At 38.5% G+C, this 288,358-nt stretch overlaps 1 protein-coding gene across 16 annotated transcripts; it reads left to right on the top strand.

Annotated features, from left to right (window-relative positions):
• Window positions 1–81,519: 81,519 nt before the first annotated feature.
• Window positions 81,520–257,880, top strand: KLHL13 (kelch like family member 13). 16 transcript variants are annotated; one of them, XM_058536563.1, is made up of 11 exons: window positions 125,454–125,545; window positions 143,302–143,365; window positions 149,029–149,115; window positions 150,018–150,091; window positions 191,518–191,583; window positions 222,558–222,699; window positions 237,552–237,684; window positions 238,214–238,410; window positions 246,803–247,598; window positions 253,739–253,852; window positions 256,268–257,880. In XM_058536563.1, exons 4-11 carry the CDS (start codon window positions 150,042–150,044, stop codon window positions 256,753–256,755), a joined length of 1,986 nt encoding a protein of 661 aa, XP_058392546.1. In that variant the 5' UTR covers window positions 125,454–125,545; window positions 143,302–143,365; window positions 149,029–149,115; window positions 150,018–150,041; the 3' UTR covers window positions 256,756–257,880. The 16 variants fall into 16 exon arrangements, with proteins under 16 accessions (XP_058392560.1, XP_058392545.1, XP_058392552.1 ...); XM_058536568.1 differs by lacking the exon at window positions 125,454–125,545 and adding an exon at window positions 142,912–142,986; XM_058536562.1 differs by lacking the exons at window positions 143,302–143,365; window positions 149,029–149,115 and adding an exon at window positions 81,728–81,795.
• The last annotated feature ends 30,478 nt before the right edge of the window (window positions 257,881–288,358 follow it).

Here is a 288,358-nt window from a genome sequence, read left to right as displayed (position 1 = left end):
GTGTACTAAATCCACCAGCAGTGTATGCGTTAATACTGTTTCACATCCTCAGCAGTGTATGAATTAATACTGTTTCACATCCTCATCAATGGTTGGTATTGTCACATTTTATAATGTTTGTCAATCTAATGTCTAGGAAATATCTTTTTAATTTAGTTATTCTGTTATTTTAATCTTGTTATTTTAATAATTATTGGTGGTGGTGAGTATGTTTTCATAAATAATTTGACCATTTGGGTTTCCACTTCTGTGAATTACTTATTCACGTCCTTCAAGGATTAAATGAGGTAATATGCGTAAAGCAATTAAAACAGTTCCTGATACAAAGTACACAATACATGTTAGCTATTATTTGCCTGTTTTCCTATTGGATTGCTATTGATTTGTAGTTCTTATATATTTTTACATAAACCCTTTGTTATATGAGTTGGAAATATTTTCTCCCACTCTGTAGTTTGTATTTTCATTTTTTATAGTGTGCATACATTTTAGATTTCAATGAGTCACATTTATCATTCTTTTTCTCTGTGTTTTTGTACCTTTTGTGTCCTGTTCAAGAAATCCCTACCCCGATATCATAAAGACAGTCTCCTCTCTTTTCTTATAAAAAGTTTTAGGTTTTCTTTTCTTTTTTTTTTTCTTTTTTTTCTTTTTGTGAGAAAGATCAGCCCTGAGCTAACATCCGTGCTAACCCTCCTCTTTTTGCTGAGAAAGACCGGCTCTGAGCTAACATCTATTGCCAATCCTCCTCCTTTTTTCTCCCCAAAGCCCCAGTAGACAGTTGTATGTCATAGTTGCACATCCTTCTAGTTGCTGTATGTGGGACGCCACCTCAGCATGGCTGGAGAAGCGGTGCGTCGGTGCGCACCTGGGATCCGAACCCGGGCCACCAGCAGCTGAGGGCGCGCACTTAACCGCTAAGCCATGGGGGCCGGCCCCTTAGGTTTTATTTTCACATTTACATTTCCAAATCTACATGGACTTTATTTTTGTGTATGGCACAAGGCAGGAATTGAATTTTCTTTTGTTTTGTTTTCCAAAAGGTAACTGGCTCCATTTACTGAATAGTCCGTCCTTTCCCCATTGATATGTAATGTGAGGTCTGTTGTGTATCAACTATGTGTGGGTCTATTTTGTAGTTTTCCATTTGGTTACATTGGGCTATTTGTCTGTGCCTGCACCTTTACTGCACTATCATGGCTACTCCAGTTCTAGAGTAAAATCTGTAAAGAAAGTTCCTGCTGTTTTGTTTTTCTTCATAAGTGTCCTCACACTCTTCTTGGCTCTTTGCTCTTCCATATGAATTTTAGAATCAATTTATAAAATCCCACAAAAAATCTTGATGGGATTTTGATTCAAATTGCATTGACTGTAAAGACTAATTTGGGAGAATTGCCATCTTTATGACACTGAGCCTTCCCATTCATGGATATGGAATAGTACTCTCTTTCTGAAGTTCTTTTTCTTTTCAGTAGAGTTTCATTATTTTCTCCCCTAAGGTCTTGTACATATTTTGTTTAATAGACACTGTATTAGTCAGAGTTCTCCAGAGAATAGAACCAATGGGATATATATAGATATGTATAAGAGATTTAAATAGGAATTGGCTCACATGGTTATGGAGGCTGTCAAATCCTATAGTCTGGAGAGCCAGGAAAGCTGGTGGTATAATTTAGTCTGAGTCCAAAGGCCTGAGAACCAAGAGAGTCTATGGTGTAACTCCCAATCCTAGGCTGAAGGCCTGAGAACTGGGTGGCTGCTGGTCTAAGTCCTGGCGTCCGAACGTCCAAGAACCAGGAGCTCTGATGTCTGAGGGCAGGAGTAGACGGATAGTCCAACTCAAGATGAGAGAATTTGCCCTTTAACATTTTTGTTCTATTTGAGTCAGTGGATTAGAGGGTCCTCAACAGATTGGATGATGCCCACCCACATTGATGGGGATGAATCTCTTTACTCAGTCTACCAATTCAAATGCTATCGGGGTGTCCTTTAGCCCAGTGAAGTTGACACATAAAATTAACCATCACAGATATCTCATAATATTGTTGGTATTTTAAAAGTTTTATCTTCTTTTTAATTCATATACTCTATTTGCTGCTGGTGTATAGGACTGCAACAGATATTTTTATATTAATCTCTTATCCAACAATGTTGCTGATATCTCTTACTAGTTCCTTCTGTGCCTACAATCCAATCATGTCATACGAATATAATGACAGTTCTATTTTGTTCTCTCCTTCCCTTATATCTTTTAGTTTCAGATATTATATTTTTCAGTTTTAGAATTATCATTTAAAGATGTTTGTGTGTTTCAATTTTCTGATGAAATTCTCCATCTTTTCATCTATTTTTCCATCGTGTTTTCTATTTACTGAATGTATTCACCATAGATATTCTTGGATCCTCTCCTGGGCAGGTCCCAAACTCTAATCTTCATATAGTGAGCTTTTTGCTACTTTTTACAGGCTTGACAGATACTATAAAATGTCCTGAAAGCAAAATCAGCTTGAGTAGCCCAAAGTTTCTGCGAAGTCTCTTCCTAAAGTTCATTAGTCTTTTTAAAGGATAAGCTTTAGTTTTCTTATTCATCTTTATGTTTTTTAAAAATTATTTTATTAGCTTCTGCAATCGTTATACTTATTTTTCTAACTTCTTGAGTTGTACAACATGGTCACTAATTTTTTAAATCTTTCTTTCTCAGACAAGTATCTGAGGAATAAATTCACTTATAACTACTGGATTAGCTATATCCCTCTGGTTTGTGATAACATAGCGTTTTCACCTTCAGTTTTGCGCATTGCCTAATTTCCATTATGGTTTCTTCTTTTTGACCAATGAGTCATTTAGAAATGTTCTTCATTTCCAATGTATGTTTTTAAGTTATTTTTATTATTTTCTAATGAGGTCAGTAAGATATTGATTCTTTGGTGTGTTCTGAAACTTGCTTTATTGCCTATTACAGGGCCAATTTTTTGTGTGTTCCATATGTACTTGAAATAAATGGGTACCTGTAAATTGTTATGTGCAAGATTATATAAATATCCATTAGAAAAAGTATAATTTTTTGTTCAACTCTTCAATATAATTACCAGATTCTAACGTTCTGGTTTTGAAGCCTTCTTTATATTTTTATATAAACATCATGTAACTTCTATTGATCACAAAATACGTAATTTATTTAAGTTACTAAATGTTTTTCTTTTAATGCATGGATGAGATTTACTGTATTAGAAATCTTATATTATTAAGCATACGTGCCAAATAGTCTTTTAAGTATCTCCACTTACGTATTATTTGCTATAATAACATGCTAAGAAAGGGAGAGCATAACATATTTATATCTCCATCCTAGCATTTTCTCCTGGACTGTCTGGTATTCCCACAGCAAATTTTGAATCTTCCTGGCTTCGATAAAGTCTTTTGCTCCCTTCTCACGTTACAAGAGTATTAAACAGAGCTAGAACTTGAAGTGAAAATTTAGTAAAATAGAAACCTCCAGAACATCTCCCGAGTCTTATTAAAATAAGATAGCAGGTGCTGTTGCTGTAGTACTCAAAGGCAGTACTGCTTTAAATTGCAGCTCTGTTACATGAGGCTCAAACCTCAGTAGACTCCTTATTTAACCATTACTGCATTGTGTGGAACATATATTATCAAATCAGAGTGACCTAGAAATCTGAATATGAATGAGGCTTGGCTGAATACCCTTATTTGGCTTATTTGAAAGGTCTTAAAAAATGAGTTGGTCTTCTTGGACCCAATTTAATTTGTAATGAGTCTAAGAAACTAAAGAATCATTACCATGGGGCTCCAGAAGGAAATCAATCTTTTTTTGTTATTATTACATTTTGCCTCTATCTTTGATGTGATGCTTTTAAAGTGAAACAGAGACTATTAACCGGATGCAAGCAAATGGAGACTATCACGTTTCAAAATCTAAAAACCTCCCAGCTGCCACTGATTCACATTTAAGTCCTAAATAATTCCATATATTGCTTGGAAATTTAAAAGGTTTGGATATGGTGTTGTTTCCCCTGGAGAGATGCTCAGTTTTTATAATAATAGTGTTGGCTTGTAGACTTTTTAGGGGGTTGGTGAGTGTTTCAACTTTCTCTATGGTGGTCAGATTTTGGACATTAGCTGCCTGAAGCAATAATCTTCTTGGCCTCCTTTTACATCACAGAAAAAGAATCATTATATTCTGTTATTTGGATATAGACAAAGAAATGATGTTAAGTCATTTGAGGAGATGCTTAGGCGTAAGAATATGTAAGCTCTCTTTAGGAAAAGACTTCAAGAGGTTAATTTCAGGTTCCAGCTTGCATAAGATGGAATCTAAAATGTTCTAGTTGTCCACATGGGTAACTCAAATTTATAAAAGGGATCTATTCCTATATTTTGTAACTTGCATGTTTGGAATTTGGCATTTGCTTTCCCATAGAAACAATGCTATATTTGATTAGGGTTTGAGGTGAGCCTACAAAAAAATTCAACCCAGAGCATGACTGAGAAATTGTTACATTGATGATTTTAAACTTTTTTTTCTTTTAAGCTTTGTAAAGTATATTTAAACATACAAAATACTTTTAAAAGATACCACACATCCAGGATTCTACCCAGCCTGGCCCATATTTAGGAACTCAGCTGGGGTTTTGTGCATTGCTTAATCCTCCAAATGCACCCCTAGAAATTGGACAGGAATAGGAGAGAATGATGTTTCCAGAACCCCAAGGTTCAATGACACTCTGGATGTTTCCATTTCTACTTTCTAGGTCTCAGGAGTCCAAATGCACCTCTCACCGAGAGGAAGGGAAAGAATGAGGTGGACACTGGCGGCACGTGGATGCACTCTGAGTGCACTAGCAGGAGCACTAGCACGTCTGGTGTCACCTAGCCACCCAAACAGCCAGATGAAGCCCTAGGTGGCAGCAGCTGGGAGCAGGGACACTGGCTTCTTTCAATCAGTCTGGCTGGAGAGCAGAGTGAGGAGAGCACTCGCAGAGCTCCTGTAGCTGTAAGCTTGCCCTAGCAAGATGAGAGTGACGTGGGGAGGGCCAAGTTAAGTTCATTAAAATACCAATTAATTGGCCTGCAAAATCCAGACTGGGAAACTCTATTAGTTGATTTCAACTAATAAATTTATTTCAACAGATAAATTATAAGGAAAAGAGAGGAATGGAGGGAGAACGTATAGATTAAAAGAAACTTAAAAGATGTGTAATTTTTTTTTTTTTTTGGTGAGGGAGATTACCCTGAGCTAACATCAGTTGCCAATTCTCCTCTTTTTGCTGAGGAAGATTGGCCCTGAACTAACATCTGTGCCCATCTTCCTCTACTTTATATGTGGGCCGCCTGCCACAGCATGACTTGATAAGTGATGCGTAGGTCTGCACCTAGGATCTGAACCAGGGAACCCTGGGTCGCTAAAGCGGAGCTCGAACTTAACCACTACGCCACCGGGCCAGCCCCGAGACGTGTAATTTTTTAAATGGGCAGGACTAAAATATAGTGTCAAGTTGATAAAACTTTTTTTAAAAAGGCAAGGAAGTGATTACTATAAAAGACTTTAGACAATAATTACGTATGAGTAAAGGGAGGGGCTTGTGACTTGGGCAGTGCATATGGAAGGGGCTTCTGGGGTAACTCACAAAGATCTATTTTTTGACCTGATAATAGTTACAAGAGTGTTGCTTTATATGAATTCATTAATCCATATGTCTGTGTGGTTTTCCTTATCCGTTTTACTTTACAACAAAAAATAGAAGAAGATGGACCAGCCCCAGTGGCCTAGTGGTTAGGCTCAGCACACTCCACTGTGGCAGCCCAGGTTCAGTTCCTGGGTGCAGACCTACACCACTCGTCTGTCAGGGACCATGCTGTGGCAGCAGCTCACATACAAAAAGAGGGAGATTGGCAGTGGATGTTAGCTCAAGGTGAATCTTCCTCAGCAAAAAAAAGAAAAAAGAAAAAGAAAAAAAAATAGAAGAAGGGCATCCTCACAGAGTCAAAGCACTAAGCAGCCCCTGGGGGACTGACCTGGTTACTGGAGCCTTTAAAGGAAAAAAGCATTCCCATGAGAGCATGGGTAGAGTGGACTGGAGAAGGAAGAGGTGGCTGGGCTTGCCCAGCAGTGGCAGAGAGAAGAAGGGAAGGACTCAAGGCTTACAGAGAATGGGAGCACTTGCTAAGGAGTTTGCAGCAGAATTCCAGGCTGAGTCTATTGTTCCTCATTTAAGGAACATGGATTGAAGGTACTTGTGGTGGGGCTGCCCCGAATATTATTTGGGGCTAGGAACAAGTGTTTCACGTGTTGTTTTTGTTCCATTTCAAAACAAGAATAATGTTACCAACCTGCCTCAAGATGTTATGAATTAGCAATACATGGTCTTATAGTTAATCCAAATTTTAACAGTTTGGGTCAAATTAATACAAGATTTCTAGGACAGGAAACACCTAATAAGCTGGCAAGAAGTGAAACACAGGCAGCCCTGGAGCAGGCAGGACAGAGGGTGCAAGTAGGTGGTCAGCAATAGGGGGTGGGGGCCCCAGCGGCTGGGTTTGGATTCAAGGTCAAGGCCCTAGTTTTTAGTAACGCTGGGAAGAGCAAAGCAAAGCCCAGTTTCAGAGCCACTGAGGCAGCTGGCAAATTAACCAGATAGAAACTTAGGCACAGGGACTCAGGCAGGCAACAATAATTGGATCCGGGGTACAAGGCACAAAGTTATAGCAGGGTGAATGGCCAGGTTGACCGTACGCAGTCATGTGAGTTATGGAACTCGGACTCCTTAATTTCGCCTTAATCAGTAAACAGGATTTGTTCCATACCTTAGGGCATTCTGAATCTACAGGAGTGGAATTGGGGGCAGTCAGGCGGCCCCAGCTGTGAGAATTGTTTGGCTCTTTTGCTCCTTAATCAAATACAAATAAAACTCTGTTTTCATGATTATCACTTTTTTCTAGAGATTTGATTAGATTCCGGTTCACTTCTTTTTTTTTTAAAGATTTTATTTATTTATTTTTCCCCCCAAAGCCCCAGTAGATAGTTGTATGTCATAACTGCACATTCTTCCAGTTGCTGTATGTGGGATGCGGCCTCAGCATGGCCAGAGAAGCGGTGCGTCGGTGCGCGCCCGGGATCCGAACCCGGGCCGCCAGCAGCAGGGCGCGCGCACTTAACCGCTAAGCCACGGGGCCGGCCCTCCGGTTCACTTCTTAAGTTAAGAATCCCTTATGACTGGTGTAGTTTATCCTGTATTGCATCACATCAGGAGGCCTACCATGTCTGGATGTCTCATTTTTTATAGTATTAAGATTGATCAGTGGGGTTCAGGTGGTGTCAACCTGATGCTTGCATTATAAAGTGTCCCATCAACCTTTATCCTAATGATTTTAGCATCCATTGATGATCATTGCTTAGATCCCTTATTTCATTAGAGGTAGGAATTTGGTAAAGAAGAAATTTCCCTGATCAACTGTGTTGCCATTCGGAAATATAGTTCTTATAGGAAAGGTAGGACAACTGCTTCATTCTTGCCTTTTAGTTATCAATTTTCAGAATGGCTTGGTGTCCTAGCAAGCTCCAATGATGACTAATGTGTTTTTATTAGCTCATTATGAATTCCTGGATGTTTATATATTTGATATGTCTCAATAAATCACAGTGATTTTTCACTTTAATACCCAAATTGTCCTATATTAGTCCAATGGGAGCCCGTTTAAAGTGGGATCCTGAGGCCTTTGATGTGAGTGCAGTAGTTGCTGATAGCTTCCTTGCTTTCTAGCTCTAGAAGACATCCCAGGCTCATTAGCATAGCCCTGCCCCAGACCTGGAGTCAGTCATTTCTCTAAGGAATCTTGGTTTTATTTAGTGGGGAATGATGTTCAGAGATTACAATTAGTGTGTCAAGGTGCTCATTGCTATTAGGTGCATTGTTTCTAGGACTTTTCAGTGGTCAGGGCTAAAAATTAGCTTTTTATTATGTTTTTTAAAAGAAAAAATGAGTTTATAGTGATATTTCCAATTTAAATTTAAGATTACAGAGTTTTTACCTAACTTTGAATTTATATTTGTATCTCCTTTCTCTTATTTTGAACATCTTGGTTCTTAATAGCATTAACATAGTTACCTATAGTAGTTCCCAAATAAAAAGAACAATATTACCATTAACAATAAAACTACTGAATGCAGTTTAGAATTTCTTTGTGGTTCTCTACATCCTGAGAGTATACCCAATTAGGGGTGTACAGTCAACATTCTATGTTTTAAAGTCAAGTTGAAATCATTCGTTTCTCTATATGGGTTTGTCACCAATTTAGTGTAAAGTTCAGTTCATTTGTTTTGGTTTGCTTTCTACTTTTAGGGATTTTTTCTTTTTGACTAATTTTGTTCCAAAGTCAAAGTATATAACAAGGTATATTTAAAGAAGTCTCAAGGCCATCCCTGTCTCCTCTATCCTATCCCTTCCCTCCCCTTATAGATAAGCATCTTTACAGTTATTGTTTATTTTTCCTTTGTTTCTTTTTGAAAATATAAGTGAATGTATGTGTTTGGTGGTGTATGTGTGTTTCCCTTTAAAGCAGACTACTCAAAAGTTGGCATATTACAAGCGTTGTTTTACCCTTGCTTTTTTCCCTAATAATAGATCCTGTTGATACACCATATATGTATATGGTATATAGAAATCTCCCTCATTCTTTTATTTTTTTTAAATAGCGATATAGTGCCCATTGTGTGAATGTACCGTAGTTTATTCAAGCAGTCCCTGATTGATGGACATTTGAGTCTTTCCAGTCCTTTGCAATTACAAATAATGCTGCATTGAATGGGCTTATATATATGCTAATTTTGTATTTGGTCTGTTTATCTTTGTGATGACATGGATGTTATTTTTTATGTGAGCTTCAGTAGAGCAGGACTATTTCCGTTTCCTACTGACTGGTCAATAGTAAGAGCTCTTTGCTAATCTAGTGTTGATGAATGCTGCCAAAGGAGAAATCCTGAAGATAGCAGATATATTCACAAGTCACTTATGACTCACTGTCCCTCAACATTCCCCAAACACGTCATACCCACTCTAGTCTCTGGACCTTTGCTCTTCTACAACACTAGCCCCAGAATACTTACCCTCCTCCATGAATTCTAATTTGAATGTTTCCTATCTTTAGGTCTCTGTTTCCTCTGACTTTTGAAAGTATTTTAAAACCTTTGAGTTTGTAGTTTGAATATTCAAGAGGTCTTTGAAACGATGCTTACCCTCCCCCTACAATTAGGATATACTGCTGCTAGATGGCAGAAGTATCTTGATTTTGTTCTCATAGTCCAAACTCCAAATCTTGGGCAACTTGGGCAAGTTTCTCTGAGCCTGTTTCCTTATCTGTAAATTGAAGGGAAAGGGTTGGGTGATTTCTAAAATCTCTGACAGCGAATTCTGTGAATCTAAATAATTTCCTAAATGTTTTCAATATCCTCTGACCGCCTCTTTGATTTCCTCTTGGCAGAAGAGGAAAATGAGCTACAGGCCGCTCCTAGACTGAAGTCATAGTACTTAGCAGTTACCCCTAATTGAAAAGAAAAATTAGGAAAGAAAAGCCATTTTGCGTGTTATTCTGACCGAAGAGTGAAAATCCTCCTCTTGCTTATCAGTCTTTATTTTTTTGTTTTTTTTCAGTAGCTGTTGGCTAGGTATTATTTAAATCTATATTTGTTTCATTTGATAATTTATTTACCTATTCAATAAATGTTTACTGAAGATCTTCTACGTGCCAGGCACCATTTGGTCATTATTAGCTTTGTTTCTTTTGTTGTTGTTTTGTTTTTAGCAGTAGCTTGAGCTCAAAATCTGTTTTATTTTTTTGGAGCTTCTGTTTATAAACACAAAAAATTCCCAGAAAAGGAACTTCTAAACAACAAATTTAAAGCAATTTTCTTGACTATAGTATAAACTAGATTAATCATATTCCTTGAGTATGTGGTAAGTGATTTAGTGGTTCTCATACATTTTGAGTTAACAGACCAACAAGATTAAAAGAAAAAAATGGACTGACCTAGCGTTGACATTTTTTTCTTCTGCTAAGTGAGGATGTTAAAAAGAGACAAATGCCACCATCCAATAGAGAACATTTCAGTGCCAGGAAAAAAAGGGGGACTGGAAATAGTCATAAGAAACTTGTAATAAAGGAAATTCTTTTAAATTGAATATAAATTTAGAATTGTGAAACATTCTCTTTCATATCCTCTTTGTTTTGTTTTAAATTTTGCCATGGACCTGTGAAAACATTGTCACCGACTAGTCCAAATCTGTGGACTAGTATTTGGGAATCACCGTTTTGGGACAGGAACTGTATTTTATTCTCACTTGTGTTCCCATTGTGCTAGGCCCCGAGAAATAATCGTCAAATGCAATTGAACTCTATAGTTGGAGTTAATGTGTTTTACACAAATATTATTTTTTTGACTGTGGTGTGTTATGCTGTGGATGACACTGATGAAGTAAAAATGGCTTTGTACACAGTTAAGTATTTGTAGGCCAGATTTTACAGATGATGAAAGAGACATGGAAATGTTAAGTGAGTTAGCACCCTCAAATCAATGTCGGTGAAATAGACAAGAATAGAACAAGACTCTGGACTTTTAGGACCGTGTAACTACTCAACTATAATCAGAAATTAGAACGGATTATTTACATGATATTCAACAGCTTTGGCTGACTCATTACCCTAATAATAGAGTGTGACTTTTCTTACAAATATGCATTAGTTTATACCCTAGTCCCAGGCTGAAATTAGCTTTATCCCTGTTATACTTGGCTGTGGAATAAATTCACATTTTGCTTTAGCTAGCTAGTAGCCAGTCAGTTCTAACAACGGTCTTCCCAAGTTCCACTTCGTAAAATTCTGTGACAATGCACAGACATATGGGATCTTGACAATCAGTGATTTTTCCCAGCTTTCTCAGAGCTCACTAATGCAAACTGAACTAATCTTGAAGGACCCCTTCAGCTTAGAGACCCTAGACTTCTGTGATTTTCTACATCTTCTGGCCTAGAGGCCAATACTGAGTCAACTAGATCAGGGATTGTCAATTTTAACAAGATTTTCTAAAGATTTTGTGTATACTGTGTATCCAAAGCCATTTGTTTTCATTAGTGGAGTCACAGGGAAGATTTTGCTTTGCGTTAATTTTATTTGTTGGTGTAAAAGTACTGAGTGTCTGCAAGGAATCATGTTAGACCCCATTGCGTATTATTATAAGTAATCTCATATTATTCTCTCTAATCCTAATCATCCTATGAGGTTAAATTTTATCCCTCTTTTTGAAAAGAGAAAGTCAAGGTTTAGAAGGTAAAATTCCAAGTGGTCCTGGAGGACTGTAGGGCTGTCAATAGGTGCAGCTGCTAAGCAATGATTACCACCCCATAACCGCAGCCCTCATCATAAGAGGATGTGGCCCCTTTAAGAGGAGGAGCGGCTACCTGAGAAGACCTGAGCTAAAAACCTGGCCAAGATCCACAGACTTTGTGGACACAACCTCACTTCTCAGGAGAACTCCTCTAGGCTATTGCTGAGGCTATTGCTGCGGGTGAGTGGGCTCCTGCCTTGCTACGGTTTCCGCTTCCCTGGCTCCTTGTGTGTCTGCTGCAGCCCTGATTCCACATTTCCTGGACCAGCCTGCGTGATCAAGTAAGGCGATGCTCAATTGGTTTACGTTCATGATCTCTCTCACTCCCCACTCTTTCTTTTTTACCTTTATTTCTCTGACATGAATCTCAGTCAGTTTGGCCCAGCAGGCACCAGCCACATCTTGTATTTGCTCATGTCTGTTTAAGAATCCTGTCGCTATCTTTACCTTGAACCTACCTATTCACTTCACCTTTTCGAGCTATGTTTCCTTTATCCTAGCCCTGGGCTTTGTATAGTTTCCAGTAGGCTTGGGATTAGAATTGATTCTATAACTCATATCCATTCTTTGACATTTATTCATTCACATCCATTCATTCAAAGTATATTCACTGAGTGACTATTGTTAGTCACTGTGGTAGGCACTGAGGATAAAGCAGTGAACAAGATAGTCATGTTCTCTGCTCTCTTGCAGTGTAAAATTTAGCGAGAGAGAGTGTCATTAATCTAATAATCACACTAATGATATATAAGTACAAACTGAGAGAAGTTCTCTGAAGGAAGGGAACGTGTTTTTATGAGAGCATTTAAAAAAGTATGTTTACCTCAACTAGGGATAGAGTTGGGATCAGGAAAGATTTCCCTTAGAAAATGATGCTTTACTATTTTAATGAGATACTTAAAAAAATCAAGGGGCCGGCCCCGTGGCTTAGCGGTTAAGTGCACGCGCTCCGCTGCTGGCGGCCCGGGGTTCGGATCCTGGGCGCGCACTGCCGCATAGCTTGTCAGGCTGTGTTGTGGTGGCATCCCATATAAAGTGGAGGAAGATCGGCACAGATGTTAGCCCAGGGCCAGTCTTCCACAGCAAAAAAGAGGAGGATTGGCATGGATGTTAGCTCAGGGCTGATCTTCTTCGCAAAAAATAAAAAAAATAAAAAATAAAAAAAGTCAAAAATCAAAAAAATCAAAAAATGCCAAAAATCCATGATGAACAAAATAGCAAAATTTTGAATAAAGACCAGTAACATGCCGAGACATACTGGAACCTGACGTGAAAGGAAAAAATGTGCACGCCTATAAATATGTTCTTATGTATTTTTTTGTGTGTGTGTGTGAGGAAGATCAGCCCTGAGCTAACATCCGTGCTAATCCTCCTCTTTTTGCTGAGGAAGACCGGCTCTGAGCTAACATCTATTGCCAATCCTCCTTCCTTTTTTTTTTTCCCCAAAGCCCCAGTAGATAGTTGCATGTCATAGTTGCACATCCTTCTAGCTGCTGTATGTGGGACTCGGCCTCAGCATGGCTGGAGAAACGGTGAGTAGGTGCGCACCTGGGATCCGAACCCGGGCCACCAGTAGCGGAGCGTGCGCACTTAACCACTAAGCCACGGGGCGGCCCCTTATGTATTTTTTAGTGATTCATTTTCTCTAGAACATTAAAATTGTTTAAAAATATTGAAAGAAAAGAAAATGATGCTCGAGCTGAGATCTGCAGGAGTAGTTATGAACAGAGGAAGCAGGAGCTGTGTGGAGGCCCATTAGAGTGTGCCTGGCAGACCATCTACGACAGTGAGCGTAATTGACTGAGGGCCTCAGCTCTGTATTCTGGCGCTTCCCATGGGCTCTTCCCTCCCATGACTGAGTCCTGTGGGGATTCTAAGGCAGACTCACTCCTGGGAGATATGTGGACTCCTTTGTTGGCCGACTTTGGCTCAAGGACTTGCAGAAGCTTCCTTAGACCGCTCGGGAATCTAGACTGCTGTCATCCAACCTTCTCTCCTCTCTCCCTCACTCAGGGTCAGGCGTCTGTCATTGCTCCCTCTCTATTTTCTTTCACACAGTCATTTCTTTTAGTAAAATCTTTCATGTTTAATCCCATCTTGACATTTGCTTCTTGGAGGACCCGAAATAACACAAATGGAGTGGGTATTTGAGCTTCAGGGAACAGTGTTTACTCCCTAGGCCTAGATTTGACTTGCATGACTTAAAGGAAGACCGAAAGCTGTGAGGCTTCAAAAAACTAATTGTTGGTAGCCGTATATGCAAGACCAGATTATCAGGAATAACGTCAAGAGGGGTGAGGAGGGAGATTCTGGGGGCTGGCAGCAAGGTCTGCCATTCCCTTCTGCCATACAAAGCCGGGGGAAAGATCTCTGAGCAGGGGTCTTGGCAACACTGTTATCTTTATTCCCCACCATCCTACATTGCTGGCTCTGGTCTGTCTTCCTGGCTACAAATGTCACTCTTTTGCTCCAGATTGAGTTGCTACAATTACCACGTGAGGAAATATGGGTAACATGGTAGAGAATTTAGAATCCAGGCTTCACCACTTTCGTAAAGATTATCTCATTCAGTCAAGGCCTGTCTTTCAGCTTCCTAAAATCTCGTTTCTCTTGGTTTGGGCCTTTCCACAAGTTCTTCACCATATTTTTTATCTTTCTAAATCTGAAAGCTTTTCTTTTCCTCATGCAATTAAAATGCTCTTCTGTTTTCAACTCTCTAATTGAAGAGGCAGTGAGTGTTCTAGAGTCAGACCAGAGATGGAACCTTAGCAGCATCACTTCCTACATGTGAGACTTTGGGCAAGTTACTTACCTTATGAGCCTCAATTTTCTTATTTATAAAATGGAGGTAATATGCCTGCCTCCCAGGATAGTTGTGAGGATTAAATGAGTTGTGGTATATAAAAGGACCCAGTACATAGTAGGTCCAGAAAATGTTGGTTCCCTTTTAGCTCCAATACCACCCTTCCTCTTGGCGTTCTTCACTCTTCTTCCTTCCCTGGATGGCTGGTCCCCACAGCCAGTTTCCCCTTCCCAAGACTATGAGAGCCTTGGGAGAGCTATTTCCTTTTAGATTTTTCCACATTCTATTTATGTAAGCACAAGTAAGTCCTTTCTCTTATTCATTACCTTTCATTATTCAAAACTTTGGTGCATTCAAAACTCATATGAAAGGATTCAACTCATCAGAGACATGGAGCTTACAGGCCATGGAATGAAAAAATGAAAACTACTGATTAGACTCCATTCATTTATTTATTTATTCACCAAATTTCTTGACTCTCTATTATGTTTCCACTGCATAAGGCATTAAGTGTCCCAAGGGTTACTTTTGCAGGATAGATCAAAGCATAGAATAGGGAGCAATGTAAAATTTGTTCATCAAATATCAAAGTTCCAAAGGATTCTGGGCCACATCCCATTAGAGGGAATGTCCTACTGGTGGCTCGCTCTCTCCTTAGGCCCTGGTGTCCCACTATGTTATGGGGGGCTGCTCTTACTCCACAAATTTTCCATTTCCTACATATGTAACCTTGGGCAATTTACTTAACCTCCAAGACTGCATTTCTTCATTTGTAAAATAAAGTGAATAAAAGTATTTTCCCCCAAAAGTTGTTATGATTCAATGAACTGATTTGTGTACAGTGCTTAGCACAATGCAATAAGTACCCATTATCTGTCACCTTTTACCAGCATTACCAATGTCATTATTATTTAGGTTAAGTGAGCCTAAGAGCTTCTAGGCCCAGATTTTAAATATTCACACCATTTTCCCCTTTCATTGGGAGGAGGACAGAGATGACAAATATTAATGCCAACTCTGCCACTTAGTAGCTATGAGAACTTTGGTACGTCATTTAGTAATGCTAAACCACAATTTTCAGATCTCTAAATGAGGAGACTAATCGTCCCTGTTTCATAGGACTGTTGGGAAGATTACATGAGACACTGGGGCAAGGCACTTAGCCCGGTGCCTGGAGGAACCCAGTAAGCCCGCATTAGAAGTTAGCTATGAGAATTATAAAGTTAGTTTTCTACCATCTCCTTCCTTTCTTCTTGCTCCCCCTTTCCATCTCCTATTTCTGGGGTAGGACTCTGTTCAGAGGAAGCAAAAAATAATTGTGCACAGGAATAATCTCTTTATCCTTAGAAAGACCTCTTGTCTACTTTTTTAGGTAGGCAATTAGACCTCCTTTGACTAAATCTCCCCATTTCAGACTGGGACCTTGGCTTTGGCTTTTATCCACAAAGGGTCAATAAAGGTGTTTTACTAAGCACAAAAACAGCATCCTCCCACCCCCACCCCCACCCACCCACACACACTCCCCAGGTAAATCCTGCTGTCCCCTCCTCCATGTGGATTCTATACTTTTAAAAAAGCAATTTTCCCTTCATGCAATACAATGGGTCAGTGAATATGAGATTTCAGCCATCAGTCTCAGACCAAGAGGCCTCATTGAATATACTGTGTGTCCTCCTCACCTTCACCAATTTCAATCTAGAAGCGCCTCTGACCCATTAACGTCAAATGCAATGTGCTCGGCCTCCAACAATCTTGGCCAGTCCATGTGAGGGACACTTTGGCCTACAGGTGCATTAATGACATTCTGATCTGCAGAAACCTTCAAGCCAGGCTGTGTGGGGAGAGAGGAGAAAAGTGTGTGTGGTGGTGGGGGTGGGGAGGGAGAACAGAAATCGACTGAATTATAAAGCACATACTTGCTAGGTTATAAGAAACATTAAACTAAACAGCCTGAACAGTCCATTTGCTGAAAAGACATTTAATTATTTCTGTGAGAACTAGTTAGAGATGAGAGCCCATAAAATAAACAAAAAGACACTAGCATTTGATTTTAATGTCTTTCTATTTTGCCACAGGCCACAATTTAATTAAAATTCTGAATAGAAATTTTAAGATGACACCTCCTCCTCCCTAGCAGCCAGACAACAGAGATAAAACATCCCCCATATCCTCATGGCATTTTGGACGTTTTACCTAAATGCCCAAAGCTAGGCGATTTTTGCCAGCTGCCCCCACCCCCACCTGCCACTGACGAAAGATGTTTGCAATCCTTAAACTCCATGTTTTAAATCTGGGCCAAGTGCCCATAGGTCATAGAAACTTTGCTATTTACTTTAGAGAAAAATGCAGAACTGATTATTGAAAAACTGATCGAAAGAGGTGGATGCGAGTGTGGGTGTTGGGGAGAGATGTGGTTTTATTGATGCGATTTTCATCGGTAGAGTAAGCACTGAATCAGAATTAAGGAATTCTGGGTTCTAGCCCTGGCTCTAATTGTTAAAAAATTATTTTAACCTTCTCAACATTTCAACTTTGCCATCTGTGAATGGGGTAGGATAGGCTGGTGAACTTTTGTGTCCCTCCAGCTCTAATAGTGCATGTTTTTAATATAGTAAGGGACATGTGGTTTTACGATAGAAATGGCCACAAATCCAAAGTTTGGAAATGATGGCAGTTCTTCCAACTGTATTGATCAGGTTCCAGGAGGAATCACACAAATAGACACATTTATTTTTTGTTAATGTCCAGTGATTAGAGCAATGCCTGGCTCATAGTAGGTACTCAACAAATATTTATTGGCTGAGCATATGACTCTCCCGTGAGTGTCGTAGCTCTCAGTTCTAATTACCTAGCTTCCTAACCCAGGTTCTACTGATGTTTAAGATGTTTTGATGTACCTGGGGGGAAAATTTGCTTAATAAGTAATGTGTTAACTGATAGGCCTTTATAATTGACTTGTTTTTTCTCTGTTAGTAAACTGCTACCATAACGAATTAAAAAAAAATATTATCTAGGGGCCGGCCCGGTGGCATAGTGATTAAGAGCGCGTGCTCCACTTCAGCGGCCTGGGGTTGGCAGGTTCAGATCCCGGTCGCGCACTGATGTACCGCTTGTCAAGCTGTGCTGTGGCAGCGTCCCATATAAAATAGAGGAAGATGGGCTTGGATGTTAGCCCCTGGCTAATCTTCCTCACACACTCACACAAAAATTATCCGTACAGTAATGAGGTAAAATTCTAGGGACAGCAATAATTTGTATCCTACCTTAGCATAGGTTGTGTGTTTTTGTTTAATCTTATAGATATAAAAACTAAAGGCCTAAAAAATGATTTCTGTCACATTCCCATTTTCCATTCATTTCTCTATACTTATAGCAAAAGATAAATGCATTATTTAAGTATTTAATTTTTCTGTTCCACCTAGAGAGTTCGGGAAGCTCCGCAGAACCTGAGAAAAACCTTTGTGTTGGAAGCTCCACCCCTTATAATCAGGAATAATAAAATCTCTGAGTTTAAGCCTTAAAAGTTATTTTGGCCAATCTCTCATCTCATGCTTGACTCCCTTTTACAATACTTCCAATGGAGCAATATTTTCTGGCAATGGTTCAGGTCTCTCTTGTCTTTTGCATGACTTCTCTTTTTTTTTTTTTTTAAAGATTTTATTTATTTATTTTTTCCCCCCAAAGCCCCAGTAGACAGCTGTATGTCATAGCTGCACATCCTTCTAGTTGCTGCACGTGGGACTCGGCCTCAGGATGGACGGAGAAGTGGTGCTTCGGTGCGCGCCCGGGATCCGAACCCGGGCCACCAGCATCGGAGCGCGTGCACTTAACCACCAAGCCACGGGGCCGGCCCTGCATGACCTCTCTTAACTATGGTTCTGTCTTAGTCATGAAACACCGAGCGGTCTTTCTTGTTAGGTGAGTGCACCTTTAGAGCAAGACACAGATTCGCAGCCTATGGATAGAGAACAAGCAAGCTTTAATAATAACTTCCATTCTCCTGACTTCCCGTGGGGAAGATAAGGGAACATTCCCTAACCAAGAGAAGGAGTAAGAGTGACATTTTCTTTCTGCTCCAAGTTAAGGCGTGCTCTTAGCAGAGTAACAAATTAAGTGAAGTTGTCCTGGGCTCTTGAAAAAGCTGAGCACTTTCTTGGCCATCTAGTAAAATGATAACCCTTTGTCAGTGGGTTCCAAAAATGGTATGGACCCTATTTGTGTCGTGTTGCTCTACCTGTCCCTCCTTTTGGTAACAGCTAGCTTAATTGTTATGGGGGAGAAGGGATAGCCAGCCAGGCAATTAGTGCCTGGGTAGCCTAAGCACATTGAGGATGACAAACTATTTAGGGGTTGGGCTGCCCAAGTATATCAAGGGAGATCCAGCATTTAGAGGCTCGAGTTCTCCGAAAAAATATAACTCATTAGTGCTTAAAATATATATATATATATATATATATATATAAAGACTATTATATGAAAATCAAAATAGTGGTTACCTCGTCATGGGAGGGATGGGATTGATCTGTGACACAAAGGATGCTTCCGGTGTTGGTAGATTGTTTCATCTTACTGAACCACTCTGAACCAACAATAGGTCAATCTAGTTAAATTCATTTCAAGTGGTGATGTAGGTGAGTTCCCAAAGTTAGGCCTATGTTGTGTAAGGAGCAATCAGGTATTTAATAAAAAACATTTCTATGGCAACAAAAAAAACCAAGGTTGATGATTGGAGAAAATTATAAACCAGTTTCTGAGCCCAGGGGACAGCCAGCCAAGAAGATTTCTAGATGTCAGGGGTGAAGCATCTTTTGCAGTTTGAAATGTCTCTGATGATGTCATTGGGTGTTAAGTATCTTTCTGAATGGCTTACACAGCAACAGGCACAAAGATTGTCTAAACATAGGGTATTGTGGTGATTTCTCTTAAGTTCATGTCAAGTTATTCAGCTTTAGTTTCCAGGGCTTCAGGAAAAAGGGTGGTTTCAGGCCTCAATGATTCCTAATCAAAAGATGGGAGAAAATTGAAAACATTAGTTTGGAGACTTTTAGCCAGATATTTGGGGAAACTAGAAGATTTCAGGATCCAGTCCAGTTTACAGGTAGAAAACAAAAACCTCAAAGACAATTAACAGAACTAGAATCTAATATCCACAAAGGTATGCTACTGAAACATAATTTTTCTCTCTAAATCACCCTCATTCCTACCAAAGATAGCCAAATTAAGAGTAACTTGTTCCCAAAATAAGTCTAGTTTCAATAACCTTCACCTGCCTATTTGCATAAGTACATTAAGAATAGTGATTGATCATATAGGCTCTTTTAAATCTGCTTTGCAGTAATTTTTCATAAGGAATCTCAGATTGAACTTTTAAAGGCCTATCAAGGCCAGGAAACCCAAGCCAAGGACTTGTCATCAGACTTCACCTGCAATACCTATAGATTTGAGTGATTTCCTCTCTTCTCAAGGTCCCCCAGATATCCTGAGGTTCTTGTACTTGGCAGGAAGTGACCTTCTTTACTCATCTGGTAAGGTTGCTAGGAACCCTGTAAGCAAGGTACTAAGCCAATATTTCCAAGGGGCTTTATTTGTTCCATAAACTCAACCTTTGTTCCTTAAAGCTGTCTGGTCATATTTGAGTCTATGCACATTCTTTCTCAAATATGGCATTCTAGTCAAAGCCTTGGTAATATAACCAGTGCTTCCAATTGTGTCCTGTTATAAGTAGAACAGATTCTTATTGAACTTATGCAAATATTGTCATGAAAATAAGAATACCCACTCACTAAGAAGTTCCAAATTCCAGAGGGATCATTTCCAAATGTTTCAATTCTGTTTACAAAGCTATACCAAATTGCTATAATTCATAGTTATATTAAGAGAAAAGAGAAAAAGGTTTCCTTAAATCTAGAAAAATAAAACATTAAAAAAATAAGCAATATTTCAAACAAAAGCATAAAAATTATAATCATCCTCATCAGTTCATTTAGTCCCATGTAATCAACTCTTGATCTTTTGTTAGCAGTTTTATGAAGCCATCGGTTTCTCCATTAGACTTCTGTAATTTCTTACCCAGTTCAGTTTTATGATCTGAAAGTTTATTAGAAACCCGTATTCTAGAGTAAGTATCAGAGTCCTTTCCATGAATCTCTCTGAAGATGAAATATATTTGCAAACACATCAGAGTAAAACAATAACTCTCTGTAAATGAGAAAAGACTTAAAAAATGGTTCTTTATAATGCAATTGACAAAGAAATTTGATTATTTCTGTGACATAACACTTTAAGATAATAATTAGAATTATGATTGATAACATTATACCAGGACATATCAGGTTATCAAAAATTTCATGCAATTTCTTAGAACATTTATATTAATAGTATATATGCACACAAGGATATCCATAAAGGAGGTTTAGCATCACTTATTTGACAATGCATCCCATGCAATTTAACATACCAAACAAGCCTAATTAGTTTAACAAAACTTTGGAATGTTCCCGGAGCCCTGTGGAAAACTCCCAAAGTTATTTCCAGGTCAAAAAGACTTCAGTTTTAGAATTTGATTTTGAGAAGTTTGTTAAAGATATCAAAGGTTTAGACACTGGACCAAATAGGATAACGGATCAATATGAAACAATGCTTAATTATCTATTTCACAAAAGTGACAATAAAAGATTAAAAGCAAATACAGGTTACATAGCTGTTAGCTAAACTTAGCTCTTTTAGTATTATAAAGACTAGTTTTCCTAAGTAATCAAGGACCTGATAAAGACAGCAAGCACTGGAAATTATTTTGATAAAACATAGAATCTTCATCTTCTAGGCAGATCACTTTAAAAGGTACAGAAAGTTTTCTTTTTAGCAAAGGAAAGGAAAGTAAGTTCTAGTCTTTCGTAAGCACACTATTGATATTAAAGCTTAATTTTATTTTATTTTTTTAAATTTTATTTATTTATTTATTTTTTCCCCCAAAGCCCCAGCAGATAGCTGCATGTCATAGCTGCACATCCTTCTAGTTGCTGTATGTGGGACGGGGCCTCAGCATGGCCAGAGAAGCGGTACATCAGTGCACACCCGGGATCCGAACCCGGGCTGCCAGCAGCAGAGCGTGCGCACTTAACCGCCAAGCCACGGGGCTGGCCCTAAAGCTTAATTTTAAAACCCTTATAATAACAATTCAATTTTTTACCAATTTGATTACACAAAGTAAATTTCTCTCTTTTTCTCTCGTCAACCTTTATATACATTTAGTTTTGTCCTTCATGGCCAAAAGTTCTAGTTTGGGTAAATTACTCTCATTTCCCTTAAGAAATGTATCTTCATATTAAAATTTTTAGAAATTTTAATTTCTAGTGAAAAATAAACAATTATGAACTGCCTTTTACATCAGCATTCTATGGCTTGGCAAATGTATAAATATTATTCATAATTTCTAGAAACATATGCTACTTCATAGTACAATCTTTAAATAAAGCACAAGACATGTTTACTAATAGACCCAAACATGTTTAGTTTCTCTGTAATAAGAAGACAAAAGTAGGTAAATTTAGACTTGTTTAGCAATTACAGTTTCAGTATTTTATCCTATTTGAAAAGGATCTAGATATTCAATGATTTTTCTGTCATCTAATTTAACTTAGCAAAACTTTAAAGTTTCAAGTTACCAAAGAGGTTTTGGAAGATATTTTTAAGTACACATTCCATAAAATATAATTATTGTCAAAAAGTTTGTCTATAATCTCTTATCTCACTTACATCTATCTAAATCATTTGTTCCCAACAACTATGTTTCGATCACCCACCAAAACTTCGTGAGACATTAGAGAAAATTAGCTATCATTCTAAGTTATTTTTGCTGACAAATTTTGTAACAGAGATAACATGAGCTTATTTGACTAATAAACCCACATAGAATAAAAGCTGAATGTCTGCATCATATCCAATGCTGGTAACTCTGAGGACATGCCAATTTCAATCAAACCAACAAACTTAAGGAAGCCTTTATTTACCAAAGATTATTTTATATTCTTTTTTTTTTTATTTATTTATTTTTCCCCCAAAGCCCCGGTAGATAGTTGTATGTCGTAGCTGCACATCCATTCTAGTTGCTGTATGTGGGACGCGGCCTCAGCATGGCCGGAGAAGCGGCGCATCGGTGCTCGCCCGGGATCCGAACCCGGGCCGCCAGCAGCGGAGCGCACGCACCTAACCGCTAAGCCACGGGGCTGGCCCAGATTATTTTATATTCTGTTAACTTGAAAAACATTTGGGTTCATTTCTATTACATTTAGAAATAATTTATATAAGCACTAACTTTACGCCAATTAAATAGAGCTCTTAATTTTGGCCATGCCATCTGGAAGTAGAAAAATATCTCGCGCTTATAGTATATATATATATATATAGACATACATGAACACACAGACAGAAACCCTATAACTTTTGTTAAATTTTTTCTATGATTCAGGTACAATACAAAAATCACTAATTCATAAAAGAATAGTTGGATCCAAATTTTGTTTTAGTAGTTGGAAAGAGTTAGGTTCACCTGCTAAAGCTTTTTAATAATATTTGTGTATCTTTTTACTAATATTTTACCAATAAGATTTTTTTATTTGCCAAATTTCCAAATACTGCCCCCCCCCCCCCCCCCCCCCCCCCCCCCGCTTTTTAGGTTCTACTGATTGAGCTAACCAAGATCAGTCTCAGGCAACTGTGGACTGTGTTTACATTTCTGATTTGTAGAGATTTACAAGACAAAGATAGTTCCTTTTAATTTCTCAAATACTTGGGTTGTAGCCTGAATGGTATCAAAAGGCTGATCCACTCATCCAACTACATTTTCTTTAATTTGCTTCTTTATATCGGAGAGATTTCTAACTAAGAGGTAAATAAAAAGATGTTTGTTTTCTAAATCTTCAGGACAATGTACTACATGTTTTAAAAGTCTGCACAAAACGTTTAACGAAGGCCTATTTTCCACGTGCACAATTCAACCTTAGACCAATTCACCTTGTGGGGGTTGGAGAGGGACTTCCATTATCCTCCTGTTAGCCCCTGAATATCAGCCTCCAGTTTCCATCTCACACTGTGTGGGCTCAGGCAACCCTATTGATTCCCTTTAGCATGTTTAATTAACATTGACTGAAGGACAGAGTTATACTTTGTTTTACAATATTAGGCAGGGGAAACATTATCCAGTGAGACACAATGTCCATCCACATGATACAACCCATAATACAATCAGGCAGAAGAGATGCAATCACTTCACATAAAGCCCGTTCAAATACTCCACTTCTATAAACTCTCATCCTAATTCCATTGACTCTTACACCTCTAACCATAGCTTCCACTAGTACACCATCAACAAGTCTTGGTCTTATAATACTAGGTGGGGGAAGCTTTTATAAAACTCTCAGGCAAAGTTGACATAACGTCTTCATATAATACTAGGTCAAACATTCCAACTTTATAATCGTATCAACCCTTATGCTTTTATGTTTTCTCAATCTAATTGTATCCTAAGTTTCTACCAATGGGTTTTGGTACCATAGCTTATGGGATTCCTACATCAAGGGGTCTCGGAAATTTCTCCTCTCCATCCTCCAGGCATCCTACCTATTTCTGTGCAAAAGGCTTTGAGTTCCCAGCGAGAGGTCCAGCTGACCATGGCTTTTTTGTCAATCATTAACTTGATTAACTGGCCTAACTGTTGCCCCAAGCAGTCGTTGGCCAGGTTTCTCATTGTGATCTCTGCCTTCCAGATTTTAAAGTTTCTCCAAATGACTATAAGAGAGGACTGTTTGAGCCCCTTTAATGTTGTGGGGCCCAGTAGGAGGTCCCTTTGGCCCATCCAGCCTTAAGTAGTGCTATATTAAATCCTTTGTTTTAACCCTGTCAATGTCCGTTTTATTCATTCCATTTTTTAAATAACCATCTAAATATTTCTATCCTGCTGGGATGAGTCCCTTGACTCTTCCCTTTCTGATTCCTCTTTATTTTCCACCCTTTCAATATTTGGTTTATTTATTTTATTTCATAATAACTCTTTAAAAAATTTCCATCTTGTTTGGGAAGAGTCCCTTGACTCTTCCCTGGCTTCTTCTCATTCTTTTGTTAAGTAACGTAATGTTTTCATTAGCATCCGTAAGACCGTGAGGGGAAGCTGAGACTCCAAATTCCATTAAGTTCTTAAGGCTAGTCCTTTATTTCTTTGTAATTTGGTCTTTCCATAGGTACCAATATAGGTACCAATAAAATCGCTGTTTATGATGAGAGCTCTCTAAAAATTTTTCCAATTTAGAAGTTTTTCAAATTTAAAGGATCCATCATCTGGCCATTGATGAGTAAGATCTTAACATTGACTCAAACCAATAAGCCTTTTATAGCTTAACCATGGACGTAATAAGCATTCCCAAAAGAGAGTGCCAAAGAATCAGCCTTCACAAGATTCAGAAAGTTCACTCCCAATAATAGTCGAAGAAAGAAAGGCCTTTGTTGCACAGGTGTTAAGGATGGTGTAGTGAAAATGGTATCTCTGGTCTTCCCTGAGATCGTGGGACACCTTCAGTTACAAACCTAGTAATCTGTGACACCAGGTAATCATTACTGGAATGGAATTTTTTTCAGCACTAACAAGCAATGAAGGTTGAAATGACAAAGGCCTCTTGTGGACTGGAACCCATTATGACAAACTCCCCTGAGAGCGGACACAACTGGACAAAGTGTGTCTTGGAACCCTAGTCTATTCAACTTGCCACCAAGGTGCACTCCCATAAATGCACTTTCTGGATGGTAGAGACCAGGGAGAATATTCTCACTGGTCAAAAAGTCGAGGTGTCAAGACATGGAACAAGACAAAAGGAAAAATCTCATTCTGTTTTTTTCTTGTATACACATTAACAGCTTTATCTGAGCCTTAGGGTCTCTTAGAGCCATACCTAATACCTAAGAGGGCTGTGCCACAGGGCTGGGGATTGTGTGTTGTTTTTACAGAGTACCTGGTTGCCTGGAAATTTTCTTGAGGTTAGTGGGTTACTGAGTGTTGATCTAACTCATTCCATGACCAACTTATCCTATCACAGGACTCTTCTTGAGGTGGCAAGCACCCTAATTGCTGTTAAATGCTCGACCTTTGCCCAGCAATTTTGTAGTCTTGGCTTCCAAGATGTCTCTTAGCAACAGCTTTTACCTCATATACATATTAACCTACAGCAAAGTTTGTGACCAGACTGTGGGGCTGGCACAAACAACAGGTTTATAGGGCCCACACCTGTGTCCTCCCCTATGGATTTTCCCTTTTATGACAAATGACACAAAGGACAGAGACAAGGAAAAACAGTGACCATCTCTGGGAGGAGAAGGATCAATAAAAACCAAAGAATACTCTACCAAATTACCCAGAGTCTCTAAGTCCAAGAAACTAATTTCCCAAATACTTTCTCCTGCTAATCTAAATTTAGTAAAGGAAAAAAACTCACCACTCTCACTTCCATTGGACCCTGCAGGCAGAGATCTGGGAGAGTGTTGTGGTAAGAGCTCTTACCTCCTGTCAGCTCTTGTCAGAGGTCCAGGATGTCAGCTGTGGTAGTCCCAGAGTGAGCAGTGTTTAGCCAGTTAAGTTTTCTCCCATCCTCATCACCATCTGTAGGGGAGGAAGAAATTTTCCTCTACCCTTCTAGATTCTTCTGGTTGGTCTAAGAATTAAATTGACATGAGACAGAATAATAGGAGAAAATTAAACCAAGTTTAATAACATGTATATGTGGGAGAAACTCAGGAAAACTGAGTATAACTCACCAAAATGGCTGAAGCCATCACTATAAATACCATCTTCAGCTAAAGGCAAGAGGATGTTGAGGGTAGTGGTTTGGGACTTCAAAGGAGAGGAAGGCAATTCACATGGAGAGGGAAAAGCAAATATTTGGTAAACAAATGTTTGCCATGCCTTGCAGAGACAATGGGACATGGAGAGGACTCTGATCAAATGGGCCTTGCTAGGTTCCCCCCTGTCTACCACACCTAGTTCATATTATACTGTAGTAATCTGTGGTGATAGCTCCTTCCGGGAACAGGCCTTCTCTCTTAAATTCTTTTAGGAATTTAGCAGGAAGGTCAAAGTTTCTTCCCGGGTCTTTTATTCTTAAAAATAATCAAGCCAAAGAGACATATTTTGGGGTAGCAAATTTTCCTCCCCTACAGTTCCAAATACGTAGCATAGAGTAGGTGCTTAATGAAGTTACCTCTACAACAGTTTTATACTCTTTTCTGCAAAGGAGTGAAGCAGACAAAAACTATCTTTTTACCTTTTGTCCTACTTTTTCATGTTCCTCTCCTCTATCTTGGTGCCCCTGTGCCTTGCATATCACTTCCAGGTCCCTGCTGTTGTATGTGCAGGAACGACTTGCCTGGTAGAGGGGACCACTGTGCCTGTCACATAGTAAGCACTTAATAGATGCTGATTGAGTGAGGTAGAAAAGCAAGGTTCCAGGGTGCTGATATAATGGGGGGGCTGAGTGAGTTGAGTAAGTCAGCAGGAAGGTGTGTGGGGTCACAGGTAGAGACGGAGTGGTGTGAGCTGCTGCCAGGAGCAACACACTGGAAGAGAAAGTCAAGAAATAGTACTAGAGCCCAGAAGGTAGAGCCAAGCCTGGGGCTCTGGAGCCTGAAATGCTGAGCTAAAGAGTGTCCAGGTACAGGAGCCAAAACCAAGAAGAGCCGGGGCAATCCAGTGGAGATTCATGGTAAGATATGAGCATCCTGAAAAAAACTTAGTCAGGTGGCAGCCATTTTTGCATAGGCTGATAGTTTTGAATTGCCTGGGCCATAATTCTTTTTGGACTATGCCTTGTCTGTCTGTCCATCTTAAACTGGCTGCCTACATTTTTCTGGTTGTCAACTAATTTGTCTAATCCTTACAGATGTTTAGCTGATCATATTAATATCTTATAATTGTATAATCCTTTCAAGTCTGCAATAATGCTTTTGCAACCATTAAATTCCTGCAACAATCCTATGAGGGAGTTGCAGCAGGTATTAGCATTGCCATTTAATAGATAAAGAAACCAAGACCCAGATAAGTTAAACGTCTTGCCCAAGGTCACACAGGTAGTATTGGCAGTCAGAGCTAGAACCCAATTCTTTCTTTTCTTTTTTTTTTTTTTTTTGGTGAGGAAGATTAGCCCTGAGCTAACAGCTGTTACCAATCCTCCTCTTTTTGCTGAGGAAGATTGGCCCTGAGCTAACATCTGTGCCCATCTTCCTCTACTTTATATGTGGTACGCCTGCCGCAGAATGGCTTGATAAGTAGTGCATAGGTCCGCACCCAGGATCCGAACCTGCAAACCCTTGGCTGCCAAAGTGGAGTGTGTGAACTTAACCACGTCGCCACTGGGCCAGCCCCCCTAGAACCCAATTCTTATGAGTGTAAGTTCAATGAACTTTTTTTATCACACTGTAGATGACTGATAATGATTTAAGGGATTACCTTGCCTGGTGATATTTACCTTTTCATAGGGGATTCTTGAAAGTGGAAAAGCCTGTAAGAAGTAGAGAGGTGATTTTCTAACAGTGGAAATTTTGGATATTTTTGCAGGACGTGGGAACTAGTTTTGGGCAGGAGATTCTGCCTAGTTCTTCTGAAATGATACCGTGTAGTTGGCAGCCTAATCTGTGTTCTCCTGAGAATAGTCCTGCTATCTAGGCTATTTGTTGCATGCTACTTTGGCCAACATGGGTGATACAGGATAGTCCTTTGCCTCTTGCTCTACAGATCAGGCAGTACCACATAGTGGTTAAAAACAAAGACTTGGAGCCAGATAGTTTGGGTTGGAATCGTAGCTTTGCCATGTCCTAATTGTGAAACTCAGGGCAAGTTCCTTTACTTCTCTGCTTCAGTTTCCTCATCTGTGAAATGGGCAATAATCGCAGTATTTACCTCATGAGGCTTAAATGATTTAATCTAGATAAATAGCATAGAATATTCTTGGCATATAATAAGTGCTACAGAAGCGTTACCTATTTTTTTAATTATTGGCAGTATTTATTATTATATGTCCTTATGGTGAGAACTGTGCTGGATACGTGTGTAAGTATGAGTGGCCTCAGGGAGGCTAAATCAGGTAGGGTGAGAGATGGAGTCTTTAGACCGATACACTGATTGGGCAGGGAACCCAGCCTATGACCCCAAATGCACCTCAGGACTCTTGAATATCAGTTCTGCCAAGAGTCAGTGCACCTGAGCAAGTTACAGGTGTAGTTTACCTGGGCCACAGACAACAGTAGCTTATTTCAGGGGCAGTTCCCCCCCCCCGGCCCCCAGTGATAAATGTGTAATTATAATCACCAAATTACATGATAGAGCAATGCTCCTCTGGACCCCAAATGACCAAATGTTGCACCTTTCATGTGTAAAGATTTATCTTTAATTCCCTGAAATTTTCAGGAGAGTGGATGTTCATTCATTCCCTGGGTAAGTGGATGGGAAGCGGGCCCTCTTTTTGCCAAGGCTCTGGGAGGGTGGGGGTGATCACTGAGAAACAGTGGTAGAAAATAAGAGAGGCTCTCTTTTCATTGTCAGAGAAATTGAGACTTGCAGAATCCCAGCCTCTTCCCTGGCTGCTCCAGGAACCCTTCGCAGTCGCTACAGCTGCCACTGATATCTCCGCCCCTGATCAGCCGTTAGCACTGACTGCCACTCACTTTGGCACTTAATTATATACCGCCTAAGATGACATCTCCTTCCCCAATTACAGGCCCATTCCAAGTATACCCCTGTTCTCCCATCAAAAGGCTGACGGAGACAGTTGATATTTCAGAAGGAGAGTCCAAGCCGTAAATTATCTGTTTATTCTCCAGGATCCTCTAAGCTATAGCCCTGTATCCAGTCTGATTACCAAAAAAGCTACATAGCTGAGCCATATTGCTTCGGTCTCCCCCCTCACTCCCTACCCCTTAAAATTGCCATTATAAAATTGTGTTTCACCAAGTGTTAGTTGATGTTTATGTTTTCCTTCTGTTGTATCATGGCTTTAAGTGAAAGCTACCCCAAATCCTTGATGGGAGGAGGGAGCGTATACATAAATACTGAAAGTGTATTCCTGTTGAGAGTAGACCAAATTATCCCCATAATTTGAGTGGTGTACATGTTACTGAAGATGAGGAAACTGAAGGCTTTGTTCATTGGGTAGGCTGGGAGCAGGCAGAGACAGAGTTGTGGGGAAATGTGGGACATTTGGATACCTGTGGCTTAGGACATGTTAAGAAGTATAAAGGAGTTGTGAAAAATAGAAAAGCTTAGACCTGTGAGTGTTGTAAGATAGTGGCTGCCTTGGAAAGGGGGTGAAAATTCTTCCCTCCATCTTGTCCCTTCTAAATGTCCCCCAGCTCAGCAGCCCTAAATTGGGCTTCCACTCTCTCCCTACTAGCTCCAGGACACCTTCTATAGACATATTGGCCACAGTTTCCTGGGGACTCTGTCGTATGTTTGCCTGTTCACACATGATTGATTGCACTAACATGTGAGTGTCCCACAGTATTTTGGATGCCAGCTTTGCCACATGTGCCTGGCATTTTATCTCCTGGGTTAAAACATATACCTTTATCTGGTACATGATCTGTGATCTGTGTGCTTGGAATTAGGCGTAAAAATATCTTTGTGGCCAGCTTGGTCATTTTTTGTGATCTTGACCACGGGGTGGAAACTTATTTTAGATGTGTCATAGAGTGGCATCCTGATCTCCAAGGCTTTTTCAGACTCTATGGCATTATGAGTCAGTGACAAGGAATTGAGACAGATCTTTCAGTTGATTGTAGCCAGAATGTAGAGATGGCAAGATTCTAGCGTGATCTATTGGTCATGACTTAGTGCTTCTGGGAACCAGTAAAATATGTTACCATTTTTCTCTTAAATTAAAAGGAACATATGGAAATCACATTTCACAAATAAATTAATGGGTGGTTATTTGCCCTACAAAATGACTCACAGAGGTTCCTTTAAATAGGAAGCTCCTCTGGTGTACTTAAAATATGGGTCAATTTATTTTTAAAAAGACTTCTCACGTGCAGCACATTTAGAAACAAGTCTGTTATATAAAGCAAGATACATGTGCATGATGGTTTGGGGTTAGGTTTTGGATTTAACAGACTTCACTTGTCCAAATGAATTCACTTCTATCTTTGTCCAGGAAAGTCTTATTTTGACTTTGGGAACTGAAGGTAATTGGATTAGGATTCTTAAAAAGAAATCAACAGAGAAGTACCATTCATTCTGCCTCCTGTGGTGGTCTCAGACAAGCAGATTCTTGTTGCAGGGAAGTCATAATGGTCTCAATGGTCCTTTCTATGCACTTCTTCCCTGGGGGTGTTAGCAGAAAGTGTGGTATTTAAAATTTTTTGCTGGAATATCTAGACTCTCAGAAAGAAGTCAGAAACCTGGCGGTATGTGAATCATATGGGGAAGATCCGCGATTTTGTAGACAAAAGTTCACCTTGAACATACCAGGAAGATTAGTACATAGTTTTAAATTCTTTTTGAAGTCAATATTAAGACCTTTTGGAGTGTAAGTCTCTCTGAAAGTCATGAGACGCCATTATCTTATTGTCTTGTTCTGCCTTTTAAGTCAAACCCATATGTACTCAGCTGTGAGGCATGCTGAGACTCAGCAGGAATGCGGAGGTGGCCAAGATCGAGCTGAATCAAGGTTAAAGTTCTCATCCAGGGAGGATGGTCAGCTATTCAAATTCCAGCATCTGAGAAGATGGGACAAATTTCACCTTGAATTAGGCAGGTGTTTATGTCCAGAGGGTTTGATCTGATGGTTTGGACCTAGTAGCACAGGTAGCACAGAAGACTTAGGCTCATGACAATATCATGCTTTGGGGTTGATGGATGAGTATGGATATTGTGGGAGATCAAGATTTGGTCACCCTGAAATCTATCTCTTTACCTTGATTGTTTTCTCTGAGGGACATTTGACCTCCCCCACTAACTGCCTAAAGAATTTGACATGGTGGCTCCTTCCTGGAACAGATCTTCTATCATGATGGCTGTAAAGATAATGTAGGATAAATGTTACAATAGGAAAGGCACCAACAAGCCCATCTTATGGAAGTTCTGTCTCTCTGGCCACATTCTCTGGATGGCCCAAGGAGTTGCCAGACAAACATTTACATTTATAAGGGAAATCTCCATTTGTAAAGGTATCTCCCTCTCTGTTTTGGGAAGAGGCGGGGATGGCCTCATTTCTAGAGGCTTATCAATGTAGAAGGTGAGGCCTTAAATCTGCATAATAACCTTACTCTTGTTTACTGTGCTTTAGTGGTAATCTCCTGTAACTGACTCCCCCTACCCCCAACATCCTCCTTTGTCGTTGGCTGAACATGGTATTTAAGACGAGAATTTCTGCTATTGTGTTGAGAAATGCAGTGTCCCTGCTTTCTCCCATGTATACATGTTATTAAACTTGGTATTATTTTCTCCTGCTAACCTGTCTTGTTAATTATTCGGCCAGCCATAAGAACCTGAAGGAAGAGGGCAGAGGGGGATTCTCCCTCTTCCCCCACAATATCTACCCAGTTCCAGCAGGATTTCAGGTAGTAGCTACAGAGAGAGGGATAGATGCAGTTCAAGTGGAAGGGGAGTGGATAGAGTTAGATGGGGACTGAGGGACCTAGCCAAGTTGATTGGGGTTCCAGTCAGGATTCTAGATCCAGCAGAAGACATGAGGTGTGATTCAGGAGCTAAGGAAGAAGCACAGTCATGCAAGTAATAGTAATAGCTGCTTTTTATTAATCACTTACTGTGTCACAGATTATTTTATTTAATCCTCACAACAACTCTATGAGGTAGTCTGTTGTTTTTTCCTTTTGACATCAAATTGCGGTGTCTTTTCCGACACCAACTAATTCTCCAATTGTCTAACACCAACTGGGTGTCCAACAATTCAATTCAATTCTGACACTCCCTACCCAGAGTTAGCCCAGACTTCACAGGTTTAGGGGCCAGTGCCACAAGACTGCCCTCACTTCAGACACCAGCTACCCACCCCTCCCCAACCCCAGTTTGATAGTTCACTAGAATGATTTACAGAACTAAGGAAAGCACTTTACTTATGATTATTGGTTTATTATAATGGATACAACTCAGGCACAGCCAAATGGAAGAGACACATAGGGCAAGGCGTGGGACGGGGAGCACGGATCTTCCATGCCCTCTCTGGGTGTGCCACCCTCCAGGCATGTCGTGTTCACCAACCAGGCAGGTCTCTGAGTCTCCTTTGTCAAGAGTTTTTATAGAACTCAATCTCCAGTACCCCTCCCCTTCCTGGAGTCCAGGGAGTAAGACTGAAAGTTCCAACCCTCTCATTACATGCTTGGTCTTTCTAGTGACAAGCCTCCATCCTCTAGCTACATAGGGGCCCCACTTTGAGTTACTATTTGCATAAACTCAGGTGTTGAAAAGGGCTCATTACAAAAGACACTACTACCACTCAGAAAATTCCAAGGGTTTTAGGAGCTTTGTGACAGGAATCAGAGACAAAGACCAAATGTATTTTTATTATATCACTGATAGGTATTATAATTCTTATTTTACAGATAAGGAATCTTAGGCACAAAGAGGCAAAGTAACTTGCTTAAAGTCACATTCTAGGAATTGAACCCATGTCTGGCTGCTGTCAAAACCCTGCACTTAACTATCATCCTGCTTATACAGTACCACTACAGTGGATGTCATGGCTGAGGTTGGAGGGAAGGATTGCTGAAACTCAGATGGCTCCCTGCACATATACTCTTAGGACAGACAAGGCCTTAGGTATCTAGACAATGGAGAAAATAAAATTCCCAAGTCAACAAAGGAAAAATTGAAGCTCAGCTCTGCTAAAAAATCCAACATACCAAAGGTAGTAATACTGAAGACCATTTTTCTTTTTCTTTTTAATTTAGGGATAACTGGAGTCCATATGATTCACAGTCACATGTTTGTTTGCATGTGTGTTGGGGGAGGTTGGGGGAGCAGATTTCAAATAGCAAGGGGAAGTTGGGTTCCTCACACCTTTGTGGAGTGCATGCCTGCTATTTGCCAGCCACTCTGCTAACAATGCCCAGAGAAGAAAAGGTAGAATGAGGAAAAGATCAAGCAGAAGTTAAACTTGTAAAAAGACTCTAGTCTAGTGATGATCTGGTCAAAATGGGTCAACTCGTTAGGATCAAAACAAGTATCTTAGGAGCTCTATCACCCAACCACCAGTCATCAGCTTATAGAATCAGCCTTGCTTGCCCTAAGCAATGAGCTCCCTGAGTCTCATCTTCCCAGGCCCTGTGGTTGCCCAAGTGGGAGGAAGGTCCTAAGGATTGGGTTAGTCTAGACTGGTAGTTATCCAAGGAGGCACGAGGCTCCAGTTCCAATATGGAGAGGCAAAGTTGTAGCTATTCATTTGGCTGCTTAGTCTGCAGTTATTCACTGAACACTTACTGAGGGCCAGATACTGTGAGGGCCAGGTACATTTGTGAGAAAATCATAGGTTATTATTAGTATCAAGAAGAAAATAATACTGTGTAAATGTAAAGGACTAGGTGGGTGCAGAATGCGAGGAGTAGAAGAAACAGTGGCCAGCATAGTTTAGAGCTGAATAGGGTAAGGTCCTGGTGCAAATGAGTCAAGCAGTTGAGAATTTTATCCTTTTGAGGAGGGCATGGCTCCTTAAAAGAGGCTTAACGGTATGAACATGCATCTCCAGTTGTTAGACCAGCCATAGTAAGCATTTTTTACAGTCTTGAGCTCAATAGAGCTCAATTCAAGTATAAGGATATGCCTGGAGGCAGCAGGGTGTAGCCGGAAGAGCACCGGAGCACAGGATTGGATGCCAGGAGATTTGGATACTAATTCAAGCTCTGCCACTACTTTTTTGTATGATTTTTTGCAAATCACTTAACCTCTCTGGCTCCTAGATTCCCCGTCCGTAATAAGAAGAGGTTGGGCTTGATCCATCTTTCCCAACAGCCAATCCATAAGGAAGCAAAGCAGAAATTGAAACTGATTTCTGACTTCTGTCTTGCCCTTCTCTCACCTTCTCTCTCTTATTTCTGTTACTCTTTGCTAAAGAATTACAACACTATCCTGGACCACATTACAATCTGAGGTGGGAAATCTTCAGGTCCCTTCCAGCTCTAAAATTCCGTGATTTTGTGTCAGTGTAAATAAGGGCTTTAGATGCATTAATTTCATCCTGTAAAGACTGATTGGCAGTCAGCCAGAAGGTATATTCAGGACAGATATCAGGAATAAGGCTGGCCAACTGAAAAACTGCAGAAAAAACTGGAATCAGAGAGACGAATGATTGTATCAAAGTTGATGAAAACACAGCAAGTGTGGGGGTCTCATCGGTCCAAAAGGAGATAACTTAAATGGAGAAAACTCATGATTATTCCTGTTGTTATTGTTGTTAGTCATCTTTTTACAATCACCCACAGTTTGACAGGCGCCCAATCATGTTCTCCATGTTAGTTACATCTTTCTTTCTCAGAATAAACCTATGAGATATTATTGTTGTTTTCTTATCCTCGTTTTTCAACCGAGGAAATTGAGGCTTAGAGAGGATGGAGACTTGCCCCACACAGCAGGAGACAGGAGGCTTGTTAAAGAAGTGCTGGCAGCTCCTGGAACCCTGGTTGATTAGGCTTAAGGTGATTGAAGAGAGTACACCTCGGATTTGAAGCAAGGATAGTACCTGGAACTCACGAAGGAGAGATTGGGTGGCTCCAATGACTGGGTCAAGTGGTAGCTGATTGACTTGGAGGAGAAACAATAAGAATGTTTCTTTTTTTTTTTGTGAGGAAGATCAGCCCTGAGCTAACATCCATGCGAATCCTCCTCTTTTTGCTGAGGAAGACCGGCTCTGAGCTAACATCTATTGCCAATCCTCCCTCTTTTTTTTCCCCAAAGCCCCAGTAGATAGTTGTATGTCATAGTTGCACATCCTCCTAGTTGCTGTATGTGGGACGCAGCCTCAGCATGGCCGGAGAAGCAGTTTGTCGGTGCGCGCCCGGGATCCAAACCCGGGCTGCCAGTAGCGGAGCACGCGCACTTAACCGCTAAGCCACGGGGCCAGCACCAGAAACAATAAGAATTTGATGTTTGAGAATCAGACATAGGTGCGAAGATATCAAATTTGTTTTGTTTGGAGGCCCTGTCATTTTCTGCAAAAGATTATTTTTTTGTTTTCATTGTGAATTCTTTGTTAGTAATGGAATACGTAAGCTGGATTTCTATGCTTTGCCTGTTGAGAGGAATGCACCATTTCTGCACGGACACGTTTGCCCACAGAGATAAAGTCTTGAGTTTGATGATAATTCTCCTTTAAGGAGGCACTTTACTAAATTTATTGGCTGATTTGATGTTCACTACAGTTGGTGCCATTTAAATTCATTGATCTTTAGAGCTATGCTTTGTAGTTTGTATCAGGGCAGCAATCAATAATTTTATATTCAGTGCGAATTTAACTGTGACTGAAAGATGGAGTGCTTCTTTTTCATGGCTCTTTATTGTAAATAGAATTTATGCTTTCTTTGTAGTAATCAGAATAAATGCAAATGAAAGTTTTCAGTATTCCTACTATGCTCTCAGAAAAGTCACAACAACTCATTCACAATCAGGTTAGGAGGCATAGAATTCAATTTGTCGTGACCATGAGATCTATGGATTCCAGTTAAATGTGATGGAAATTATTTAGGAATATGGTACTCACCATGCTACTGTATTTCAAAAGATCTTTAAAAAAAATCTCTTATTAAATATCATTAAAAGTGTATCTGTTTTAATAAGACCTTAATTATATCATTTGATTCACTATCCATGAATATGTCACTTCCCTTATGTGTTTTATGTGTGTTTCCTGCTGAAACGTATCTATTTCCTCAGATCTTTAATGGATGCTAGTAGGAAAGTATATACTATTTATTAGTTTGTTCATATGTTGATTGTAGTGTACTCTATATTCCACCTGTATAAAGTAATTTTTAGAATTCTCAACAAGATTATACAATCCTGTTAATCAGCTCAGCCTCTGTCACTTTGGCTCATCCTGAGAACTCCAGTCTGGCCCACGTCTTCCCTGTGTTCCTTCTATTGACCCTCTCTTCTTGATCTGCTCTGAAATTTCCACGATTAAAGTCACTCTGGAAGGTCATGCTAAAATATACAGATATTGTCTGAAACAGGGAGGAGGATCCTGATCATCATCTTCTAGCCATTTAAAGAGGGTTTATCAGATTGGCTCATTGCTACCTTGGAAGACACAGAGCTTAATGCTGGAAAGATTGGCTGTGCAGTGAATGGTGGTCAGAAAGTTAAAAGATGTAGGGTCCAGGCTCTGCCCTGCCACTAAAGAGGTATGTGACCTGGGCCAGGTCACTATCCCTTTCTGGGCCCCAATCTCCTCATCTACTGCAGCAGGCTGAATAATGCTCCCCTCCCCAATATGTCCATACTGGAAGCTGTGAATGTTACTTTAAATGGCAAAGGGGACTTTGCAGATGTGATTAAGTTAAGGCTCTTGATGGGAGGCAATAAACCAGAATTATATGTGTGAATCTGGTGTATTTACAACATCATTATAAGAGGATGCATGAAGAGTCAGAGGAGGAGGAGGTGGCGCTATGATGATGGAAGCAGAGGTTGGAGTGATGTGCTTTGAAGATGGAGGAAGGGACTACAAGCCAAGGAATACAGGCAGTAGAAGCTGAAAAAGGTAAGGACAAGGATTGTCCCCTAGAGCTTCCAGAAGGAAACAGCCCTGCCAATGCCTCAGCCAGTCCAGTGAGACTGATTTTGGACTTCTGGCCTCACGAGCTGTAAGAGAATAAATCTGTGTTGCTTGAAGTCACTGAGTTTGTAGTAATTTGTTATAGCAGCAATAGGAAACTGACACATTGTAAAATGAGGTAGTTGGACGAGGCAATCTCTAAGGTTATTTCCAGCTCTAGTGGTCTGTGATCTAGGATAAATCTAGAATAAATGTTTCAGTGGAGAGGAACAGGACTATCTGAATAGATTGGAAAGAAATATGATATGAAAACTAGGTTTAATCTTGGTGACTGCTTATAGTTTTGTTCACCCATGGAAGAATTGACTAATAATAAAAAAAGATTATAGAGGAGATGAAGTAATTTTTTTTTTTGTGAGGAAGATTAGCCCTGAGGCAACATCCACTGCCAATCCTCCTCATTTTGCTGAGGATGATTGGCCCTGGGCTAGCATCTGTGCCCATCTTCCTCTACTTTATATGGGACGAGGCCACAGCATGGCTTGACAAGCCGTGTGTGAGTCCGCGCCCAGGGCTCGAACCCATGAACCCCAGGCCGCCGAAGCAGAGTGCACCAACCCAACTGCTATGCCACCCGGCCGGCCCTCTGAAGTAATTTTTGAAAAATAAGCATATGTTAGTATCAGTAAACTTTATAGTGGCCAGTTCTCAAAGGAATCACAGGACAGAAGATGAACACTATCAAACTGTGTTCTTTCCAAAATTTGTGTCCTCAATTGAATTATAAGTCTGTTGGGACTTAGCTGGGTCGAGTAGGAGGTGGAGCCTAGAATTCCAGGCAGTGACTTTTAGGACTGACGTTCACAGGAGACCTTCTTGAGGTTGACCTAGCCAAGAGGGCAGTCACTGATCAAATAGTCTGCTGGGGTGAGGGCAGGCCTCAGAGTTGTAAGGTAGCTTTGATCATGACTGAATGGTCTTATGTATCTAGACCCATTTTGAAGTAAGGTACTATATTCATGCCTGATCTAGGTGTCAAAAACTTTTTTTTATTTACTACCTTCACTTCCCTTTATAGCTAGAGGGTTAACTCCACCTGTAGGCCCCCAAAGGAGAAATTGTCAAGAAAGAGAACAAAATGGTTAAGTAGTGAATGGACTATGGGAGAAATTCATTAATTCTCTCATCCATCCATCCATCCACCCATCCATCCATCCCTCTTTCCCTCCATCCAACTAGCTAGCCAGAACATATGGTTTGAGTACCTCCTCAGGGTAAAGCACTTTTCTACATGCCGTGGAACATCAAGATGAACTAGACACAAATTCTATTCTTAGGGAGCTTGAAGTTGAGTGAGAGAGTTAGAAAATGTGTCTAATACATAATATAAAGTGATATGTGTCATAAGAGAGGTATGGACAAAGAGTTAAGTATATAGAAATATCAGTTCCTGCCCGGTACTTGTACCCTCTTATCTTGGAAGAGTCTCACAAATAGCATCACAGCATCATCTACAATCCTCAGGGTGAGAATTTATTGTACAAATAAAATCAACTAGAGGACATATATTTTGTGTGTCTGTGTTCCTTGTGGCGTTTCCTAATATGGATTAGATACTTCTATATAAATGGGGCGTTTTAAATAAAAAGGAAAGAGAGTTATTGCCTGATTTCCTGAGTCAGACTCTGTCTAACCAATAGAACGGAAGACGACTCTGGGATCTAATAGGCACTGTCCTCTTAGCTGCAAAGGGCATCAGGACTTGTAGGGGATCAAAATATGCCATCCCAAAATATACCACTTTGGCATAAGGATTATTTTGAGCTAAAGACATTTGAGATTCAACAGATGCAGAAAGAAGTCTTCCCGGAGCTTTCTGTATCTGACTAAAAGCAGAAACTTCTGAGAAATGTGTCGAACTGTAAGTCTTCTCTCCCAGGGAAGTTTATGGCTATGAAGAAGACGGAAAGGTGATGCCAAGAGGGACCTGCACAAACAAACCTTACTCTATTAGTTTTCCCCATATATTTGCCTTCCTATAGTTTGCTTAGACTTCCTTGGAAGTCTAAGACCCTTTTCCTTTGTCTTGTCACTTCTCTACAAATTTATCATTCTTTGTTAAGATGCTATATAAGCCAAAGTTCTAACCACCTCTTTGAGTTACTCATCACTGAGTTTCTCTTTTTGTTTGTGCACTACATGTGTTAATAAACTCTGTTTTTCTCTTGTTGATCTGTCTTTTGTCAGTCTAATTTCCAAGGCCCCAGCTGGAGAACCTAGGAAGGTAGTGGAAAAAGTTTTTTCCCTTCCCTCCCTACAGATTAATGTCTGAATGTCTATTTAAAGCAGAAGTGGTTGGGGCCGGCCCCGTGGCTTAGCGGTTAAGTGCGCACGCTCCGCTACTGGTGGCCCGGGTTTGGATCCCGGGTGCGCACCGATGCACCGCTTGTCCGGCCATGCTGAGGCGGTGTCCCACATACAGCAAGTAGAAGGATGTGCAACTATGACATACAACTATCTGCTGGGGCTTTGGGGAGAAAAAGGGGAAAAAAAAAGAAGGAGGATTGGTAATAGATGTTAGCTTAGGGCTGGTCTTCCTCAGCAAAAAGAGGAGGATTGGCATGGATGTTCGCTCAGGGCTGATCTTCCTCACAAAAAAATAAAAATAAAAAATAAAATAAAAATAAATAAAGCAGAAGTGGCAACTCAGATACCTGTAGGGGCAGACAGGTGATTTAAATGAGTGAAGCAAATATTTTATTGAAAGACACATTTGTTTTGCATAATGACTACATAGCAATATTCTTCACTTCTGCAAAAAAAGATGCTCTCCTCCATTTTTTCTTGAAACGTGGTCTATATCATTTATTTTCCTACTTTTGTTAGGAATGGATAAGAGAAATATTTCAGCATCTTTACTGGAAGAAAAATAGTAATTCAAATGTAACAATGAATGGCCCCTGCTATCCAGCTGCGAGAGAGGAGGAGAAGAGGCCGCATGGAAGGGTGAGGGAAGGGGCTACCTAGAGAGTGCATGGCCTGTGCCACAGGGCAGCTTCTATTCAGCCCTGGCCAATTATCACCACAGGGGAATATGGGCCCAGGAGTGCCAGATTTTCTGATTATTCAAGAAAAACTAGAAGTATGGATTTTTATGTGAAATTTTCAAACGTTAGTACCTTTTTAAAAAAGATGCGAGACACTGTGTGGACCACACAGAACATGGCTGTAGGCCTCCAGTTGGCATCTTGTGATTTAAAAAGTAACTGATAAACTTTATCTTCTCTGCTCCAGCCTCCATCACTGCCAAGCATAGATTCTAATGTCTTAGTTTGAACTGAGGTTGAGAACAAAAGCCAGCCCCTTGTTACAGGTAGGAATGAATCGGAAGGAGAGGAACCTAGAAAGGAAGAAAGAAAAATAGATACTTTTATCTGTCTCCTTGCTGAATAAATATTGCCTGGGCTGTCTCTTTCTCCTCCATAGCACTCAATGTGTTATATCTCTAAGCATGGTAGTTACATTTTTTGAACAAAAAATTGTGACACATGATCTGACACTGGAACATAGTATTTGAATGTGGAAATTTCCAGGACAATATGGGATACATGACAGACATCCTGATAAAAACACAAATGAAGTGCTTTGGAGACACTCACTGTCTTGCCTTCTTTCCAGGTGGCAGCCTCTTGTCACAGGGTCTTTTGTGGCTTTATTTATTAATACCTTGGTAACTAAAACCCCCCACATGGGCCTGCCTTCTAGTGCATTTCAAATATACAGAGGCTCTGGTGTTCTGACTCTTCTTCAGAGCACTGAAGAACCTAGCTGACCCCACCCTGGCCTGCAGTAGTCCCTGTGTGCATAGTCCCCTCTCTGCAGTGGAGAGAAAAGCCAGTGCTTAGTATGCAGGCCCACTTCAATGTGCTTCCTGGATTGGCTGGGGCAGAAGTGCAGGGGGAAGCACTGTTAGGCCTGGATTAAGAGATTTTTCATTAAGTGCCTTCTCAGAGAGGCTTCAGACTGATTTGACTTTGGGATTGTTTATTTTGGGGTGGCTGCTGGAGACCAGGCTGAGGCTGAGCCTTGCTAGGGCAGCTGCAAAGGGAGGGAGACTGGAAGGCAGCAGTGGTGTCATGGAAAGGTCTGGTCTCTGAGTCTTAGCTCAAACTCAAAAGTGTTTTGGGGCCGGGCTGCTCTGTGTAAGTCCAGGAGTGGTGGTTCCCTGGAGGAATCGGAGAGTATGTGCTCTCCTTAAAGGTACTTAGAGGGCTAGCCCGGTGGCATAGTGGTTAAGTTTGCGCACTCTGCTTCAGCGGCCCGGGGTTCACAGGTTCTAATCCCGGGAGCTGACTGACACACCACTCATCAAGCCATGCTGTGGTGGTGTCCCACATACAAAATAGAGGAAGATGGGCACAGACGTTAGCTCAGAGCCAATCTTCCTCACAAAAGAACAGAGGTACTTAGAAATCAAAATTATTTTATCTGTGCTATTTTCACAAAACGTGCTAAATTAGGCCCATCTACTACCAGTTGGAGCCCTGGCCTAGAGCCTTTCTAAGAGTCCTCCAGCTCTGGCCTTTCATTATTTGGTAATACATTTAAAACCCAAACTGAAAGGAAGTCAAGTGTGTGTGTGGCCAGATGGCATCCAGAAAGAAATGCTGTTGCTCTCAGAGAAGGCTGAAGAGGAACCATAGACCTGACAAGCATGCACTTCTTTTCCCACGTAGGTTTTATTGCCCTCCTCCCTAGGCCCTGTGGTGGTCCTGACCTTTTGTTTAGACTAATACTCACCAAAGTAGCCTTAAATCCGATCATATCGAAATCTTTAAGAGTAATTGTTCACATTCTGTTCAATGCTTTCCCCTAATGTGCCAAGCAGCCGGGTGGGGCTCATTAGATTGGATTTCGATTTGTTGACAACCCCTGACTTGACTTCTGAAGTCCTGAATATATTGGAATGAGATGTGAGGAGGGGTGAGGCAGGATTGTTTCTTGGACTTTGAATTCTTACTCATGTCTGTTGAAATGAGAACAAGGAACAGGGTCCATTTGTTTAATGGGCCTTCCGTGACTACTTAGTCACTCGTTCCTAGTCCTTACATGTTGGGGGTGTTTGTTGACTATTTCAGAATATGTACATGCACTGAGTGTCTTGGCTGCATGGAAATGTGGGTTTTATAGACTCAAATAATGTCATAGGTTGAAGGAACATCGTCCACCAAAACTCTTTACAATTGAGGAAACTGAGACCCAGAGAGGGCAAGTGACATAGTGATTTAGTGGCAGAGGTAGTAGAAGAACTCAGGGCCCTTGTTATTTTTTTTCGATCCAGAGCTCTTTATCTTGATTATTTCCTAGTGTGTAGTAGCTCCATAGATCAGTCGTAGAGGTCAACCTCTCTTCATTCATGACTCTGGTACTTTCCTTCCTATGAAGCCAATAAATATTATAAATCCAACGTGAGTGAGAGCTACTGTGGAAAATGTTGCCAGCAAAAATTATGCTTCCTAGCTGCAGGCTTATCATATCCAATAGGGGTTCTCAGACTGAGTGATCAGTGGGAGAACTTAAGATGTACATACGTTTTGCAATCATCACCATCCCTAATTACTATTAGCACAGTTTTTAGTTGGTTAGATAACTATAATCACAGTAACTGTTATAAAAAAATCTCATATTTAAAAAACAATGTCATATTTTTTAATCTTAGTACTGAATATGGAGTAGGTGCTCAATAAATACGCAGAGAAAACTAAATGGTTCAGTGCACTTCTAAGTTTTTCTGTTCTGTCCATTGGCCCAGGCCTCCCAGGGGAAGCTGTTCTGTCCACTTGCCCTGAGCTACAGGAAATCTGATGCTGTTTACTAGTGCAGCAGCAAAAACAAAGGGCTCCAAGTATGACACATTTCCAGATGGCATCTGTTTAGTGTACAGAGAGGGCTTATAAAATCCTACTTGATCAGCAAAATGTTCGAGGCCAGTGTTAAATGACAGCATTACTGTAAGGAGCCTTCGTAGGTCAGCAGGTCTTGTACTTTTAGGCTGTCTTGATGATACCTCTCTATTTTTCAACTACTCTGTTCCTCCCATGGTATAGAAGATCACTTGAATGTAGTGCTTCTTAAACAATTCGGCTTTTCATAATGGCTGAGAGAAGTATATGTGGATGATCTGGCTAGTCAAGGACTAGTTTGAACTGGCTTCTTGCATATGCACAATTCCTGTCAAAGCTTGTGTTTTATTTTTTAAATTCGTGAGTTTTTATTTTGCCCTATCCTTTTTTTGTGTGGGAGGAAGATTGGCCCTGAGCTAACATCCATGCCTGTCTTCCTCTACTTTATATACGGGACTGCACCGCAGCACGGCTTAATGAGCGGTGCGTGGGTCCACACCCAGGATCTGAACCCATAAACCTCGGGCCAGCAAAGCGCAGTGCGTGAACTTAACCACTATGTCACTGCACTGCTCTATGCTTTGTTTCAACAGAAAATTAGTATTTGCTCCCAAATTTGGGCTTAAGTTGTTGCGCAGGAAAATGTGCCATGTTTATATCCCGTGGCATTCTCTGGGACACCTGGATTAAATCGTCAGAGCCTAATTTGTGAAAGACGTTAGAGAGTACCAGAGTATCCATCCCCTGAAGTGGGTCATTGTTTTTAGCCTGGGGAGGTTATGGTCTCTGATTTCTTTAGATTTAGGACAATCATTTTCAAACAGTTCTTAAAAACCCAGCCAAGTAATATTTTCTTCTAAACAAAGCTGTCATGGAAGCGCAATATGTAAGATTTGGGTCGATCTGGTTAAAGCAGGCGTCTGGGGATCCAGAGCCTTACCCCCAGCCAGGTCTCTTCTCCTTTCCCTTGTAAGGGGTCACTGGGGACTCTGAAAGTAGTTTGAAAATCGTTATACCAGGGTGAATCTATTCTTCATCCAGATCTGGTATCTTTCATTCATTCAACATCCATTCACTTAACACACATTCGTTGAGTGACTGCTATGTGCCAGGCACTATTCTGACACTGCAGACACAGCATGGAATAAAACAGATAAAATTGCCTGCCCTCATGGAACTAACCTAGTGGAGTAGTCAACCAACTAACATGATAAATAAGTAAACAGAATAATTTGTTAGCTACTGATAGTCCCAAGAACAGTAAAATAGGGAAGGGGGATTGGAGATGTCAGGATATTTGTTTCGCAATTTTAGACAGTGTAGCTAGGGAAGGCCTCAATGAGAAGAGGAATTTTCAGTAAAGACCTCAAGGGAATGAGGAAGCTAGCCCTGTGGACATCTGGCGGAAAAACCTTTCCGGTGGAGAGAAGAGCAAATTCAAAGCCCTGAGGTGGGAGTGTGCTTAGCACATTCGAGGAAGAACAAGGCCTTCACTGTGAGCAGAATGAAAAGTCACTGCAGGGTTTTGAGTAGATTCTCTTAAGTTCTAACAGTATCACCCTGCTGCTGGATGGAGGATGGACTGCAAGTGAGCATGGGCAAGGTAGGGAAACCTATTAGGAGGCAATTGTGGTAATTCAGAAGAGAAATGATGGTGACCTGGGACAGAATGGGGCAATGGGATGGTGAACAGTGTTCAAATGCTAACAGAAGGGACATCGGAATTTGCTCTGGGCCAGATGTAGAGCATGAGAAAAAAGAGAAGAGCCAAGAATGACACTAAGGCTTTTGATCTGAACAATTGAAAGAATGGGGGTACCATTTACTGAGACTGGAAGACTGAGGAAGACCAGAGTTTGTGCCTGGGCGAGCGGGTGGGGGCGGAGGGAATATCAGGAGCTCCTTTAGACATGTTAAATTTGAAATATCTGTCCTATTTCTAGGTAAAGATGTCTGGTAGGCAGTTGGCCATATGGATCTTGAATTTAGGGCAAAGTTCAGGCTGGAGATTCACATTTTCCAACATCTCTATAGTAAGGATGTGGTGTATCAGAAATGCATCAGCAAATTGTCTTTCTACAAATGGCACGTATCCAGAGGGTTCACGGCTTCCAGTCCCAGTCACTTGAGGCCACATTCCGGTTGGCATGTGTACAGACAATCCCTTGCTCTCACCCTAACCAAGTGGGTTAGATAAACATGTCCACACTTTCTTTCAAGGACCCTTGGGATGACTTGTGAAGCTCTGAAACACAGTTCCATGGAACTTAAGTTTCATAATCTTGGATCCAGAGCATTGCTTTTCAATTCCAATGGCCTCCCTAGGGGGCCACAAAAACTTTGGAATAAAGCAAAGCAAACTTGTTTAGCCACCAAGGTAGCCTTTGTAGAACCCAGAGCATATCACAAAGCTGGCATTATCCCACATTGTGAATGACTTTATCAAGAGGAAATCCTCTTCAAAGTAGTGTCAAGGGCAGCCTCCAGGGGAAAAGAAGTTAAAAATGCAGCAGGCAGCCCTGGCAGGAGGGGTGGTAGATTGGCTTTGCCTAGATCACAGAAGCAATGATTTTTTTTGACTTGTGTGCACAGGAGCTTCAGTTTCACTTAGTATCAGAGGGCCAAGCCATCTCCATTTAGCCCAGTCAGTAGCTGCATCCTGGAGTAACTGCTCAGCCCCAGGTCCGAAGCGTGGGAACTGGAGCAGGGCCACTAGTCACTCAGCGCTGACAAATATAGTCAACCTCTGCTGTCTGTATTGGAGTGTGGGAGGCAGGGAAAGGGGAGGAGGTTGAGTCAGGAGGGAAAAGGAGATGAAGCAGTACAGGAAAGAGATTGAGTGTTCTAGGGAGAGAGCTGAGGGTGGATTACAGATGCTTTGAGGAGTAGGTGGCGTTTGAATGATAAGTAGGATTTAGCTAGGCAGAAATGGGCAAAAGGGCAATCCTAGCAAAGGAAATGGCATGAGCAGAGGAAGATATCTTCACAGACCAGTAAATTATAGCGGGCAGAGTTAAAGTAACCGAAAGAGGGCATGAAAAGTGAGGTGATACAGTGTTGTGGCTAAGTACATAGTCTCTGGAGTCAGACAGATAATGGGTTGAAGCCCAGCTCTGCCATTTACTATGTGACCTTGGGCAAGTTACTCGACCTATTTTATCTTCTTTTTCCTCAGTGTTAAATGGAAATAATAAAATTAATTACATAATAGGGTGTTTGTGAGTATTAAATGAGATCATCTATTTAAGTGCTTGGCACAGTTCTTCATAACCTAACTATCAGTCTTACTATGACAGGTCAAAGACTGAAAGAAATTACACTACAACATTTATAGTAGTTATCCTTGGATTGAGGGATTATAGGTAATTTTTCTTTATTTCATTCTTTTTTGTATTTAGCAGATTTTCCTCTACAAGCATTCTAATACTAATAATCTGGAAAATATAGCATAACAAGTTATCTTTCTTTTTTAAGAATGTGTGAAAGGCAGTAGAGATCAATTAATTGAACAAAATAGATTGAGACTAGATCACCATGCACTTTATTTTATGGCAAGGGTTTCAAACTACATTTCATGAAGTCAAAGATTCTGCACAAGTGCTTCAGGGATTCCATAGATATTTGGTTTAATTTTCTACTTGAAAAATACATGCTGAGGGGCCGGCCCTGTGGCGTAGTGGTTAAGTGCGGCGCTCTCTACTTCAGCAGCCCGGGTTCGGATCCTGGGCGTGGACCTACACCACTTGTCAACAATGGTATGCGGCAACCCACAGACAAAATAGAGGAAGATGGGCACAAATGTTAGCTCAGAGCAAATCTTCCTCAAGCAAAAAGAGGAAGATTGGCAACTGATGTTAGCTCAGAGTGAATCTTCCTCAGCAAAAAAAAAATTTATATGTTATGTTGAAATATATATTTTATTTTATTTTTTATTTTTTTAATTTTATTTATTTTATTTTTTCCCCCAAAGCCCCAGTAGACAGTTGTATGTCATAGCTGCACATCCTTCTAGTTGCTGTATGTGGGACGCGGCCTCAGCATGGCCAGAGAAGCGGTGCTTCGGTGCACGCCCGGGATCCGAACCGGGGCTGCCAGCAGCAGAGCGCACGCACTTAACCGCTAAGCCACGGGGCCGGCCTGAAATATATATTTTAAAACCATAACAAATTACATTTTTAAATATGTAATACACAAAAATTAACATATCAGAGATATTAAAATAATTTATGCTAGCACCTAACTTATTTCTGTGCAGCCCTTATAGTAAAGCTACTTTTGCCTTTTTGTGCAAATAAGGTATCTTGCAAGATGAACTGTTAAAACTCTTCGCATTTGTAGCTACTTATCTGTATGAGTAAGAATTTTCTCAATACTCTACAACCAAAATAAAAAACAGAAATAAATTGAATATTAATATAAGAATGTACTTCCCTTACCCTTGATTTCAGATTTTTGTGTTTATCAGTAGAGCCTCATTTTTCCTCATTGATTGATTTTGTGATACATAAATGTAATTATTTATAACTTACAAAATAAATTTATATTAATAAAATATCATTTTCATCTGTTTTATACATTGGGGTCTGTGTCAGATTTTTGTCTAAGAAAACACTCATCTGCTTTGGAAAATAAAAACAAGTCTGAAAACCAATATTCTATAGGAATAGGGAGCCTCTGAATGTTTTTGGGTAGAAGAGTATAAATCTTAAATCTGTGTAGTTTATCTGGCAGCTATGTGAGAGATGGATTGAAGGGAAAAGGGTAGAGACTGAAATCAGGGAAACCAGTTAGAAAGCCACTTCAGAAGTATAGCTGGGAGTGATTAGAGTTTAAACTGGGAGATAGGGCAGTGGACATGGGGAGGAGAAGATGGATGAGAGAGATGCTGGACGTGGGATTGCCGTGACTTGACAGAATATGACAACGGATTAGGCATGAGAGAGTGGAGTCAAAGACGACCTGCGGAGGTTCAAAACATAAGCCCCCAAAACAATGGAAGTGCTGGCCTCAAAGATCGTAGACACAGGCAGAAGAGCAGGTTTGGGATGCAGGAGCAGGAGATGATGTGTTCAGTTTGGGGCACGTTGAGTTTCAGGTGTCCTTGGGCAGAAAAGTGGGAGAGACATCCACTCAGCAGTTGGATATATGAGTCTAGAGCTCAGTAGATTGTTCTGGGCTGGACAGAGACATGGAGATTTGGGAGTGATCCATGAAGAATAGCTGAAGCCAAAAATTTCTACTGAAAACTGTAAATAGAAGTATAATTAGATTATGTGTTATTATTTTGGCCAATACTCTTCATGTCAAAAGGCATCACAATACCAATTAAAATTTTTTGATTCATCTTAAATGAAGTAACAGTTTCTCTCAGTCTGTGCTAGATAGTGAGTTGGTATTGTGTTGGGTAGTGTTTTTCTGGCTTAAATTACAGTGTGCTTATGGCAGAACCTAGGTAGACCTTGGTAGACCCATGACAGAGCATTGACCCAGCTTGACCTTGTGGAGTGAGGTAGCCCTAAGAGGATCACAGCTGAACATAATACAGCGATATCCCAAATCTGCTACTGACTACAAGAGGCTTATGTTTCAGTAGTAGGAACATTTATCTAGATGCCAGAATGATGTGAATTACAGACATAATGCAAAAATCCCAGCACTGCTAAAGGAAACTATTTTCTAAGCAAAGAGCTGTTACTTAACATATTGTGATATGCTTACAGTTTGGAATCTGAAAAATAATGGAATCTTAGAACTCAAATGACAGAGTTCTTCCAGCTCAACTTTCTAATTGAACATTTAACCCAAAGTCATTCTTGGTAGCAGAGCTCAGACCTCAGGTCAGCCCAGTGTGCTTCCCATGGCATCACAGTTCATCTAATTCCATTCCTTTATTTTAGAACTACAGGAGTCCTCTAATTCAGTGGGATTGGAGGCACATGGGGGAAATGAACTTTATCTGTAAAAGGGTTTATATGCATCAAGCAGTGATGACCTGAGGTGAGATGAGGGAGCTGCAACCAATATATAACCTTTTCCCTTTGTGGATCAGCTACTTCTTTATTTCTCCATGTATGTAATTGCATGTAGAATGCAGCTGCAGAGTGTGCATTATACAAGTGATAGCTAAATCTGCAAGGAAATGATCTATGTCAGAATATCAAAGTGCTAAAAGTTAAGGGGTGGGTGTATGAGGGGAAGGTGGTAGTCACACTTGGAATGTGTGGAAACTAAGCAGTGTGGCTTTTCTCCTTTTTTCTTGCCCGACCCTCACCAAGGCCATTATTTATAACATCCTAGAAAGGGTACCTACCTCAGACTGGTGAGTGGAACTCAAGACAAACTTAAGTCAGGTGATCTCTATATAAAAGCAATGAGAATGCAATTTTGTCTCAAAAAGAGTACTAATTGGAGCTAGCCCTGATGGTCTAGTGGTTAAAGTTTAGCACTCTCACTGTTTTGTTGGCTGGGGATTGTTTCCCCATCGTAGAACCACAACACCCATCTGTCAGTTACCATGCCGTGGCGGTGGCTCACACAGAAGTACTTGAAGGGGGCCAGCCCGGTGACACAAGTTGTTAAGTGCACGCACTCTGCTGCGGCGGCCTGGGGTTCGCCGGTTCGGATCCCGGGCATGTACCGACGCACTGCTTGGCAAACCATGCTGTGGCGGCATCCCATATAAAGTGGAGGAAGATGGGCACGGATGTTAGCCCATGGCCAGTCTTCCTCGGCGAAAAAAGAGGAGGATTGGCAGATATTAGCACAGGGCTGATCTCCTCACAAAAAATAAAAAAATAAATAAACAAAAAAAAGAAGTACTTGAAGGACTTACAACTAGGATATACAATTATGTACTGGGGCTTTGGAGAAGGAAAAGAAAGAGTACTAATTGAAAGAGATTGACCCCTATTAAGAATGGCACCAAGTTAGAAGCAATTAGATAGTATCCTTACACAATTAAAATATTCATAATGATCACAGTTACTTTTTCAAATAGTGTTTATTAACTTTCCTTTTACCACAATCCTAAATTGTGTAATACTGAGGCTTTGTAATTCTAAAGAGGTTAAAATAGCTTAAAATGGAAGTTATATTATGTGTTACTTAATATTTTAAACGTTTTTTAAACAATTTTTTAAATTGATTTAAAAAAAGTTTTTTAAACAATATATAATTATTGTAGAACACTTAAAAAATACAGGAAAGCATAAAAAAGAAAATAAAATTCAGTAATAATCCCATCCCTTTTGTGGTATCTGTTTTTAATGATGAAATTCACATATAAGAGTAATTACTTTAAAAACGGTAAACAGAGAAATTCACAAAGTAAAACTGTAGGCTAAATTCAAAAAGTATGCTTATCATTTGGCTTTGAGGAGTTCACATGCCATCCATCCCAGGCAGACAGGAAGGAAGCAGAGTCCCTCAGCGGCCAGCAGGAGAGTTGGTGGTCAGAAGGGTGATCTTTAGGGCCTGACAGCTTATAGGATACATTGTCATTGCTGAGGTCACTATGGTGACAGAGCAGGCTGGTTCAGGAATGAATCTCTTATTTTGACTGTCTCTGTTGTCCCATTTCACCTTAAAGTTAGTCAGTTGACATCTATTTATTGAGCAGAACTGAGCTAGGCATCGATAGAGATAGAGGATAGAGAAGCCACCAAAATAGGGCAGATTCCCTGCCTTTATGGAGATTAAAGTCTAGAGGGAGAGATAAGCATTAAATAGTTACCAATAAATAGAGTCGTAGCATAGGTGCAATTCTGTGATTTCCATTCTGAACACTCTCCTTTTTATGTAATTAAAATACTGAGATATATTTTGCCTATGTAATCCATCATATACAGCATATTCCTGTGCACACAATACATTAATATATACGTATACAAGGTAGTATACACAAACCACCCATATTGTACTTTATGGGAGATTTTTTCCCTTGTGTTGAGAACTCTTAGGATTTACTCTCTTACTTATTGGAGATTTATATGATTGTTAATGGTAATTTTAACTGCTATTTTCACTTCATATGCTGATTTTAGAACCTAAGCCCTGGGTGAGCTGGAGCTTCTGTGATAAGTGTTGAGAGGGAAGGACGTAAGGTGCTAAGAGACAGATAACTCAAGGACCCTATTTGGATGAGGAAAGCAGCAGAGCTCACTGCTTCCACTCTTTGCCAATCCTTGGTAGATTCTCAGACCCTGATTGGGTCATTTCCAAGATCAGGAACAACTATCTTAAAATATAGCTTCAAGGCAGGAATTCAGCTTTGTAGGAAAAGAAAGAAGGTAGGAAAGGAAAATTGCAGAGGTATCTCAAGGAGTGGTTCTGAACTAGTTCAGAATGTTCAACCCCAGTCTTCGTACAGAGCTGCTCTTTGTTCCACGTCTGATTTCTTCTACATGAATAATTCTCATTCTTGTGTTCAGATGCAACAATCCAGCATTCATTGTCATGATAAAAATAGAAAACGACAGGCATTGATTTTTCACAGCAATTAGCCTTATGTCTGTTTTTTGATTTCTTGAGCATATACAGGCAAAACAGGCAACGCAGTAACATGGGAGAGGATGTCTCATGCATTTAATGGGGGACATTGTTTTGGCAGTAAGGAATGAGGAAGGATGCTTTATTTGAGAGAGAGAGTTTTTTTCCATTTCAGGTTTAACCTTTCCTCATGTGTAAGAAACATCTGCTTAGAAGATCAGATTTTATATAGTTAAAATAACAACAACAACTTTATCAGGTTTCCCTTAATCTCTTCTGATACCTGCCCTTTGAGGGACTATTTCTCAACCCCATCTGTTTTGATTGTACCAAAAGGACCTGATAAGATCAATTAAGATAATATGGAGAGCAGCATTTTATACACTGTGAAAATGTTTTAGGAAGATAAGATATTATTATTCTTGATTCATTCCATAAATATTTATTGAGGGACTACTCTGCGCCAGGCACTGTGCTAGATGCTGGGAAAAATACAGACAATAAGGCAGGCAAAGTGACAGTCCAGGCCCTCATGGAACTTAGGTTCTGGAGGGGAGTGACAGTCAGTAACCAAGAATATGAGAAAAGTTCTGGAGACCTTGCTCCATCATCTAGATAACCTGACCTTCAAAACGCCTTTCAAGCATCATTTCCTTCCTCAAGTGTTCCCTGCTTCCCATTCCACCCTTCCCACCATGATGTGTGCACAGCTCCACCACTTATCTCACTCATCTCACTCTCACATGATAGGGCCTGGTTTACCTAGGACCTATCTCTTCTGTTACAGTGTGAGCTCCTCAAAGGCAGTGGACACATCCCATTATCTCCTTGGTATCTATGATGCCTACCTTGCACATAGTATGTACTTAATTAATGTTTGTAGCAATGGCTCAATTAATGTGCGGTGGTTAATCTTGGCCCTGAAGTCATAGACAATCAGTCCAGACCTATAAAATAGGAAGTGATATCTAAGATCATATGGTCTAGCCCCACTTTATATATGAGGAACTTGAGCCCCACTGATGTGCCATGTGACTTTGGGCAAAGTAAATCATCGTTCTGTGTCTCAGTATTCCCAACTGTAAATTGGAGATAAGAGCATTTGAGAACTGAAAGAGAGTTCACAAAGATCCCCTCATCCAAATACTTCATTTGAGAGGTGAATAAAGTGAGACCCAGAAATAGTAAGCAACTCATCTAAAGTCCCACAGCAAGTTAGTAGAAGAACCAAGAGCAGATCTTCTGGCACCCATAATAATTCTCTTTTCACAATCTGATGCTCTTTCTCTTTGTAAGCTTTTGTACTATCACAAGATTGCTGTGAAATTACAGGGAAAGAATAGTTATGGATACTGTGGTTGGAGTATAAATTAGTGCTACCACTTTGGACAACACTTTGGCGTTATCTAGTGAAGATACACATGCCTTACAACCCAGTGGTTCAACTCTTAGGAATCCACCCTAGAATTCTTGCACATGTACATAAGTAGCCATGTACAAGAATATTCAGAGAAGCTTTGTTCATAATAGTAAAAAAACAAAACAAAATAAAACAAGAAACAACCTTATTGTCCATTGACAGAATGCTAAATAAATTGAGGCATATATGTAAATTGAAATATGATATAGCAAAGAAAAAAAATCTCAGAAATATAATGTTGAGTGAAAAAAGCAAGCCCAGAGGACTACATATAGTAAATATCATTTATAGAAAGTTCAATTATGAGCAAAGATAAGCAATATATGGGTAAAGCAATAAATAGCAGTAGGAGATTTACAAATACAAAATACTGAGAGGTCTAAGGTAACATCAACATTCGGCCCAAACTTGTGAGATACAAGAACAAACCTGAAACTTCATTTTATTTTCATTGGTTGGGGAGGAAGATTCGCCCTGAGCTAACATCTATGCCAATCCTCCTCTGTTTTGTATGTGGGTCGCTGCCACAGCATGGCTGATGACTTGTATAGGTCCACGCCCGGGATCCAAATCCACGAACTCCGGGCTGCCGAAGCAGATTGAGTTGAACTTAACCAGTATGTCACAGGGCCAGCCCCTGAAACTTCATTTTAAAAATTAATTATTGCAACACTTCCATTAGTAAGCATTTTAGTATTCAACTTTTTTAGTTTTGCATTAAGAACAAGAAGAATGATTTTTTTTTTTAAACACTGTCAACTGCTAGACTGCTCCTGCGGACACTGAACTAAGCATTTGTGAAACTAAATAGATGCTCACTGTCAACTGAGGTTAGTACAGAAACAAGATATTTTTAGGGTGCCTCCATTTTCTTCAGTATTTTCTTCTTTGTTATATTCTTTATATTCTCTATTATGTACCAGATTGAATATGGTTTTTCGTGGATGTAGTTATAACTGATTTGGGAGTTTTTCTTCCTTGTGAAATTTTGAAGTGACAAAGTTGATATTCCATTTTTAATTCATCCTCACAAAATGTAAAGCATCCTCAAATAGACGTTTTCCTTGAAAGGCTTATGGCCTAAATGGAATTAGATACCTGAAAATTAAATTCAGTCCTTAAAGATTATTTTGTTTCATGTTAGAAACACAAGTACACCAAACAATTCAAAAATATTAGAATTATTATATAATCTAATCTATGCTATTTGGCCTTAAATTATTTAATTTTATAATATTTATAAGCTCAAAAAGTATATTATTTTCTTTATAGATTAATCTTATGAACACACTCTTCTTTAGAATTTATACTGTCAATCTATTTCCTTCTTTATTTGATGTTCATAATCGTGCTTGTACATAAATTTAACAGCTCATTTATATAACATTCATTAGTGCAGCATTTTACTCTTGCAATAATAAGGGAATTTTCAATCCAAGTGTCATCTAGAATGCTTACCTGTATTTGAAACAGAATATTTTGCTATTCATAATAATTCCAAATTCAGAAAAGCCTTAAAGATGTTGATGTAGGCATTGGCTCTTCAGGCTTCCAAAGACCTGGACCAAAACCAAAACCAAATAACAGATTTAGCCCAGATACAGAGGCCAAAAGCAGACTTTCAGTATCTCTTTGATGGACAGTGGGTTCATGGGTGTTGTGCTTATGCTTCCTAATTTACATGTACATTACAGAGATTTCCCTGAAGGTATCTAATATTTAATAATTAAAAATTATAATGACCTGGAGACATTTTGAAAAAAATATCATATAAGGATAATCCAGGTTGTAGTCCATGCCTCCATTTTCCCTTTTCTTCTTTACATGTCTTAGCCAGTTTCTTTCAAGAGGCCTGATCCTTCATAACCTCTCATATTCAGCTCTTGAGTGCTCCTGGGACTGGCTGTCTAACCTCGGCAGGAGGTGCCCCACATAGCAGCATTCACACTCAGGCTGTGCTCTGGCTAAGATTTGCCCATTGTTTCTTTAGGCTCCACATAGACCCCTGGCAGACATACAGATGGGCATATGGATGTTAATAGACCCTCCCTTGCTACAAATTATTCCTAAGAAGATTTAATGAGCTAAGCATATTAACATTTAATAACTTAGGGGCCGGCCCCGTGGCTTAGCGGTTAAGTGCGCGCGCTCCGCTGCTGGCGGCCCGGGTTTGGATCCCGGGCATGCACCGACGCACCGCTTGTCCGGCCATGCTGAAGCCGCGTCCCACATACAGCAACTAGAAGGATGTGCAGCTATGACATACAACTATCTACTGGGGCTTTGGGGGAAAAATAAATTAAAAAAAAACAAAAACAAAAAACATTTAATAACTTAAACACCATTCATATTTACAGTGAACTCCCTGGAGGTAAAAGAAAATTTATGCAGGAATTAGTTGATTGCCTTTGGGAAAAGTATTAATGTCTTCCTGCTCATGTTAATGGGCCCAAGGACATAAAGAATAAGAGTTAATTCTGTGAGGCAGGCAACCAAGGACGTACCACATAGTGATCTCTTCCCTTCTTTTTTGTTTTTGTTTTTACGTTGGGAGCGCATGAGGAGAAGTTCTGTTTTAGTGGGAGATCAATTGATTTTGCAACTAACAAGTGCTGTGGGGACCCTTTTTGAGAATTTGCTATGACCCAAGAACTTAAACGTATCCAACTGGTAATAGGAAGGGTCTACTGTAAATATTTTCTTGGTGTTATTAGAAGTAGTAGAAGCAGAAATATTTTTAGTGGGTATTACTAAACAATGGGGCAGGGGCAACTGTCTGATTACAGAGAAGGTAGAGTGCAGTGGTGTCAGAGCATGGGTGTTGGACTCAAATGACATTGCAGTTGAGTCTTGGCTTTGCCACTTAACGAACTGTGGGAACTAGAACAAGTTGCTTAATGTCTCTGAGCCTCCATTTTTTCTTTCCTATCTCATAGTGTTGTTATGACGATTTGATACCGGCTTAACACAAAGTTAGCATAAGGGAAACCATCTTATAGAAGAAAGCCACGTTGGAACTATGAATAAACTTGACTCACCAGCCCCTTTGAATCTTTGCTTTAGTTTGCCCAGATAAGTAAGAGTCTGTCTCTGGTGGATTTGCAGGCTCTGTAGATTTTATGCCACCCCCCCCCCCCAGTTGCGATAAGATGACAATTTTGTTCCTTTGAGTTCTCTGGGAATGTGATGGCCTCTGGACAGAGATTCTATGCTGATATCCATGACAACTGAAAGATCTGATGTGGCAACTCCCATTCTGCAACACCAGGGGGTTCAATATTTCCTAACCTCCTCCCCTATAACCCACTGGCCTATATAACTGCTTCAAGATTCTGTGCCCCCCTTAAGATGGTTCTTTTGGACATGAGTTGGCCATCTTCCCCCTTGCTTGCAAGTTGTAATAAAGTCCTTTCTCTCCTACCTCCTTGCCTCTTGACTATTGGCACGTCTTGCGGTGGGCAGATGACCCTACCTTGGGCGGTCACAGATTGAATGAGATAATGCCTGTAAAGTACTTAGCACATTGCCTGGCTGAAATGCATTCAATTAACATTATAAATGGCATTTTATTTTTATAGAGGCTAAATTATTATCTATTATTTTTAAACTTCATTTCTGGTTCTCTTATGACACTTTTTACTGTCTATCCCTTATCAGAGTTATTTACATAAAGGTTAAACCACGGAACTAAGCTCCTTGGAGGAAGAATGCTTGTCTGATTCATACACTGTTGGGCCCAGCACAATGAAGCAGCACTCAGCTACAGTAGAAGATTAGGCAAAGCTGATAGCTATCAATGTTTTTGATCATGGCCCAAAGCAAGATATATATATTTACATCATAACTGAATACATGCACACACAATTGAATTTAGAAAGTTTTACAAGACAAACCTTACTATATGCAATGCAGTCTGATATTTTCTTTTCTGTTCTATTTCATTCTATTAAAGAATAGTCTCGTCTTGACTCACTAAATTTATTCCAAAACTCACTAGTGGGTTTCAATCTGTTGTTTGAAAATCCATGGGCTAGATCCTGAAGCAGCCCTGAATCTCCCCTCCAAAGGTTGGGGGTGTAGTTAGTGGGGAGCTAACAGAAATGCTGGGCAAGGTCCAAACGGCAGCTGCTTTCAGGACGCTTAGGAACTAAGTTTAAGTAGCAGAGAAGAGGCAGATCAAGAATACTAGGGACTGGGAGGGGAGGGCTTTGACTTGGAAATGCTGGGTTTTGAAGGTGAAAGCATCCAATACAGAGCTAGGTCATTCCAGCAATTCTATTCAAAAGTAAAGGAAGGAAAAAAAATAGGAATAGGAACAGGGATCAATTCCCTGGAAATGAGGCCGGCAGGACAGAAGGCCAGGTGGGCATGGGTCTCTCTCCTACCCCAGGAACTCCCCTTTTCTCCAGATTTTTCTTTTCCTATCAAAAATTGCTTGGAAGTGATTTTTTTTAAACGTGGAAAGTGAAGTATGCATGTGTATGCACACACACACACTCCCCTAACTTTAAAATCCTGTTTAGTTTTCTTGATTCAGTAGATTCAACAACCCTCCCCCTTCCCCACTTCTTTTTCCATTAGTCTAAACTCCACATTTTATTGTCTTATTTTTCTTTAAACACGATTTTGGTCTAAGAGCTTTTGCTTCCACAGCCTCATAACTGTTTCAAAGTCCAGACCATTTTACAATCTCATCTGCAGACTTATGATTTCCTCTTTCAATTTCTTTTTGCTTCCATTTGGTCCTTTTGCACAACAAGTTAAGTTCATTCATTCTTTCATTCATTTAGTCTATCAATTTGTTGAGCACTAATTGTGTGCGAGGCACATGCTACCTGCTGCTGAGGTGGCAGGGAACAAAAGCAAGTTCCTGAAGGGCACAGGGCTCACAATCAGGAGAGGAAAGCAGAAACTAATCCTATAATCACACAAAGAAATCAAAAGGGCCACTGCGATATATGCAATACCAGAGAGAGATGTGACAATTCAAGAGCATTTATAAATCTTTGAGCGGACAAGGGAGCTTTCTTTGGGGAAGTGAGGTTTGAGCTGAGAACTGAAGGATGAGGAGCAGTTAAGAAAAAAGAATTGAGAGCACTCCAGGCAGGCAGAACAAGGCTCTGGGGTGGGTGGGAGCAGGTTGAGTGTAAGGCACTAAGAGAAGGCCAGTGGAGTAGTCACAAGGTGTGAGAGCGTACAGTGGGAAACTCAATTGTACCATCTGAGAAATTCAGGCATTACCCTGTTCTAGTCTATATCAGGGAGTTGTGCCTTATCCTAAGGGCAATGGCAATACATCAGAGGGTTCTGTGGGCACTTGTGTATAGTGGTGGTGTGGAGGATATGATCATGTTTATTTTAGAAAATGTCACTTTGACTACAGCGTGGAAAGTGAATACGTGGCTGGGTAAGTGTGAATGCAGATAAGATTTTAAAAGCTATCATTTATGTTGCACTTAATGTGTATTAAGCACCATTGTAGGGGTTTTTATACATATAGTCATTGAATCTTCACAGCGATCCTATAAGGTAGCTACTGTTACTATCCCCACTTAACCCATAAGGAAGCTGAAGCTTAAAGATGTGGAGAGGGCCAGCCCCGTGGCTTAGCGGTTAAGTGCGCACGCTCTGCTACTGGCGGCCCGGGGTTCAGATCCTGGGTGCCCACCGACACACCGCTTATCCTGCCATGTGGAGGCTGCGTCCCACATATAGCAACTAGGAGGGTGTGCAACTATGACATACAACTATCTACCGGGGCTTTGGGGAAAAAAAAAAAAAGGAGGAGGATTGGCAATAGATGTTAGCTCAGAGCCGGTCTTCCTCAGCAAAAAGAGGAGGATTAGCATGGATGTTAGCTCAGGGCTGATCTTCCTCACAGGAAAAAAAAAAAAAAGATGTGGAGAGACTTGCCCAAGATCACACAGCAGGAATGTGGCAGAGCCGGGATCCTAGCTCAGGAGGCTGTTCAGTAGTGAAGCCTAGAGGTGATGGTGTCTTGGGCCAGGCTAGTGGTGATGGAGAGAAGTGAACAGATTAAAGAGATATTTATCAGGTAAAATTGATAGTAATTTATGGTAATTTGGAAATGGAGAGTAGAAGGAAATGTTAAGGAAAATGTCTAAATTTCTGATTTGTACAACCGAGTGGCTGGTGGTGCTATTCATTGAGCTAGGGAACATGGAAAGGCAATAAACAAAGCTTTGAAGAGATAGAGAAGGAGTGGTGGGAGAGGCAGTAGGCAAACCAGGAGATTGTATCATGGAAACCTCGGTGGGGTAGAGGTAGAGATGATTCAAGAAGAAGTGATGGTTGGGCCGGCCCCACGGCTTAGTGGTTAAGTGCGTGCGCTCCGCTGCTGGCGGCCCGGGTTCGGATCCCGGGCGCGCACTGACGCACCACTTCTCCGGCCATGCTGAGGCTGCGTCCCACATACAGCAACTAGAAGGATGTGCAGCTGTGACATACAACTATCTACTGGGGCTTTGCGGGGAAAAAAAATAAAAAAAAAAAATGAAGAAATGATGGTCAACTGCATCAACTGCTCTGGACTTTCTGTTCAGCTTGATTACTCCAAGTTCTGTTGCATTTGCTGTGGTGTGATAATTCTCAAAGGATCAGACCAATTGTCACATTCTCAGAGGTGTCAAACTCAAGATGTACCTTGATGTGGATGTCTAGAGCTGCCTGATGTTTTTGAATGCAATTGCCTTTGGGTGCTGCCTATTTCACAGCCTTGTTGCGTTTATTCTCCATAGTCAGGGTCTACCTGGCCTCCCACCTGCAGATTCAACCTCACCTGAGTCCCTGGACCAATTCTGATTTTAGACAGGAGGAAGTCCAGCCTATCCATCTAGGTTTCAGTATTGGATAATCATTGTTGCCCTAACCTTTCCCATTTCTGAAAACTGGGCTTGTTGGCTTACTTCCATGTATCTGAGTCCTTGTCTTTGCCAGATTAAACAGTGCCTATGAAAATGCTTTGGAAATGATAGAACTTAATATACATAAAGCATCTACCATAGGGGATGAGTACAAAATAGATTTTCAGTAAATAGTAGTTATTGCTACCTGGAAGTTAACTTTGTTACTACAGGTCAACCAAACCAAGTCACAGGAGTAGAGTTGGATTGCAATATCTTTTCAAGAGGTGACATATCCCTCTCCTCCAGAGATCCTTCTTGCCCTGCTCTTAAGAGCGTGCCACTCTCTCCAATTTTCCTCTTAGACTAGTCTGTGCCTCTTCCCCACCTGTTTCATAAGGTGGAGGATGGAATATTCAAAACGAGCATGGATTCTGGAATCAGAGAGATCTGGGTTTAAATCCTAACTGTGTGACCTTAGGCAAGGTAATTAACCTTTCTCCAGTTTCCTCATCTGTAAAATCGTGAGTACGACCTACCCCTTGGAGGATTAAATGAAGCAAAATTCACATGCACTGGTATTTACTAAATATGAGGTTCTCTTCCTTTCCCTCCTTCTGTGTGCCACACCACAGCTGTCCTGAGGCTGTCAGACTTCTGAAGCAGTTCTCATTTTACCATCATGGAAAAGTCCCATGGCTTACTCAATGGTGCACTCTAAACTTTGATTTATTTTATTCCAGTGCATGCTAATGTACCACATTAACTTTCAGACCACCAAGATTGTCTGTAGCTAATTATTGCTTGACTAGCTCAGTTAATATTAATGGAGAACTTACTATGTGCAAGGCACCATAGGAAATAGTAGTCCACTCCTTTCCCAACTCTTTACACTGGGCTGACTTACCTACCCTGTTCAACACACCCTTGGGGGTCTATGAAGCCAGGCCCAATAGCTAGGAGGCATTCCAGGCAATTGCTGTGGCTTCTCTTGCCCCTAATTAGTTGTGATTTGATTTTGCTTCATCTTGTCTCCCTAGTTCTCTCCTCCGGCTGTATACTCTGATTTTGATCATTCCTATCTCTGACCTTTCCAAGATTTGATCTTTTCCCTAACTTTCCCCTTGGCCTTGGGACTTTGGCTGGCTGGCATCCTTTCTGGCGTAGCTCACCACTTTGGCCCCAGAATTTCCTATTGTCCCTGGTGAGAACACTTCTTTATTCATCTACTTTTTCTCCCCAATGGGCTCCTCACACTTCCTCAAGTCGGAATTCTCTCTAGCTAACTCAGTCATGGTGGCCCAGAGTGAGGGGGGGATGAGAGTAGGGGAGTACTAACCAATCAAAATTATGTGACAAGGCTTGCTGCCCTCAGGAAGCTCACAATCCATTTGGGGAAGATAAAGACATCAACTAAAAAAAATAAGCAAGGAATGAATGGTAAGTATCAAATAATTAGTGATGCAAATACAAGTTAATGTTAAAATTGTCACCTAGTATTTTTTTTTTTATAATTTTATTTATTTATTTTCCCCCCAAAGCCCCAGTAGATAGTTGTATGTCATAGCTGCACATCCTTCTAGTTGCTGTATGTGGGACGCGGCCTCAGCATGGCCGGAGAAGCGGTGCGTCGGTGCGCGCCCAGGACCCAAACCCAGGCCGCCAGCAGCAGAGTGTGCGCACTTAACCGCCAGGCCACGGGGCTGGCCCTGTCATCTAGTATTTTAAAAAAATATACATCTGCTGAAAAAAAAATGTATCTTTCAGAGGTACCCTATTTACAAACTGGGCATCCTGGACAATCTGGTTTAATATGCTTTACAGATATTTAAAAAATAATTTTGTGATTAGTTTTTCTTATTTTATTACTTAAAGATATTTTTGTAGCTCATTTTCCTGTTAAGATCATAATTTTAGAATATATGATTTTGATACAAAACAAGTCCCTTTGCAGTAGGGTTAAAATAACTGAGACTTCTTAGTAGAAAGATCATGACTGTATTGTTGCTTATAGTATATACTTTTCAAAGTTTTGTTCTACAAGATGTAGCTTAATCCTCGCTCAAATCCGGATATACTCAGATCTATGAAAATGATATTCAGGAATCTGACCTTGCAGAACAGATAAGTAGGATCGTTCATTATTTCTAGTGGATCATTTACTTTTACTGTTTTTCCTTTTCATTCACTGCCATAACCTGTGCAAGCTGGCACAGGCTGGTGGGGGAAGCGGTGGAACCTGAGGAAGGACAGGAGGAAATGGGAGAACTAAACAGTCTGTATACCGGCTCCCAAGGATAAGGAAATTGAAAGGGAATGGGTGCTAGGGAAGAAAGCATTCCAAATAGTGTGGTGATGTTGTGATTTATAATAAGAAATAATATATTTGCTCTCAGTCCCCTTTTCTGGCACAGAGCTCCTAAAACCCTTGGAATTTCCTGTGTTGAGAGCAATGAAGGTGTCTTTTGTTATGTTAATGAAGCGACTTTTGGACCATACCTAATGATGGGGGCTGGTTGCCACGAGAACCAACAGTGTGATTAGAGGATTGGAACTTTCAGCCCCACTCCTGGACCTCCCAGTAGGGAGGAGGAACTGGAGGTTGAATCAATCGCCAAGGCCCAAAGATTTTAATCAATCATGACTATGTAGTGGTCTCCATAAAAACCCAAAAGGATGGGGTTTGGAGAGCTTCCAGGTTGGTGGACATGTGGAGTTGTGGGGAGAGTGGCACACCTGAATTGGGCATGGATGCTCCTTGCTCTCATACCTTATATGCATCTCTCCCACAGGCTGTTCCTGAGTTATATCCTTTTATCATAAATGAGAAATCTAGTAAGTAAAATGTTTCTCTGAGTTCTGTGAGCCACTCTAGCAAATTAATCGAACCCAAGGCGAGAGTTGTTGGAAACTCTGATCTATATTGGTCAGAAGTACAGGTAACAGCCTGGAGTTGTGACTGGCATGTGAAGTGGGGGAGGGGGCAGTCTGTGGGACTGAACCCTCACCCTGTGGGATCTGATGCTATCTCCAGGTAAATAGTGTCAGAATTGAGTTGAATTATAGGACACTCAGCTGGTATTGGAGAATTGCTCCTTGTTAGTGTGGGGAACCCCCGCCCCCACAAATACACACACATTGCAATTGGGTGCAGAACCCAAATTAAGTGTTCAAAGGAATCGAGCAAACTCCAACCCTGAATAACATCCATGTGGTGATGTTTGGAGTCACGCAGATAGTTACTGTTGGTAGGCTGAAGCAGCCCCAGTTCATGGGGTAACAGGAGCGATTGGGCTCCGGTCAAATAAGTTGAGGTCAAGGGCAGGGACTGAGCCTCAAATTGAGGAACTGCAGTGCAAAGCAAGAATCCAAGGCAGGAGGCCAGTTTTTCACACTGAGCAACCCAGTGGGGATCAGAAGGGTAACTACTTGTGAGTACACTCAGGCTTCACTTCACGTCTGCCGGTTTAAGAGCAAGACTTCTCTCAACCACCAGGCCTCCAGGTCTCAAGCCCAGGGTAGCTTAACCCACTATTTACTGGGTTACTGTGTGCCTCTGGACTGCCTCAGGGATTAGCACTGTGAAGCTACAGGTTGAAAGCGGCCTTAGTTTGAGAAGCCCCATGAGGCTTCTATCTATAAAAATCCTATCTATGTGCCACTTTCCAGGAACATCTCTCTTGCTCAAGAAATATTTGTTGAGGATTAGTTGTGATGGTTAATTTTATGTGTTAACTTGGCTAGGCCACGGTACCCAGATAGTTGGTCAAACATTATTCTAGATGTTTCTGTGAAGGTATTTTGTAAATGAAATTAACATTTGAATCAGTAGACTCTGAGTAAAGCAGATTACTCTCCATAATGTGGGTGGCCCTCATCCAATCAGTTGAAGGTCTTAATAGTACAAATAGTTCCCCCTTATCTGCGGTTTTACTTGCTGCTGTTTCGCTTTCTGGGGTTTCAGTTACCCAATGGTCAACTGCAGTCTGAAAATATTAAATTGAAAATTCCATAAATAAACAATTCTAAGTTTTAAGTTGTGCACCATTTTGAGTAGCATGACGAAACCTGGAGCTGTCCTGCTCCAGTCTGTCCAGAACTTGAATCATCCCTTTGTCCAGCATATACACACTGTATATACTACCTGCTCGTTAGTCACTTAATAGCTGTCTTGTTACCACATTGCTTGTGTTCAAGTCACCCTAATTTTACTCAATAATGGCCCCAAAACTTAAGAGTAGTGACACTGGAAAATCGGATACGCAAAACAGAGGCTGTAAAGTGCTTCCTTTACGTGAAAAGGTGAAAGTTCTCAACTTAATAAGGAAAGAAAAAAAATCGTATGCTGATGTTGCTAAGATGTACAGTAACTTTTATTACAGCACAGTGTCATCATTGCTCTATTTTATTATTAGCTATTGTTGTTAATCTATTACCGTGTCTAATTTATAAATTAAACTTTATCATAGATTTGTCTTTATAGGAAAACACATAGTACAGTCACACATCACCTAAGGACGGGGATATGTTCTGAGAAATGCGTAGTTAGGCGATTTCGTCCTGCAGACATCATGGAGTGTACTTACACAAACCTAGGTGGTATAGCCTACTACACACCTAAGCTAAACAGTACTAATATTTTGGGACCACCATCATATATGTGGTCTGTCTTTGACTGAAATGGTGTTATGTGACATATGACTGTGTATATAGGATTCAGTATTATCCACGGTTTCAGTCATCCACTGGGGGTCTTAGAACGTATCCCCCGTGGATACAGGGGGACTACTGTACAAAGACTGACCTGCCCACAGGAAGGAGGAATTCGGCTGGTAGACTGACTTGAACTTCAACATCAACTCTTTCTTGGGTGTCCCGTCTGCTGGCCTCCGCAATTGTGTGAGCCACTTCCTTAAATTTCTCTCTCTCTCTCTCTCTCTCCCTCTCTCTCTCTGTGTGTGTGTGTGTGTGTGTGTGTATATATATACCCACACACAATTGGGTCTGTTTGTCTGGAGAACCCTGACTAACACGTTGTCTAATCTGAAGTTACATGAATTTCACTCCATTGAAGGGCATCACTTGCTTATGTCATACGTCTTCCAATCTATTTCATTAATAGCATCTTTAGCCTTTTTTCTCACCTGGTTTTATCATAAAGATAATAGAAAAAAGTACCAGAGCTGGGAAACTTTATATATTAACTGCATTTTGAAAACATCTACTTTCAAGACTTACTTGCTTTTGATGTGAAAACTTGACCATAATCATAATGCTGTGTGGAAAAGTATTCACTTGAAAATGAAATGCTGAACCCTGAAGGATATTAAAAGACATTGTGGACATATTTGTTTGAACTGATTTCACTTGTGAAAGTTCTTTCAAGTGACTGGGAGAGGGGCTACATAAATGCAAGTGGTGATCTCATGGTTGACCAAGCCTGCCTTTTGGCTTTCTATGCAGCATCATGCTGTATAGTTGCTCTGGGTTGTGATTTTTCCCAGGACATACATTAGTTAGTTAGTTAGTTTGTTAGCTCAATACAAGGTAATATTAAAATTCTTGTGTGGTCTTTGTTTTAAAATGTGTTTGTGTCCATCACATCACCAATATATTTATAAGCTCGAAAAATGGATTAGCATGAGGTAACTTAAAATAAGAGCAGTTCTCCTGTGAATTAGGTCAGATACTCGCTTAGTAACTAAGCTGCTAAATATTGAAATTCCTTTTTCCCTGAAGGCATTTAAATCTTAGTTTGTGTTGGACATCTTCCTGGTGGCTGAAAGCTAGTAACTATTGACTTTCCTAAAGATGTTTTCTCAAGTTTCTTGTATTTTTTTTTCTTTGACTTCACATTTGCTCTTTCCAGCTGTTTATGTTTTGATCAGTTGTTTTCTAAATATTCAGTTTCCTTTAACATATTCAATAGAAAATTGGGATTTCCTGGTTAGAGAATACTTCCTTTATAAAAATTATTATTTTATTGTGAAATTACAGTCATCGATTAAAACCTACTTTTGGCTTCACCGTAGTATATTGATGATGTTTTTGTGTGGGATACCTATATAGCAACACCTAGAATCATGCTTGAGAAGGAGACTCTCAACAAATGCTTCTTCCATTAAGTTAGTTAATAAAACCCAACCAAAAGTTGACTATAGAGACAAAGGCAAACATACTGTGCAGAAAGAGTTCTTTTAACAGTAGCATGATATCTTCCTTTTTTGCCTCATTTACTACTTTACCATCCATATAAATATGGTTTTGCTGATTTAGTTCTTGAATAAAATGTCATAAAGAAACTCTGGAAGGATACATAAGAAACGAATAACAATGGTCATATGGAATGGATGTACTAAGTGCACAGGATAGAAATGGAAAGACTTTTTTTTTTTTGTGAGGAACGTTGGCCCTGAGCTAACATCTGTCACCATCTTCCTCTATTTTGTATGTGGGATGCCACCACAGCATGGCTTGATGAGCAGTGCCTCAGTCTGCACCCCGGAATCGAACCTGCAAACTCTGGGCTGCCAAAGCAGAGGGCACCACCTTAACCACTATGCCGCTGGGCCGGCCCCATGGGAAGACTTTTTAAGTGGATATGGTTTTATCATTTTTTGGTTTTGACCCTTGTGAAATTATTCATTACTCAAAAATTAAGTTAAAGAAAAATGGAAATTGTATGAATGATATGGATTTGCAAGCCCCTTCTCTAGAAATAGCCACTAAACTAATACAGATGCATCACATTGGAATGATGTTTATGTATAGTAACTGTATTTTGATATGTGTACAAGATTAACTAATATTAATAAATTGGGAATGGTTTTTAAAATATTGTATTATTGATATTTTGTGAGTCTATCATTTTAAACTGTTTTAAGCATCTTTGAAACCAATCGAATCATTTCACGAAGTATGACAAAGTAGTTTAGATATGATAATGCACAAATTTTCATATACCTTTAAGCTTATTAAAATGGAATTGTATTTATATAGCTGCCTCAGTTACTCATTTCTACATAACAAATTACCCCAAGATTTAGTGGCTTAAACCAACGATCTTTGATTTGCTCACTCTCCTGTGAGCTGGCGGTTTTGGCTGGGCTGAGCTGGGACGCCTTGTCTCTGCTCCACTTGATGTCCGAAGGGCCTACTCTTGTGGCTGGGCCTATTCATATGTCTGGTGGTGGTTGGTTGGCTATCAGCAGGGATGATTCCAAGTGGGCCAAGTGTCACTCACGTTCCAGCAGACTAGCCTGGACTTCTTCACGTGGTTGCTGGGATCCACCAGCAGCAAGAGAAAGCAAACTCCAATGCCTAAGCACTTTTCAAGTCTCTGCTTGTGACATGTTTGCTCATGTCCAATTGACTAAAGCAAGTCACAGAGTCAATGTGGGAGGCCAAGCTCAGAGCTGATGTGTTAGAGGAGGACAGGAAGGCAATGGGTACAGAGAAGTGAGATTCAATGGGGACCATTACTATAATAGTATTTGTTATACTTTATACAAATGTCCATTGTTTTCTCAAAGCAATGATTTTAAACAAACTTAACTCATGACCAGGCAATTCTGTAAACAACTGAAAACTAAGGATGAGTTATAGCTATTATTGTTCTCTGATTTGAGGTTTTAGCAACACCTAATATTATCATCTAAAATAATAAAACATCTTATTACTGCCTTGCTCCAAATTTTCTCATGGCTTCTTATTACAATTAGAATAATATCAAAATTCCCTGACAGCCCACAGGCCCTAAATAATTTTGTTTTCATCTAGGTTTTCACAACATCATGCCTTACCCTTCAGCCCATAATTTACTATTTTTCAGCTATCATGACTATTTTTCTATTCCTTTAATGCGTCAAATTCATCCCCACCTTAGGGCCTTTCACTTGCCATTCCCTCCTTGGAATGATTTTCCCTCAGATCTCTGCTTGGATGGCTTCCTCTCATCATTCAGGGGTCAGTGAAAATTTTACTTCTTAAGAGCAGTCTTTTCTGGCCATTTCTTCAGAAGTAGATCCTCCCATCCCAGATCACTCACTATCCCGTTTCTCTGTCTTATTTTCTTCAAAACACTTCTCATTACCTGGAATTATCTTATTTATTTAATTGTTTATTTAATTATTATCTTACTCCCTCTACTAGTATATAAGCTCTTAAAGGCATCACTTTGTGTCTTTTGCACCATGTATAACACTTAATAGTTACTCAATAAATATTTGCAGAATCAACATATTAATTAAGTAACTAAAGGCCTGGCATACCTAGTCTTGACTCAGGAATCTTTGCCTGTAAGATGGAGAGGTTGGATCTTCTCTAAGGTCATTTCTAACTCAAAAGTTTTATGCTTCCTGTTCATATAAATCAATTTTTAAATGAAGTTTGAGAAGAGGAAAAGGTGTCAATAACAAGGAATGTGGGAATGAATAAATATTCTATTGTAGGGGAGGAAGGACTATTCCTGTATCCTTCTAGGTCCTTCTGGCTGGTCTAAGAATTAAATTAACATGAGGTAGAATAACAGGAGAAAATAAAACAAAGTTTAATAACCTGTATACATGAGAGAAACCCAGGAAAGCTAAGTAACTCACCAAAATGGTTAAAGCCACTACCTTAAATACCATCTTCAGCTAAAGACAGAAGAGGATGTTGGGGGTAGTGGTTTGGGACTTCAAAGGGGAGGAAGGCAATTCACATGGGGATGGAAAAGCAAATGTTTGGTAAACAAATGTTTACCATGCCTTGCAGAGACAATGGGACATGGAGAGGACTTTGATCAAATGGGCCTTGCTTGGTTCCCCCCTGTCTACCACACCTAGTTCATATTACACTGTAGTCATCTATGGTGATAGCTCCTTCCTGGAACAGGCTTCTATCTTAAATTCTTTTAGGAGTTTAGGGGGAAGGTCACGGTTTCTTCCTCAGTCTTTTGTTCTTAAAAATAATCAAGCCAAAGAGGCACATTTTGGGGTGGCAAATTCTGCTCCTCTACACTATATGTAACTGTTTTATGTTCAAAAAAGTCTATTGTAGTGATTTTCAAATACACAAGAATGTAGGTGGAGTTTAGGAAGAAGAAATGATGGTACAACGTAAATTGAAAACATTAATATGCATTCTTTTTGACTATATCTATATCGAAGTATCTTTAAAATTTTCTTTGCCAGCTTTATTGAGACATAATTGACATAACATTCTGGAAGTTTACGGTGTACAATGTGATGATTTGATATATACCCAAGTATCTTGATTAAAAATAATAAAAATTTTCTTTACTCTTCCACTGAAAAGGACAGAGCAAGGCAGAGGGGAGCCCTCCCTTGGGTGGCACCAGACAACATTTTCATCAAAATGATGTAGCATAGACTCTGGAGCCACCCAGCCCCGAATCAAAACCCAGTTCTGCCTCTTAATCTTTGGGGAAGTTATCTAACCTCCTGTGCTTCAGATTGCACCTCTGTGAAATGAGGACACTGGTGACACTTACCTCATAGGATTGTTTCGAGGATTAAATGAGATGTTTGTAAAGGGCTTAGCACAGTACCTGGTTCACCATAGCACTCAACACATATTAGCTATCATTATTAAGAATGATCAGGGAAATAGCAATAGATGTCAAATCGAAATAATGGCAAGTAAACATTGGTGAGTAGGTTGGAGCGAGGAGTGAGACGGGAGGCTTGGAAGGTTCAGAACATTTCTGACATGTGGGAGGCTACACTGCTAATTAGCACATTATTGAAGTTGGGCAAGATGCATGTGGCTTCTTAAAAGAGCAGCTCCTGGCTGTAATATTTTATACTGTAAGGAAATAGTTGTTAAAAAGACAATTTTTTCAACAAATTTCAGTGCAATTGAAATTCAGTTTCTTATATCTTGAATGTTTGGATGTGGGATTTATACAAAAGCTCTATATTTAGGTGGTTAAAGTATATAGGGCTTGAGTCAAAAAAGAGATACATAGTTTAAAATCATTCATGTTAGGTCGATAAATTACATTCTGAAACTTTAATCCCTGAGATGAAGTTGCTGATAGAAAGTTTCAAGGATAATCTAATCAGAATATAATGTAGCTCATTAAGGTGTACTTTACTAATTGTGAATCTGAGAATATTTGGACAGAAACTGAGATTTTGCCCTTTCTATGGAAAAAGAAAAGCACTACCAAGTACATCAGTATTATAAAAAAGATTTTATCAGGAGAGTATAAAGTACTTAAAAGAATAAACACTTGATATATTCTTTTAGGAACAATTCATATTCTAATATAGTTAGTCATTTACATAACATGACTACTTAGTGACTTGAGTTAATAAATTAAATCAACAATACTTATTTGTGCCCTGCCAATGCGCCAGGCTTTATGTGAATCACTGGGATGCAGTAACGAGCAAGACAGACCTGGTCCATCCCTTCGTGGGTCTTACTTTCTAGCAAGAAGACAAATAATGGTTTACATTAATGGGATGATATGATTTGAGGAATACAGGGTGCTTTGGGAATGTTACAGAAATGCTCATTCTCGCCTGAGGAAAGGAAGGTCTTCTGGAGAAAAACATTAAGCTGAGACCTGAAGGGTAGTAGAAGTTGTCTAGGAGATGAGGATTGGGGAATGGTATGCGCAGACAGAGGAAACAGCACGTGGAAAGACTTGGATGACTTACCTGGCTGATTATCTTTCTGATGAATAGAGCAGGTCTATCAGGGGTTTCTACTAACTCTTTACTAAACTAATTTGCACTTCTCTATATACTTGAAAATAATACAGTTGTTTCTCTTAAAAATATTCTGTGATTCCATGGGCTGGCCCGGTGGTGTAGCGGTTAAGTGCGTGCACTCCACTTCGGCGTCCTGGGGTTCACAGGTTCGCATCCCAGGTGCTCACCGACGCATTGCTTGTCAAGTCATGCTGTGGTGGCGTCCCATATAAAGTAGAGGAAGATAGGCATGGATGTTAGCCCAGGGCCAATCTTCCTCAGCAAAAAGAGGAGGATTGGCATCGGATGTTAGCTCAGGGCTAATCTTTCTCACACACACACACACAAAATATTCTGTGATTCCAAATCTTCACAGATTCAGACAAAGCATTGCTGTTATTTAAAAAATGTCCTCTATTCTAAACTTCATACCTTCAGTAGGTAATTCCTGTTGCTTACGTCTTTTCTGATTGGTCAGAAACGTAACAGATGGTCTTTCATGTGCAATCCAAATCCTTTATAATTTTCACATTTTCCTATATAACATTTGATATTGTATCATATTACTACATGAAGCCATTGTATTTTATTATTGGTACTTAGAAAAACCTCTTATGTGTAGACAATAAAAAATTATCACATTTTCCATGTCATTTCCTGTACTCATAGGGTGTTGTATGAGGGAAGTATTGTCAGAAACCATTCTCTGGTATATTTTATATATATATATAATTTCAGGTTACTTCAGGTCAATAAACCAGATCTCTAGACCTGCACTGTCCAATAATACAGTAACCACTAGCCGCATAGCGCTATTGAGCCGTTGCAACGTGGCTAGTCTGAATTGAGCCGTCTTTTAAGTGTAAAATACACACTGGATTTCAAAGACTTAGTACAAAAAAAAGAGGCATACGAAATATCTCATTCATTATTTTTTGTAATGATTACATGTTGAAAATATGTTGGTTGTATTGGATTAGATAAAATATATTATTAAATTAATCTCACTTGTTTTTTTTTTCACTTTTTAAAATACTGCTACTCAAAAATTTAACGTTGTGTATGTGCCTGACATTTGTGGCTCACATTATATTTCTATTGGTGGTGCTGCTCTAGACTTTTTTATTTTGTATATGTTAGCAAAGGCTGAGGATAGTCAGAAGACATGCCTAACATGCGCCATGGCTGTAACTGAGCATGAGGAGTCATCAGTGCTGGTTTCGGAATGTTTGGCTTTTGAATAGAATCAGTTACCGAAACAGGTCAACATCTGCGGATGCAATGGTGACTTTATTGAGGATGAGGGATTGGAGAAAGAAACTTGATCAGATGTTGTTCAGGTCCCACCTAATGATAAGAGGCAGATCCCACAAAGTCAGGTTTATGAAACTGGGACCATTGTTCCCAAGAAGTTCTTGCTGCTTATTTTGCCCTTGAAAACTCTTAGGCAAGCCCACAAGAAGGAAATGTAATGTTACATCAGAAGAAAGTTAACCTGAAGAAATAGAAGCTGAGCCTCCTTATAAACAAAGTTCCTATATTCACGTTTACTATCACCAAGAATAAAAAAGGCAAACGTTGTCAAAAATGCTTTGCAATTCTGTAGCACGTTTCTTCTTGAAGTACCTTAGTAACATTAATTCATTAATCATCACAATTTGTGAAATGTTGAATAGTGAGTGATATTATCCCATTTATAGTTTGAGGAAGAGTCAGTGAAGGTAAAAGACTTATCCAAGTTATATAGTGTTTAGCAGAGCTCACCTGCCACCATGGAAGACGTGAAATGGAAGGCCTTTCCAAAGTAGTTTGGAGATGGTATTAAAGAGGGTGTGGTAGAACAGCACATTCTCACTTTCTACATTTCCTTGACTAACAGACTTGAACAATTATATGAGAGTTTTGTAAATTGACATTGATTAAAGCAAAGCAAGGATGTACAGACATTAATTTCTTTGATATATTTGCTTTTGCAACAGTGCTTTTTTTGGATCTAGTTTGTTTATAGTAGGTATTATTTGTTTGTTAGACAGTTATTTCTTTATCCCTCCAACATTTATTGAGCACTCAATAAATGAGACATCATTCCTGAATCAGACATCATTCCTGACCTCAGGAAGCTTCTAGTCTAGTAGGGAGAAGTAGACATGGGAAAAATGCCTGAAAGTGTTTCAGGTGCTCTGATAAGAGGAGATGGTCCAAGATAATGATAGTATCTAAGACTTATATAGCTTCCTACGTACCAGGCACTGTTTTAAGTGCTTTTATGTACAATAACTTATTTCATCTTTTAAGAGAATCCTATAGATAAGGAGTTATTAGTATTCCCATTTTATAAAATAGTACAAATGGGCCAAAAGACATTTGGTAATTTGCTCAAGGTCACAGTGAGTGGCAGAGCTCGGATTCAAACCCAGGCAAACTTTGCTCTTCACCACTGCCCAAAGGTGTGTGCATTGCCACCTAGGTGGACACAAAATACTTCTTATGTTGAGTGACACTTGAGCTGAGTCTGATAAAGGAGAAGCTGTTTGCTAGGATGGCAAGAAGGCGGGGGGGTTCCTATTATGATGACCTTATGTTCAAAGACCTGGCAAAATGAAGCAGTTATCTCAAAAGAAACAGGTTCAGGAGAAAGGAGAAGGGGAGTTGCAAAGAGGGGGAATAGAGTAGGCAAAGCAGAGGGACAGGGAAGGAAAAGGTTGGAAAAGGAGGAAACTTGAAAAAGTTGACAAAGTGAGTTTAGCAGAATATCTAAGGATTCATTTGCCAAAGCTCCTGCATCCCCCTTTAGCACAGACAACTGAAAAATTTTAACTATATTTAAGTCACTGGTTTGTGACCATGGGCAAATCAGTTTAATTCTCTGGGCCTCAGTTTTCTCATCAGTGACATCAAGGGCCAAAACAAAATGGTCTCTGGATTCTGTTCTAGCACTAGTCTCATGATTTCTTTGAGTTCTAATGTGCAAAGAAGAAGCCAATTTTAAACTGATGAGTGACATATTTGTTTAGATTTGCATTTCAGAAAGATGACACTAGTTTATATGATAAAATCATGTTAAATTAAACAAAAAGCTTATGCTGTAAAATCCAACACTTGCTCTGGATACTTCCACTTGGAGAGTATTACCATGTTCCCCATGGGAGTAAGTGTCTCTCACTCTCTCTTCTATGTTTAACACAAGTGCCTCTCCATTGGTTCTGTTGTTTTCTTGTTTCTCATTTGGAGATGACCTCTTTTCTTTTCCATTGTTCTTTTGGAATCTCCTCTGGTAACTAAGTCTTCTATGAGTGTAAGTTCCTTTGAGTTTTCTTAATTGTTTCCATTGTTTTAGATATATGTAAATGTCTTCCAATTAACTGCTCTAGTTCTGTATCTCTAGCGGATATAGTCTCATCTAAAAATGACATGGCTGGGGGTTGGAGGGTGGCCAAAATGGGTGAAGGGGGTCAAAAGGTACAAACTTCCAGTTATAAAATAAATAAGTCGTGGGGATGTAATGTACAGCATGGTGACTATAGTTAATAATACTGTACTGCGTATGTAAAAGTTGCTAAGAGAGTAGATCTTACAAGTCCTAATCAGAAGAAAAAAAATTTTGTAAATATGTATGGTGATGGCTGTTAACTAGACTTATTATAGTAATCATGTCACAATGTACACAAATATCAATCATTATGTTGTACACCTGAAACTAATAAAATATTATATGTCAATTATACCTCAATAAAAAAATAAGAAAATAAAAATGACATGGCTAAAACACGACCGTGCATCAGAATTTCTCTAAAGCCTTTCTTCATTAGAAAAAAATCATACTATTTTTTCCTTCCATTCTCAGTACAGAAAAATCAGAAAGAGCAGACAAGCAAAAGAATATAATCACACCTATAATACTACACACCAAAGGATAATCATTGTTACTATCTTATTGCATACTTTTCTAAATTATTTTCTCTGGATGTATATATATGTGTGTGTATTATGCAGGGTATCATAATACTGTTTTGTAACCAATCGTGAACATTTTTCCTTTTCAGTACATAGAATCATGTATCTTTTTGAAAGACTCTGGAGTATTCAATTATATATTCATATAATATATTTAACCTAATTTCTGATGCTGGGACTTTATTTCCAATTTATTGATATGATAAAGAATGCTTATATGAATTCCCATTGCTTGCATCACACATATGGCACTTACCACACATGGCTGGTATAGTGGTTTTTAGACCATTTTATATTTTTTTGTGTCTCTCATAGAGCTGAGCATTGGCCTTGCATATGGCAGACATTCAACAAATATTTGTTGAATGAATGGAGAGATGAGGTTCCAAACTTGGATGACAGGGAGAGTGATGGTACTTTTATTGACAGAAAGAGGGGCACTTGGGTTGGGGAAAAGAGAAGATGATGAATCTGGCTTTAAATATGTTAGTTTGAGATGATGGCTGTTATGAGTTTTTTTGTGAATATTTTTTAACAACTCCTGGAAAACTTTAGTCAGTTGTCTTTCAATCTTATTTCAGTAGACCCGAGCTAAAACACAGTTCAAGAGACCTTTGTGTTATGGGGCGTCCCAGATTCCTTACTTCAACAGCTTGGTTACTTATCGTGAGAATGATACTCTTTCTGCTCAATTTGATTAAAAGCTGGCATTTGGGGCTCTATCCTTTCCTATTCTTCTCTACTTAATGGTCCTAACTTCAGAGCATGGTGGAAAACTATGTGGTAGGGTGAAGGTAGGGGATAGGGGCTTCCCTTTTTTAATTTCTGGATGGCCTTATTATGTATTCTACCAATCATGGTGTCATTGGCTTTACAATGAGAACCACGAATACATTTGTGTATCATGTGTGTGCGTGTGGAGGTCCTTTGGTAGGAACTTAGAAATTGGGGTTCCTTACCTAATATCTCTGGCTTTTCTCTGATAGACTCCATTATAAATGTCGGTGATTTAGTTAGAACTCTTGGTTGCAAGTAACAAAACCTTCTTGGAGCTACCTGAGCCTCCAATAGTGACCTAAAGTCATGACCACTCTTTTCCCAAATTCCTAGTGACTAGGCTAAGACTTTCCCCATCTAGTTCATATTCCATCCAGGCCAGAGATTAGTTAATTGATCCTGAAGTGGATGCCTGATACAGAAAGGGCCAATCAGAGACCCTCCAATGGACTATGAAATTGAGTTTTAGAGATCCCAGCTTCAGTCTGGTTGGTCTCTTGAATAGAGGAGATAAAACCTAAGGATTTGTGGACAATGAAGTCCTACCATGCAGCCAGGAAAGCATAAAATGCCAATCAGAGAGAATAATGAAGTAGATTCGCTGATAATGTACAGAAACAAGAGATAGAGATGGTTCTGCCAACATTCTAGTCTCTGATTCCAATCCATTCCTGAGACTTGACTGTATCCCTGTTTTTGTATTCTTATCCACAGAAAGGGAATAAAATAGAGATACTGCAGTTTTTCAAGGCACACACCTGATTTTTTAATAGCTTTATTGAGATATAACTGACATATAATGAACTGCACATATGTAAAGTGTACAGTTTGAGAAATAGTGACATCCATATACACTTGTGAAACCATTACCGTAAAAGTGATAATGACAACCATCAACCCTAAAAGTTTCCTTGTACCCCCTTGTCATTCCTATTTCTCCTCATTCCCTATTCCTATCCCCAGACAATTACTGATTTGCTTTGTCACGGTAGATTCATTCTCACTTTCTAGAATTTTATATAAATGGAATCATATAGTATGTACCCTTTTTGTGTGGCAAATTTCACTTAGAATAATTGTTTTGAGATTCATCCAGGTTGTTATGCATATCATGTTGTAGCATGTTGGTGAGGAGACACACAACAATTATGCACCATTTCTTGTAGAAGCCTGCCAGTGAGCACTCTCCATTGCAGAGACTCTATTCTGAGCCTTTGATGCATACATCCCTGCCTGCTTGATCTCTCCCCTTGAATGTCTTACAGACAAATGTAACATGCCTAAAGTGGAACTCTTTATGCACCCCCCAAGAATAAACTCCTCCAGAACCTAGTCACTCCAGTTTTTCCCAACTTAGCAAATGACGTCATCTTTCATCTAGTTGAATGGGTCTTCCTAGTTGCTGGATCATCCTCCTCAATATATCTATAACCCACCCATGTGCCTTTTTTCTGTCTGTGCTGCCACCCCCCTATTCTAAGCTGCATTGTCATTTGTCTGCCTATTGTAGCCTTCTTACCAGTCTACCTGCTTTTGTTTTTGCCCCCGTCCAACTCAGAGAGGCCATGGTAATTCTAAAACATACATTGCGTCTTATCACTCTCATGCTTAAAACTCATCAATGGTATCCCTTGCACTTAAGTAAATTCCAAACACTTTACTATGGCCTGCAAGGCTCTGCAGGATCTAGCCTTTGCCGGCATCTCCAACTTCATCTCATTCTCCTCTTCTCTCTTGGGCTCCTTTCACTCTTCAAATGCATCAAGCTCTTTCCCACTTCAGGGCCTTTACCCATGATGATCTCTTTGTCTGAATGAAAAGATGGAGAGAGGCTTGCAGCTAGAGGGCTAAAAGGGGGCAAGTTAAAAGGGAGACTTGTGTGTTGTTGAAGACACAGAGAAAGAAATCAGTTGAGACAGAGATAGTGACGACCCTTTGGGTAGTGGGGGTTTCTGTGGGTGCGCAGTTCTCTGTGTAGTCGGGACATAGGCTGGTCATCTAGGTAGAGAGTGGAGCTCATCCTACAGCTTTATTTTTAGAACCTGTGTTTTGAGAGTGCCCAAGAAATTTTTGATGCCTAACCCTCCAAATTCAAGCTCCTGTAAGTATTAAGTGCATAGGAGCTGTATTGAGAAGTCAGCTCTGAAAAGTTTTGACAGAAGAGGGCAGGGTTAGAATCTTCTCAGAGTCTCCTACACAAAATAGAGTTAGTGTAGTTTATGGCTAGGGTCATCCTTAATGTTAGAAAATCTGTGCACATCCTTTAGATCCTTTCCTCCCTCTAACTCTTCAAGTTTGATCTTGACCTCTCCTTGAAGCCCCCCCACCCCCACCCCACTGTATATATAAATATATTCTGGCTACTTGTCTTGTCTAGACTAGTTTGTGAGCCTCAAGAGAATAGAAACCTTTCTCCTTATTCTGTTCCTGATTCCACTCTATGGAGTGAGTAAAGGGCTAAGCAGACACCCTGCGGGCTCTCCATAAATACTGGTTCCATTCAATAATGGACCAGATGAGTGTTTCCAAGAAACGTAAATTGAGCAGAGAGGCAAAAAGGTTGTCTTAATACTTTTCAATTTGTTCTTTAATCAGAGTTCATGCAATCGAAATCCTTTGATTTCACATCTATTAGGCCCGCTATTCACACAGCGGGCTCGCAAATGCTTCTTGATAGACTAGGCATCAGCTGCTGCTTGGTGATCTTTGAGATGTGTGTGCGTGCACATGCGCATGTACATGTGTATCCACATCTGCCTGTATGGTCTCTGTCATGGTGAATCTTTTTTTTTTTGCTGAGGAAGATTCGCTCTGAGCTAACATCTGTTGCCAATCTTCCTCTTTTTGCTTGAGGAAGATTCACCCTGAGCTAACATCTGTGTCAATCTTCCTCTACTTTGTATGTGGGTCGCTGCCACAGCATGGCCACTGACAAGTGGTGTGGGTCCACGCCTGGGAACCAAACCCGGGCTGCCAAAATGGAGCATGCTGAACTCAACCACTAGGCCACGGGGCTGGCCCCCATGGTGAATGTTTATAAATATATAATTAAACTGGTACCATGAAATCTTTGGGAGGCGTGGTAGGCAGAATTCTAAGATGACCTCCAAGATTCTTGCCCTCTGGTGTACTAGCCCCCTGTACATGTCCTGTATATTCCCCTCTCCTTAAGTGTAGTTGAGACCTGTGAATATGCTGGGAGATCAATCCAATGACTAGGTTACATTATATGTCAAAGGTGAAGAGATTTTGAAGATGTAATGAAAGTCCCTTCCAGAGGAGGGAGAGGTTCTCCTGCTGACCTTGATGAAGCAAACAGCCATGTTGTAAACTGCCTGTGGAGAGGGGCAGTCTCGAGAGCCTGTAGATGCTGAGGATCTCAATCCTATAACTGTAAGGAACTGAATTTAGACAACAACCTGAATGAGCTTGGAAGAGGACTTGGAGCTTCACATGTGAACCCAGCTCAGCTGACACCTTGATTGCAGCCTTGTGAGACCCTGAGCAGTGCACCCAGCTCAGCCACGCCTGGGCTCCTGACCCACTGAAACTGAGATAATCAATGTGTGTGGTTTTAGGCTGGCCACTAGATTTGTGGCAATTTGTTACACAGCACTTAACAATAACTAATCAGAGGATTCTCTAGCTGGCATTTAAAACGTTTGCCATTATACTGTATTAGTTTGTTAGAGCTGCCATAACAAAGTACCACAGGCTGGAGGGCTTAAACAGCAATAAACAATAAAGAGAAATTTATTTTCTCATAGTTCTCAAAGAGGCTATGGGTCCAAGGTGTCAGCAGGTTTGGTTTCTTCTGAGGCCTCTCTCCTTGGCTTGCACATGGCCACCTTCTCGCTGTGTCCTCACTTGGTCTCTCCTCTGTGTGTGTGCATGTATGTGTCCTAATCTCTTCTTATAAGGACAACAGTCATGTTGGATTAGGGCCCACCCCAGAGACCTCATTTTAATTAAATTACCTTTTTAAAGAACTTAGCTCCAAATAAGATTACATTCTGAGGTACTGGGGTTTAAGATTTCAACATATGAATTTTGAGGCGGGGACATAATTCAGCCTACAATAGCCATCATCCTTTTCTGTGTTCTTTTCGCCGCTAATATTTTGTTTTGACTTGTTTTCTTATTCCCTGTACCTCTGTTACATCTCCCCATTCTTCCGATTTTTACTGTACTGCTGTATTCCAAATGCCTTTTCTTGTTTTTGACGTTTTTGGTTCCAGGTTAACATGTAAAATCCTTGATAATTACATCCCTAGCTTCTAGTGGCCAGTCTGATATTAACAAAAACATCGCCTAACATTTGTATATACTTTAAGTTTACAAGGTACTTTTACATGCCTTATTTTATTCAAAACCCAGAATCATGCTGTGAGGCAGATCAGGCCAATATGATTATTATCCCCCCTCTAAATTCAGGAAAACATACTCAGAGAGGTGATGGGGGGGCCAACTTAATGTCATATAGCACATAAACATCTTCTGACTCCAAGTCAGAGCATCCTAACCCCCAAAGCAACTAATTCCTACTGAATACTGTATTTGCAATATCTTAATCCTACCTGGTTGTTCAAATGCAGATTCTGTAATTGCCCCCATCCTTGCTATGTACCCTGAAGGGTTTTCTCATTGTGTGAATTCGGGCTGCTGGGGCCACACCTGACTATCCCATTTTCCTGTCATTTCTGTTTGAGTCCGTATTGTAAAACAACCCCACTTGAACCTTTTTATGGCAGGTATGAAGCAATGACTTGAGTGTATGTCAACTCGGTTTATTTTTACTTATTTTTAACCTGCGTGCCAGGTTTTTCATACATGCTGAAATCAATTGCTTTAAACATATCTCCTCAATGAGATTGTAAACTTCTGTAACAGGTGCTTTCCACGTAATAGACATATTGTGTGTAATGTAGGTATATGATGGTTATTGAATAAGCACGGTGTGGAAGCCAATGTATGCATTCCTGTTAACTAAGATGAATTGTGTGGAATACACTGACAGGTAAAAGATAATGATACAAATTCCATGTGCATTTGGAGTTTTTCTTATGTTTTCACCAGTTTGATAGAGCCTAACAATGTGGTCGTATCTTTAGTTCTAGCAAGTTTTTGATTAGCTGATTATTTTCAAAGTTACCTAAACCTACTACTGGAATTTAAGTGTATGGAATTTGAAATACCAAGTCAGCAACGTTGAGATGTCAGATCCTTGATCCGTTTACTGGTAGGCAAAGGGAGAAATATTAGGAAACATAAAAAACTCCCCATACTCACCCCATCAACTTCCTTAAAAAGAAAAAAAAAAAAAGAAAAGAAAAACAGTGAGTAACCTGGTTGCTGACAGCATGCTCCCATTATTTTTCCAAGGAGGAATCTGGAATTCTAAGTAGAAAAGGCAAAGGAAGAGGTGTAAGAGGGTGGCCCCAGGCTGTAACCGTCAAGAAGGTAAAGAATGAATAGAAGACCTGAAGGGGAAGAACAGGCTTGACTGGGGTTTTTGTTGGGGGCTAGGCTGACAGAACTGGGAGCTGACTCAAGATTCTGACTTAGAATAGCAGTTCCACCAGAGTTTGCAAGCAGTATAGCATAGGGGTTAAGAGCTTGGGCGCTGGAATCACACTGCTTGGGATCCTGGGTCCTGCTCTGCCCCTTCCTAATTGCGTAACCTTGGGCAACTTGTTTGACCTTTCCGCCTCAGTTTTGTCACCTACAAAATGGAGATAATAATAATGTGGACCTCGTGGAGTAGCTGTGAGAGTTGAGTTAATAGTTCAGCGCTTGGTTGATAGCAAACGCTCAGTAAAATGTGTAACTGCCGTATTTGTCGTTACTCTTCCTCTTTCTTAATCCTCTGGACTCCCGTAGGGAGGGGGAGAGACGAAGCGCTCACCGCACTCGCAGAGTGGTGAACAGTCGCGTGCGAGCCCGGGTCAGGCTTATTTTGAGGTGCGCGCCCCACGGGGTGGAGCGGCACGGTTTCCAGGGCACATCCTGCGCCCGGGCCCTCCGTGCCTATGAGGGGCCGAGACACGGCTGGCGGGAGGCACGCGCGGGCCTCCTCTTGGAGCGGCTAACCTGGGGCGGGCGCCTGCTGTCCCTGGATACTTGACAGTTTTCACCTCTGCTGCCTTCTGGGCGCTGGAGGCCATGTGTGCTCGAACCCGAGCGTCCCGGGTCCGGAGGCGTGAGGGCCACTTGGCGCTCACCCCGCCTCCGGGCCCTTCCTCGCCACGCAGCTACGGCGGAGGAGTCCTGCTCGGACCCTACACACGGTCCTAGCCCCAGCTCCCCCGCCTCCCGCGCAGGCGCCGCCAAGGCCACCCCCGCCGCCATGTTTCCCCCGCCCGCGCGCTCCCTCCCCCCACTCCCCTCCCCTCCTCAACCGGGCTCCCGCCCCCTCCCTCTCCCCCCACCCCCTGGTGAGGTCAGGCGGAGGCTCCGCCGCTGCGGCCGCAGCAGCTCTGCTCCTATTCTGGGGAAGCCTGGAACGGGGACTTTTGAAAAGCAGTGGGGCGGCGTTCGGGTTAGGGTCCGCGCTCTCCGCCGGCGCGAGGACAGGCCAAGTGAGCGGGGCGAGCAGGGGTGCGGAGGTGCGGGGGCTGGTGCCTCGCGGCAGGACGGAGCCCCGGCTGCGCCGCGCGACTCGCTCTTTGGCCCTCGGAGCGCAGCAGCGGGCTGCCGGGAGGCGGGACGCCCGGACGCGGCAAACAAGGTGAGGCAGGGTCCTGAAGTCGCAGGGGCTCCATCAGCCGCCTCCCCGCCTCCCGAGACCCGGCGCGGCGAGGCGGCGCGGTAAGGAGTTGCGGTCTGCACCCGGGGCAGAGGGACAGGGAACCAGCTTCGCTCTTTGCACGCCCCTGCTCCCCCCTTTTCTCTCGGGTGCGCGCCCTCATCCCTGCACCTTCTCATCCCTGCCTCCCCGACTCGCTGGCTCCGCCAGACGCCTGGGTTCTTTTAGGACCCCAGAACCCAGTTTTCCTTTGCGTCTTTGTTGTCCCTCTAAGATCTTCTCGTCCGGGTTTCGCTGTCGCTGCCCTGATGGTCTGGGGTCCCTCTGCCTGCCTTGGCCCCACTGTCTTTTGCCCTCTATCAGTTTCTGCTTTGTGCCTCCAAACCCATCCCTCGCTCAGAATCTTCTAACTTGGGAGACTTCGCTGCTGGCTCCCGAGTCAGGAGCACACTCTCCTTCCTCGAAGCTTTTGACTCTGCTCTGAACGTCTTCATCTCTGAATGTCTTGGCTTTTTTGGTTTAATCACAGTTGACTAATGATTTTCTTGGAAGCTTATAGTCTAGTCTACTAAGCGGTGGGAATGATCCTCCAGCTAAGGAACTTAAAAGTTTCTTTCTAGGTTTCAGTAACTTAGTCTGAGAACCACAGCCGCTTAAAATGTATGCATGTGTGTTTGTATGTAATCCTAGCACATGGTCCCTACATCTGATTCTTCCCCGGCTGCCAGACAGGCCTGAGAGAGAGTAGGGGTGACTTTTGATGCCAGGCTCTATTTCTCCATCTGCACGCTGGGATGTTCATCGTTTTAAGTAGTCAGAGGACTCAAATGGTTTGGGATAAAGTCACTCAAGTTAGCGTAGGCTGGTTACTAAGCACATTGAATGGGAACCGAGAGACTCTGGGGTTTAAAACTGTCTCTGTTGGGAGGGCACCTGCCTTTTTTTTTTTTTTAAAGAAGCCACAGTTTCTTACTGTAGATCTCATATTTGTATAAATCCTCCAGAAGCAGCATTTAAAAACCATGTATTTAAAAAAGAGACTACTGTTGTGTGGATTGGAGATTAGTTTAAGTTGATTTCACACAGCACCAGTTATTCTCTCAGCGATAGCACCTTCTCCCCATGCAGTTGCCCTGTTAGCTCCCATCCGGAGGTTCATTGCCTCACTTCCATGCTGTAATTAGTGCGTGAAGACAATTGAGCAGAGAAGCTGAAAGTGGAGGCAGATAGTGAACTGGCACATGCTGACGTTTGCGAATGTGTTTCTGGAAATGGGCTATATCTAGTGCTCAGATTTGCAAATGGAGAAAAATAAAATAATTAAGCAGTTTGACATCATTTTACATTTAAAAATGCTAGCTACCTTAACTGCGGGTTCTTATTAATATCCTTATGCTAACAGTGATAGAATTGTTTGCTTGATATGTGACCAGGTGTTGCTATAGATAGAGTATGCACTAATCGTCAGTAATCTCAGAAGAAGCCAAGTTGTGAATGAAGATAGCGGCTAAATTGCACTGTCCTGGTAGCACTTCTTTTGGCAGTGAGACAATGAATGTAATTTCTGCTGCAACGTCAATGATATCTTTTGAAAATACGTAAATAAGAGCCTCAATTTCCCAAGGTTTTTAATCTGCATTTTTATAAGCACACTTTGAAAAGTGTGGTGTGACTATAGAGAGTTTTAAGTTGATGTTCTGAAGAAGGTGGTTTTTACAAGAACAGTAGAGGCTATTGATTATCAATTTAGTTAGGTGGCTTGTAGATAATTTGTAGTTTTCCCCATTCATTTGGTAAATTCCTGACTTCACTTTAGTTCTATTAAAAAATGGAATGTAGTAGAGAAAGGGGATTTATACCAATACATCCACCCTTCTAAGTCTGTAATTTTCTTGGCAACCCATTCTGGAAACACATACAAACCTGCAAACTGTTTCAAGGAAAAGAGTTTATATCATTTTGTTATTTTTGCCTTTTGTGATTATAATTGATAGGAAGTCTAAGCTAAGCTTGCCACTAATGTGAGCTATTTATGTTTGCCAGAGAAAAAGTAAAGATGGCTGTCAGTTTGTCATAAGCGTTTTGCTCTGAATCTTTTCAATATGTCTCAATATGTATTTGATAACCCACCTGGTGCACCTAGAGGTTATCAGACTGTATATTTCTGATAGTACTAAACATAACTGCAGTTTGCTATTGAATTCTCCTTTTTCATTTTCTTTACATTTTAAATTACTATTTATGCAGTTTGATTTACAGTAGTGAAATGATCCTAACTGATTTTCAAATTGTTTGATTTTATTAATGTTTAATAAACTACTACAACCTCTTCGAAGTATTTTTTCTTGAATCCGTTGGTTGAAACCAGTCTCTTTTTATTGCTGTGAAATAACACAGTAATTTGTGAGGCATCATCAGATTTCAGAAAATGTTGGAAGAGTATGGAAAAATGAATAGTCCTACCGAAAACATACCAAAATTAGAAAAAAATGGCTTTTTCAAGTTACTGACATTCACAGCAATCAACCTTTAAGTATATCGTTCATTCATTAATAATTTATTTTTCAAAATCTATTGAGCACCTTCTATTTGCCAAGGCCCTGTATAAACCTTACAAGGCATGATCCTTGCTCTTGTGGAGTCTCACAGAGGCTATATTCCACCAAAGGATAGAGACAATAAACTAGTAAGCAAATGAAGAAGATCCTTATAGATTGTAGAATGAATAATGGAGGAAATAAGTAGCAAATGTGATTTAGAGAATTAGGAAGGCCCTTTTTAGCAAGGGTGGTCAGGAAAGGCCTCTCAGCAAAGGTGACCTTTGAACAGAGACCAGAAAGAGAAGAGAGAATGAGCATACCTTGTGAAGAGCAGAGAGGAGAGTCAGAGCCAGGCAGAAAAACGGACTTGGGGTGTTTGAGGAACAGAAAGCAAGCCAGTATGGCTGAAGCCTAGTGAACTGGGTGGGGGGAGTGGGTAAAGGTGTTAGTGAGCCAAGCGGGAGGCAGATAGATAAGGCGGGGCCTGGAGATTCTGAGAAAGAATTTGAGGTTGATTCTCAAAGCAATGGGAAGCCATTGAAGAGTCTAACTACTTTTCTGTGGAAGTTTAGTGGCAGAAAATAAAATTAGTGAAAATAAATGAAAATTTATTTTGCAGAGATAAATAGAATATCTAGCCACTCGTTTACATTGAGACCTGAGAATGAAAAACTGGGTTTGATGTATATGCTAAATAAATATGTAATTTTGTTCCTCCACTCTGTTTAGATAAGGGGATAGGGCCGTGGCTTAGAGGTTAAGCGTGCGCGCTCCGCTACTGGCAGCCCGGGTTCGGATCCCGGGCGCGCACCGACACACCGCTTCTCCGGCCATGCTGAGGCCGCGTCCCACATACAGCAACTAGAAGGATGTGCAGCTGTGACATACGGCTATCTACTGGGGCTTTGGGGAAAAAAAAAGGAGGAGGATTGGCAATAGATGTTAGCCCAGGTCCGGTCTTCCTCAGCAAAAAGAGGAGGATTGGCATGGATGTTAGTTCAGGGCTGATCTTCCTCACACACACACAAAAATTTCTTTAGATAAGGGGATAGGGGAATGGGAACTGTGAAGTGAGTACTTGAAAAAGCAGTTTACTTTCCACCGTCACATTTTCACCTGTGCCCTGAGGTAAGTTGTCACCAGTTTCTTTAAAAATTAAATCATTGTTCAATTTAAGAATTTGTTTTTTAAAGAACGATTTTTTATTTTCTCATAGAAATATGTTTCCTTTGGAAGGTTGGAAGTTTCATTTGTATACAAAGGAATAATTTAGGTTTTAGAAATGGCCTTTGTGACTTTAAGAGGGATTGGCCATTTTCCTTTAGCTCTTGCCTTCTCCAACATTTTCAAATTGCCATACCTTTATTCTTTGAGAGATTAGAGTTACTCTATTTTTTGAGGTTCAAATGAATTTAGACTTGGCATTTATGTTGTTGCCCTGAGCCCTTGCTTGAAAGCAGTCCAGCTTTGAGGTCTTGTTGGCCCCACATTGGAATTCAGATAGTCGTTGACATTCCATAGGGGTAAATCCTAATATTTGGGGGCAGTAACCTGCAAAATAACCTTCAGCAACTCCTGCAAGGATCTAGGTCCAATTCCTTAGCGTTCAAAAGTTCTCATGATTTGATCCAGGCTTGCTGTCCCACATGTCCTTATTATTCTCTGACACCAGTCCTCTGTTGGTTTAAACTGATTTTCCCCAGTTTGGGACTTTTGTGCTTAAGATTATTCTTGGCATAGAGTAGGTGCACAATAAATGCTTGTTGAATGGATGCCATGCCATCATCCATTTGAAAAGCCGTCCTCTTTCCTTTTGTCATTGCACATCCCAACACTAGTCAAGGAACAGTTCAAATCCCACGTGCTATTTTACACCATAGCCCACTGACGTGACCTCTGAACATGAACAACAGTTACACACTTGCCATGGGTATCATAATTATGTGTATTTGATGCCCGGCCATCTCCCCACTAGTCTCGGGCTCCATGAAGGCGACCTGGACCTTGTCTGGTTTGCTCATCGTTCTATCCCCAGCACTTGGCACATGGTGTGCCCTCTGTAAATGATTGTGAATAATGAGTAAATGCTGCCTTGTGATGTTTCTCCTATTATTGTTTTGGATACTTAAATTGTTTAATATTGTTTTCCTTTGCACACATTTGTCTCGTGTTCTCAAGCAGTTTCTGATTGGTCATAGAGCATAGTTGTTAAGAGCACAAGCTCTGGGCTCGGCTGCCTGGGTTCCAGTCTGGGTAGGAGACTTAGGAACTGTGGGACATGGGGGCAAGTTAACCTCTCAGGACCTCAGATTTTTCACCTGTCAAATAGGAATAATAGAATTTACCTCTTAGGGTACTTACAAGGATTAAATGAGTTAGTTAGGCCTATAATAAGTTGTTTGCAATGTTTAAATTTCAAAAGCTCTGAAAACAGATAAAAAGTTTATTTGGTAAGTTAGGTGCCGAAACTCCAGTGGTGACAAAATCTGACTTGAACTGACGTGAGGGTATTTATAGTCTTTCTTCTACTTAATATTAATCTTTACAGGCATGCCTCGTTTAATTGCACTTCCCTTTATTGTGCTTCACAGATGTTGCGTTTTTAATAAATTGAAGGTTTGTTGCAACCCTGTGTTAAGTGTCTATTGGTGCCATTTTTCCAACAGCTTTCGCCCACTTAGTGTCTCTGTGTCACATTTTAGTAATTCTTGCAATATTTCAAACTTTTTCACAATTATTATGTTTGTCGCGGTGATCTGTGATCAGTGGTCTTGGATGTTGCTATTGTAAGTGTTTTGGGGCACCGCGAACTGCGCCCATATAAGATGGTGAACTTAATTGATAAATGTTGTGTGTGTTCTGACTGCTCCACTGACCGGCTGTTTTCCGTCTCTCTCCCTCTCCTCAGGCCTCCCTATTGCCTGAGACACAACGATATTGAAATTAGGCCAATTAATAGCCCTACAATGGCCTCTAAGTGTTCAAGTGAAAGGAAGAGTTGCAAGTCTCTCACTTCAAATCAAAAGCTAGAAATGATTAAGCTTAGTGAGGAAGTCATGTCAAAAGCAAGATAGGGTGGAAGCTAGGCCAAACAATTAGCCAAGTTGTGAATACAAAGGAAAAGTTCTTGAAGGAAATTAAAAGTGCTACTCTAGTGAACACATGAATGATAAGAAAGCGGAAGCCTTATTTTGATACGGAGGGAGTTTTAGTGGTTTGGATAGAAGATCAAACCAGCCACAACTTTCACTTAAGCCAAAGCCTAATCCAGAGCAAGGCCATAACCCTCTTTAATTCTGTGAAGGCTGAGAGAGGTGAGGAAGCTGTAGAAGAAAAGTTTGAAGCTGGCAGAGGTTGGTTCATGAGGTTTAAGGAAAGAAGCCATGTCTGTAACATAAAAGCGCAAGATGAAGCAGCAAATGCTGATGTAGACGCTACAGCAAGTTATCCAGAAGATCTAGCTAAGATAATTAATGAAGGTGGCTACACTACACAACAGATTTTCAATGTAGATGAAACAGCCTTCTATTGGAAGAAGATGCCATCTAGGACTTTCATAGCTAGAGAGGAGGAGTCAATGCTTGGCTTCAAAGCTTGAAAGGACAGTCTGACTCTTGTTAGGGGCTAATGCAGCTGGTGACTTTAAGTTGGAGCCAGTGCCATTTACCATTCCAAAAATCCTAGGGCCCTTAAGAATTATACTAAATCTACCCTGCCTGTGCTCTATAAATGGAACAACAAAGCCTGGATGACAGCACATCTGTTTACAGCATGGTTTACTGAATATTTTAAGCCCACTGTTGAGACCTACTGCTCAGAAAAAAAGGATTCCTTTGAAAATATTACTGCTCATTGACAATGCACCTGATCACCCAAGAGCTCTCATGGCGATGTACAATGAGATTAATGTTGTTCTCATGCCTGTTAACACAACATCCATTCCGCAGCTCATGGGTTAAGGAGTCATTTTGACTTTCAAGTCTTATTTAAGAAATACGTTTTGTAAGGCTATATATAACTGTCATAGATAGTGACTTTTTGATGGATCTGGGCAAAGTAAATTGAAAACCTTCTGGAAAGGAATCACCATTCTAGATGCTGTTAAGAACATTCGTGATTCATGGGAAGAGGTCAAAATATCAGTGTTAACAGGAGTTTGAAAGAAGTCGATCCCAACCCTCACAGATGACTTTGACAGGCTCAAAACTTCAGTGGAGGCAGTAACTCTAGATGTGGTAGAAATAGCAAGAGAACTAGAATTCAAAGTGGAGCCTGAAGATGTGACTGAATTGCTGCAGTCACATGATCAAACTTTAATGGATGAGGAGTTGCTTCTTATGGATGAGCAAAGAAAGTGGTTTCTTGAGATAGAATCTACTGGTGAAAATACTGTCAAGATTGAAGTGACAACAAAGGATTTAGAATATTACATAAACTTAGTTGATAAAGCAGCAGCAGGGTTTTGAGAGGATTGACTCCAATTTTGAAAGCAGTTCTAGTGTGGGAAAAATGCTATCAAACAGCATCGCATGCTACAGAGAAATCATTCGTGAAAGGGAGAGTCAATCGATGTGGCAAACTTCATTGTTATCTTATTTTAAGAAATTGCCACGGCCACCCCAACCTCCAGTAACCACCACCCTGATCAGTCAGCAGCCGTCAACATTGAGGCAAGACCCTCCACCAGCAAAAAGATTACGACTCGCTGAAGGCTCAGATGATGGTTATGTATTTTAGCAATAAAGTATTTTTTTTTTTTTTTGTGAGGAAGATTTGCTTTGAGCTAACATCCATTGCCAATCCTCCTCTTTTTGCTGAGGAAGATTGGCCCTGGGCTAACATTTGTGCCCATCTTCCTCTTCTTTATATGTGGGACAGCTGCCACAGTATGGCTTGATAAGCAGTGCATAGGTCCGTGCCTGGGATCCGAACCTGCGAACCCCGGGCCGCCAAAGTGGAGCACACAAACTTTACTGCTATGCCATCAGGGTGGCTCCCAGCAATAAAGTTTTTTTTTTTTTTTAAAGATTTTATTTATTTATTTTTTCCCTCCAAAGCCCCAGTAGATAGTTGTATGTCATAGCTGCACATCCTTCTAGTTGCTGTATGTGGGACGCGGCCTCAGCATGGCCGGAGAAGCGGTGCGTCGGTGCGCGCCCGGGATCCAAACCCGGGCCGCCAGCAGCGGAGCGCGCGCACTTAACCGCTAAGCCACGGGGCCGGCCCTAAAGTATTTTTAATTAAAGTGTGTACATTGTTTTTTTAGACATAATGCTATCGCACACTTTAATAGACTCCAGTATAGTGTAATCATGACTTTTATATGCACTGGGAAACCAAAAAATTCGTGTGACTTGCTTTATTGTGGTGGTCTGGAACTGAACCTGCAATATCTGAGGTATGCCTGTATTTGGTATTATTGTAGAATTAGTAATATGTTTATGAGGTAGTGCCTTAGACCCTACTGGACTATTACATAATATATAGTGTATGCAGGTTATTGCCTGTCCAAAAGTCTGGACATTTCCAGGTTTGGAAACACATCTGGCACCAAGGTTTTCAGATAAGAGATTGTATACCCTACATTAAAATGCTTAAATCAGGGACTTGCATGTAATAAGTTGTTGCTCTTGGTGTTGGAGATTAGAGAGGTAAATATATAATTTTATCCTTCCCAATACCTTGTTCATAATGGTTGGCATGTAAATACATGCTGATTTATTCATGCAGCAACTCTGAATAGACAGCTGGCTGTATCATCCTCATTTTATCATAGGAAAACAGAAATGGCCGGATCACATGATTGAAATGAGCCAAGACCCAGGTCTTTCAATAGTCTCTCATCTAGTACCATTAAGAGTATTTATTTTTCATTTTTCTCTTGTTATTTAAACCGAAGCATGCTTCTTTTGGATGAGTCTTTTTTGGGGGGAGGGATGGGGAGGATTCAGTTAAGCATTTATTTAATGTGATTAGACATTTATCCTTTGCAGTTGCTAAACATTTATTGAACTCCTCATGTGTATAGAAATCTGTATTAAAAGCAGGAGAAAGGTTAAAACTAATGAGGCATGCTTCCTGGCCTTCAGTATTTCCAGTACCATGCATGGTTACACGGGGACATGAGTGTCCATTGCAATTCTTTATTTTCCTTTGTAAGCTTGAAATAATTAACATTAAAAACATACAAAGGAAAACACGGGAGAAAATTGGAAGCTCGTCTTAGTGTCCACTATATGGAATTGATTTTTAATCACCCTAAGAACTCTCTGCCTCCTACAGTGTTATCGCTATATGACCTCCTGGCAGCCTTTCTTTTCCAACTAAACTAGGCCAAATATGGTTTTTATTGTTCTGCCTTATCAATATTTGTATATAATAATTGGTATATTTTCTTTGTCCTTTTGCTTTTGTGGGTTTCGGAGTAATTATATGTCTCAAAAGATTTTTCTAGAATGTTTTTGCAGTTAAAAGCTGGGCCTTGAAACCATTCTGCCAATTCATTCAAGAAATATTTATTAAGTCCCTATTATATTCCAGGCATTGCATTAGCTTAAACAAATAGAATCTCTGTCCATTGCTCTTTCCCTCAAACTGGAGCACCATTGGGTGTACTCGGTGGTGACATGATAGTGTGCCCCAGGAGCTATAAAATAAAGCAGCTTGTGTTTTCTTGAAGCATTTATTTTACACAAAGATTTAGGAGAACATTCACTGGTAGCTAATTTAAAATATTTAATAATATTTAAACAAATTCAGATACATTGTGCTTTAGAATGCAATATTCATGTGAAAAATTGAGGTAAAATCTAATACTTCTGAGAAAATCTGCTTGCAAGGGCAACAGTGGTAACCCTGGGGTGACCCTTTGGAAAGCACCGAGGTGACGCTATACTGTCTGAGTCTGTTCCTTTAGTCAAATACCCATACATCTTCATAGCCTTAAATTCCCATGAAGACTTACTGGAAAGGTAGTAGACAATTTTTTTCCCTATGTTGCCTAATTTTTTTTAGTTCAAGGGAACACTGATAGTGGTCTAAATCTTAAAATGTGTTGAGTCCTAACAGAGTTCTTAATGTTGGTGGCTAATAGCTACGATTGATAGTGAAGGGCATGCCAAGGGACCGATATCTTCAGGAGAGAGGTTGTTAGGACACAATGACCATGAACGTAAAGCAGCACAATTGATGAGGGCAAAGCTTTGCCCTGGTCTGTGCACATTTGCCTGTGTCACTGATTGAAGTTAACTTTTGGTAGCTTAAAGTTGCTTTCGTTTATAACACATTCAGTATACAAATTCCTTTGTTAATTGTTGGCCACTGAGATATTTAATAGTAGAGGAAAGTTGTCAAGGCTCGTGTGCTTTGAGGTTGATAAAAGGTTTCTAGAGTTTGAGATGGTTTTGAAAAGGGGCAAGCAGCTCATTGGAGGAATGCCCGTTACAAAGCAGTGGTTTAATGTGCTCCAAATTAGAATGATGAAGAAGAGAAAGGCAAGTGAAGAAGGGAGATGAAAGGAAATGGAGTAAGTCAGACAGTAAATCTTTCAAGTGATTTTTATTATTGCTGGCCCCCATTCATTGTTGCTGTCTCTAGACACAGTTCACAGGGCTTGACATTATTGTGTTGTGTTACTGCCCAAAGCTCATAAGGACCTGGGTATAGAGGGTGATTAAGGTATGGTCTTTATATTCTCTGTGTGAAGTGATTTTACAGTCTGGTTAGTAAAGGGTATAATAGAGTTGTAGAGTTTTGCTTCTTGGTCCCCCTTTATAAAAATGGTCATACATTTCCAAAGAACATTTAACTTCAACAAAGTTTTCTGTTGCATTCTTGGATATTTCTCAGCAAGAAAGCAGTAGAATTCAATGGCTAGGATATTGGGCTGGGGAATCACAAGCTTGGGTTCAAATCCCGACTCTGCCTCTTGTTGGCAGTGTGATTTTTGGGCAATTTCCTTCGCCTCTCTGAGCCTTGTTTGCCTCCTCTGTAAACAATCTCATCTGGTGGTTTTAAGGTTTAAATGAAATAATGCATATAAAATGCTAAGCACAGTTCAAACCAAGCCACACAGTAGATACAGCTATTCTTATTATTAACTCTTTTAGTAGATTTATGGCTTAACTAGTTAAAACTTGGGGCATACACTAGGAGCTTTGCCACTTATATATGAGCCCAAAATGTGAGGGAAAATTGTGTCTTTCCTTTATTTATATTGCTTTAATCCCAGCTGTAATGCTATTTTTTGAACATATATCTCTTAAATGGTGAGTAGACTGTTTAGAAGTAATGCTAGTTTTCTGGTAGACAAGAAAGATGATAAATGCTTGGCTTATTACTTATTCAAAGATGGCATCACATTGAATGCAAGGAAAATGTCATTTTTTATTAATTTTTTTATTTTATTATTTATTTATTTATTTATTTATTTATTTATTTTTGTGAGGAAGATCAGCCCTGAGCTAACATCTGTGCTAATCCTCCTCTTTTTTGCTGAGGAAGACTGGCCCTGAGCTAACATCTATTGCCAATCCTCCTCCTTTTTTTTTCCCCCAAAGCCCCAGTAGATAGTTGTATGTCATAGCTGCACATCCTTCTAGTTGCTGTATGTGGGACACGGCCTCAGCATGGCCGGAGAAGCGGTGCGTCGGTGCCCGCCCGGGATCTGAACCTGGGCCGCCAGCAGCGGAGCGCGCGCACTTAACCGCTAAGCCACGGGGCCGGTCCTCATTTTCTAAATATGATTTACCAAGTATATGTTTAAGTACGATACTGTTTATCTTAATAGGATTTAAAATTTTAATCTCCGTTTTGAAAGGAAAGGGAGATGCAGGAAGATGTACACAACAGTGTTTTTTAAATATGAAAACTTTCAGTGTTCTGATAATCAAGGTCATATATTTTCCTAATTTATCTCTTTTCCAGATTTCAAGTCCCCAAAGAAGAAAATATTGAAACATTTGTAATAGTTCAGCCACTGAGAAGAGGGATAATTCTGTTTAAATAATATCTTCTATAGATTTCAGTTCTTATGGTTACGTTAAGTTTTTATTATAGTTACTCTCGCAGCAAATCAAATAATACCTTAGAGGTGATAAAAGTTCAATAGCAGTTTTGATGAATGAATGGGTAAGTCTAAATAGGTTATTGAGAACAGTTTCAGATGTCGGAGGGCTCGTCTCACCTTTTGACTGGGAAGTATTTGAAGGTAGGTGCCTGCTCTCCCATGTTCCAGTGTTCTCTTTTGGTTGCAATGTCGGATAAATGATGAGACAGATGATCCTTGGGTAGCTGACTTGGTTATAGAATACCACAGGTGCACAGAAGGGAAAAGACCGGGAAACCCATTGCTCAGATACTGTATATTCACAGGGTTTTATGGTGGTGATTATGATAATATACATTCAAGTACTTGAAAAGTGTAGCTCACCATACTAATGAGAATCAGTATTTATTAGTGTTACCTGCATTTATAGTCATCATTATCAGCATCATATTTGAACATGAAATGACAACATTCAAAAGTATTTTTGGAAAAATTAGACTTACTCTACTCTTAAGTCATGAGCTCAAATGGTAAAGATAATGCCCTTTATTTGTAGAGGAACTTGCTTTTGAAGCATAGTTAATTATCCTTATTTTATTTACGTGAGTGGAGTATGCACAATGAGATTAAGTGACTTGCAGAAGGTCGCATCGTCGGAGGTGGAGCTAGGAGTGGAATGTAGGGCCCTTGCTTTCTTACCCAGTGCTTTTGCACTAATGATATAAAAGGCTTGTTAGCCTAAAGGATCCTTTCATATCTCTAGTCTTCCAGTTGACGAGGTGAAACCAAAACCTCAGCAGTGGAGATATCAGCCATCATCACGCCTGTACACCTGTACACTTTCTTACACAATTCAGTGTTTATCAGAATGAATTTTGGAGTTATGAAGGAATTTTTTAAGCGCTTTTGGCATCATATAGGTGTGGTTATCATTTAAACATTCATGAGCAAGCATTTGTTGAGTAATTATATGTGAAGCACTCTACTAGGACGGGGAAAATGTATCCACTGTTGTGAAATAGCCTACAATCTAGCAAGGGCAACAGAGAACATGAAGCAAGTTGACATCAGCCAATACTAATACTAATACCAATCAGTAATTAATAAATTACTATAGCCCCATCCATGAGTCTGGCCCCATTTTAAGTGCTTTATATGCATTAACACATTTAAATCGCATAACAGTGCTATGAGGTAGAGACTATTATTATCCCCATTTTGCAGATGAGGAAACTGAGACACAGAGAAGTTAGATAACTTACCCAAGGTTACATACCTAATAAGTGGAATCCATGCAATCTAGTTATAGAGTCTTTCCTTTTTAACCACAACTTTCCTTTTAGTCTATCTCTGAAGGCACATTGTATAAGAGAGCATGATAGCTAAACAAGGCATGTTAGAAAACATTCTGGAGAAATACAGAGGAATGATCAGGGTAGAGTGTTAAAGTTGGCAAGATGTCAAGTATACCTCAATTAAAAAAAAAGTTGGCAAGACAATTGGAATAAAGCACTTTTAAAGGGGGGGTCTTATTGAAAAGCAAGGAAAATATTTTGAATATTTTAATGCCAAAAGTTATTTGCATGTATGTTGCATGTGTGTACATAGGTGTTCATGTGTGTGCACATGTTTATTTTGAACTGGAACTAAAACCTTCAAGGGTCAATCAAATTGAGAATCCTTTATACTGACAATCAGAACTGTTTTTGTGTACAATCTTTGACTTCACAAATGTGTTTTTTTTTAAAAAAACATGTAACAGCTTTGTTGGTTTACAATTCACTTACCATACCATTTACTCATTTAAAGTGTACAATTGAATAGTTTTTAGTATATTCACAGAATTGTGCAACCATCACCACAATCAATTTTAGAACACTTTCATCACCCCAAAAAGAGAAATAGGTATTTTGAAACACATGGCCACAAAGGGGATGGAACTAGTGTGCCTGTTGGTACTACTGCTTCCTATCGTAATGTTCATAGATCCCTGCTCAGTATAACTTAGATCTCATGCTGTTTTTTGCAGTCTGGCTCCAAATTGCTGTAGAACACCTTCTTTGAATTTCATTTTGATTAGTGACTAGTCTTTCAATGGATTATGTATCTGATTTTGAATTCTCAATACAAATTGATTATATAAATTTGCTCATTATGTATTTATCACAAATGTATTTTTTTTTTTTTTGTGAGGAAGATTGGCTCTGAGCTACCATCCGTTGCTAATCTTCCTCTTTTTGTTGAGGAAGATTAGCCCTGAGCTAACGCCCTTGCCCATCTTTCTCTGTTTTGAAGGTGGGACGCCGCCACAGCATGGCTTGATGAGCGATGTATAGGTCCATGCCTGGGATCCGAACCTGTGAACCCCGGGCTGCTGAAGCGGAGCGCACAAACTTAACCACTACACCACCGGGCCAGCCCCTGACAAATGTATTGATATTAGTACTATATAACTAAGCCAGACTTGTATTTAAAAACAAGACTGCTAAACCCACAAGTGTGAATGGCTACCTTCTTGTTTACACATGCTTCTATAGTGGGCCAAAGCCAGAGATGCCTGAGAAATTTTGTGTATACACAGGCATTTTTAAATATTTCTAAAGGTTATGCCTGTCATAGGTTATTAGTAGATAGATGGTTGAGATAAAAGCAACACTTTTCTTTTGACTAGGTATAGTAGTGGGGTGATGTGTTATGGAAAATGTCTTATAAAATGTATGCCATGATATTGTGTACGGATATGTGAAATTAGAATTTTTTGAAAAGTATTTCAGCTACTCAGACTTCACCAAAATATAGAGTCAGTGCTTATAGTCAAGGACGGTGTTTCCATCTTCTGGTAGTTACCAAACCAAATATCTGTGTGTGTGGCATGTGAGGGAGCAGACTGTTCCCAGTTCTTCATTATAGTAATAAGTTATAGTCAGTGTTATCTTTCAGACTAAAGAATGGCTATTTACTTTTTATTATTAAAAATAATCCTTGGACATAGTTAGATGTCTTAAAGAACATAGATGTGAAGTTAATTTTGGATTGGTGTCTTGCTACTTGTTATTTCACCTGCTTTTTCTTTCAGAATGATTTTGAAATGTTATTTTATACTTCCTCAGTATATTTCTATTCTTCTTATATACTTGAGTTGAGTTTCTATTCAGAGGCCAGAGTAGTTTAATTTGAAATTAAAGGGACTTGTTTCACTCAAAATGATTTGCTGTGAATCTCAAGTATATTTTTTATTTGCTTACATGGATTCTCGGCTTGCAGTGTGTGGCAATGGTGTGGTGATCTCGCAGCTAGTGGGGAGGATAGGATTAGACAAGATGGCGCTGATGTCACTGGAAGAAAACTAAGTGTGCCTTTATATTATTAATTAGGTGGAAGCACAGCTTTATCATGGAGATGAATAGTTCACATTACCTGGAGTCAGGGAATCAGGTGCTGTAGAGGTATAAAAAAGGATGCTTGATTTAGGAATTTTGGTGACTATATTATGATACTGTCTTTTTTCATTGTTAATTTTGTTTATTAAACCATTATGATACTGGGCTATGTGGAAAGGGGTTAGAAATCTGCTCATTTAAGGCAAGCCGGTTTGGTCTGGTTTAAGAGGGCCATTGTGAATGAGAAAGTATCACACCATTTAGAGAAGAGCATCTAGAGTAATATGAATATTGGGTTTTCTATGACTTGAGATATCATTCATTGGTTTTTAGAAATGAACCCATTACAATATAGCCATAAACTATTAGTTTACAATATTTTGATTTTTTTGCTTAAGTTAGTGTCAAAAATGGTTTAGACTCTTAAATGGTTTAGAATGGCTCTCTGCATGTGGACTAGGTCCATCTACCTATTTTAAAAACGAATCTGCTTTATCTGCAGATAAATGAGACTCACTGGCTTTAAATAGCCTTACTATGTAGGGCAGAACTTTATTTCTCTGATGAGAGGAAATGAGGTATTTCATATAAATTCATTCAAGAAAAATTAGTGAGCGCCTTCTGAGCCAGGTGCTGGGGATGCGGTGGTGAACACGGCAAAGTCCTTCCTTCGTTCTCAGAGGCAGTCACCATATTCTGTTCGCTCTCTTGGTTCTTCTAAAGAGCTGTGGAAAGGCCTTGTTAGGCCCAGTGTGTCTCTCTTGGTACTGTTTGGTTGTTGGAGTCAATCATAGCTATAAGGAGGAAGAGGCAAATTGGTCTCCAGCTCCATCAAGCTGAAGTGCTGCCCTTAATTATAAACCCTCATTCTTTCTTTGTGTGCCCGAAGTACCTTTTGGGCTGTTACCTGTATCCCTTCCCAGCGAATTTGATGGAGATTATAGGATCGCAGTTGTGACCATTGCCATTTAACATTCTATTGGAGAAACGTTATTAATGGAAATACAAGCTGCCCAGGGACTTGTGGAGGAATAGGTAACTTCCATGGCATGATTTGAGGGGCACTTGGTCCTGCCTGTTTTAAAAATATTACTTCCAAAGGTACTGCAGTTTTAGAATTTGCCTGACATTTCCACTATTTTGTTAGACCTATAGCTTCTAAAGATTTTTTTGGGGGGGGTTTGTTTTTGTTTTTTAGTTAATAGAACCACTTTTTTTTTTCTTTATCCAACCAAATGAAAGTTAGGGAGTTTTGTTCTAGCAGATTAAAATAGGTTTATAGAAAGCCTTGGTGCTCTCTCCTGTAAACTTTCATCATTAACAAGGACTAGTTTACTTGAAATGTAATTATCATCTTGAAAGATACTAAGAGCCTGATCATAAAGGTAAATTTCAATATGGTGGGGAAGGAGAGGGATGTCAACTCTGGAAGGTGGCATGGGATACTGGCAGTCCAGGGTAAGCCTTGGTGGGGTGTCTCCAAAGGGCTGCTTGGGTTCCTGTGCATAGCTTGCTATGTCGGGATGGTATGTGTACAGCAGCCTGAGACTCCTGAAGACCTCTTATACTTAGTCCTTTTCCTTAACTAGCTTGAGAACCTTAGAAATTAATTTCCTTAGTTTGGGGGGGCATAGATACTGCTAAATCCAGGTGTGGATGTTGTTCCTTTCTTTCCTGTCATCTTTGTTAATTAAAACTTTTCTATTAGAAAAAACTCATTCTGAATACTGGAATAGTAATTTTAGGATCATAAATTAACATGAGCTCATTGCTACACTATCCTAACCATATTATTTAGATGATTCATGTTGATAGCTCATTTTTGCCTTCTATTCATGTTTAGTACTTTCAGTTTTAATGCAACTATGTTTTGACAACCTATACACTCTCAAACTTGAAATATGTGAATTATAGAACTCCTTTTTTCATTCAGTCTAGTTTTCTTGGTAAGTATGAGCAATTCTTGGATCCTTCAGATCCAATTTTAAATTCCACTGTATATTCATGTGGATACAGGTTAAGCTTCTGTAACAGAGACTCCCAAATACAGTGCCTTAAACAAGGTATTTCTTTCTCACATAACAGTTCAGTTAGGCATTTCGGGGTTGGATGGCGGCTCTGCTCCTGGGCTGTTCCCAGGCTCCTTCTGTCTTGTTGCTCTGCCATCCTCAATAAGCACCTTCCATCTTGTGATCCTAGATGGCTGTTCTAACTCACTGTTACATTCTTATCCAACCAAATGGATGGGAAAAGAGGCAGGAGAAAAGACATTCCTTCCATTTAAGGATATAACTTAGCAGTTGCACACATCACCTCCACGCATATCCCATTGACCAGACTTTAGTCATATGGTGACACATAGCTGGAAAATGTGGTCCTTAGCTATGTGGCCATGTGCCCAGCTTCCCTTCTAAAGGGAAGAATAGATATCTACCAGTCTTTGCTATACACTGTCTCTAATGTAAAACTTGACTCTTTGGTCAATTTCATGATTTATCTGGAGATATTATTTTCATAACATTAGCTCTACCCATTTGCTTCAGGATAAAAATCCAAACTTGTCAGCTTGACATGCAAGCTCATCATGATTTTGACTCCTGCTTGTCCTTCTAGCCCCTCTCTCACCCCTCCTAAAGTTGCATTATAAATTGCATTTCCCCAAACTTGCCATGCTCTCTTATCCTCACACTTTTGTACTTGCTACTCTCCCTGAAATGCTGACTACTACTTCTCCTTCAGGGTTCATTTCCATTGTCACCTGTCCTGGGAAGATTTCCTTGAGCCTCCTCTACTTCACAACCACTGCTAGGTGTTTATTCCATGTGTTTCTATAGTATTATTTGTACCTCTCGTTAGCAATCTTTATTATAAGTAGTGCTTTTACTTCTCTGTCTTTCCCTGTGGATTGTGAGTTCCTTGAGGGCAGGGGCCAGGTAAGTCATCTCTGTGTTGTCTGGCATGATACCTGGCCTTGATGTTTAATTAATGTTTGTTGAATGAGAAAATGAATGAATGAATATTCAGCTTACTAATTATGGCTGCTTGATTAAGCTGGCAGTTCTTTTTATTTGCCATCTGGAAATTGCAATACTTAGAGTATTTTCCAGTAGCTAGGCCTGTGTAATTTTATGATAAGTATTGATAAAATCCGATAGACCATTTGAAATAGTTATCAGATGGTTATGATATACAACACAATATACAATACAAAATACAATAGGAGGTGCAAGAAATAGATGTGTAAAATTTTAGAGTCAGGAGGAACCCTAGGAGTTATTTAATACAACTCTTCTAATTTTAAAAATATATATAATATAATGGAGAGGGAGAAGTTAAATTACTTGCTCAAGGGCCTCTGTCTTCAAGGAGCTTGCAATATCATTGGACAGATGATATGTACAGACATGTAAAAGATGACTGAGAAAAAGTGCCAAAGGAGTAGAAACGGCTGGAGTAGTCAAGGTAGGTTCAACCAAGGACTCTTAGGCTTTGAGGTGAGCCTTGATGGCTGGGTAGGATTTTGATATGAGAGGACATTCCGGGTGTAGGGAATGTATAAATAAAAGTGCAAAGATAAGGATGGACAGGTGACTTTTGGGGTCTGTTCAGTTGAGTGGCACTTAGAAGTAAGAGGGAAAGCAGAAAAATGGAGCCAGAAAATGGAGGGACTTGAATACCAGGCTGCGCAGGGAAACGCTTGGCCGTTTTTGAGTAAATGAGTGATATAATGAAAATGACTTTTTCATGTTTCATTTGACTGATAGGTGGACTGGGTTGAAGGCCAAATGGGTCATGAAACTGGCACACAGTCTAATATGCCAATTAAAAAATATGAACTTAATGGGTTCAAAAGTTTTTGCTCAAAGGCGAAAACATGATACAACACATATTCCCATGATGATTAACATAACAATGTCAGCGTTTTTCTTAATGGAAAAAGTAAGCCCGAGGAGCAAGCTTGTAATAGTAGTATAACGTGCATGTATTAGTCATGACATACTGTAAATAATTGTATAAACTCTCACGTTACGCCAATAAACTGTAAAAATTCCTGGAGTAACTGAGAGCACGGTAGCAGCTGCAGCATCAGGCCTTGCTATTTTGGCAGTCGTTTGGCAAATATAAAGTGGGATGAACCCTCCAAATACATTTGGGAACCACTTTGTTCAAAAATGTTTTTTTTCAAAAGCTGAAATGATTGTATTTTGGTACGAAACGTGGGTGAAAAGAGAATAAATAATAAGCAGAGACCTATACTACATTAAACTTTATCTAAAAATGAAAAACATGAGGGGAGAACCTTTATCTCATGTGCCTCTGAGAAAAGGCTGACATTGTATAGACAGAGAAGACAAAGTGTGCACATGGAGCAAGATTTGTTGTTTAAGTCGTATAGCTCATTTGTATGTATAACTCATTTAAGTAGTCAGAGATGAGTGTATTTCTTTAAGGGCAATAAATGTGTGGATTTGGAAGAGACTCGTGGATGGCTTTAACGTAGGCTTTTGAAAGTCTTTACGGGGGGCCGGCCGGTGGCTTAGTGGTTAAGTGCGCTTGCTCCGGTACTGGCGGCCCGGGTTCGGATCCCGGGCATGCACCAATGTACTGCTTGTCTGGCCATGCTGAGGCGGCGTCCCACATACAGCAACTAGAAGGATGTGCAACTATGACATACAACTATCTACTGGGGCTTTGGGGAGAAAAAGGAAAAAAAAAAGGAGGAAGATTGGCAATAGATGTTAGCTCAGGGCCGGTCTTCCTCAGCAAGAGAAAAAGAGGAGGATTGGCATGGATGTTAGCTCAGGGCTGATCTTCCTCATCAAGAAAAAAAAATTTCTTCTACGTTTACAGCTTCAGAAACATATATTGAATATTTATTTGGTTTTTTTTAGAATCTATGCAAGAACAGTTTGTATTCTTATCATTTGTCTTTCTCCTAAAAATTAGGGGGAAATTTCCAATTAAATAAAGGTTCATTTAAGTTGTGTTCATTTGAGCCCGGCATATTTCTAAAACATATTTAGGTAACCTACTCCAAAAGGATTTGTTTCAGATGGTATACGATTAAATGTGTAAATACCTATTCTGTAATATCTTTGTCCTTTAACATAATTTAAGGTTAACTTTATGTTGGCTTTTGAAAATTAAAAGCATTTTAACAAAAACATATAATTTTTCTGTGATTTTTTTTTTTTTCCTGCTCTGTTAGAAAATATGGTAAATGTTAGCTCCTCATATGCTTCTTTTGCCTGTATGACAACAGGAAAATCTGTAATAACCAGTTTTTGGCATCATACACTGTTATAAGACTTATTGTCATAATATTGTAGGGAAGTCATGCTATTAAATGTACCTTTAAGACATAAAATCAGTTCTCATGATTTCCTAGCTATAATCTATTGAAAAACATTTATTCTAGTTCACAATCTGATTGAAATCCTAATTGAAATACTTAAAATATTTGGCACTCTAGGATTTAATAGGAATCATCCAATAGACATCAGCACACGTCCTGTCTATCGATTACATAAAATAGTACTTAAGCATTGTGGACTTAGAGTTATAGTGTAATTGTGGTTACTCACTCTTTAAGTCTGACTTAAAGGAGACTCTGCTCCTTGCTGCTTGTATGTTAATAAGCATGTTATTTCATTTCATTGAGTCATGGTTTCCTCATCTCAATTGGAGAAAATGAGGAATTTTATAGTAATTAAATAATGTATGAGTGTGTTGAGACAGTACCTAGAATATCATAAGATTCAATGAATGCCAGCTATTATTATTTTATACAAATAGTTTCATTTGATTTTCAAAGGAACTTCGGCAGTTAGGTTCAAATTTATTTTTCCAGCTATTTTATTTAAAGCAAATAACTGCAGAACAAGAAATATCAAAAGAATGAGATAAGTGACATCAGCAATTTAAAAGTTATCAAGTAATGTGGGGCATTTTTTGCAGGTAAATTACTTGTTTTGTTGTCAATTTTTTGTAAAAATAATTAAAGAAAATGACAAAAAATGACCAGCAGACTATGAATGACTTTGCCTTTACCTCTTACTGGTAAGATTTGTTTTAAATTGTCTCTTTATTACTTAGGGAATAGCCTGGTTTTGAATAGACTTCTAAAAAACTTTATTTTGAAATAATTCCAGATTCACAAGAACTTGCACAGGTAGTACCGAGAGGTCTCGTGTACCCTTCACCCAGTTTTCCCCAAAGTAACTAGAGTACATTATCAATGACCAGAAATTGACATTGTTACAATGTGTGTCTATAGTTCTATGCCATTTTTTATCATGTAATAGATTGGTGTAACCACCTCCACAATCAAGATATAGAACTATTCCATCACCACAAACATAATTTTGAGAACTCAAAAGGAGAAGGAAGGAAAGAAAATCTCTTGTATATTTTTCTTACCATATTCTTTCTTTCTTCCTGATGTTCCAAGATTCCTTCTTTTATCATTTCCTTTCAGTTTAGAGAAGTTCCTTTAGCCATTCTTTTAGAGTAGATCTGCTTGCAATAGCTTCTTACTTTTCCTTCATCTGAGAATGTCTTGATTTCCCCTTTATTCCTGAAAGATATTTTCGCTGGATGAAGGATTCTGGGTTGACAGTTCCTTCCTTTCAGCACTTGAAAAACCTTGTGTGTCCCTTTCTTATGGCGTCCATGGTTTCTGCTGAAAAATCTGCTGTGAATTGAAAAATCTGTCATGTGAATTGTTTTCCCCTATAGGTAAGGTGTCATTTCTCTGTCACTGATTTCAAGATTTTTTTCTTTATCAAAAGGTTGACTATGATGTATCTTTGAGTGTTTCTTCGTATTTACCCTGTTTGGAGTTTGCACAGCTTCTTGAATCATGTAGGTTTATTTTTTTTGCCAAATTTGGGAAGTTTTCAGCCATTATTTCTTTGAGTACTTTTTACCTCCACCTTCTTTTTCTTCTGGGACTCGGATGACACAGATGTTAGATCTTTTGTTACAGTTCCTCAAATCCCTGATGCTCTGTTCGTTTTTTTTTTTTTGCCTTTTGTGTTCAGGTTGCGTAATTACTATTGTTCTGTCGTCGTGTTCACTGTTTCTCTCCTCTGTCCCTTCCATTCTGCTGTTGAGCCTATCTTATGAGTGACTGTTTTATTTTGGTTATTGTATTTTTCAGTTTTAAATGTTTCAGTTGGTTCTTCTTTTATCTTTTCTTTCTTTCCTGAGACTTTCTATTTCTTTGCTGACACTGTCTATTTTTTCATTTGTTTCAAGCATGTTCATAATTGCTCCTTTAAGCATTTTTTATGTTGGCTGCTTTAGAATCTTTGTCAGATAATTTTAACATCTCTGTCATCTTTGTGTTGACATCTATTGATTCTTTTGTCATGTAGCTTGGTCTTTCTGATTGTTGGTATGGCAAGTGATTTTTTTTGATGGAGACTTTGACATTTTAGGCATTATGTCATGAGATTCTGGATCTTATTGAAACTTTCTGTTTTAGCTGGCTTCTTCTGACACCACTCTGTCAGGGGGAGGGAGGACACTGCCTCATTACTGCCAAGTGGGTTTAGATGTCCAGCTTCCCCAGTTGACCTATATTGACTCTTAAGCTGGTGGTTCCTTATTACTGATGGGTGAAGGTGGGCGTACTGCTTCCCCACTAGGCCTCCAGTGATACCTCCCTGACTGAAAGTGGTAGGAGTGCCTTCTCACTGCTTCCTACATGGCCTCCACTGACACCGTGAGGGGGGATGACACATTACCTTTGGGCAGTGGTGAAAGTCCTGACTCTCCACTAGGCTTCCTCTTACGCCACCACAGCAGGGAGGGGGAGGAGTGCCTCATTACAGCCTTGTGAGGGTGGAAGTTTAGACTCCCCACTCAGCCTTTGGTGATGAGTGTGTAGTCACATTTTTTCTGTGGTGTTTGGCTGGAGTAGAATAGTTATCTTTATATAGGAAACATTTCTTTAGTGTGTAAGTGAGAGTGCTAAGTCTAAGAAACATGTACCACACACAGGAGTCTGTTATACCTTCAAGAATTTACTTATATTTTAAAAAATAAACCTGTTTGAGATAAGGGCAATAAAAGTGGAGGGATGTATAGATGACATAGCTTTCACAGAGAATAACGTCTTTGAGTCAGGATGTGGGGCTATTGTCATACTGAATGTAGTAATGTAATTATAATGCTTAAGTAATGATTAAACTTGCATGTTATTGCAGCATCAGTTAACTAGCAAGCACATAACTCTTGTTAAAATCCTTTAAAGACATATAATATTGGCACACGTTGTTGTTTTACATGCCTTGAAACAGTATAGATTGGCTTGATTGAAAGGCTTTCTGCTCGAGCAATAAATTTCCTCAGTACTTCAGTATCTTACTGTGATTTTACCTTGTCTTTTCTGTTGTATTATGCTGAAGGGAGTTAGAGAGCATGGCTTCAAAATAATAGCAGTGGCAAGTCTTCCCCTTGCTCCTGAGTTGAGGTCCCCTGATAATGGGGTACAAAGGTCCATTCATGGCCGCATAGATAAAATTTAACTTAAGATAATAAGATATTCAGAGGTGAATGCCACCCTATCTATCAACCCTTTCAGTTTAGAGGTGAAGAAACTGAAGCTCAGAGATGTTGAGAGACCTGGGAAAGGTAGTAAGCTACTTAGAAAGAACTGGAACTTGAACTCAGATTCCCTGATCCTGGGGCCATTGTGTTTTTCATTAGCTGATACAGTGAGGGGAGACTCAGACCTGGATCCTGCCCTCAAAGAGTCTAGTTGGGGAGATGGCAAGGATAAAAGTAAACTATAATATGTGGTAGAAAGTGACTGTTCTCATAAAAGAGGGTCAGATAACGTTCTGTGAAATATAATTCTTCAAGCATTTAAAAATATACTTCATTTCTGTACTATGAATACATAAAGAAAAGGAAAGAAGTCAGAAATCTTATTTCCATGCTCTTTTAGAGAAAAAGATCCCCAAATTTATTGATTTTTATTTTGAAAATTGGTACTCCTAGGATAAAAATGTGGATAATGATGCCTGGTTTAGAATTTTTTGTAATTTTTTTGACCCAAGATAAGTTTTTTATAAAAATAGATAATAAATGAATAAATGTACACACATATGTTATATACATATAATTTTAGGACTAGGTTGAATAGGCAGAAGCTTCAAAGAGCTAGACATTACCTCATTATGAGGGAAATTCTCTAATAAAGCTATTCAAAAATGGAATGGGCCATCTCAGGGTACAGGGAGTACCCGTCATTGCAAGTGATTGAGGAAAGGCTGGTTGCCCTCTTGGCAAGGATGATAGTTTAGAGGGGAATTAAGCCTTGTGTAGGTTGTGGGACCCAGATGATCTATTAAGTTCACATTCAACTTTAACATTTTTTTTTTTTTTGTGAGGAAGATCAGCCCTGAGCTAACATCCATGCTAATCCTCCTCTTTTTGCTGAGGAAGACCGGCTCTGAGCTAACATCTATTGCCAATCCTCCTCCTTTTTTTTTTCCCCAAAGCACCAGTAGATAGTTGTATGTCATAGTTGCACATCCTTCTAGTTGCTGTACGTGGGACGCGGCCTCAGCATGGCCAGAGAAGTGGTTTGTCGGTGTGCGCCCAGGATCCGAAGCCTGGGCCGCCAGTAGCGGAGCGTGCGCACTCAACCGCTAAGCCATGGGGCTGGCCCTCAACTTTAACATTTTATTATTTAAATTATTTCAATTGCTGCCTAAACTTGGGAGACACAGGCATAGTTTAAATATTTTATTTTCCTTATTTTTCACAGGAGAAATCCTTTATTTCCTGATTTTTAGAGTACTAAAGTGTCAAGTCTAACAGTAAAAAAAAAAAAAAGAGTCTATCCTTGGGGAGTAATATTCTCATTATGTTAGGATTATATTATATTACATTAGGATTTCAACAAATCTGTATTTCATCACAGGTGCATATAAGACTAACACATTTTAGTACATACCTCATGGACTGGAAGACTTTAAGGAGAAGGCTGGATTTAGCCTGTGTGCTGTTGATTTCCCACTATAATAGGCTATGAATGCATGTTAATTCACTTTCTAGTAGTAGTCAATGCAGTATTATTCAATGTTCTTTCTCAATATAGCTATTTTGGATGCTTTCTAGTCTTTATTATAAGAGTAATGCATACACAGGATAAAACACTTAAGAGACAAAAACTATCCGTGAAAAATGTCTTCTCTCCCTAGTGGCACCCATTGTTAGTTTTTGTTTTTTGTCTGTATGCTTATAGATGTTTTCTATGCAAATAAAAGCATGTGTGTACATCCTCTTTTAAATACAAATGGAAGCACATGATATAAACTACTCTATGCCTGCTTTTTTTTTTAACACTTAATATATATTATAGATCTTTCCATATCAGGACATAAATACCTACCTCATAATTTTTAAAAATTGAGGTCTTGTTCACATACCATAAAATTCCCTGTTTTCAAGTGTACAATTCAGTGGTTTATTTTAGTATGTTCACAGAGTTGTACAATCATTACCACTATCTAATTCCAGAATATTTTCATCAAAAGAAACTCTGTACCCATTAACAGACACTTCCCATCTCCCCTCTCCCTCATTCCCTGGAAATCACTAATCTGCTTTCTGTCTCTATGCATTTGCTTATTCTGGACATTTCATATAAATGGAATCATACAACATGTTGTCTTATTGCCTCTGGCTTCTTTCACTTAACACAATGTTTTCAAGGTTCCTTTACGTTGTATAATGTGTATCAGTACTTAATTCTTTCTGTGACTGAGTAGTATTCCATTTATGGCTATACTACGTTGCATTTATACATTAATCCATTTATGGACAGTTGAGTTGTTTCCACTTTTTGGCTGTTATGAATAATGCTACTATGAACAATAATGTACAAGTTTTTATGTGGCATATTACCTTATTATTATTATTATTTTTTTTTTTTTGAGGAAGATTGGCCCTGAGCTAACATCTGTTGCCAATCTTCCTCTTTTTTCTCCCCAAAGCCCTAGTACATAGTTGTATATCCTAGTTGTAGGTCCTTCTAGTTCTTCTATGTGGGACGCCACCTCAGCATGGCTTGATGAGTGGTGAGTAGGTCCATGCCCAGTATCCAAATCGGCAAACCCCAGGCCGCTGAAGCGGAATGTGTGAACTTAACCACTATGCCACTGGGCCGGCTCCTACCTTATTTTAATAATCAATAATAACTCATCACGTGGATGTCCTATGGTTTATCTAAATAGTCTCCTATCTAGAGACATTTAGGTTAGGTCTAGACTGTGTAATTGCTATTGCAAACTGCCTTGCACATACATTTCTGTGCACATTTGTGAGATAACATTCTAAGAGGTGGAATTGCTCCATCAAATGGTATGTGTAATTTTTCATTTTGATTTATATGTTGCCTCATTGCCCCCCAAAGAGATTTCATCAATTTATGCTTCTAAGTATCTGTTTCCCCACAACCTTTCCTATTATCTTTTTATCTCTGCATCATCTGTAATGTTCACTCTTATTCCTAATATATTCATGCTATCTCTCTTTTTGCCAGAAGTTTGGCACTATTACTAGGCTAAAACTACCCGCCAACAACCCAACTTTTGATTTTCTTGATCTTCTATTGTTTTTGTTTTCTTATTTCATTTATTTTTGCTCTTTTTTATTTCAATACTTGTACTTTCTTTTTTATTATTTTTTTTTTCTAGCTTATTAAACTGGATGCCTAGTGCATCTGTTTTTAGCCTTTATTTTTTAATGTAAGCATTTAAAACTAGGAATATCCCTCTAAGCTTTGCTTTAGCTGCACCTCACAAGTTTTACCGTGTAGTGTGCATTACTGTTCAGTTTTAAGCATTTTCCAATTTTTTTCTTTTGCTGGGGAAGATTCATCCTGAGCTAAACATCTGTTGCTAATCTTCCTCTTTTTTTTTTTTCCCTTCCTCCCCAAAGCCCTGGTACCTAGTTGTATATTCTAGTTGTAGGTCCTTCTAGTTATTCTATGTGAGCTGCCACCACAGCATAGCAACTGGCAGACGGGTGGTGAGGTTCTGCACCTGGGAACCGAACCCGGGCTGCTGAAGCAGAGTGTGCCGAACTTTAACGACTAGGCCATCATGGCTGCCACAACATTTTCCAATTTGTATTATGATTTCTTCTTTGACCTCATGTGTTTGTTGAGAAGTATTTCTTAATATCCAAACACAGCTATTTTTAGTTATCACTTATTAGTGATTTTTAGCATAAGTGCATAGTGATCAAAGAATATATTCTGATTTTCAGTCCTTTTGATATTTGTTGAGACTTACTTTATGATCCTGTATATGGTCCATTTTCATAAATGTTCTGTCTGTGCTTGTGAAAACAAGGTATTTTCTCCATTTGCTGAAATAATGTTCTGTGTATACCCAAAAGATTAAACTTGATAATCATATTCAAATTATGTATAACCTTTTGTCTGCTTGTTCTATCAGTTACTGAGAGAGGTAGTTTAAAATATTCCATTCTAAGTGGTGAATTTTTCAGTTTCTTATTGTTGTTCTGTCAGTTTTCTTTTATATATTTTGAAGCTATATGTTAGGTATATAAAAGTTTAGAATTGTTTTACCTTCCTGTTGAATTGAAACTTTTATCATGATATGGTCAGAAGGCGATAGAAGTTCCCATCCTCTCTGCTTCTCCCTTCTCTTCTTCCCCCCAATAACATCCTCCCTACGCACACACTGGGTGTGGAAATGACAATAGATTGACTGGAAGTTCAGCCCCATCTGTTGGGGGTAGCAACCACATTATTTGAAATTCTGTTTTCCCCAAATATGACATAGAATCGTGAGAAAGTCTTAGAAGAATCAAGGAAATAATTCTGAAAGTTGGGGGAAGGAGTGTTTTGAAAATAATGGTTAAAGCTTCCTAACTAACAATATTAATTTTTTTTTTTAAATTTTATTTATTTTTCCCCCAAAGCCCCAGTAGATAGTTGTATGTCATAGCTGCACATCCTTCTAGTTGCTGTATGTGGGACGCGGCCTCAGCATGGCGGGAGAAGCGGTGTGTTGGTGCGCACCCGGGATCCGAACCCGGGTCGCCAGCAGCGGAGCGCGCACACTTAACTGCTAAGCCACAGGGCCGGCCCCTAACTAACAATATTAACTTGGCTCCTCAGACTGTATATCCAGCTTTGCTATATAATTTTTCCTTACTTCTACCAGCCATCACTATCTATTTCTCTTCCTTGTTGATAGTTTTCATGTTTGCCTTCTTCTATTGTACCCCCTTGTGTATCTGTCATGGAGGTCACTCTAGATCAAATCACGTATTTTCAAAGCTGGAAGGGACCTTAAGAGATTTTTCAACCTGTCCCTTCGCACCCCGAAAACACTTTATAGATGAGGAAATTGAGTTCCTTATAGGTGAATTAATTGTTTCAGAGTTATACCTTTTTGCCGAGTGGAGATTAGAAACAAAGCCCCCTTTCTGACTCCCTTGTCCTATTTTTCCTGCTTTTTCAATTTGAGGTTCTCATTATAGTCACAGACCTAGATATCTGCTGAATTACTGGAATGTTCTACCTATATAAACTGCTACAAACTGTTTCTTCTTTGTAGTTTCTGGTGCAAAAGGACACTATGACCTCAGCTGAAATGTGCGTTCTACCTAAGGGTTTGTTTGTGAACTAAAAGCCTCAACCATAAATCTGTCAGCTCTTTTCAGTTTTGCCACTCTTGTAGGTTGAGAAAAAACTGGTTGGGCCCAGCACCTCTTCAAATGCATATTTATGAGCCTTTCCTGGCAGCAAACATTTATACGTATTTCACCTAGTGCGATAAATTTGTTGGCTTCACCCTGCTGTAGTAGTTCCACTGTATTGTTCTTAATAAATTGCTTTTTCTTCACTCATCATGCAAACTGCCAGGGTAATTTCCATGGGTGTTCCCACTTCTTTGGATTATGCCACTGCTTGGTGTGTGAACTGGTTAGGGGCACGTGGATTTACTATTATGTGAAGTACCATATGTCCTTCAAGCAGGCCATTGAATTTATGACTATGGCAAACATTTTCCACTGGTGATTTTGTAAGAACTTCATGTCAGATTGTAAACTCCATGTAAAATCTCTCTGCCCGTAATTATTATATATGTGTGAAGACTGGACTCGAGTACCTCATTTTTGATTTTATGCCCCCCCCCCAAAAGCTCAGCATAAGAGTTAGAGAAGATATCCTTGGGTTTGTGTGATTGGTTCTCTTTCTTTCCTTTCTGCTCCCCAGCCCCATCATGTACACTTTTATCTCTTTCTAAGTTTCCCCTTCCCTTCTAGAAAGTCACTGCATGTAGTGAGACTTACTGATGGAATGCACTACACATACGAAACAGTATGTGAGAAGATAATACTTTGAGAACTACTGGTCGATTTCCTTTGGATTGGAGAATTGTTCAGATGGTCTACAAGGCTTTTTTGTTTCGTTATCTCCGATCCTTGTTCCCCTGCCAAGCTCAATACACTATAGTTAATATTCTTGCATCCTTAAAGCTTTTCAGAGGTGAGGAAGACTGATTTCAGTCTTTATTATACAATGTGTAGGAGTTACCTAGGCAAAATGGGGGAGAGAGGGGCATTCCAGGCTGAGGGAGCCATATAAGGGAGATAAAACTTGAACTAGGACAAGGAACTCTGGTTTGTGTGCTTGGGATGGAGGGTGATAAGAATTAGCTAGTGACCAGGTCCTCACTGAGAGGTTTATATATAAGTCCAAAGAGTTTTGATTTTATACTGATGACACTGGGGAGCCACTGCGATATTTTTAAGCAGAGCAGTGACTTCAGAATTGCCTTTTAGCAGTATTATGCAGGCTGCAGTTTGTAGAATGAGTTCAAGGAAGACAAGTCCCGAGATTAATTAGGAGATTAGAACTCTAATAGAGTAATCCAAGCAAAAGATAGTGTCTGAACTCAGGCACAATTGAAAAAAGAGAGAGAAGGAAGGATGGATTTGAAAGCCAGTTGTAGGCTTCACAACTTGAAAGGATGAAGGAGTGAGAAAGTGGGGAGGAATAAAGGATGAAGCCCAGGTTTCTGGCTTGCACTTACTTGGTGGATGGCTGGCTTTTCCCAGTGCCAGAGAATACAGGAGGAGGGGGAAAGGGAAAAAGCAAATCATGTAGATAGGAGGAGGAGTTAAATTCTGGACACAGTAACACCAAGGGACTTGTGTGCCATCCAAGTTATCTATTAGACAGTTGATTATGTGGTTCTGGATCTCAGAAGAGGTCTTGGCTTAAAAAAATAAAACAGTTGTGTTTTTTATCACAGTAAAAAATTATTAAAAAAATGTTTTAAAAAATTTATTTTAGAAATCGTCAGCAAACAGGTGGTAGTTGAAGCCAAGGGGCTGCACAAGATTGATTGCCCAATGAGGGTATATAAAGTGAGAAAGGCAGAAATATGAAACAGAGGTAAGGGAACCACCAACATTGTAGATGGAGGTGTGCAGAGGAAGAAGAGATCCAAAACAGTGGTATTTTAAATATTTAATTTCCTCACCTTAATAGTGAGGAAAACCGGGAGACTAAGGGTGAGTGGATTTAGGAAGCGGAGGAGGAGACGTTTAATCTAGAGAGTAGTCTTCAGTGTCATGCTCCAGAGATGCCTGGTGAAAAAGGAGTGAACGTGCTCATTGACTTGGATTTAGCTGCTAGAGCTTCTTAGTGACCTTGGTTTGCGAGAGCAGTTTCATATAATGCATTCTTTTGCAATTATGCTTTTACCAGTCTTCTCCACTGGAGACATCTTTGCATTGTCCGCAGTACCTAATACATAGTAGACACTCAAAAAATATCTGTTGAATTAATAAATTTGAATGTCATCTTCCTTACTGTCAGGAGAAATTCTAACTGAAGGGTGCTTATGCTTTGCCAAAAGCTCGTTATTTGGTGGATAGAGTAACAGTTTGCCTCTGTGTCACGTTTGTGGAAAAAATCATAAAAATTCCTAATTACAGTAGTTAGGACAGTTACTAATTTTATGTTCTATTGGAGCATTAGAGGATTTTAGCATTCAAGATTATTAATATTTATTTTGCAACAGTTTTTCTCTCTTTTGGTTCTTCTTCCTTGGTGTGTTGAAACCTCAATTTCAGTTGAGGTCACTTGTACCTTATTTAGAAAGAGCAGCATAGGAAGAGAATGTTGTGGTGTGTTCTAGGAGTAAGGTTATTTTGAAATGAACTCTTCTGTGATATTTTTTTAATGTACTGCAATGTAGCAAAATTAACAAATTGCAATATGAATTATTATACACAATTTGGGTTTATGTGCAACTTTAAAGGCGCTTTTGAACATTTTCATATTTGTATAATTTTATTTATTTATTTATTTTTCCCCCCAAAGCCCCAGTAGATAGTTGTACGTCATAGCTGCACATCCTTCTAGTTGCTGTATGTGGGATGCGACGTCAGCATGGCCGGAGAAGCGGTGCGTCGGTGCGCGCCCGGGATCCGAACCCGGGCCGCCAGCAGTGGAGCGCGCGCACTTAACTGCTAAGCCATGGCGCCAGCCCATCATATTTGGATAATTTGTTTGGTTTATATGGCCTTAGTCACTTCGGCTTCTGGAGCATTATCATTTAGTTAGAATTTAGTAGGAATTTATGTAGCTTTCTTTAGATAAAATTTTCTTTTTAAAGGAGGTGGCTCCCACTGTAGTGGTGGCATTGAGGTGAAGGACTGGGAGGAGAGAGGTGTGTAGTACTATGTGGAGAAAAGGCAGTGTTATGGTTAATTTTATGTGTCAATTTGGCTATTTGGTAAAACAGTATTCTAGATATTTCTTTGGAGGTATTTTTTAGATGAGATTAACATTTAAATCAGTAGACTTTGAGTAAAGCAGATTACCCTCCATAATGTGAGTGGGTCTTATCCAGTCATTTGAAGGCCTTAATAGAAAATGACTGACCTACCCCAAAGAAAGAATTCTGCCAGCCAGCCGACTACCTTAGGGCTCAAGCTTCAAAATCAGCTCTTCCCTGGGCCTCCAGCCTGCCAGCTGCCACAATCGTGTGAGCCAGTTCCTTAAGATCTGTGTGTGTGTATTTTATACTCTTGCTTCTTTTTCTCTGGAGAACCCTGACTAATACAGAGGGAAAATATACTTTTGCTTTCTTATTTTTAGTATTTTGCTTCCCATGTCTACCTCTGTATTTTCTCTTGGTTTGGTGCTTTCTGGAATCATGCGGCATAGGTGATTACAGATGCAGTTCGGTGAAGGTGCTGAGACCTTCCTGTGTATACAGCAAGGGACATGCTAGCTATTGTGGTGACTCCTAGGTGGACAAGGCTAGGCCTCTGCTCTTGAGTTTAAAACTGGAAGTGATCAAACGTCTGTGAGATAAGGCAGATGGTGATCAATTCTTTAAGAGAAAGCTGAACAGCTTGCAGAGGAAATCCGCTGAGAGTGATGACTTCTGCTTGGGCGATTGGGGAAGTTTGGGGCTGGTCCTTAAGGATGGGTGGGGTTTAAATTACTGCCTTGTGGTGGAGGAAGTGGGGTTGTAAAAGCATATCCCAGAAAGAGGGAACACGATGAACAAAGGCCTGCGACTAAGGAAGTAGGGGGTGCATTGGGAATAAGAAAAAATGTTATTATTGTTTTGCAAGCAGCACTCTCTAGGGTGGCATCTTCAGAATTAAATGGACCCTAGAAAAGAGACAGCCTGCTGTTTCTTCTCAGCGGCTATGGGTACGAATGAATGCAAATGTGTGCAAACGCTTGTATACTATTCTCTGTTTTCTTTCTTTTTTTTTTTTTGTGAGGAAGATCAGCCCTGAGCTAACATCCGTGCTAATCCTCCTCTTTTTGCTGAGGAAGACCGGCTCTGAGCTAACATCTATTGCCAATTCTCCTCCTTTTTTTCCTCCAAAGCACCAGTAGATAGTTGTATGTCATAGTTGCACATCCTTCTAGTTGCCGTATGTGGGACGCGGCCTCAGCATGGCCGGAGAAGCGGTGCGTCCGTGTGCGCCTGGGATCCGAACCTGGGCTGCCAGTAGCGGAGCGCGTGCACTTAACCGCTAAGCCACCCGGCCGGCCCTATTCTCTGTTTTCTTTCACGAGTTACTTCTGTTGAGGGACACCACAGCCTTATCATCTAATCTGGTCTGTTCTACTAATTGGGACTGACTTAATGTTACCTCTGGGTTAAGTGTCACTCAGGGTTTGGAAAAAAAAATTGAAGCTTGGGGTTTGAGAATCCCTACTTCACAATTGGCCAGCCCTGGTGGTCTAGTGGTTGAGATTCCGTGCTCTCGCCGCCGTGGCCCGGGTTCGTTTGACCACCCCACCCGTCTGTCGGTTGTCATACTGTGGTGGCTGCGTGTTGCTGTGATGCTGAAAGCTGTGCCACAGGAATTTTAAATACCAGCAGGGTCACCCATGGTGGGCAGGTTTCAGGGGAGCTTTCAGACTAAGACAGACTAGGAAGAAGGGCCTGGCCACCCACTTCTGAAAAAATTGGCCATGAAAACCCTATGAACAGCAGTGGAGCATTGTCTGATACAGCCCCGGCAAGTGAGACGATGGTGCAAAAAGACCGGGCAGGGTTCTGTCTGCCGTCCACAGGGGCGCTAGGAGTCAGAATCTGCTAGACAGCACTAACAACAAAAACTTCACAGCTGTGCTCAGGGCTTATCTCATAGCACCCATTGGGGCTTGCAGCTTCTTGGGAACATGGCTGGTGGAGCCCTGTGAGGTATTTTTTCTTTGTTAGTGAGGTATTCTTTGCTTGTGAGGTGTTTTGTAATAACTCAAATGAGATGGCATACATGAAAGTGCTTCTTAAAGTCTAAAGTAGTGAACAGATGCATCCCTTATTTTAAAGTTTTTTTCTAGAAATAGTGAATGTATATTAATGTCATATTTATGTTTTTGAGCAAGGGTCTTTCTCTAACTTTCTGTAATCAAATATTGGTATTACAGCTTTTGTTTAAAAAAGTTACTGTTATCTCCCTGCTTGGCCATTTTTGAACTTCATTCAAAGGATTTAATTCATAGAGGCTGTAGAAAGGACTCCTTATAATTTAATGTCACCTATAAGCAGTCCTGTAGCGTGTTCGTATTTCATAATCCCTAAATATCGGTCCAATTTGTATTCTAAGTGACATGGATTTCATTTTTAAATATTTTTAGTTAGGTTTATTGAGGTATGAAACCTTTTACGTATAGAAAAAATGCACCTGTTTTAGTGTACAGTTCTGAGTTTTGACAAACATATAATAGTCATGTAACCAACACCACAATGAAGATATAGAACAGTTCTATCACCACCTAAATTCACTTGATGTGTATTAAGCCAGTTTATTTACCCCCAGCCTCTGGCAAGCACTGGTCTGTTTTCTGTCCCTAAAGTTTTGCCTTTTCCAGAATGTCATATAAATGGAATCATACAGTATTTAGCCTTGTGAGTCTGGCTCTTTTTACTTAGTTAGCATAATATCTTTGAGATTCATCCAAATTGTTGCATGTATCAGTAGTTTTTGCCTTTTTGTTGCTGAGTAATATTTTTTGGTATGAATGTACCACTGTTTGTTTATCCATTCATCAGTTGAAGAACACTTGGACTGTTTTTAGTTTGGGGTGATTATAAGTAAATTGCCGTAAGCATTTGTTTACAGATTTTTGTGTGAACATAGGTTTTCATTTGTTAGGGTAAATATCTTGGGGTAGGATTGATGGATCATATGGTAAATGTATGTTTAACTTTATAAGAAAATGCCAAGCTATTTTCCAGAGTAGGTGTACCATTTTGCATTTCTACCAGCAATGTATAAGAATTTCAGTTGCTCAACATTCTTGCCAATACCTTGTTACTGTATTTTTTTTTTTAATTTTAGCCATTCTAATAGATATGCAGTGGTATCTCATTGTGTTTATTTTTTTAAGTGAATGAGTCTTATTGTATGTAATTTATTCCTGCCAGCACCTTGGTGTTGTCAGTTTTTTTTTTTAACTTTAGCCATTTTAGTAGTTAGTAATGGTACCTCATTGTATTTTTTTAAATGAATGAATTTTTATTGCATGTAAATTATACCCCAATAGTTGATCATTTAAAAAAAGTACCAGCAATCAAGTAGGAGAAACAATAGTAACATAAAGGTGACTAAGAATGAATATCTAAAGTAGAAAAAGATCTTGTAAAATTAAAAAGAAAAGCACAAACAGGGCAAATGATTGAAATGGTAAATTCACAGAAAAAGAAGTGTGAATAGCCAATAAGTGTACGACTCCCCCTCACTAGCAAAATATCAGGAAATTCAGTGAGGCTTTTAAAAAAAATGTACGTCAGATAAGTCCAGGGGTTGGGCAGATAGTTAAGCTCGCTTACTCTTCCTGGGAGTGTCAGTTAGTATGGCCTTTAGAACAATTTGGCAGTATCTATGAAAACAATACAAATATCCTTCATTCCAGTGATTCCGCTTTGAAGACTGGATCCAATAGAAAGCCTTTCATATGTGTGCAAAAATGTATAAATAAGAGTGTTCATATATTACTTGTAATGAGAAACTATTGGAAACTCCCTAAGTATGCACCAATGGGGAGAATAGATAAGGAGTTATCTCATTGCGTTAATTTTCATATACTTAATGGCTAATGATTGTGAGCATCTTTTCATGTGCTTATTGGTCATTCTTATATCTTTTGCTTAAGTATCAGTTCAGAACTTTTGCTCATTAAAGAAAAATTGGGTTTTTATTGTTGAATTGTGATTGTTCTTTATAGATTCTGGATGCAAATCCTTTATCAGATATGTGGTTTACAGATATTTTTTCCTAGTTTGTGGCTTGTCTTTTCATTCTCTAGATAGTATCTTTCTCCGAACAAGAGATTTTAATTTTGATGAAGACCAATTTATCATTTTTTTCATAGATTGTGCTTTTTTGTGACATAGCTACAAGATCTTTGCCTAATCTAAGATCCTGAAGATTTTCTCCTATGTTTTATTCCAGAAGTCTTATAGTTTTGCGTTTTATATTTAGTTCTGTGATCCATTTTGAGTTAACTTAAAGTTTTATTTCCTAGGAATAATTTCATTTGTTTTAGCTCAAAGAATATTTTTATTTATTTATTTTTTTGTGAGGAAGATCAGCCCTAAGCTAATATCCATGCTAATCCTCCTCTTTTTGCTGAGGAAGACTGGCTCTGAGCTAACATCTATTGCCAATCCTCCTCCTTTTCTTTCCCCAAAGCCCCAGTGGATAGTTGTATGTCATAGCTGCACATCCTTTTAGTTGCTGTATGTGGGACGTGGCCTCAGCATGGCCGGAGAAGCGGTGCGTCGGTGCACGCCCGGGTCCGAACCCGGGCGGCCGGCAGCGGAGTGCGTGCACTTAACCGCTAAGCCACGGGGCCGGCCAAGCTCAAAGAATAAATGTGCTATGGAGGTGTAGTTGTAGGAGCTGTCGTCTTCAGTCCGTGTTTTGGAAGCATGGCTTCGTCAATGACTTGAAGCTCTTTTGACCTTGACCAGCATTAAGAAATATAGTTGACTTCGTGACTTAGTTACTCAAAAGTGTGTGTACCTGTAACAAAAATTTCTTGAAAGAGTACTTATACTTAATACCAGTATTTATCCTTACTATTTTTTTCCTGCAGTTCTAGAAGCGGTGCGTCGGTGTGTGCCCGGGATCCGAATCCTGGCCGCCAGCAGTGGAGTGCATGCACTTAACTGCTATGCCACGGGGCCGGCCCCTTGAACATTTTTAAATAATACCTCCAGCTATGTTGTCAGAAAATAACAGAAGAGGACTAATTGAAATAATTTACTGTAAAACTGTAAATTTTGTTTCTTCAAATTATTTTAGTTGTGATAGAATTTTAGTAGCTGTTAAAATGGTGATGTGAAGCCGTTGAGGAGGTATAATCCTGTGGTGTTTGTGTTTAATTATCTATCCCTGTCTTAGTCAAGTTTCTTTTACTGCTAAGCAACAGAAACACAGCTAGCAGTGGTCTAGGGGATGGGTATGGGGTGGGGGGCAAGGGCAGCAAGCTGGCAGGGCTCAGTAACCTTGGCTGCTGTCCTCCCATTCTGGTAGCGTTTGTGTTTTGGGCTACATTGGCTTCATCTTTGCTTCTTTCTATGTGAGTCCTTTATCCTTCTCTCTCTGAAGACTGGCTTTCTCAGATTCTCTGTGCACGTGGTTTCCCCAAGACCCTGAGTTTACTTTTAGCCACACTAGAATTGTTCTGCTCCACTTCCCTGGAGAGACAGTATAGTTTAGGCAGATTCCACCACAGCTTTGCCCAAGGGGAGTGGGACCAGAAGACACAACCCAGGTCTATCTCTGTGCATTGAAGATATGAAGTTCTCAGAGACTGAGAAGGGTATTGGGTCTACTGCAATTTCGGAAAGTACTGGTTGGCCTACATTTATCTTCTAAAATGTATTTAATTTGGTTTTCAGAATATATAAGTTCATAAAAAGTTTGTAGGGTATCAAAAAACAAAACTAAAGTAAGTTATTTAGGGGTTGCAAAACCAGAAAAAGTCATACTGTCAAATGACTTTTTTATTTCCTTCATTTTTCAAATAATTAAACTTACATAACACATAGAAATTTAGTTGAATATATTGACCATAGAGTGCTCTGTATTTTAAAAGGTGGCAGTCATTCACATACAGAATATTTGTGGACCTAACAATTGTGGGAATTGGAGGTTAAAGAAAATAAATATTTAAAATATTAAACATGATTTACAGATTTAAGTTGCAGAAAATTTTTCTTCGTGCTTTGAATGAAAGCACTTCATTTGAAGAGTTTTCATTTACATATATTAAATTCAAAGTTATCATCAAATAGGGAAGGGACGATGGGAAACTAACATATATTACGACTCTGCTTAGTTAGGTACTTAACATTGTGTTAGTCCATTCAGTCCTTACAACCACCCTTTGAGAAGGAGGTATTGTTATCCCATGGCCATTGAAGAAATTAAAACCCAAGGGAAACAGCTAGCAAATATGTGGGCAGGCTGGGATTTAAGCTCAGGTCTGCGTGACTAGCAAGTCTCTTCTCTCCCTACTCTACTGTTAGGGAGTATGAAAAGTTTATTTTCAGTAGAGGAGACTTTCTAGAGGAGGCTGTAAGTAGGAGTATAGAGAAACTACCCAGCTTGTTTTCTTGTCTATATACTTAAGACTCAGTCTCAGTGTCAAGCATGTGGCAACCATTTTTCCAATATCTGGAGCGGAAAGAGAGCCGTATCAGGTATCTACTGTTAGTCACTTAAGCACCTGGATTTTTCAGAGGTCATTAAGTGATAAATCAATGTTTTAAGATAGCAGTAGCTTCTTCAGTTTGGAAAAAAATGTCTTTTAACCTTACATTCTAAAGATTAATGCATGCTAACTTGGGAATTGGGGGGAGAAAAGGGGAAAGCTGACCTTTCTTTTTCAGTCTGAATAAACAAGACGAAAGTAAAGACTGGCTAAGCAATATAAGGCTGTATTTTAAGCTTTCCATTTTTAATGTGAAAAAGCAGAAAAAACATATATGCTTCAGAAATTTTTGTTGAAGACAAATAGTTATAACATAAATGCTTTATGTTTTAGTTAGGTAAAATAAATTTAAATGGTCTGTTATTCATGATGTTGACTTGAGAGAGGCAAAGCCATCCTTCAGATATTCGTGATTTTTACCTGTGAGTTAATGACAGTTTACTCTCTAATTTATCAACCTAAATGGCTTTGGCAAATAAAATTAAAATGAATAACCATTTGGTAACTTCAGACTTAGTCTGAAAAAATTTAAAATCATGGCTAGTGTGTAATTCCTAAAATAATTAATTTTTGTCTTTGGATGGTAAAGAATATGCATTAAAGTTCCAGCAAAAGATAAGAATGCTCTCTTTGTAGATAATCTGATCAAGTGTGGTCTCCCTGGCTTATCACCTAAGATTAATTTGACACAGATTAAATCTAGCCTTAATACTTTGTTTATTAAGAATTCACAATGACCTTTTTAAAATAGAGAGACGAGGGATGTGGATGACCTTGATGTTCCAGAATTTATTGCCGCTGTCCTTCAGGACATGAAAGGAGGAATCAAAATCATTGTTTTAGTTCTTTAATTGTTTGGCTGTTCCTTTAGAAGCTATATTTTCTAGGTAAGGAACAAACTAATATAGCATGACATGCTTCAAGCATCAAACATCAGAGTCTTGACCAAACTGCTTTCATGTTTCTGTTCTAAAAGTATCTAATTAAAAGTAACCCAGAGTTACTGCCTCAGATGTTGGCCCAGGCTTAGGGAAAATGAAGGCCACTTAGAGTTAATGGCTTGAACCAATTGTCCTCCTTAGTTCTCTTCAGTGCCTTGAACATTTTTTCGTTGGTATGTTTAGAGCTGTGATGGGAGCCCATTAGTGACAGAATTTTCTTCTTCGGAAGCTAAACCCTTGGTAGTGTGACCTCTTGACCTTTCTTATTTTCTGACCTCTTGACCCCGTTTTCTTATCCCTCTGCAGTTCAGCACATACACAGGCCAGTTGAGGTACAACTTTACTCTAGTGGTGAGGGTGCTATGTGGATTATAGACTTTAAAAGAATTGATTAGTCAAATTCAGCTTCTTGCCACCCATTCAGAATTGAAATTCTAGGTAGTCTTTGTTCTATTTAAGACTCCTTAATCAACCCTGATGCTATGGCTACCGCTGGGTCAGGTCTAAATTGACCAGAAGTCAGTTTTGCATATTCATGCTCGAATTGTTGGGTTTCTTATAAACCACTTCTCAACTCTTTCTTTAACTTCTTTGCTTCCAGTTTTTGGGCTACTATTTCTTAGTTCTGTTTGCTGAGCTATGAGAGTACCAGTGATGAAGAACATTTTCCTTTTTCTCTTGCCCAGCTTCAGGACTAGTTTTTGAGTTCTTGGTTCAGGTCTCTGCAAGTCACTGTATGTGGCTCTCAGTCCTATCAGACCCCTACCTCCTTCTTTTAAATAAATAATTTGTAACACTTTCTTTAATTACCAGAAATAAATTTCATAGATAATATAACCTATCTATACATGTAATAAAAATATAACACCATGATTATAATATAAAGGACAAATGAATGTAGTTTATAACACAGTATGTATTTCAGGATGTAATTGTGAGGCACAGTTGTATTAGAAGATGGAATGAAGTAATTGATGCTTGGACCTACTTCTAAAGAGTCAGTTTGGGTTTGTGAGAAGTAAGAAGATAATTCTGTATAGGATACTAGGAAAATGAAAAATTAATAATGCACATGGGCCATAATCAGACTTGTTTGTATATGATAAGAGAAAACAGGAAATTCTTGAAGTAGGGAAAACATGCCAGGACAAATGATAGACTGTCACAATGGAGAAAATGAGGAAGTATGATGTTTTCACAAATGACCTGGGCCATAAGTATAGTGACAAAATAATTTCTTATGTTGTGATATGGGACAGGGTACTGACGAAGTGTCACAGAAAGCATATCTCATATTTTGAAGTATTACTACCTGTTGAGGCATATTTTAGATTACCAGTACTTCAAAAGACATATCCTTCTCTAGGTGATGATGAGTAGAGGATGATTTAAAAAGAGAAACAATAAAACAAGAAGCTATGCAGAAGTGGGCAAGAGATGTCTCTACACAGAGAAGATTGAAAAACAACAGGCAATCCCCAAACAAGTACTTTCAATATGATCTTGCACAGCAGAGGTTTTTTTAGTGTTATAAAATTTTTTTCAAATATATAGTATGACAATCTGAAATATTAAAAGTTACTTTTATTGAGAGTCATGTGGTTTGTGTGTCTACTAATTTAATAATGCTCTGTTTGAAATTTATGAAAAGGAGACTCATATCCTCTGTGACATTTTTGGAGAGGTTTCATTGCTTTTGCAATAATACCACTATTGCACTAAAACTCTTTTGAACAAATAGGTAGTTGAAAATGCTCTAATATATAGAGCATGGAGAGAGTACATCATTTAATTTTGAGACAATATCTTTGATTCAAGCTTCTCTCTCCATAAAGACTTTGTCCTAAATTATTGGGCTTTTCTCTTAGCTTCTTATAAATGCTACCTAGTATTAGTATTTACAAGAGTGCTCCTGATACCTGTTTGTGTTGGGTTTAGTCTGGCAGAACATTCCTCTCTTCTGAGATATGCGGCAATTCTTTGTTGTGTGGGACTGCTCCACACATTCCATGACTATGGCCTCTGCCCTCCAAATGCTAGTGGTTTCCCCCAATAATTATAAGTTGTTAAAGCACCCCAGCACATTTCCCAAATGCTCCCTAGGGAGTGGTAAGCACTGACTCATTGGCTCTACCTTGCTATAAGTACATACCTACATTTCTCAAAACAACCTTCACAAATTTCATTTATGATTTAAAAACATTTACGGTTCTTCCCCATATTGTCTTAGAATGAGGATCTTTTCCACAGTGTGACTGTTATGGGCTGAATTGTGTCCCTGCTAAATTCGATTGTTGAAGTGCTAATCCCCAGTATTTCAGAATTTGACTGTATTTGGAGATATAGGGTATTTTAGGGTGGGCCTTAATCCAATATGACTGATGTCCTTATAAGAAGAGGAGGTTAAGACACAGAAGGAAGACCACATGAAGACACAGGGAGATGATGGCCATCTGCGAGCCAAGGAGAGAGGCCTCAGAAGAAACCAACCTTGCCAACACCTTGATCTCATTCTTCTAGCATCCAGAATTGTGAGACAGTTATTTTCTGTTATTTAAGCCTCGCAGTCTGTGGTACTCGGTTATGGCAGCCCCAGCAAACTAACACGGTGACTGACTGATACCCCTTAATGTATGTTACCTCCGTGTTGATATAGTAGGGTAGCAGTGTAATTTAGTGATTGCAGTTCAGATTTTCCAGGTTAGAATCCCAACTCATCCACTTAGTAGTTGTGACATTGGGCACAGTAATTAACTTTGTGAAGTCTCTGTTTCTTTACTTGTAAAGCGAGGATCATAATACCTTTCTCACTGGGTTGTTGTGGGGATTAGGTGAAATAATTAATGTAAAGTGCCTGGCACATAGAGGACTTCTATAAAGATTAGTTCCCTTTTCATCTGCCTCCACCTTTAGGTGTCTTTTGCGTTTTCTAAAAGGATGTAATGGCATGCCTGGGAGATGAGCCTTTACTGTGGGAATTTCGGGCTGCCTGATTGGTGAATGGGGAGAGTTGGGCTTTTTCAAGACCTTTGTAGTTGACAATGTGCATATAATGCTTTGCAGTTTAGAAACACAAAGCACTTCACATTCAGTTATACATGATGCACTGGCATTAACCCTAATTGTGTCTCAGGAGATATTATTGTAGCCTTTGTTTTGCTTGTCCACCTTCTTTTAAGACACAGAAGACCTGTCCCTTGGGAATCCATTGGGTTTAGTCTTCCTTCTCTGTGTTCCATAGCACCATAGCATACATACCTTTGTTCATAGTATGTGTATGCTCTATTTTAATGGTCTGTTTTCCCCATGAGAAGGAGTTCTTTGAAGGTGGTTACTGTTCTTTATTCATTTTTGTATCCTTTTTTTTTTCCTGAGGAAGATTCGCTCTGAGCTAACATCTGTTGCCAATCTTCCTCTTTTTGCTTGAGGACGATTCGCCCTGAGCTAACATCTGTGCCAGTCTTCCTTTATTTTGTATGTGAGTCGCCGCCACAGCATGGCTGATGAGTGGTATAGGTCGGTGCCTGGGATCCGAACCTGCAAACCCGGGCCACCATAGTGGAGCTTGCCGAGCTCAATCACTAGGCCACGGGGCCAGCCCTCATCTTCATATCCTTAATGTCCTTCACAGTCCCTGGTTCTTTGTAGGTGTGCTATAAATTACATGTCACTAACATTTTTTGAGTGATGTTAAGTGCTAGCTACTTTTACTGTGCATTTTACATATAAGAATTAGGTACTTAGGATCACACAATTCAGTGATAGAGCTAGTATTTGAACCCGTGCTGGCTATCTGCAGAGTCCATGGTCTTACCCATTATACCATAATGCCTCTTCCCTGAGAATGGAAGGGTTGTCATCTGGGACATTGTAGGCGAGAGAGTGGAGCATTTCATCGAGAGGATCAAGGGCCTGAAGCACACCTTACCTGGAGGAAAGTTGTGGTGTGTGTGTGTCCTGAAACTTGGAAAGGAAGTTATATCGTAATGTACACACTTTTTTCCATATTATGTCTACTACTGGTAATGAAGGTACAGACAATAAACTGTATCTCTGAAATGCATTTTCTTCATTAATAAGGGTATTTGTATAGTGATGAGGAGTGAATTTTTCTTACTGTAAGCTCCCAAATCTCTCAGTATGCATGTTATCATTATCCCCTACTCTTTTATACATTATAAGGTTTATCTTAATAGCAGGGTTAAGATAGTTGATATAGCCTCAGTGAATTTGCTATAGTTTTAAATGTGAAAATAAGGTGAAGAAAAGTAAAGATGCTGTTCATAGCAGTTAAGCCTCAGATTTCTTGACTCCTTGAGAAATGAACCATTCTAGAATTTTTCTTTTTAAATAACAGTTAACCTCCTTAACACCAATGTATTTTTCATTTTTAATACTTTGGTTGATATAGTGAGGTCAGCAGCATGGCAGTGTGAGTCATTTCATTTGTCTCTTCCCTTTAAGTTACAACCAGTTGGACATCCATAGCCCAACAGAGGATCCTTTGCACACGACATCAGGTTGCCTGAGAGATCCAGACATCTGTACATCTGAAGGTGAGGAGACTGGGTCTAGTGGAGGTGGGAGGAACCATGGGAACAGTGGCTGCAGCTCCCAAGACCAGAGGCTCCAGGAACTGTGGGGGTGCCGGCAACTCTGCCCCCTCCCCACCATAGTAGTGGTGGTGGTGCCTGCGACCCCAGCCCTACTGGCAATGGGGTCTGCGTCCAAGACCCTGGTGCCCCTGGTTTGGTGGCAACACCCATGACCTGAGGCTCCGGAAACTGCAGTGGTCCCCAAGACCAGAGGCTTCAGAAACCTTGGTGGCATCTGCCATCAGAGGCTCTAGGAACCGTGGCAGCACCTGTGACCCAGGTACAACCCCCCTATGGCAACACATGATCCCAGCCTGCCCAACAGTGGCAACGACTCCTGCAAATCCAGTGCCCCTGGCAGTGGCGATGCTAGCACCCCCAGAAAACTCAGTAGCAGCAAGAGCTGCCACACATGTGACTCTGGCCCCCTGGCCACAATGGTGCCTGAGGCCACAGGGAACTAAGCAGTAGCAGTGGTGGAGCCTGTGACCCTGGTCTCCCTAGCTGCAGTGGTGCCCACACCCTGGCCCCTCCACTCGCAGCAATGGTGCCTGCAAACCTGACAACCCGAGACTTAGCAGAGGCACCTGTGACACTGACTCCTGTCCCACCCACCCCCTGCCTCCCACAGCAGTGGTGGAACCTACAACCCAGGTGACCCCAGGAGCAGCACATGCACTCACCATCCCAGTGACCCCAGTGGCGATGCCCACAACCGCAGCAATACCTGCAGCATCAAGGCATCAGTGACCTTGGAGTCACAAGGAATGACAATGAGGGCACTGACCACACTTCTGAGGAAGTAGAGAGTGGAAAGTGCTGGCTCTCAAATATAACCAGAGACAGCTCAGAATGAAAGTAAACAAAGCCTTACCTAAACAAGAAAGGCGCTACTACAAATGCACCAGCAGAGGAACAACTCATCAAGCACCAAGAAAAATTACAGTAACATGATATCACAAAAGGAAAATGATAGAGGCCAGCCCCGTGGTGTAGCAGTTGAGTTCGTACAATCTGCTTCGGTGGCCCAGGGTTTGCTGGTTCGGTTCCTTGGCGTGGACCTACTCACTGCTCATCAAACCACGCTGAGGCGGTGTCCCATATAGAAGAGCTACAACTCTACAACTATGATACACAACTACGTACAGGGGCTTTAGGGTGAAAAAAGTAAAAAAGAGGAAGATTGGCAACAGATGTTAGCACAGGGCCAATCTTCCTAGAAAAAAAAAGAAAAGAAAATGATAATTCTCCACAAACCAAACTTAAAGTCATGGAAGGTAACACTCTAAGTGATGGAGAATTCAAAACGTTTTTGTGAAGAAACTCAACGAGCTATAAGAAAACTTGGACAGACAGTTCAGTGAACTTAGGAATAAAGTTAATGTACAGAAGGAGTACTTTACCAAAGAGATTGAAAGTCTTAAAAAAAGAAGCACACGAAAATTCTAGAGTTGAAGAACTCAGTAAATGAGATGAAGAATACAGTAGAAACCATGGGAAATACAGCAGATCATGTGGAAGAAAGAATCAGTGAGTTCAAAGATTAAAATCTAGAAATGATTCAGATGGAAGAAGAGAGAGAACTAAGATGAAAAAGAAATGAAACTCTGTGAGAAATATCTGACTCCATTAGAAAAAGCAACCCAAGGGTAATGGGTTTCCCAGAAGGAGAAGGGAGCAAAGACCTTATTTAAAGAAATAATAGCTGAGAACTTCCCAAACCTGGGGAAGGAACTGGATATACAAGTCCATGAAGCTAATAGAACACCTTATTATCTCAATGCAAAAAGACTTTCTTCAAGATACATTATATTAAAAGTGTCAAAAGTCAATGACAAAGAAATTTAAAGGCAGCCAAGGGAAAAAAACCCCAGTAACCTATAAAGGAACCCCCATTAGTCCATCAGCAGATTTCTCAGCAGAAACTGTATGGACTAGGAGAGAGTAGAATGACATATTCAAAATATAGAAAGATATAAACTACCTGCCAAGAATACTATATCCAGCAAAGTTATCCTTTAGATATGAAGGAGAAATAAAGGCTTTGCCACACAAACAAAGCTGAAGGAGTTCACCACCACTAGACCTGCCTTACAAGAAATATTGAAAGGAGCTCTTCTACTGGAAACAAAGAGGCAAAAGTATACAAAACTCAGTAAGGTGATAAATAGAGAGAACTAGAAAATTGCCATACTATTACAGAATAGGATATTAAACACTAATAGCATAAAGATTAAAGGGGAAAAAGGCAACACTAAAATAGATAATTTGTGATAATAAAAACATAAAAGGGGAAGAGGAAAAGGATAGAACTTGTATACGCAAATGTAGATAAGACACTATGAGATGTTTTATACAAACCTCATGGTAACCACAAAAGGAAAGTCTAGAGCAGAGATAAGAAACATAAAAAAAGAAGAGACTGAGAAAAACATCATAGAAAACCACCAAACTAAAATGGAAGACAGAAACAGAAGAGAAAAGAAACAATGGAGATATAGAGCAATCAGAAAACAAAAGATAAAATGACAGTAGTAAGTCCTCATACATCAGTAATCACCCTGAATGTAAATGGATTGAACTCACCAATCAAAAGGCACAGAGTGGCTGAATAGATTAAAAAACAAGACCCAACTATGTGCTGCCTTCTCGAGACTCATCTCAGCTCTATTGAGAAACATAAGCTCAAAGTGAAGGGGTAGCATATGACACTCCAAGCAAAAGAAAGCAGGTGTAGTCATACTTACTTCAGAGAAAATAGACTTCATAAGAGACTGCTACAAACACCTATATGCCAACAAATTAGAAAATCTAGAAGAAATGGCTGAAATCTTAGAATCATACAACCTTACAAGATTGAACTATAAAGAAATAGAAAATCTGAATAGATTGATCAGTAGTAAGGAGATGGAAACAGTAATCAAAAACCTCCCCCAAAACAAAAGTCCAGGACCAGATGACCTCACTAGTAAATTCTACCAAATTTTCACAGATTTAACATGTATCCTTCTCAAACTGTTCCAAAAATTCAAAGGGGAAAGGATGCTTCCTAACTGATGTTATGAGGCCAACATTACCCTGATACCAATACCAGACAAGGACAAAACAAGAAAAGAAAACTACAGACCAATATTTCTTATTAAGTTAGATGCAAAAATCCTCAACAAAATATTAGCAGGGTGAATACAACAATACATTAAAAGCATCATACACCATGATCAAGTGCAATTTATACCAAGAATGCAAAGATCATTCAACGTCTGCAAATCAATCACCATGATACATAACATTAACAAATGAAAGGATAAAAATCATATGATCATCTCAAAGATGCAGGAAAAGCATTTGACAAGATTCAACATCCATTTATGATAAGAACTCTCAATAAAATGAGTATAGAGGGAATGGACCTCAACATAATAAAGGCTATATATGACAGACTCAAGCTGACATCATACTCAACAATGAAAAACTGAAAGCTTTTACTGTAAGGTCAGGAACAAGAAAAGGCTGTCCACTATTGCCACTTTTATTCAACATAGTACTGGAAGTTCTAGCCAGAGCAATCAGACAAGAAAAAGAAATAAAAGGAGTTCAAATGGGAAAGGAAAAAGTAAAGCTGTCACTATTTGCAGATGACATGATTTTATATATAGAAAACTCTAAAGATTCTACCAAAAATCAACTAGAAATAGTAATTGAGTACAGTCAAGTTTCAGAGTACAATATCAATATACAAAAATATGTTGCATTTCTAACCACTAACAACGAACTATCAGAAAGGGAAATTAAGAAAACAATCCCACTTACAATCGTAACAAGAAAAATAAAATACCTAGGAATAAATCTAACCAAGGAGGTGAAAGACCTGTACACTGAAAAATATAACACATGACTGAAAGAAATTGAAGACATAAAGAAATGGAAAGATATTCCATGCTCATGGATTAGAAGAATTAACATTGTTAAAATGTCCATATTACCTAAAGCAATCTACAGATTCAATACAATCCCTATCACAGAAATTGGCAAAAAATCCTAAAATTTGTATGGCACCACAAATAGCCAGAACAATCCTGAGAAAACAGAACAAAACCAGAGGTATCACACTCCCTGATTTCAGATTATACTACAAAGTTATAGTAACCAAAATAGCATGGTATTGGCAGAAAAAGACTCACAGATCAATGGAACAAAATTGAGAGCCCAGAAATAAACCCACACCTATATGGACAACTAATTTATGACAAAGGAGTCAAGAACATACAATGGAGAATGGAAAGTCTCTTCAATAAATGGTGTTGGGAAAACTGGAGAGCCACGTGCAAAAGAATTACTTTTGAAGAAACAAAGAATTACAGAAATTAACTGAAAATGGATTAAAGATGTCAACATGAGACCTGATACCATAGAACTCCTAGAAGAAAACATAGACAGTATGCTCCTTGACATTATTCCTACCAATATGTTTTTGATTATGTCTCCTGAGGCAAGGGAGAGAATCGCAAAAATAAACAAATGGGACTTCATCAAACTAAAATATTCTGCACAGCAAAGGAGACCATCAACAAAATGAAAAGACAACCTAGTGAATGGGAGAAGATACAGTCATGCACTGCATAACAATATTTTGGTCAGTGATGAACTTCACATATGGCAGTGGTCGCATGAGTTCAGTACCATATAGCCTAGGTGTGTAGTAGGCTATACCATCTAGGTTTGTGTAAGTACACTCTATTATGTTTGCACAACAACGGAATCACCTTACAATGCATCTCTCAGAACATATCCTCCTTGTTAAGTGATGCATGACTGTATTTGCAAATCATATATTGGATAAGGGGTTAATATCCAAAATATATAAAGAACTTGTACAACTTAATAACCTGATTAAAAATGGGCAGAGGATCTGAATAGACATTTTTATAAAGAAGATATACAGATGGCCAACAGGCACATGAAAAGATGTTCAAAATCACTAATTATTAGGGAAATACAAAGCAAAACGTCAATGAGATATCACCTCATGCTCTTTGGAATGGCTATTATCAAAAAGACAAGAAATAACAGGTGTTGGAGAGGATGTGGAGAAAAGGGAACCCTTGTACATTGTTGGTGGGAATGTAAATTGGTGCAACTACTATGGAAAACAGTATAGAGATTCCTCAAAAAATTAACAATAGGACTTCCATATGATCCAGCTATTCCACCCTGGGTATTTATCCAAAGAATACAAAAACACTAATTTGAACAGATATATGCACCCCTATGTTCATTGTAGCATTATTTATAGTAGCCAAGATATGGAAGCAACCTAAGTGCCCATCAGTGGATGAATGGATAAAGAAGATGTGGTGTATATACAAGGGAATGCTACTCAGCCATAAAGAAGATGAAATCTTGCCAGTTGCAGCAACATGGATGGATTTTGAGGGTATTATGCTAAGTGAAATAAGTCAGATGGAGAAAGACAAATACCGTATGATTTCAGTTATATGTGGAATATGAAACCAAACCAAACCAAACCAACCCCAACCCCACCCTACCCCAAACCAAAAACCAAAACCAAAATAAAACAAAGACAAACTTATAGAAGTAGACAACAGATTGGTGGTACCAGAGAGCAGGGAGCATGAGGGGGAGGGCAAAGTGGGTAAAGGGAGTCAGTTGTATGGTGATGGATGAAAACTAGACTTTTGGTGGAGAGCTCGCTGTAGTATATACAGATGTTGAATTATAATGTTGTACACCTGAAACTTATATAATGTTATAAACCAATGTTACCTCAATAAAAAAATACTTTGGTTAAATATTTTTCTTGCTGACTCATGGCCATCTTTACAGCTATTACCGTAGAGTGTTTTTGCGATACCTTTAGGATCTGTTGATACTTGTAGAAGTATTTGCTTCTACAGTATATGATCCCAGATTGTTGTGCTCTTCTTTTTTTTTTTTTTTTTTTTTTGTGAGGGAGATCAGCCCTGAGCTAACATCGTGCTAACCCTCCTCTTTTTGCTGAGGAAGACCGGCTCTGAGCTAACATCTATTGCCAATCCTCCTCCTTTTTTCCCTCAAAGCCCCAGTAGATAGTTGTATGTCATAGTTGCACATCCTTCTAGTTGCTGTATGTGGGACGCGGCCTCAGCATGGCCGGAGAAGCGGTGCATCAGTGTGCGCAGGGATCCGAACCCGGGCTGCCAGTAGCAGAGCTCGCGCACTTAACTGCTAAGCCATGGGGCTGGCCCTCTTCTTACCTTTCTTTAACTGGTTTTTATAATTTTCTTCTTTCTATTGCTGTCAGATGTCTTGTTTTACCATTGTCAGCGTGCCTTCCCGTAGCTTCCTCCCTGCCTCCTTCTAATTTGTTGAAGGTTTAAAACCCATTTGCCAAGCTTCTTAAGAATTGTACTCGAAGGACTACAGGGCATGTCAGTTACTAATATGAATGTACATTTGTGCTTGAGCTTTGTGACATTTGTTTTGTCTCTGAGGACTCTTATTTACCTATTTGTTTGCTGCAGTTTGAACAGATGAAGTTCCCACAAAATTGGTTCATTCTACACGTTATATTGTAAAACATTGTAAATTTTTATTTTATATGTTAAAAAGGATTTTTTGGCTTAATATTCAGGTAATTTCCTAGTACATTGCATTAGTGAGTTTTTGTAATCGGATATTGTTGGAAAGTAAAATTCTTTCTGCTTTATTGAAAGAAATGGTGCTGTAGTTTATCCTGTTTAAAAGGGGCAGAAAAGTCAACAAATATTTTCAGTGGTAGTTTTGTGACCAGCATTCATTTAGGCCCCTTGTGCATGGGTAACTGAGTTATAGTTCTTGATCCAGAAGAGATTCCTGGGTTAGAGTCCTGGTTTCATTACTTCTGGCTGTTTTGACATTGAGCAGGTTATTTAAGCTCTCTGGGTCCCAGGGTCCCAATGGGTGAATTTCAGATAATTATGTCTACCTTCAAGGGTAGTGAGAATTACTGAAAATATACACAATAGTTGCCTAGGGGAATGCTTGGGAAGTAGTTGGTTTTTATCAAATGCCGACTAATGTATGGTTAATCCTGCACCATGATGTGCATCTAGCAGCTGTTGATAACTCAATTACAAATTGAGGAAATAATGTCTTGTATAATACTTTAAATCATACATGCCTTTTTTTGCAATATCTAATTTTATTCTCGTGTTTTCCAGTATTCAAAGCAGTGTTAAATTATCTTGTTGTTGCTGCTGCTGCTGTCACTGTTGTCTTAGTAGTTTATTACATGAATGAATAGACCGCATGGAAATAAGTAGGATAAATATTATTACCTATTTATAGATAAGATTATTGAGGCTTAGAAAGGTAACTGGCCCAAAGTCACACAGCTAGAAACTGGTGCGTGAGGACTAGAACTCAGGTCTTTGGACTCATTTTCCTGGAAATAATGAGTATAGATCACTTATTTGAGGTGTCTCTCAGTGAAAGAGAGACAGAAATGAACCTAATAAACTCAGTGTTAAAAAGTATTTGTATACATTGGAAGTAAATGTAATGGATCTTATGGAAAAAAGTAGATTCTAGGAAGAAGGGCAATGCCAGCAATTACTTCTTTTCCTATTTTTCCTTATTCCCTAATTGGCCATTGTGCATTTTTTCCTAAGGATAATTTTGAACTTTTTGGAATTTGATGAGAGTATTGGTTTTCCATCATCAATCAACCAAGATACAAAAACTTCAGTGATATTTTTAACTCCTCTCATTCATCCAATTAGTTAATCGAATTTGTCCGTTCCTCTCCATCCTCATTGCCGCTATTTTGTTTCCAGACCTCCCTATCACTCTTCTAGACTATTATGACAGTCTGCAAACTCTTCTTGCCATCACTCTCTCCACTTCCCCCTTGGTCTTCCACACTGTGGTTGGTGTTCCACAATTCCCCGAGTCTGATTTTGACACTCTTCTCACTGATTCCCAAGTTTTTGCATTGACCTTTATTATGGTACATTTGTTCTGAGGTAGAAATCACAAGGAAAAGGCAGGAGGAGTGCTTGATACTTTCCCTTTATTTATTTACCAGTTCCCAAAATAATGAGCTGGTTCTTTAGCACCTACCAAAGATGATCTGTGATCATTTTTAGCATTGTTATGAACTCATGCATTTAAACATATATGATGTGCTTCGAATCCTTGCAGTTATTACCCTTATTGATGCTCAGATGATGCCGTATTTGGCCAGTGGAAGTTTGTTTATGTTGCTCCAGAGTCCTTTTGACGTGCCCCTAATACTTTGATGGCTTCCTTGCTTTTCAGAATGCTAAGATATTCCAGGATCCTCTTGTACATTTTCTGCTCTAGACCCCATAATTAGCCATTTTTAAGTTTTTTATTTTTTTTATTTTTTCCCCCCAAAGCCCCAGTAGATAGTTGTATGTCATAGCTGCACATCCTTCTTGTTGCTGTATGTGGGACACGGCCTCAGCATGGCCGGAGAAGCGGTGCGCCGGTGCGCGCCCGGGATCCAAACCCGGGCCGCCAGCATCGGAGCGCGCACACTTAACCGCTAAGCCACGGGGCCGGCTCCATAATTAGCCATTTTTAAAACTAGTCTTTGTTCCTTTTTTGGCAGGGAAATGGTATTTAGATATCACAGTGTAGTTGCTAGGAGTATTATTGCCACAAGGTTGGTCATTGTTTTAAAGCCTTTCCCTGGTACACAGCTACAATTTTCCTTTAAGTTAAACTATATCATGAGTTCTTATTGATTAATGCCAAGTCAAATTTAAGGCTACAGAGTTTTTACCTAACCTCATTGATATTACATCTGTATCTCCTTTCAACAAATCCATAGATTCAGTGACACATAATTATCATTTTATTTATCCCACCATACATATGCAACAGCCTCAGAATAACATTACCAACACTACCATCAACAACAGTGATTACTGGAGAAGCAATTTAGAGAGAGTGTGTGTGTGTACCTGTGCACACTTGCTCTTGTGGGCAGATCTTTTTGTCTTTAAGGAATATCCCACTAGAAATCTACAGTTAAATTGTATTTTAAAGTCACTTGAAATATAATTCCTTTTTGTGCAGTCATACCACCAACAGGATACACAGTTGGGGGTATTTAATTTTGCTTTTGATTTTTAATTTTGGTTTTTAAATTTAGTTTTGTTTTTGAATTAGTTATAATATTTACACAGTTCAAAAGTCAAATCTACAAAGGAAGACATATTCAAAGAAGTCCAACTATTACCTTTCTCTCCATCTTATATAGATAACCATCCCTCCTCCCTTCTTAGACAAACAATCCCTCCTCCCTTCTTAGACAAACAATAGCACACTATACACACTATAAGTTTTTTTTTTCCGCCTAAGAATATATTTTGGAGGTAACCCTGCAGTGATACATGGGGATATTCCTCATTCTGTTCCACAGCTGCTTAGTACTTTGTTGTTTAAATGTATTGTAGTTTATTCAACCAGTCCCGAAGTGATGGATATTTGGTCTGTTTCTGCCTTTGCAAATAGTGCTGCAATGAATATCCTTGTGTGTATAATAATATCTTAAGAGAATTTCTACCTTAATTGAAACTTAAGGAAATCTTGTGCAATCTGGGAATGGAAATGTGAAATGCTGGGTAGTGAGTTAATGCCTATATGATTGGCCTTTTTATCAGGATGTAGGTTATTGTGATAGCAGATGATTTGCTCATGGGTTTTATTCAATTCCCTCATTTGTTATTGGCTATAGCTTGCACCTCTCTGCTTCAGTGAGATGTCATGAAGATTACTTAGGCTTAACAGTAGATAGCAGAAATCTAAGACTAACCTGAACTTATTAAAGACAACATATTTATGTTGCCCCTTGCTGTATTTCCCCTTTCTCATACATGTTGTGAGAAGAAAATTTTAAAAGGTACCTTTTTTTCCGTTTTTCCTCTTACCAACTTTTTTCTCTCTCATAATTTCTAACCACTTTGGTTAAAGCTTTTTTAAACAAATTATTTTTTGTTCTTGATAAAGCAGAGGATTAAATGCAACTGCCTCTGAACTCGTGCTCAGGTTGGTTATGGAGGTTGGGCCTCTGTGCCGGGGCTCTAGGTTTCTCAGCTGGACTGCTGGCCATCTTCCTGTAGTCTGGAGAAAAGGAGCCTTTCAAGTATGAGTCCTGAACTTTGAATGGAGAAGGAAGTTCTAAATGAAAGCGTTGGTGTTCTGGACACTGCAATTGAACGTTTTTCTTCCTGTTTTAAATACTAACCCAAACCAAATCCGTAACCCTGCCTTTTGTTGTTATTAATATGAAATTTAGGAAAGAAGGGAGAAATATTTTAATTGGAAATATTAGAAAATTTTTTATGTGTGTTTCCGTAGGTAAATATGTAAAGAATCGTAAAAGTTTTGTTTTCTAGTCTGTTGGGGGTAGATGAAGTAGTGGTTGGAAATGCGATGTAATAAAAATATTTAGCAAAGTGAATTCTTGTTTTTCCAAGTGATCTTTCTTTCTTCACTCTTATTAAGGAATTCATGAATTCCTGCAGTTCATGGGGCAGACTCCCAAATCCTCAGCCACCCTCACTGGCCATTTTTGGTCCCCGTGGTTTGCCGTACTAGATTATTTCCTCGAACTAGAGTTGCCAGATTTAGCAAATAAAAATACAGATTGCCCAGTTAAATTCGAATTTCAGATAAACAGCAACTAGTTTTTTTAGTACAGGAAGTTCCATGCAATATTGGGGACATCCATATACTAAAAATTTATTCACCGTTTGTCTGAAATTTAATTGGATTTCTTGTATTTTACCTGGCAACCATAAGCCAAACCAAGTACTAGGGAAGCCCCATTTAACAAGTCAATAGTTTTTGTCATGTTAATTGATGCTGTGACACACTGAATTCTCTTGACTAGGGGTCTCTCCTCTAGTTGTTCCTCCAGTTTTGCTAGCACTGCCCATGGTGTCATGAGTCAGTGGTATGATACCAAACCTCTTTATGTCATTTGTACTAGTTACTGTGATGACATTATTTAAGTGTTACATTTGTCAATCAAACGTGAGTGTGAAAAGAGAGCTGTTTCTAGGAGAACAAAGTTGAATGTATTGGGATGACTCCTGAAAGTTCAAGAATCTGTTTAAATACTTAAAATTTAAAAAGCTGTCACTGGGTATGTGTGAGATAGCTGCAGTGCCCTGCTGAGCCATACTGGAGCTTGAGGCAATAGGAAAAATCAGTAATATTGATGCCGTCTTTATTTAAAATACTGATATTTTGCTCACCATGGGTTTTCTGCATTTAGATTTTTTTAAGACAAGTTTATTGAGATTTAATTCACGTACCAAAGGATTTGTCCATTTGAAATGTGCAATTCCATAATTTTTAGTTTATCCACAGATATGTGCAACTATTACCACAGTCAATTTTGGTATGTTTTTATCACCAGAAAAATAAACCCCCTGCCCTTTAGATAAACCTCCCTAGCCCCCATCTACTCCAGCCCTAAGCAACCACTAATCTACTTCCTGTCTCTATAGATTTCCCTATTGTGGACATTCCATATGAATGTAGTCATACAATATGTTACTTTTTTTTACTGGCTTCTTTCAGTTAGTGTAATGTTTTCAATGGTGTAATGTTTTCACTGATCATCTATGTTGTAGCATGAATCTGCAACTTTGTTACTTTTTATGGCTGAATGATTTCCATCGTATGGATATAACACATTTTGTTTATTCATTCATCCATTGATGCACATTAGGGTTATCTACAATTTTTGGCTATTGTGAATAGTGCTGCTATGAACATACGTGTATAAGTTTTTCTTTGATCACCGGTTGTCATATCTTTTGGGTATATTTCTAGGAGTGGCTGTGTGAGTCATATTATAATTCTATGTTCAACTTATCGAGGAAGTGCCAAAGTATTCCACAGTAGCTGCACCATTTTACATTCCCACCAACAGTGCACAAGGGTTCTAATTTCTCCATATCCTCACCAATTCATTATTATCTGGTTTTGTTTTGTTTTTGATAATAATCATCCTAATGAGTGTGAAGTAGTATCTCAATGAGGATTTGATTTGCATTTTGCTAATGATTAGTGATGTTGAGCATCTTTTCATGTGCTTATTGGTCATTTGTATGTCTTTTTTTGAGAAATATCTATTCAAGTTCTTTGTTCATTTTTTAATTTAGTTTTTTTTGTTGTTGAGTTGGAGTTCTGGATAATAATCACTTGTCAGATATATGATTTGCAAATATTTTCTCCCATTCTGTAGGGTGTCTTTTCACTTTTCTTGATAATGTCCTTTGGTACACAAGAGTTTTTAATTTTGATGAAGTCCAAATTATCTATATTTTCTTTGTTGTTTGTGCTTTGGTGTCATATTTAAGAATCCTTTGCCAAATCCAAGGACATAATGATCTGCCTCTATATTTTCTTCTAATAATTTTATAGTTTTAGCTCTAACATTTAGGTTTTTGATCCATTTTAGTTAATTTTTGTATATGGTATGAATTAGGGGTACAACTTCATTCTCTTGCATGTGGTTATCCAGCTGTGCCCATCCAGCTGTGCCCAGTACCACTTTTTGAAGAGACTGTCCTTTCCCTGTTGAATGATCTTGGCACCCTTGTCGAAAATCAGCTGACCATAGAAACATGGCTTTATTTCTGGACTGTCAATTCTATTTCATTGATTTATTTGTCTGTTCTTGGGCCAGCATCACACTGTTTTGATTACCATTGCTTTATAGTAAGTTTTGAAATTAGGGAGTGTGAGTCTTCCCACTTTGTTCTTTTTTTTTCAAGATTGTTTTGGCTATTCTGGGTCACTTACAATTCCATATGAATTTTAGAATCAGCTAGACAGTTTCTACAAAGAAGTCAGTAAGGATTCTGATAGGAATTATGCAGATCAGTTTGGGGAGCATTGCCATCTTAATGGTATTAAGTCAATCCATGTACATGAGACGCTTTTCCATTTATTTACATCTTATTCAATTTTTTTCAGCAATGTTTTTTAGATTTCAGAATATGTTTGTAGTTCTTTTGTTAAATTTATTCCAAAGTGTTTTATTCTTTTTCTTGCTATTATTAATGGAATTGTTTTCTTAATTCTATTTTCATATTGTGTATTGCAAATGTATATAGGTGCAATTGATTTTTGTATACTGATCTTGTATCCTACAATCTTGCTGAACTCATTTATAAATTCTAATAGTCTTTTACTTGATTCCTTAGGATTTTTTATATGCAAGCTCATGGCTAACAGAGATAGTTTTATTGCCTCCTTTCCTACCTGAATGCCTTTTATTTCTTTTCCTTGACTAATTGCCCTGGCTACCACTTCTAACACATTGTTGAACAGAAGTGGTGAGAGCAGATATCCCAGAGCAGATATCCTTGTCTTGTTCCTGATCTTGGAAGGGAAGCATCCAATCTTTCATCATTAAGTATAATGTTAGTTGTGGGTTGCTTTTTTTTTCTTAAATTGCATTAAATTAGCATTTATCTCTATTACTGAGTTTTGGGCACCCCCTTAAAATTTTGAACCTGAGGTCTCACTCAATTCACCTCAGTCCTGGATCCGCAGTCTTAAAAGATTGGGGGAGATTGTAAAAACTCCTAAGGATTTTGAATTCATATTGCTGTGCAAGTGGCTTTATGTTCTCTTTTTGTTTTAAGGAAAACAAATCTATAAATCATAGTTCATGCGTTCATTGTGATGGTGAGGTTAATTTATGAAATAAGATACCAAGATCCAATTAGCAGGCCTATGTACAAAGAAAAAACCTTGGCTCTAGGTCAAATGATAAAGGGAAATCACAAATGATTTGTACTTTAACTTTTTTGATTCATCAGTGAACTACCAGTCTGAATATATCACATAATATAACTTCTGTGGATATGAAAGACTGTATATAAGATAGAGCTACCTGCACTTCCCTTCCTCCCTTCTTTCATTTTGTTAAATTTGCTAAACTTATCTGTTATGGACCCAGAAAAACTGTTATCTTTATCCAGACCTGCATGCTGTACTTCCTTGAATCTCTAATTAGTAAAGTGGAGATTTATGTTAGAAAACTTTTTGTCTGGAGTGTTGGCTTTCTATGGAGTTCTGATTAGTGAATTGCCACTTAACAGTTTTTACCATATTTGAAAGTCACTTACTAAAAGTCTAGTAAATGGATTGCACTATTTGTGATCAGACCAGGTTTTTAATTGTTGTTTTTCATTTAATTGACTGATGTTGATTATGACTAAATGGGATGTTAAACAGTATTATATCTTTTTAAAAGGAATTTCTTTGTCTTTTTTTTTTTTTTTTTTTTGTGAGGAGATCAGCCCTGAGCTAACATCCGCCAATCCTCCTCTTTTTTTCGCTGAGGAAGACGGCCCTGGGCTAACGTCGGTGCCCATCTTCCTCCACTTTATATGGGACGCCGCCACAGCATGGCTTACCAAGCAGTACTTCGGTGCGCGCCCGGGATCCGAACCAGCGAACCCCGGGCCGCCGCAGCGGAGCGCGCGCACTTAACCGCTTGCGCCACCGGGCCGGCCCCTCTTTGTCTTTTTAATGTTGAAAAATATAAATCTTTAAGAAGGCAGATTACAATTAAATACTCACAGTTTTTTCTAAGATTGATTGTGGTATATAAATTACAGTGGATCTTAATTAAAGAGGTTCTTAATTCAATATAAATAGCTGATCATGTGGGTAGAACTCAATCCATTTTTCTTGGTCAGAATAACAAGTATTATATATATAATATTTATATAATATATAGTACATTATATATAATATTCATGTAATATATTTATATAATATTTATATATTATATATAAATGAACAGACTTTAAAAAAGTCTCATCTGTGTAAATTTTTCAAAATTTTCTCATAAAAATTTTGTCCAAAATATAGTCAAAGGATAAGCATCTTCTATAGACCTAAGTTATTTTGGGGAATGATTAATACTTTTTAAAGAATAGCCATACTAAATTTATCCATGGGAAAGAAATACTTTTATTTCTTTTTACTACTGTTTAGATGTTGCTTAGTATTTAGAGCATGAACTTCAGATTTTAGCTATAGATTTATTCGAAAACCAGAATCCTTCAATTTAAAGGCCTCTTGTGCAAAGACAATAAATGATTCAATCTTTACTTTTATAATACTAGAAAAATATAACGTAATAAAAACTCTGCATTGCATCTAGATTTTTCAAGAGTCACTTGGAACTTGATTATTCCATTATACTGGAGATAGAAGCATTTTTGTTTTAAGATGCCTTGTGAATCTCATTTTTCTTGGATAAACAGCTTTCTGGTAAGGTGATTACTGTAATATAAAGCCACTTAAGAATTTTACCCTTTGGAACATGGAGGGCAAATTGAATTATGGCATGCTAGAATAGAGATGGGGAAAAAAATAACAACTTTCGCCTGCTTGCTTAAACTCACCCCAAATTGGAAGCTTTAATAGATGAGCCCACTTAATTTCCTTCCCCAGTAAAATGCACAATAATTTTTTATCTTCCCTGTATTTCTGTATAGGTTGCATTTAAAAAATTTTTGTGAGCCTTTTTCTTTGTCTTTTTTTTATTGACGTATAATTGACATATAACATTATATAAGTTTCAGGTGTACCACATAATGATTTGATATTTGTGTATATTGCAAAATGGTCACCACAATAAGTCTAGTTAACATCTATCACCATATATAGTTATAATTTTTCTTTTTCTTATGATGAGAACTTTTAAGATCTACTTTCTTAGCAACTTTCAAATATGCAATACAGTATTATTAACTATAGTCACCAGGCTGTATATTACATTGTCTTTTTCTTGATTGTAATTTTTAGTGGAGATCGAGGGTTCTGCATGGTAAGGAGGACCCGAAAGGTGTCTTATTGTCTTTTGAAGGTGAAAACGTGGAAAAGAACCATAAGGTGTGCTACTAATGTGTCTTTGACATGGCTGTGGATTTTCTCAGTTTCACCTCCCCTACACACAAATTGAGGTTGAACATCTTTTATTATGCTTATTCTCTTTGTTGTTATTCTTCTGTGAAAGGCTTGTTCAAATACTTGCCCACTGGGTTACTCACCTTTGGTATTGATTTTTTTGGAAACACTTTATATAGTATTATGAACATTACACTTTTGCCTGTTATATGTGTTGCAGGTTTCCTTCTCCACTGCCCCTCCCCTCATTTTTAAAGTATGTTTATGGTGTGTTGTACCACATGGTATTGTAACTTTTGTTTTTTACTAACAAACTTACAAACCATTTTCATTTTCTTTGTGGCTTCTGAGTTTTGTGTTGGCCCTTAGGAAGATTTTATTTATGCCTCATTAAAAATATAGTCTCCTTTATCTTCTACTACTTGTACAATTTAATTTTTTTTCTTCTTTTTTTTTTTTTTTGTGAGGAAGATCAGCCCTAAGCTAACATCGTGCTAATCCTCCTCTTTTTGCTGAGGAAGACCAGCTCTGAGCTAACATCTATTGCCAATCCTCCTCCTTTTTTTTCCCCCAAAGCCCCAGTAGATAGTTGTATGTCATAGTTGCACATCCTTCTAGTTGCTGTATGTGGGACACGGCCTCAGCATGGCTGGAGAAGCAGTGCGTTGGTGTGCGCCTGGGATCCGAACCCGGGCCGCCAGCAGCGGAGTGCGTGCACTTAACCGCTAAGCCATGGGGCCGGCCCCAGTTTAATTTTTTCATATTTAGATATTTAATCCATCTGGGATGTATATGTATAGTGTAGATAGAATTTCAATTTTTCCCCCTGACATAGGCAGTTTCCCTAAATCTGTTTATTGAGAAGTTTATCTTGTTTGCCTGACTGCAACTACCACATTCACCATATAGTTAATAGCCATATTTATTTGGATCTATTTTTGGATTCTGTCCTATTCATCCCTCTGTCTATTCCCATACTAGTACCACACTGTTATAGTTACTGTACCTTTATAGTACATTTTAATATCTATTGGGAAAAGTTGCCTCACCCCTTATTTTTCTTTTTTAAAGATTTTTGGGCAATTTTTATGCGTTCACTTTTCCTGACGAAATATAGATTCAACATGTGAACTGTCCACCGCCTCCACAAAAGAATTCTGACCCTTTGCTAATTTGATTGGCGTTGCGTTGAATTGCTATGTGAATTTTAAAGGAAATTTGCGTCTTTATGATTTTGAGTTTTTCTATCCTGCAATATTGTGTGTGTGTGTGTGTCCATTTATTCATGTCCTTTATTATTTTATGAACTTCAGTAAAATTTTATTTTTTATAAGTCTTTTACATTTCTTTTTAAGCTTATTCCTAGGTATTTTACAATTTTTCTTGGAATAGAAGACATTTGTATCTTCATGGAGCTGATATTCCTGCAGTGGGCATCTTACTATGTTAGTTTTCCAGTTGATTCTTCTGGATTTTCTATAAAAACTCTCATGTTATCTGTAAATCATTAGTTTTTAAAGTGTCATCCGTGATCTAGCAGCAGCCACATCCTTTGTGAACTTGTTAGAAAAGCAAATTTTCTGTAACCATCTCACACCAACTGAATGAGTAGCTCTGGGGGTGGGGCCCAGCAATCTTTCTAGAGGATTCTGATACATACTCAAGTTTAAGGACCACTGATGTAAATAATAATTTTTATTTTTTCTTACCTATGTTTTCATTTCTCACTTCTTTTTTCTTGTTTTGTGTATGTGTAACAGCTCAGTGGATTATATAGAATGGACGTTGACTGAAGAGGCTGAGACAAATTGCTAACTTCTGAGAGTAAGACTGGGGAGGGGAATGATGAGAAGTGCACTATTCCTTAACCAGGTGAATGGGGGAAAACCACCTCCAAGAGAGCAAGATGGAGTGAGATCGGGTATATAATTTAGGTGAAGGATTTTGGTGGGTGGCAAAGGGAGGTATGATTCAAAGTGAGACATACTACAGTGTCACTTCTGTAGATAAGAGTTGTAAACATTATAAAATTGCAAGAAATGAAGACAGCTAAGGTTGGCAATTGACACAGTAAATGTTTGTTAGATGAAGTTTAGCCCTTGTTATGAGAGGACAGCAACAATTAGGAAATCAGGTAGATTTGCATTAATACAAGGGTAATAACTTTGACATTGGTAAAAAAGGCCAATGGCAGTGATACGACAAATGATGCCATTAGTAAACAGTATATGACAAAGGCATTCCTAAAGCCTGTTATGAGTGACAACGTGAAAAAGGAGGGACTACCAAGAGATCATATCAAAGAAGGAAGGAGTGGTATTATTGCAAAAAGCAATGGAACTGCATGGTGTATGGTGTATACCTGTAGTAATAGAGAGCAAGATGATAGTGATCATATGGTGGTGACATGGGCAGATTGCCTCAGTGACTATAGCACGAAAACTGAAATTGTTGAGAAGAGTGTGTCAGCCACTCGGGCATGTGGCCAGTGAAAGGGAGCATCTTGTGGAGCATGGTGATCCAGTCTTTTTGGTAGGAGTTTAGATCTAGAAGTAGCTGTTACCATATCTCTCTGGACTCCCTAGTTGTAGCACAAAATGCTGGTTAGGAGGCAACCAGGCAGGCTGATCACTTACGTAAAAGGTGTATTCTGAATCAGCTGTAGCTGCAACCTTTAGGACAATGCAACCCGTATCGTTTATAGCATTGCACATTTTGTTAGGGGTGCATATGTGGGAACATACCACATAGTCCTAGCCAGTTTTAGATTTACTCTAGGGAAAAATCACCACCCAGCTCGACATCTGCTGTTCAAGTGTTTTAGGGTAGGACCTCTTCAGTGCCACAGGCGGGAGGGGAGTGTGGTGTCTGTCGTGTGTGAAAGATGAATGATTCAGTAGTCTGACACTCTGTGACATTTTAAAAAATTAACTTTTGTATAACAAACTATTTCCCAAAGAATACAATTCTGTTTCTTAAACTCCAAATTTTGCAATTTCAAGATTATTTTGAATTTTTAGTCATGCTGCTATGTATAACTTGATTTAGAGAAGTGCAATTATGTACAATTTTTCTGTACTTTGCAGTTTTTTGATTTTGTAATGTTTAGTACTTTTCACAGATCTTTTCTGTGAGCTTTCTTTTCTTATCACAGTACTTATCAAAATTTTATTTGAAGACAGACTATTATAGAAACTCTTAAAATTTCTTTTATGTAACATCAGTTTAGTTCATAAGTAGGGCTTAACTTACATGGTGTGAAATTGGTAAGGCATCTCTCAAATCTCATTATTTTTAAAGCTGTTGGTTCTTGGACAGGGTAGAAAAGCATGAGACAGTGGAGTTTAATTAAATGCTAAGTAATCAACTGGAATGTCTATTTGAAATATTATCTAACTATATGATAGGTGGTTGAGAAATATTAGATTTGCAAATTAAAATAAATTCTGAAGAATAAAATTGGTTGAAGTTATTCAAGACATCTCAACTGTCAGAAACAGTCTTGTCATTTTTATTTCTAGTGAGCTAAGTAGAATATTTTAAGGGCAAAACCACAATTAGGGCTTTGTCAGGTATGTGCTCTGAGTAATCATTAGTTTCCCTTTTATTCATGAGAGTGTCATGGCTGTGGAGAAGTGTGTCTTTTTAATTATAATGCATGTCCGGTTATATTTTTGTCCTGTCTTTTTTCTTATTTTATTTTATTTTATTTTTTTTTGTGAGGAAGATCAGCCCTGAGCTAACATCCATGCTAATCCTCCTCTTTTTGCTGAGGAAGATTGGCTCTGAGCTAACATCTATTGCCAATCCTCCTCCTTTTTTTTTTTTTTTTTTGTTTCCCCCCAAGCCCCAGTAGATAGTTATATGTCATAGTTGCACATGCTTCTAGTTGCTGCATGTGCGATGCAGCCTCATCATGGCCGGAGAAGCGGTGCGTCAGTGCGCGCCTAGGATCCGAACCCGGGCCGCCAGTAGCGGAGTGCGTGCACTTAACCGCTAAGCCACGGGCTTGGCCCTGTCTTTTTTCTTAATATTTGAAAACATTCTTATTTTTTTTTATCCTGACCTTTATATGTCATGTCTTGTCTGCTCATCTACATAGTCCCTACTTTAGGGCAGAGATAACGCAGTATCTTCTTTTTTCAATTAAATATTTCAAACATACAGAAAAGTACAGAGACCAGTATAAAAACATTCATCTGACCACCACTTACTGTGTAGTACCTTAACATTTTGCCTTTTTTGTTTCAGATCCTCCCCAACTGCATTACTCTCCCCTCCTGTCCTGAGGTAGCTCTCTCCCAAAGTTGGTGTTTATCATTCCCATGAGTATTTTTATGCTTTTTCTACATATGTTTGTGTGTGTGTATACATATATATATGGTATTGTCTTATGTGCTTTTGAAATTTATTACATAGTATTGTATTTCTTCAGTTTACATTTTTGTTTAACGTCATGCTTTTCAGATTTACCTGCTCTAGTATCTCCTCTTATGAAAACAAAATAAAACAAAACGTTATCTAGTTTTACCCTATATCCCCCTCCAACTACCACCGGTTTCTCTACTCATTAAAGCCCAGCTCTTCATAAGAGTTGTGTGTTCTTGTTTTCTCTTTCTTCATTCTCTCTGGAACCCACACTAATCAGCCTTTTTCTCCAGCATTCCATATAAACCACTCTTACCAAGGTGTCCAGTGACCTCCATGTTACCACACCGAGTTTTCGTTTCTGAATTCTTCACGTAACCTCTCAGGTTATCTGACATACTTGATGACTCCTCTCTGCATATAACACTTGATTTTACCTTCTCAGTTACTACACCTTCTTGGTCTTCCTCCTGCCTCATAGCCACTCCTTCTTATGGCTTTTGCTGGATCCTCATTATTTTTTTTATTTTGAAATAAATTGTACAGAAAAGTGTAGAATGAAAAGTGAACATCCACCTCCCTCCACCAAACCATATTCCGTCTCACCAAGAAAAAATATAAACAGACTTCATTGGTGTGTGCATGTGTGTCTATGAATTTTATAGTGGACACTGCCTCATTTTAAATTGCATTTATTTATTAATGATTTGTATTTCTTTTATGTAGATTTTCTGTTTATATTATTTGCTCACTTCTACTGTAGTGTTTTATTGATTAATTGTGTGTGTGTGTAAGTTAAAAATCATTAACCCTTTGTTGTCTGTCATGTGTATTGTGAATATTTTTTTCCTAGTTTATCAACTGCCATTTGACTTTGATAATTTTAAGGTACAGAGTTCCAATTGTTTTCTATAATCAGATTTAACTGTTTTTTCCTTTATGGTTCCTGGTTTTTGGGTCCTGCTTACCTTCCCCATTGCATGATTATAAATAATTTCACTTGGATTTTTTTGGTACTATTTCAAAGCTTCATTTTTTACCTTTAAATCTTTGATCTTTCCGGAATTTATTTAGTATATGAAGTGGAGTAGTGTACTCATTTATTTTCTAAATGGCCACCTGATTGTCCCCCAATCATTTAATCATCTCTTTTTCTCTTACTCATTTGAAGGCTGCCTTTACCATACAATAATTCCCTGATATATTTGAGTTCCTTGAAAGAATTTATTTTTGTTTTATTTTTCAAACTGCTGCTGTGTGGTTCTCCCCACCCATAATGAAATTACCCTACAAAAAAGGTCATCACTGACTTTATAGCTGTCAAAGCAATTAGCTGTATCTTACTTGGTGTGAGCCGAACTTGAAACAGTTGAATACCCTCCAACCACTCTTCTGAACCGCCCTTCTTCCTTAGATTTTCTCTCACAATTCTATTCGTTTCCCTCCTACTTATTGTCTCTTTGCTGGCTTGTCTTCCTCTGTTTCTTGCACAACAGTGTTCTTTGAATTCCACCTTCTCCTGGCAAATACACTCCTGAGTAATATTTCCCAGTCTTATCACTTCAGCAATTACTTGACTGGCTAAATATTCCTATATTTTCATTTCTAGTTCCAACCGAAATCTAGATCTTTATTTTCAATTTTCTATTAGATACTATATGGTGTGCCCTAGGTTACTTCAATATGTCTATATCAAACTATTGTTCTCCTTGTTTTCAATATTTTCCTTCTTTATACCCTACCTCACTTGATATCATCACCATTTCACATTACTTAAATAGATTTTGTCTTTGATGTCTCCTTATCCCTTTAATCTCTGTTAGTGATCTGTCAGTCATAAGTCCTAGTTCTCCCTGGCTATCCCTATAGCCCTTATCTGTGCCCTTATATTTCATGCCTTGACTATGGAAGTAGTTTCTTACCAGTCTCTTATTTCTGATCTCTCTGATCCACCCCCTACATTGCAGGCAGCATTAATTTTCTAATACATATACTTGATATACAAATTCCGCAATTAAAAACAGTTGGTTTTAGTTAAATCCTGTGTAAATTAATTTCATACATTTACTGCTCTCCATTCCTAATTCCCTTTAAATGAGAGTAAAGAAATGGAAAAATTCAGAGCCAGCCCTGATGGCCTAGTGGTTTAAGTTCTGCGCTCACTGCTTCAGCGACCCAGGTTCGTTTCCCAGTCATGGAACCACACCACCCGTCTGTCAGTTGCCATGCTGTGGCCATGGGTCAGACAGAAGAACTAGAAGGACTTACAACTAGAATATACAACCATGCACTGGGGCTTTGGGGAAGGAAAAAAAAAAAAGGAAGACTGGCGACAGATACTAGCTCATGGCTGATCTTTCTCTACAAAAAAAAAAAGTGGAAACACTGACAGATGGAAGGATGAAACTAATGTTTTATTTAGAACAAAGGAAGTTACAACTTAAATACGTCCCCCTACCTGAACTTTCTAGAGAAACCAATTCTTGCCATAGAACTCCTAATTTAAGACTTGGAGGCACCTGGTCTGTGGAAGGCAGTAATGAGTCATGAGATTGAAAACATGAGCTGTTCCCTGAAAGTCTTTATGACAAGTGGCCCGAGCCCCATGTCCCATCACCCACTCTCTGCTACTTGAGACCAGAGGTTTATTATCTGGAGAATTTGAATAGGAGAGCCCCAGACTCAAGAGACCCAGGTGCAGCAGATGGATAATCCCAACAATGGGATTAAGTGGAAGTTTGCATACCTAATTTTGGGGCCTAAATGTTCTACCCTAGATGCAGCTGGTAAAAAGGGGCATGAATTATTGATTTTCACATTCCCAGATTCCTAATAGTAATCTAGATATAGTTGTTTTTCTCTTGGCACGTCTTCTAAGAAATTGCATAGCCTAAACAAAATTAAAATTTCTCAACATCTTAAAACCAGTTCTCTTAACGCTTAAACATTTTTAGAAAAGTTAAGTCAAAGGTCAGTTGATCTTGAGAAATTTGCTTAAGAAATTTTTATTTCGTTTAGGCTACTCAATTTCTTTACTTGTAATAACAGGATTATAAGCAGAAAAGTAGGTTTGTACAAATAAATATAAATGCTATATTGTCATTTGATTTGTTTTTCAGAGTTATGAAGACCCAAGAAATAGAGTACTTTTCCCCCTTCTACTTCTTTTGCTTTTGTCCCTAAATTAAAGGGCAAGAAGTGGGCAGGTAACAATGAAGAAAAATTTTTTTTCTCTAGCTCAATTATTTTAGGTCTTCACATCATTTTATAACAAATATAATTTTATGAACAAACTAAGTTGCATACTATACATTTTTATCTTCCCAATGCAATAAATTGATTTTATTAACAAGAAGCATTTAAATAAAATAAACATTTTTGCTTTCTAATACATTTTAAATTAATAGAGTACATTAAATATCCTCTACATCTCCAATTCAAAGCATTCACATTACTAAAAACATATATATTAGATAGAGTTCAGTTTACTACAACCTCACCTGTTTTTTTCCCCATAAAAAACAACAACCAAAACAAAAATTCAGTCCAGATCAAGAAAACAATACTCCTACCCCCACTACCTATTTTTATGTCTTTAAGATTTCAAAATACCTTCTAGCCTTAATTTTGAACAACCACTTGTAAAACTGTGGGCCCTGCTTATGGGCTTCTCGAGTCCTCTTGGTAACATGGGATTTAGTACTGTCTCTGTATCTAACTGACAAAAGTTTGCCTCAGCTCTTCGCATCTAACTTCTCTTGTCTAACCCAACTTCACACAAACTCCTCAGGTCTCTTGACTCTCCATTTAATCCAACTTCCTGTATACTTGGTTGTTTTTCCATGGATAATTGTTAGCTAATGATTTCTTATAAAATTTAGTCATTACTATTTAATGATTCAGTATCGAATTTTGTAGATATTTTGACTATTGCAGATTGTTTCTTAATTTTCTTAATTTTCATAAGCTATAATATGGACATTAGGTGCATGGACATACATTTTGACTTTCTATCACAAAATGTATAAAATTTTACAAAGGTAGCATAATTTGAAAATTGTAGTATTGATTTTCATAGTAAACACTGACTTCTTTTCTTCCTGAACAGGTCATTATCCAACTTCAAGAGGTGATGGATCATCTGCATAGAGGGGAATCAGTTGCTGCAATACTCCGTAATCGGTATATTTATGGAAACAGTTTTCCTTATAAGTTACATAATGTCTCTCCTGCCTATTTATATACCTAACATAGTAGATACTCAATAAATATTTGTTGAATACCTGGCATAGACTAAAAGTATTTGCTACAGGAATGAATAAAAGAATGACTGAGTGGCAAAGAAATGGAATGAAGAGCATGTTGGTGACTGGGTGTTCTAAGCTAATGAGAAAAAAATAGAGAATATAATTAGAAATCATACTTGGTATAAATTGTGAGCACCTATTCAGTCAATGGAGCTATTGATTTGAATTTTTAGTTTTAAAGCATATGAATGAATAAATATGGGTATCCATTGCTTAAGAATAGATGTCTCAACAAAGTATTTTTTAAGTAGTATTGCCCGGTGACTGTGTGTACATTTCTGTTATTTAAAAATCCAGTTAAGGGCCGGCCCCATGGCGTAGCAGTTAAGTGCGCACGCTCTGCTGCTGGCAGCCCGGGTTTGGATCCCGGGCGTGCACTGATGCACCACTTGTCAGGCCATGCTGTGGCGGCATCCCATATAAAGTGGAGGAAGATGGGCACGGATGTTAGCCCAGGGCCAGTCTGCCTCAGCAAAAAGAGGAGGATTGGGATGGATGTTAGCTCAGGGCTGATCTTCCTCACACACACACAAAAATAATCCAGTTAAAACTTTTCCAGGGAGTTATGAGAAATTCAGAGCTTCCTCCGTCGATTTAGGATTTTAAATTCATGGTTTAAAGCAACATTGCTTTTGTTTTATAGGTGTGAAAGAGTATCCCTTATTGCCAATAATTTCATTGTACGGTTTGGGTGAAGCATTTGAAATAATATGCAGGAGCTGCATATCACGGCCAGAACATATCTAGATCACGGCCATGACACTTATTAGTGTTGTAGTCTTGGACAGGTTTCTTAATTGCTCTGTGCTTTGACTTACTCATCTATGAAATGGGGATAATAATAGTACGTACATCTCAGAGTTGTTTGAGATTAAATAAGTGTCTGTGGGGTGTGTGTGTGGGTGTGTGTGTAGAAAGAGAGAGCTTGGCAAATAATACATGGTGTATCAGTGCTAGTATTGAAGTGTAAATGTGGGATTTTAACTATTTTGAAAATACAATATTTGTGTTTTTGAAATCTGAGGTAGTTTAAACATAGGTATGTCTTAAAAGAATACGGAAAAAGGGGAAAGGTTGAAGTAGGAAGGGGACATATATAAAGTCGTTTTTTGACAGGTACCATACTAGGAATTTTATGTAACAATCCCTTTAAGGAAATATATGAAGGATGCCTGTTTGTTGGAATGTGTACTATCATCTGGGCAAGGGGCTATAAGGTAGACTTGCTCAGAGACACAGAAAGCAAGAAAATCATAGCAGGAATAATGTATGTCCATGTTGGGTGAAAAGATAGATGAAAAGAGCCATTGGAGGGAATGTTGAATTCCTAATGGTGAATTGAGTATGCAGAGTTCAAGCACTGCTGAATAGGAGGGTCTGTATCACACATTTGGTAGAGGAGATAGTAGGAGGGCAGGATTTCCTAAGGTCAAGTTGATGACTGAAGTGGTTATAGCATACCTGAATTTGTTTGTTCCCATTATTTTTATTGAGATATAATTATATACAGCAAAATACACAAACATTTAAATATACATCTTGATGATATTTTACATGTGCTCCCTCCAGAGAATTCCCTTGTGCCCCTTTCAGTCCATATCCCCTCCACTCCTGCTGAAGGGAAGCACTATTCTGACTTATGCATATCTTGGGTTAGTTTTGCTTGTTCTTGAACTTCATGTAAATGGAGTTAGACACTGTATTCTTTTGTGTATGGCTTCTTTCATTCAAAATAATGTTTTTGAAATCCATTATTGCTGCAAATATCTGTCATTCCTTCTTTTTTTTGCTGTGTAGTATTCCATTGTTTAAATATACCATAATTTGTTTATCCATTTTCTTGTTGATAGTCATTTAAGTTGCATCTATTATTTGGCTATTATGAATAAAGCTGTTATTGGCATTTTTGGGTAAATCTTTTTGTGACCATATATACTTATTTCTTTTGGCTGTATACCTAGAAGTGGAATTGCTGGGTTATAGGAGATACATATATTTAATTTATATAACATTAATAGAAACTATCAAACATGTTTCTAAAGTGGTTGTACCATTTTCTACTCAAACCAGTAATAAGTAGAAATCTTCTTTAACTCTTGGTATTGTTAGTCTCTTTAGTTTTAGCCATTCTCTGGAGCATGTAGTGGTTTCTCATTATGGTTTTCACTTTGCATTTTCCTCATGTGTAATGATGTGAGCACATTTTCGTATGTTTATTAGATATTTGTATATCTTTTAGAAATATCTGTTAAGTCTTTTGCCGATTTTAAAAATTGGGTTGTTGTTTTCTTTTTGAGTTTTAGGAGTTTTTTTTGTGTGTGTGTGTGAGGAAGATCAGCCCTGTGCTAACATCTGCCAATCCTCCTCTTTTTTTGCTGAGGAAGACCGGCCGTGGGCTAACATCCGTGCCCCTCTTCCTCCACTTTATGTGGGACGCCGCCACAGCATGGCTTGCCAAGCACTGCGTCGGTGTGCGCCCAGGATCTGAACCGGCGAACCCCGGGCCGCTGCAGGGGAGTGCATGCACTTAACTGCTTGCGCCACTGGGCTAGCCCTCTTTAGGAGTTTTTAAATCTATTCTGGATATTTTGATGTGTGTAATATGAATATTTTCTTCCAATCTGTGGCTTGCCATCCAACTTTCTTATTTGTGTCTTTTGATGAGCATTTTTTTTTATGAAGTTCAGTTTATCATTTTTTTCTTATATGCTCAGTGCTTTTTGTATCTTGCCGAAGAAATCTTTTCTCTCCCAAATTTCAGGCTTTATTCCTGAAGTTTTATGGTTTTAGCCCTCACATTATAAGTGCACTCTAGACCAGAAACCAAAGAAATGAACTTATGGCCTAGATTTCACATAGGATCTGGATAATTAATAAGGACACTTTATAAAAGAAAATTCTCTTTGTACTTTTAATTCTAACTTAATACCTTTGTAAACAGCAAGGTAACTGAATTTTAACCTGAGTCATGCTTGCTGAGCCATAGAGACCTAGTCTTATGACCCCATTTTATAACACAGTGACTTTTGATTTTCTACTTTTATAATCTTTCTTATTATAAATAAGACCCTTTGAAAGAAACAGATAATTCTGGTACTAAATAAACTGATCCAGAGCATAGAAAATCATGGAAAACTGCCCAGTTCATTTTATGATGCTGCATAATTCAGATATCAAAACCTGAGAAAAATGTTGCTTGTTTGCGTGCACAAATTATGGATCAATTTAAAATTCTAAATAACGTACAAACCAAACACATTTAGGAATAATATGAAAAGAATTAACCCTTTGTGACTAAGAAAGTTTTATCCCAGAGTGTAAATTGCTGAATACTATGATGTATCCTGTCAACAGATCTCATAAGAAAAAAAGGTAAAATAAATGCTGAACGTGTTTGAAAAAATTCAATGCCTATTTTAAGAATAAACAAGTTAGTGATAGAGGGCGGCCCCGTGACCTAGTGGTTAAGTTTGACACACTGTGCTTCTGTGGCCTGGGTTCAGTTCCCGGGCGTGGACCTACACCACTCGTCGGTGGCCATGCTGTGGCAGCAAACCACATGCCAAATAGAGGGAGACTGACACAGATGTTAGCTCAGGGCGAATCTTCCTCAGCAAAAAAAAGAGGAAGATTGGCAACAGATGTTAGTTCAGGGTGAAAAAGTTAGTGATAGAAACTTGCCCTAGTAACAAGAAAAATACTTATTTCTCTTAAACCAACAATCCAGCATCATACTTAATGGTAAAATGTAAGAGTTGTTCCTTATGCAGCAACAAAGCAAAGATGCCCACAATCACCATTATTTAATATATGTCTATACATTCTGGCCAGTGCCAATAAAGAGGTATAGTTAATGTAAAGGAGGAGACAAAAAATGATCAAGTTTTAGAAGATAGGCTCATATACCTACAAAAGCTAAGACTTATAAAACAACTTCTTAGTTGATAGAATTTTAATGAGTTCTAAAAAGTTGTTGGATATAAGATAAAAATTAAAAACCAGTACCTTTTATCTATATCAGGAATAGCCATTTGGAAGATACAATGGAAAACAATCCATTTCCAAAACCCATAAAACATAAATATTTAGTAATAACCCCAACAAAAATGTCCTATATGAAGAAAATTTAAAAATTTAACCTAGAGACAGGAAAGGAAATATTTAAAAAATGGAGAGACATACCACGGTTTTGAATTAAAAGACTAAATTTTGGGAAGAGATAAACCCTTCCCAAATTGTTATATAGATTTTACATGAATTTATTCACTATTTAACATTTTGACAAAGTGATTATTCAATAAGATAAGGAATGTGTGAAAGAATTGTATCCCCATTGCTTAAGACAATGTCTGGCATGTAGTAACTGCTAGTCAAAAAATCTTAATCATTTGTTCTAATTCAACACACATTTATTTTGTAATTGCTACGTGCTAAACATTTTTATGTGCCAAAAAATAATGAAAAGTGATGAATCTTTGTTCTCATTGAGCTTATATTTTTGGTGGTGGTGAGTGTGGGGTCAGATAAAAAACATATATTGGAGAAAATTGCTTTCAAAAACTAATAAAGTAGCTAGAAATATAAAGAATGAAGGGTGGGGGCAGCCATGCAGAAGAGCATTAACCTCTTATTAGTCTTACATGTTTTTAGTCTTGCAATCTACCAGTCATCGTGTATTTTACCCTATTTGAAGTTTTATTCTAGTGATTCATATGTGTGGCTTGCTTTGCTGCAGACAGCATCTGGATCTGAGCATCATCCTCATGCACACAGTATGGTATGTCTGGGAGGACACATTGTGGTTAAGAGTCACCCGTTTGGTGTTGTGGTGGTGGTGTTTTCTGATGGGGTTCCTAGCTCTGATAATGGTTCCTGCAATGATGTGTAAAAGCTGTGACAGTGTTCCAGTTTTCTAAAAGTACTCTTTGATAAATAAGACATGGTATAAAATATTGTCTGGTATTTGCAATACAGGAAAAAGGTTGCTAAACACTGTGTAATCGAATTTTGTTGCTTTAACAAACATTATGCACCGCTTACTGTGCAAGGTGTTAGGGATATAGCAGTGAATGATAGATAATGAATGCATCGTTCCCTGCCAGTTAGGTGGCTATTGTAGTAGTCAAATTAAGTCAAAATATGAAATGAGGAGAGTCTGAACACAGGTGATGGCAGTGGGAATGAAGAAGAGGGGAGGGGATGCAGTTGTGAAATATTTAGGGATAAATTTGACAATATTTGATGTTCAACTAGATTCTTCACACTCTGGTCAAAGTGATCTCTTAAAATTGCTAATCTGATAATGTTGCCTAGATTGCCCTTTCCTGTCTCTGACTATTGAAATCCTACACGTTCTTCAAGACCCAGATCAAATTCCATGCCCTACCTAGCCTTCCCTGATCAATCCAAGCAGATGATCCAAAGGGTCTCTTTTGCCTCTGAACTGTTTTGCTCCTGCAAAGAAGTTTATCAGGTGTGGTTCTACACTGAAGTAATTTGAGCATGTCTTTGCTTACAACATCATTAAGGGAGCTCTTTCAGAGAGTGACTGTTTCTAATGTATGTTCATATCATATCATATATAACGAAGGATTTTGTGCATAGTAGGTATTCACTTAATACTTGTAGAGGTTACAACATTTATCAACAATTATTTGTTGCTGATGATTTTATTTGGTTAGATTGTTTAGGGTAGTTTTGTTTTCCACAGTCAACTCTTACTTATAGTTAAGTAGTTGAATATGAGGTAACAATCATTAAAATTGTAATTCAGACTATTGAAATTTAGTAGAGATTCCAGGAATAAGCTCAGACTTTTTTACTGATGTAATATATAATCACTTCTTAATAGTGTTGGTGTCAGGGGAACACAGGGCTTTGAATCAGGTCGTTTGATATTTAAAAATATTGAGCTTTTACTATTTGTCAAGCACTGTCTTCATCTGTCAAATTTAAGGATTGGAAAACCCCAGCCTTCCTTTTAGTTTTAAAAGCCTGGAATTATATCTTTAAGCTTAAGCATATAGTAGGTGATAAATAAACACATTAACTTCGAGGATGATCAACGATTGAAGATACGTGCTTTTATTACTGTTTTCATAATTTAGCTTTATAAAGTTCAGTGAAGATATTTTTCTATGCTTTTTAAGGATTAAAAACTTGTGATGATCCAGTTTTATCTTTGCGGAAGTAAGCAAGGCAATGATTATAATAGGGTGAAATCTTAGACTAGAAGATGCCTATAAGGATTATAATGCAAGAGAGTAATGCACGAGTTTCTGAGGCTAGTTATATTTTATACAATAGACTTTTATTTTGGTTCAGGAATTCCGTAAGTTTTGGTGACGCATTATTATTGTCATAATATGTTGCAGTAGGTGCATGTGCAGTTTATCAGCATATCTGTTCCTCTCACTGAAGAGTTGCATGTTTTTATACATAATTCTGTATATACTCTACGTTCTTTCTGGGCAGTCTGATCTACAGCCGTTACTTCAATCCCAAAGTACAGTAGTCCTCCCTTGTCTGTAGTTTCAGGTGTCCGTGGTCAACCACGGTCCCAAAATATTAAATGGAATATTCCAGAAATAAACAATTTATAATTTTTAAGTTGTGAGCCCTTCTGAGTAGCGTGATGAAATCTCGCGCCATCCTGTGGTGTCCCACTCCGTCCTACTTGGGACGTGAATCATCCCTTTGTCCAGCATATCCATGCTGTATATCTACCCGCCCATTAGTCACTTAGTAACCATCTAGGTTATCAGATCAACTGTCGTGGTATTACTGTGCCTAATTTATAAATTAAACTTTGTCGTAGGTATGTATGTATAGGAGTAAATATAGTGTATATAGGGTTCGGTAGTATCTCAGGTTTCAGGCATCCACTGGGGGTCTTGGAATGTATCCCCTGCAGATAAGGGGGGACTACTACATATGCTGAAGACCTTAACATTTATATCTTGAGTCTAAATCTTTTTTATGAGTCCCAGATTAAAATGTTTGTTATTCCCTCTCTCCACCAGTTTGTTTTGACTCTACAAGTGATACATATTTACTATAGAACAGTTAAAAAATAGAAAATTATATATAATCAGGGAAAATAATCACCTAAGGTAATCTCTGTTAACTTCTTGATGCATTTTCCCTCTAGTCTTGCAGTGCATTTTCACATGTAACTGAGGTTGTAATTATTGAACTTCATCTGGTTATAGTGTTGCAGTTAAGAGCAGAGGCTTTGAAGTCTGCCAAATACAGGTTCAAATCAAGCTCTGCTACTGACTAGCTGTGTGAACTTTGGAAAGTGTCTTAACCTCTCTGAGTCTGTTTCCTCATGTAAAATAAAATAATATCACTGTATGGAATTGTTCTGAGGATAAAATAAAATATAAGCTAGTCAGGTTCCTGGCACATGGTAAATGCTCAGTAAATGGAAACACTTACTGTTTTATTATACTGTATATCATGTCTGTATCCTGCTGTTTTTCTTAGTTATATCATAGGCATTTTCACGTCAGTAAAAACTTGTACTAGACATAATAGCTGCAGAGTATAAACTCTTCCATGGTACAAATTATTTCTTAATATTAAATATTTAGGTTGAATCCACTTCAACTTAAGTTATAGGATCTTCCATGTCATATTTTCTCCCTTGCTTTAATATTTATCTTTATTTCCTTCTATTTAATGAATTTGTTTTATACAATGTCAGATCCTCTCTTTACTCCTTCTGGTGTACATTTTGGTTGTTAACTCTAGTTTAGTTTCCTTGCAGTGGACCAATATAATTTATAGCTTTCCTCATCTGATCTTGTTATCTTATTTGGCTTCCTCTTCCTGCTTTATTGAGGCTGTGTTTTCTTATTCTCTTGAATGTGCCAAAGGCTTTCAACGTTGTTTTCTGGCTCCTATATGGCAGCATTTGCAGAGTTCTGCTTTTTCTCTGAGTCTTTATGATGACAAATCTTTTCCTTGTTTTTCAATACATTTTCATTGGCCCCATGCTTGTTGTTTTTCTGTTTGTTTATTCTCAAAGGAAGAAAGATTCCCCAAATGGTCTTGTACTGGCCATTCTCTTTGTCTGAAACCTTCTTCCCCATGATCTCTGTGCGGCTGGCTCTTCTTGTTATTCAGGTCTCCATTTAAATGTCCTCTCTTGAGAGGTTTTCTTTGACCACCCAGTCTAAAATGGCCACCTGTTTAGTGTCACACCACCCTAATTTAACTCTCTGCATAAGACTCATTTCTATTACTAGTAGATATTTTCCTTCTTTCACTAAAATACAAGCTCTAGGAGGGCAGGGATCTTGTCTGTCTTGTTGATTGTTTTAATCTTAGCACCCACAACCATGTCTGGTGCGTAAGTGCTCAGTAAATATTTGATGAATGAATGAATTAACCTTTGCCCCTCTCTATGTGCTCTTGGGTACTAATCCAACCTCTTTCTCAGACTTTTACCCAGGAGTCAATACTGATAGAAATAAATGCCTGAAAAAATAAGTAAATGGGGGAGAAGAGACAAATCTTCCTTACAAAATAATTCCAAACTTTGTGTGTATGTGTGTGTGTGTGTGTGTGTGTTTGTATATATATATTTTCCCCTCCAAGAGATAGAACTTCATCTGTCTCCTCCCTTGAGTGTGCACTAAATGATTCGCTTCCAAAGAAAAGAGCATGGAAAGGAAAGAATAGTATCTTTACAGTGAAGAAATCTGGCAAATACTACCTGTGGTAGACAGAATGGCCCCCCAAGGACATGCACATCCTAATCCCCAGAACCAGTGACTGATTCTGTACATGGCAAAAAGGACTTTGCAGATATGATCAAGCTAAGGACCTTGAGATGGGGAAATTACCCTGGAGAGCCCAAGGTAATCACAAGAGTCCTCATAAAAGTGATGCAAGAGGATTCAGAGTCAGAAAAAGATGTGATGATGGAAGAAGGAGTTGGAGCAATGCTCTTGGAAGGTGTAGATGGTGCCGGACCCATAGAATGCTGGTGGCCTCTAGAAGCTGGAAAAGACAAAGAAACCAATTCTCCCTCGAAGACTTGTCAATACCTTGATTCTAGACTTCTGACCTCCAAAACTGTAAGATAGTCAATTTGTGTACTTTAAGGCTACTAAGTTTGTGGTAATTTATCACAGCAAAAATAAGAAATGAATACACCATGTTTCCAGAGCTTGGCACACAGGCTTCCTAATATGTTCCAAGAGTTATCATTTCTGACTTGACACAAACACAAGAGAAGAAGTATTGGCAGTGGCGTTGATCAGAAGTGGGCATACAGTAGAAGGGAACAGCACCTTTCCAGGTATCAGTTTCCGTGTGGGCACTGGTTTTCCTCACTCTTTTTGTCTATATGGTATTTAGTGGGAAGTTGGGGGAGGTAGGATCAGAGGCTACTAACTATTCATTATTTAAAATTGGACATTCATGTATTTATCTTACAGTTTTCCTTTCCCTACTGTATAATGTATGTTCACTGTGGAGTATTTGGAAAAATATGGAAAAGTATAATCCTACTGCTCTGAAAGCACTGTTACTATTTTGAAAGTCATAAATATAAGCGTTTATTCAACATGAACATTCCCTACTATTGTAAACATGATGTGTCCAAACCCGTCTAATCTCAGTCCCCAGCACCTGCCTCCGTATCTGTAGTCTTGGCCTCGTTTAACAATACCACCATTCACTCAGTTGCCTGAGTCAGAAGCTTGGGCATCATCCTAGATTCTTCTTTCTTTCTTATCCCCCATATTCAGTGTCACCAAGTCCTATTTCTCCTTCTTAATTATTTCTCCAATCCGCACCTCTTGCTGCTTTATTCTTATTACCACCATCTTATTTCAGGCCTACATAATTTGTCACCTATATCATTATAATATCCTTCTGAACTGGATTTTGTCCTCTGGTCTTAGCCCTCCTCTGCCTCCTTCTCCCCCTCTAGTCCATTCCTCCTGTTGCAGCCGTAATGATCTTTTTGGAATGTAAATATGTTCATATTATTTCCTTTTTTAGATTTTGTCAGTGGCTTGCAGTGTGGCAAGGCCCTCCATGTGGCTTCTTTCTGCCTCACCAGCCTCATCTCCTGCCTAGAGCAGCCTCCCTCAATGTTGGAAGATGACATGTTCCCTCATATTTCCATCCCTCTTTCTGGTGTGCCTTCTCTCTGATTCTTGGCCTAACCAGCTCGTGTTTATCCTTCAAGACCCAGCACAGGTATTAACTCCTCTACGAAACTTTCACTGACGTGTACGCCCTACCTCTTCCAAGCAGAATTTGGCGTTCCTTAATAGTGGATCCCATGGTGTCGACTTTTATTTCTATGGTGGTAGTGGTGGTGGTTGAAGTCCCAATAGTAGTAATAGTTGTATTGGCAATACAGGCATATCTCAGAGAGATTGCGGGTTCAGTTCCAGACCACTATAATAAAGCGATTATTGCAATAAAGCGAATCACATGAAGTTTTTGGTTTCCCAGTAAAAGTTATGTTTACACTATACTGTAGTCTCTTAGGTGTGCAATAGCATTGTCTAAAAAAAACTATGTGCATACTTTAATTAAAAGTACTTTATTGCTAAAAAAATGCTAACCATCATCTGAGCCTTCAGCAAGATGAAATCTTTTTGCTGGTGGAGGGTCTTGCCTTGATGTTGACGGCTGCTGACTGATCAGGGTGGTGGTTGCTGAAGGTTGGGGTGGCTGTGGCGATTTCTTAAAATAAGGTAACAATGAAGTTTGCCGCATCCGTTGATTCTTCCTTTCACTAAGGATTTCTCTGTAGCATGCGATGCTGGTTGATAGCATTTTACTTAACAATAGAAGTTCTTTCAAAATTGGAGTCAATTATCTCAAGCCCTGCCACTGCTTTATCAGCTAAGTTTATGTAATACTCTAAATCCTTTGTTGTCATTTCAACACTCTTCACAGCATCTTCACCAGGAGTAGATTCCATCTCAAGAAACCACTTTCTTTGCTCATCCATAAGAAGCAACTCCTCACCCGTTCAAGTTTTATCATGAGATCGCAGCAATTCAGTCATGTCTTCAGGCTCCACTTCTAATTCTAGTTGTCTTGCTGTTTCCACCACATCTGTAGTTACTTCCTCCACTGAAGTCTTGAGCCCCTCAAAGTCATCCATGAGAGTTCAAATCGACTTCTTCCAAACTCCTGTTATTGTTGATATTTTGACCTCTTCCCATGAATCACGAATGTTCTTAATGGCTTCTACAACGGTGAATCCTTTCCAGAAGGTTTCCATTTGACTTTGCCCAGATCCATCAGAGGAATCACTATCTATGGCAGCTATATATAGCCTTGCAAAACGTATTTCTTTTTTTTTTTTAAAGCTTCTTTACATGGTTGTATATCCTAGTTGTTAGTTTTAGTTCTCTATGTGAGCTGCTGCCACAGTATGACAACTGACAGATGGGTGGTGTGGTTCCATGACCGGGAAACGAACCCTGGGGGCGATGGTGAGAGCGCCAGATCTTAACCACTAGACCTCCAGGGCTGGCTCCAAAATGTATTTCTTAAATAATAAGACTTGAAAGTAGAAATTACTCCTTGATCCATGGGCTGCAGAATGGATGTTGTGTTAGCAGGCATGAAAACGACATTAATTTTGTTGCACATCTCCGTCAGAGCTCTTGGGTGACCAGGTGCATTGTTAAGGAACAGTAATATATATATGTATATATATATATTTTTTTTGTGTGAGCAAGATTAGCCCTGAGCTAACATCTGTTGCCAATCCTCCTCTTTTTGCTGAGGAAGACTGGCCCTGGGCTAATATCCGTGCCCATCTTCCTCTACTTTATATGGGATGCCGTGACAGCATGGCTTGACTAGCTGTGCATTGGTGCGCACCCGGGATCCGAACCTGCAAACTCCAGGCTGACGAAGTGCAGCAGGCACAGTTAACTGCTGCACCACCAGGCCAGCCCCTGAACAGTAATATTTTTACAGGAGTCTTTCTTTTTGAACAGTAGGTCTCAACAGTGGGCTTAAAATATTTAGTAAGTCATGTTGTAAACAGATGCACTGTCATCCAAGCTTTGTTGTTCCATTTATAGAGCACAGGCAGAGTAGCCTTAACATAATTCTTAGAGGCCCTAGGATTTTTGCAATGGCAACTGAGCATTGCCTTCAACTTAAAGTCACCAGCTGCATTAGCCCCTAACAAGAGTCAGTCTGTCCTTTCAAGCTTTGAAGCCAGGCATTGACTTCTCCTCTGTAGCTGTGAAAGTCCTAGATGGCATCTTCTTCCATTGGAAGGCTATTTTGTCTACATTGCAAATTTCTTGTTTAGTGTAGCCACTTCATTAATTATCTTAGCTAGATCTTCTGGATAACTTGCTGCAGCTTCTACATTAGCACTTGCTGCTTCATCTTGCGCTTTTGTGTTATGGAGATGGCTTCTTTCCTTAAACCTCATGAACCAACCTCTGCTAGCTTCAGACTTTTCTTCTGCAGCTTCCTCACCTCTCTCAGCCTTCACAGAATTGAAGAGAGTTAGGGCCTTGCTCTGGATTAGGCTTTGGCTTAAAGGAATATTGTGGCTGATTTGATCTTCTATCCAGACCACCAAAACTTTCTCCATATCAGCAATAAGGCTGTTTTGCTTTCTTATTATTCGTGTATTCACTGGAGTAGCACTTTTAATTTCCTTCAAGAACTTTCATCTTGCACTCACAACTTGGGAGACTGTTTGGCCCAGGAGATCTAGCTTTCTGCCTGTCTTGGCTTTTGTCATGCCTTCCTCACTAAGCTTCATCATTTCTAGCTTTTGATTTCAAGTGAGAGACGTGCGACTCTTCCTTTCACTCGACCACTTAGAGGCCACTGTAGGGTTATTAATTGGCCTAATTTCCATATTGTTGTGTCTCAGGTGATAGGGTGGCCCAAGGAGAGGGAGAGAGATGGGAACGGCCGGTCGGTGGAGCAGTCAGAACACACACCACATTTATCGATTAAGTTCACTGTCTCTTATGGGCACGGTTGGTGGCACCCCAAATCAGTTACAATAGTAACATCAAAGATCACTGATCACAGATCACCATAACAAAATAATAGTGAAAAAATTTGAAATAGTGAGAGAATTACCAAAATGTGACACACAGACGTGAAGTGAGCAAATGCTTTTGGAAAAATAGTGCCTACAGACTTCTCAATGCAGGGTTGCCAGAAACCTTCAGTTTGTAAAAAACACAGTATCTGCGAAGTGCAATAAAAGGAAGCACAATAAAATGAGGTATGTCTGTAGTCGTTGTAATAGCTAACGCTTAAATAACATTTACTTTGTGCCAGGTTCAAATTATATATATGTATTTATTAATTTATCTTATTCTCATAATACTCCATGAAGTAGGCACTATCATTATTCCCACTTTACAAACGAGGAAATGAGGCACAAAGAGTTTAAGTTGTCCAAGGTCACGCAGCTAATAAGCATGGATGCAGGGTTCAAACCCAGGAAGTTCAGTTCCAGCATCTGAGCATTTAACCATATGACGGTCTGTCTCCTTCCGGTGTTGTGAGCTCCCTGAGGATGGGGATTTTGGCTGTCCTCTGTCACCTGCCTGTGTCCCATTCCATAAAAGGATTTCCGTTAACTGGTTCCTTAATCTCTGACGAACTAATTCTTCTTCTTCTTATTTTTTTTTTTGCTGGGAAGGATTCGCCTTGAGCTAACATCTGTTGCCAATCTTCCTCTCTCTTTTTTTTTTTTCCTCCCCAAAGCCCCAGTACATGGTTGTATATCCTAGTTGTAACTCCTTCTAGTTCTTCTATGTGAGCCACTGCCACAGCATGGCAACTGACAGATGGGTGGTGTAGATCCGTGCCAGGGAAACGAACCCAGGCTGCCAAAGTGGAGCGTGCCAAACTTTAACCACTAGGCCATCAAGGCTGGCTCCAAACTAATTCTTGATAGGTAGTTAATGATTAAACAATTCTTTGATGATCTTTTAGAGAAAGCAGGCAGCAAATAAAAAGGAATGACTCTTTTTTTTTTTTTTTTTTTGTGAGGAGATCAGCCCTGAGCTAACATCTGCCAATCCTCCTCTTTTTTTTGCTGAGGAAGACTAGCCCTGGGCTAACATCCATGCCCATCTTCCTCCACTTTATATGGGACACCGCCACAGCGTGGCTTGCCAAGCAGTGCGTGGATGTGCGCCTGGGATCCGAACCGGTGAACCCCAGTCCGCTGCAGCGGAGCACGTGCACTTAACTGCTTGCGCCACCGGGCCGGCCCCAGGAATGACTCTTAAATTTTGTGTAGGGCTTCTTATCTACTACCCATGGTGTTGACCCTAAGGCCAAACCAAGTCTACTGTGTTTTGGGTGTGCATACATTTTAACTGACAGATTAAGTGCTATAAATGAATTGGGAGCCTGGAAGTTGATAAAAGTAAGTTTTTCTTTAAGAAGTTTTCACTTCTCTCTTTTTCTAATCTTTCATTTTTTTTTCCCTTTTCATCTTTCCAACAAATACAGTTACATGGAGAGTGTTAAAAAGATGATGTAGGGGCCGCCTGGTGGCATAGTGGTTAAGTGCTCACGCTCCGCTGTGGCAGCCTGGGGTTCAGATCCCGGGCATGCACCGATGCACAGCTTGTCAGGCCATGCTGTGGCGGCGTCCCATATAAAGTAGAGGAAGATGGGCACGGATCTTAGCCCAGGGCCAGTCTTCCTCAGCAAAAAGAGGAGGATTGGTGACAGATGTTAGCTCAGGGCTAATCTTCCTCACAAAAAAAAAAAAAAAAAGACGATGCAAAATTTCCAAAGCTTCCTGAACCACAGTTGGGTCAAGTTCTGTTTTGGGTTACATGTGACAAGGAATATGGAACCATGCAATAATTCAGATCCTTAATTAATGTGGATGCTTTTAAAAAGTAGCCAAGCAGAGAACAAAGGTTTCCTTTGTCTTTTTGGTTATCAGTGCTGTGTGATATTTCGACTCCCTATTTCCCAACACTTTTCTTTCTACCCTTGCTTCATTTGAGATTAAGATGAACAGAAAAAAAGTAATACCTTTTCTTTTTCCTGGAAGCTCTACTCTTTCATTAGATTACAGTTTCTGTGCCTGCCTTTCGGGTTTAGCAATGGCAGTTTAAAGCTTTGTGTCCCCTGGACAGCCCTACTGTGGGTCTCCTGTGAGAGCCAAGCCCTTCATCTGCCATCGAGGGAAAGGAGATGTGCCCTCTTCCCTTCCTGAGGATCTCCTTCTCCATGGTATGCTATGAAATGAATTTTCCTGAAGGCTAGGATATTTTTCTGTATCAGCATAGCATGGCATATCTGACATAGATACAGGGTATAGATAGCTAGAAAGAAATCCTCTGGTGATTTTAGCAATCTGTTTTCCGGGAAACAAAATAATAGAGGCAGCAGAATGAATTCAAATTAAACTTGATGTTGTTTTTGACAGGAGCCGTGCCTAGATATAGACAGTGTCATCTATTTTTCCTTGGCACATTATTGAAAATACTGTTGTGTAACTCTGTCTGAACTCGTCTGCGATCAGCCATTGTTCAGAGTTGGCAGGTCTGTCAGGCTTGGCTTAGCTCCCACTTTTGCCTTCTCAAGCTTGGGTGGCTGTTCCGAGTCACTGGGAGGCCACCTAGAACACACTTTTCTCTCTAGGTTCCCTGAGGCAGCACTAAAACCAATAAGACCTCTAGGGACAGGATAGCTATTTGATCTCCAGACCCTACAGTCTGTCCCTCCATGTTACATTTATCCTTTGACCTTGTGACAGGGGAAAGTACATAAATGTTAGCTTTTGATCCCATCCTCCTACCCATTCCTCTTAGGGGTAGTTTATTTACCTGATTGACCCTTCTGTTGAAAAGGCAGAATGCAGTAATGAGTTTGGAGTTTGAAAAACCCTGTTTTTGGGACCTGGTTCTGCCAACATAACAGTGGAAATTTATTTAATCTGCTACCAGTTTCTTTCTTTTTCTTTCTCCTTTTTTTCCCTGAACAGAAATACTTTCTCCTGTCTCGAAAATTAATGAGATGACATGCTTGATTTGCTTTGTTCTCCCTGGAAGGTACCCCCTGAGTCAATTCAAGTTGATTGAAAGGAGTTGAAAACAGATTTAAGGCTATTTGTTTTGCTAAGAATAGTTGTGGCTCTACAAATAACAGAGTAAATTTCTTTTGAATTAGAAAACGATCGAAGAGATAGCGTTCAACCCTCTTAAATGCAAAAAGACAGGGAATCTTATATGCAAAGTTGAGAGAATTTCTCCAAGTTCACATAGCAAGGGAAAGAGCCAAGACATGAGTTTTCTGACATAAAGTGTCGTTTTTACCTCAGAAACTTGCATTTTGCATATTTAAGCAAAAAAGAAGTTTCTACAATTAAATATATTCCTTCAGATTTCCAGTATTATATAGTGCATTTGATAAATTTAATATTTATAGTTAAATAGGTATAGCCTTTATCATTATTTTTATGAGTAAAATACTTTTTTCTCTTCGCTAAATAGTTTAAGTAGTTTCTTTTCTGTGGGTTGGATAAGTATTAATAAGGAATTGATACTTATATTAATTATAATAAGGGAATAAGTATTAATCTAATAATCAGTGGGGAGTAGGGAGATGGATAAAAATAGAATGGAAACCCAGTGCAGTCTGTGTCCTAAACTTTTCTATGAGTGCTATGCTAGTGTATTATTTGGTCTTAAACATATACTTAATGACACATCTATGTGCAGACACAGCTCTTGCTGTTAACAGTATTGTTAATTAGATTCCAACTCATTCTCCTGCCTCAGTTATTTCGTTTCCCCTAAAACAGACAACTTCTTTCCAGCTATCTACAGCCTCATGTATTAGTTTCCTCTTGCCTCTGGAACAAATAACCACAAACTCATTGCTTAAAACAACGCAGATTTATTATCTTACAGTTTTGAAGGTGAGTGGACTAAAGTCAGGATATAGGCGGGGCTGTGTTCCTTTCTGGAGACTCTAAAGGAGAATCCCTTGCCTTGCCTTTCCCAGCTTCCAGAGGCTGCCTGCGTTCCTTTGCTCTTAGTTCTCTTCCTCCATCTTCAAAGCCAGCAACAGTGGGTTGAGTTCTTCTCAAATCTCATCACTTGGATCTCTTTTGCTTTCCTTCTTCCAATTTTAAGGACCCTTATTATTGCATTGAGCCTATGTGAATAACCCAGAATAATCTCCCCATCTCATAACCCTTGATTTAATCTCATCTGCAAAGTCTCTTTTGCCATGTAAAGTAACATATTCACAGGTCTCAGGGATTAGGAAGTGGACATCTTTTGGGGGGCCATTGTTCTGCTCACCTCACACAATATCCATGTCAAGTCTACCATGCTGTGTGTTTTCCTTCTGAGGGTGTTAAGATAATGGCTCTTTTTCAATTTTAAAAGTTATTTTCTAGAACATCTGTCACAAATTCTTATTCCAATACCCCTCATTTACTTTCCCTTATTAAGAGAATTTCCACCCATTATAGATGAAATACGTATGTATACATATAATATGTATATGAAAATTATAGGAATTTTGGAAAATGCAGAACAGAAAATAAATCACGCATTATTCCACCTTGTCTAAGGTAAACCAGTTATTGTGTTGGTATACTTCTTTTCAATTGTTTTTCCATGCGTATATTTTACATGGCCATCATAATGTATGTACAATTTTGTATTTCGTTTTTCTTATACAAGGTGATGCCATTAATACTTTCCATATTGTTAATAATCTTCTTAATAATCACCTAATGAAAAAATTAAGTTTTATTATAAAATTAATCCAAGTTCATAGTATAAAATTTAGAATATACAGAAAAGTATAAATAAAAAGTAAATTCTAGTGCCATCATTAGATTTAACTACTCTTTAACATTTAGGTATATTTCATTCATTTTTTTCCTTCCTTTTAAGTAATTTGATATCATGTTTTTCCCTAATAATAATGCATTGTTAACATACTATTCTGAAGGGTAAATTTTAAAATAAATTGTATTGCAAAAATAACATATGGTCATTAGTTTTAAAACTTTGAAAGTACTTTTATGAAAAAAGAAAATTTATATCATTTATATTCCAACCACTCAGTTAATATTTTGCTCTATCTTCATATAAAATGTGTGGCATCACTCTATGTAATATCCTTATGAAATGCTTTAAACACTGTCTGGAACATAATAAGCATTCAAATGTTATTTCCTCTTGTAAATGTTGTCATTTACAAATTCATTATAAGAATTATTTTGTTATATGCATGTACCAAAATTTTATTAGCATTTTCCTATGTATAATACCTTTTGTTTTGAAACAATCTCAAATTTACAGAAAAACGGCAAGATTAGTACACAGAACTTTTCTTTTTCTTGAACCATTTTGGAGTAACTTGCTGACACAATGCCTATCAGCCCCAAATTCTTCAGTGTATAATTCCTATAAATGAGAACATTCTCCTGTATGACCTTAATTCAACCATCAAAATCAGGAAATTAACATTAATATATTAGTACATTCTAATCAAAGCCCATTCAGATTTTTCCAATTATCCCCAGTGTTCTTGATAACGAAAAGTTCCAGTTCAGAATCATACATTACATTTAATTGTAATGTCGCTTCAGTTTTCTTCCATCTGGAACACTTCCTCAGTCTTTCCTTGACTTTCATGACCTTGACACTTTTGAAAACTTCAGGCCAGTTATTTTGTAGAATGTTCTTCTGTTTGGGTTAGTCTCAATGGTTTGTCATGATTATATTCAGGTTTTCCATCTTCAGCAGGAATTGCACGGAAATCGTGTTGTGGTCTCGTTGCATCCTATCAGGTGACACATGATTTTAATTTATCCCATATTGATGATGTTAACTTGATTAAGATAGTGTCTGTCAGACTTCTCCACAGTGAAATTACTTTTTCTCCCCTTTCTAATTAATAGTATTTCTAGGTGGGAAGTTGGGAGTACAGTGAGACTCTATAAACATCTTGTTCCTCATCAAATTTTTAATATTTCATTTATTTATTTGTATCGGTATGGAGCCATAGATTCCTATTTTATGCAAAGAGTTATAATCCGTTATTAATTTTGATGCCAAATAAGTCCCAGATTTGACCAGTAGGAGCCCATTTAAGTTGGTTTCTGTGTCTTTTTGACATGTCTCCTTCATTCTTCCTTACATTTTGCGTTCATCTTTCACTTTCCACATACTTCCTTACATTCCAGTTCATCTTGTATTTTCTCTGTCTTAGCCCTGGAGTCAGTCATCCTGATTCCTTTTAGTGAAAAATAGTGTCTAGAACCAAAATCTGTGTGCTGTGTGTGTTCATTGCTGCTGGGGTATTGCTGCTCCCAGGCCCCTTCAGTGGACAGAGCTAGGAAATACATCTCTCTGAGTGTATATACACACCACATATATACATATACACATTTACATCTATATTTCAATATCATTATATATTGAAAACCGTGAGTTCCCACCAATATCTCAAATTATGATCCAACACCATAGAACTCATTCTAGTTTTCTCGCTTTCCATGTTTTCGCCTCTCAATCTCTAACATTAAGAAACGTGTCTCCCATTATTTGACCAATGCCCCTGTGTGTAGCTAGTACCCTGTTGATCCCCTCTTGCCTTTTCCCTCCCCAAATGTTGGCCTCCAATCCCTGCCTGGCTGTGGCTGCTGTCCCCTGTATGAATACCCTCCTCGTTTGTTTGGGGTTCAACTCACCATGCCCGGCTACCATTGATGTTGCCTTCCTGCGGTGGCACTTTCCTCATCCTCTGAAGCCTCATAAAGGGCCTCCACCATAGCCTCCCTCCCCTGCCCTCACCAGAGGATGCCTACTTTGCTTGGCCCCACTAATGGCTTTCAGACTAAACTGTTCAGGAAGGGGAAGGGAATAAACTTTCTCTATATTTTGACTATTAAGTTATTGTCACTCTTTTCCTCACAAACATGCTTTTCAATGATTATTCCCCTTCTGTTGGATGTTTAGTTATATCACATACTTTTTGTTGTTGTTATTCTTAGAAATAATTTTTTAATACAGTCAACATCCACTATGTTTTCTTCATTATATTTTATGGTATTTTTGCTTGTCAACTTGAGTACTTCAGATTAATATTAATTAGCTTACTGGTTTATTATTATTGCTGATTTGATTCTTACTTAATGATAATATAGAAATAAGCTGTCAGAAAATGAGGCGGTTGGGAGTAAGATGATTTTCCAGATAATTATGGTATAATTTGTAGAATCACTGCTTTTTTCTCATAATAATAATTTTTGAATGGAGATAATTTTAAAATATATTGCACAGTACCCTCTTCCTGGTTATTTAAGGTTTGGGACATGAGTTCAAAAAGTCCGATTTCCTTAGCATAGTATAGAAAACCCTTCATACTGGGTTTCCAAACTACCCTTCTCACCCCACTTTCTGCCACTCCTCATTTTGCTACCCTATGCTGTTGCTGTACCGCATTATTTGTCCTTCCCCAAATATGCCACATTCTTTGTACTTCTGTGATAGTGTCGAATTATCCAATAGGTACATTAAGCATGTGCTCAGAGCACCAACCAGGCACACCAAAGTATGAAGGTTAAAAAAAGTATTTGATATTTCATGAGCATCAGATTTGTTCTCATCAAAGAAATTAGATCTTTGTTGGATTTCCTTACCCCTAATTTACAGTGTAGGGTTATTTATAATTTGAAATACGTATGAGGATGAATGTAAAGAGGCAATGTGCAAGAGAAAATGAAATAGTCTTTTCTGTGATTAAGGCCTCTCAAGGTTTGTTGAGACCCTCTGTGCCTTTGCTTTTGCTAGATCTGTGAACTCTGCTTCCTGTCCCCAACAGAATTACATGATATTCAAGTCCACAGCGTTTGATTGCACGTCTATCGTATCAGTTAAAGGCACATTGCATAATAATTACTTTTTTAATAGTCTCTCCCGATTAGACTATGAAGTCCGTCAGGAAAATGACGTGTTCCTGTCTAGCCATTCATTCCTTGCAACTAACCCAGTGACTTATTAAATGCTGATGAACTGAATAATTTATTGTCCTGTCTATAGATGCAGATTGTGGCCCTTGTAGGAGAGAGTAAATGATCTCTCTGAAACTGTAGGACAGCTGATTCAATGGCATCTACCAGGATAGAATTTGATGTGTCCAAATAGTCCAGCTTTGTTAACACATCAAACTATTCAGAGAATAGCCAGTGCTTAGAAATAAGCATTCTGAAAAGACATAAGATTCTTATGCCACAAGATGGTGTACTGGTGAGTTTTCCTCCTAGCTTGCCCTGTGTTCTAAAAATCAAGATACATCTTTAGGGGCCGGCCCCGTGGCTTAGCGGTTAAGTGCGTGCGCTCCGCTACTGGCGGCCCGGGTTCGGATCCCGGGCACGCACCCACGCACTGCTTCTCCGGCCATGCTGAGGCCGCGTCCCACATACAGCAACTAGAAGGATGTGCAACTATGACATACAACTATCTGCTGTGGCTTTGGGGAAGAAAAAAAGGAGGAGGATTGGCGATAGATGTTAGCTCAGAGCCTGTCGTCTTCAGCAAAAAGAGGAGGATTGGCATGGATGTTAGCTCAGGGCTGATCTTCCTCACACACACACACACAAGTAACTAAAATAAAATGTGAAAAAAAAAGATACATCTTTAGATTTTCTAGATTTATTCTTATATATACATGTTCATTCAGTTGTATTAGTTCTTCAAAAAGCAAAGAACGTTTCCAGTTAGATTTGGATCAGAGATGCAAGCACCTTCTGATCTGTTCACTGAAGGCAGTTTAAGGGGAAAAAACATTGAAAAATTCTGTTGTTGGATGGATTCCATGTGACCACTGGCTCTTTTGCTGCATAAATATCATTTGTCTATGGCCTATAGGAGTCATAGAATGGCTTAACTTGTTCCTGTTTTAGAATGACAGTCCTGCCCCAGACTGCCAAAGATTCCAAAGATGATCATTTGAGTATGGACCTATCTGAGTACAATGTCTTCCAATGACAGTGGTCCCCAGATGCCAATTAGCACATGGAAGCTGGTTTGTTATGGGTATTGTCACAGGTCTGAAGTAAAATAAGAAAAGCAATAATTTAGTGGTTTTTCTTCCAGAAGGGTAAATCTATTGAGTATAAAGAACCATCCTTTATTCTGAGATTGTCTTTTACTTTTTGGTTGTTAAAATGTCTTTTTGCCCTTTCTTTAATTAAATGATGGTGATAAGGGGTTGTGTACCCTTATTATCTGAAAGCTTTAGGGCAAGATATATTTTAGAATTTAGATTCTTTTTGGATTTTAGACAGATAATAAAGTGCGTGTATCCTATATTACATAATAGCCCCAACAGAGGCTTAGTTGACACCCCATAATCAGTTACAGTAATATTTCTGCAGTGAAATGTAGGAATATTTATACTAAGTGAGATAGCAAAGGCCTGTGGATAGCCTCACGTTCATTCAGGTCAGGCTTTACTGCCAAATGAGTTCAGGTCAGTTCAGATTTTGCTGCCAAATGAGTTACAGACAGAAAAAAAAAAGCCATTTGATTTCCAATTGTTTTGATTTTGAAATTGTGGATAAAGGGTCATGGATTTATAGTTGCCATTTAAAATATTCTTACTTTGCAAAATAAAGTTGGCTACCCTTTGTAGGACCCCAAGATGTTTTTGAAATTTCACTGGTCCACAAAACCCAAAAGCATGGGAAAACACTCCTTTGCGAGTTACTGAAGTGAGTATAACTTAGCTTTTATACTCATCCCTAGCCAATGATAATGTTGTCTTTGAAATGGTGCAAGATTCCCCCAATCTACTTTTTTTTTTTTAAAGATTTTATTTATTTACTTATTTTCCCCCCAAAGCCCCGGTAGATAGTTGTATGTCATAGCTGCACATCCTTCTAGTTGCTGTATGTGGGACGCGGCCTCAGCATGGCCGGAGAAGCGGTGTGTCGGTGTGCGCCCGGGATCCGAACCCGGGCCGCCAGCAGCGGAGCGTGCGCACTTAACCGCTAAGCCACGGGGCCGGCCCGCCTCCAATATACTTTTAATCAAAGTAAATTGAAATTAAGTTCATCTTGTAGCAGTTTTAGGAGATTGGAGCAAAAGAGAAGGTTGCAGCAGAAACGTACCCACAATTCCTGGTGATAGTTTAGGATTTGCTGATAGTGATTGGTCCTAGCCTGAAAGATCCTCTTGGATGCATTTGTTTGGCCAAATAAATAACTTTAGACCCTAGAGGTAGGTCTGTGTTGAGGAAGGGCAAGGGCAATTAGCTATGTGAACTCAGGTCAACTGATCAATTTTTGGCATTTGTGGTTTATGTTCCTATCCATCAAATGGGGCTAACAATTTCTGTCTCACAAGTTTAAAATGAGTTAGCAGCTATGAAAACACTTTGACAATAAAGACTACTTTAACGTGTAAAATTGTTATTTTGAGGAATAATTCCATAGCTACAATATATTGCCCTTCATACTACACATTCATTGTACATCATTGTCCAATCTTGCTTCCAGATGGAGAGGTAATTTGACCTCTTTATTCTGCGTGGTCTTTTAAGGTTCTCTTCTCCAGCATCCTAGCAGGATATATTATCTAAGTAAGAAGTCTAATAGTCTTTGCCTTCAAAATTTTGTGAAGGCAAGTTTACCTAATTATAACCTCATAAATGGATATGGGTTGGTATACATCTACATATCTTTTATATTGTATGAAGTAATAGAATCAAAGCAACACAGCTTCGTAATTCTTATCCTAGCAAATTTGTGCAGAACGTGGACTTGGTAAAACAAGTATTGTATCTAACTGTGCTATAATTTGGCTCTTGCTTGCTTACAAACAGTATTTCTCTGTTAACCAATGTGCTAGTTATTGATTTATTGCCCCTCAGCGTCATATTTACCCATTTTGCCTGTTTGTGAACATGGACCTGAACCCTTTAAATATTTGTTTCCTTTACCACCTAGCATTAAAGTTTTGTTTGTAGAGAGTGCTGGAAAGGCATACCAGGAGAAGAGGGTTTTGCTTCCTGGTTCCTGGGTGGCTTGCTCAGTAGACTGTTCCTGCATCTTGCGCATCTTTTCTAGTGGTCAGCTTCTTCATCTAATGGTCAGGAGCTTTTCCTGATGGCCCTTAGACAGTGTTGTAACAGAGTGCTTCTGGTGAGACACTTTCCAGAGAGTGCATTTTGGGCATGTTCTAAAACGGGGATTTCAGAAAGTACCGCAGGATGGGTTTCTGGCAAATTCCAGAAGATGAGTCCACAGCATCTTCTCTGCCCTTCAGTGAGCCACAGCTGTGCCCTCTCCACCTAAGGTCTGGATCTCGGCCTGGGTGGGAGGCACTTCCTTGGGCTTCTAGACACTGTATCTCAGCCCTAGGGGAGGGATCTCTTCCTTGGGTGCTCTGTCTCAGCCCTGTGGATAGTAGTTGTTCCCGCGATTCTTGAATTTTTTAGAGTTCTCTTTACTTATTACTAGCCAATTGCTCATCACTCCAATTCCCTGTTATTCCAATCCCCTGTCATAGTTAATAATTCCTTGTGTGAAATTCTCCGAGTTCAAATTACTGTTTGGTTTCTCTCTCCTGATTAGGCCTAGACAGATACAACCAGGTAAAGGTCCCTAGGAGCCACTGTGCATCACTTGCAAGGCGATTCTCGTGTTTTTTTTTTGCTGAGGAAGATTCACCCTGAGCTAACATCCGTTGCCAGTCTTCCTCTTTTTTTGCTTGAGGAAGATTAGCACTGAGCTAACATCTGTGCCAATCTTCCTCTATTTTAGGACATCTCCACAGCATGGCTGGTGAGTGGAGAAGGTCCATGCCTAGGATCCGAACCCGTGAACCCGGGCTGCTGAAGTGGAACGCAGGGAACTTTAACTACTCGGCCATGGGGCTGGGCCGATTCTTAAGAGATGATACCATCGTGCTTCTAGTTGGAAAAATTAAGACAACACATTTCAAATATCCTTTAGGGAAATGTCTTAAAATATCATAAAGTTGAAATATTCTTCCCGTGGAGTCTCTGTGTCCCTGTGTCTTTGTCTCTCCTTCTCTCTCTCCATGTCCCCCACCTTCCCGGTTAGTTGTTACTCTTCTCCTCCCCCTCTCTCCCTATTTGCCTTTGTAAACTCCATTTCTAATCCCAGCTTTACCTTTAACAAGCTATCGCTTGACCTCCCTGGGTCTCATTTTCCTTCTTGGTGAGGCGGAGATGATAAAAGATCATAAATTAATGACATCAAGGACATGAAAGTGCTTTGAAATTATTAAGGCATCATGTAAAAGTAAGGTGATATTACTTGCGTTTATTAAATAGTTTTCCATGTGTTTGATTTTTAAGTTACATTTTATTTTAAAAGCTTTAAGGAGCCTTCAGGGGTACTTACGACCTAATAAAAAAGATACATAAATACATATAATTATTAGATGAGGCAGAATGTGCTGGGTGCTAAAATAGGTGAACAAATAAGGTTATGGGAGCCCTGACAATTGTAATTTAATTGTGGCCTGAGGATTTGTGGTTTAGTTCCAAGGAGAGCCACCTGATCTTGAAGGATCTAAGCTGCCATTTGTTAAATTCCTGTGACACAAATGGGCTTTGTGCTAGGCACTTTACATGTATTATCATATTAATCTTTACATTTATTCTTATACTCTTAAATTATTTTATTATGTCTTAGACTTGTTTTCAAAACATTTGGCTTAAGGACAGATTTTTGTTCATTTGTATGGTTTTTTAATTGAAACCCCCCTCCAGTTATGTGTGAGTGGTAAGTGGCAGTGAAAGTCTTCAAGATAGAAGATTTTACTTTTTATGCAGCTTTTCGGGTATATTGTATTTTTGCATATATCCATGGATACCTGCATTTGAAAAAATTGGTTAAATGCTTTTACCTTAGAACAAGAGTAGATAGAAAGATTCTCTATGATAATCTCTATATTGAAAAAGAGAAATGGTTTGTTTAAAAATTATTCTCTCTTGTTTGCCAGTAGATAGTGTGTCAGTGGGCGTAGTACATTCTAGGGGATGATATGGTTGACTACTTGAAGAAATGTAGCATACTATTTAAATCAGGGGTGGGTGCTCTTTGAATACAAAGTGTTCTGTCAAATCACAGGATGAGTGCATCTCCCAGTGGAAGATGTTGCAAAGTGCAAGTGACTGTGGGTCCTTTGGAAAGCACTTGTCTTCACATCTTGAATTAGGTGAAATGCCCACCAAAGATGCTTCACCTTTCTCTTAGGAAGTCAAGAGGTCTAAATCTTCAGATTTATTAGAAACCCCTTCTTCAGTTTTGAATCCTTTTGTGATGAGTTGTGCACTTTTTCTTTGTCAGTTTGCAGAAAAGATGGAAACTTCTTGTTTGTTTGGCCAACAAAATATGTGAGGATAGCACGTACCGCTTTAAAAAATAGCTCCTTTAAGATCCGTGTTTTTTTGAAGCTTGGTGTGCATGCTCCTGGTGGTGTGCAGACTACTGGCAGTACATAGACTTACACTTTCAATTTGAATAGTTTATTTGTTTTAATGCTTATTAGGAAAAAAAAAATCCTGGTGTATCACACTTGTGATTTCATGGATATTATTGCTGAAGTCAAGACTAGAGCAGGTAATAACACCTCATCCTGACCGATTGAGTTACTGGTGCAATGCACAGGCATGCCCGAGAATGCACGGCTGCAGTCTTTTCAGGGGTAGAGCAAAACTTGACATCCAGAAAAGGGTAATTTTTAAATATACAAAGTATTCGTAGTATTTGTAATTGTGAATTAGAATCAGGCCTGTGCTCTATTTTTTGTCGTGTGTCTTTTTCTGTTTTGTTGTTGAACTAACATGGATCAGTGGATAAATGGAATTTTTAAAATGTGAAGGTGCCAGACTGATGGAAATGCTAATACTGAGGCATGATTTTGATGAAATCAGTCATGTATCTTTGGATATGGAGACCTAACTTAGTAATTACCTGAAACATCTGCTACTCATGTAAAAAGACCAACTGCAACAAAAAACACTACCACACAAATATGATGAAAATTATTTGAAATTTGTATTTTCATAAACATAACGAGAATGAACCTGTTTCCTTACATGTCATATGTTTGGAGACACACAATCTGGTATGAAATCGTACCGTCCCATGTGTTATTTTGAAACACAAAAAGTGCTGTACAAAATCTACCCCAGAAGTTCCTCAAAAAGTTAAACATAAAGTTACCATATGACCCAGAAATTCCACTCCTAGGTATATACCCAAAAGAATTGAAAAACAGGTAGTCAAACAAATAGATGTATTTGCATGTTCACAGCAGCACTATTCACAAGAGCCAAATGGTGGAAACATCTCAGATGTCCATTGATGGATGAATGGATAAACAAATTGTAGTGTATATACATGCAATGTTATATTTAGTCATAAACAGGAATGAAGTACTGATAACACTGATAACACTATACATGTGGATGAACCCCCAGAACATTAAGCTCAGTGAAAGAAGCTTGACACAAACAATCACATAGTGTATGGTTCCATTTATGTGAAATATCAAAATAGGTACAGGCATACCTCATTTTATGGCACCTCCCTTTATTGCACTTTGCAGATACTGCGTTTTTTACAAACTGTAGGTGTGTGGCAACCCTGTACGAGCAAGTCTATCCGTACTATTTTTCCAACAGCATTTGCACACTTCGTGTTTCTGTGTCACATTTTAGTAATTCTCGTAATATTTCAACCTTTTTCACTATTATTATATTTGTTATGGTGATCAGTGATCTTTGATGCTACTATTGTAATTATTTTGGGGTGCCACCAACTGCACCCATAACAGACGGCGTACTTAATCGATAAATGTTGTGTGGGTTCTGACTGCTCCACTGACCAGCTATTCCCCCATTTTTCTCTCTCTCCTCAGGCCTCCCTATTGCCTGAGACACAACAATATTGAAATTAGGCCAATTAATAGCCCTACAATGGCCTCTAAGTGTTCAAGTGAAAGGAAGAGTCACACGTCTCTCACTTTAAATCAAAAGCTAGAAATGATTAGCCTTTGTGAAGAAGCCATGTCGAAAGCCAAGACAGGCTGAAAGCTAGGCCTCTTGCACCAGTTAGCCAAGTTGTGAATGCAAAGGAAAAGTTCTTGAAGGAAATTAAAAGTGCTGCTCCAGTGAACACACGAATGACAAGAAAGCAACAGCCTTATTGCTGGTATGGAGAAAGTTTTAGTGGTCTGGATAGAAGATCAAACCAGCCACAACATTCCCTTAAGCCAAAGCCTAATCCAGAGCAAGGCCCTAACTCTCTTCAACTCTGTGAAGGCTGAGAGAGGCGAGGAAGCTGCAGAAGAGAAATTTAAAGCTACCAGAAGTTGGTTTAGGAGGTTTAAGGAAAGAAGCCGTCTCCATAACATAAAAGGGCAAGGTGAAGGAGCAGGTGCTGATATAGAAGCTGCAGCAAGTTATCCAGAAGATGTAGCTAAGATAATTAATGAAGCTGGCTACATACTAAACAACAGATTTTCAATGTAGACAAAAAAGGCTTCTATTGGAAGAAGATGCCATCGAGGACTTTCATAGCTGGAGAAGTCAGTGCCTGGCTTCAAAGCTTGAAAGGACAGACTGACTCTTGTTAGGGGCTAATGCAGCTGGTGACTTTAAGTTGAAGCCAAGGGGCCAGGCCGGTGGTGCAGTGGTTAAGTTCGTGCGTTCCGCTTCATCGGCCCAGGGTTCGCCAGTTCATATCCTGGGCGTGGACCTACTCAGCACTAATCAAGCCATGCTGAAGTGGCGTCCCACATAAAGGAAGTAGCAGGACTTACAACTAGGATATACAACTGTGTATTGGGGGTTTTGGGGAGAAAAATGACAAAAAGGAAGATTGGCAACAGATGTTAGCTCAGGGTCAATCTTCCTCAAACAAACAAACAAACAAACAAACAAATAAATAAATAAAGTTGAAGGCAATGCTTGTTTGCCATTCCAAAAATCCTAGCGCCCTTAAGAATTATGCTAAATCTATTCTACTTGTGCTCTATAAAGGGAACAACAAAGCCTGGATGACAGTGCATCTGTTTACAGCATGGTTTATTGAATATTTTAAGCCCACTATTAAGACATACTATTGAGAAAAAAAGATTCCTTTCCAAATATTACTGCTCATTGACAATGCACTTGGTCACCCAAGAGCTCTGATGGAGATGTACAATAAGATGAATGTTGTTTTCATGCCTGCTAACACAGCATCCATTCTGCAGCCCATGGATCAAGGAATAATTTCTACTTTCAAGTCTTATTATTGAAGAAATACATTTTGTAAGGCTATATATAACTACTATAGAGAGTGATTGCTCTTATGGATCTGGGCAAAGTAAATTTTTTTTTTTTGTTTTCTGTTTTGGTGAGGAAGATTGTCCCTGAGCTAACATCTGTGCCAGTCTTCCTCCGTTCCTCATGCAGGATACCTCCACAGCATGGCTTGACAAGTGGTGTGCAGGTCCGTGCCCAGGATCCGAACCCATGAACCCCGGGCAGCTGAAGCGGTGCGTGCGATCCCAACCACTATGCCCTGGGGCCGGCCCCTCAAAGTAAATGTTTTTGAAAACCTTCTGGAAAGGATTCATCATTCTAGATGACATTAAGAACATTCATGATTCACAGGAAGAGGTCAAAATATCAACATTAATAGGAGTTTGGAAGAAGTCGATTTGAACCCTCATGGATGACTTTGAGGGGCTCAAGACTTCAGTGAAGGAAGTAACTGCAGATGTGGTAGAAATAGCAAGAGAACTAGTACTAGAAGTGGAGCCTGAAGACATGACTGAATTGCTGCCATCTCATGCTAAAACTTGAACGGGTGAGAAGTTGCTTCTTATGGATGAGCAAAGAAAGTGGTTTCTTGAGATGGAATCTACTCCTGGTGAAGATGCTGTGAAGATTGTTGAAATGACAACAAAGGGTTTAGAGTATTACATAAACTTAGCTGATAAAGCAGTGGCAGGGTTTGAGATAATTGACTCCAATTTTGAAAGAAGTTCTGTAAGTAAAATGCTGTCAAATGGCATCGCATGCTACAGAGAAATCCTTAGTGAAAGGAAGAGTCAATCGATGCAGCAAACTTCATTGTTGTCTTATTTTAGGAAATTGCCACAGCCACCCCAGCTGTCAGCAACCACCACCCTGATCAGTCAACAGCCATCAACACTGAGGCAAGACCCTCCACCAGCAAAAAGATTACGACTCGCTGAAGGCTCAGATGATGGTTAGTGCTTTTTAGCAATAAAGTATTTTTAATTAAAGTATGCACATTGTTTTGTTAGACATAATGCTATTGCACACCTAAGAGACTACAGTATAGTGTAAACATAACTTTTATATGCACTGGGAAACCAAAAACTTCATGTGACTCGCTTTATTGCGATGTTTGCTTGATCGTGGTGATCTGGAACTGAACCCGCCATATCTCTGCGGTATGCCTGTAAATCCATAGAGACAGAATGCATATTGGTCGTTACCAGTGATTGTGGGGAGGGGAGAATAAGGAGCAACTGCTTAATGGATATGGGTTTTTATTTTGAGGTGATGAAAATATTTTGGGACAGGATAGAGGTAGTTGTTACCCAACATTTGGAATGCACTAGATGCCACTGAATTTTTCAATTTAAAATTGTTAATTTTGTGTTATGAGAATTTCACTTAAAATAAAAAAACTCTACCACAGAGTGTGGTAAGTGTGGCATTGTGTGAGAAGTAGGCTGATGTTAGGTTGTGTACAAGCATTTCTTGTTTTAGGAGTTTTGTATCTTTTTTGTAATTGCCTTCTCATTATGGTAAGTTATAGCAGTTCTCCATTTGCAATAATAAGTATAAAGTTTTCCTTTCAAGGTAAATGTAAATTTAAAGGGTTGATTTAAAGAAAATAGTAAATAATGAAGATAGTACTGAGATATGACAGATGAAGGCAATTCACAGATGACTGAAGAATAGGAAACTTAAGAAACATTATATTCCATGTTCAAGCCAATCAATTTTTATTGAGTACAGAGTACAGAAGAACATCCTGGATGCTCTTCATCAAAGGTGAATAAGATGTGTTTTTTGCCTTAGATACTTTCAACCTAGTAAAGGAGATAAGCCATATCTATAAAGAATCCGGGGAAGACACTGAATGTGCCAAGTGCTAAAACTAAGAACAAACAGATTGAGGTTCAGACTAGGTACCTGTTGGATTACCAGTACCATTGAAGAAAATGCTGGACTATATAGGGAGAAAATGAACCAAGAAATTTGCTTTTGACATTAGGAACAAGGAGCAGAAGTAATTAATAACTGTAACCCACAATGTATTCAAGTTCCCTGTGCTATGGCCCTTTCTGCCTCTACTTTTTTCTCTCTCGGTAATTTGCAGTCATCCTGGGCTCCCCTTCTCCGTGTAACAAGCTCACATTTAAAGATTCTGTAATAGACGGCTTAAGTAGTGGACTATGGAGCTAGACTACCTGGGGTCAAATTCTAGTTTCAATAGTGCCAATATTTATTCACTGTATAAGTTTAGTCATGTCACTTGATTTTCCTATGGCTTAGTTTTCTCGTCCATAAAATGGGGATGTTAAAGTATCTACAGGGGACCAGCCCAGTGGCATAGCGGTTAAGTTTGCGCACTCAGCTTCGGGCGGCCCGGGGTTTACCAGTTCGGATCCCGGGTGTGGACCTACGCACTGCTCATCAAGCCATGCTGAGGCGGCGTCCCACATAGAAGAGCTAGAAAGACCTACAACTAGGATACACGACTATGCACTGGGGCGGGGGGGAATTAAAAAAAATAAAATAAAAAATAAGTCCAAGTGCAGCTCTTGTTTTAACGTATGTACATTATAAGGTCACAGTAAAGATTAAATAAGTTAAGTGATTAAAAGGGTAAAGCATTTATAACACTGCTTGGCACATGGTAAGTGATCAACAAATGTTAACCATTACCATCATCTGTAGTCAGTAAGTCCTGTCCATTCTATCTCTGAAAAATCTTTTTGAATGTCCCCCAACTACTGCTTTAGTTTAAGACTTCTATATTGTCACAATTACAATTGTGCCTTAACTAGTTTTGCCGCCTCCTCTCCCCACCATCCTCTCCTTCTCACTTGGCTGCCTGACACATTTCTGTTTATTCTTTTTTTGTGTGTGTGAGGAAGATCAGCCCTGAGCTAACATCCATACCAATCCTCCTCTTTTTGCTGAGGAAGACCGGCCCTGAGCTAACATCTATTGCCAGTCCTCCTTTTTTTCCCCAAAGCCCCAGTAGATAGTTGTATGTTATAGTTGCACATCCTTCTAGTTGCTGTATGTGGAATGCTGCCTCAGCATGGCCGGACAAACGGTGCCTCGGTGCATGCCCGGGATCCGAACCCGGGCCTCCAGCAGCGGAGCACAGGCACTCAACCGCCAAGCCATGGGGCCGGCCCCTGTTTATTCTTAAACACTCAGCTCAGGTGTCACCTCTGTGAAACTCTCCCTGATTCCCTGCCCTAGCCGGGTTAGGGCACTACTTGGGCGTTCATATCACCTTGGAGGTGCGTAGTGTTGGGAATGTACTTGATATTCCCTGGTCTGTGACCACTTTTAGGGTGGGGAACTGGGCTTACTCAGAGTTGAACTTCTAGTCTGAACACAACCGAAGTAGATGCTTATTAATTGTTTGGGTGGATGAATGAATGGCCTTTGCCTGTAGAAAGTTAGCTTCCAATCTTCATTTCAGAAGCTGTGGTGAGCGCACCTATGGCTAAATAAGAACACTGTATGATAAGTGCTACAAGAGTTTAGAAAAGAGGGTATTCATTCGGTGAGTGTTGGAGAAATCAGATTAGGCTTCAAAAAGGTAGAGCTTGATTTGGAACTTAAGAAAAGGGAGAACTTGTGTGAACAGAGGAGTGGCAACAATCTAGGCAAGGGGGATGTTTTATAAGTTGAATGGATGGCGGCAGAAAAAAACATCTAGCATCTCCAAAACAGAAGAGACCACCTAAGGAGAGTGTGTGTGTGGGGAGTGGGGGGAGGTATATGTTGAAAAGTACAAGTAGTTCCCAACCTATCAATGGTGTATATTCTAAAGGTTTATTTACAAATCATTTGTTTGGACATGATACGTCATATACATGTCAGTGAGGTTTCTGGCACTGCCCAAAATATTGTATTTAACCTACTTAAGTAGCTGATCTATCCCAAGGACAGTATTAGCCTGAGCTCCAGGGCCTGGGAACAGGATGTCAGAAAAGGCACGAGGGATTCTGGGCTAGAAGACACTGAGTGGTACTGGAAGTTGAATTTTGTTGTTCTCCTAGGAACCTTTTTGCACTCTTCTACATCTTACTTTCTCTTTATCTCTAGACAGAGTTTCTTCATCCCCCAAGGCCCTCCTGCTGTTAACTTCCTTCAAATAGCACCCCACCCAAGGTTGCAAGGATTCCAAAAGTCTCTCTCACCCCCAGCCTTCCCCATTCCCTGAGGGCTGCAGCTTTTTGCTATTTGAAGAAACTTGACTGAACTCATTCACACCCAGGTGTGAATAACTGATAGTCACCTCTTCCTGGCAGCTGTACTTATTATAATTTTAACAGGCTTCTTTTTAGCTCAAATGAACCTGTAATTGTTGGAATTTCTGGCAGTAGTACAGAGCAGACAATGGAGGAGAGAGAGAGATTGGGAGGGAGAGAGAAGGTGAAGGCACAGTAGTTGGAGAGAGAAAGTTTGTTGGAGAGAGAGTAGGCACTGTAGGAGAAGATATTTTGGGACTGGGAAAACTCTTTCCTCTCTGCCTCCCTCCCCCAAATTGTTTCTGTGTATTCTTCTGTTGAATCCACAGAAACTATAAGCTGCAATTTTTTTGTTGTTGTTGTTAATAGCTCCCATGGCAGTTCTGGGTAAGGTGATACTGTCTTTTCCAGTTGTGTGCAGATCTGGGATGGCGTATAATGGGAGATGGGGTTGAATAAATAAGGTGGGGCTGGGCTTGAGGGGACCTTGAAAGTGGAGTCTACAGATACATCCACACAAATAAGAAGTCATGGAAGGTTTTTGAATAGACAATTGAAATGATGAAAGCAGTAAGGAAGGCATAAGTAATTCTAAAGTTTGCATTAGAAATGATGGGCTATCAAGTTCACTCTTGACTCATGCGTGATTGGTTAATACAGAATCCTATTTTTTGCCACTGTTTTTTCATTGTTCTGGGACTTCTTCCTTTAACTGTTAGTGGTTGTCTCCCTGGCTGTCTCACTGTTCTCTGTGGCTTCTGAGCCAATCTTTCCTTTAGGATTCAGGATCCTAGAGGCTTTTACGACTCTTGTATTTCCAACTAACCCGTAGGGACTTATACACTATGTTTCTGTGTCCCAATAGCAAAATTCAAGTCCAGTGTTAGCAAAACACAGCTCCCTTTTATAAGACCACATTACTTTCGTTTAAATAAAAACCTCCAGCCTTTCTGACCATACCCCAGAACACACCCGAAGATAGTGGTTAATGATCTGCATGAGTTAGCCCTCACAGCTGCAGAAGCCTCCACCCCCACTCCCTAACACTACGCATATGTTAAACCATGCTGTGAATAGGCTCTTCCCTATGGGGAACCTCATTGTCTTTTGTTTTTTATATTCATTATGTTAATATCTTTGATATTTCTACTCTGCCGGTTAGCAAAAAGGGGAAGGCGGGGAATGAGACATTTGAGAAATGAGAACGGGGTTTGAGACATTTCCTTAAGCCTGTATTAGAATTCTCATATTGGAACAGAGGATTCATAGGTCTTTAATCAAATATGTATATTTTTCTCTATTTTGAAAGTTCCAGAGGCACGTTAGCATTGGGCCCTCCTGTGCTTCATTTGTGTATTTTACTCTTGACTGCTCATCATACCATTTGAGTTACTAGTTATTGGTGATGTGCAATGGCTTGCTTGGTTGAATTCACTATTTTATTTTTTTGCTCAATCTAGTGGAGCAGTTATTGTCAAAATTGGATTTTGTGGTTTACTCTTTCATCATCACTGGTTACAATAACTTAATAGGATCTAACAATCTGAAGAATATGCTTTTATCCTTTTCAGTTAGCAGTCTGTAGAAATGACTGGGTTTAGGAGATGCTGTTTCATTTTTCTGTGTTCACTGGTCTAGGTGGTGACAAACCAATGAAATTGCATTTCTTTAGTTTCTAGCTTTGCGAATACTGTCTTGACTTAGACAAACAATGATCGGCATTTCCCTTCCTTATTGTTTCCTTTCTCAGTCCAGTTCAGCAGTCACTTGTTGAGCCGATCGCCCTTCTATCCATCCATTATAAAGTTGTCATATACCTACTATTCTGGGCACCCTGCTAGGCACACACAGGGTCTATCACGCAAACATCAAAAGGAGTCATTTAGGTATACTGTTTGCAATTGTCATCTTTTATATAGTTCTTATCATTCACATCTTAGTTTAGGAAGGATAAGGCCCTTTAATGATTTCTTGTTTGGTTATCATCAGAAAACTGTGCTTAGTCTTGGAGGAGAGAAGAACTTAGCTCTGCTGACTTGATTTCACCAAAATTGCCTCCTATAATTGAGTTACTATGTGACAGGCACTGAGTTAGGTATAATAAAAATATAAGGAAGACCCAACCACAGCTCTCAGGAGTTTATAGTCTAGTATATAGTTTATAGAAACAGTTATAATCCAAAGTGACAAAAGATATAATATTCAAAGTGCTATGGGAATTTAGAAAACCTAGCACTGGAGTCTGCTAAGGGGTGTGAAGGAAGGTTTCATGTAAGGAGATATGCTTGAACACTTAAGTATGACTGGAAATTTGCTTAATAGACAAGGAGGGCAGGGAATTCCAAGTGGAGAGAATATCGTATGTGAAACCACTGAGGCATGAGAGAGTATGGCATGTTTGAAGTCTATGCCAAGAAATTGCTAATTGCAGGCTAAAAGGGAGCTCTGTGAATTGGCATTGGGAAGGTGTTTCTGGCATAGGTATAGGTTGATCATTCTGCAGCTTTAATCATATAGCATCCTATACCTTCTATGACCTATTCCTGTCTTCCTCTAGAGTCGTATTTGTGTTTTTTTCCCTAAAATAAATATTAATACAGTACAGAGGTGACTAATGAACACCGAATTAGGTGTCAGGGGACCTGGATTCTTGTTTTCCAGTTCTCTCAGCAGCTATGTCACTTGAGCCAAGTCATTAAATAGCTGTTTCTTCACTAGTAAAATGGGAATAGTAACATCTGCATTGCCGACCTCAAGGGCAGAGTGAAAATGAAAATGAGACTCTTAAAAATTAAAAGCTATAATAAACTTTTTTACTTGGAATTCTGCTGGCTAAGGCTATCACCTGACATTTAAAACAAGTAAAATATTTCATGGAGTATCTGGATAGGAAAATTAGGTTGAAAGGTAATTGACAAATAGAAATATTCTTACATCCTCATTAGCTCCATGTCTGCCCTTCTGTCTATGGAATGTCATTTAGCTTATTTCTAAGTTTCCAGATAACACAATGATGCTGATTTAAATGGAATGTAAGTGAATTACTTCTACTAGACTAATATAGCCCCTGTCATGAAAATCACTAATAATATAAGAGACTTACTGTGGACTACCAGAAGGTAGTTATTCCTCTCTTTTCTATTTTTACAACTTCTAGATGAACTCGTTCATGTGAATTTGGATAAAATACCTGTTGTAGTTCAAAGTGTAATATAAAATGATTATTGCTTTTTTTCTGCCGGGCCTGAGGGAAATACTGTGGCAATTGTTCTGTTTTCCACAAAACTAAATGAGGAAATGGTCTGGCTTATTTTTTCTTTGTTTTAAAAATCTATGGTACCATTGATACATAGTTTAAAAACATTCTTCCGAAGACCCAGTGGATTAAATCATTTTTATGTCCCCTAAGTATTCCCCTTTTTTGAAGATTTTTTGAGAAAAGTGTGGCACATGGCCAAAATCACATTCTCCATTTTTTTCTGTGTTTGAATTTTTTCCTTACAAGTTAGCAGAAAGGAAAGTGGTCAGTTTTTGCACTCAATAAACAAGAAGGAACGTGTAGACAGCTTTTATCTGGGACATTTTTAAATCATTGAGAGAATATTTTCAAGTATTAACTGCTTTTTGAAATTATTGGCAGAGTCCTCTTAACCCACTTTAACATAAAGTGGTTGAATAAGATGAAAAGAGTTTTTATTGTCTACATAAAAGAAAGCACCATGCTTTTTGCATCATTGCATAAATCTAAGAGATTATGCATACATAAAATGGATGAGACAGCTGAATGCTAAATGCCAACATCAACCAAAGCTTGTCTGAGTGTTTGACACTGAGCATAATGGGGTGTGGTTCCACAGGGAGAGAGCACTAAATATTTACACCCCAGGATATGTTTCTCTGGTAAAGCTTCTTGTCCTAGATTAATCTCCCAGCTAACACTATTATCTCTTTTTTGTAACACACCCCCGTCTTACACTTGGATTTTCTCCCTTAATACCTTATGAGATTCTGAACCTTCTGAGTCCAGTCCCCTATCCTCACTCTCTCAGCTCTTTCTGTGATCTTCACGAATTCTTTTTGTTTATTGTATGGACCTTCAGGTGAATTCTCTTGATTTATGCAAGTAGTAATACACAATCACAGTCCCTGCTCTCTTATAGCTCTTTTTTTCGCAAAGATCGCAGCTCCATCCTTCAGCTATTCTGTTGGTATCCCTTTCTTATCAATTTTCTGGGATTTTTGAAACAGAGCTGTGATGTATACAGCCAGCAATGTTGCATAGTAATGCAGAATTGCTGCCCAATACAGATCGAGTTCTCTCCACAATTCATGTCCTTTGCTTTCCGGTCTTGAGAGTGTGAAGGAAGTTACTGAGTTTAGTGCGTAAGTGAAGTCTGGGGAGGTGTTCTTTCTTAGGCCGCTTATTCTCAGGTTCTGACTTTTGCCTTAGTGTCATGTCGTCTCCTCACCGTCTTACTTCACTTTATAGGCAAAGGGTCAAAAAGGGTTCTTGAACATTGTGTGCCAAACTTGAGGAAGAATGTGTGGTCTGTATAATGGAGAAACATTTAAAAACTGTAAACTCAAATTACCATGGAGGACATCACAGAAAACACTGGAATTTGAGCTGGATCTAGAAGGATGAGTTCAGTTCAGAAAAGTGCAGAGGGGAAGAGATTTCATGCAAGAGGACCTCTGGAGCAAAGGAGAGAAAGAACCAAGCAAGCTTGCGAGATATAGAATGGTGTTAGGGGATACTAGACAGTGAATTGAAAGAATAGGTTAGCCAGCTTGTAGTGAGTTCTTAGTGCCAGGCACTGTTGCTTGATTAATTCCTTGAATGATCCACTCATTCAATAAATGACTTCTCATAGCTCATAGGATAAAATCGAAACCTCTTCATTGACATGTAAGGTCTTCTGTGATAGGGTTTTTGTATACCTTAAAATCCACTCCCCTCAACCCTATGTACCCTAAACTCCTTCCAGTCTTGTTGAAGACTTCCTGATCCTTCCAACATGTACTCCCTCAAATCTCTGTGTGTCTGAACAGACTGTTTCTTCTAGAGTTCACCTGGTGAATGTCTCATTCTTGAGCTTCAGTTGTAGCACTATTTTCGTTGTTCCTCTGCTGCTGTAGAATCCTGGGAATATACATACTACTAAAGCTTCTACACTATATTTTGTGCTGTCAGAGTACACATCTGCTTCCCTCACTCAACTAGGAGCTTCCTGGGAGCAAAGGATTATGTCTTATTTGCCTTTACATTCATGTCACCTAGCAGAGTACCTACCTAACACACAGCAAATTCTTAACAAGCGTGTTGAATAAAATATTTATTGAACGCTTAATTTACTTCACATATATTTATATTTTAAGAGAGTCATCTAGAAGCAATGTAATTGATAGATTGAAGATTGGAGATGCAGAGAGACCAGTTATATGTATTTTTTGAAGTAGCTCATTTGTTAAAAAAACAAAAAAACAGTAGGTGGTAGAGTCCTGGAAAACTGATAAAGGATAGGACTTAATGACTGGTTACTAGGGGTGAGAGAGAGGGAAGAGTTAAAGATAGTAAAGATTTATGGTAATATGACAAATAACAGGACAGTGACCCTTGAAAGAATAAGATTACTTTCAGGTAAACGTGTTTTTTCCTAAATCAGATCTCCTAGTGTTAGTATTTGCTTCACCACATCTCTGCTCTGAAGATGAACACTTTGTTCCTGTTCATTTACTGGAAAAAAGTTCAAGATTTGTGTGGTTATGATCTTCATATTTGACCAGGAGTTAAGATATGAAATATAAATAGTTTAACCACGCTGAATACAATTTCCTATCAAAGGAACGTGTGCAGTGCATAGGTTTTTGAATGTATAAAGCTTGTTCTGCTTTTCGGAACTACAACTGAAGTGTTATACCAGCCAGATGCACTGGGGTGCGCTACTATGTAGCAGAGCCTAGCTGTGCATCACAGCTCTCAACTTTAAAACTCCAGAGAATTTGATGAGAGAGGGATCCACAAGAACATGACAAATGATGAGAGTTCAAACCTTAAAAGAAAAATGGGCTTATTGGTAAGAGAACTTTCTTTTCCTTTATTTACTGCTGTGACTTATTTATTAAAATAGCAAGCCTGTTGTTTTCATATGTGGCTGTGAAGCGGTGTACAAAAATCAATTTTATATGTATTGTAGAATTCAGGAGACATATTGGTAACCATGCAGAAATCATAGGAAGCATGTATAAAGCCTGATTTTTAAAAAAAGCAGTAAGGAAATTTTACTTTACTTCAGACTGTGGTATAGATTTATTTATATAGCCTAAATGTAATACAGGTTTAGAAATATATATATATTTTAAAAGTTAAAATAAAGAATAGTGACTTGTGTAGAGCTACATAATTTCACTCAGTTACCAGAAGGTGGCACACCAGATTCTTCTTAAATACACAAAGGAAAGGAACAATATTAATAGGAATATAAAATAAGCTGTATTTAAAGATACTTTAATGTATTTTTAAACAAAAAAATAATATAATTGTTATTTGCTTGATAAGGCTTAATGCTAAAACGTGACAAATATGAGTTTAACCCATTGTAGCTTTTTATGATTCAAAAATACTAATTTTTATGTGTATAGCATTTTAGAAGTGGACTTTGAAATCGTATTGCCGTTAAGGAGATGTTGTTTTGAATTTATCATTCTAAAAAAGAAATAAAATACTTGCTCCATATCTTTTGCATAAGAAGTCATTAGATTTAGGATAACATTTTGTATAAGGTCTCTGCCAAAGTCTTTCTAAAGATGCTATTAGACTATGACTTTGATTTAGTTGTGATTTTAATAATGCAATCGTGCTTGTGAAATGACCCAGAAAAAAGCCAAAACTGTTTATTTTGAAGTTAGATAAGGGTAAGACTTAGTAGTGTTTGCTTCCTATAAGTTAATAACAACATAAGAGAAATAAATGTAAAACAATTAAATTTTGTTAGAGCTCCTCAAACACCTGCCAGCATACTTTGATTTTTTTGAGAGAGTTGACTGTTGACAGCATATACTGCAGTGCTTCTGTAGTAGTCTCTATTTTTAAAATGCATTCCTGAGGCAGTACCACAAGTGTGTCTGTTCACGTTGCCTTTTGTATTAGCCCGAAGGAGTTAGATATATGACAAAACTTCACAAAAGAAAATCTTCTGGTTAGGAGACAGTACAACTATTTATGTTTTTATTAATTACAAGCAGTATGAAAATAAGAAAATTGGTAGTCAATGAACCCAGAAGAACATTAGCCATCTGTTCCCTGAAAGCTTGTAATGTGTGTTATTTGCTTTCAGGTTTTTATGGCAAAATAGTATATCAGCAAAGAATTGAACTTTAGGCTTACAAAGCTAGAAAATGACAAAGCATTCCAAGGCCACGTATATATTTACTGGAAAAGTGTTTCCTTGTGTCCAAATTTGGCTAGTTTAGTCTTTTAGATCAGCTGCCAATAAATGTATTTTACGTCAATCTTTATTCCAGACTTTCTGAAACATTAAGAGAGCTTCTAAAAACAAATAGAATCTTATGGCTTTCTAGTTAATTTTTTTTAAAGTTAATTTACACATTTAAAAATTGTTCCGTGTGGTCTTCACTGTTCAGGATTTATAAATATGGTTTATTAATTTACAGCTAAAATATTTGCAGAGATTGCTTTGAAAAATTTGAACTGAATACAGTAAAGTCACAATTAACCAGATTTTTTTTTGCACTCCACTTTCAGGAGACGGAGGCAATTGTCTTTAAAACAAGCCGATTTCAAGGATATATTCAAAAAATCAACTTCAGGGTATGTCCAAGGGTCTGCATTTTCCTCTACCTTTTTGTCAATGAGAATTTATTTTCATAAAAAAGACCCTGAGATACTAGAAGACATTCAGTCATCAAGGAAACTTTCAATAACGTCTAGGGTACTGTGTTTATTAAGACAAAAAATGATAAATTTTTCCATTAAAAAAAAGCACATGTCATTGTATTGTGCTTTATATTTTCCAATGTGCTTTCACAAACACAGGTTCAGTTGGTTTTCATAACATTGCTGTGAGTCTGGCAAGGAAAGTGGCATCTTCCCGATTTTAGAGATGAGGGTAGATAACACCGGAGGTCACAAAGTAGTAGCAGAGCTGCAGTCAGACCACAGGTGCCTAGCTCTGTCCTCTTCTACATCCTTCCTCATTGAAAAAGTTCAAAACAAGCTTTTAACTTTACTCTGTATTGCACAATCAATATAATTTATAACACGTTTGTTTCCTAATTGCTGTACTTCGAAATTTCCCGCTTTGCACGTGTCTCTTGGTCTGCCTCTTTGCCTATCTGTCAGCCAGCTGGAGACCTTGCTTTCAGACTCTCCCAGACCTGGAAGGATCTGGAGTGTGGGAGGGCAAGATAATGGCCCTGGACAGTGCGGATTGACAACTAGTGGTGAGCAGCCAGCGCTGATTTGCTGAGGAAGGCCAGGAGCTGAGAGAGAAAAAGAATCTCACTATAGCTGGGGTTATCTTGAGTGGGGGTTATCAACCTTGACTTTAAAGCAGTGTTTCTTCAAGTTTAGTAGACTAGGCATGAAAATCAGCTGGAGTACTTGTTTAAAATGCAAAGTACTGGGCCCTATCTCTAGACTTCTACATTTTAAATATTTACCCTAGATGACTCTTACGCATACTAAAGTTTGAGAGCATCTGCTTTCCAGGTATTGGACTTTTCTCTTGGTATATGTATTGGAATGTAAAGAAAGGTTCCACTTTTCTCTCAGTAGCATCCATGGTCTTTGTCAAAGCATGTGAGGGCGGGAGTCAAGCAAGGGTGAGGAATCACAGATATTACTTGCACGCATTGCTGTATCTCCATCTGAAGCATATCAGTGCATTATGGTGACTAGGAGGTGTTTTAAATAGGCTTCTGTTCATTTTAGACTTGAAGAAAGTAAAGGGCAGAAAGATTGCCACCAAATGGTAAAAAATAAGTGAGTTTTTGATATTTTAAGAGTTAACCTATCCCAGTTGTTTTATATTTAAGTTAATTTTAAAAAACTGGCTAAAAAACTAGGGTTCTGGATAGTTAAGGCTTTCTGTAGCAATCTATTTATGCTCACTCATGTTTCATGTGTGAATATGCAGTCTAGCTGATTAGATTGTAAGAGATTTGTGGTCAGGGAACATGTGTTCTTTTGTATACTTGTAACATCTAGCAAAGTCATAAGTTCTCAGTACTTATCGATGATTGAACTAATTCAGCATGCACATCTTCTCTACAGGTTTTGGGCTAGACATAGTGAGTTGATTGATTTTGGAATTTGTGAAGTTCAAGGAGTCTATATTACACTGTCAGTAATGGCTAATATACTAAAGAAGCCTCAGTTTAAAGAAATGCATTTTAGTTGGCAAATGTGAAAGCGTGGTCTTAATTAATCAACTTGTTAATGCTTGTTCCCAGTTTAGAGTATCAGTTTGAGCTTGATCTTTCGGCCTCTTTGCTCTTTTTGGAATACAAGTTGTTCTGTGCTTTACAAATCTGAATCACAAAAATTGGTAATTCTGAAAATCCCTAAACATATATATTTTTATTTACGGACTTAACAGTATCATGGGAATTTAAACAAAATGGCCCAACTCTGTAGTGGAAGATTCATAAAAATTCTCAACCGTGTCTCTGACTTAGATCAAGGTGAATAAGGAATTAATGAATAAATATATGCTAGCTAAAGGGAAGATATGTTTTACTCAAGTGTTATAGCTTCAGAATTCCATGAGAAATAACTGATTATTTAAAACATATATTTGATTTTGAAGACATAAAGTGGTTCTGAACTTACTAGTTCAAGTAGACAGACTTAGAAAGGCAGTCAGGAAATCCAAATTTAAATTGCATCCAGCTAAAACCTAGGCTCAACCTAGAAGATGAATTCTGTTTTTTATTCCCTCACATCAAAATTGCATTTACTTTAGTTAGTAATAGAACATGAGATAAAGGAAAGGAGAGGATTTTCCCCCATTGGACAACCGTTGCATCCAAGTAATGAAGTTACGCATAACTCTAAAACAATACTTTGGTTAGTTCTTAACACATGAACACTTTTTATAACCTGAGTTAATGATGTCTTACATCATAGGATTTTCATTGAATTGCTAAATATGTTTTTCAGGCATAGCATTTTAAATTGCACACTTTTTGCCTAGCTTCTGTAATTTAGACTTACCACCACATATTTGGCATCTTTCAGGATAACTGTTTCTATATCCGCCCCCGCCCCCCCCCCCCGTTTTTAGGAAAAATCTTTAGAACTTAAAATCAGCGAAGAGAAGAATTCTAAATTAGAAAATGATAAGGATCTCAAAATAGTCATGAAAATAGAGGTATTGAACTGGTTGCTGTCTCTTGGATACCACCATAGTCGGCAAATACCATGACTGTCAACTACTTCTTTAAGAAAACCGTTGGACCACATGTTATGGTAGTGGGTCACGAGGTTCCAGTCTGAAGTTGAGTCTTTTTTTTGGACTTTAAGATATTCTCATTCATTATATGGTTAAAACTTTTTATTTTTAGTCAACAATAGTTTCTATAGATAAATGTGTAGGAAATTTAAAGTTTTAATGATTAGGCCTGGGAAATGGTAAAAACAAAATTAAAGCAAGTGAACGTAAAGGGCCCTTTTTCATGGAAAATTTAAGTAGTGTTATATTAATCTTAATGAGTCATTACAGTTAGCTTTCCATGAAAGTGTTTGCTTCTGGTTAGCAAAACATTATTGTTATTACTCTATAAGTATTTATCACCAAGATTTACAGCTGCTCAGGGGTAGGAAGAGATGGGACAACTAGGTAATCTTCTAGATCTCATTTTTGGCTAGAACATGGTGTACATGTGTATGTTATATGTAATAACTCTTTGGATAAGAAGATAAATATAATTTTTTCAAGATAGTAGCATTATTTCCTTCATTTTAATTGGAATGTTGAAGAAAATGTCAATATATTATTCCAAAAGTCATTCAGTAACTCATATTTTTATGAAACTATAGGTATTTCTGAAAGAATGTAGAATATAGCAAACGTTGACTTTCTTTAACTGGCAAGCCTTTTGAGATTGGATATGTGATGTGCTTATTGTTGAAAAGTTTTTCAACCATCATAGGTAAACATTATTAGAGATTATTTATTCTTATCAAAATAGTTCAGGATTTACAAAAATTAAGATTGTAATATTGCTTAGTACATTATCTTCATGCAACTTTTGTAGTTTTGCTTTATATTTGATACCACCAAAATTAAAACAAAGTAGTGAAACTATTTGAAAAGCTTTATATGAATATATTTTTTAATCAGTAGAGGCATATTCATAACTTTTCTTTCAGTAACACTGTACATTTTAAATGGCTTTTTATTTTGATAAGTTTGCAAGTTTAATGTACAAACACATCAGAAAATCTAACAATGGTTTGGTTATTTTATTTACCCAACGTAATTTAAGGTGATACTTAAGAAGTTGCTGGGAGATGACTAAACAGATAAATTATCATTATTTGAGGTTAGGGCAGAGATTTTTTTTGTTAGAGCATTCCATCATCACTATAAGTAATGCATTTATTTTGTTTAAAAAAGCATGTCTCCTGGGTGATTCTCTTCAACATATACTTATTTTTAACAAGATAATGTGTATGTTCAATTTTTTTCATTTTAAGAACTTTATAGCCTGAAATTATCAAATTAACAGATGAATATTCCTTTTATCTGAACTCTGCCTTTAGTAATACCAGAATCAATAACAGCATTTTAAAAACCATCCAGGATATATCCTGGCTTCAATACACAGTTCTTATTTAAGCACCCCTCTGCTTATAAACTTGTGTTTCAATTTACTCAATAAATACTTATTGAGTGCTTTCCAATGTGCCAGGACAGTGCTGGATTAGGAGGATACAAAGATTCAGGAATGTCTTCCTGAAGGAAGAGCAGGAATTTGGGGACGGCATCTCAGGCAGAAGAAGTAGCATGGCTGGAGCACAGGGTGTGGTAACAGCATAGCCTCTTTACTGGAGCACTGGATACATTATCCCTCTTTGATGATGATAAACTGTCTCTCTAAATTGCTTTTTTCAAACAACTTAAAAATGGTAATTGAAAATCATGTATGTAAATAGTATATATTTAAAATTCATTGATTTCCACCACCACCACTCCCAGCACAATGCAAACACCTTTGTTTGGAGTTTACGGCATTTTTTAAAAGATGAGAATACTTAAGAATTAGTTTAGTTTATGCATGTCACATGTATAAAGACTTACTTGGGCATATGGATTTCGGAATCATATATGAATGAAACACTCAAAAATAGCCCCAAAAAGCCGTAAAGAATATAGATACTACAGAAAACAAACGGAATAAGGAAGGGCAAGAACTTCTGTATTTCCCATTCATTGCTAATCCTTTTATCAGCTGTAGGAAGAGAGTAAGGGTAGTCAGAATCTGTGGATCATTGGGTCCCCGACAACTGGATCTTTCTAATTATTTGCTCAATTCCTCAGTAGTTTAGCCCTCCTACCCCAACTCCTATCTTAGCCTCATAATCTCATTCATCTGACCCCCAATTGTAAAGGTGCTACATAAATAACAGGAACTACTACCATTCTGGCTTTCCATTCTCCTTCCAGCCAGTCATTACCTTCCTCGCCCTTACTGTTTTCTCCTTTGGTCCCCTTTGTGTTGTTTCCTGTATATCAGCATACATATTGTTGTTCTATAACTACCACCGCCCCCCCCCAAAAGAACCCTACAAAACTTAGTACCCTTCTTTTCCTTCAGAAATGCTAAAGATGGGAAGAGTATTTCCCTTCACATTACTTATGCCATTATGGCATGAGGAATTCTCTGTGCATATACACATGCATGGGCATGAGCATGTCCCTGTACAACAACTGTGTTTTTCTACATGTTTGTATTGTGAAGGAGATAGGTACTATAGTAATCCAAGGCGTAGTGATAGTTACAATAGTTTATGTAACTCCTTTATGGGACTATAAGGATCCACACAGTTCTGTTAAGGAAATTGACATGTGAGAAGTTGCTTATAAAAGATGAAATGATGACTTTTCAACGTAGTCGTCTTTGAGAAACATCTGGAGTTTTCCATTTTGATCTTAGCAAGGCTACATGTCTGAGTATCTAGTGAGAAATTTTTAATGTATTTGATATTCAATTTCTTGAAACAAATAAAGGAGATACACACAAGTATATATAATCACTCGTGTGAAAAGTTCTATTTCCTATAATAAGAAGTCCTGAATGTAGTAAGAATTTTGCTCTGTTGTCCAGAAGTAAATTTTTTGTGTGCTTTAAAGGGTTTAACAGCCCTACTTGGTTGCCATCCAAGTACTTTTACTGATTGGTAGAACATAAACAGAGTGCACAATTTGGCATGATCTACAGTCTTGTCTGAGCAACACGAATAACATGGATATCCCAGATTAGTCTGAAGAGACATTGTCAGGACTGAAGAGAAGATCACACAGTGCCTGCTCACACAAACTGTAGTTAATGCTATTAGTCTTGAGTTGTTTCTACCCCAGGATTAACCAGAAGTTGCAAGAAAAAGGTAGGTCAGTTCTTAGGGAATATCAGGTAAAGTTGGAGAGAGAGGTCATATTCGCTAAATTCATTTAGCAAGGTGGTGGTACTGGAGACAAACTGTAGCAGTCAGTCAGCAAGTTAAATTTTCCTGTAAAGTTATTTAGAAACATTTACATTGAGAAAAAATTAGACTCTTAGCTGTATATTTCAGTTTTCTCTCATACTATGACTGGCTTAATTTTACTTACCTTTTTCTCCCTGATGATTCTTAAATACCTTCTGGAATTAAGATTTTGGGAATGGTCTTTCTGTACACTTTTGTACTTTTGTTGTTTCCCACTTCTGTCTTTGAGTGTACATATAATTGGAGGAGTAAATAGCTCTTTGTAGTTCTTGTTTTTTGAGAATACGTTGAGATATTTATAGAATGTGGTTCACTTCATACAATAGAAACACATGTCTTATGGAATGGTCTCTTCGAGAAGGGGGTACAGTAGGGATTCTGGAGCAGGAATCCTGGACTGGGAGATGGAAGCTTGGTTTCTAGTTCCAGTTCTGCTGCTAGCTAACAGAGTGACATCGGGCAAGTTAACTTCTCTGGGCTTTAGTTTTTTTATCTATACAATGAGGGTACTGATGAGCAAGATGATTTGTAAGAGTTCTAAAACTTATAAAAATCTTCTCTTTCTACATTTGGAGCCAGGGAATTCTTTGTTGTAAGATGTGGCCAAAGAATGTCTCTTTTTGTGGCCTTGGCCAAGTCCCAGCATTGTCCTTTGTTTATTACATCTCTGAAATATGCGTTTCACAGGTATTTTTAAGTGATTAGTTAATGTTCATAAAATGCTTTGAAGAGCTTTTGTGTATGTTGTCTTTCTATTCCTATTTTATGCAGTTGTCCGTAATAGAAACCAAGTGTTCTATAAATGAAATCAGTGTTTCCCATGATGTGAACGAGGGTTTTTGACATTTCCCAGTCTAAATATTAAAGTAGTGGGACACTAAGCCTGCATAAAATTATATTTAAAATACTGTTTAATCATTTTCTTCCTTTCACTCAGTAGGTGAGAACATTTTTAGTTCCGGAATGTAACGGTAATTACACTCTATAGTTGCTACTGGAGTTGCCGTCAGGGTAGTAAAATCTGATTAATTTGGACTCTGCTAATTTTGAATTGGGGTGATTTTACCTGGCTGAAGTTTATTTCTAAACGATGTATGAGGAATGGTGTTGTTAAGCAAATTAATAGTGTAAAGTATATTTCATGGACTATATTTTTACTTAAAGGAATTATTTTTAAAGCCTTTGGCATATTAGTTTGCTCACGAGAGATAATTACAAATGACTCCTAGCAATTTATTAAAGCAAAAGAACTGAATATGAGTAAATGTTCATCATCAGATATAATGCTTTTAGGGTTTTGGGGTCTTTAAGAGTGCTGAGGGTGGGGTGGAGGAAAGCAGTCTTATTTTCTTTTCACTTTGAACAAATACTACAATTGTTGGAGTGCCACGAAAACAGGCTCTAAACATTATGTCTGAGAAACATCTAGACCGAAAATTGACATAAATGATTTGGTGGTATTGGTTGATTTCTTTGGAACCTAATAAGGTTAGACAAAGAATATGTTGGTTTTCTGATTCAGTCCATTGTTCATAGAAAGAATAATAACTTGAGAACCTTTGCAATAAAGCGATCTTCACCTTTTTGTGCGGGTTACTCTCTTGGAAATTTGGAAAACTCTACATTCGCCCTATTTCCCACTCATAAATGTTGAGTAGTCTTGATAGATAAACTGCTTGAAACACTTCACCACCATGTTTTTACATAGGTTTTGGGGTCTTTGTTCTCAGAAGAAGTTACATTTGCAATTACTGCTTTGTAATATTTTCATAAGCTGGAAAGTGATTGGATTTCCTTTCTAAAACATCATCTCCTTGCTACATATAGCTAATTTGTAACCGTTTTATGTTTTATATTTTTAAATGTTTGAGAATACTTCAGATTTTTGGAATAGAACATTCCAAACTTGCTTGTTGAGTGTGTGTGTGTGTGTGTGTGTGTGTGTGTGTGTGTTTCCTTCCTTGGGGTTTCCAACAAGTTGCCACCGCTGATTGTACCTGGGACCTTTTTGCTGCATAACTATTAAGAATTATTACTCAAAGCCTTCTAATGTAAAATATTGACTATGGTTTATTTGTATTAGTGACACTTTTTTTTCAACATTTTAAATAGATTTTGGCCGCTAAGGTATTGATAAATACTCCTTTCTCTAATTCCTTTGAAGATTTTCATGAGACAGTTTTGCGTGTAGGTACTAAAAAGAGTTAGAAATATAACTTAACCCTTTAAGTTGCTTGAGCGTGTTTTGGGGAGGCAGTATTTGTGCATGATAGATTGAATAAAAATTATTTGTGAGGTAGTGATGGATGACATCTATTTAATATTTAATAAAGTTTATGCATTCCTGGTCAGTGTTTCAAAATAAGCTTTCTCTCTCTCCATATATGTATGTATGTGTGTATGTATATACCGTATATATCTATGTGTTTGGGTTTCATAGGGAAATACTTTTTGCTTGAATATTAATGTGTATCTTAAAGGATGGTACTTATGATTACCTTAACTGATTTCACACTGTATTTCTGGTATATTAAATTATATATTTTGGAATTTTTGAAAGTAGTTTCTTTCTACAGAAACACTTATCTGTGCTTTTTGAATACAAATGAGAAAGACTCTTAAGGGACTAAATCTCAATCTTTTTAAAACTAGGAATAACTCGGAAAGAGTGTATGAAAGCCAACTACTTATGTTGGAAGCACAAGTTTATTGTTTGAATAAAAACTTGAAAGTAAATATGAGCTCTTTGTCACCGCAGTGAGTTTTTAAAAAGGTGGTGGTTTTCATGTCAATGGCGGTCTGCCTTTACAAAGCTTGCATTGATGAAGATGGATAATTCTGTTTTTAGGTAGAATTTGGAAGGGTGCTATGAAGGTAGATATTTAGTGATGACAACTTGCCTACATCAGAAGGAAAATTCTTCAGCCTGTAAATAAAGAGTTCAGCATGAAACCAATTTTATCCTATTTTTACTTCTTAGAATTGCGTAGAAAATTTGTGAGTTTGGTGGTTTAAACAGAAACTTAAAATACCTAGTCACTTTCTGGGCACTTAGGACGCTATTTGCTGGCAGTATTTTAAAACGATATAGATGAAACCTATATTTGCAGTTGCCTTCATGAAATACCTCAAGCTGCCTTTGACAGCAGCTTTAATTTTTGAACCTCCTTGTCAGTCACTAACCCCTCGAGGTTACTGGAGCTGCTGCTCAGCTGGGGAATGGTCGCTGCTGGACACCTGCTTGGCCAGCAGCATTGGTCTCTCCTCTAGGCAATTTGTGAGCTGTTTGGGGGCGGGGGGAGGCGGTAGGGGGGGTGAACGGGAGGGGGAAGGGGGAGAGAAGAAGGGGAGGGCAGCATTGAATTAGATTGTTGATAGCGTCCCTCCCAGGACTGCTGTTAAGAGCACGCTACTCTGTACTTCTCTGCTGCAGAAGACAGAGTGATATTCGTGTTACCACAGCATGTTGTAATTGTATGAGATTTTGCTCATCCCGGCTTGGAAATAAGAATAGGGAAAGGAGAGCAGCTTGAATCAGAAGCTACTAGAAGAGCGTGCAGAGTTCTGCAGCAATTTACATTTGTTCTTACATTTTGCCTTCTTCTAACTGGAAAACAGAGAGACTGGCATTTTTTAACCGGGTTTTTCCCATAATGGCATTCTTGTATTGTGTGGCCAGAGCTTGCACAGAAGGAAAACAGGCTGCCGAATTTAGTCACTGATCTCTATTAGCTGTGGCCTAAGGCTATGCTGAGGTTTATATCCCATTTGTATTGTTGCAGCTCAAAAGAAGAATGTTCAGAGGATGACAAGTGTATTCTGAGTAGGTATGTTGTTTCATTTTCATATGAAACCCGTCTATTTTTTTTTTTTTTTCTGCTGCTATTGGTCAGAAATCAGGTTAATAGGTGCAGAATATAGTACAGTGCTGCAGTATCCCTGTTAAGGTAGAACAATGGCAATGCAAGCTTAAAACAATACCAAAAAAGCCAAAACCCTAGCTGCTTTTATTAAATAAAGCTGCATTGTGTGGTATGTATACACAGTGCAGTCTTAAAAAAAAAAATATACTGCAGTCAATGCTTTCCTAACGAGGTGGCACTATTGTTGAGTTAGAATGATAGAATCATCATATTGCTTTAGGGGACAGGAGGATTTAAAGGAGGTACCTTGCAGCCCTATTTTACAGATTGGAAGCATCGGTTTAAGGGCACTGGCAGAATCGTTTGCTTGTTCTCCGCGGCAGCCACTGCTGTGTCAGTACAGTGTGGAATGAAAGTCCTAGTTGGTAGTCTGTTATGGAAACGCTGTTTACTGTTATTGTAGTACCGTGGTGACAACATGCCATTGAAATGGAAAACGAGCTCTCCTGCTATCTGGAAATTCCCAGTTCCTGTGCTTAAAACATCCAGGTCAACTCCACTTTCTCCAGCATACATGTAAGTGAGAGAAAATAGGATATTAAAGTGGGATTTCATTCATGAATCAACGTTGTGGCAAAACGGGGGAAAAACCCCAAACAGCAACATCTAAAAACCCACAAGATTAAAAACCTCCAGCTTGCTTACATTTAAAGATATTGGCATGCCCACATTTTAGAATTGTTTTGTTTTCCTAGGAGTTTATGTTTATTTTCATTTAAAGTGTTTAATGGTAATCTGCTTATTAATATGAAAGTCTAAAGGTATACCTAAGGAATTACATAAGGATAAACTTTAATCTTTCACATTGGTTGGATTTTTTTGAATTTTTGTGTATCTGAAATACTTAAGATGACTTCTTTTGTGTAACAGCACAAAAAACTGCTGATGATTGATACTGGTGTTTTGTTAAATATGAAATGCTTTCTGTAATTTTTTGATGAACTTGAAACATTCAGAGTTAACACATTGATCAGAAAATGAGTCTTTCAATCAAGACTTTTATACTTGAGTTGTGTGTGAATATTAATAAATTTGATATTATATCTTTCCCAGTTTTATAATTCAAGTTCTGAAGTGTAAGTTCAAATTTGTGCAAATTATAATGCCATGAATGGTTATTTATACACATGGAGTGGAAAAATGTGTTATACAAATGTCTATTTTAGAAATTTATTTTAAGTAAATATATACTGGAATATATTGGGAAGTCTTTCTAGAATTCTTGAAAATCTTATTTTTTAAATTTGCAAAGTATTGCTTTAAAAACAAAATCCAAGAAATCTAATAAAATATTCTTTTAAAGTATTTTCTGTGATCCTTTTTTTGGTGGAGGAAGGAGTGAGAGAAAGCTGGATTTTTTTTTTAATATTAGTATGAGAAAAGCTTTTGAGTAAAAGTCTGTCTTAACTATGAGTGTTACCTTTAAAATATTTTTCAGTCGGAAAAATGTGGAAAATTCTTCCTGATTTAGGTTAAATGTGTGTTTAGAAATCTGGTGAGTTGCCATTTTATTACTTGGTTTGTGTTTTATATGAGGTTCAGATGCACAGTGGTAGCTATCTGGTTCTTTGAAAGGCTTTCAGCTGCTGAGGAAGTGTGCTTGTGTTCTCAGTCCAAAAGAAATGATTCCCTGGAAAGCACTGAAAAATGAGGACATTTCAGAGTTAAATCCTGTCATCATTTCATTTTCAGATTATTTTTTATGTTCTTTCTTAGAGATGCTTCAGGTTATATTATCTGTTTGGGTGTTAAACGCTTTTCCTATAAAGTTAAAAATTTGAGTTATATTTGTAAAAAAGAAAAAAAGATCAGCTATATTTGGTTCTCAAAAGGTGTGTTTGTCAAAAGCACAAATTAATGGAGATGATGAGTTAGTGGAGGTGACAAGTTAATGGAGCTCCTTCAAATAATTTGAGAAAATAAGATGTGCCTGTTGACTTTATGAATCTTGGCTGGTGAGAAATGACCAAAGATTTACCAAAAGCAACTTTATGGTCAAAACAAAACAAAACATACATACCCCAAACTAAAATCAGTAGGTTACAATTAATAATGGTTACTAATGATTCTGGTATTCCTACTACATTTTACTGTCCAAAAGACCCAAATTGCAGCTCCTCTTGCAGCTGGTTTGCCAATTTTTAGAGATGGTTAAAAAAAATACTTATATTTTATTAATTCATACTGCCCACAAGCTCAGATACAGCTCAATACAGCATCTTTAATGAATCATTTTCTTCCTTTTAAGGACTCACCTTTTTGACCTGATGATAAGAGTGAATTGATTTAGATGGTAGAAGCTTGAAAATATCACAGATCTTGCATGTTGACGTTGATTATTGGTTGTAAACATAGGTAGAATGGAAAAATATATTTGAAGAGCTAGGGTTAGGCTAGACTATTTTGACATTGTGATAGTCTATATTATTAAATTGGCCTGAACCTATTTTTCTTTATAAGCATATTATGTAAATATACACAGAAAATATGTTAAATATGGGAAAAGACTAGCTTGGGGAGTTTAAATCAGGTTTTTAAATAAATTATTTAGTTTTTGACTGTTTTAAATTAGAGTCATTGCCTTACGTGGCCAGAAATAAAAATATCATGTTTAACATGTTGTTCTCATCAGTGCTTCTTATATTCCACAGCACTTCTACACACGAAATGATACTTCAGTTTGGCATAATTTTCACTCTCAAAGATTATAATGACTAAGTTTGAATACTGGGTCAAGTAACGTTATATTTGCTCTCACAATAGTTTGGCTGGCAAACATAGTTTAAATGGTTATTTGTGTCTTTTGGGTCTAAAGTCTTTGCATTGAAATGGAATAGTTAAATTCTGACTCTGATAAATTGTGATATTTTAGAATTTACCTGTAAAATTGTATATAAACTTTTAAAATATTATCTTGAATATAGAATTCTTCACAGTTAATGTAAGCATCTTTTTGTACGTTTGCTTGTGTAGCATCAGTATTGGTTTGTAATATTTTATCATTATTTACTGTGATTTGTCAAATACGCATTACGTGGTTTTCATTGGAGACTTGGGTACTTTTTTCAAAGACTGAAATTTCAATGTAAAATATTTTTAGTTGTAGTAAAAATGTGTTGTAGTAGTTGAGCAAGTATGGAAAAAATATAAAAGCTCCTTCCGGTCTCTTTCTAAACTCGGTGTAGGTGCTGCTTGGCTGGAGCTCTTCCATTGATGCTGTCGATAGGGCAGTGCTGCTACGCTAGTGCAAGCTACAATAGAGAACGTTTTACTTACTGCAAACGCTGAACAGAAAGGCTATTTCTTTCCTTGTGGATTTCAAGTCCAGGTTTCCTTTTTTCTGCTTGTTTAGAACTTAAATGAGAGTTGAAACCTCTCCATATTTTCCAGACTTACTGATGATAAAAACAATGTTTATGACGATATTTAGGAAAATAGTTTCTTATATAGCATAAAGTGCTTTTCAAATTGTGCTGTAATATGGTTCGGGAAGAGGGGAGCATCTTCAAGACAAAAGATTTAGGAAAATACTCCTTGGCCTCTAGATAGCTTGATTCCCTAATACTTAGTCTTTCTTGGGTAGATATAGTCTTCCTTCAGCTTCAGTTTTGAACACTTGCAAGGTGGTGTGCCATCCATGTGGAATTCTGAAGGGACTGGCTTGATAGAAATCTGAGTGATGTGTTTGTGTTACACTCTGCTCAACAGTAGGTTGAAGTTCAACCTTAGCCTGAGGGAGGATCTCCTGGTCACTGTAAACTGAATTAGTCAAGACTCTGCTCCTGACAGGTGTGAACCACGTAAATTAACCTGTCACTTTGCCTAAATTAATAAAGCTGAAAGGGCAGTCACATCTAAGTGGTTTTCTGTTGTTTTGGTATTCATTGTTTTAAAACAGCAAATGGTTCCTTCAGGCTAATGTTATAGGGGTAATGTATTGTTAGATTCTAAGGACCCACTGAAAGAGAACAGGATTAGCATTAGCGATCCTTTTATCTTTTCTTCACAAGCAGTAACTTTTGATAATAATGGTGTGGCAATAAGGAGGAAAACAATAGGTAAGAATTAACCAGTGGAACATAACAGTGAATCCTAGCAGGACACACACTGTGAGATGTTTTCCTTAGAATTTTATCTTTCTCAAGCTTAAAAACAATGGGCGTAGAGTCAGTGTTAGTGAATTAGACTTATGCTCTTTTAGCCAATGCCCTTGCATTCGGTTAGCTTCCTATTTACAGTGATTTTGTTTAATATGTAAAATACATTTTATATTAAATATCAATAGCACAGTATTTTATAGCAATTGTTTTTCTATCATTTCATCGTTAAAATTCAGAATCTAAAATTCAGATTTCCTGAGAAAAGATTGTGCATACCATATAAATGTTCCTTGTTTCTGGGTGATTCAAAGGATAGACAAAATAAAAACATGCATTTCCTAAATTTGACATGTTTTCTATCCCCAAGATTGTCTTTTTTTCTAATTTAGTGAATAAAACAAAACCTTGTAGTTTTAGAAATCTTTTTTATTTAGCAAAATACTTCTAAAATTGATAATCTCAAATTAGAAAAGAATATATTTAGTTAGATAATTTCAGAATGACCATATACATAAACTTTTGTTGGTGTCTGCTTAATTTGTTTTTACTACATATGCTTAGTCTAATGATATTATGTGGAGAAATAACATAAATAACACCTAAGAGCAATTTAGTGTTAATGTGTAGCTTTTGTGGCATGTTCCTTGGGAATTTCCATTGTCTGAGCTTCCAGAAGGGCTGGCTTGACACTTATTAATGTAAAACCATAGAGATAAAAGTGACCTTAGAGGTCATTTAGGGAATCTAAACCCTCTTTAAAGCAGGAATCCTTCCTGTGACACCTCTGAAAAATGGTGATGCACGCCCTCCTTGATGACTGTCAGTGACAAAGAGCTCGCTGCCTCACCAAGGCAGCACCTTTCATTCGTGGACAGCTCTTGCTTAACGTTAACCAAAATCCATTTCTCAGACCTTTTATCTCCTGTTCCTAGTGTGGCCTTATGGAGCTGTATAGAAAAATATCTATTTTCTCTATTACATACAAGCCTGGAAATCTTCTCTTTTTTTAACCATTACTTATGTGACATGTTTTTAGACCTTTCACTCTGCTGGTTGTCCTCACGGGGATAGTTTTTTTATGTTAATCTTTGTACGGGATACTACATTTGAATACAATGCTCCTTATGTGGTCTGACTAGAAGAAGACACCACTCTCCTTTTCTACAGATGTTCTGCTTGTCTTTAAGAGCCTGGTATTATATTATTTTTTAATCATAGGATTCACACTGGACCATAGTGAATTTAGAGTTTACAAACTTACTTTGCAGAGGTTTACGATTGGATTGCTTGTTCCTCCTAGTCAGCGTTTATTCTTTTAGCTACTTGAGATCTTTTAGTCTGAGGAAGCCTGGCATGTGCAAGTGAAGTTAAAGTTTTGTTTTATAGCCTTTTGTGTGTGTGTTTTTAAAAGATCTCTTGAAACCATTTAATGTAACTGAAGAATATTGCACACAAGAAACTCGCAAGACAGAAAGCTAGTATTTCTGATGCTTTCAGATATTTCCAAGAAATTTACTTGTCAATAATTTATCTAGATTCGTTATTTTTTATACTTAAGTGAGTGTTACTTCCAAGTACCCCTCAAAACACTTGCCCCAGAGGGAAGAGAGTCAGAAATGCAAATCTTATACCATCATGGGAAGTCTGGAGTTACTAAGAGTTTTAAGGATTCCAGACATTCTGCTTGAAACTTAGAATATTTAGATGAGACCTAAGTAGGGCCAAGTTAGGGGGAGGGAAAAGAAAGAAGTAAGAGATAGGCAAGTATTTGTGTAAATGACTTTATTACTTATGATTAAAGAGTAAAGAATTAAAAGCTATGCATGATGATATTTTAAATTGAAATGGCAGCCACGGTGTATTGCTTTATTTCCTCAAGACTGTGAGAAAGAGGTGGTATAAATGTGAGATTCTTGGGGAATCGGTATGTAAAGAAGTTACTGGGTGATCCATTTTTGAAAGTGCTCAGTTCTTTTTCAATCACCTTGTATATTGGGTTTATAATATTCAGAAGTTACTTCCTGTTATGTGCCAGGCATAACTCTGCTGGGTATTAGGGGATATAGTACTTTCAGTCATTCACAATGTCTATTCTTTATCTTCCATCCTATCTTTATTCATAAACAATTAAATTGCTTAATTTATTTTACTACTGTGAAAATTCTGATCCCAGATAATCAGATTAAATAACATTTTTGTTTACTGTACTTTCAGTATTTATAATGGATTTAATGGCAATGAAAACACTACAGAAGAAAAATGTGTCCGGGCTAAATGAGGAGACATGAATTGGAGACAGCAGATTTTAAAGTGCCTATTTTTATTGTGGTGATCATTTCGCAGTATATACAAATATTGAATCATTATGTTGTACACCTGAAACTAACATAATGTCGTATGTCAATTATACCTCAGTTTAAAAAAAAAGTAAAAAAAAATGAAGTGCATATTCAATAGGATGGAAAATGGTGCAATTTATGTTTAAACTTGATAGTTACCTTTTTAAACAAGAAGAATAGAATGCCATCCTTTAAGTTGGAGAGGGCTTAGGTGCTTTATAGTGCACAAGTGTATACATATTTTACCTTCCAAGCAGCAATAATTTGATCCTAGTCTATAAGATGTAATCTTAGTGGAAAATAAAATTATATTGTGTTACCAATTGTGGTAAAACATTTTCACTGGCATGACGTACTATGATGAGGGTATGTGTTGTTTTTACCCAATTTTGCCACATTTATGGTATGGTAAGACAAGAGCATGCCCAACTTGTTGGAGAATACTTCTCATGACATGGTTCAATGGGGAAATGAAATAACCTATCCTTCCATAAAAAAAAAAATACAAATAAAAACAACTTTCAGAACTCTAGGAGCTTAAAACTTGAATCTAGCTTGTATAACAGATATTGTAAACTTCATATGAAGCGTATTTATTTGCAGTTTTTAAAAAATTGTCCTGGTTTAGCAGAGTTAAATATAATATAATTTATTGAGTGCTACTATAAAAGTGCCAAGCACCTTGCATGCTGCCTCCAGAACACTCTATAAGGGTAAGTCTTTTCCCTGTTTTACACATAAGGGCACAGTGGTTCAGGGAGGTTAATTATCTTGCTCAACGTTACAGTGCAAGTAAGAGGTGAAGTGAGAATTCAAACTTAGATCTGCTTGATTTCAAAGCTCTTCACTTCTCTAATGCCTTTTTGTTTTTGTAGACTTTTGCTACTTTCATGCCATCTATTTATTAGATAATATCTCACTAGGATTTGAAGAACCAAGAAGTATGACAGATGAGGTAAGCTTTTTTGAATTGGGTGGTGGTATAGGGAGACTTTAGAGAGCTTTACTTGCAGTCCTGTCAAGTAGTGAAGTTGTAGGAAAATACTGGGGCAATTATCTTTACTTGGTGATATGATATCAGGATTAACCTCATTGTTTCCTATTTCTCTCGAAGCACTATTCTACCTTCATTGGCTACCCACCTTTTTTCCCCATGGTAATTAGCCATCATTGACAGTGCTGTAGCTGGTGTGCTCTGTTTAGCACATTCCTAGGGTACTACCCAGTCAGTATGTTTAGTACTTTCCTGTGGGCATTATTGTCCCATTGCTTAATTGTGTGCAAGCACTCAAGAAAACTCCATGTATTAGTTTTCCATTGCTGCCATAACAAATTACTGCAAACCAATGGCTTAAAACGTCACAAATTTATTATCTTAGAGTTTTTTAGGTCAGAAGTCAGGTATGGGTCTCACTGGGCTAAAATCAAGGTGTCGGCAGGGCTGTGTTTGCCTCTGAGGCCCTAGGGGAGAATGCGTTTCCTGCTCATGTGGGTCATTGACAGAATTCAGTTTTTTACCTTTGTAAGACCACCAAGGTCTCCATCTTCTTGCTGGCTGTAAGCTGAGGGTTGATCTCAGCTTCTAGAGGCTGCCTGCGTTCCTTGGCTTGTGGCTCCCTTCCTCCATCTTAAATGCCAGCAATGGCAGTAGTCCTTTTCACATCCATCTCTCTCTGATGCCCTCTTCTGCCTTCCTCCTCCACTTTTAAGGACTCATGTGATTAGACTGGAAGGTGTAGGGGCTTGATTGAGTTTTTTATTTAAAAGGCTTGAATACTGTATTTTAGAACACTAAAATTTTGAGAATGAAAAATTATGATAGATCAGAGTGGCAAGCTCATTTGAGTATTCGTGGGCAACTGGCCTAAACTAGCGTTTACGCCATCCATCTGCCCCGACTCTCTCCTTCTTCTCCCCTCTCACTTTAAAGTCTCTCACTGCAGGTATTTCTACAAATTCTAAAGGACCTTTGCTCTTCCTTTACAACTTGCTCTGTAACATCTTCTATTTTCACTTTTTTGTTTTTCTGGTTTCAAAAATATAGTGCTTTTTGCTGATCAATGAGATCAGACCAGGACATCCTAAAAGGAGTATAATTATCTTATTCAGTATTCTTTGAATCCAAGAGCTGGATGAAACCTTAGAAATCACTCATGTCATACCATTGTAACTCGAAAGAGAATATGGTATTTGTCTGGTCACTTTTCCTCCATCTGTGTACATTTGTATTAGATGATTTAACCCAGTCTTAATTTATATTTCCTTTTTATTATTTTTATCCCATTTCATCAATTGTATTACAAATTAATGTTAAAAACCAGTTTACTACAAAAGCTTCAACTAGATTTGTCTTTATAGATGTGATTACATCAAAGCTTTTCTCTTGTCCTACAGTGAACCATATTTCTAATTAACTCACAGTTTGGCCTAGCTTTAGTTTGGGTGGACCTACAAAATATTTGAAATAGAATTTTGAAAAGTATATGGATGTTCTAGGTTTTAAATAGATTATCCAAGAGATAGTCCCTTAGCATCACCGAATTGAAGTGATTTTTATTCATTCTGAGCACTTTCCTGCAAAGAGTGTGTGTATGTGATCATTTCTGAATGATTCACAGCTAAACAAAACTTCATGGTGACGTGGCTCATTAGCATATTTTTCACAGACATATTGCCGAAATATATAGATAGATGCAATTAGACACTGTCTTTTTTCAAATGGTGTGCTGCCCCATCACATCATCATGAGTTTTGGCTTTCTTTCATATAATTATAACTGAAGATTATATTCTTGAATAGTGGATATTGTTTGATTGTTGATCCAGCCTTGCAGACAGCCTGATCTGGGACTAATCCTTTAAAATAAAATAACGGTAAGGAAAGTTGATGTTATTTATTTTTTTTTTTGGTGCTTTTATGCTAAATATGAACTGATACACTTCTGTACTAGGGAGTAAAGTTTGCAATTAGTTTTGTTACTGTGGTTTATATAACTTATGCAACATGGTATTTGTTAGTAGATAATGTTGAGAATTTATCGTTATTTTTGTATCATTTAGTCCTTTGGAAAGTAATTCTTTCTTTTACTGTGATCTCTTTGCAAGCAAGTATCCTGCCTGCTCTTTGTTTACCTGTCTCCTGTGGCAGTGCCTGGCACATAGCGGGTGCTCAGTAAATGTTGAGTAGATGAATGAATTTGGAGAGAGTAGTTTTTTAGGTCTGTAGCCTTGTGCAAACCACTTCGCCTAAGAGTGTTGAATTTCTTCATTTGATATATGCAGTAATCTAATATTATCACAGTCTTGTTAGAGAGTAAGTTACAGCGATCTTTCCTATGAAGAGAACTAATGCAAAATCCTGATTCTGTTCCTTGCTTGCTAATAAATACCATGATGCTGGCACAGACTGAAAGTAATTTTAGTAGAAGCAATTTACCAGTGACCAGAATACTTTAGTCATGGTTCATCAAATTGTAATTTGATAAAGAAAATAAGATTATAATCTGTTCCAAGACGGCAACTACTCTTAAAGTTAAGACTTATTTGACTTATTTTCGCATATCCTTTTCCATGATGGGAAAAACTATTTTAGACAAATTTATGTTTCAAAGCTAGTATGTTTGCACTCAAATGATAATGTGTTTTGTGTGTATAGTTTGAGAAAAGGGAATCTGACCTAGGGTTTAGGAGAAATAAATTTAAAATTAGTACTCAAAAAATCATCCACATTTACTTATGTTCTGAATTGTTTTATACTTAAAAGGGCTTCAACCTAATTGCAAAGGTTTAGCAAATATTAGATTTAAATTAGGTAAATTTTTCTTCTATGAAAATGTTTAAATAGAATTGCCTTTACACATTACTTGGTTAACAATAGAAGAAAAGGCATAGTGGGCCGGCTCCGTGGCTTGGCGGTTAAGTGCGCGCGCTCTGATGCTGGCGGCCCGGGTTCGGATCCCGGGCGCGCCCCGAGGCACCACTTCTCCGTCCAACCCGAGGCCGAGTCCCACGTACAGCAACTAGAAGGATGTGAACCTATGACATGCAACTATCTACTGGGGCTTTGGGGGGAAAAAATGAATAAATAAAATCTTTAAAAAAAAAAAAGAAGAAAAGGCATAGCTATTAATATGTATGAAAACGACGTATTCTGAAGCAAAACAATTGCTAGTTTGTGAATAAATTTGGATTTTTATTTGTTCTCTAATCATTAAATATATATTTATTTTTAATTATTTGCTGGAATGTGTGATTAGTTTAGGAGGGCTAGTCCAAGAAGCCTTGAATCCAAGAGTATGGGATTTGATTTGAACCAAATAGTGAGGAGTCATTGAATACTTTTGAGCAAGGAAGTGACTTTCAGAGCTATAAATACAATCACAGAATGTGAAGAAGCTATACTATAACAAATATGTAATTTATGTTAATGACCAAATCCAAATAAGAAGTAATAGACAGCAGAAGTGGGGTAGGGACAGTGCGAGTGGAGACGAGGTGGGAGATAGGAGCATACTAGAGAGATATTCAGTAGTACTTTGATAGTTGCTGGACATTGGAGATGGGGAAGAAGCAGGAGGCGAAGATGACCAAAGTATTGTAATGATAACCATTTTCTTTTAGAATCTAAAATATCCTATCTATGGGTCTCTTGAATGCATGCCATCTAGATACATTCGAGATTCCTGAACTGTCTTCTAACTGACCAAGCTTCCAGAAATGATCATTAAGAACTATGTAGTCAAATTCATTTCCATTGAGAGTACCTTTAAATAAACAGATTTTTCTCATTAAAGCATGATCTACAAAAAGATTGGATTTTGGAGATTTAAAAATGACTTATTGCCTCAAGAAATAGCTGTGGTAAATGGAGTGAGTAGCATTTTCCAAGTAGCTGAGCAAACTTTTAACACCTTGACTCTTTGCTATCCTCATCTACTTAGTGACTCCTCCCTATCTCCTTCTCTCCTGCACTCAGAGAGTCAGAAATTATAAATTGGGGTGTGGAACACTGGTTTAAAGGACTGTATGGAAGGAAGGAAAAGAATGCTTCTTTCTTGCTTGCTTAATATAGTATCCCTCTCTCCTATTTATCTCAAACAGATCAAGGCAGTACTTCATTACTACTTAACAATTCATAGCTTCTGCAAAGCACACACACAGTCTGAAAATGCTCCAATTATCTTCTATTTAAAATTCCCATTTAAATGACTGGGAAATGTGAATGCTTGATGCCTACCATGTCATATTGTTTAAATGATATGGTCAGCCTCTACCCTCTTTGAGTTCCATCCAAGAACACATACTTTCTTTAGGCCAGAGGCCATAATGTTCCTAAAAAGAAACACCTTACCCCCAAAGGGACAAACTCCCCAATGATTTATAATTTGCAACTACCTCCTCAAAAAAAAAAAAAAGTCCACCTTCCATTACCATTTTTACCACTACCAATTTTATTAAGAATATTTAATATTTTGGGTAAACAAATATAGTCATGGTACATAAATACTTTGCCCAAAGGACTCCTTTCTTAGTGTTACTGCACTGTGGACAAAGACTTATCAAAGAAGTATTTTTTGGTTTTTTTTGCTGATGAAGATTAGCCCTGAGCTAATACCCGTGCCAGTCTTCCTCTACTTTATATGTGGGTCGCCGCCATAGCATGGCTGACGAGTGGTGTAGGTCCACACTTGGGATCCGAATCAGCAAACCCAGGCCACTGAAGCAGAACGTGCCAAACTCAACCACTATCCCACAGGACCGGCCCCTAAAAGAATTATTTTTGTAGAGCAATTTTTGTTACATTAGCAGAGCTGTCTGGCTAGATATGAAATTGCGTTGTGATATGGAACTGAACATTAAAATAATCTTAGTTAAAATAGTTTTCTAAGAGTGTAGTAAAATGGTGAATCCTGATGGCATTTAGGAGAAAAATCAGAAGCCATTTCTGGGATTAAAGACTGCACTTCTACTCTTAGAATATGATACTTGAATATGTAGATAAGTGGGTGGGCTATAGGTGACAGTAAGGACTTTTTGCATCTCCTAACAACCTGACAACTTAAGGTCAGCAGTGGACATGTTTCTTTATGGTAAGCATACTACAAAAGGGATAACAAAGTCTTATAACAAAGTGTTATGAAAAAGAAAACTTAATGGTGAGGCAGGTAGCTACAAAGTGGAAAATAATTTTAATATGAAAAGTTATACTTAAATTAGACTCTTTGCTTCCGTAAACTCCATATCTGAGATGAGCTCGAGAGAACTGTCCTGAGTATGATTCCCAGACTCATTGGGTTGAGAGTGTGTCTTCTGATTTTTTTTTTTTCTTTTTGTATTACCTTCCCCTGTCTTAAAAATACTGGCTGTAATATTAAAACGTTGATTTGATTAAAACATGATTGATTTGATACTGAAATTTTTACCACATTCATTTAAATAATTAGAGATGCCTCTAGGTCATTGCAAAATCAAGGTTGAGATTTGTTATATTTATTACAGGCTTTGAAGACATAGAATCAGTGGGACTCTTAGAGCTGCCAATTATAATTCTTAAAACATGGAATGCTATTGGCTATTACTTTGTAAGTTTGAAAGTCTTACTCTTTGGTTTTTTTCATGTTTCCTTTTAAAAGAGAAATAAACATTCCCTTAAGACTTGGTCATGAATTATTGACTTTGTGAAGTTGAATATAACTGGGAAATTCAGAAAAGACAGAAAAGGGTAGTATTTTTACCACTTGATTAATGATTCTCCTGTTCCCAGAGAGATTTGTCTCAGTGATTTCTAATTGGTTTTGAGTTTGTGGAATCTGCCTTCATAATAAACTCTAAAATTGGATAACTTGGATGTTTAAATATTTAATAAACTGAAATTTTAGGCAGGTGAAAGCCCAGTTCTTTAATAACACGCTTTTCCATTGAAATGCACCGTAGCACAATAGTCAAATTTCAAAGTTGGTGACCTATAGATAATAGGATTAAAATGACACCTTCATTCACAAATCCTCTGGGACCAAAAAGCTCCTTTAAAGAAAGTTGGCCTGGGTGTTGAAGCTCCCATTCCAATTTCTTCATTTTGGGGTTGAAGCAGAAGGCATGCTCCTTGCTTCAGGTATAGCTAGACTTCTCAGTGGGCAGGGCTGGTGCTGGCTGTAGGGTGGATCATCTTTCCAGAGGCTTATGCTTGGCCAGAGGGTTATAGCTATTTCCTCTGTGCACTGGGAAGGGGATTATTGACAATGATGGGAGCACATGCTGTTTCCCCCAGCCCACATCTACATACTGCCATCTCCCTACCGCCACTACCACTATGTGTACTCCCTCGCCTTCTATGGCTTCTTAAGGCAAGGGAGCTTTGACTTAGCTTTTTTACATAGTAGGTATGTAATCAGCGTTTAGAAATTCATTCTTTTGCTTACTCTTTTATTTTTGCTTCGGGTATCTGTCTATCTATCTACCTCATCAAAATATTATAAGAAATGTGAAGAATGAAAAATTGTATATAAACCAAGCTTCTAAACAGAAGAATTTTCTGGTCTAGATGCCTGAGACTTGATGTAGTTTAATTGGTATATGGATTTTAAAAGATGAAGGAAGACCAAAGTTTTGAAATGTGGTAGATAGAGGGAGCAAACATAAATTTTCAAGTTTTTCAGGGACAGGATTGAGATATTCAGTGCAAATACATTACAATTTGGATAATTAACTTTCATCCTGTTATAGTTATCTAATGGAGTATCATTTGTCATTCCATTTGTTTAGCCCAATTCTCTCATCTGTGTCATAGTGCTATTTCTGTGATTGTGATGGGTGGGTTTGGAATTCAGAATCTGTTCTTTTAAATGTTAGTATCAGTAATGTAAAGTTCTCCTTACATTTGATCCGAGTTATATCCTAGGATCTGCTACCTCCTTACCCCATGTGTTGGGAGAATGGCATGAGAGATTTTTAGCATCGGTATTGTTTTTATGGAAGTAGTGGTAAAAGTGGGTAATTTTAGACTGAATTAATTCAACCAGAAAATTACTTTCCATAACAGAATGTATCTCTCTGAGTTCCTTCTTGTATTTATAAGTTAAGCATTGAAATGTCAATTGCTTTATGGCCTGTACTCTGCTATTTTTCATTTTTTGAGCTTGGCGTAATGGGAACAGTGTGGGCTCTGGAATCAGACTCGAGTTCAAATTGTAGTTAACAGACTCATGGTGAGACCTTAAACTCTCTGAGCTTCAGTTTCCTGTCTTTAAAATGGGATTGTTATGAGGATTAGGTGGTATAGAGAACTTGTCTGGCACAATGCCTAGTACACAGCAGGTGCTGGGTAAATGATCTTATTCCTATGTTAAAACTGACATCAGCTATTTATTAATGTGATTTTATTTTAAATGTGACAGACATATGCATATAAAGAAGCTTCTTTACTTTGGAAAATCATTTTACAGTCTGCCCGTATCACCTTGAACTTTTTTTCTCTTTTGTGTACTCTGGTATTGCTGCAGTAGAAAAGAAAGCCTTGGAAAGATTTGCAACTATTTTATGTCATCTATCCTAAACATTTCCATTAGCGAATTCATTGCAAGTTGACAATAATGTACTTATATTTATGTCATTAAATAATGCAAATAACTAACTAAAGCTTTATCTTGCTTGATTCCTTTCAGGCAAGCACCTCATTAAGGAGATACGTTCTCCACAGTTTCTTAAACAGCAATTACTTTATGCCTTATTAAGAGAAGTTGCTATGATATTTATAATTTCCTTGTCTAATGATACTGTAAATGACATTTTAGTTGGGACATATCTTTCAATATTTTAAGTTTTAAGGTTTTTTTTCTTTCTTTTAATAAAAATACCAGGCTTATTTTATACATATTAACTTACTTCATGTGTTGGAAATTTTCTTTCTGATTTTTTAAAAAACTCTTTCCTGGGGGCCGGCCAGGTGGCGCAAGCGGGTAAGTGTGCACGCTCCGCTGCAGCAGCCCGGGGTTTGCTGGTTCGGATCCTGGGCGCACACTGACGCACTGCTTGGCAAGCCATGCTGTGGTGGCGTCCCATATAAAGTACAGGAAGATGGGCATGGATGTTAGCCCAGGGTCAGTCTTCCTCAGCAAAAAAAAAAGAGGAGGATTGGCAGATGTTAGCTCAGGACTGATCTTCCTCAAAAAAAACAAAAAAAACTCTTTCCCTCATTTTTTTCTTAATGGAAATTGAGTGACAGAGACACAATGTGTGTGTGTGTGTGTGTGTGTGTGTATCATTCAGTTTTTGTTTGGAAAGGGTGAAGGAGAGTCAAGATTCTAAATTTTGTGAGGCAGAAAAGTTCTTAATATCTTTAGAATTCAATGCAGTATGCATACTTGGAATCTATGGAAAAATCAGTGGGAAATGACTTCTACCATCTTAGGTTTTTAATTTATTTCTCAAGGGTGGAAGGAAATACCTTGACAGATTTAGCACTCAAATTCAAATGAGTATGAGAACAGGTGGCTAAATTTCTCCTCCACCTGCCACGCGACTTTATCGCAAGAAATGTTTCATTTAGCAAGTGCTGTTGCCAGCAGACACTTCTCTTTTTCAGAGCAGAAAAACAAATGGAGGGGGAGTACTTCTTTGAAGAAAACCTTTTTCTTGATTTTCTTTTTAAATTGTGAGTGTGAGAAATATGTATTTTATTTTTCTGGGGGGCGGGTGGTGGAAAGCATGAGTCAGTGCCTTGATGAACCAGCCCAATTTGCTGTATTATTATTCCTTTCATGGCTTTTCTTTTTCTTTTGTTTTGTTATTGTTACCGTTCTTGCATACCAACCCACTGGCACTGACATTCAGGTACGATGATACTATTACTCTGGGAAATTGCAATTGTATAATACTTTTGACACTAACTCAGAAACCCCTATTCTTTTGTTACAGTGGAATTATGTTATTAGAATACGCTGTTAGGTTTAACCACTTTGTAGTGTCATGGTCTCAAGCACAAAAAAGTGCTATGAAACTAATTGGGAACTAAATAGAGAAAAGTTAAAGGTGTTGTTCATGTACTTTTACCTTTCTAGCTTTTCTCTGATTCATTTATTTTTTTCCCCTCACAAATTAAAGATAATACAGGAAAGTAAAGAGAACAATTGGACAACTGTTCTGCGAGTCTTGGGCAGTACTTTTTTCCTGCAAGTGCCTATATCCTACTAGCATCTTTTATTCATAGCACTGTTAATGTGCTGCCTTCATTCGGTGTGAGCAGAAGTTAACATGCCAGTGCATGGGCTGGCACATAGAACTGCTCTACCGGGAAAAGTCAAGTGTTTCATGTGTTTTCGTGCTAATAATTTCAAAAAGCACTAAAATGTCCCCTTTTTCTTGACAATGAAATTTGATCTCACCTGGCTTTCTGTATAACATGAAATGGTGCTTGCAATGATAGAAACCAAGAAATTGAGATGCACATTTTATATTTTATCAAGTTGATACCTCATTTTTAAACACAAAAGTACTCATTTCAGTGGGTTTTGGGGAAGTTTTTTTTTTAGTATGGAGATTGATGAGTGTTGGAAAACTGTGTGAGGCTTTGGAGCCAAATGAAGCAATTGTGAAATACTCTTCCCTTCCCCATATAGCATACCAACAAACAAGATTGCTATAGTGAATTCTGAGTGCACAGTTCTTTATAGAATGTCTCCCAGACTATGACTTCTACAGAACTATTCATTGTAGAAAACATTTGAACCAGATTGAGAGAGCTCTCTTCCTGCAGCCCACCTACCAGGTCATACACATAATACACAATCCTTTATTATGGTGTTCAGTATAAAAAGAAAAAAAATTGTACATTTGATGATTTTTAAATTTCCATTAAAAAATACATTTGGGTGAACACTGCCATGCAGACGGCAGGGGCCTAATACATGTTTGCACTAGCAGTTTTGAGAGTATATCTTCCACTCTACTCTTTGATAAGTTTATAGGTTTAAAGATAGAATCTTTGCTTTAATTTGTATATTCTGGAATACTAATGAAATTGAACATTTTTCTATCTGTTAACCATTTGTACTTATTTCTTCATGAATTGTGTGCTCATATCATTTACACATTTCCCATGGGGTAATTTTTAAAATATTGAAGTTTTTGAGGCAAGATTGTAATGTTAGCATCACCCTGTTAACATGTGACAATTACTTAGACTTTCTATTTCCTTTGTCTCCAAATAGCAGTGGAAAGAAATACCATAGTGTGTGTATGTACAGTTTGACCACCTTTGTAATGCTTTCAGTAAAATGATCAGACAGATAGCCTCTATCTCTACCCTAATGCTCTTCAAAAAAAGTAGTTCTCTTTGAGCAAGCACAGTTGACTGATTCACGTATACTTTGTGAAAGATTGCTTTTGTGCTCTGGTTGGTCATTGTTTAGAAAAGAAGATGTGCCCAGTGGTAGTAGGATGGGTGGGAGTGGCATGGTAGCAATATACAGATGTTGTAGGAAAAAGATTTGATTTTTAGACAGAAAATTGATGAACACAATCTCTCCCATGAATAATTTTGTAGTGTTGATGAAATGGGACTATTTGGCAGGATTTGCTTCATTCTAAGTTAGCATGTAAAAGTGAATCCAAATAATTCTTTTAAGCAGAATTAAGAAATTATTATTCTTACATGAGCTTATATAGAACAAAAGCTTTCCTGCATAATGTCTTATAAATTCAAAGCTATTATCTACTTAGCTACTGTAAACACTTGATTTTTCAAATTGATGGGCTGGAAGAAAGCAGGCGTATTTTATTGTTAGGTAGTCTTGGAAGAGTTAGTGGTAATTAATAATCCTACTGTGTTTCTTACTGCCAGCATTACCTCATGGAGTCAACCCTCAGACTGGGAAGTTATTTAGAACAGGAAATTGCTTTAGAAAAATTTTCCTGAAGAGATTAATCCCTCTATATCAGGGTTTCTCAACCTTGGCACTCTTGACATTTTTGCCCGAGTACATCTTTGATGTGAAGAACTTTCCTGTGCTTTGTAGGATGTTTAGCAGCATCCCACTAGATGACAGTAGCACTCACCTTCCCTCCTGCCCCTTGCGACAATGAAAAATGTTTCCAGACATTGCCAAATGTGGGGCACGGGGGAGGCAAAATCCCCTTGGTCCCTTTGACTCTCCTGAGAACCACTGGCCTTCTATTGCTTTTAACCTTTTGACTTGGAAAAAATAAGATTAAAAAAATATTATTTATATTTGGAATTACTCAGATAATCATTCCTTTAAGGATAGTTGGATATAATTGTGGCCTGGGGTTTGCAGAGAGGTTTCACCTCCCTGCAATGTTGAAGACCAGTGCTCTTCACATCCAGTCAATAAACTAATGAAAAAAAGATGGAAGAGAACATTGAATCTGCTGAGAAGATTGACATGGCATGTACTGTTACTGATGCAGAAATAATAGGGAATGTTCTGAATGTTAAAAAGTCAAAAGATGTTGATAACAAGTCATAAAGAAGGCGATTTTAGTGAAGGCTTCTTCAGGTTTTGAAGTAATTAATTAGAAAGCTAGCCATATTATCTTGCCAAGAAAGGGCTGCATTTTTACCTTCTGCTTTTCAATTTTAGGAGCAAGAGACAAATGACAAGTAAACAAGTTGTTATTTGTAATTTATTCAAAAAAAGCAATTTCCAGGATATGTCATAGGGGCAACATGGTTTCAGCTTTACTCCTGTCCCTTTTATATCTGTGGTTTTATAAAAATGATAATTGACGGTCATTTAAAGCACTGCATGATAAAGAACTGTCTTTGGAATGATCCACAGAAATGAGATTCTGTATTCATTCAGATGACATATATTAAACCTCTCATGTGCCAGGTTCTATGCAGGGAATACAGAAACTAATAAAACATTCTGCTTGAATATCCCATTAAAATAATTCTGGATGAATGGAAATTTTCTGGTTAGGGATACCAGTTACCATCAATCTATTTCCCACTTTTCCAGTTGATTCTGTAATTTTAGATGTCTGTCTGCAAAAGCTGTTTAAAAGTATGTGTGAGTGTGTGTATGCTGTATATCATGTATATAATTTAATTCTTCTTAAAGCTATTTCTGAAACCAGTGAAAAGCTATATTCATTTTCTTTTATGCTTGTTAAAATCTTATTTAAATTATTCTCTTCTTTATTAAATATCCATGAAAGTTGAATAAAACATGGTTATATATTATTAATCCATTTTTTGTTATACTATGGCTCTAATATCATTAAGAAGAATTGATGTCACCCTTAAGACCAGAATTTTTGCTAATTTATTGCAAGATTTAAAACCATTTGGTTGGTGTCAGTATTCAAAAAGCAGGATCTTTATTATAAAGTATGGTGTAGGCTTAATATTTTTTTCTGGTTAAAACTGATTAACTTAGATTATAGGTAAGTTAGGAAAAACAGTGAAATCTTTATGGTATTAGATAGCCCAGACTTAGAAAAAAAAATAATTCAACATTTAGGAAGTTACAGATAAATACGAAAAATACAGAGTTCTAGCGCTTGAAAATCCATTCATCCTCCTCCTTTCCTAATATGCATTTTAGCAGTCTACATCATGAATATACAACCCCGTTCAGAGCCATGGACTCCCTGCTCTTAGGCGGGTGATTCAGAGACAATTTCAGCAATGTATTCCTAAGGAAACACAAGCCTGCCTAGTCTAAGGAATAATGAAAGGTTGTGCCATGATGGGTATTTTTTAGTGCAGCCCTTTAACTATTAAACATTTTGCCATGTTCTCTGTGAAACTAACTGACCTGTTGACTACACATTCTCCAAGCCTTTTTATGGCCCCTGAAAATTACTAATGTAATATATACATGGGCATAGCTTACATTTATTATTTTTATTATTCATTTCTTTGAAAAGATGGAAATTCTGCAAGATTGTAGCTATTTAGATAAATAATCCCAAACTAATGAAAGATACTGCTAGAAAAAGAAATTATTTCATGTGTAAAATTTTTTGTTCAGTTGGGGTTGATTAGAACTATAACTAATAACAGAAGAGGAAGTAATGTATTAATATATCACAGTTAATCTTTGACTTTTATTAATGGGGTCTTTGGAGTTTGGAATCAGACAAGACTTAGATTCAAATCCTGGCCCAAGCATTTTAATAACTTTGTGACCTTAGGTAAGTTATTTTTAATCTTTCTGCAGCTCATTTTCCTTACCCTTAATAAAAAGGAGATAATAGTACTAACTACAATGGATTGTTTCAAGGATTATCTGAGATCATGTGTGTAAATTTCTTGGCAAGTACCTGATACATAGTGACTGTTCAATAAATGATAGATATTGTTTTTATCTTTCTAAAAGTAGATAATCCAAATTACTTTTAACTGTGAATAACACAGTTTGATTGTATTGCTACCTAAACAGCGAAATGCCAAAAGCATTACTCTGGTGCTAAAAAAAAAACCCTTTGTGATTATAGTTTTGAACTAGCTTTTGGGTTGATTTCTCAGTTCTCATTTATCTTTTCTGACTTTGGAAAGCTTTTTTACATATATATTTCTTCTATGATATAAAGTCCTGTGAGCCTAAAATACAGTGAAACAAAATTCAGTATATTCCATAGTCAGATGATTGGCACTAGTGACTGATTATTTCTCGAAATAATCTCATTATTGTGAATTATATGACAAGTTTTAATTTGTCTTTCTTTCTGATTTTAAAAAATTTTCAGATCTCTAGTGGAAGAGGAAGACCAACACATGAAATTGTCCCTTGGAAGCAGCGAAATGGGCCTCTCATCCCATTTGCAGTCTTCCAAGGCAGGAGCTACACGCATCTTTACCAGCAATACCCACAGTTCTGTGGTGTTACAGGTAATCTAAGCTGTCCCTTTTGTAGTATTTACATAGCTTTAAAAACCACCCGGAGTTTTTGTGTGTTGATAGTGTGGGAGGTTGTGTGTGTGTGTGGACAGGGGGTTATATGGAAACTCTGTACTTTCTGCTCAGTTTTGCTGTGAGCCTAAAACAGCTCTAAAAAAATAAAGGTTATTAATTTTTAAAAAAGCAAACAAACACCAGAGGAGAAACTTTGAGGGGACAACTGCATAAAAAATATCCCCAGAGTTCATTCTTTGTTTTGTTTGTGTAAAGGAGGTCTTGCTATCATGCCACTTTCTTACAGAATATCGTATCTGGCAATATTGACTTTCCATTATGTCTCAGCCATTACATTACGTTACATTACGTCAATGTAAATATCATAAAGTTCCTGCACTAAATTTTCTAGTTCCTCACTCACAACCTATTTTACCATCACCTTTATCATAGTTCTAAGGATCATATTTATTTGGTATCTCAACTCACATTGGCAATAGTAGATGCGGGAGTAGGGGTGACGACTGCTGGATGCAAACACACTGACAGATGTAAGAAGTAATAGCTGACATCAAAGGAGATGACAGAAAAACAGTAGAAAGCCAAAAGAACACACAAAACTGCAATGTGGAGCTGTTTAACATAGGGATAAATGGTCTAAGTGCCTCTGACTGGTGTGGCCACTCCTTGGCCTCTGTGGGTGTTGCTGAACTAGAGAACAGTATAATACTGGATGTCCATGAATTTCTTCTAGGTGTAGTTAAATTATATCAGTCTTCTTTGCTTAGTAAAATAAGGAAAATAAATCTTTTAAAATATATTTTTAAACGAAATCTCCTCAGATGAATTTCATGCATATCCCTGATAAGAACCATTATTAAGGCAGTGTAGTGTAGATATAGTGTAGAGTAGAGTATATAGCATAGTGAGAGAAGAGGCTTTTACTTGCTGTATGGCCTTGCTGTGTCGAGTAGTTTCTCTGTGCTTCATTTTTCTTATCTCCAAAATATGACTCTTACCTGGGAGATCTCTAAATTCTCTAGTTCCCATCTGATTCACTGAAATCTCATTTTCCCAATGTTTCAGTTTCTAATGGGAACTGGGTTCTATGGATCATTGTCCTGTGGGTATCATTAACAAAAATGTAAGGGTCATGAAGGAAAATCTTTCCATCTCCTGGCATCTTAATTCTATGTAAATGGTTTAATTGTTGGTTTTTCAGGGCTATAGGAGGAGAGAGAGGGGGTCAAGTAGTTAGGAAAAGCATGAGAGGAAGAGGTTTTTTTGTTATATTAAAGTACTCTCTCTAAGGAAAAGTAAAGAGACCCACTTACCCCTCCACTATGCTCCTGCCCTATCCATGGCCATAGTCATGTGTTAAAGTCAATTTTTGTGGTCCTCCTAGTTTTTAAAATTTACTTTAAACCAAATAATGACAGCCGCTGCAGTGTAGTGAAACAGATTAAGAGCAGTGGTCCTCAAATTTTAGTGCATATCAGAATCACAGGGAGGAGGGCTTGTTGAAACGCTGAGCACCGGGCCCCACCCTGGAGTTTCTGAATCAAAAACTCTGGACGTGGGGCCCAGAAATGTGCATTTCTAACAAGTTCCCAGGTGATGCTGCAGGTCCAGAGAACATACCTTCAGAACCACTGTTCTAGCGGCAGGGTCCTTCTTCCACCAGGAGAGATGGCTTCTCCCTTTCTCCCTATGTATTATGTGGGGATAAGCGATTGTTTTAATGGAGAAAGACTGGAAATAGTTTAAATGTCCATCAATAGGGAAATGGTTACATAAATTATGTTGCATCAAAACTATGTAATACTGTGCAGTCACTAAAAAGAGTGAGATAGATCTGTATGTACTGAATGGAAAGAATATATTAAATGAAAAAAGTAACAAGACAAATGTGGCATATCCACATAATGGAATATTATTCAACTATATAAAGAAATGAAGTAGTGACACATGCTACAACACGGATTAACCTTGAAAACATGATGCTAAGTGAAAGAAGCTAGTGATAAAGACCACATTTCATGATTCCATTCATATGAAATGTCCAGAATAGGGAAATCTATAAAGACAGAAAGTAGACTAATGTTTGCTCAGGGTTGGAGGAAATGAGAGGATACAAGGATGAGTACATGGTTTCTTTTTGAGATGATGAAAATATCCTAAAATTGACTGTGGAGATGGTCACACATATCTGTGAATATACTAAAAAACACTGAATTGTATACTTTTAATGGGTGAATTATATGATATGTTAGTTATATCTCAGTAAAGCTGTTAAGAAAAGTAGCAGGGCGCTATGTATTGTATAATCTCACCTATATGTAGAAAAAAATGCAATATGTGTACATATACATGAATGTAAATTCATAGCAAAAGGTCTGGAAACATTAGGGAGTCCGGTGAATGATGTCTTACACTTCTTGCTCTATACAGTCCTACACTGTTTAGTTTTATTTTACAATTGAAATATATTTATGTATAACCTGTGCAATTAAAAAATATGGTGGTTGACAAAACAAGTGTAGCTGGGTCTTAGAATCCTTCGCTCTGTCACGTTTTAGCTCAGCCTTTGTTGGTCCAGGCTGGTAGTGGGAACAGTGATGTGAAAGTAACTTGTGAGTTTGTGCTAAGTGAAGATGATCTTTCTTCAACTGATTTTTTAATGTTATTGTAATATTTTCTGTGGTGGCATAGAGCTACCACTCTATATTGCTATTGAAAAACTTTGGAGATTAACCCCTTATCAGATGTATGATTTGCAAATATTTTCTCCCAATTGTTAGGTTGTGTTTTTGTTTTGTTGATGGTTTCCTTTGCTGTGTAGAAGGTTTTTAGTTTGATGTAGTCCCATTTGTTTATTTTTTCTATTGTTTCTCTTGCCCAGTCAGACACGGTGCTTGAAAATATGTTGCTAAGACTGATGTCGAAGAGTGTACTGCCTATGTTTTCTTCTAGAAGTTTCATAGTTTCAGGTCTTACATTCAAGTCTTTAATCCATTTTGAGTTAATTTTTGTGTATGGTGTAAGGTAAGGGTCTATTTTCATTTTTTTGCATGTGGCTGTCCAGTTTTCCCAACACCGTTTGTTGAAGAGACTTTCCTTTCTCTTTGTTTCTATAGATTTGCCTATTCTGAATATTTCATATAAATGGAATCATACAATATGTGGTCTTTTGTGACTGGTTTCTTTTACTTAGCATGATCTTTTCAAGGTTCATCCACATACCGTGCATCAGTCCTTCTTTACTTTTCATGACTGAATAATATTCCGTTGTATGGATATACCACCTTTTTTAAAATCCATTCATCCATTGATGGACATTTGGGTTGTTTCCACTTTTTGGCTATTATGAATAATTCTGCTGTGAACATTCATGTACAAGTGTGCGTGTGGACATGTTTTCATTGATCTTTCATATATACCCAAGAGTGGAATTGCTGGGTCATATTGTAATTCTATGTTTAATCTTTTGAACAACTGCCAGAGTGTTTTCCAAAGTGGCTGCACCATTTTACATCCCTACTGACAATGTCTGAGTGTTCCAATTTTTCCAAATTCTCACCAACAAATATTATCTGTCTTTTTGGTTATAGCCATACTAGAAGGTGTGAAGTGGTATCTCATGGTTTTGATTTGTATTTTCCTGAAGACTAATGATATTGAGCATCTTTTCATTTGTGTTTATGGCCATTTGTATATCCTCTTTGGAGAACTGTTTGTTCAGATCAGTTCTCCATATTTTAGTTGAGTTATTTATTTTTTTATTATTCAGTTGTAAGAGTTATTTATATATTCTAGATATAAATCCCTTCTCAGATACATTTTTTGCAAATATTTTCTCCCTGCACCTTCAGTTTTATGTCCCTTGTTGTTCTGCCATAACTACTCTGCCAATCTTCAATCCTTTATCCATTCAACCATATAATCTTTGCCACTACTTTATCTTAGTAGCGTTAATAGGACAGATAGTCAAGGCAAATGCCTGGAAGACTTCTGATTTTTCATTTTCTCTAAACATATATTATTCTTTCACACTTCAGTGTCTTTGCACCCCTTCCCCCTCCCTGGAGTGCCCTTACTTTACTTTTTCTGTCTGGTAAACCCCTACTTATTCATAATGATCTATCTTAAATGGTAAGTCGTAAAACTAGCATTCCAGTTTTGGCCTAAACTCATGTCCTTCCCACTACAGCTATGCAGTGAGGTAATCTTGCAGAGTGAGACTTCTTACAACAGTTTCTCCCCAAGGGTCCATTCCCTTGACAGCTACTTTCAATGCCTTTAAAGCTGGAGTTTGTGTGACTCAGGCAGAGTTAGTGGCTTCTTCTATTCCTCCCTCTTAGCCCTTGTTAATATCACCTATCAGTGAGAGCCGCAAGATCTGGGATCTAATTTGTTATTTCTGTATGCCTATGATCTACTGCTGGGGTACATGATGAATGCTTAATAAATGTCCATTATTATTATTGTTATTTATTATTAATATTATTATTATCATTAAAAGAGATGATACATGTAAAGAGCCTAGTCCATTACCTGGCACAGAGGAAGTAATCAATGCTTTTCACTGCTCCTATTGGTATTGTTTGTGGAATAAATGAATTTGGATGGAAGTTATAAATCACTTTCATAAATACTTGCATCATTGATACTTGAAATGATGTTGTGAAGTAGAAAAGGCAAGAATTATTGTCTCCATTTTATAGATTAGGAAACTGAAGCTCAGGGAAGTTAGGAGGCTTGCCCAAATCACTTAGCCAGTAAGTGACAAAAACTAGAACTTGAACACAGGTTTTCTGACTGTAAATTTGTATTTGTATTTCTTCTAATCTTGCTCTAAACTATTTTATCTTTTTAAATATAATGTCTGTAAATATTGTCAATAGAAGTCAATTCATTGACTTATAGTCAATGAAAAGTGTTGTCAAAACACGTATTAACAAAGGCTAAAACACAATTTGGCATGAATGATATAGTGAAGCTTTTATTCTTTATAGAAATAGCAGAATTATGCAAAATGTCTTACTGCCTGCCTGTCCTTCTTCCCCTCCCCTGCCAAAATTGGAAAAAACAAAATCAAATAAACAAATCAGAGAGAAGAAAATGTTAACCACCAGTTTGAAGCATCCCTGTTAGGACAAGGAGGCCATAACTAGAGTACCATGTTTTAGCTGATGGCAGTGTATATTAGTTATAGAATACTTACCTAGGTAGAAACAAATCATTTCTTGGTTGTTGGCTATGCTTACTCAAACCTATAAAGCTTGAAAATGCCTCCCTGCTCTGAATGTCTAGGCTCCTAATTGGTATTTTCTCATGTTAAGATTGGTGCCTACCAGATTACTCTTTTCATATTTTCCTCCATTTTATCTATTTTTTTCCTCTGTCCAATTTTAGTTGTAAAGTCAATGAAAGATACCATTTTATACTCTCACATTATCTATGTAATAGAATGTTAAAGAAATGGGTTATCCCAAGAGCCTATGCAAATTAACTTGTGTTGCATTCCAATGGGCTAACTTCATGAAATGTTTATCCTAAGGTAAATGTTTGGGTTGCTGATTATGTCATATTGATGAACTGTACCCTATTTTATTTTATTTTATTTATTTATTTTTTTGGTGAGGAAGATTGTCCCTGAGCTAACATCTGTTGCCCATCTCCCTCTTTTTGCTTGAGGAAGATTGTCCCTGAGCTAACATCTGTTGCCCATCTCCCTCTTTTTGCTTGATGAAGATTGTCCCTGAGCTAACATCGGTGCCTGTCTTCCTCTGTGTTTTATATGTGGGGTGCTGCCACAGCATGGCTTGATGAGCGGTGTGTAGATCCAGCACCCAGGATCTGAACCCACGAACCCCAGGCTGCCGAAGCAGAGTGCACGACTATGCCACTGGGCCAGCCTAGAGCTGTACCCGATTTTAAAACTTTATGGTCATAAGATAAACAACTTTAAAAATGTATTGTTAACATAAGAAACAGAGGCATAATGATTTTAGGATAAGTTATATTTTATAAAAGAAAAGCTCAAATAATCTAGATTGTTGAAGTTTTTATTAAAATGATACTTTTTATTTATTTCAGTTTCCTGAATGGCAGCTAGAATATGGAGAAATGAGTATATAATTTTTCTTGGGAATAGCTCTTCAGGTACTTAGGTTGGATATAGTAGGTATTCTAATACTTCCAATTGAGTGTGTATCTTTAAGATATATGTTGGACGAGAGTCTTCCGCCTTTCCTTTTAGACCTCTTTAGTGTGTTATTACCCTGCTCTCTCAAATGAGTTTTTTTTTTTGGTTATTTAGCATGTGTTGAAGTGATACAGAGGACTAGCACATACCAATGAGAGTCAAATATGCTGTAATACATAATTTCAATGTCTGATTGTTTGTGGCAAGTATATACTAATACAGTTTGTTATTGATTAGTGATCTTGTGTCTTGCAACCTTGATAAACTGACTTAGTTCTAGGAGTTTTTTTGTAGATTTGTAGGATTTTCCACATAGACAATCATTTGCCTATAAAATAAAGATGGTTTTATTTCTTCCTTTCCAATCTGATGCCTTTTATTTTGGTTTTCTTGCCTTATTGCACTGCGTAGGAACTCCAGAAAAATGTTGAATAGAAGTGGCTAGAGTGTACATTCTTGCTTTGTTCCTGATAATAGGAGAGGAGCATTCATTCTTTCACCATTAAGTATGATGTTAGCTATAGATTTGAGGAGGTTCCTTTCTGTTCCCAGTTTGCTGAGAGTTTCTTTTTTTAAATCAGAAATGGATGTTGGATTTTGTCAAATGCTTTTTTGCACCCATTGAGATGATCTTATCATTTTTCTTTATTAGTCTGTTGACAATACAAATTATGTCGATTGATTTTTGAATGCTAGAGCTACCGTGCATTGCAGGAATAAACTCCACTTGGTCATGAGGTACTGTTAAATTTGATTTGCTAAAATTTTAGGAATTTTTGCATCTATGCTCATGAAGGATTTTTTATTATCTTTGTTTGGTTTTGGCATTAGGATAATGCTGGCCTCGCAGAATGAGTTGGTACATGTTCCCTCCTCTTAATTTTCTGGACGTGTTTGTGTAGAATTGGTGTTATTTCTTCCTTAAACGTTTGGTAGAATTCACCAGTGAAAATTCAGTTTTATAATAGATATATGGCTATTTAGATTATTTATTTATTCAAGAGTAGTCTTTAGTAGCTTGTGTTTTTCTAGGAATTTGTCCATTTTAACTGAATTGTCACATTTATTGGCTTACAGTTGTTCATATTTCCTTCTAATCCTTTTAATATCTATAGAATCCGTAGTAATGATCACCTATCTCAATCTTGGCATTGGTAATTTGTTTTTTCTTTTTTTCCCCCTAATCAGTCTGGCTAGAGTTTTATCAGATATATGGATCTTCTCAAAGAACCAGCTTTTTGGGTTTGTTGCATTTTCTCTTTTCTGTTTTATAGTGCGTTAATCTCCACTCTGATCTTTATTATTTCCATTCTCCTGCTTAATTTGATATTAATTTGCTCTTCTGTTTCTAGTTTCTTAAGAAAGAAGCTGAGATCTTTTGTCAGACTGATAATAAATATTCTTTGCTCTGAAATCTATTTTGTCTGATATTATAGTCATGCCAGCTTTCTTTTAATTCGTGTTAGCTTGGCATATCTTTTGCCATCTTTTTACATTTTTATTTTTAAATTAACATACAGTAAAATAGATTTTTTAATTGGTCTATACATTTGTGAGTTTTAGCAAATATATTGTTTTGTATAATCACCACCATAATTGTGATACAAGACTGTTCCATTACCCCATCATACTATAATCTCTTGTTACCCCTTGATAGTCACACTCATCCCCACCTGTAAACCCTGGAATCTACTGTTTCTGTCACTGTATTTTTGTCTTTTTGAGAATATTATATAAATGGCATCATACAGTCTATAAGCTTTTGAGACTGGCTTCTTTTACTTCATCTAATATCTTTGAGAACCATTCACTTTGTTGTGTATCAATAGTTTGTTCCTCTTTGTTGTTAAGCAGTATTCCATAGTATGGAAGTTTGTGGGGTCTCTTTTCCATGCTCCTCCATCTTGACCATCTCCTCAGTACTTTCCAGTTCCCTAGGGCTTTCTTTTTGGTCCTCTGACCCAAAAGCTGGGGCTTTATTTATCCTGCTCTGCTATACACTTACCAGGACTGAACCCACATCCTGGTCCAAATACAGAGAGGTATTCACTGCAGAGGAACTGTCATAACTCCTCTTATCAAAGAGGAAGATGCTTCTCCCCCAGAATTTTAGGCATTTGCCATCCCCACTGTCACTACTGTCACTGTTGCCACCACCACTCCCTTGGAATTGCCTGGGGATTCGGGCTGAAGAGAGCAGAGGGAAAAAAAAGTAAAAGAGATTTTCTCCACTCTTTCTGAGCTTTAAGAATCCTTCTTCCCTGCTCTTCCAGCCAGAAGTAGGGCTTTCTCTGCTCCCCGATGACTGCCTCCAAGTGACATGATGCCTTAAGTCCAGGCTGCGGAATATTGGGGAAACAACTAGGGGGTAGGGTGGAGGACTCACCATCAGTTTAGTAGTACTTTACATTCCAATTTTCTTCCCCAGTTCTTCTGCTATCGTTAACATATTTTTATTTACTTTTAAGTTTTGTGAGGTGGAACCAGAGCAGCATTTATTCTAGGGCAAACCTTTTCCCAGTACTGAGGCAAATCCTTTTGAGCACTGTACCAAAGGTCCCAGAATTATAAGGTTTCCACTCTTGTGGTTTGAATAGGAACTATTCCCAGCCCTTGGTGAGCCTTGGAGAGTGTTCCTCATGCTCCTTTTGGGTGGTTCTTTCCCCAGACAAATACACTTATCAGTACTCACCTGACTAGTCGAGGGGGCCTGTTTTTAGATCTCCATAGCCCCCTCTCTGTGCAGATCTCTCCTCTTGTATTGTGCTCTACAAATCCAGCTGCCTTGACCTCCCTAGACATTCAACCAGGGGAGAATTCTGGGCTTCACCTTGGTTCCCACTCCCTGTACCTCTTTCTGGAAACTCCAGGCAATAGGCAGTCATGGGGCCCATCTAACTTGTTTCTCATATTTCACAGATCTTCTCCTTCATCCAGTGTTAAACTTTTTTTTTCATATATTTTGTCTGTTTGTAGGTTGTTTCAATAGGTAAGATAAATCCAGTCCCTGTTACTTCATCTTCGCTGGAAACAGAAATGTATAGGATATAATTAAATGCTAAATTGTGAGACCCAGATGAAAGGTGCCTAATTATTTTAGAGATTTTGTTAGAGATAGTTTTACAAAGGAGATCAAATTTGAACTAGGCTTTGAAGGAGGGAGGACATTCTACGTGAAAAATAATGGCATAAATAAAGGTACTAGAAAAAGAGCAAGCCTGGGTTTTTACCAATGAGACAGTCTGGACAACAAACTGATAAGATGGATCAGAGTACCTAGGGAAAAAATGAAAAATAAAGTGAACAGTTGAGTTGGGGCCAGATTGGAGAAGTCTTTCAAGTCTTATGTTGTGATATAATGCAGTGATAGAAAGCCATTAGAAGTTTTTAAACTCCAAGCAGTTTATATAATGAGAGCAGACTTTAATTAATATTAATATAAACTTTTATATCCAGTCTATATATAAACTTTTATATCTCATTTACTTTAAACATGCATCTGTTCCTTTTCTGTCCTCTGAATTAAATGAAGAGCAGTCTCATAAAAACATGACTATGTTATTGTTTTGATCAAATACATTACATTTACTTAAAGATTGGAGTAAACCCATTCCTTAACCTTGTCTACTTCAGTTCCTTAATCTTTGTTCATAAAACATATTTTCCATGAATAGATTATATTGCTCTTCTCAGGATGCATTTCCTTTTTATTCCACTTCCTTTTTGAAATTACACTGATCAAGACTAGATAGAATATGCTATAAGTTATTTCCAATGCAGCATTTAGTGGAAAGATTGGCTTATCAGGTTGCTTTTTAATACCTGAGATATTCAATCTAGCTTTTTTCACAATGATGTTACAGTCGGCCCTCTGTATCTGCGGGTTCTGTATCTGCGAATTCAGCCGATCCTAGAGGCCTACAACGGTTGCGTCTGTACTGAACACATGAGACTATTTTTTCTTGTCATTAGTCCCTTAACAATATAGTATAACAACTATTTACATAGCATTTACATTGTATTGGGTATTATAAGTAATCTAGAGATGATTTAAAGTATACAGGAAGATGTGCATAGGTTATATGCAAATACTATGCCATTTTATGTAAGGGACTTGAGCATCCATGGATTTTGGTATCTGCGGGGCTGAGAGGTTTGGAGGGTGTGGGGGTGGTGTGACCTGGAACCGATCCCCCATGGATACAGAGGGAAAACTGTATATTTAATTTGAAAGCTATTGACGTCCAACCAACTTTCGGTATAAATTATTTGTAGCTCATCTGGTTTCTGTATTATCGTTGTGTAATGTCAATGCATATTGTCTTCTGTTTTAATATGGCCATTTAAAAATTTATCAAACTCATTTTAAATGTTTCAGTTCTTCAGAGTATTACATATGTACCTCTCTCTGTTAAATAGTATTTGAAGTTTTGATACATTGGGTAAGTTTAATATAGAGAAGAGAAAAACCTTTTTTAAATGCTCATTTTTTTTCCCCCAAAAGGATGTGAAGAAGAAGAAAAAAAGAAGATGTGGTGAGATTTGTAGAAGGGGTAAAGGGAAATATTATAGTAAAGAAATTAAGAACAGGCAACAATCCCCTCATAAGTGGAATCCAAGGCCCAGAAGAAATAGAAAAATAGAGAACTAAGATAAGGATTGGGGCAGAAAGAAGTTGAGTTTAAAGCAACAGAAACAGTTTTAAAGACATTCTAAAAAACTAATTGGAAACTTTGAGCAATTTTGCATAAAGCAGAGCTGTATTGGTGTATAGTGGACTAGCATATGAAAATAGACATCAAAGTTTATAGAATTCTGACAAGAGGAATGAGTACAAATCTGGTGGAAGAAAATAATTTTATGATAAAAGGACACATTTTAAGTGTTCAGGGTATCTTTGACAGTCTTCCTAGAGTTAAATAGGGGAAGAGATTTATGAGAGTGAAACAGCAAAAGGTAGACATATAGACGGCAGATGAGAATCGTGGAGGAGAATGATCCCTCCCCCTTTTTTTAAATGCATACATTCTTCACAAGATTCGAGTATAAAAGTTGTTTAGAGAAATGACTGTCTTCTATACAACAAAGTATGTTGTAGAAGGAACTTTAGTTTTTCTCTCTTCAGACAGAGCTGAGATATACGGATATCAACATGCAAACAAGATATTTAGAATCTGTATGAATACAGTCTGAACTGACAGATCTTATTTGGATAAAGATAACAATGATCGGGAATGAAATTGGTAAATATGGAATTGGATAGTGGGATTATTCATTTATGCATTTGAAAATAGATAAATGTTGTGAAATGTATAGAAAGGGAAACTACTTTATACAGTGAAAATAAATGCAAAACCTCACAAAAGCAGACAATTTGCCAAAGGTAGATAAATTACACTTAGAATAGAAGATACTCAGAAAGTTCTAAAAGTAGTCTAAGGAGCCACAGCTCCTTTCTTTTGGGATGCCAGATTATACTGAGAAAGGTTAGAGGATTTTTTTTAAGATAGTGCAAAGGGAAGCAAAATGCTCAAATTTGTGAAGAGAGTAAAAGCTCCTGGTGTCTTAGCTGAGCTGTCCAGATTTTGAGGATTGAGTATATACCTCAACAAGCAGTTTTAATGGAATATGGACCAAATGAGAAATGACACAGATAATGATACGGGAAGTATTAGCCATACCTTTTTTCAGAGGGAAAAAGAAGGAATAATAAATAGTAGGAATGGAGCCTACTGACATTACTCAATTTACAGTATAAAATATTTATAGGAATATTTTCAAGACAGGAGGGATAGAAAATGAGCCAAGTAGGTTTTTGGGGTTTTTTAGTGGAAAAAAATAACTGAATGGATACAATCATTGCTTTTGACTGGATAAGCCATGATTGCCTTTCAAAGGTATTACCTACGTATACCTTAGAGAAGAAGATTCAAAAATTATTTAATGAATAAAAATAAAGTAAGGTGGCGTACAGTACCTAGTGTCACCTCATTGGTATCTTGACATCTCTCTTTTTTGCCAGTACCCAAGGTATGACAAGTTTTCCAGGATAAACCATATACTTTAACTTGCCAATAGCTATTAAAACTTTGAAAGTACATATTCTTCAAACCAACAATTCCACTTCTAAGAATATCTCCCACAGATCTACTCACACAAGTATATGTGTAAGGAGGTTTGTTGCAGCATTGCTTGTAATGGTAAAAGTTGAGACACAACCTAAGTGTCCAACCAGGGAGGAATGGATGAATAGTTTATGGTATGCCCTCATTATGGAATACTATGCATCCACTAAAAAGAATGAAGTAGATTTGTGTGTACTGAGACAGAAGGCTGTCTATGTTATGTGCTCAAGTGAATTTTAAAAATGCACAACAGTGTGTTTAGTATCCCACTTAAAAAATCTTATATACACACAAGCAAAAGGTAGATTATGTATATGTATAGAAGGAGGCCTAGAAGTGTATAGACTACACTGTTAACAGTACTTATTCCTAGTAAGTAGAAGAAGTGAACTTTTAATTTTCAATTTATATCCTTCTGTATTTTTACAACAAGCATATATTTAATTTTTTTTAAACCTGAAATTTATCTGAGGGAGAAAAAAGCCAAGCCCATGGGAGCCAACCTTTTCCCCTCAAACCCTAGTTCAATTCCTCTTCTCTCATCTTAGCCTTTACAGTTTACCACAGATAAGCACTGTAGGTACAATTTGTTCTATTATTGAGACAAGTTTCACAAATACAGTTCCTGGTTTCTAGTTAGCTTGTCACAAAATTAAAGTTCTGCCCAACGTGACTACATGATTTTAAAATATATACCAAGTGGTGGCTTCTGGGTAAAATCTGGTTTGTTTGTTCATACATTAATTGAACATTTATTAAGTGCCAACTGTGTGCCAAGCACTGGGGAATTCCAACGTGCTAGTCCCTCAGCTGTTGCAGCTGATGGTTCCCTCCTCAGTGGCTTGACCATCCCATCCCCACCCCCCGTGGTCGCCTTCAGTACTTCTCACTGCTCATCTACATTTGAAAGGCGATCCTTTAAACTTATTGCAATTTAGACTCCATATGTGAATCTTCAAAGAGCTGCTTCTTCCCTTCTGCCTGAGAATATTCCCCTAAAATTGACATCTCTCTTTACCTTTACTTTTCTAAATAACAGGGACAGGAGATGATTTAGCAATGGAAAATGGAAAATAGCGAGTGTGGGGGTATATAACGTTTGTATTTACAAAGGAAAAGGGGGATTTGTGAAAGATTCGATATTTGTGAACAAAAACATATGTCAATCACTGTTGGAGAAAGAAAAATGTGATACATAATCTTATTCTAAAGTGTATGTATAATGTATAAATATTTAAAAATATTTATATCTTTCTCCAGAGAGAAAGTGGCTGGATCACATTACCTCTTTGAAGTTCCAGTTCTGTAGATTCAAGCATTTTCTTTAAAAAGCAATTTAAAAATTCTGATGAGAAAATGTTTAGACTGAGATTTATGTTATACATATGTGTAGGATCGATATTTCTAAAACTGCATTCTTCGGTATTTCATGCCTTTTGCTTCATAAATCCGTGAAACACAACTTTAAATAAAAGTTTTATTTGAGATCATTAAAATATGAAGGGGATAGAATAATCCTTGCTATTAGATCTTGTTATATTACATTATCATATGTTACATTATATTATTAGAAAGTAATTTATATGAGTATCTTCATGATTTTTTTTTATAACAATACGTTTCCATTTTTGAAACTACAGATTCAATCTTGCCAAAATCTTCATTTTCAGCCTCATTATTAAATATATATTATCTCCTTTTCGTACATTTTGCCAGTCTATTATAAACTTAAAATGTTTCATTCTCCCAAGAATAGACCAAAGGAACAACTGCCTATTTGAAATTGGTTGGGATCGTCAAGCCCTGTCTCCCCTCTGTACTGTGAGTGTTAGCCTATTAATTCTCCACTAGACTTCAGGCATTTGGGGACAATTATGTCTCATGTTGGGGCTCCCTGAGATCCTTTTTCCAAAGCTAATTAAGTCCCAAACCTGAAACTTGAAAGATAATTGGTCAAGCAGCAGCGGTGTACGGTATAAGGATATCTAAGGCACAATCCCTAATTCTCAAAGAGCTGGAACAATCTAGTTGGTAGAAAGGAACTCCTATCTTGCAGCTAACATAGATGCTGTGTACCTTTCTTTCTCAGAAAAAAAAAATACAAAGTGTCTCAGTAAAGCACTATAAAAGGACTATTAATATATTATTGTGGAAGGGAATGTTAGTCTAAAACCCTAATTCAGCACATGGGAAAATGAAAGTGTATATGGTAATTTTTTTTCAAAGTCAGATAAAAGCCAATGGTTGTATAAATAAGTGAATGTATATACTCTTTCCTTATTTGTTCTTAATCTAAATTAGTCTTAATTTTATCTTTTTCCTACAGTGAATTAAATATACGTTGTCACATATCAAGTAAGCTGTGTAGTTTTTTTCTTCTTCTCAGTAATTATTTTGTTGGCTTTGTGTTCCATACATGTTGCACACACATTAATCTGTAAACAGAATTTTGGCACACAGAGATTTGTGTACTCATTTTGCCTTGATTAGTGGTGCAACTCATGTTCTTGTTATAGGGCTTTGACCAGCTTCGACTTGAAGGATTGCTTTGTGATGTGACCCTGATGCCAGGTGACACAGACGATGCCTTCCCTGTGCACAGAGTCATGATGGCCTCCGCTAGTGATTACTTCAAGGCCATGTTCACAGGTAGGTTGCCTTCTTAAACTCTGCATGTGCGTGTTTAAAATGTGTGTTTAAATCTTTTTATTTCTAAAGTGAAATTCAGTTCCTTGTGTCTGTGTCTTTAAAAGAAGAAACCATCTCAAAAGGAATAGACACCCAGTGCATGTGGTTGTGGGTGGCGCTTTTTTAACTTGGGAAATGGATGTACTTTTTTCATACTTCCGCCTACCTTTATTTCACAGCTTTTCTTTTCCAGACACATATCTGAATGGGCCATCAGAGACTCTGTCCCACTAATGCCATCTTGAATCCATCAAAAGATAGGAAGTGACAGGAGAACATTTTGGAGCACTTGCATCATATACGACCTCCATTAGTATAGAGCTATTCCTTTTTAAGTCCTCTCTTTTAACTGTAAAATATGCAAAAGCATGACTCTAACACGAGTGCTTACACAGAATAAAATTTTCCTTGCATCTAGTTAGCAGCAGAAGTGAGTTTGACCTTAATTCAATTATCCACCTTCATTTAATTGAATGTCTTTTTATTTAAGGTGGAATGAAAGAACAAGATTTAATGTGCATTAAGCTTCATGGCGTGAGCAAAGTCGGTTTAAGGAAAATTATTGATTTCATTTATACTGCAAAGCTGTCTCTGAATATGGACAACCTTCAAGACACACTGGAAGCTGCCAGTTTTCTACAGATTCTGCCAGTTTTGGACTTCTGCAAAGTATTTCTCATATCTGGGGTAAGACATTTTCAAATCTTCAAATCTTTCCCTGTGGTAGACTCCGATGTCACCTGTTTACAGTAGACTGATGGATCTGGTGCATAGACATGTGAAACTTTGGCCGTTAGACAGAGGTGTCATGTAGTATGTGGTCTGGAAGCAAGTTGAGAGGGAAACCGTGCAGGTGCATTTTTACAAAACAGAGTCATTTAAGAAAAGCCTTTTGTGTAATCAACTGGCATCAGACAGTAATAGTGTTTGATAACAATATATACCTTAACCTATTTGATAAAATTAGATATTGTAATCCAGTTTTATTCGCCTTAATGATTTTATACAAACAGGCTTCTTAAATGGAATTCTGTCGAAAAATAATCTGAGCTTCTAGAAGTCTTTTAAAATAGGCTCAGTAATTTTTTTCTTCCTTTAAATATGGGAGCTAGGTCTTGAGAAAAACTAACATCTATGTGTAAACCTGTAAGGCTATAATTCTTGATTCTGTAGAAACACATCTCCCACTGAATCATTTTTAGCCTTTTTTAATAGCTAAGAGAGGGCACATACAACTGCCAATCAATGAACTACCTAGCAGTCACCTGGTTCCTGAGGACAGTGCTTTATTTTAGTTGAGACCCTTATATTTTACTTCTGAGAAATGAAATGTCATGGTTGCAGAGAAATATTGCCAAGAAAATTCCCAGAGCTTATAGAGCTTGCTTTTTGATTGAAAATCATGACAATAGTAATTTTTGATATATTTTCTAATTTATTATATTGATAGATAATATATTTTTCTATAATTGGTTTTAACTCATATCTGTTTTAATATTGATAAGTAATTGCTGTTAGGCCATTAAAAATTTGCATTTAGTAAACAGGATCCTTATCTTTAAAACCCTAAGTTCGAGAGAATGTGTCCTTAATGATTTTATTAATAAGCTACTCCTTATCTTATAAAGTCAGCCAACAGCTAATTTAACTGGAGTATAAAAAGTGTTTGTTTGTTTCTTCATTTTAAAGTACTCAGACTACTGTCACACAATTACTTATAAACTTTTAAACTAACTTCCATTTTTAAGGGTTTTATGGCAGCATGGTGTTAGAGTGTTGCTTCTTGTTGTCCTCTTCTCTATTGCGTAAGTAGCCCAAGTGAGGTTTGTTAACTTCCCATGATACTGCTTGTTGCCATTGCTGAATCTGGGTGCTCAATTTCATTTTAATTTAATCATACAACGCCCTTCCCCTCAAGGGCTATAAGCGTCTTTTCTCTAGTTTTGTGCCGTTAACATCGTATAACATCATCTCAAGGAAAAATGAATTATATTGAATGCATTTTTTAAATGTCTCAAGTCCAATAATTAATTCTGTAATAACACTTAATGCTTACATTTATAAACTGATAATATTGCTTTACACTGATCTTAGCAACACATGGTCGTCTGAGCCAAACTAGGTACAGTGTCATGATTTCTTTGGAACTAATCATTAACAGTAGACATTGTTGACCTATTCTCTAATAGCAAAGTTTAGTACTTATAACTTTAGATATTGGTTGTGATCAGTTCCTTTACCTAAAGGTAAAGGACCAAACTGGAGAAAGCACAATTTATGAACTTATAAAAGTATCTAATTGTCAAAATGATAATATTAGGAAATAATTTTGTTCTAGATAGCTCTACTTAAAGCAAGTTTATTTAAAGATGATATCACAGTAATTTTGCAATACTGACATTTTCTGTAATTAGAATGTTGGTGCCTTAACCTATTTGAAACAGATGTATGTTTTGCCCCTTTGGAAATTTCTTCGTTTTTATAAACACTTTATTGTCTTAAAGGTTATATTCTTCATTCCTAGTATGCTCTGCAGACATCTTAAAACCCATTTCTAATGGAGAAGAGGCTTGTCCCTGACAAAGCTTACCTTGTGCTATAGTTTATTCCTACCTCTCCTTAGGACTTTCTTGCCTCTGAGCTTTGAGGAAATACCTCTTAGTACCATTCTATTTACTTATTTTTCATCCTGTTTGCTTAGGATATGTCTGTGTGATTATACATTGGAAATCTTCCCTCTCGGAATCCATGATAATTTTTGAGAAAAGTTGTTAGATTATTAGTTTAAGTATTATATAATATCCAACTTTTCCTTGATCCTTCTTCCATGCATTCCATTTCTTAGTTAAATGTGCAGCCTCCCTCTGTTTCCCCTTTCCCTCTCAGCAATCAAGTGAATCAGGTAAAACAGTAGCTCTGGGTGCCTTTTCTGCTTATAAGAACTGCAAGTTTCAAGATAATATAAATATTTTTCAAAGGTAGATTTGTTTTTAGTTCTCCCACAAGCTAAGTTATTATAGATAATTTTTAAATATAACAATCTCATGATTGTGTGCTTAAACCAAACTTTTTGAGGAAAATGGGTTTATGTTTTTAATGATGTAGCGTGAGTATAGTTCACATAACCAAAACACTACTTGGGTTTGAGCTTTTAGAAAGAAAAATTGGCTTCTAATACAATTCTATTCTATTCCATTCTTAATCTTTGTGTGGATGAAGAGGAACAGTGGTACATAAAATGTGACTCGGCAAATAATTCACAAAGCATTTATATATTAGTTTTGAATGATAACTTTAAATATGATAATAAAGCCACACCTGCCTTTGGTGGGATAGAGACACCAGTTTTCTATAACAGAGCATCAGGCTCTATAAAACAGGAACCACTCCCCTCCTAACTTTGCCATCCTTTGCAGTAATATCTTTCTCTTAGAGTGGTAATTAGTATTATCTGGTGCTTTTGTTCTTGCTATGTTATTTTCTTGGTCGTTATAAAAAAGAAGATTATGAAATGAATACAAAAGGATGACAGGGAAGGATATAAAGCAGAGTAGGTAAAATTTTCTGTAAAACTAAAAACATTTACTTTCACATATCATGGAGATAATGGAAAATTACCTTTGTTTAGTTATATATGCCTATAAAAATTACATTGATTTTTGTTCTTATGACATTGCATAACTATCGCATGCTAAATACCATGCAGCCATTCCCTGATTTACGAACAGGTTGTACTTAAATTTTTTGTTTACTATTTGTTTGCTATTTGAATCTTGTAACATCCAGCATTTGCCCCACAGAATTACTGTTATAGAGGATTACAGCTAGCCCATCAAACCCAATTTAACATAAGGTTGCTGAAATAGGACAATTTGTAATTGAACTGGAAATATTACAATTTAAATATACAATTATAAAGAATAAACAAAACAGAATGAAGGTGAGCAAGAAACCGTTTTATTTTTATTATAAAAGCATATTTAATCAGAGAACGAAGATGCCATTGTGCTTTAGACTTGGTGACACTCTTCCTTTAAACTCTTTTTTTTTAAAGTTGTGTTTACTTTTTTCCTTGATAGATATATCATTGGTTCCACCTGTACAGTTATTGTCACCGACCAGGGTGGGGAGCTCACAATGAAATGTAGAGAAATTTTATTGAGGTGACCAGGGGTCATGAAGAGTTGGAGATGGTGGAAAACAAAGGAAATGCATTTGTGGGAGAGATCAAAAGGCAGAGAAAAGGGGTTCTCTCAAGGAAAAATGAAGAGAATAAGAAGTTATTGGCAAAGACAGTTACTTTTGCTATTAGGTGGTGATATGAACAACAAGCTTTGGGAACCTTCTTAATGTAGGGATTTCCTGTATAGTACATATATTTCACATTCCTTATTTAATCTAAATTGGATTTATTCATAAAAATTCACAAACATGTCCTTTTGGGTAATTCTTTTGCCTTTGAGGAAGTTCAATGCAAATTAGAGAAAAAGTTGTATAGATAATTTTACAATGAATCAAAACTATTTCCCTCCCCACCAAACCAATCTTGACTTCCTTATTGCCAAGGCTGATATTCAGCAAGTAGTACCCAGATCCTGGTTGTTTATGGTCGAGCATCTATTCTGATTAGTTGGTACCCAGACTGTGCTGGTTGTTAAATATTCTAAATATCATCCTTGCCTATAACTTGAACCACCCCATTCTTGCCCCTCTGCCATCTGGGACTCTGTAGGGGAAGAAGAGGCCCAGCCTGGACTCAAACCGATTCATCCCCCTAAAGACCATTATAATATCTAATATTGCATCCAATAAGGGAAGTGCATTCAAAGTGCAAAGGAATGAGAGAATTGCATTCCCCAAGCTGGAGACACTGTCAGTATTCACCTCAAATGGTGTTTAGAATCTGAAGAGAGACAAATACTGAGAGAGAAAGGTTTTTGTTTTTTAATCATCGCTTTGTTCTTTTTACTAAAAGATCCTTTCCCTTGTGTCCCGCGATGTTCTCACTTGTGGAAGGAGGCCTGGGAGAAGACGCCTATTATGTCCTCTGCCCCCAAAGTTGCTTGTTTGATTTTTTTTCCCCAGTCTTTTTCTGTGGACATGCTTTCGCTCTCTGCACTGGTTGTACTTGATGTCAGGCTGTCATTTTAATAAACTAGATAGTACCAAGAAGTATTTGGTACATTAAATATCTGAGGAGTCCCCCCAAATTTGCCAGCTTAGTCTTTACATTTCCCTTAAGCGTTCAAAAGCAGATACTCATTTACTTTGGTTTTTTTTCCTAAATGGAAATTTATTTATATAAGACACAGATCTTCAGCAAGATAACATCACAGATTTCTGATGAAACCTGTCATTAAAATATCCAATTATGTTAATGACAATGTTTGCTTGTGTCGGGTGTGATTTTGAACAATTTACTATAGCAGCAGTGAGTACCAAGATGTTAATGAGTTGAAAATTATGATGCTTAGAACTGCCTTTAGGATGACCATGAAAGGTTGTTTGATTATAATAGAATAATTTATGATAATTTACATCAAAGAAACTTAAATGTACACTTTATTTTAAAAAACAGTTTTGTTGGTTCTCATAAGTGGTTGAGAAATTTTGTCCTTTTTTGCTTCTCTGTCCTTTAAAACGCTAATAGCATTATTTGTATTAACTTCCATAATAACTCTTTGGAATTTTGGCCAAGTTATAGATTCAGATGAAATTAGAGTTCTTTCTACTTAGGAGTTTTGTTTTTTTCTAAATAAGCTTTAAATTCATATTTTATATTTTCAAAATGCTATGTATTCTATTATATACATAAATTGCATTGTATGTTATGTTACTGCACATATCCATTATTTAACACCATCTAGGCTAAATGTTTGGGGATCTGCTAGCTGAAGCGCTTTTTTTTGTGAGGAAGCTCAGCCCTGAGCTAACATCCATGCCAATCCTCTTTTTTTTGCTGAGGAAGACTAGCCCTGAGCTAACATCTATTGCCAATCCTCCTCCTTTTTCTCCCCAAAGCCCCAATAGATAGTTGTATGTTGTAGTTACACATCCTTCTAGTTGCTGTATGTGGGATGCGGCCTCAGCATGGCCCGACAAGCGGTGCATCGGTGCACGCCCGGGATCCAAACCCAGGCTGCCAGTAGCGGAGCGCGCGCACTTAACCGCTAAGCCACGAGGCCGGCCCCTGAAGCACTTTTAAGAGTCATGACTGAGAATGGATTGAAATGAACCATAATTGAATAATCCTGTATTTTTCCAAAAATTGTTTACCATTATTCCATCATTTTTGATCTGCTTATATTGTTACCTGTTATTCTAGACTTTGCTTCTATAATCTCTATAGTCTACAGTTAATTTTTTTAGCTTTGATTACGTGCACTTCATAAAAATTAATTTCCTACTACATATGTTTCTTATCTGAGTCTCAAATTAAAATTAATAAAGTTCTAGTAATTTGCTATGTTAATTCCATAGGTATTCTATTTTTAGTTATATCTATCATGGCATCTTTAATTTTCATATTGCTGATAATGGTAGTGTTTAACCTTTGTTACGTACCCACAGTGTGGTAGCTGTTGTACATGAGCTATAGGAAATATGTAGTCCTTCTGTCAAGAAGATGATGTCTCAGGGGGCGGCCTGGTAGCAAAGCAGTTAATTTCATGCGCTCCGTTTCAGTGGCCCCGGGTTCGCAGGTTTGGATCCCAGGCGCAGACTGACGCACTGCTTGTCAAGCCATGCTGTGGCAGTGTCCCATATAAAGTAGAGGAAGACGGGCACGGATGTTAGCCCAGGGCCAATCTTCCTCAGCAAAAAGAGGAGGATTGGCAACAAATGTTAGCTCAGGGCTAATCTTCCTCACCAAAGGAAAAAAAAAGAAGATGATGATTCAGAAGGTTATGAAATACCACTCTCTGGTGATTTTTAAGAAAAGAGTAGGCAGCTATCTGTATTGACTAGGTAGTCTGTCAAGGTCTTTTCCAGCCCTGTGCATCTATATATCTGAGTGTACTGATATATAGAAGGTATTTTCCAAATGCTCTTAAATAAAAGGTAGGTTACTTTATCCTATTATTTTAGTAATTGTTTTCTTACTGGATGAAGTTGAAGAGGGAAAAGGGGAAGAAACTAAATACCTCGATGCCATTTCTAAATTATACAGTTTGGTTTCTAATCTTTACTCTTGGCTTATTTTATATGCTATAAATTTAGATTTAAATTTGGTGACTAACAACTGATGGTATCATTTTGCTCATTTAAAGTATCCATTCTTTGTTGTTTTTATTTTTAATCATATCAATAGTGATGAGAATCTGCATACTTGGGAATTATATTTGTGTTGTCATCAACTTTTGCATATCTATACTAGCAAACATGTTCAAAAGTGAAAATTACCCTTGCTCTGGGGAAGGACTATGTCTTACCTTGGAAAGTGGATCCTTTACCCCAAATAAGAATCCCTTCCACCCAGGGTGATTTGGGCAGTTAGATATTAACTGTAACTTCATTTACACAGCTTGAAATTTTATGAGACGCCAACCTGCCCCTCCAAAAATTGGATTAAATTGTACTTTCATTAACTACATTAGAAATAAGAGGTATTGAACAGTGTTAAACTGTGTATTTCAAAAGGCCCATAATTTGTTAATTTATTTTTCCTAGTTCTTTTGTGCTACAATTTGTTTTAGATATTTTTTGTTATATATAGCTATTAATTATAATAAACATTTAAAATTTTTTGATGATTTTTGTAAAGCAAGTCAGGTGCTTAAAGAGTTCAAATTCTTCTTGGGTGATAGATCTATGAAAATAGCCTTGTGTGTGTATGCGTACTAATCTTAGAACTTTCAGTGTTATTATATCTTCACTGGGCTGTTATTTTATGCAGAGAAGTAATGATTTTTGTCTCATTTCAGCTTTTAAATAAAAGGACAATAGAAGAATTAGCCCGTTTTCTCTTAACCATCTGCCAATCTGTTAACAATACAGTTGCATCAATAAGGTTTATGTGACAAAATTAAGAAAAAACATTTGAGTCCTTTGCCCGTGACCTGTCTGTGTTTGTACACACACACACACACACACACACACACGCATGGTAGGCTTGTTTGTGTGATTTCTTCCTTGCGTAATATTTGCTGATATGATTTTCCCATTTCCACTTTTGACCAGTCGGTTATTAGAGCATTGAAAAGACTTCCTGCTGAAGAGGGGCCTCTCCATAGCTTCTCTCCTTTTCCTGGTTTCCATTTCTGGTATATTTTGCTCTGTGCTGTGGAAATTTTTCTGGGCTCATCATGACTCGAGGCAGAGCAAGAGCATGCTGAGAGTAAGAGAGTTGCTAAGGAAAACTTCATTGCAAGCCGTCATCACAGATACCAGAAACTAAACTACATGAGTAATTTGATGTAGACACACCCATTTCAACCCTCAAGAAAGAGATTCCCTTGTGTATGTTTCCAGATTAATAATGTGGAAAATAACTTCACCCTAGGAATAATTGTCCTATTAAATTATCTTCACTATAAACAATAACTTTTGAAGGAATCAAAATGAATCATAGTGATGAATGATGCCTGTTTACATGAAAGAGAAATCTAGGGATTGGGTATTAGCTTTTCTGTTAGTGGGTCTACTGGCTGAGTTACCTTTAAGAATCATGACTGAGAAGTGGATTGAGGTGAACCATAATAAAATAACCTTCTATTTATCCAAAATTCCTATCTGGCCAGAATTTTATTAGTATTTTGTGGGAGGGGGAGAGACACATTTTTGAGGAGAGAAAGGTAATTATTTTGGCCATAGTCAAGTCATAACATTGTTTCTTAGAGTAACTTGTAACTTACTGACTTTGAATGATCATTTTCTTTTAGTCACCTTTCTACTGGATTAGGTAAAGGTGGTTTGTGAATTCTCTTTAGATCATTGATGTATTTAGATAAGAATCTTTATTTGCATCTATATGGACAGTAAAAAGCATAATTTGCTCTTATTCTAGAACAGGTATTTATGTTATCTAGATGTGAATGTCATGAAAGTAGTTGTGTTTTAATTTTTTTTATTGGCTTAATAGGTCACTTTAGACAATTGTGTCGAAGTTGGGCGGATTGCCAACACCTACAATCTCACAGAAGTGGATAAATATGTTAACAGTTTCGTCTTGAAGAATTTTCCTGCATTGCTGAGTACTGGGGAGTTCTTGAAACTCCCTTTCGAACGTCTTGCCTTTGTGCTTTCCAGTAATAGCCTTAAGCACTGCACTGAACTTGAGCTCTTTAAGGCTACCTGTCGCTGGCTACGCCTGGAAGAGCCTCGGATGGACTTTGCTTCAAAATTAATGAAGAACATACGATTTCCACTGATGACACCGCAGGAGCTCATTAATTACGTGCAAACCGTGGATTTCATGAGAACTGACAATACTTGTGTGAATCTCCTTTTGGAAGCCAGCAATTACCAAATGATGCCATATATGCAGCCAGTTATGCAGTCAGACAGGACTGCCATTCGGTCTGACACCACTCATTTGGTTACACTAGGAGGAGTGCTGAGGCAGCAGCTGGTTGTCAGCAAGGAATTACGCATGTATGATGAAAAGGCCCATGAATGGAAATCGTTAGCACCCATGGATGCCCCAAGGTACCAGCATGGCATTGCCGTCATTGGAAATTTCCTCTATGTCGTTGGTGGACAGAGTAATTACGACACAAAAGGAAAAACGGCGGTCGATACAGTCTTCAGATTTGATCCTCGATACAATAAATGGATGCAAGTTGCATCTTTAAATGAAAAGCGCACCTTCTTCCACCTAAGTGCCCTCAAAGGATATCTGTATGCAGTTGGTGGGCGAAATGCAGCTGGTGAACTGCGTAAGTGTGTACATTTATATTAAGCATAGAGACTAATTTCTTTACCCCGAAATTCTTGTTAAATCATAAAGTAAGCAGTTCTGTAAAGTTAAAGACAAAAAAATGTAGCTACGGTTTCATTTTAAACTGTTTTCTTAGAAAATATCAGAGACAAACTGTATGCCTTATCCAGGCATATATTGTTGGCTAGGGTACAAATTATATCTTATAAATACATCAGTATGTTGCAGAATATTTTATTTGTGCAGTATATATGGTTTTCATCTTGAAGGTTCAACTACAAAGTTTGTTCTGCTAATTTAAATTCTAATAGAATCGTGGACAGAAGTTTGGCATATTTCCTCATTTTCCATTTTTAAAAGCCCACATGATATTTTACTGAACAAGTTAAAATCCTTCCTTACAGAGCAGTGACTTTTATTGTTTCTTCTTTTACATAATCTGTTACCTACCAGAGGCCACACAGTAAGATAATTTTCTTTATCAATTAAATGTGCAAAGTTCTATATTATCCAAAATTTATTTACTGTAAGTATTATGATCTGTGACTACAGTCATGTGCCGAGTAATGACATTTCTGTCAATGATGGACCACGTATACAATGGTGGTCCCATAAGATTAGTACCATATAGCCTAGGTGTAGTAGGTGTAATAAGCCATACTGTCTAGGTTTGTGTGAGTACTGTAGGGGAGGAAGAACTTTTCCTTCACCCTTCTAGGTTCTTCTGGCTGCTCTAAAAATTAAATTGACATGAGACAGATTAACAGGAGAAAAATGAACAAAAGTTTAATAACATGTATATGTGGGAGAAACCCAGGAAAACTGAGTAACTCGCCAAGATGGCCAAACCCCTTACCTTAAATACCATCCTCAGCTAAAGGCAAAAGAAGATGTTGGGGGTGGGGAGAGTCAGGGACTTCAAAGGGAAGGAAGGCAATTCACAGGTAGGTGAAAAGGATCGAACATTTGGAAAACAAGTGTTTGGCCACACAGAAACAGAAGAACACAGAGGGGAGCCCAACAAACAGGCTTTTCTAGGTTCCTCCCTGTCTACCACCTACTTCATGTTATGCTAGGGGGAGAGCTTGCTTCCTGAGACAGGTTTTTTAATCTGAATTCTTTTAGATGGTTAAGGGGAAGGTAACCAGAAAAACTTTCTGAGTCTTTTGTTTTTTAAAAATAGTCAGCCTAAAATAATCCTCATGTTAAAGAGACACATGTTGGTGTGGCAAATTCTGTTCCCCTTCAGTACACTCTATGATGTTCACACAATGACAAAATTGCCTAACAACACATTTCTCAGAATGTATCCCCATCATTAAGCACTGTATGACTGTGTTAGTTTTAATAATCGTTCTCTCTTGGTGAACTACCAAACAGTTTTCTTCTCTGTAAACTGATCAGGTAAACTTTACCTGATGGTCACTTTTTGTCCTCTTAATCTAAGATTGGTCACAAGTACAGTTAACATAGCAATATTTTGGCTACATAAATTAACACCAGAATGTATACTTCTGTTATTTCAGATAAAATTGGAATAAGAGAGCTATCCAAAAAGGAAGTCAGGAAGACCTCATTTTATATTGTGCTATATATCTGTTATTACGATCATGGTTTGGCCTTTTATTCACCCCTCTTCTTTTATTCTCTGTTATAAACAGAATCATTGTGGTTGACCAGTATTCCAGGTTTCATAATGCTGAGGAAGTTTAAAATATTGGCATTGGCTTTGGATAAATTCAGAGTAATTATCAGAATCTTTTTTTTCATTATCCTAAGAAATAAAAGGTAATTTAACGGATTTGAGAATAAGCTGTTTATTGGAGACAAAAAGAACTGCCCTCAGCTTTTATACTATATTGGAAGCTTTTTTAAAAAATCATGTGATTGGCTTATTAAGTGTGCTCCAAGAGAGTTTTGATTCCAGGAGAGCCTTTAGGCCAAGAAGAGTCATTACATAAAACCAAGAAGCAAGAGGCTTCTTTTTTTCTGACCCGCCTCACCCGCTTTGAGTTCCTTCAATTTTATACCCAAGTGGGAATAAGAAGTAGACTGTCTCCTCTTGTCACATTCTGTATTATTGAGGTAACCAAACCTGATGTAACCTGCCCTGATTACCTCCCAAAAGAATAATATCAATGAGTTCTTCTGAATTCTATTCATTATTGTTTCTCTTTGTATAAATAAAAAAAGTTTATGTGTCGGTTGCCCTTTACAATTTTCTTGGGCCCATTATTTTTGCAGAATAGCAGATTTTGGTTCTAAAGAAACTCTCACTTATATTTCTGAATGTTCCAGCCAGAAGCTGGGTTTTTAACATTTCTCCTGCCCCACAAACATTTTTTTATGGACCCCCCCCCTCCACACACACACACACACACACACGCAGACGAACATCTGTTGTAATAATTTAACATTCCCATCTTGACTGATTACATTAACTATGGTAGGAATTGGTGGCAGGAAAAAGGGGACTGATGGGAGAGTCATTTAACAGTTTAACAGGCTCATCAGTACCAGTACATCATTTATTCTTCATACACACAATAACCATGGCCTGTATATAATTATGAGAAGAAAACAGTGGCAGCATTCGCAAGGCATTTTAGATCATTTTAATGCATTTGGCCTTTTAAAATCCTTTCATGGAGTGTATGGACCTACGTCCATAGCACATCAAAAAGATACTACTAATGTGTGTGTGAGCCTGGCTTACTGTTGAAATATAATTCCTTAGAAACGCTGCTCTCCTTTGTCACAAGTACAATGGGAAACTAGGGGAAGCTTAGAGTAGCTGTCACTTAAGTGCAAAAGGAGTCAGTTATTTCTGGTCTCTTTCAAAATTATGTCATATAAGAAATCGATCTTCCATTGAGGTTTTGTATATTGAAGAGAAATATGACAGCTCAGATATCTCTCACTTCAGTTAAATATTAATAAGTCAAGCTTTCAAATAATGAAATAACTTATAGAAAACATGTTAGGTTTTTTCCAAATAAATGTACAATAAAATTACTGACATTTATCAAATGCCTCCATATTCCTTAATGGATTTGACGTTTTCCTCATTAAGCAACATATCACCAGCTGGCACTCTGGGATTCTAGAGACCATCCCCCCTCTGTGGGACCCATCATTGTCCAAGTGGTTTTCTTCAGGCCTGATCTCTTTCCTAATCTCAAAGAACAAGGAAGTTCCCCATCATCCCTTGGGACCAATTCTGGACTCCAGTGGAATCACCTGAGAAAATAAGAATACCCTGATGACATATGTGAAATAACCAACCTAAGTGTAATTATTAAATTGGACAGGGTCTCGAATTTAAATACCAAGCCACCGACTACTAAAGGTGATTCTGTAGAATAGGGGTCAGCAAACTTCTATAAAGGGCCAGAAAGTAAATATTTTCAGCTTTACAGGCCATAGGATCTCTGTCACAACTAATCAACTCTGCTGTTGTATTCCAAAAGCAACTATAGACAGTTTACAAACAAATGGGTGAGGCTGTGTTCCAATAAAGCTTTATATATGAACACTGAAATTTTAATTTCATATGTCACAAGATATTCTTTCTTTGATGTTTTTTCCAACTCTTTAAAAATGTAAAAACCATTCATATTTTTATCTTGTGGGACATACAAAAGCAGGCAGTGTCCTGGATTTGGCTTACAGGCTGTAGTTTTCCTGACTGCTGTTCTAGATTTTCCCAGTCACTTCATTACCATTCCCACCTCTCATAGACTATGATGGAACCACTGCTTTGTGGCTCTAACTCCTTGCCTTGCATCATCCCTTGCCCCTCCCCCCATCAAGATTGTTGGCACTGACCTATATCTTGCTGCCTTGTAAATATGGAGAATAGAAATAAGGGCATGTAAATACACTTTTTAATTAGATGTAGCCTATTTTAAGACTAAATACTATTGATTATACTAATAACATCAGCAATTCTGCATGACAAAGTCTAAAGGTTGACAATAAAGATTAAAATAATGGGAAAAGCTAAAAGAGATGCATTATTTATCTGGAAGAAGACAAGTTAGGGATGATAAACTATTACATAGTTATTATGTTATTCGTGGTTAATAGCCATCTTACACTGGGGGCTCCTGTATGAGCAAGTATAGATGGATTCTTATCACCTCTATTAGGAAAAAGTGCAGTTAACTCACTGACAGAAGAACAGCAGTGTCTTTCTACATGGGAAAATTTTAATAATCATAAAGAGTGAATAACTGTTCAACTTCTATCGCTGCTATAAAAAGAATAAATGGAAACTGCATCAGAACAGATTGAATTAGACATAAGGAAAGAGTGTTACACTCTAGAAATTTCAAAGTTTAAGGCAGAGTTCTTCATTAAGAAAAGCATAGAACTATAGTAGAACCTGTCATTGACACCAAATAGATGGAAAAGATGATCTCCGGATGTCTTTTAAAACCCTTTTACCGATAGGATGTGTGATTAGACTACTTGCTTTTATCAGATAAAATCCTACCATTAATGACTTTGCTGATGCCAAGTAGCAGTCAATATACCAGATCCTCTGTAAGTGTAGAGAGAGAATAATGTACATTCAGTAGGATTTTACTTGTCACTTAAAAGGTGAAAGTCATGCTAAAGGCAAATGGAAATGCACATCAAAGAAAACATCCAGTGACTGGAAATAGTCAAAAACAGTATTGGAGCATGTGGCAATTTTAGCTTGTCATTAATTGTGGAAATAGCCCTTATTTTGGGAAAAGATTTTGCGGGATCTTGCTACTTGACGGAAGGGTTTAGAAGAAATAGAGTTGGTTAGGGTCCAAGTCTGAAGCAATGAAAAAAACTAATAAGAGAGCAGATCAAACTGAGAATAGTAAAAACTTTTAAAATAAGACTAAAAGTTCAAAGCTAGAGTAAGTGGAAAAGGAAATGAGTAAAAGGATATGAGAAGTGGTATAATATAGGTGTTGTTAGAGGAGAAGTAAGTACTTCACATAGTGAATTTGATGACGTGAAATTATTGAATAGAGTAGAAAATCTCTCTCTCTAGTTTTGCCTGTTCTCACGTTATTTTTTTAAGAGGGAATCTTGTTCAAAGGATGATTTATCAGTTAAGATTGCATTTGGCTGCAAGTAGCAAAACCTTATTCCAGTGGCTTGATCAAATAGCCCCACTCAGTAGGCTTCAGCTTTCATTTCATTGCCTAGAACTACATCATGTGGTCACCTCCAGCTTCAGGGGCACCGGCCAATTTGAATTTTATTTTGAATTTGGCACAGTGCTTCCTTGAGCAGTGTTGTAGTTCTGTTAGTAGGAAAGAAGCAGGGTTAGAGGAGACAAGAAATTGGGTTAACAGCTGGCAGTGTCTGCAATAAATAGTATAAACTTTTCAAGTCCATCTAGACTTTGTGCTTTTGGCCAGAGTCCCCATAACAGCCCTATTTCTCTCTGTCTTTTAAAAAAGAATCACATTTTCTATCTGTCTGGACTGTCGTTTTATTCTTGAGATGTAACAAGATACTAGAAGAAAGGAAATCTCAGCAATTTCTGCAGTGACAGAAACGTGTTAGATTATTATATTAAGTATGTAGTCTACTGTAACATGTATTAATGGTTCATATTGTTAATATAATCTCAACAATTAATATGAGATCCCCAAAGAATATCTGATACCTATACAGGCATACCTCTGAGGTATTACGAGTTCAGTTCCAGATCACCACAATAAAACAAATATCGCAATACAGCGAGTTGTATGAATTTTTTGATTTCCCGCTGCATATAAAAGTTATGTTTACACTATACCACAGTCTGTTAAGTGTGCAATAGCATTATGTCTGAAAAAACAATGTAATACCTTAACTTAAAAATACTTTATTGCTAAAACATGCTAACTATCATCTGAACCTTCAACAAGTCATAATCGTTTTGCTGGTAGAGGGTCTTGTAAAAAACACAATATCTGAAAAAGAAAAAAACAATATCTGCAGAGCACAATAAAGCAAAGCACAATAAAATGACGTATGCTTGTAATAAATAAGTTTTGGTTATTTGGATATTATTATTTTTCCATCTAAGAGGACAAATAATTGCTACATTTGAAATTGTAAATCATTTTCTTTTCTATTCTTTCTTTTTTTTAATAACAACAGCTACAGTAGAATGTTACAATCCAAGAACAAATGAGTGGACCTATGTTGCCAAAATGAGTGAGCCCCACTATGGCCACGCTGGAACTGTGTATGGAGGAGTAATGTATATTTCAGGTAAACAATTCTAATGCAAATGCAGTTAATATAACACATAAACTTTTAACTACGTCGCCATATTTCCATATAATGTTAATAAAAATAATCCAGAAAAATGGATAATCAAGATATAATTTATGTTGATTTTAGAAGATACAGTGTGTGTGTACATTTGCATATGAATGCCTTTGGTATTCTATAAGTTCATAAGACTAGCAGCAAACCAATCCTGCTGTAAATACATAACTTAGAAGAAATTGGAAAGCGTTCAGCTTCTCTGTCTTGCCTTTCAGTCCCCATACTCTGTACTCTAATAAACTCTGTACTCTAATAACCACCATTCATATTTTCTATAGCAATATTTAATTCATTTTTATTAAAAATTTAGCTAGATTCTATGAGGAAATATATCATTATATAACATATAAGCTCTACTGTGCATAAAACTTGCTTTTGATATACATATAATGCATAATAATGTCCATTCTCTCATTTAGTGCAACCTGTAATATGTGTTTCCTTTTTCCTTAGCATTATAATGAGATTCTACTATAGTGTTCATTGCATGAATAATTCTGTGCTGATTACCTATATTTTGGCCACATGCACATGTATTTTTCTAATAAACAATTCTGAAACAGCTACAGTTTGCTCACAGTGTCCCAATAACAACTTTCATTCTCGAACCATTGGTGTTCAAATCATCCTTCTATAGAATTTAAAAAGGAGCCTTATTTTAATGTAATATTCATCTCTGGTCTTGAAATTTTACTTTGTTAGGCAGGTTCTTATCATTTGGCGCTGACACAGTCTACCTTTGACAGTTTTTCCCCTTTTGAGGGCCTGCCAGTGCTAGGCCAGCAGTTAGATTGTTAGAGAACAAAGGCGTTAAGGTGATGTTTGTTGTCTGAGTCTCTGGACACTGCCTTATCAAGTCTGTAATCAAGAAGGATCAGTGAACGGCATGTAGTGTGTGATTCACAGGTTTCTAGTGTTAAATTTATGAGCAACTACGGGACGTCTTACATTGAAAGAGCCATCCAGGAAATCATATGCTCCACTAATCAATGATTTACACTGTCTACTATTTGATGTGTATAGCTGCCATGCCATTACAATGAGAGCTCCAATCCTCTGGGAAAAAAAATGACATCCGAATTATTCTAGTGGTGCTTTGGCATAACTAGCATATATTGCACAAATGACCTTCCCAATCAAGAGTAGGATGGAAACCATAGCTGATTTTCAAACCAAAGCACACTGTTTTGCTTTCTGGGCATCTGTAAAGTACAGGAAAAAATACTAAAAAGCAGGAAAAAAACAGTGATTGCCACCTGGCCACCAGATAGTAGAGCTTTGCATGATATGGCTGAAAATTAGTTCTCTCCCTAATCTGCAGAACATATAGGCTGATACTTTTGCTGTCGAGACTGATTTATATGTGTTGTAAGAGTACACTTTGTAGATGATATAGACTCAATAGACCCGCAACAAATTGCTGCACATATGAAATTCCATATATGTTCAGCATTCTAATTCTTTAACTTTTTAAATGTCCATGCTGATAGCAGATGACATTACCCTCCCTCACCCCACCCGTCAAAAACTCTACAAAAACAAACTGTTCTGAATATTCTTATATATTTTGTTGTACATTTGCACAACACTTTCAACTTTTTCAAAGCATTTTGGTTTCACTTCCTAGTCACAATCCTAATGAGATAACTAGAGTAGATATTCTTATTTGGCAAGTGAGGAAATGGGCACCTAGCATTTAAAGTGCCCTAGCCTGGTGCTCAGCACCCAGAGGGTGCCTGCAGTATGAGAGAATGATGCTTTGTAGTTGAGATTTACTCTAGACCCAACCCTAAACAAAGTCAAAATATATTTTCTTTTTTTTTTTGGTGAGGAAGATTAGCCCTGAGCTAACATCCATTGCCAATCCTCCTCTATTTGCTGAGGAAGATTGGCTCTGGGCTAACATCTGTGCCCATCCTCCTCTACTTTTTTTACATGGGACACTGCCACAGCATGGCTTGACAAGCGGTGCGTCGGTTCATGCCCGGGATCCAAACCTGTGAACCCTGGGCCGCCAAAGTGGAGCACACGAACTTAACTGCTATGCCACTGGACCGGCCCCCAAAATATATTTTCATTTAACAAAGCCTCTTATATCCCAAGGGTCTCTGTTTGAGAAAGTTATTGCAATAATATATGCTAGATTTTTGTTCTTTAAGATGAAAATGTTATTTTCTCTACTTCTAATCCAGTGAAAGTACTTCTAGAAGGCAGGCATTTATAAGAACACCATTGATATGCTATAAAATGTCATAATATGTGACTACAAGTTAATTATCTATGACAAAGAGCCTTTTATTTACTTTTACATTTTTATAATCTGTTTACCTCATGCCTATTATTTTCGTTCTTTAGGAGGAATTACTCATGACACTTTCCAAAAGGAGCTCATGTGCTTTGACCCTGATACTGACAAATGGATCCAGAAGGCGCCGATGACCACTGTCAGAGGTCTGCACTGCATGTGTACAGTGGGAGAAAGGCTCTATGTCATTGGCGGCAATCACTTCAGAGGAACCAGTGACTATGATGATGTGCTAAGCTGTGAATACTACTCGCCTATCCTTGACCAGTGGACCCCAATTGCTGCCATGTTACGAGGGCAGAGTGATGTTGGTGTCGCTGTCTTTGAAAATAAAATCTACGTGGTTGGTGGGTATTCCTGGAATAATCGTTGTATGGTAGAGATAGTGCAGAAATATGATCCAGATAAAGATGAATGGCATAAGGTTTTTGATCTCCCAGAATCCCTTGGTGGCATCCGAGCTTGCACACTTACGGTTTTTCCACCTGAAGAAACCACACCGTCACCTTCTAGAGAGTCCCCTCTTTCTGCACCTTAAGATCATCCCTACACTAAGATACTGTAGTCCCACCTTTGCAATGTGTCATGGATTCTCTTCTTTTGCCCCCCTTAAGTAGTGTATGTTAGGATTAGCCTCCAGTAATTGATACAGATATTGGAAAAAAGATGAATTGATGTTATTTGTGCTGTTTGTTTGGCTTAGAGTGTTTATAAAGTGGTAACAAAACCATCCTGGAAATGTATCCCATAGAAGCTGATGTTTAACTTGCAAAAAAAAAAAAACCAACCAAGACATTGTCTATAAACTGTTTCTTCAGTACTTTTTTATGCCTTGTATTGGGTGTAAGGTATTTGTCATCTTACGTTTGAAAGCCCAATAAACCAAGTTGAAGGTGGATTATAGTAAATGTACAACTGTGCTAACTAGGCTTCAAAGTAAACAGTTTTCCTTTCATCTTTGACTGTAAGATGTCAAAGGGAGGCAGCCTGCTCCAACAGGAAACTATCGACACAAGGTTGCCAACTCGCATGAGCTACCTCCCTCTTTTCATAAAGTCTTTTTGACGTAGCTGTCAACCCACCTGTCTGTGTGGGTGCATTGAGAACATAGAAAGTTTCTTAGACACACAGGAGAAATAATAACTGAAATTCACCAATATTGATTTAAAAAAACAGCATGACTCCTCTACTTATAAACAAGAGTTTGGGGTTTTTAAAGTGTGTATAAAGACGTACACACACATACATATATCAAATAGAAAATTTTAAAAATTGAGTGGCACGTCAAATAGATGTGAAAAGTTTTTTAAAATTTTCTTCCAAAAAGCAGCTTCTATTAAAATGGGAATTCAGTATGCACATATTGAATGCACATATGTGGAATCATACTGAATTTAGGTGGGTAAGGGCTAGAAATTTTGAGCAACTAAATTTGTCACTTGACCAAATTTTACCTCCCAAACTGTAATCTAGACCTTCTCCTTTGCTGTTGAGGTGACTTACATATTATATGTATTCTGTGTACTCTCAGTTCATAAGGTTATTTAGCACAAAGTATAGCAGCTTCACCTGGCAAGCTGCTTTTGCTCAGTGAATTCAACTTCCATGTTTTATCTTTTTTTGTTCAATAAAAAAACATTTAATGTCATTTTGGCCTGAGGTATCCCACTGTTGTCTGATTTGACTTCCTTTTATTAAATATCTTTTTTTTTTTTTTTTGGTGTGGCATGATACAAGTGATCAGAACTCAGAGTACTGAACAGCTTGGATTAATGAATATTAATGACTTTCACTCAAGGAAAAAAAGAATTTGACCAGGTCTAACCTCATTGGTCAAAACTCATTGCTTGGTTGTCTTTGAGGAGTTAGTTCCTGGAAGATGCTAATTGGCCCCTCTTCATCCCCACAGAAGAGCTGCCAGATATGTCTAAGCCATAAGAGCAGTTCAATTTCTGACGTCAGTTTCCCTATCTTCAAGAAGATTCGTCTTGCCTAATGAGAAGGGATTGTGTAAAATGACCTAAGAGATTTGTTCTTGACCTAAGATTATAAAGGAAAAATGTTTTTATAAAAGAGTATTTCATAATTATGTTAAGGCCATATGCATGATCTTTCCTCCTGTATCTGCAAATGACCGGATTAAATCTGAACCAAAATGTTGAGCTATTCCAAAACAACTAGCATGTCACCGTATTTCTTCGCCGGTGGGTAACTGGCAGTACACGTCACTACCTATGTCTTGAATTAAACATAATGAAGAAAACAATTTTTCCATCAGTGGTACTTTTGAATGTTGGGAGAAGCCTGGTATGAATTTGAAAGACCCCCTTTGGCAAGATTATTCTTAAGTTAGAGCAATTAGTCAAGTGATTTAAGTTCTCTGCTTATAGGCAGAGCAGATTTAGCCATTTGCACATAGTTAACACCTGCCTAAAAATGGGAGTGTGTACAGGGCAGACTAATGGTCCTACCACAGTCCACTGTGGGTGTTCTTGGTCAGGCGACTCTCCTCCAAGCAAACAGTTCTTTCCATCTTGTGGCCTCTTCCCTCTCTTAGGTCCTCAGAGTCCTCTCCATTCTGTCAGCAGAAGAAAAATGGAGCATTGCAGGTGTGAGGGCTATAGGGATCATGCTTGAAAGAGGCATACATCACTTCTACCCACATTCTACTGGCCAGAAGTCAGTCCTGTGGGCACGTATAAACACCAAGGGGCCTGGAAAATATCAGGTAGCTGTGTGCCTAGGAAGAAGAGGAAATAGGGTTGGTGATGCGTTAGCAGTTTACCACAGGGAGTAACACCAGGCATACACAGTTCTGTTTGACAGCTTACCTTTCCTGCATCCATGCCATATCTTATTTAGAATAGCAATTAATGTCACACAAGTGTTATTATTAAACAATTCCAACAGCTGGTGAATTATTACACATTTTCCTTCACAATGAATTAACTATTTGTCTTTATAAAAAATATCTACCAGGCATTGGTCGGTGTTACAAGCATTCTCACATTTGCCTTTCTTAGGTTCATGATCTACTTTACAAAGGAGTTATAGAAAACGTTAAGTCTCAAAAGGTTCATAATGTTCCTTCCTGAAGAGGTTGGTAGGATGGGAAAGATGAAGAAAAAAGTCTACTTTGACTATTTCTAGAATTATAAGAAATTCATCTGATAAGATTTTGCCCTGAAAAGTGAAATTATGACCTGAAACTGTTTCCTTTCTAATATTACTTTAGGAACTTTTAAAAATATATAAGTATGTGTTGTTTCTTTGGGAGTTGCTAAAATAGTTCCTTCACATTAGCCCCTGAGAGAGTGCGCCACAGGGCAATTAAGTAGCGTTTTATTTAATTAGTTCGAGCATGTGAACTTTTTTTTTTCCATTTCAAGGGCTTTTGTATGTTTTCGCCCCAAGAACAGTAAGCAGACTTTCTTTTGTGAAAAGTTGGTTCTGCCTCCAATTTTATTCTTGGCTCTTGTGCCTAAACCTCAGGTCTAGTTGTTTCCACATCAGATAGCTCTTGGAGTATGCAAGAAAGAAAGGAAACGTGAAGCAAGTTCACAAGGATTAAGGGAATTTTATTTTAAATTGGTCAAATAATGCAGTATTTAAAAAATCTTTTGGTAATTATAAAAAAGCAAAATATAGAAAAATTGGAAAATACCAGAAAGAAGAAAAATCATCTCCCCTCATATCGATAACTGTTGCTAAATATGAGTATATTGTTCTTACACAATTATTTAAAATCAGTATAAATAATTTTGTATATACCATATAAAGTATTTTTTCATATCTCAATACATCATTTTCTGATACAAAATACATTCTGATACATCAATGCATTAACTTTTTTTTTTTTCTTTTTTGTGAGGAAGATCAGCCCTGAGCTAACATCCATGCCAATCCTCCTCTTTTTGCTGAGGAAGACCGGCCCTGAGCTAACATCTATTGCCAATCCTCCTCCTTTTTTTCCCTTTTTTTCTCCCCAAAGCCCCAGTAGATAGTTGTATGTCATAGTGGCACATCCTTCTAGTTGTTGTATGTGGGACACGGCCTTAGCATGGCCGGAGAAGCAGTGTGTCGGTGCGTGCTGGGGATCCGAACCCAGGCCGCTGGTAGCGGAGCACGCGCACTTAACCGCTAAGCCATGGGGCCGGCCCCCAATGCATTAAATTCTGATATGAAATACATCAATGCAATATTTAGAATAAGATTTTCTAACCTTTGTCTTAAGTGAAGTTTAACTACTAGGCAGTGTATTGGGCTTTTGTCAGTTTAAAAACATTAAAATATTAAAGTGGTCAAATCTGCAGAATTAAGTAATAGTGATGCTAGACATTTAAAATTATTATTTCATCAGTGAATCTTAGTGTTCCTTACTGTCTCCACTAATCGTGTATTACCAAATAATTGTCAAATGCCTCTTCACCTTGCATGTGTTATTTGGCAATATGACTAAGATAAAGATTAAATTTAAAAAATGAGAATAAAGACCATACCTTTGGGCCGGCCCCGTGGCTTAGCGGTTAAGTGTGCACGCTCTGCTGCTGGCGGCCCAGGTTCGATCCCGGGCGCGCACCGAGGCACCGCTTCTCCGGCCATGCTGAGGCTGTGTCCCACATACAGCAACTAGAAGGATGGGCAGCTATGACATACAACTATCTACCGGGGCTTTGGGGGGAAAAAAAATAAATAAATAAAATTATAAAAAAAAAAAAAAGACCACACCTTTATCAAAAAAAAAAAAAAAAAAAAGAACAGGAAACATTACAACCGAGGGTGGCAAACTTTCTGTAAAAAAAATCAGTAAATATTTGAATCTTTGTGGGCCATATGGTCTGTTGCAACTACTCTGCTGTGGTAGTGTGAATAGACAATAGGTAAATGAATGAGCATGGATATGTTCCAATAAAACTTTAGTTACGGACACTGAAATTTGTCTTACATGATTCTCATGTATTACAAAATATTGCTCTTCTCTTGACTCTTTTCAGTCATTTAAAAATGTGAAGACCACTCTTAGCGCATGGGCCATAGAAAGACCAGATTTGGTCCATGGGCCATGGTTTGCTGGCTCCTGCATTACACGAGCGTGTTGCATTACCATTCATTTGTTCTTTCAACAAACATCCATTGTGAACCTATCTCCTATCAGTCAATGAAGAGTCCTAGGGTCCACAAAGGTGAATGAAACCTAATCCCTGCCCTCAAGGAGCTCTGTCAGTTGGGTAGATAGATACTTAGAATGTAGTATGCTGGAGGATATGATGGATGTGTAAAGAGCCAACAGGAGCAGTGTCACAAGAACAGGTGTTTATAAAGGGAATGAGTGGGAGGCTACAAAGAAAAGAGGGCCCGCACTAATAAAATACGGCTTTTCTTGCCACAAAGCTATAAATAAAAGGGTAACGCATAGGGAAGGGGCAACAAAACGCTTGAAGCCCTAGCTCCTGTCTCCTGATCGGCTTCATCCTATAGATCTCTCACTACTTGCCCCAATTACCAACTGGTTCTGTGCTAGGTAAGGTCACACACAACTTGTTCTTTAAAATACTCTATCACCAGCAGAGACCAGGATGGACTATTTAACAAGACTTCCCTAAAATCTCAATGTTACCAATATACCTTCTGGTACAAAGAACGGAAGCCTCCAACTCTAACAATAAGGAAATGCATTTCCTCGTAGAACTGCAAAGGCCACTGGCGGTAAAGGAGGCCCAGGTATAATTAGCTCAGTGTCATCAAACACCCAGTTGTTTGTCTGTCTGTTTTATCTCCCTGCTCTGTTTGCAATAGCATTGCAAACACTCTGTTTTGCCAGTAGCACTCATTGTTCACATCCAGAGAGAGAGAAAACCTCTCCCTCAACCATGGAATTTAAATCCTTTTCTTCAGTCTGATGGAGCCAACTTGGGACATTTGACTGCCCCGGACCAGTTGCTAGGGAAATGCCATACATGGATTGGCTTAGATTAATTATCTGATGTGAAATGGTTGTTGAGGAATTAACTATAATATGCTCTTCACTCTAGAAGAACAAGAGGGAAACACAGAGAATGAAATTTAGCTAATTGCATGTATTTGCTTCAGTTTGTCAGCCTGGGCTTTTTCTAGGTTAATGTGTTTCAAAGTCTGAGTCACAACCTATTATTACAGAAGTTCCCAAAGTGTGGTCCAGGCACCCTGGTGTCCCTGCAACCCTTTCAGGGAGTTCACGAGGTCAAAACTATTTTCATTATAATGCTAAGACGTCATTTGCCTGTTTCATTCTCTCACGAGTGTCCAGTGGAGTTTTCCAGAGGTTAAAGGACAGCCAATGACGCCATTGCTCTGTCAGGTATGGGATATGAGTTGGTGTATTCTTGTGTTTAAAAAAAACTCATTTTTCATTTCTAATACAGTAAATATCAGTCCTCAAAACGTTTTAGGAGTATACAGAAGTCCTGAGACCTAAAAGTTTGAAAGCTGCTGTATTAGTTCTAAAATCAATTTTAGCAACAGTTTTTACAGAAATGAAATTAAAAAGTGCACTGTATATCATAATTTTAAGTATTTTGTGAATTTTGTGTGTATATATACGTATATATTAAATACATAAAATATATAAATATGAAAAATATATTAAATATATGTATATATACACACACACAAATATAATCAAAAGAAAAATTCACAAAACAATGCTTATACATGTGTACATATGTGTGTATATATGTGTGTGTGTGTGTCTACTTGGTTACAATATAAATAAAATGTCTTAATGTAGGAAGGGCCTGATCAAAAACGGTTGAAAGCACTGCTCACTCGTTCCTGACCATACTCCACGAGCAAAGGCCCTCTTAGCACCACCACCGAGGATTACTTTAAGTCTCGACACCAAAGAGCAAGGCCCCAAAAAATACATCTCCTCAGGGCTGAGTTCTCAGTTCTCATGTCTTGTCTGAAAGCACACCTGTTCCTTCGGTAATTAAACCCAGGCAGCCGCGACTACCTATAAGGTCCCTCCTGGCCTTGTAGGAATTTGCACAATAATCACATTAGAAGAGAACACATACTCCAAACGTACCATAAGTGCATGCAATCATGGTAGCAGGCCTTTTGATTCCGTATACAAATCTCTAAATTAAGGCTTTTTCACAAAGAAATAGTAGTTCTAGTAGACAGTAATAAATATGGAGTGAGCAAAGGGCCTGATTGCGAGCCGTAGAAATGAGACTCCAAGCAGCTTAGGCTAAAAGGTAAGAAGTATTAGACCAGGAGTGGAGCATCTCATATAACCACAGGAAGACCGGAGCTGCAGCTGGGACATGGGAAAAACCAGAGGAAGGACTCAAAGGCCGGCAGCACTCGGTGCTTCTGCTCTTCTCTGAGGGTCAGACTGATTGGCTCCTTCTGCAGACAGCTTCTTTGACATGGCAGTGCCTATGAATGGGAGCTCTGAGAACTTCCACCTTTCCCCACAATGGAGAAAATGCCTCCCACTCCCCAGCATCAGGTAAAAACTCCTTGGAAAGGACAGTAATAGGCCAGGTGTAGATGAGATGCTTACCTTTGGATTAGTACGCCAGGGCCATGCCTAAGGGCCTCTGAGCACTGACATGAATGTCAGAGACTCAATCCCTGTAAAGGGGTACATTCTCAGTGAATGGGGAAATTATTCTGAGCCAAGCTGTCCCCCAAATTAATGTCCACAAAAATAACAAGGTCATGGGCCAACCCTGGTGGCCTAGTGGTTAAGTTTGGCATGCTCTGCTTCAGTGGCCTGGGTTTGGTTCCCAGGTAGGGACCTACACCACTCGTCTATCAGTGGCCATGCTGTGGTGGCGGCTCATGTGCAAAAAAAGGAAGATTGGCAGTGAATGTTAGCTCAGGGCCAATCTTCCTCAGCAAAAATAAAACACTGAACAAACAAAAATAACAAGGTCAAGCTACACAGTTACACCACTCAGGTCCGAAGAAAAATGTGTGTTTGCCAATCAGGAGGTCAGATATTTCAAAAAAGCTGACGAAGTTTGCCAGGAGAACTGACCCCTGCTCAAGGCTCAGGGAATTACCTTGCCATCTGCTGCCTTCCACCTCACTGAGGCCTACACGTACAGTCGGGCCTGCCTGTGTTCAGAAGGACATCGGTATGGCCAAGAGTGGGGGGCAGTCAGGGAGGAAGAACTCACACTCTTGCATCTCATTGCACGTTACCTTCCCTGTACAGCGTGTAGGTCCAGGTAGAGAAGCAAAGGCAAAATGACAAAATCTAGCAGAATCTAAGCTAGGATCTCAACGTAATCGTTTTGAACTCTTTAAAAAGGAAGCCCACAAGCTGTTATTTAAACACAACAAATGTGCGATGAAGTTGCCGTGGCAAATCTTGGGAACAAGGCTCAGTCTGGAACAGCTGGGAATGTGGCAGCAGGGCACCCAAACACATTTAGGATGTCCTAGCCTTGAACATTTGCCACTCCAAGGCAGGAAAGAAGAAGCAGAGTTGCAAAGGCCACCATCAGGGAGATAATCCCCAGCCCTAGAGCTGTGTCCACGGGACAAGTTAGAGTGACTGGTGGTCAGAGCACTCAGAGGCAAGAACAGGTGCCCTGGTAGCTGCAAGAACTGATAAAGGCTGGGACATCTGTGACCTTATCATATCTGGTGCCTCCTTTCTGTCCCTATACTAGTAGGTTTCCCACAATTTTCCCAGTCAGTCTCTGACGCTCATGTAAGTGAGATGATGATTCTGCTAGAGGAATTGAGAGGGTTGCAAGGAAGGTGTGGATGCATTTGGAAAACTTCCGGATGTATGCACATAGGCAGCACATCTCCACCAATTTGGGGTCCAGAATAAAATGTGTGGGACAACTGATTGGAGAGTGAGAGGTTTCCAAGGACATGGCGATGCCAGGTGATGTGGTGGTGGGCAGTCAGTAAAACTGCTCCTGTGCGGAGGGCAGGGGAGGTGAGCGGGCGAGAATTGCTGACTCATGCACACACGCTGTTAGGGAGTAAGCCCATCTGCTGCCTTCTTCCTCACGCTGAGTGTTCAGGGCAACGTGGGTCCTGTACATTCCACATAGGCCTGGATGAGTTTGGGAAGGGCAAGGTCAGAGTCATCTGGGGAGGGGGAGGCAGGAAAGGGAGACTTTGGATTGCTGTGTCTTCCCAGCTATTTCAATAAACTGTTGTGCCACTTACCCTAGAATGAGGCACAAAAGCAAAATGACCAGCAACAGAAGCTGAGCATTATACTTTTTTCCGAATTGGAACGCACAAGGAAGTTAACGTGAGAGCCGTTTACAAGGAATGAAGAATTTTCATTTTACATTTCATTTTTCATATTAAAATTTTCACACATACTGACATGTGGAAAGAAAAGTATAATGAACACCTGCATACCCATTACTTCTTTGTAATAATTGTAAACATTTTATCATATTTTCTTTATCTAATTTTTTTGTTAAAGTGTTTTAAAGTAAGTTATGGACATTATATGGGTTCTCCCCTAGATACTTCAGTACTTATATTTAAAGCTGAAGGATTTTTCCTTCTTAACACCAACACCATAATCCTGCCTAACAAAATCCATAATTCCTTACTCACCGTCCATTTAAATGTCCACTAGATATTTAAATGTCCCCAGTTGTTCCTCAACTATCTTACTTCTTTGTTCAAGCCAGGAAAGAGGAGGCTTTCTGGCCCAAAAACACAATTTTAGAATATTTGCCAATAGACAGTAAGAAAGGTAGACACCACCTATATATGAGGTCTCAGCCCAGTCCCTGAACATGCTGGGCCGATGGCACAGGGAGGGGTGCCCTAACCAGAGGGCCCGAAAGGCTAATGAGCATCATCAGTGAAAATTTTTCCGACAACAGGACTTTTCATCAGAGATTTAGGAGGGTGACGGTTTTTCAGAGCTCTCAGGAGCAGGGCCAGAAGCTTGAGAAGTATGCTTGGGACATCTATGGCTACAAAAATGAACAAAATTGAGCTTTTTAAAAATATTTCTTATAGTAGGTTAAACTGCTGTAACAAACAGACCCCAAAATGATAATGGCTCAAAGAAAACATGTTTACTTTTCACTCATATCACTGTCAAGCCCAGTGTTCCAGGTCTGAGGGTAGCTCTCCTCCGTGCAGTCACTCAGGAGCCAGATCTTCCATACATGGCTTCCCAAACAGCCACGGGCCTCTCCATCCCAGTGAGCAAGAACGGAGGAGGAGGGAATAACTGAGGAGCAAGTGAGAGGATTTGGGGGCCAGATCTGGATGTGGGACACAGAACTTCCCACACTACTTTCAAGGAGGCTGGGAAATATCATCTAAAGGTTGGTCTCGGAAGAAAGAGAAAACAATTGCGGTGATGCACTAACAGATTCTGCCACAGTGAAAGAGTCTCACCTCTTTGATTTAAGAGGCAAAATGCTTCCGAGGAACCGGCAGAATCTCATACAGGGTCTGTCAGTCAAAAAGATCTCATGAGGCATGGGATCTTGAAGTCAGAGAGAGGACAAGTATAGACTGCTTTCACATGTATCGATGAGGGAGCCCTCATCTGCTATGACTTCAGATTGAGATCAGGATATCAGGTGCAAGAAAAATCTCATGAATTTCACTCCTACTACTCAATCCTGGGTGACTTCCTGAAACACAGTGACATTGCATCAGAACATCAGGGAACTGTAGGCTCTGCCCATTCAGCTTGAGCTGTGGACGCTTTTCATTAAGTGGAGAATCAAGAGCAAAATATAGGGAGAAGCTGAGTCACGACCTCTGAGAATCACGGTTTGATTCTTTTATATAAGAGAAAAACTCCAGACTCATAGCTACGTGGAAGGATTGGTAGAGAGAAACTTGTTACAAATTATTGAAGCAGGGCCTGGATCCTGTGGACCAGCGTTTCAAACAGGAGGCTTTTGATTGCTATTGCAGAGGAAATCCCCAGTCCCCAAGATTGGCCAAGGGAACACAAGAAAGTGTTCAAGAGCTGGGCCAGGTGATTCACTTCTGTGAGACTCTTGGGGTTCTCTGACATAATCGTATTTTCTGACTGCTTTCTATGTCCCCCCTGCTTTCTTAGGTTTCCCATATTTAAACTCAATCATTCATTTATACTCGGTGGTATGCAGGTAAATATTTTAACAACCTTTGGGAAAAGAAAGGAAGGTGCCCCAATTTATAGCATTTGCCAATTTCCGTGGTGTAAATATTCCCACCATGGGTGATTTTAAGCTATCATGTGACATCCCTAAACGTGGAGTTGGGAAGAGATGCAAACAGTAATTTCTCACAGACCAGTATAAGCCAGCTGCGGCACACAACTGTCATTTTTATCTAGTGAGCAGATCACATCTTTGCCTGTGGAAATTTGAAACTGACCTGAGAGGGATATGTAGAAGGAATGGATGTCATTGGAAACTGAAAGAATTTACAAGCATTGGTCAAGGAGCTCCACCTCTTTAAAACAAGAAGCCTGAGTGTTTCAAGAAGCTAGGGTAATCTCATAGAGGGGCAGTCAGGAAAAGAAGGTGGGGAGAACTTGCCTGGTTGTACTGATGGTTCTATGGGGCAGTAGCTGTGAGCACTTGAGAAGGCAAGCTCCCCTTGGTAAGGGAGACCACACCACGCCAGTCCTCAGCACACTGACTGGTCAGCCTCTCAGGCCCCTGGAAGTCTAGGGAATTATACAAACTGCCTTTCGGTGTACAGAAGTCAAGAGGAAAAGATGGCCGTTTTGGCCTGGTCTGGTCACATAGGGAAGCTTTGCAGGACTTGAATTTGTCTCTTAGACAGTTTTGAGTGCTGTGCCTGGAGCCTGAGGGAGACTGAGGCCAGTGAGGCCAGTGGCTCAAAGGAGGCTTATCACTATCATCCAAGAATAAATCTCCGTGAACGGAGCTCCATCCAGAGACGATAGGGAAGGAATATCTTCTCAGGGGCTCAGGGGACATGGGTGGAATACATGGCTCTGCACATTTGTCACATCTGGCGGCTATTCTTTCTGTTTTCTCCCCTTTGATAGACTTCCCATTTTAACCCCCATCAGTCACTTACCTCTTTATGTGAGGGAACAGATCTGGTTCTTTCCCATGAGCATATTTGACAGAGAGATCTGAGGAGGGGATACGTTAAAGGGTGGGAGTCTCTGGAAGGTGAAAGAATAGGCACTCGTTCATCAGAAATACACTACCAATTTTGCTTCCAAGGGAAAAATTGTGTGTGGTCACAGGATAAGAAGACAGAGTTTTCAAAGAGCTGGCAGGGCAGGTAAGTGGATGGGAGAACTGATCCCTTTATAGAGGGTGGGCTATGAAGAGTCAACTATACTTTAGGAGTCGGAAGGTAGGGAGGCAGCAGGGAGAACTGCCTCATGAACACATTGGTCAGGGCACCTGCACATCTGCTGCTTTCCTCTTCACTGAGTGAACCAGAGAGCACACTCAAAGACATAGACCGAGTCCTGCACATACCACTCATGTTCTTGAATATCTGTGAGGGTGGGCCTGATAAGATTTGGGCATCCATCCATATGCGGTATCCTAGCCACTCCACTCATTCTATTGCATGGACAGCGAGGGGTTATCTTGCAGTAGACAAAAATCCAAGAAGGCATCATGGAAAATTTACATGTCCCAACAGATTATGAATGAGGGAGCAATGGGTATCTTCTAGTGAAGCTACAGACTGAGCATTTCACTCATCTTGCAGGGAGCCTCCGATCTGTTATTTTCCTCTATACACCAAGCAGACAGGCTAACAAAGACCTGAGAGCCCAGTGAGCCACCCACCTAATTTGCTCAGACTCTAAGTATATGTAGGAAACCAACAGTTGAGTGGCCCAGGATGCAAGAGGGTAGAAGTGGATTAACTAAGAGTCAGGTATAAAAGTACATTAGGTTGTAGAACAATGAGCCCGTTCTACCACCCGAATGTCTCTGGAAGATGGCTCTTTTGTTAAGTGAGAGAGAGGGGACCCAGACCTCTTCCAGGTTCTTGAGAGTGGAAGGGGAAGGGAAAATCAGCCCCAGGTTGACAAACATTTTGGCCACTGACCTATAGTCATTCACGATTGAGGAGAGCCCATTCTAGAGTACCTTTGGGGGTAGCAGCAATACAAGATGGGAAACCATCTTTTGAGGACTTTTTCACTAAACAGTTGTGCTCTGGGTGATAGTGACCATTGTCAGAACTAGGGACGCCCATGTGAAAGTGGCAGTTCCTTGGAGGGAACGAGCACAGTAATAAGAGCATGATTCAAGACTGGCCACTGGAGGAATGAGAAGAGCAGCAGTGACTCTAATAGTCACGAGCAGAAGGCCTCTCCCTTGCTGACAAAGCACAAAGGATAGAGGCTCTGTTGGGAATGGTGACTAAATGAAAACTGAAGTCCCCTCCACTTTTAAAGGACGGCGAAGGGACAGTGAAATATTGTCTGTTCTTACTATTGTTTTCCAAAGTAGAATATATGTGGTCCCATGAATCTGTATAGAGGCAAGAAAAGAGTGAAATCCCATCTGTGTCTACAATTGCCTTCTGAGTCCAAGGTAGAACGTGTGTCATCTCTGATCAAAGGAATAGAGTCGAGTGAGTTGCCTGAAGCCTGCCAAGGTGGCAACACATAACAAGGGGGTCTGTCAATACCTCTGAGCCTCAGAGTTAAAGAAAGATCAAGGATGCAGTGGATTTGGGCCATGGCTGAAATGAAGTGAAAGACGTATCAAGAGGGAGATAGGCCACCTGGGGCTGAACTGTCTTGAGTGCAGGAGGTCAGGAACTCTCCGAAAGGCTTGGCAGGGATGCCTGGAAGTGGACAGAAGGATCTCGGTCTTAGTACTTTTGGAAAACAGAGAACATATACCAATCAGTAGGAATTCATGTCCTGTCCACGCCTGCCAGCCACTGCTCCTGGCTCACACTCCTTGGCCTGAGACACAGACCTTGGGGAGGCCTGGGCCTGTGACTCACACACCTATGCATAAAATGAGCAAACGTCGAGTCTTGTGTGGCTGAGGAGGCCTCAGGGTGCCTGTGCCCTTCAGGATTCTTGCCCAGGTTTTCCACCTCATTAAATTTGTAACAGGTATACACAAAACCTTTCCTTCTCAACTGGACTGTTCTAGCAACGGTGTTGGTTCTTTGATTCACTAGAAGCCAGCTGCTATGGCTGAATGTTTGTGTCCCCCCAAAACTCATATGTTGAATTCCTAATCTCCAAGGTGATGGTGTTTGGAGGTGGGGCTGTTAGGAGGTGATTAGGTCATGTGGGTGGAGCCCTCGTGAATGGAATTAGTGTCCTTAAAAGAGAGACCCCAGAACGCTCCCTTGCCCTCTTTCTCCATGTGAGGACAGAGTGAGAAGACAGCAGTCTATGAACCAGGAACTCAGCCCTCACCAGACACTGAACCTGCCAGCGCCTTGATCTTGGACTTACCGGCCTCCAGAACCGTGAGAAATAAATTTCTGTTGTTTATAAGCCACCCAGTCTATGGTATTTTTACCAAGACACCAGCCATCTCTACTGATCCCTTCGCACCACCACCACCACTGGGGTCAGTGGCTCTGACTGGCCGTCTAGGCTTCCTCAACCACCTAAGCCAGAAAATCTGTTCAATGTCCTGATACCACAAAAAAGAATGGTGGGCTTCATGTGGCATCACCTCTCCAAGAGAATACAGACCAGATGTCAAATAATGTAATGAGAATGTAAGAGATACATCTTGTTTTCTAGTGCTTTTATAGAACTTTGAGAACTATATTTTCAGATATTTTCTTTGATTGTTTTTCTTTTATTTTTAAAATATTTTTGAGTTTTTCTTTACAAGTAAAACTGTTTCTATTTATAGATATATTGTTTATGTATAAAATCGCAGGGACTCTACAATACAACTACTGAACCAACAAATGAATATAGCAATGTCATAGGATCCAAGGTTAACATAGAGAAATCTAATGTATTCTTAAACACTAGCAGGAAACAATTGGAAAATGAAATTTCAAAAAAATCTCATTTATCGCAGTGCCAAGAAACATAAAATAATTAGTAATAAGTTTAACAAAAGACAATCAAGACCACTATGATGAAAACCACAAAACATTGCTGAGAGAAATTCAATTAGAAGAGACCAAAATAATTAGAAAGATACGCACGTTCATAGATTGGAATACTCAAAATTGTTAAGATAGCTTTTCTCTCCAAATTGAATTATCAATTCAAAGCCATCCCAGCCAACATCCCTGCAGGGCCTGGTGAGTCGTGGGAGGAGGCCTAAGGAGAGAGGGCCACAGCTCGCCAGGGGAGCAGCTGCAACGAGATGTGCCTGAGGCCTGCGCTGCGGGGAGCATAGTAGAGGTGGCGGGTTTCGTCTGCTGTCCCTCTAATGCAGCTCCGCCTGACAGAAACCTAATGTGAGGCACAAATGCAAGCCATATGTGTAATCTTAAATCTTCCAGCAACCACATTAAAAAGACGAAATTATTTTTAACAATATACTTTATTTAAACCAACATTTCCAAAATATTATCACTTCTACATTTGATCAATGTTCAAAATTACTAAGGAGATACTTTTATATTATTTGAGATCCGATATGTATTCTACCCTTATGGCATACCTCAATTCAGAAAAGCCACACTTCAGGTGTGCAATAGCCACATGTCACTAAGAGCTGCCGCATTGGATGGCCCTGTTTTAAGCGCTATCTTCTGTTGTTTTCTAGTTTTTACAGTTATTTTTTTAATCTACTTTATTGAGATATGATTGACATACTAAAAGCTGTATATATTTAATGTATACCACCTGATGAGTTTGAAGGTAAGTATACACCTGTGAAACCATCACCACAATCTGTGCATGAACGTGTCTTTCACCTCCAAAAGCTTCCTCCCACCCTCGTTATTATTATTATTATTATTTTATTTATTTGTTTCTTCAGTTTGGACAACAGCACGGGTCATAGGGTCAGCCAAGCTCATCCCCTGTGCGTCCTGAACGGTCCAAGACTCCCTCTTCTGTTTGTTCTGTCACCCTCTGCGTCAGGCCAGCTGACCCTCCTGCGTGCAGCCTTTGCACTCGGGATGTCTAAGTAGGAAAATCGCAGAGGCTTCCCTAAGCCCTTAAGACGTGAAGTCTTGTTACGTGTTCTGGATCCACACATCGGAACCTAGGCCTTCTCGTGTTATCACCTCTCAAAGGGATTTTTCAAATAATTTCCCCTTTTTGTACGTAGTTTTTAGGAGTATGTTTTGTTGACATCTTCCGTTTCAACAGCAGTTAGGGTGACACCCTTGTGGATCCCTCAAGCAGAGAGACACCCTCAGCAATATCTATTGTTTGGCAATCTTTAAATATCTGTCCAAAACTAGCTGCTGGGTCAGGCCAACTGACCTTCCTCTGGGCAGCCTTCATACTCGTGGGCTGCCTACTTATGAGGATCTTACCATATGAGAAATAGAAATGATTCCTCTGCAAAGTTAATAAAAATTCCTTTGCGTGATGACATAAAGGCTTGTTGTGGTAGCCTATCTCCCCTCCCCTCCACTACCTTTTTTTGGTGAGAGGAAAGCATTTGTAGCTTATAATGGTGAATAATCCTTTGTAGTCAGCACCTGGCATGCATTACACAGTTTTAGATATTTCCCCATTGCCGGCTGCACATTTAGTAGCCTTAATTTTTTAATAAGGGCCCTCTGCTCCCCTGACCTTGGGTCTAGCTCACGGGCTCTCTAAACAGGGAGCTGCCTTCCCGAGAGGCCTTCTGCTTGTCAGCTTTTCCTTACTAGAAACCAGTGTCTTGGCTGACTCCTTTCCTCGATCTCGATGTCCTTCTGGTTAAATGTGTGCTAAATTTTTCTTTCTATCTGTGGGTTGCCTAGACCTGCACTCACCTCCTTCTGTTAACCTGTATCTTGTTCCTAGTAGCTGCCCTTAGGACCAAATGACAACCATAAAGTCTTGGGAAAGGAAGCCTGCCACCACTATAAATGACCGGGGGCTGCATGTGGTACGCCTCAAAGCATTTAAAAATTAATTTACTAGATTCGTTTTCCTTGGCAGACTTTCCTTTTCCCTAGCACCACCTGAAGTCGTGTGGCCACCCAGGGTGGAGACTCCCTAACCAACGTCTACCTGTGCTGCAATCTTCTCATGGCAGTGCCCTGCAGCCCTTGGGTCCAGCTGACTGACCCTCCTCTGGACAGCCTCCTCAGTTTTTGGAGCAAGGCCAAGGCAGCAAAATCCCAGGGGCTTAAGGGAAACTTTTGGGTATACCATTTGACTAGGAAGACCCATACGAGGGCCGTCTCCAGGTGCCACACATGTGCTAATGGTCAAGGCCAAGGCCCCAGGTGCCTCTGTGAACTGAGACAGGCCCTGGAGCCTCTCGGAGCCTTTAACATCATGTGCTTACTCCTCCTCCCATTGCTCAAGTTTATAGTGATTGCTCACGGAGGATGAACGCTTTCTGTGACCAGATTTGAGATGAATGCCTACACAGGAGGGAGTTGTCATTTAGAAAGCAGCAGGACCTCCAGACCTGTCTTTAAAAAGCCCTGTCTTGTTTGGCGAACAATGTAGAAGGTGCGTGTCCCCTGACCACCAGGACGCACACTCCCAAGAGTGTGGCAGAGTCTGATACAGGCATAGATCTGTCAAGAGGACCAATTCCCACAGGAAGGGCAGCCAAGGACAGCGTTGCTGTGAATGTGTCCTTCAGGAACCTGGGAGCCCCACCTCTTTGACAAAGGAGGCCCATGTGGCCCACGGACCCAGCAAAGTCTGTTGGGGGAACGAGAAGGGGACTGATCCCTGGCAGGTGTAGAAAATGATGGCCCTCAGGGGGAAGACACATCAGGGCCATGAGAAGGGACAGAATAATCACACATCGTGCTAGGAGACCTGATCTGCTCCATGTCTATAGGGGAGGACAAAGTGATGCTGGATATGAAGGAAAACCACAAATGCACTGGGGGGACAGGCTGTCTGGGACCAGGCTCTGCTCTCACCAGGCCACTGACCTACATTTCTCCTTTTAAAGGCTTGTCTCCCTTGCTTGAATTCCCAGTCTCTGGTGCTGGGTTGGAATGAACTCAGCCTTGTTGTTTGATTTCTTTCAATGACAACACAGTCTCCTTTCGTTACACCATTGTACACCATACACCGTGATACACTGTATCCTATACACTGGAGTCAGACTCTTTGCCCAGCTTCCCAAGTAGAGTATGTGTGGTCCACCAGTTCTATATAGAGGGGAGGAAATAACAAAATCCCATCTGCCCCCACTAGTGCCTCCTGGTGTGTCCAAGGTAGAAGGTGCAGCCTTCAAAATTTAAGCTTCCTAATTACGAGTATCCTGCTTCAAGAGAAAAAAATAATCATTGTCTTAGAGAACTAAATAAAATGTCAGTCACATGAAGATATAAATGAAAGGGAAACCTCATTGTGGTAGCCCCCTTTTTTTTCTTCCTTCTTTTTATGATGAGGGAGGAAAATCCTATTTGATTTTCCTTGATGAAGAATAGTGCCGTGTAGTTAACTAAAGCACACACTTGGCATGAATTAAGAAGTTTTAGAGACTTCCTCACTGATGGTTGCATATTCTGCAACCTTACATTTTAAAATCTGAGCTCAACGCTTATGTGACCTTCAGTCATGCCATTGGACCTTCTAAACTCTTCAAATAAACCCCCTACCCGTTAGCACTCACGCCCCATTCCCCTCCCCCCAGCCCCTGACGACCACTAATCTGTTTTCTGTCTCTATAGATTTGTCTATTTTAGATGTTTCATATAAATGAAATCAAACAATACATGGCCTTCTATCTGCCTTCTATCACTTAGCACAATGTTTTCAAGGTTTGTCCATGGTGCAGGATGTATTGGTACTTCATTTCTTTTCAATATCAGAATAGTATTTCATTCTGTGGCCATAAATCACCTTTTGTTTATCCATTTACTAGTTAATGGACATTTGGGTTGCTTCTACCTCTTGGCTACCGTGAATACTGCTGCTGTGAACATTCGTGTATGAGTTTTTGTGTGGACATTTGTTTTTATTTCTCTTGAGTATATTCCTAGGAAGGGAATGCCTGGGTCATATGGTAACTCTCTGTTCACCTTTTTGAGATACTGTCAAGTTTTTTTACTGGAATTGATTTTGGTGATAACAATGTTCTCTTTCTGCTTCAGGTAAGCATTCACTTGTACGGATTAGACAGTACAGTAACTAGCTGAGAAACAAACAGCATTGAATATAATTGGAGGGTGACTTTTTCCCCTCTTCCTTCAGATCAACATTTATTTATATTGATCAGACCTCGTGACTACCTCTTCCAGGATCTAATATCATTGGAATTAATTTTGACGGTGACCGTGAGCTGATTTCCCCTGGGCTTTGTTTTTGTCAGTTTCTTTGCCCAGTCCCAACCTGAAGCCTTGACCTATTTCTGGTCCCATTCTCGTTCTTTCCCTTTACCACCGCATTTTCCCATTCTCATCCCCACAAGAATAGGTTCTTTGTTTTGGTATCCATAAATCACTTAAGTATCTGGTTTAAGGAGTGTCTGACCTCTGAAAACTATACTCTGGAGGCTTGACATATAAGAGTCCATATTTAAAAATACATAAAGAGAGAAAGGAGAAGCAGAAGGAGACAAAGAGAGCACAATGAAGTTGGTCCCATAATGTGGCTTAAAAATTAGAAAGATCTGAAAGAGTGTCAGCTTTGAAATAGGAAAGAAAATCCACGTGTAAAAGCAGTTGGTCCTCTGTCTATTTAGAACCTTGAGGCCCATGATCAAGTATGATAATCAGTCCCTCTCCATCTAGCAGTAGCTTCTGCTCTGCTCTGCCTTCTGTGAAATGGCTGTTTTCCAAAAAGTTTTGTCCTTATCCCTCTGCCCTCAGAGAAGCACCTAGAAGAGGGGGCTTAGTTGAGTTCTCCTTCAACCAATCACATTCTGACCCTGTCTTCTCCTCCCTACCCCATTTTGCTTCTTCCAGAATATTCTGTCCTCATGTCCCTGCCCTTACAGAAATTCCCAGAGAGGGGAGTTCTACTCAGTTCTCCTTCAATCAGGCATGTTCTAAGCCTATCCCCCTGCCATTTTCCTCAGACCAGCCCACACAGCCATTCCTACTCAGACTTCTTGTCCCACAGATCAAGTGGTCTGGCCATTCCTTCAAAGCCCCGAACCCAGAAAAGGCCCTGCAGGAAGCCCACTTAGGGGCTACAGCAACGCTGTGCACTGTCAGATCAGACCTCCCATCAACTCTTTCCTCGAGGGAATGACAGAGACCATTCCAGCTCTGAATGTTATAAAGGGCACAGAGTTCTCCTTAAATGTGAGTATGTACCACAGCTGGGCATGCAGGGACTCTGATGACTGAACAGTGTGAACACCAAGTAAGTATGCTCAGTGTGATTGTTTATAAGATGTAAGTTTGTTCACACACCACTGTTCGTACACCACCATTGGTCCATGTTGCCAGAATTTCCAAATAATGCCTTGTGCAGGCACAGTGATGAGGTAACAAAGCTATGAATTGGGCTTTGGGAGACCTGGGCTGTGGTACCAGCCCTACTGTTAACTGGCTGTGGGACTTTGGACAAGTCACTTTCTCACTGTCTCCTCATCTGTGGGGTGAAGGGTTTGATTTAGCTAAGTAAATTTCCAAGGTGAGTTTTTAAAAACTTCATTTAATTAATTTTTTTACTATGTATACAAATTTCACAAAATAATACTCACCACTACTCATGGGTGAGGGACTCTGATATTTTCTGTTCTATTATTTTCTGTTATTATTTTAATGGCCTGTTGTGACCCTAGAAACTGATTTTATGACCCAGCACGGAAAGACGACTGGTAGTTTGAAGAACACTGGACTAGACGGTCTTTAAGATATTTTTCTGCTTAATGTTCTAACAATTAAAGGGGCTAAATTGGAAACATGGTAAAACAAAATAACATTCATCCACAGCCTCAGTCTTGCTGAATTTCTCACTTTGACCACCCTCAGCTTGTTAGCAGTTATAAAATAAAAGTCAGATATTCTATATCTCCAAGCAACAAGGTCCCCTAGACACTGGCCCAGGCTTGATCCCCCCTACAGATGCACACAGTAGGGGGTAACTCAGGCACTCAGTATCTCTAACCCTCAGCATCCTCATCTGTAAAAGAGGGATGATAATGCAAACCATACAGTTTGTGACGAGGGTGAATGAGATCCTGGGTGAGAAGGCGCCCACAGGGGCCATGATCTGCGGGTCCCCCAGGCTGAATGTGACCTACAGGCATGATTTACTTGTCTTGTACACCATCCACTTTGTCACTGTCCCTACCATTTGTATTGTCTAACACCCTCTGCACATATTTAGATGATTTGCTTGACCTTTAAAGGCATTTGAGTTTGCTAGTCTTAGCTTAGCATAAGGCATGGGACAAATCTGGCATTGAATTCAGGTCATTATTTTCCCTGGTCCTAGCACTGTGGAAATTACTTAAGTCATGTGACCTCCAGCAGGTCATTTAAACTCTAAGTCTCGTTTTCCTCATTGAAATGGAAATAATACCTGTCCTGCTTGCTTTTTGAGGTTATTGGGAGGATCAAATGAGATACAGTGCTTCCCTCATTCATCATGTATTAATTCATTTGACTAACATTTATTGATCGCTGTGTGTCCCAAAAGCAGTCTTGCCCATTGTTTCCGAGAAGCCTCCAGTGTCAAGAGGAAGACAGACCTGAAAAAAATGTGCTGTCATGGAGATCATGCAAAGGGCTGGAGATCCAGAGGAGGAAGGACAGCAGTCTGAGGATAGAGGCAAGAATTCACTGTCAGGGGCCGGCCCCGTGGCGTAGCTGTTAAGTGTGCGCGCTCCGCTACGGCGGCCTGGGTTCGCCAGTTAGGATCCTGGGCGCGCACCCACGCACGCTCCTCGAGCCATGCTGTGGCGGCGTCCCATATAAAGTGGAGGAAGATGGGCATGGATGTTAGCCCAGGGCCGGTCTTCCTCAGCAAAAAAAAAAAAAAAAAAAGAGGAGGATTGGCAGATGTTAGCATAGGGCTGATCTCCTCACAAAAAAAAAAAAAAAAAAAAAGAATTCACTGTCAGCAAGATCGTCAAATCTTGGGATTGTGTTGGAGGAGGGGTTTTATTAGAAGAGCATCATTTTGGTGCCATAGATAATGCTATCAAATCATCCTTTATGTAGCTCTGCCATGGCAGCTCTTTGTGGCATCCAATGCCTTTTCATTTTTGTTCTCTCATTTGTCCTCCCTCCCTTAGCCCCACTGCCTATATTTTAGAGACATTAAGAGATTTGCCCAAGATCACTTATCCAAGCAGGCCTCTTCTCAGCTGCCTTTCATAGGAGCACAGCCTCTATTTTATGATAGGCACTGTGTTTTAGTGATGGGAACATGAAGGGATAGGCAGGGTATGAAGTATTTATTGCTGTCCATCATGCCCAACTTCCCCCTGAACCTGAAGGTTCTGGTGCTTTGGGATATGACTGGCTTGAGTTAACCTTCCCTGGCCCTCCTATGGTTTGCATTTCTAGAGCTTTTCATTTAACACACGCATCACCTCTTCATGGCTTTTGACTGTACCACTGTGCCCAGTTGTTCAGTTTCACCACAGTACTCTATCATAATTAAACCAGGCAAGATAACAACACTGACTCATGATTAACATATTAATCAGCTTCACATCGTATGTCTTGACAATGTTTCTCATTACTTATGATGCATCATAAAGTGATTCCTTAGAGACACCTGAAGAATAGTAAGTCTAATTTTGGCAAGTGAATGATGACAAATTTGACTTCATTTATCTAGGGAATGGTGAAAAGTGAAAAAACCCTAGGTATTACTTAAGTAAAGGTGAGTGGTGAAACATATGAGCTTGACCAAGATGCAAAATGAGGGCTCCACTTTATTGAACCATGACATTTGGACATCTCTAAAATGACCTGAAATAACTGAGAGACATTCGACCGAATAACTAGCTAGCACTCATCAAAAATGTCAAGACGATGAAAGACTAAAGGACTGCCACAGCCTAGAAGAGACCAACGAGACACAACAGCTATTACAATATAGGACTTGGATTGGATCCTAGAACAGAAAAGGGACATTAGTGCAAGAAACCTGGTGAAATTCAAATAAGGTCTGTAGTTTAACTAATAGCATTGTACTGATGTAATTTCCTGGTTTTGCTAATTTGACTAAGGATATGCAAGGTGTTAACATTAGGGGAAGCTGGGTGAAGGGTACATGTGAACTCTCAGGACTATTTTTGCAACTTTTCTGTAAGTCTGAAATCATTTTGAAACAAATTAAAAAATGATCTGAAATATATAGGCATAATCTTATGGGACAACACGAAATGGATAAACTGGCCATCTTGGAGCTAAACTCAGCATTTGCTATGGGGTGTTAGCCCAATCCATGTTTTTTCTTTGGCCTTATAAATCAGTCAGCTTTGTGTTGGCTTTTACACATGTCAGTAGCGAGAAGCCTAGACAAGGCTGAGGGATGATTCTGAATAGATGAGTGTGATCATTAGACTGAGTTCTATGACCCTAATGTCTTTGTACCTCAGTTTCCTCATTTAGAAAAGATGAGGTTAGACTCAATTTTAAAGAATCCTTTAAAGTTTTGAAATTTTATAGCATCACTTCTAACACAACTGTCAATACTGAGGAAAATGGACCTTGGGAAAAATTGAAACAGGGATGTCAAAGAAGGAACACGTTCTTTGGAGGTAGCAGGGCTTGGCAAACATTCTGGAGATACTGGTGGCTTGTGAAAGCCCTTTGCAAAATAGCCAGAGTTAGTGATATAAGTATTACCTCTGTAAACAGGCATGGCATCTTGTTAGCTGTTGGGGATAAAGAATGCTGGGAGCAGATCATGGGAAGTTCAGCTTACACTGTTGAAAATGATAATCAAGGACCCCTCCTTCGTCTGGGTGTTATTCACTCACAGAGTGCTTATGGACTTTTTTCACTCAAAGCAACATTGTTGTCCAAGAAAGTAGAAAACCTTGTTAATTATGTCATGTTTTCTTCTGGAATTGTTTATCCATATATTGTCTTCATTCTCAAGTTGAGGAAATCGCAGAGCAATATGTTGCTGTGGCTTTGCCTGAAGTTACAGGAATTCAGTGAGGTAGTTTCCTCCTCTGTTCCATGCACTAATGATAGTAATCGTTGGTCAAGGGGTACAAAGTTTCAGTTATGCAAGATGAATAAGTTCTGGAGATCTAATGTTCAGCAATGTGACTACAGGTAACAATACTGTATTGTCTGCTTGAAATTTGCTAACAGAGTAAATCTTGTGTTCTCACCACAGAAAAGAAAAGAAAAGAAAAGAAAAGAAAAGAAAATGGTAACTATGTGAGGTGATGAACATGTTAATTAGCTTGATTGTAGTGATTACTTCACAATGTATATATATATCAAAACATCAAATTGTACGCTTTAAATATATATAATTTTTGTCAATTATACCTCAATAAAGCTAGATGGGAAAAAAAGCACATTCAAGCCATTGTTGTTTTGTTCCTTCCTAGCCACCCTGTGCCCCTGAGGTGGGTAAGGTAGATATGACCCCAGCATTTTACGAAGGAGGCAAATATCAATGAAAACATTGATGCATGGACCATACATGGACCATACATGGACCTATGTGCACAGGAGATCCACGAATTCTCCAAAGGAAGATGCTCAGTGGTAGTAAGATATGTTTTGAATATTTCCCCCATTCTTACTTCTGGCTGGGAGAATGTTGTCACTGGCTCACCATCTGAACGTTTTCTCACTTAGGGGGATTCAACTTTTTTATAAAGTACTTTTTAAAATTAAATTAAATTAAACTTTTTTGGTGAGGAAGATTAGCCCTGAGCTAACATCTGTTGCCAATCTTCCTCTTTTTGCTTGCGGAAGATTGGCCCTGAGCTAACATCTATGCCCATCTTCCTCTATTTCGTATGTGGGACACTGCCACAGCATGGCTTGACGAGTGGTAGGTCCGTGCCTGGGATCTGAACCTGCAAACCCTGGGCTACCAAAGCGGAATGTGTGAACTTAACCACTTCGCCACTGGACTGGCCACTCAAACTTTTTTTAGAATATCACCCTGCCGCTTCTAAGGTGTCCCAAGTCCTAATAACTGTCTTTTCCATGAAGTTACAATGGAGGGAAATATTTTTGTGAAACTTGGCATTTTGAAAGAGTAAGCAAGGGCAATCAGGTGAGAGTAATGGAAAATGTCATCATTTTATATTAATATTAAATGTAATGTTTTGCAAACTCTTTTCTAAGGCCACTGCCTGTATCAATTTTGCTTGATTTGCTGTGTTAAATTTTTAATTATTAAAATCTGCCATATTTCTTCTTAATAGGCATTGTGTTTTAGACACACAAAGCCAATCCTATTAAACTCTCTCGAATTCAGGTTTTTCAATTGAATGCTATTTCAGCACATGTTAACATCATTAAATGAATAACTGTGATCTCCTAGTTCCTTTGAATAGTGAATTGGTGAAAAAAGATCTTTACTTCTGGGTTTTGATTGTGTTACTGTGGCTAATTGTTCACTTTTAGGAGGGCTTAAACTGCATATATGCAACTTAACAAAGTTTAGGTTGGAATTCAATTTTAGAAATATTTCCTGCTGAAGTAACACCTCTTTTTTGTAGAGCGCAAAGGAAGAAATGACCTGGGCTCAACAGCTCTTTATTTGCAAAATTTTTTATTGAGATATAATTGACATATAACATTGCATAATTTTAAGGTGTACAATTTGATACATTTATATATGTTGGTTTGATACACTTATATACTGCAATATGATTACCACCGTGGCGTTAGCTAATAACTCTATCATGTCACATAATTATCAACTCTTTTTTGTGGTGAGAATAATTAAGATCTAGTCTCTTAGCAACTTGGAAGTTTATAATACAGCATTGTTGACTATAATCACTATGCCAACAGCTCTTTAGAAAATACAAGTATCATAGTGATGATTAGATAGTTACGAGAAATCATTTGTGATAGGTCGAATTCAAAGATGGCTCTCCAAGATTTCCCACCCTAATCCCCAGACTGTGAATATGACAACATATCTGCAAATGGGATTTTGCAGGTTACTAATAAGTTGCCCTTACACTAGGGAAATTATCCTGGTGGGACAAATCTAATTACATAAGCCCTTTGAAATCAGAGTTTTCTCTGCCTCGTAGCATAGTAGAAAGTTCAGAGGGATTCAAAGCATGAGAAGGATTTGATGCTCCCTTGCTGGCTTTGACAATGGAAGGGATAGAGGAGTCCATGTGCAAAAAGTGAAGAGCAGCCTGTAGAAACTGAAAGCATCCCTGACTGACAGCCAGAAAGGAAATGGGGAGCTCATTCCTAGAGCCGCAGAATGGGTTCTGCCAACAACCTGGATGAGCCTGGAAGCAGATTCTCCTCCAGAGTCTCCAGATAAGAGCCTGGTCTAGACAACAACTCGATTTAGGCCTAGTGAGACCCAGAGCACAGACCCGTGGTGAGCCTGTTGACTTCTGACCTCCAGAGCCATGAGATAATAAATGAATGTTGTTTTAAGCCACTACATTTCTAGTAATTGTTATGCAGCCATAGAAAACTAATACACCATTCCCCAAAGTCGAAGGAACTAGAGCTGTGTATTCTGGATAGGAAATGACTGAGAGGGAACATTTGGATAGCTTTTTGTGTGAAAGAAGTAGTAAATATTCTGATTTGCTATAGAGCAGTGCTGTCCAATAAAACTTTCTGAGATGATGGAAATGTTATATAGTTATACTGTTCAATATAGCAGCCACTAGCCACATATGGCTACTGAGTACTTGGTATATGGCTATTGCATCTAAAGCAATGAAATTTAAATTTTTTTAACTAAAAATTTTATTTTTTAGTAATGACTTTGGATTCAAATAGCCATACATGACTACTGACTACTGAATTTGACAGAACAGCTCAGAAAGTTAAAGCAGGAAAATGCATAGAAGCACCAAGATAGCAGATTTGATTCAACACAAGCAAGACCTCTCTACTAATTGGATTTATTTACTAATCGAATGGCAGACTTTTAAGTACAGTCATGCACTGCTTAATGGCGGGTATTCGTTCTGAGAAATGTGTCATTAGGTGATTTTGTTGTTGTGCAAACAAACCTAGTGTGTACTTACACAAACCTAGATGGTCTAGCCTACTACACACCTAGGCTATATGGTACTAATCTTATGAGACCACCGTCATATATGTGGTCTGTCATTGAACGAAACATCGTTATGTGGCACATGACTGTAGTGGGCTCCCAATCACTGAAAGTATTAAACAGAAGCTGGATGATTATGTTTCAAGGATTATAATCAAGGATGATTATGTACAAGAAGGATTCCTGCTTTGAGAAGGAGGTTGCCTAGATGACGTCTATGATCTTTTCCAATTCTGAGATTCTAAGTTCTGAAAAGTGGACATAGCTTTACTAAGCTTCTCCTTATGTTATCAGGAAATAACTAACCTCAAGTAGAATCAATCTCTCTCTTTCTCTCTCATATTTATATTTTAAAAATGGAGGAAAAATATTTTAATTTTTTGGGGGGAGAGGAAGTTTCCCATAAATAAAAACAACATCTTAATTTCCTCTTCTGGTCTTTGTTTGTATTTACAAATGTGATTGATTTTTGCATGTTGATTTTGTATCCTGCAAAATTTGCTTATTAGTTCTGATATTCTAAGTTTTTTTTTGTTGAGTCTTTAGTGTTTTTCTACATATAAGATCATGTCACCTGCAGAGATAATTTTATTTCTTCCTTTCCAATTTGGATACCTTTTATTTCTTTGTTTTGTCTAATTGCTCTGGCTAGGACTTCCTTCCACGGGAAGTGCTCCTTCCATAGGAGTACTATGTTGAAAAGAAGTGGTGAGAGTCAGCATCCCTGCCTTGTACTGGATCTTAGACGAAAAGCTTTCAGTTTTCCCACGTTGGTTATGATGTTAGCTGTGGGCTTTTCATATATGGCCTTTATTGTGTTGAGGTAAGTTCCTTCTAGACCTATTTTGTTGACCATTTTAATCATGAATGGATGTTGAACTTTATCAAATGCTTTTTCTGAATCTTTTGAGATTATCATGTGGGGTTTTTTCTTTCATTTTGTTAATGTGTTGTATCACATTGATTGATTTGCATATGTTGAACTATCCTTGCATCACAAGGATAAATCTCACTTTTTTATGGTGTATGATCCTATTAACGTGCTGTTGAATTCAGTTTGCTAATAGTTTATTGAGAATTTTTATATCTATGATGTTCATCAGGGATATTGGCCTGTAGTTTTCTTATAGTGTTTTTGTCTGGTTTTGGTATTGGGCTAATGTTGGCCTCATAAAATGAGTTTGGAAGTGTTGCCTATTTTTCAGAAGAGTTTAAGAAGGATTGATATTAACAGTTTTTTGAATGTTTGGTAGAATTCACCCATGAAGCTGTGGGTCTTTTGGCCACCCCAAATGTGTGTCTTTGGCATGAGGATTATTTTGGGCTAATGAGGATTATTACTTTTAAAAACTGCGGACATGGGCGAAGCTCTGAAAAGTAGAATTTACCCTTTGTAAGAGACATTTATATTTGTAAAGGAAATCTCCATATGTAAAGGTATCTCCCACTCTGTACCAGGAAGAAAGGAGGATGACCTTATCTCTAGAAACTCTTATCAATGCAGAAGGTGAGGACTTAAATCTGCATAATAACCTTACTCTTGTTGACTGTGCTTTTCTAGTAATCTCCCATAGCTGACTCCTGTCACCCTCAACATCCTTCTTTATTTTTAGCTGAAGATGGTACTTAAGATGAGAACCTTTGCCATTTTGGCAAGTTACCCAGTTTTTCCTGGGTCTCTCCCATGTATACATATTATAAAGCTTTGTTTGATTTTCTCCTGTTATTCTGTCTCATGTCAATTTAATTCATACCCCAGCTAGAAGGACCCAGAGGGTAGAGGATTTGTCTTCCTCCCTTACAAAGCCATTTGGTCCTCAGCTTTTCTTTTTTGGGAGATTTTTGATTACTGATTCAATCTCCTTATTTGCTATTGATCCGTTCAGGCTTTCTATTTCTTCTTGATTCAGTTTTGGCAGTTTGTATGTTTCTGGGAATCTATCCAATGACATTCTTTACAGAAATAGAAAAAACAGTCTTAAAATTTATATAGAAGCACAAAAGACCCTGAATAGCCAAAACAATCTTGAGCAAGAAGAACAAAGCTGGAGGCATCACACTTCCTGATTTCAAAATATATTATAAGGCCATAGTAATCAAAATAATACAGTACTAGCCTAAAAACAGACATATAGACCAATGGAACAGAATAGAGAGCCCAGAAAAAATCCACATGTATACAGTCAACTGATCTTTGACAAGGGTGCCAATAATATACAATGGGGAAAGGATAGTCTCTTCAATAAATGGTACTGGGAAAACTGGATATTTACATGTAGAAGAATGAAATTGGACCTTTATCTCACACCATATTAAAAACTCAACTCAAAATGGATTAAAATGTAAGACTTGAAACCATAAAACTATTAGAAGAAAACAGAGGGAAAAAGCTTCTTGATTGGTTTGGGAGATGATTTTTGGATATGATACCAGAAGCACAGGCAACAAAAAGAAAAATAGACAAGCAAGATTTCATCAAACTAAAAAGCTTTTGCAAAGCAAAGGAACAATCAACAGAGTGAAAAGGCAACTTATAGAATGGGAGAAAATATTTGCAAACCATATATATCTGATAAGGAGTTAATATCCAAAATTCATAAGGAATTCATACAACTTAATAGCAAAACCCAATTAAAAAATGGGCAAAGGATATGAATAGATTCTTCTCAAAACAAGACATACGAATGGCCAAAAGGTATATGAAAAGCTGCTCAACATCACAAATTATCCAGGAAATGCAAATCAAAACCATAATGAGATATCTCTTCACACCTGTTAGAATAGCTATTATCAGAAAGATGAGAGATAACATGTGTTCACGAGGATGTGGAGAAAAGGGAACCCTTGTACGCTCTTGGTGGGAATGTAAATTGAGTACAGCCATTATGGAAAACAGTATGGAGGTTCCTCAAAAAACTAAAAATAGAACTACCATATGACCCAGCAATCCCACTTCTAGGTATATATCCAAAGGAAAAGAAATCAAGATCTCAAAGAGATTTCTGCATTCCCATGTTCATTTCAGCATTATTCACAATAGCCAAAATATGGAAACAATGTAAATGTTGATAGATGAATGGATAAAGAAAATGTGGTATAGATGTATACACAATGGAATATTATTTGGCCACGACAAAGAAGAAAACCCTGCAATTTGTGAAAACATGGATGAAGCTGGAGGACACTATGCTGAGCAAAATAATCAGATGAAGAAAGACAAATACTGCATGATCTTACATGTGGAACCCAAAATAGTCAAACTCATAGAAATAGTAGAACGGTGGTTACGAGGGGCTGGGAGGAGGGGGAAATGGACAATGTTAGTCAAGAGGCACAAAGTTTCAGTTATGCAAAATGAATAAGTTCTGGAGAACCAGTATACAACAATGTGACCATAGTTGACAATATTGTATTGTGTATTTGAAATTTGCTAAAAGGGTAGATCCTGGGTGTTCTCACCACAAAAAAAGGAACAAAAAAAAGGAAAATGGTGACTGTGCGAGGTGATTTGTGTTGAATATTTCACAACGTATACATATATTGGGTCATCAAGTTGTGTACCTTAAATATAGATAATTTTTGATTGTCAGTTATACCTCCATAAAGCTGGAAAAAATACTAAAAAACCCTTTCTTAAATACAGGTGTTATTTTTATTGAGATGAAATCCATGTAACATAAAATTTCCCATTCTAATGTGTGTACGATACAGTGGCATTTAGTACATTCACAATGCTGTGCAAATCTCTCTCTATATATACATATACACATATGTACATATTTATTTCTATACATATATATATATTTGGGTGTGATAATCTGTTAAAAGAGAGGCGCATTATTTGCAAGAACCATCAGAGGGGGAGGTTTACTGGAGACAGTGTGTGAATCTAGTTAGCAAGTTTTGTTCTATGTCCTTACTCCTAAGCTCGAGTTACCACTTTGCTTTAGGTTATATAGGCTTTTAACCCCTCATACTAAGAATAAACAGATGAGAAGGTAGGTTCTGCAGTCATATTAGCTAGGACCTAATTCCTGCTCATCGCTCACTAGTCCTATAACCACAGGCAAGTTGCTTCATCTCTTTGAGCCTCAGTTTCATTCTTTGTAAAAGTAAGATGTAACAGTGTCTGCCTCATAGAATGCTGTGAGGATTAAATAAGCTGGTAGAAGTTACCTTGCACAGAGTAAAGTGCTCAATAAACATGATCTATTACGGCTGTGATCGGCATTATTGTAACATTCAGCATCAGCATCTGAAATGACATGTGGTATTTTTTGCCTTGGGGAGGAGACCATTGTCTTTGGATGGTACACAAGGCCTACTGACCAGTCAGGTGACACGGGAAGGAAGCACCATCTGGGCTAGGGTCATTTTTTTTCTTTGGTTCTACAAAAAGAGGTGCTGCCTCAGCAGGAAACATTTCTAAAATTTAGTTTAGCCAGGTGGCTGGAGAGTGTCAGTCTCTTGAACGATTGAGCTAGTTCTGAATCCCTAGGAAAGAATATAAATTGTTTCTGTGCGAGTTTCTATTAGTGTCTTGCTGTAGAACATTCTCAAACTCCACTGACCTCTTCACCTCTACCAAGCCTTTCGGCTGATGTCACCGGAACTTCACTGGAGGTGGAATCTAGGCTTTATAGTCCAGTCTCCATTGAGTGTGTTATGCTGCAAACTTCTTAGAGAGCATTTGAGGAAGCCTCAGTTCATTACTTCCCCACAGCACGATGTCATTAGGGAAAACCATATCTGTGACTTAAGTGCTTCCAGGGCTTTGGAAGAAAGTGTCAAGTGAGATGACAAGTCTTGTCTTTCCCTAGGGTGCTTCCTATTATTCTCCATAGGAATCTTTACATTGTCCCAGCCTTTAGCCAGATACTACGCTTTGTTGTTTCTGGGCATGCCAGAAGAT

This window comes from Diceros bicornis, chromosome X, assembly GCF_020826845.1.
Source record: "Diceros bicornis minor isolate mBicDic1 chromosome X, mDicBic1.mat.cur, whole genome shotgun sequence".
Classification (NCBI taxonomy): domain Eukaryota; kingdom Metazoa; phylum Chordata; class Mammalia; order Perissodactyla; family Rhinocerotidae; genus Diceros; species Diceros bicornis.
The sequence above is the reverse complement of the archived record's forward strand: the minus strand, read 5'-3'. Positions and strand labels throughout refer to the sequence as shown.

Coding starts and splice junctions, on each gene's coding strand:
- KLHL13 (XM_058536562.1), top strand. CDS start 150,042: ATGGATCATCTGCATAGAGGGGAATCAGTTGCTGCAATACTCCGTAAT. Junction 191,584..222,557: donor TTCAAAAAATCAACTTCAGG/GTATGTCCAAGG, acceptor AAAAATTTTCAG/ATCTCTAGTGGAAGAGGAAG. Junction 253,853..256,267: donor AGGAGTAATGTATATTTCAG/GTAAACAATTCT, acceptor TTCGTTCTTTAG/GAGGAATTACTCATGACACT.